This window comes from Python bivittatus, unplaced genomic scaffold (assembly GCF_059951505.1).
Source record: "Python bivittatus isolate LINGU-HERP-01145 unplaced genomic scaffold, Pbiv_v1 ctg000850_np1212, whole genome shotgun sequence".
In the NCBI taxonomy this organism is placed as follows: Eukaryota; Metazoa; Chordata; class Lepidosauria; order Squamata; family Pythonidae; genus Python; species Python bivittatus.
In genome coordinates this window covers 21,160,963-21,449,320 of record NW_028277112.1, presented here as the reverse complement: position 1 = coordinate 21,449,320, position 288,358 = coordinate 21,160,963, and the positions used below count along the sequence as shown (strand labels likewise).

Sequence of the window (288,358 nt, the reverse complement as noted above, 5' to 3'; positions counted from 1 at the left end):
TCAGTCCAGATAAGTAGTAGATATGCTTTCTGACATGTTAGATTTCAGCTATTACTGATCCAGAAGGTTAAGTATGTGACAACTTTTAGCTGATCCAGATGATAAGATTCTTCACTGATCCTATTCAGCATTAATTGAAAATATTGGCATATAGCAGTTATATATGTATATATACACACTATAAATCTTTTCATAGTATGTGCCTATTTATATTTTTCAAAACATAAATTATCTATATATCTCTGTTGTGTGCTGACTTGCAACTTCTAGCAAAGCTCCATATTGCCTCATGAGTATAATACATTTAGTTACATGTATTGTAATTCCCTAGGCATTTTTATATTGCTCATCTTCTGAGAAAATATCTGTGAGATTGGTCCTTAGAAACAGAAAGCAGCTGACTACATAGGCAAATAGGCTGCATATTTTAAAATCAAGGGCTTCCAAAACAAACAACTGTTAAAAAAAAAAAAAGAAGCAGTGAGTGCTTAACAGTAAGCCATTGCTCCCTTGAGTTTCCCAACACTTTTGAATGTTGGCACATAATCCAACAGCTGATCAGTGCTAAAAAATACACAAGCATCTGGCTCTATCATACTCAGTAAAGCTGATCAACATATACAAACACCTTCAAGAAATATACTTTAATATTTTAATGAAGCACAAAAAGTCACACTGAAACGAAATTATGCTTTAGTCTCACTGAAATCAATGGGTAAGTTAATAATTGACCTATCCTAGGCATTTCAATAGTACCCAAGTATGCCTAAGCTTTCAATATTGCCCTAACCTGATCTCTTGGCTAGAAGTGATTTGAATGAGCCAGAAGTGTCCCAAAGTTGGCTAGAAAAATGTCTGCCATTAAATTTTCTGGGGTACCCACAGCAAATTTAAAGCATAGATCTCCCTATTATATCTCCACTGGTAGTGGACTCCCAAAGGTGTATTTCAAAAGTGAATTGGAGGTAGCCTGGGGTTCACTAGAATAAAAACCCTTTGTTCCATCATGAAATCCATAAATAGGTTCTTCCATTGCATCAGTTTAGAGTATCCACATTTTAGACAGATCTATAAATCTGGATGCAATCCATGTAAACTGACATTTCCTTACCCCTTGGCATCTTTATGCATGTAGTACCTCATTCTAGATGTGGCCTATAAATGAAGATAGGCAACAACTGCTGGACCATGTCAGTACTAAGAAAAAGCAGTGAAATGTTTGCATGATTAATTATAGGAATGCCATATTGCAGATTTATAGTTTAGCAAAGTGAGATTTTATTTTAAATAATTAAAAGGGCAGTTTGCAGAAAACAAACCATATATACATTTTTAGCAGGTAGAGTTTTAGCTCTCGAGAAGATTGTATAAAATACGTATTTTCAAATACGATAAAAAGCTATTTTAGATATATTTTGAACCAAGATTCAAACCAATATGTTTCCAGATTGTTTTTTGATGAGTGAAATTTTTCAAATAAATACCTGCATTTTTGTCCAGAATACATATATTAAAAGACAAAAGATTGTGTCCAGTAAAGGCCATACATTAAGTATTTGCTCAACAGCAATAATGGACAATTGTATGAAAGATTGTCTAGCTCTGAAAAGTGTTGTATTAAGCCAAAGCCTGTGCATGATATATTAGTATCCTGTATTCCATTCTATTTATTTTAATATCTATTCAATATAAATCTAGGAGTAAACCAACTTTAACCCTCTCTTGTGCTTAAAGTAATTTTTCAATCTAGTTTAAGAAAGAATGGAACCAAGGATAGCTGTGTGTGTATTTAAATACATCCATGCACATGGATACCCACGCACACAAACTTAAACATAGTATGCTCATTTCTAATTTACAAATCTCATGGGAAATTCTGAGAAGTTGAGCAACCATTCAGTTATCAGTTATACACCGTACTGTTGAAAACGTATTCAACCCTTTCAGTTTTACAGTTCTCAGATTCTGCTTTGAAAATGCCCATTCCAGATATTGAGGTCACGGCTAGCTAGTTTAATTTATTTAAAAAAACAAGATGCTATGGATGAATTTAAACAAAAACAAGACAGACAAAAGAACACATTAAAAGATATACAAACAGTAACTTTATCAGGGTAACTACAACATTAACTGTCAAACTTATGGTGATTAAGCAGAATTGGGCAATCCTCAAGATCAGCTGTTAATTAAGAAAGGTTATTTGGGCCACTCACCAAGAAGAAAGTGCAACATAGAAGCACAGATATAACTGACATAATCACTTTTGCACAGGAATATTGTTACATCTAGCACATGTGAGGGCTCTCCATGAACTAGGCAAAAGGCATGAATTGGTTATATAACCAGCACAAGAGAGAGGTCTTCCACATAGACCCTCCCCCATCCCCCAATACAAGGAGGGGGAAGTACTTAGATCTTTCCAAATGTCATTGTCAAGAGCCAGATGTCTTCATCTCTATCAGAGCTCTTTTGAGGCCAACTAGAATCAAATATTGAGCTGACATGTCATAACATTTTAGGTCCAAATTTATACCTGCTCCAGGGTTATAAATAATTATAATGCAACATCTAGAAATCAGCTGTCAGTGAAAAACTAGTTTAAGCCAAAATGTCCGATGGCAAAGCTGCATGCAAACCTCAACAGAGATTACGCCAGATTCCAATTTCAGCAGGGCATTTGATACACAATATGGTTCCTTTTTATATGTAAAAATCAGGATGGCTTGATAAGCAGGATATAAAAAATTATTAGAATACTGATTTTTTTATCTTGTTAATGCACAGTGAACTGCAATGAATAGTTCTTTACATGGTTTGGAGTGAGCATATTACAGACAATAAATGACTTGGATAAATAAACTGACAGCAAATGGAATTCACAATTAAATGAACATCTTAAAATGATGGACAGCAGCAATAATAATCTATATATGTTTGATATATTGGAACTAAAAATGCTTCATGTAAATAAAAAGCAGAAACATTAATACATGCACATTTTCTGGGTCCTTTTGTTAAAAAGATGCACTTTGGTTTGTCAAATAATTGGTTTATTTCAGTGTAAGTGAGAATTAAATTACAAAAGAAAAGCTCTTGGCTTATACATCAACTCACAAATAAGGAAGTGGAGAAAATTAGTACAATTCTCATTAGCAAAACTCTGGAAAGAAGCAGAAAAACTTTAAAAGAATCTGATGATTTTTAAAAAAATGTTGCCTTAATTTCTTGACTTGGTTCTATCCATACTGTACGGTGCATCACTTTTACAAGCTAGTGATTAAATTCAGTAGAAGCAAAATTGCAGTAATCAGCAAGTACAAATACGGCAATACTAGTGATCTTGAGATGCCACATTAAAGCTTAATAGTCAGCAAAGACGGGAGCACATGATGGGCTTTTCCCGTTATATTTCCCTATCTTCTTTATACAGAAAGTGAGGAAAGGTAAATGGAGATGGACCGTACTGAATACTGATCCTGTTTACTGATCCATATTAGATGCCACACATTGAAATGTACATTGAAACATATACATTAATGCATCACAAAGATTATATATATGATAGGCAGGCCTTGTGTTCACATAAGATATTCTACCAATATGGTATGCCAGTAAATATGCCCAGTTAAAAGGCAAAGAGTACATAAATATGTGTAATCTTTTTGATGGAGAATCAGTAATAGAATTACATATATTCTTATGCAATACTTTTCGGGAGACCCCTTGAATTTAAATTAACTTATTTTTGTGGTCTTAGTAATGTTAGAGTTAGTATTACTGGACTACCTTGCCTACCTATGTCTGTGCGTTTTTTGTTTTTTTTTTAGCAAATGGAATAGAGGCTGGGAAATTAAGAATCAAGCCTGCATCATAAGATACAATTATGTAATGCTAAATAAATTTACTGTTACAAGGCATGGTCTACTGCCTCCTCTTCCAGCACAGCCATGAGTTTAGAAGCTCTTATTTCTGTTTTAGGCTAAGCCTTAGTTAGAAAACCTGGTACTCTTTAGGTATTTTGGACATCATCAATTCTGGCCATTGTGGCCACTGGCAAATGATTGCAGGAGCTGCAGTCCCAAACACCCAAGGAAAGTCCCTAGATTTCCTATCATGGAGTAAATGCAGTTTATCATGATGTCCAGACCTAGACAAATTGCAATTAATCTCAACTATGGTTAATATAAAAATGCTTTATTTTAAGTGTAAAAAGAGAAAAGATAGGGAAATAAGTAGCAGGGACACTATTTCTCATGTTATCCAGAGTCTCCTGATATGTGTGAATTTGGCCACCAATCAATTGAAAATGCATACTACCTGTTGATGCCACACTAGCTTGATGCTATCGTCTGGTCTGAAAAACTAAAATTTATACTATAACAGTTGTTGTAGCATCCCATACAGTAAGAAGCACTGATCTGACTTATGAATTAAACTGGATTATCTGAGAACATTTCTAAACAGATTTTTGAACTTCATAGTCAAATAATCACAACTGGATTGTAATAATGGAAACCTGCCTGAGATACACATTTGACTTGCTTACTACTGTTTTAATTAACGACGTGCACACACAAGTTGCTATTTCTGTATAGAGGCACTTAAGTTAAGTAGAGTACTTCTGCTGTAAACAGTCTACGGAAGGTCTCTAAAGTAAAAATATATGTGAATACCAAGTTGGTTTGTCCAGAGCAGTTTAATATACAAATCTTATTTTCTATAAGACACTAAAATTTAGTATATTGTCTCTAGTGCATTAACCAAATGAAAAAAGGCCAAATGAAAAAAATATTCAAAGCAACTTTCATTCTCAATACTTTCCAAGTTATTTTCCTTTTCAAAATAAAATGCATTTGTATATTGAAAGCACTCTAGGCTGTGCAATATGAAATTTATGCCTTTGGGCATATCTATGGAAGTACTTCTTTTAGCCTCTTTTCTGTATTGGAGGAACCAACTAACATTTCAGCTGAAAACACTAATGCTACCTCCTAATGCTGCAGCTGATACATATAAACAGCTATTATAAATTGGAAGAAAACCAGTGTGCGACTGTATTAGGCAGTGGATACAACCCAGATCCATTCAAATTTGTAAGAATGTTTCCACTGACTTCAGTAGAATAATTATTGTTCCCAACATGCCTTTTGAGGAAATGCATTATATGAAACATATTTCTTAAACATATTAAAATTAAACATTGTTATGTACTGCAAAAGTAACACACAACAAAATGTACATACAGCAATAATTTATTCTGTCATTTAGTTTTGCTGAGACTTCACCCATGTCTCATTAATAAAAGAGCAGCCATCTTACCTCAAATACCAGAATATACAACAAGTTACAGCATAGCAAAAATCCTACCTACTGTCAGTTAAAATCTAGTTCTGGTAAAATAATTTTGTTCAAGGTTTACACATACACAGATGTCCTTTTTTTTCTTTTTTCTTTTTGCAGAGCACAAAAACCAAAATGTATTCATTACACTATAACTATCTATGCACGTTATGTGACCACAGAAATGTTAATTATCATTTCAGAAAATGAACCATCAGCTCTATCCATGCAGGAATAAAAGGCTTGTTCAGCAGAAACCATATTACTGTGAATTTCACAGCCACATGATTAATTAAAAGGTTAGGTGGCTTCACAAATAGTAAGGTGGAATTTTTTTTTTTTTTTGGCATAAATACCAATTTTTCCCTGAAGTTATTTAGCCATTTTGCAAATCTAGAAGTGAGTGATATATTAATAGAATTATTTATTTTAATCTGTTTTTCATCTTTCTAAATTCCCCCAACCCATCAAAACAATTATAAAGTTATGGGATGTTAATTAAATATATGTAAAATATACTGTACAAATATAATTATTTTAGCAATTTTATTGCTAAATTATCAATTGGGATTCCCTCAAATATTATTAGTGAAGACAAAGAATATCATATATGGCTTCCAGAACAAGGACCCTCTACAAGAATCAAACTATTTACAAAAAAAAGAGGGGGGGGTAACCACAATTTTGTTGTTTTATTTTTCAAAAATCCACATGTATCAATACATCATTAATTTTTCATTAAACAGAAGTCACCAGATAAGACCCCGAATGGCGCTTAGGGCTTTGCGCACCACTCGAATCTGTACTTTCAGTCTTTGAATCTCGTTTTTTTGTACTGTTATTTACTGGTGTTGGTATCTGTGATGGCCGAACAGAACTGTTATCCACACTACTTTTTCTGGGGCTTGGATTATAGTTAAAAGGCGTCACACGTGCTGCAACAGCACCACTGGGTGAACTGTGTTTACTTGAACTGCTGGAACTAAATGGGGTGCGCTCGTTCAGAGTGTTTTCACTAGTCTCTGGGGCAGCTGTAGAATTGCTTAGAACAATTTTTGTTTCAGTTCCTTTCTTGTCTGGACCATCAACTTGAACAAATGAATTCAATCGGGTTTCTAAACCCATGGTGCGAACAGGGACATTTCCATTTCCGGTATTTTGTTTTCCATGAAGATCTTTTGAATCTTTGCTATTTATACTGCTTTTCTCTGAACCACTCTCAATAATGGGGGGAGTGTTTCCCGTTGGAGATTTTCCAGATCTTGGATTATTAATAGGACAGTCCTCAATCCTCACCCATACATCCTCTGTTTTAGAGACTGCAGGGGCCATCTGGTAAATTAGAGTTTTTGAATCAGCACCATTGGTAGGACCTGATGAGATATTCTGAGGAGGACTTGTCATTATTTGAGGAATTTCATTTTCCTTTATCTTTCTCCAAGTCCCTTTTGTTGGTGCTTGATTTTCTTTACCTTGTTTGAGTCCAGAAAAAGAAGTTACATGTTGTTTTTCATCTTCACTTTTTGCCTTTTCACTGGATTCTGAAGAAGCTGAAAGAATTGAGGAAGAACTTCCTGTCCTTCGCCAAGTACTTACACGAGGAAGTGATGAAGAATGTTTACTGTGCTCACGCTTCCATGTCCCTGATCTGTTAATTGGCAATCTGGATGGACTCTCAGAATGAGATCGAGTTATGTCATGCCGTTTTGTTGGCCTCCCATCATTGTATTCTAAAGAGGGACTCAAGTTAGGAGGTAACTTTCTCCAACCACTGGCTTGGATGGCTGAGTGAGCAGACAAAGACATGTCAGGAAGTGATGGACTTAAAACTGGAGTTTGTGTTTGGGACTGGGTTGGAGAGTCTGGTCTAGAAGGTGACAAAGATTCAAATGAGACAGACTCTTCCAATTTCCTTCTTAGAGTAGGACTTGGGGTTTCTTTAATAAAAGTTGACTGACGTACTAAAACAGGTCTCTCTGACCGGTCAGATTCACTCCCACTTGATTTGGCTGATGACATTCTAGATAACTCAGTCTTTTTATTTGATCCACTGATACCAGAAATTTGATTTAATCCTTTTGAGGCAGATTCACTTCTAGGAATTCCACTAGTACTTTTAGGCAATCCTGTTTGTTTTGCTACAGTTTGCTGATTCATTTGTCTACCTGGTGATGTATATGCCATTCTTCCTGAACCTGAAGATTTGTTGGAAGCTGTACTTGGTGATGCTGTTCTTGGCAGCTGGGAGAGCTTATTGGGAGGACTTATGCCATTTCTACCTGGTGAAATTGAGTTTCTGCCAGGGGACTGCAGAGGCCTACTTAATGGTTGTTGTTGTGGTCTAGAAGGTGTAGAATCTCTAGAACCTGACCTAGAAGGCCCTTTACTTGAGCTACCCTGTTGAGATGGCTGTCTGGATATAGGGCTTGGGTCAGATTTCACAGAAGGTTTGGTAACTCTGGGAGAGCTAGTAGAACACTGGCTTTCATTAGGACTTTTGGATGCTGCATTCTTTAGTTGTGGTCCTTTTTTAGAAACTGGACTTGTACTTGAAGAACTATTTCGAACTCCAGGAATATGAATCATTGTCCTACCTCGGGAAATGGAGGGCATATTTGTTTGCAAGGGCTGTTTCAAGTGACTTGTAAGTTCAGAATTAGATCGAGTTTTACCTGTAATCATGCTTTTATAGACTTTCTTTCCTCCTTTAATTCCTTTATTTTCAGACTCAATTTTCTTATTTTCCAATGTACTCTTTTCTCCTGGTTTAATAATTCTTGGACCCTTATTAGTAGTAAAAGGTTTTTCTTCTTGATCTGGTGTAAGATGAAATGGTGATCCTAAGGAAATTCCTGATTTCAATGAAAGGATTGAATCTGAATCTGATGAAGCTTGTCTAGATAGTGATGCTGCTGCTGCAGCTTGATGTAAGCTGCTAACTATAGAATTTGCACCTTCCTGAATAGCTTTCCAGTCAAAGTTCTCTGAATCTGGGGAGAAACCATTCTCTGAATCAGGCCTTTGTATATCTTTCAAATCTAATGTGAGGTCTTCTGCTAAAATACCTATGTTTCTAGAACTAATTTTTTCACTATCCCCCTTTGATCTTGAAGGCTTTTTCTTTTTAGGCATGGCTGAACTAATACATTCCTGCAAAAGGTCATCTTCTGAATCAATACTAAGAGAACTGAGGGAACTGTTCCTTGAAAAACATACAGGTGTATCTTCTACATGAAATGATTTAGGAGCATATCCAGAAACTTGTGCTCTAGTTGATTCAATGTGTTTATCAGGTGATTCTATTTGTTCTATAGGTTCACTTCCTTTGTCATTGTTGTTTTCCTGATCAATATCACTGAGAGAACTCAGAGAGGAATTACGAGAGAAACAAACAGGTGTATTTTCTATTGCAAAATTTTGTGTTTTTTCATCTGTAGCTGTAATGTCTTTGGCTGATGAACAAAAAGAGGTCTGGTTTTGCCCCAAAATTTTGGGTTGATTTCTTCCTGATGAAGAGTGCTTTTGGCAAGCTTGTGTTCCACTGACTGATTGTTGATTTGAAATATATTCTGTATTAGAGCTGGCTTCAATTTCATTGTCTTTCTCCTTTCTCAGTTCTGCCTTTTCTCTCGAAAGATCCACATCATCATCAAATTCCAAGGAACTCAAAGAGTCATTTCGAGAAAAACAATACGGTGTTCCTTCAATTGGAGTATAGTGGTGAGGAGAATCAAATGCAAAGCTTCCTCTTGTACGCTCGTCGTTATTTGGAGGTTTATCATTAAAATCTTTTGAATTATTTTCAAGACTTTGTTTCTTTGTCTCTTTACTCTCATTATAAGTTCTTTCACTACTAAAATTATTTTTTGACTCCACATTTTTTCTTAAGCGTGTTCTGTACTCATTGCTTTGTGGCATAGGCTTTACTGGTGATGTTGGTTTCTTTTTCTCTATTTCTAGTTGATTTTTAGTATTTATTGAGGAAGATGTAGATGCTAGCTGGATCTGATCCATTATCTTTTTCACTCTGAAAGGTTTGTGACTTTTCCCTTTCGGCATAGCAGAATTAATACATTCCGCAAGGATGTCATCACCTTCTTCTGTTTTGTCATCATTCAATCCAACAGTAGATCCACTTTTTCCCCTTTGAGCATCTTCTGTATTTCTTCCTTCTGTGGGAATTGTATCTCTCTTTTCAATTTCAGCTGATTCCACTCCTGAAACAGCAATCCCTGTACTGGCCAGTTCATTTGGAGGTGATTCTATTGTTAGATCACTCAGAGATGTAGCTGTTGAAAAATTTATTGGTGTTCCCTCAACACAGTAAACATGTGGCATGTCATCACCAGGCGTAAACGTAACATGCTTTTGGGAATGTAATCTGCTTTGAGAAGGAAGTAGTTTATATACAGGCAGATGGCTTGGTTTTCTGGCTACAGGTGGAGGTATTTTAGAAGCGGTTACCTGGGAAGGCTTTTTGACTTTACGTGAAGATTTTGTTGGCATAGCAGAAATAATACACTCCTCCAATATTTCAATATCATCTTCATCTGAATCATCTAGTATATCTTTCTCTATTTCAGTGGGTTCTTTTGTATTTTTCTCTAGTTTATCCTTTGTATCATTTGACTGTTCAAGTTCTGCTTCATTCACATGATCATTTTCATGCACAGGAGGCATTATTCTCAATTCTACATCTTTCTGTATAAATGGTTCATCAAGACTCAAAGCACTTAGGCTTGATGAGCAAGAAAACCCATCTGGTGTACTTTCTGTTGCAAAGTGTAACAAAGTGTCAGCGTCTTGCAATACCTGCACCCGCTGAATAGCTGTATTTACAGCTGTTTGTCTTGGTCCAGATTCTCTCTTTTCAGCGTTTGATACTTTTGTTTTGGCTGCTTCTCTCTTTACTTGGGTCACTTGTGTAGGGGGTGGAGTTTTACTTCTGCTGGGTGGCATTGTTTGCCCAGGACTATCTGGAAGATCACTTGGGCTTATTATACCACTTATCATCCCACTACATGGCTCACTTTGAACAGAGCTAGCAATTGAACGGCTCTCAAAACTATCCAAGGAACTCACAGAGGTACATCTGCTAAACATGAGTGGAGTCTCCTGTACATAATGTTCTGGTGGGCTCTTGGGAGTCTGAGCACCACTTTTTGAAGGAGATTTGGCACCTGAAGAAAACTCAACAACTTTATGTCTTGCTGAATCAGAAGGAGATATAGTAGAAGTCTGAAGTCTATTTGGTTTTGTTCTAAGGTGCTGGGAAGCTAATGAGGTTTCATTAGTCGTAACTGCTGTTGACAGACTCCCACTGTTTTCTTTCATTCCCACTATCTTCAGAAAGTTATCAGTATCCGTTACACGTGTGGAATGGTCGCGTCCTGTTTCATCTTCAGCTGATGATAAAGATGATAGAGAGCTACATCTCGAAAAACATATTGGTGTATCTTCTACACAGTAAGTTTGTATTGTTTCCTGGTTAATGGAAGGTGCTTTGCAGGATGTAGGCTTCTGAGTATGACTTGCCCTATTCTGAGCAGAATTTGGATGAAGCTGATTATGCTTTTTTGACCCAGCAGAAGATGATGTATTTCCACTGCTTGATGAAATATGATCAGTTTTATTACTCTGCACTGATGGAGTTTTTGAAAATGAAAAAGATGGTTTCTGTGCAGGAGGAACATCTGTTGAATATCTAAGACTGTAATCAATTGGCTGATCCACATGGTGCTCCTCTTCATTATATTTTATGCTATAATTAGTTGGATGATCTTCTTCCTCATGCTGTTCCTCTTCAGAGTAATGCTCACTATAATTAGTAGGCTTATCAGTCTCATAATCATCGACCTGACACAAGGACTGATTCACTTTGGGATTTATTCCATGATTACATCCTACTCTGTTTTGTTCTGAATTGCTGGATTCTCGTGATCTGAAAGTAGATACACATTCTGGCTGTCCAAAAGCTGACTGGTAACTCAGGTGTTTATTATCACCACTCTCAGGATATACAGGATAAGCTCCACTTTGACTTCTGGATTGCCTTTGCTCATTCTGCTTTATTTCTTCTTCTATTACATGCTTAGGTCTTGCCCATCTTTCATTCTGGGATGGGCTCTGCCTTCCAGAATTCAATTGTTCATCAGAATATTTCAGACTATAGTTTATTGGAGTATCCAATTCTCCATCATTGTCATCCATATGATTAGCACTGTGTATTTTATGAGCTAAATCAGCAGGATACTGTCCATAACTGCAAAATTTACTTTCTTCGTCTTCAGAATAAGATTCTATAGGCTTCATTTGTCCTCTTTTACCATACCCATCACTGCTACTGACACTGTTTAAGCTATCATTAGAAGCTCTTTTATACTCTACTTTTGAGTATGGTAGAGAACATGTCCTGTTCTCAGATTTTGGAAAGTTGTAACTATTTGTGTGAGAATGAGCAGTAGAAGTTCTTCTTAAAGCATTCCTGTCTTCTGACAAACAGTGAATTTCTGTTACAGATCCATTGCTTCTTTCTTCTTGTGAAATATGAATATTTGTTGCTTCCTCCATTACTTTTGAAATCTGAGCAGCAGCAGTAGAAATTTGCATTCCTATTCGTTTAGAAGAGCTGCCAGAATTTTCTGCTGAGGAGTGATAGCTGTTTAATCCCACTGCACGGTCTCTATCTAAACTCCGGTCTTTCTCAGAACGAGAACTCTCTGTATTTCCTCTGCTTGAGGATGAGGAGCCAGGCAACACTGTAGTATTTAAATATGGTGAAAGTACAGTCACATTACCACTGCTAAAATTCTCTGACCTGCAAACTCCATCTTCGTGGCGATTACCATCCAAAACATATTCACTGTAAAGATTCTGTTTATGTCTTTGCTTATTGCGGTGAGATGTTTTGGGACTTAAGTTATCAATGTTGTCAAAAGTCTCAGATAATTGTTGAGCATCTAATTCTGCTTCCAGTGCTTTTTGCTTCCTGACATGAAGAGATGGTAAGCTTGAACCTGGAGACATAATATTAGCATCTTTATATTTTGCAGGTCTGTTTGCCATTAAATTCCTTAGAGCTGCAGCACTCCCCATGGCTATCATTTTGTGCTTCGAATGTATGAGATTTTTTAGCATACTAACTGCTCCCAAGTCCCATAATGCTTCCTGGTCCTTTGCATTCCGTGCAGACAAGTTCCACAATGTTCCACATGCATTACTGACAATTGTCAAACTGTGAGACTTCAAATGATGTAAGAGGGTTTGCAAGCAGGTATTCTCTCTCAATATTTGCCTGAAATTAAGGTGTAAGCATAAAAAATAATTGCATTAACAATATGAAAAACCTCAAATGTATCAGCGTGTTATTTTCTATAGATAACATGGCTCTTAAGCATCTGAATGACAAATCCTCTTAAAGACTGGATCAAAAATGTTGTACAGTACTATGGAAACAACTGTTTCCAACAGATCATCTACTTGCCCCAATGACAAAGGAGATAGCCATGTGAATTTTAATTTAGGTAGTCACAATAACAACAGTAAAAAGAGGCAGTAGATTTTAAACATCTTTTAAAAATGGAGATGTATTTATTTAAATGTATATGACTACCCATCACATCATGAGTTGGGGAAGACAGAAACTTGTCTTTGTAACCTTGGCATATTTCACATCCCCCTTCAAGACATGTCCACCACAAATGTATTATCACTCAAATCTGCTTCCAAACTGGTAGGAACGCCTTTGCCTACCCTCTCAGCCACCCAACTGAAATCTGGCAAGTGTCAGCCCTTTGAGGTAGGTAATCTCAAGAAAGAAGCATGGCAGGGATTCTAGAAATTCTCTTTCTTGTTGTAGGTAGAATAACAGAATCTTGAAAGCCTGTCAGAGTTTCTCTCTACTCTATATTATATCAAATAATATCAAGGCAGATTTATTTTGCATTTCTTTCTCACACTTTTCTGTTTCTTAGAACTGAACAGTCTCTTTTGAAATTCTCCCCTTAACAGGTCACTCATTCTTCCCCATTCCCAAGGTCATACATTCCTTCACAAGAAGCTGCTCATTTCAGGATACTTCATTACATGCCTTACACCAAATTTTAGGTGTAGAAAGGGGGCCTTGCCTTTGTAGGGATACGGAAATCATTCTGTGCATGGAATGGCCAGTTTCAAGTGGTCTGTGCCCAGGTATGGACCAAAAGCACACATATTTGGTTTGGGCATAGATCTAAACACACAGGCAGAAGTGTTTTGGGGTGGACAGAGTGGAGAAAAAGCTAAGGTCATTTGTGGTGGTGCATGGATGCTAAGGACGTACAGGGAAAAGAAGGTATTGGGAAGATTAGGTAGGGAAGACAGCAAATTGGATATGCCACCCTTACTTTTAACATCAGAAGCTAATAGGAGGTGGGGAAAGATATTAGCTGGGGAGATTGGGTGGGTGGGTTGGCACATAGGCCGCAGGGAGCAGGAAGGGACAAAGGAGCGAAGCTCTACTTGCTAGATAAGACCATTCTAGAAGTTTCTGGTTTTTGGTTTGGCTGAACTATGTCTTGGATGGAAAGGTTTGGCTGAACTTTGGAAGCACAATATGTTTGTTTTGGGTTCAAAACAAAACAGACATCCATTTTCTGCATATCCCTAATTATTACATAAAGCTATTAATGCTGACAATGGTATTTCACTTAGATTTTTATACTCTTAATTTGCTGCCATTAGATCAGTGGAATTAAATTTGCCTACATAAAACAGAACTTAAAATGTTCTGCACATAAAGTAATTTTACCTTGGAAATATGAACCTAATGCAGGAGGATGAAAGGGAAACAGGACTACTCAGCTGGCTCTGCTGAGACAGCAGCTCCTCCTCTCCAGGTAAGATCTGATTCCAGAGTTTGCCCCTTCTCTCCCAAATCATTCATGAAATAGCTTTGGCTAAATGGGCAACTAAATAATGTAATAAAGCAGTATACTTATACTTACCTGTGGTCCTCATTTGTAGCAATCAAGCTAGACACATTACGAAGAATTCCCCCTCCACTTTCAATGATGGCTAAAGTATTTGTTTGGCTTCGGTAAGTCAGTGTGCCAACCAAAAAGGCAAGAGCACCATCCACGGCACATATATCAGCTTTATTCTCAGTGCAATGTGCTGATAAGTTCCATAAGGCACTCAATACACTTTTTAGCGTAGATTCCTGCAGAGAGTAAAACATTACATTAGAGTTCCTAGCTGTATAAAAAAATTAACACTTTATTTCAATGGGAGAAATATTAGATATCAGTGGATAAGTAGATTAGTAGATAAGCTGGCCCTGCAGGATCAATACTTTTCCATGCCCCTGACAAGTGCTTGCCAGGCCTTCTTCTCCTCCTCTCCCTCTTTTACTCAAAATAACTGCCTGTGACAGCAATCATGTAGCAACTGTACCACTGTATGAGTCTATACATGTGTGGAATAGAATATATGAGGTATGTATTTGCAAGGAACTTGGGTATGTGTGTTATCTGCTCATTTATTGCTATGTAAGTGTAAATATACCACGGGCATTTTATTGTTTGATTGTAACCCAGTGATAGTCTCTTCCCTGTGGCAAGAAATAAACAAATAAATACATTTACACAAACATGTACATTAACAGGTGCACTCCAAAGACATAATGTAGCACTAATAAAAATATTTAAAACTGTAAACATAAACAAGGATTGGTAGAGAACATCTGTCTCCCAAAAGTCAAGCTACTTTTATTTTGGTAGTTATTTCCCATCAGCTTTTAGAACAGTTTAATCTTAAACATATTTATTAAGTGTCATTTACTAAATGGAAATTACATCTATAAATTCAAACAGACATTAATCTATGGGAACTAATTGATTTTACCCAACTTATTCAGTTGAGTTTACTGGGATTCAAGTGTGATTAATTTAATCCATAACCAACTAAATTTGTTCTAAGCCATTACTACTACAAAATAAAATACAAAATAAAAACAGCAGTCAAATAAAAATGGCAAATGCTTATTTAGAACAGTACCATAAGTGGAAGGGACTTTTTTTAAAACCAATTTTTAAAAAAGAAACCCCATTTTTAAACTATTTTTTTAATCTACTTCCTTCACAGAGAAGCTTCAACTTTCCAGGGACTACAACTGATGATAGTCTTTTTTCACAAAAGTAACTACTAGGACACTCTCTTATGTATTACTCTTAAATGAGGAAATAGAATAAAGTTCTGTTTAAATACTAAAGAAATACTGATTTGCTACAGTACCTTTTTAACTTCCAAAGCACACTCCATCAATGCTTTCACACTCCCAACCTCTCGTAGTGTCTTCTTACTGTTCACATCTGCCCGCCAAGACAAATTTCTTAAAACACTTGCAATAACCTATAACATTACCAGTGAAATAATCAGAAAGAGTAATGTGCTTTAACTATCATGTATTTAATAGATTCTTACTTAGGAATTCTGAGAAACAGTTTATGACATACTCATTTTAATATGCTAATTCATATATTGATTTTAAACAATTTAATGCTTGGGAGTTTGAATCAGAAATCTAGAATGTCATCTTCATTCTTCTTCCTAGTGTATTCCCGCAGGTGCAGGGTCCACTTTTTGGATCAACGAACACCATTTTATGCAATCTAGAATGTATTTTTTTTAATATGTCATAAAAACTCATAATGGACTCTACATACCTGAGGAAAATGATTTTTTTTTGTTCTTTACACTATTTATCTGTCAAAATGAAAGTGCTCTAATATAGCATTGTGAAATATGAAAACATTTCCAATTTAAGTATGATTTTTAACATAAGGTATTTAATATAAAAGAAAGCAATTCTCACGGTGAGAAAATAAGCTGCATCAATATAAAATCCTGAGTTTGGACATTGTTTATAACAAATTATCATATTTGGTGGACTTTCAGATATTATGAATTAGTTCAACTCAACATTAATCCATTTAAAACTAAAAAAAAGTCAAATGTGGTAAAACAAAGGGCAAATAACACTAAAATAATGCTTGGTCTGTTCAACTAATCATTATTAGTGACTGTATAGCTCCTCAAATTTGCCTCTGGTCAGATCAACTGTTTTCTATTTCTCAAAAAAGCAAGTTCAGAAAAATTATGTCAGTTAATGTGATACTAATTGAAAGAATACAGAATAAGCAAATAAAATAAGATAGCTTTTGAAAAATGAGAGGATCCAGATAGCAGACTACAGTATACAAAGGAAGCAAAAAGAAATGCTGAATGAAAATTGTAAATATACAGAAACAGAATGTTCTTCCAGCAATAAAGCTTACCTGCTGCAAATCTTCACTTTCAGATTTTAACTGTGCTACTAAAGCTCTCATGCAACCTTTCATAGAACACAAAGTAGCCTATTTAAGAGAGAGAGAGAGAGATTTTATGAAGCAGGCAATTAGAATTATGTTGACAGTTGGGGATAAATTAATTTATTTAATGGAAAACGATATAGAATTATTTCTATTCTATATGTCTGTACTTAGCACACTAAAGGCTTCCCATAAAACTAAAGTAATAAATGAGTATGACAAACATAGTAAGTCAGAAGCAGTTTAATTTTTTTCTAGGAGAGATTTAACAGAACATCTCAACTGAGAATCCCTAAACCTAACTGAATACCAAAGGGGAAAAATTCTGAAACTTCATGGGAAAAAATCTGAAATAAGCATTTCAAAAATCACAATAAAGCACACATCCAAAAATACATTCAAATAATTCATGGTACAAACATAAGCAACACTTTAACGTGTTAATGTAAATACACATCAACAGTCATTACATAAAACAAGAGTAGGAAGCATAATCTATTTTTTAAAAAGCTGTTTATTCCCAACAATTTCAGTGAATAAAGAGCTGGACGTATAAGATGAAATGAAAAGAACTGGATGTTGGCTCATTATAATTAATTCACACAAAAAGAATGAAAAACTGCTGATGATAGGCTTAGATGGCACATAGATTCCGAGTTTACAATAAGACTTAAAATAGCAAGAATCAATCTCTATTTCTGCCAAGTAAAACAACATCTATTGCAATAAACAGAAATAAATCCAAACAGATTCAAACCTACCTTATTGGCTACATCTCCAAAAGTTAAATTTGTCAGAGCCATTCCAGCATATCGTCTTAATGTGACACTATAATGGTCATTAGTAAGCCCATACATTTCACAATCTACCTGTAGCAATTCTGCAATGGCTTGTAAACCCCCTATTAAAAATAGTTGAAAGGTTTGTTAGAAATATTTTGCTAAAGTGGCATGTTTATTCTCCAAAATTCCTTTTTTAAAAATGTTAATACAAAAAAAGAAAGAAAAAAGAAATATAATTATTATGGCTTTATTGTACACAAGAGAAGCAAAATTTATCACTCTTGGAAACAGTGCAACCTCAGATTTACAATCCTGGATTATAGATATATGTTCTGTTTCTATTTACTGATTTAATGGAAACTCTAATGAATATTATTTTGTGGGGTTTAATGACTTGTTTGAAATCTAAGATGAATTAATTTCTTGTATGCTCCAAATGCAAAATATGAAGCAAGGGAATTGGACTATGCAAAGCATGTTAGCACAAGCAAAACACCTCTCCTCCAAGTGTTGGAGCAGCTGCATCTTTTGGAAAGTTCCATGGCTGTTCTGAAAACTGCCCTGGTTATTGATAGATGCATGTACAGGTAATCCTCAATTTACGACCACAATTGGGACCCAAATTTCCATTGCTAAATGATGCAGTCGTAAAGTGAGACATTACATGACTGCATCACTTAGTGACCATAATCCCAGCACTCCACGTTACCATTTTTACATGAGAACTGTGGGTCGTTAAGTGAGTACCCACCGCAATCCAAGCCATTCTGGGCTTGGTCCCTCCCAGCCCCGAACCTCAGGAAGGTAAGCAACTGTTTTGAATTCCCCCCACCAGCATATCTCCCCATTTCTGCCCTTTTGGCTGCCCTGCACTCTACCTTGCAGGGCAACAAGCAGCCCCAGAACCACGTGGTTCTAGGGTTACTTGCCACACCCTGAGAAGCCACAGCCACCCCAGCCCAGTCCCAGCCACAGTCACCCTTGTCACCGTGTACCCCGAGACTCCTGCCACCCTGTGCTCCACTGCTCCCGCTGACCTTCACCGTCTTCTTGCTCTGGCTAATGAGGCATGCCTGGCCAGGCTGCTGGGCCGGGCTGGGGCTGGGCCTCGTGCTGTGAAAAAAAAAAAAAAAAAAGAAGCCAAAAGCAGCCCCTGAGCTGCAGTGTGCCAAAAAGCCCCTTTGTCTTTGCTGCTTTTTGCAGGTTTTTTTTGGGGGGGGGACATGAAGCCCAGCCCAGCCCTGCCCACAAGCTCTTTGCAAAATGGATTTTTGGTGTGCTGTGGCTCTGGGGCTGCCTTTGGCCTTTTTTTTCCCCCACATCATGAAGCCCAGCCCCAGCCCTGCCCAGCAGCCAGGCCAGGCATACCTCATCAGCAGTGGGAGCAAGAAGATGGAGGAGGTCAGCTGGGGCAGTGGAGTGCAGGGCAGCAGGGGGCCAAAAGAGCATAAATGCAGGGGAGAGATAGGCGAGTGGGGGGAGCTGAAGTGCCTCTGTGGTTGTAAGTGTGGGCAGGCTACCAAGTGCCCAAATTTTGATCACGTGACCTCAGGAGCACTGCACCAGCCATAACTTTGGGCACAGGTATAAGTACCTTCATTCAGCACTATCGTAACTTTGAACAGTCGCTGAACGAATGGTCATAAGTTGAGGACTACCTATACAACTTTTGGTCTGAGACTGCCAGTGAAGATAAATCTAATTTGACCACACTAGATAATGCATGTAACAGTTAATATAACAGTTTAATTAAATTGGTGGAAAAGCTTGTGTGTGTGTGTGTGTGTGTGTGTGTGTGTGTGTGTGTGTGAGATCTCTCTGTTGGCATAATAGAGCTACAACGCCAATATGGATTTTGGAATGCTTCTCTTGGCTAGCTTCCTTTATTTTGTGTGTAACCTGAAGAATACTGGGTTTAGCCATTCAAAATTAGATCCTAAAAAACTCTGAGAATGAGGCTTTTTTCCTTCTAAATACAGCATAAAGTTATCAATTTGTATTTCTTGTTTACTGATTTTTTAATAAAATCATTATTTTGCTTCATTTTTATTGTTTTCCACTAGTAAGATAATTTAAGTAATTCCTAGATTTTATATTTTTAAAAATGGAAGCTCAAACAATTGCACATTTTTTTCTTCCAAGCAGTCCTGGTGCAAACTGAAACTGCTAGAGCACCAGACAAACCCTAATTTATATTTCTCCTCTTATGAGTGTGCAGTTTTACTGTACTGTCAGCATTCCCCCATTTTTCCCAGTATGCTTTTGCATAATGAAGAACTCTTGAAAAGTGTATTCATTTTTTAAAACCTTTGAATAAACCTAATAAAAACATTGATTTCTATTAGGTAAAACCTTCTAGCCTTAGGTGAAACCAACTACTCTTCCTTCTGATGTCAATTTGCATTTATCTGTACAAAACATATTCCTGCTTCCAGCAACCAAATGCTTTGTCTTTAAGACCTTCTTTTTACAACTGTATATTAAGGAGAAAGATATTGTTTCTTGCAATGTAATCTTTTTTCTTACCAAGTTCATTCATTGCATGCCTATGCTCTTCATCAAATGAAAGCTTCATTAAAACACATACCGCAGGACAGATCTGATGGTCCACTGGAGCTGGCACTATGTCAGAACAAAGAATCATTTTCATTTCATGTATCAATTAAAGAATACAACAAAAACTTTAAATTTACACTTTCAAACTATTTATTAAACAGATGCAGTCTAACATATATAATTGTCTAAGCTTTTACAATTAAAAAAACTTTGAAGTCTGCCAGTTATGTATCAACAACAGATCAGTAATAATATCTCCAGACTTCACATCTGATATAGCACAATAGTAAAGATGCTGTCAATGAATGTGATAGCTATTGCCAAAGATCAAAGGGGCCTGCCGCTCATAATCACTTCCATGTAACTTCAGTTTAGTGTAAACCTACCACTGCTGAGAATAGTATGAGAATTCAGACTTCCAGTCAAGCTATTCCAAGAGGGATGGAGAAGGTGCTACTGAACTGATGGCAAAGGAAGTGCTACTCAAACCCAAAATATATGCATATTATGATTGTTACAAAGTGACTTCAGCACAATTTTTTTAAAAAAAATTCCTGGAACGCCCTATGCAAATCACTTAATCATGTTAAAGATCATGAAATAGGCAGCTTTCCACGTATCTTCAAGATCCTTGTGCAATCCCAGGAACCTCTCTATTTTTAGCAGCTTCTATGAACATGTCACCATTTTTCATTTCACAGCTTATACTTCACATTTAAGTGCTTCAAAGTTAGCAATCTCTCACCAATTTTTATAGGTGACACACCTTAAATCCAACTACAATGTTACAGAACCCCAGTTCCTTAGGGGAAACAAACACAAAGCTTATTCCTGCTTCCTGCACTGAATGCTGTGCTTCCAGAAAGATATTTAATGGATTTTAGAAGTTAAAACTAAAGATGTGGAAAACATTTAGAAATGTGGAATACTCCATTTCAAGTTTGAAACAGTTGTTTCATGTTCAGAATTGGTGTTTCAACAATTCTGAAGTATTTCAAACAGGAAAAAAATGAAAGTATGTTGTATTTTTTTCTTTTCTTTTCTTGCTCTTCACACATTTAATCCTGACTATTTCTTTCTTTTTCTTTCTATTAGTTCTTGCTAGTTTTACTATTTTTCTTTTTAAAATTTAATAGTTAGTTAAAAAAAAATCCGAAGTATTTTGATATCCAGAAAGATTGAAACAAATTAGTTTCAGATTTGAAAGTCCTATATTAAATTTGAAATAGGGTGTTTCAGATTCATAATGTTCTGAATTCAAAATATTTTGAGGCTCCATTAAGAACTCTGTAGTCCCCAGATATGGAGAGCTGCAACTGATGTAAAAATACTGATCTAATTTTAAATACTGCAACTTTGTTTCCACATCACATATGAAATTTCAAAGGCTAGTATAATATCAGAAGGAGTTTGGTAGCACATTTTCCACCTAATATATTTTATTAAAAAGCACAAGTCTTCATGAGTGGCAACTCACTTCATCAGATGCATCTAATATCTTGCCACCACAGACTAACATAGCTCTTCTCTACAAATGTTAGTTAGAAATTCCTATATTGTTTTAAATTCCAGTTTTAAACCACCTAATCTATATATCTCCGATTACTATACAGCTAGAAATTTATTACTTAGGTAATTCATACTTAACCTTAAGTTGAAGGTATTAGAAAATTTAATCATATCAAAATATAGTTTTAGAACATGTTAAAATCACCACTCAACACAGTTATATATACTTTATGGCAAAAATGGCATGATCTAAATTAGATAAATTTGCCCATTCCTATTTGCATCTTGCATTTCTAACAGCTTGCTTGGAAAAATGAATTCCACAAATAGCTAGAGTTCAAAACTATAACACCAAAGAATACTTCACAAAGGTTTTGAAACCTGAACTACAACCAACATACTTGGATTTTTGTCCTGGTCCATGCCCTGATCGTGTGCTTCCTGCCATTCCCAGCAAGTTTCACAGTAAGCTCGGATTTGTTCTAGAAGATGGAGGACACGTATTTCTCGTCTGCCTCGCTTATCATCAGGCTGGGAATGAATGATATTATGTAGTGCTGCGCTGGCTCTGGCACGGGCTTCCTTACTTCCACGTGAGTTTCCCAACAACACAGAGTCTTTATCATTGCCATGCAAAAGTTGAATGAGAAGAGGAAGACATCCAGATTGGCGCATAGCTATGCAGCTATCCTGGGAGCTAGACATGGCTAGCAATGTTCGTGACATATCATCTTTATCATGAGTACCCAACATTGACAGCAGTGAATACACCATTTCAACCTGCAAAGCAAATAGTTTTGAAACGCTGTTACCTACAGTTAAAGTGGATGGCATATACTAACACAAATGTTCTAGTGTGACTTCAGTTATATGTAGATATTTATGAATACTACTTCAATATAAATATTGTTTCTATATATACACATATATATATAGAGAGAGATGTCCATATAATACTATATAATACAAACATTCAGTTTATGTGCCATATTAAAACATACTTAAAATCTAAAAGCACTGCATAATCCTTTTTGGGTAGCAATAATTTCTATGGGTAACCAAAGTACTCCAAAACAATTATGCATTAGCATTCAACTCAAACTATTTAGCAGTAATCAGATGTTATACCATTTAACAATATTAACAGCATCATAACAGGCACACTGACTGTATCATTTCATAAAACTGAAATAAGTACTAAAAAGTGACAACTTGCTAGATTTTACACATTACAAGATAATCTGATTTGAAATACATCAATAAAAGCTGGTTGGCCTTCTGAAAATACCTTATGGTTCATAAAATACTTCAAAAGCATTTGCAAGTAAAAATATTTCCCACAGAATAGATTGTCCAGATGGATAAGAATAAAGAATTCACTGTTAAGTAAAAATTTACCCCGTGTTGTATGTATAGAGCTGGGTTTTTTAAAAAGTCATAAATAAGATCAGGTGTATTAATATTACATTTTGCATTATTAGAAAATCACAAACACAGGGTTGGAAGATTCCTGGAAGTCTTCTAGTCCAACCTACTGCCAAGGGCTAGAATGCTCAAATCATTCCAGACAAACGGTTGTTCAAGCTTGGTTTGAAAACCTCCGATGATGGAGCACCCAAGATTCCAGGAGCCAGGCTGTTCCACTACTTAATAGCTCTCATAGTCAGGAAATTCCTTGTTATGTCAAATTTGGCTCTCTCTCTGTAAAGCTTCCACCCACTGGTTCTTGTCCTACCCTTTGGAGAATAAATCTGCATCTTTTTAGCTGTGACAGCGTTTCAAGTATTGGAAGACTGAGTTCATGTTTTCTCTTAGCTGTCTCTTCTTTAGGCTAAACACAACCAGTTCTTTTAACAGTTCTCCACAGGATTTAGCCTCCAAGCTCCTCATCTTCTTTGTTGCTCTTCTCTGCATTCCTTCCAGTACCTCAGCATCCTTCTCGTATTGTGGCACAGTATTCACGGTGTATTCTGCCCAGTCCAGCATAGAGCGGAAGTATCTAGATTAAGCCCTGTTCCTGTTATCAAAGGTCAGTCAGGGAATCAGAACATGTTATAGAAGCCAAGTCCGAGACTGGAAAGGCATCTGCCAACAGAAGTCTGACTCCCAAGCTCTTCTTTTATAACTCAGACACATCTATCTTCCTGAGTCATGCCTTTTTCTTTTAAGGAGCCTCACTGAACATCTCTATTCTACTCAATATTTGTGTGAGGGCTGAGGATCTTTTCCTGCTCAGGCTCTAGGTCAGATGATTCAGCCTGCTGCTGTACTTCTGTAACAGGTCTGACTGCTCCACGTTTGTAGGTTTATCCCCATCCCTGGATTAATCATTAAGCAAAATAAACATGTGCTTAGGACACCAAGAGAAGGGGGGCACCAGAGGTTTTTCTGCTAGCTACCATGCCCTTAACTCTTTCATTGCCACATGCAACTTTAGTTTTTAGCACTTACTGAATCTTAATGTCTTGTCAGTTAAGCAATGAATGGCCTGAGGGCACCTTTTTTGGACTATGCTTAAAGCATCAGTTGGCCTTAATCTGGTTCTGCTTATCCCCCAACAGTCCTGCTCCTTCTGAACCTCATCTGCAGGTATCTGAAAGACTGCTGGCTCCTGAATTGCAAGGTCAATACCTGTCATGTCCTGCTCTTCCAATTCAGAGTCTGACTCCAAACAGATAGGTTCTTAACAATACTTTCTACTGTTTTCATTAATTTGGGAAAGATGCAGTTCCATTTTTCCTGTGCTAATGTCATTTTGTAGTTATCCATGCAATCATTTTGGTATTGACCATTAATAACTCATTGAAGTACTGCCACTCCCTTGCAGCACTTACTGTTTTGTTATAATTATGAGCAGGGTGAGATCAAAAGCATTCTGCCACCTTCCCCTTTTAGCCCCAGTAGCAGGAAGATCAGAAATCCTATATACCAGACTTATGGAAGATTCTGTCCAAAAATACCCAGCTGACAGGTTGGTAGGGTGGAATGTGGGCCAGGAGGAAGCCGGAAGGAACTCCTTCCTGTTTTACCCTGCAACCTCCTCTGTTTCATTATTGAAGCAGATTAAACCTTGGCTGCTGTTAATGCAGTGCAAGCTATAGCAGCATATTTTTCTGTTGAATCAGTACTGGAGAAATGCACATTACCTCGGCTATGAGGAAGAACCCTAGGAATAGCCAGGGATACAGTTAAATTACTTTAAAACAAATCTGACAAATTAAAATAAATTTGGTGGTCATTGACATTATAACCCTTCTTATAACATGGTGGTAATAAAGGACCCGTTGGCTTTTGATACTAAAGAATCAAAAGTGCATGATCACCCACTATTCTTTTTCATAATCCATGTGAACAATTTAGGTGAATGCTCCCAATATATACAAAGCAGCTTGCACAAAGTTAGCAAGTCAAATTTCTCTTAGTAAAAACTGGGAATATATTTGCAGAAGTGATTCTTGCTAGTAGTCTGGCTGAACTTTTATGATTAGCTTTGAAAAATCCTGGAAATATAGTAAAGTGCCAAATGACTGGAGGTAGGCAAATTTGTCTTTATCTGGAGAAATACAGATCATGCAGTCTGATAATACCTGGAAAAATTCTAGAGCAGATCATAAAGAGACTGATTTATAAATCAGTTTTTTTACCATAAAATCTATGGTAATTATGAAGTCAGCATGATTTTGTCAAGAACATGTCTTATCAGGTAGTTACATGGTAGATGGTGGGAACGCTGGAGATATATCTTGATTTGAACAAAACACTGAAAAATTACCACACAGCATTTTGATTATCTAATACAGTATAATAGATAAGATGACGAGAATTTGATGGATACATGGCTGCTCAAAAATCATACTCAGATAATATTCTTCATTGGTTCTTCATCAAACTGGAGTGAGGTATCAAGTGGAATGCCACAAGGTTCAGTCCCAAGCCTTCTTTTATATTGAGGTAAACTGCCCAGAATCTTGGAGATTGGGTGGTATAATTTTTTTTAAGATAGACATACAGAAGAAATGTGTACCAAATGTGCAACTGACATAAAATTGGTTGGCATAACTAGTACATACAGTAGAAGACAGAAATAAAATTCAAAGCAATCTTGACAGAACAGTGAAATGGGCTGGTAATAACAATGCAACTGAACAGAGACAAATGCAAAATATTTCACTTAGGAAACAAAATTGAAATGGACAGTTACAGGACTGAGAACACCAGTCTTGCTAACAGTATTTATAAAAAAGATCTTGTAATAAGTAGTTGAATGCAAACTGAATATGAATCAACAGTGTAATGTGGTTGTCAAAAACTGCAAACATAATACAAATGCAAATACAAATGATAGAAAATATTTCCTCTTCCTTTTCTATAGGTCAGCCCCCTTTTTGAATATTGTGTCTGGTTCAGGCTACCTCACTTTAAAGATTCAGATAAAGTGGAACAAGTTTAGAGAAAGGCAATGAGGACAATTAGGAATTTAGAAACTAAGCACAATGAAGAGATACTGAAGGAACTGTGAATAATGCCAGATAGCCTTCTTCAAATTCCTCAAAGGATATTATTTATTTATTTATCAAATTTATATGGCCGCCCATCTCATAAAAAGTGACTCTAGGTGGCATACAACAATCGAATAACAATATATTAAAAACAATCATTATAAAAATATAAAAAGTCATTATTAAAAATTAAATTATATTAAATTTAATATATTATATTAAAATATTACACAGAAGATCAAGATATTTTCTCCAAAACAATGGGTTCCAATGACAAGAAAGCAGACTGAATTCCTAACAGTAAAAACAGTCTGATGGTAGAAGTGGTGGATTCTCTTTTACTGGATGTGTTCAAGCAGACTAAATAGCCATCTGTTGAGAGACTATTAATTTAAATTCCTGCACCAAACAGGGGATTGGACTCAATGGGCTAAATTGCCTCTTCTAACTTTATGATTCTAAGTAAGATGAAACTCTACCAAGGGACTCTTTTTTTCCTACTATTAGGGATGGCAGCTGATTAACTTTAGGCTGAGAAAAATTATTAATATGCACAGTGCATATAACAGACTTAAATCTTACAGCTGTAAATTTCATTACATTGACTATAGTAGAATATGCAAATTTTAGATAGCAAATACTTAAGCGAATTGAAATCTAAAACATCTGGATATCAGCTTGCCTCCCTCTTGTCTAAAGAATCCCAGCGTTAGCAGAGGTTATGCATAATCTGATGACTCATTCAACTTCTTTCAGGATGTATGTTAAAATATTATTACCACCCAGAGTCCCCCATTGTGGGGAGATGGGCGGGGACAAGTCCAATCAATCAATCAATCAATCAATCAATCAATCAATCAATCAATCACAGCATTAGACCTGAAAAGCATTTCTGGAGTTATATATTAATTATGGACATCTTCAGGCTGTTTCACCATAGATAGATATCTGTCTCTGTATCTCTCTCTATACATTTCATCCTGAATTTCAGTATAGTGTTTTTTGAAATATTCAGGTTTTTGTATTTCTTCTGTAGCTATTAAATAACTGCTTAAATCCCAGATTTCATGAAAATTGTAAATAATTACTAAAGACAAAACACTGAAAATTTTTGAAAAGCAGTATCAAAGGCAGCTGTATAAACCACTGAAATATCCCACAGCAGCAGATTATTATATCTGTTTAAATACCTTTCATAGATATAAAAACAAAGAAAATAAGCCCAGTTCATCTCCAGATAGATGATGCTTAACTTTTGCACCTATTTCTCATAATTCATTAAACAGAATAGGACTAGAGCCTCCATCACTGATTATAAATTCAGACAGGCCAATATGGATATAAAATATATTTTAATTATAAGATGTTGGATTAGAAAATCTATAGAAAACTTTGGTTACCTTGGTACCCAAGTGACTTGTCAGTCTCCGAGGAACAGAGTAATTACTATTAGAACTCATAACACTGGATGTTTCATGGTCCATCCGAGCAGCTGAACCCTGTAAGTTTAAGAAACAGGTGTCAAGGGAGTTAAAATATTAGCACTGTACAAACATGGAACTTACTGTTACAGTAAACTAAGAAATCAACTCAGTAAATATCTAATTATTTTTGTATATATATTTTATTGGACTATGATTAACAAACATTATCAAGTAACTAACATAAATCCAAGATGCATAGAGGAAAAAAATACAGAAAATACAAAGAAATCTACTAAAAAGTAAATAAAGAGATGGGTACGGTATATGTACAAATTTTCTATATATGTAAAATACTACCATATTATAGTCTATTGTTATTGAGATAAACTATAAAATCCATCCAAATTTGATAGAATTGTGGTTCATGCTTCTGATGTTTCATTATTTTAATATTGTCTGTGATTTTTTCTAAGTTAGCAATTGAAGAGGCCTTGTTAATCCACAAACCAATTGTTACATTATCTAGAATTTTTCGATGTTGGGCAATTATTATTTTAGCTGCTAATATTAAATAGATAATAAGCTCCTTTTTTAAGCTTGAGATTTGGTCCTGTAAATAAATGCAGGAAGCCTGAATCTGGGAAGCATTCAATTCTTCGTTTAGTAATGGTACTTAACTCTCCAAAAATTTTACGCCAAAAGGGTATACCTTTATCACATGACCACCACAAATGAAGTGAAGGCCCCTTTTTTTTAACAACCTCTCCAACATTTGGAAGAATAATTCTGATATATGTGTGCCAATCTAAATGGAGTCAAGTGCCGGCAATGTATAATCTTCCACTGCAGTTCTTGCACTGAAGCTCATATCTCCTTATTTTTGAGATTTTTACTCAGTACGTTATAGTAACAAGCCAGCATAATGGAGAGAAAAAAACGTTTCCCACTTATACAAAACCAGGTCTTTTGGTAGGATTTTATTTTCAATTGACTGATTGATTTATTATATACCATCAATTCAGTGTTGACCCTTAGGTACCACATATATTTTCTCCATGACTATCTGTTCCTAACCTTGTTCTTCAGGTCTTCCAGCAGTGCGCCCATCACCTTTGTAACTGAATCCATCCACCTTTTTACTGAGTGGGTGGGAATAGCATAGCTCCTAGATGGGCAACTATTCTGGAATACAAGGTAGCACTGATGATTTCAAAACCCTTCAGGAGTCACATGGATAAGTGGAACTGGTTATATTCAGGACAAAAGACCTAAAGCCAAGACACACCATCATGCCAGCCTTCAGCAGGGAAACAGCAATCTTGATTCCTAAAGATAATTTATTAGCAGGGTAAAGAGGGGCGGGATTCTAAAATAGGGCTGCTGTTTTAAACAGTGTTTTCCAGAGGAAAAAAAAGCAGTATAAATGAAATAAAAACAAAGAAAGAAATATTAAGGCGAAAATACATCGGTATTGGTTGCATAAATAAAAAGAAAAGGGTCCATTAAATAGTAGGAGGTAGTGATTATAAGAGCATCAGGCAAAATAGCGCCCGAGCTTTGCAAGCGGACAGCTATTTTACACCACAGAAGTAACTGAGGAAATCTGCACAAGCTGAAACTTCCCAGGCACAGTGGGAATATCCATGAATTTTGATGTCAAAGCAATTATCATCAAACTTGCTTTACATAAATGTCTGCATTTTACATAACTTTGACCTGAAAAGGGATTGCATGATAGATAGTATATGTATTATATTACAATAGTATCTGTCAAAAGGCCCAGCTCCAGCTGAACTGTTTTTATCAACAACTTCTACTAGGATGAGGAAATTCCGAAAGTAGCAGACTGAAAAATATTCTGGAAGAAGCCAATGGCAAGCTATTTCTGTACTTTGCCAAGACAATTATATGGACTTGTCCATGAAGTCACCAGAAGTTGAGTTCAACTTGAAGATGACTTTACATACAATTCTTCTATGATACGCATCAGTAGAAGGTAGCTATTGGTTTCCTTCTTCCTCTAAGAAGGACCCCAATGACTCCAAGGGATCCTCTTGAACTGGGATAGTTTGCTACAGATAACTTAACAGAAAGGAAGATTGTTCAAAGCTTCCCTGAGCAGAAGCTTTGATTTTTGAGTGTCTAAGAAGCTAAAGGAGTGCTACTGGAGGAAGGGAGAAAACCACCACCTATTTCTGCATTTCTCTGGATCTGAGCCACTGAAGACAGAACTAGTAGTAATACCAAATATATAATAAAATAGAAGTAATCAAAGTTCTATTACATTACTTAATATTCAGGAAGGCAGTTAAAATACTTTTCCACAGAGCCTTCCAGGAATAAAGTTTTATTATGCTGTGGTTGAATTAGCTGATGGTTATATGGGAAATGATGATTGCATCTGATGTTTCAATAGATTATTTTGCTTTTATTCTTTGCCTGATTTTGTATGGCTTTGAACTAGAGTGTAAACAACAAAAAAGCTATGGATTTCTTTATTTACAATAGTCATAGACTGCCCCAGTTGTAAGACTCTGGGCAGAGTACAACAAAGGTAGAAAAACAGAAAATATCAAAAGTAAAAACAAAACATGCAAAGATGAAATGGCTATAATCAGTCAGCTATGGCCAAACATGGTAGAATCTTTTCACTGACTTGAGAAATATAAGGGGGAAAGAGTGTTGCATATTCCTCCAGGGAAGCAGATTCTAGGTTAAGAGGTCACTACACGGAAGGCTTGCCATCTAAGCCAAGTTGTAAGCACTTCCTGCAGGGAGGATTCCTAATAGGCCCTCTCAAGGTATCCCAGTGCTACAGCATATAGGTCTCTGCTGATGATAACCACCACTTTAAATAGGGCTGGGAAGCCTATTTTTAACCATTCGAGTGACCTCAAAATTGAGGTAGCATACAAATAAATAACTAAATTACTCTGTATTGATGCCCTTCTTTCATGTAACCTAATTTTTTACTATCCTCTGACCACTATTACCTGTTCTAGCTTGCAAATATTTTTACATTTTTCTAGTCCAATTGCTTTTATCCCACCTCATATTAAGCAACCTCATTTCTAATCTTATGTTCTATAAAAACTGTAAAATATAAAAATAAAAAATCTTGTTTTGAAATTCTGTTACTTGAACATGTTATGATGGAACTTTCCTTATTAAAAAGGAAAGTTGCTTAAAATTCATTTGCTGATTTGAGACACATTTAGATTTCACAGACAATCAAAACAAAATGTGATAAAGCAAAAAAAAAAAAAAGCCAAATACTGTGGTCATGGTTATTTACAATAAAATGTCCTCCTGTCAAAATATTTTTTTTTCTTTTAAATTAAGTGTTTTCATTAGGATTTAGCACTGGATCTCTGTTACATAACATTAGGAAGTCTTAATAACATTAAACAAAATTAACTGTAGGTATGTATGTATCTTAAAGGGATTTAAAGAATTTTACATATAAATTTGATTTATGAAAACTAAAAATTACAATAATTATAGTTATTAATGTAGAGATTCCAAAGCATGTATTTATATATGATAAAGGGCTCCTGAAAGCCAAATGCAGATTTATATTTATATTAGATAATTTCTACTATATATAAAGGTAGGGCTGGACTACATCCAGATTAATGCATAGTGTACAACAAAACAGGAAACATTTTTGAAAAATATATCCCCTTTCAACATGATGGAATTATTCGGTTTACAAAATATCGCCTTTGAGAAAAACAAATGATTTATAACATCTATTTCAAAATCATATTTAGTTCTACAATTATATTCTAATACTCTACAATTTAAAAGAATATTCCTTTCACTCACATACCCATATTAAAAATTACAGACCAGTTTGAAAAATACATTTGTTCCTTTTCTTTCAAATGTATGCATAATAGCTCTTTGAATAAGAATTGTACTGTCATAATGTGGAATATTAAAGTATTTCAGTTTAGAAAAAATCTTCTGTAGCAGATAAATGAGCGTTCATCTCTTCCAGTGGCACACTAGCTTTCTGGTGTAACAAAAATGAAGGAATTCATGCAGGCACAGTTGCTATTACAGAATTACTACCTCCAACCCACAAGAGCACCGTATTTTAAAGCACAATATATAGCCTTACCTGGCTACTGCCAGCAGTTGCCACAATGATTTCAGCTGCTCCTTGACATTCATTTTGCCTCTCAGCTTCATGTGAACTTGCACCATGCTTGCTTGGAGCTGCTCTCTGCTAACCCAAGAATTTCTGGCATTATGCACAGAGATCGAATACACTTTATCATGCAAAACCTTCTAAAATCCGAGTGAATCAATGCTATAGTTTTACATGCCACTGAAGTGCACTTTGTATTTTATAATCCCTAGCTTCAATAATTAGCACTCGAGACTACCCGCCTTAGCAAAACCGTAGGATGAAAGTGAAGCATGTCCTCTGAGGATTATAGCTCTAGAAGACAAAGGATCTGCTGTGAGACACAAGACACCATCTTCCACCAGCTGTGCTCACATCACTTTCAGAAATGTAACAGAATTAGAACAAGCAACTATCTCCCTGCTATGTCACACGATCTATGCATTTATTGGAGGCTACAACTAAAGCAGTGAAGATATTACAATCAAATAAATTAACGTTTGCATGAATAATACAAAATGTACACAAAACTTCAGTTTAAAATGCATGTTTTAATGTTTCAGTTATAGGATGACCTATATTGAAGCATCCATTTTAACTGCAAATAAATTTAAATGCGTTGACCCTAGCTTAATCTCCAGCTAGACATATAAAACTCTACATTTTTCTCTGAAGAAGCAAATGTGTAACTAGAAAAAAGGTTTATAGGTTCTTTGCTTATAAAGGCAATGTTATTTTTAAATAACTGACTCAAATATAGAACAGCATATAGAACCATTTTACTGCTCAGAGCTATTTATGCATATTTTATAAGACATCTCTATAAAACAGGATTTTAAAAGATTCCCAGCCCCAAGCACGCTAGGCAAACAGTACCAACACATTCCTTTCAATATGTATTCCCCATTGTGTGCCTGCTTACTCTCTTGTAATCCCTTCCTCTCCAATGAATGTAAATACAAACATTAATTCCCTTCCTGCTAATTATCCCAGACCTGGGGTGAGCATTCCAAAGGGCAGGGAAGTGGGGAAAAAGGAAAGCTGAAGTAAAATCATAAGCACAGTCGCAGTCACGTGATTTCCCACTTAATGACTGCTTTGCTTAATAACCTAGCTGCTGGTCCCAATTGTGGTTGCTAAATGAGGACTATCATGATGATTCTGTAGCTAAATGATTCTGTGGTATTATAACCCAGTTTCTAAAGGATTGCAGTAATAATTCCATCTCCCTTTAACCTTATTTGCCTGTAACAGATCACTTTTATGCTTATTCTTCAGTATTCCTGAATATTTTCCTGTAATTTCACTTATCTTCTTTTAAAGCTCTCTACTTTTCCTCCCCCCGCCTTTTTTTTGTTATAATTTTCTATCAGTTAACATGTTCTTGTTCTTTCTTGTTTAAGGTTTAAAGTCTGCATTCAATTACAGATTCTTTGGGGAACATGGTACAGACCACAGATAAGAAATGTATTTTATCTCCTTTTGTTGCAGAGATTTGTTATTAAAAAAATTGAGAATATATGCATATTCAAATAGCTAGGCTTTATTTCTATGTCTTTCATTTCTTACCTCTATCTCGGTGGCTTATTTCCATATACTTCTATACCTTACATTTCTGTATCTTATATCTATGTACTGTATTTCTATAGGTTTCTATAAATTTGTATATCTATATCTGTGGTTTCTGCAAGTTTTTTTCCCCTGCCTCTCCCTCTTTTCTTTTGTAACCAGGCTTGAATTGCCAACGCCTTCTTAGGACTCAGCCTTGTGTCCTTAGCTGCTGTTCCAGCTGTGGAGTGCAACTGTTCTCTTCGCCTCACCCTAATTCTTAGCCATCACAGATTTGGGTGGCCTGGTTGCTGGCTGGCGTTTTCTAAGCTTTTCAGCCAAGTCTCTGACCTGAGCTGCCATTGGGATTTTGGCATCTCTCAGTGTCTTGCTGGGAGGGAGAAAGTTTGCTACCAGCATGAGTTGGCTACTGATACTGTGGCTACGAGCAGGCTCTGCTGCTGGGCTTGGTTGTTGTTTCCAACTCTTGTTCTACTGTGGGGCTCCAACATTTGCAGTTGCTATTCTTCTTCAGTGCCTTCAATCACCACCCACATCCCTAATATTAATGCTGTACCCCTTCTTCTCTAGCCCATGTGGACTCACCACAGCAGCCTTTCCTTTAGTCCAATTGCTCCTGCCTTCTTCACAATGCTTTCCTTCCTCCCTCTCTGGCACATGCCAACCAGAGTCTCCTCCCAAAACACCTGCTTCCAAATTCAAAAAATGTCTCCTTCAGTAGCTGGAGCAGAAGTGTGGTCCAGCTAATTTGGCTGCACCAAAGTCCCAGAGTAAAAGTAAAAAGGAAGGAAGGGCTCATGCAGACTGCTGCAGGGCTTTTCCTCCACATATATTCTTCTAGTTATCCATACTTTCATCTTCCATCTTTCCCTATTTTGATAGACACTGAAAGACACTTAGATCTTTTCCTCTTTAAAATATTGTGAATAATTTGTCCAGTTTTCATAATGTCCCATATCTCTTCCTGTACCTACCCAGGTTCTCTTCCCTATGATTTAAGTATGCTAACTATGTTCTTATACTGGTCTTTTATTCTTACTGCGTGTTCCATAGGGTGAAAGAACACCTACTCTCCTTAATGTTCTAACCTGTATATTTAACAGCAATAATTAATTATCTAGCTCACAATCTACACATGGAAGTGTTCTAATTTATTCTCACCAACTAATTATATGAATGGTATGCCAGTCAAGTAAGCATTTAGTAGACTGACTTTTTTTCAATTTTTGACAATTGAAATATTGTCAATAAAAGGAAACTTAGCTGTTCATTGTATCACAGTGTCACCTTATGGCAAAAATAGCAAAGCACACTTCTTACTCAACAAGACTACTAAAGTTCTGGTGCATTGTACAAACACATTCAGGCACCATTTGCACTTCACTACACGTATCAGGCAAACATGTAGTAACCATTTAATTCTGAAACTGTGAAACTGTGAACTAATTTCTTCAGATGTGGAAAAGATTTTGTGTTATGGGTTACCAGCCTTGACTACCACAGAAACAGTATCCCAAGTTAGAGACTATGGGAATGTTGAAAAGTGGATAAAGCTGCTGCAACTGTGACAGAAAAGTTAAGAGTAATGGTAAAGAACATTAAAGGAAAAGCATAGCAGCCAGGGATATGGGAGAAATAGGAAAATTTCGTACTGACTGAGAGTACAAAACGGGAAAAGGGTACAGCTGATGCAGTTTCCCTGGAATAGACCACTGCTCAGCTTGGATTACTTCACTGAATTTGCAGCCCTTTCTACTTTTCTGCTTGTCCCCCTCCCTGCTATCTCTATATTAGTCTTTATTCTGCACCACATCCCACTGTTTCCTCTTATTGTACTTCTTCCTCTTACCACCCATCCCACCATTTCTGCCATCCACACTCCAATCCTTTCTCTAATTGCTTCCTCCCCTCTATGTTATATTCTTTGCCACTCTTTTCTGCTCCTTTCTTTTCACTGTCTGCTCTGTTTTACTCCCATGTGCTTCCTACGATGCTCCTCTATCCCTTGATGTTCCACTCTCCATGTCCCCAATGCCTTTACCATTCCCTTCTTCCTCCTTTCTTTCAACTCCCCACCCCAACCCAGAGCAGCTGTTTGTAATTGCCACCACTGTAGGAAAGGAAAGAAAAGTAGCCTGCTCTTTCTCACACTTGCCTTTTCTCTGGGATGTGGCTTGGAAGGGTAACTACTCACTTCTCCAACAGCTGTGTTGCATACAGGACCGCAAAAATAGGAACAACTACTAGATGGCAGCAAAAGTTCAGTATTTTCTGTTTATCTTTGCTCCCATCTAGTGACTAACCAGAGGTTTGCACTTCATATATGGTAGCCCTACTATTGTTTGGCTGGCCACATGTTATTGTTCCTTTCTGATGAATTCTAAGAACTCAACATGAAGAGTATAAACAAGAGCTTGATTGCTTGAAGGTACTAATCCAAGTGTTGTTGGCTTTAGGTTTTCAACATGCTGATACCTGAGTATCGTGGAACTCTGACTTTCTTATGCAGATGTGCTTTTCTCTCTTCCCTTCCTTCCCTTCCCTTTTCCTTTTGTTCTTACTTCCCCCTTCTTTCTTTTCTTTAGCCCTGTTCTGGGGTATAAAATACAGTAGAGTCTCGCTTATCCAACATAAACGGGCCGGCAGAACGTTGGATAAGTGAAAATGTCGGATAACACACAGTAACGATTGAGTGCGGTAAAAAAAAAAAAAAACCCGATCTGCTGCGCCTGTTGCAACTGATTTTTGCGTTGCGGCGCCGCACCATCAGGAGCAACAAGAAAGAGTACACTCACACTCACAAACAAGCAGCACACTTTTCTTGTCGCCGATTTATGCATATTGTTGTGTTTTTTTTAGGGGCGTCGGATAAGATGGAATGTCAGATAAGCGAAGGTCGGTTAAATGAGACTCTACTGTAGGTTAAAAATTACCACAGAAACAGTTTTCAGAGTCAAGCTGATATCTACTCTCAAAAGATATATTGATGTTCAGCAACAATATTTGCACCAGGAAAGCCTTCCTATATAGGTGAAGGCCTCCCATGAGATTGGACCCTAATAGATCAGGATTTGAATTTACACAAAAGTTGATACACATGGGTCAACTGTATTTGGTGTACTGAATTTATCAAAAGCTGGCAGTTTTCATATTTAGTTACAGCTATCTTGATGATTTTAAAAAATCTCATTGCTGTTCTGCTTGGTTCATCATAAAATAGTGTTCCTTAGTATTAAAAAAAATCTTGGTTTCTTCCAACACTAAAATTTAATTTTTGTTTTACTGAAATCAGATATTATTCCCTGTTAAAGTTTGAAAGAAGAAACAATTCCACTGGTTTGCAACTTCCATTGTCTCCAAACCTTTGTTTTGAGAACCCAGGATTTTCCTGATTTTAAACCAACACTCTAGTCAATACTGGATTCAACTCCCATCTATGGTAAAACCAGGTTTATTTGGCCAGAAGATGCATACTTCCTTCTAAATTTATTTTTGAGATAAATAAATATCTTGATACCATCATCCCAAAATGATAAACTTAAGAGTTCATATACCAATGTTATTTCCTCTCTTTTTTGTTCTTCTCCTTGGTAGAATCTGCTCTAACTGCTTGAACAAAATGGGTTTTTCATTTTTAAAGTAGACAAATACCTGGTTTCAAAGGAACTTAATGCCATGAATACTTCACTGTTGTCAATTTGAATCTATGGGGTCCAAAATATAACTTAAAAAGGAATAGTGCACAAGTTATATATGATGTCCAGCAGCAGGAAGTAACTGATTGGAGACAATGGAAGTTGCAAACCAATGGAACTGTTTAGACCTTGGTAGTATATGATCTGATAGTAATTTATTCTACATTTGTGCATCTACAGGACAGGTGGGCAGAATTTTACTTTGAAATCTCAACATTCATAGACTTGTGCAAGTATTTCTTGCTGTTGATATTTTTTAAGAAATACTTATTCATTAGATTTGTTACTGGCCAAACAACTCTCAGGAGCAGCAGATCACTAGCAGGTTCTACTAGGACATCTATGAGCTTGGTTTACCACAGAACAACTCACAGCCAAGCCATGCATGGCCCTAAAAATAAAAACCAACATTTTTAATTGTACTTGGAAGCCACCAGGAAGCCAGCGCAGGGCTTGAAGCATTAGCTGGAAGGTGCATGTATCACGTGTACTAGTCAGCAACCAAGTGTTGATATTGTGAAACATTCCAAAAGATCTCTCCAAAATAGACTTCAAAATATCAAGTGTAGTTCAGCATAAACTGGCATAAACTTGCATGTTGGCACAGAAAATCCAAATCAACCCATTAATGAGATCTGAACCAATAATAATTGATCTGGAGAAATGGTGGTCTGCACAATGAAAATTGTGCACAGCTGCTGTAATAGAAATGCTGATATAATAATGATCCTATATATATCTGTGGTAAGACTTGAAATACTGTGAAAGATATTATAAAAGTAAAAAAAGTGCAAAAAAGTGTGTCTATAATGAACAGGGGGCTGCAACAGCTCTCCTATGAAGAGAGACTACAGCAATTAAGGTTTTCAGCTTGGAATGAAAAGAGTGCAAGGAAAAACATATTAGAGATATATAAAATCATATGTGGTGCATATAACAGGAAGCATTGTGAGGAAAGAGAGTGTTTATTTTTCTCCCTCTGCTACAACATTTGTTTGAGGTCATCCACCAAAATTAAATCCAGATAGATTCAGGACCAACATAAACTGCAGAGTTACATTGTGGAATTTGCTGCCAGTACTTATGGCAATAGGTGTCAAATTGGGTGGTTCAAAAAACAACCTGGGCAAGCTCAGAGGATCAGATCAATGGCTACTAATACTGATGGCTACTTACTAGTTTCTGAAACATACACTATACACGGCATGCCTTAAGTACCGACTGCTGACAAGCGACAATTTCTGCTTTGTGAGTTTCTCAAATACTTTCAGTTGAGATAAAATCCTCGCCATGTCTTTTGAATGAATTCACTGAGAAATCACATACTTTGGAGGGAAAAAAATAATGGTGCCTAAAAGTCCATTGCTAGGACATCTAAATCATGGTTTATGTCACCTTAAGCCTAGCCAAGTTTGACTGATCTCAAAAAGCTAAGCAAAGTTGGGCCTGGCTAGTACTTTTTTCCAGCTCAATATCATGTAAATCCTAGCAGGCACAGTTAAATTCACGTGATTTGAAGAGTAATTTTCTCCTCGAGAGGGGGAACTACAACAAAACATTATAATACGAAATACTGCTGATAAGTATTCCGGTTTCACCCATTCCAATACCCTTAATATTCATCTCCAACATTACATGACCATTGAGAATCTTCATTTCTCAAAAAGGGTTTTGTTTTGTTTTGTTTTGAGATTCTAAGGATGCTGTCTTCCTGGGCTCCTAACTCCTTCTATATCTACTACTACATCTAAACACCAGAAATGTTTAAAATGTCAATTGTTTTATAAAGTTAATCATAAACAGTGGAGGAAAGGGGAATAAAAAATGAATCTGAAATAAGTAGCCACTATTCAACTAGTAAACTTTTTTAAGCCGTAGGAAAGCAGGTAATAGGTTGACAATGCAGGGAAACCCTGTAAATATCTCTTTCAGCAAATAACATAAATGGCTGGGCATCATGTTTTGCTTGAGAGGTCATCAAACTACACAAAGAACAATGAGATTTAATGATCTGATACTTACTTTTGGAACAAAAATGAAATCAGAGTTTTCTTTTAAAAAATAATAAAAAATATATTATATGAATATGTATAGAACAATAAATTCCAGAGACTTAGTGAGCAGTTTAGGACAGGACAGGGTAGAGGCTTCTGAAGAAAGATGTGTGATGGGAAATTCTTTGAACTTCCTGAAGTTACATTCTCTTATGATTCAAACTTAATTTGGGGCAATCTTTCTCCTTATTCTCTTATGAATGCCTAAGGTCTACAGGTAGTTCTCAGATGACTTCTATTCGTTCAGCAACTGTTCAAAGTTATGACAACGCTGGAAAAATGGATTTACAGCAGGTCCTCAAAGTTGTGGCCATCGCAGCGTCCCACGGTCATGTGATGAAATTTGGGTGCTTGGTGACTGGCCCACATTTACAACCATAACTTCACTTTGTCCTGCCCTTCATGAACTGCCTCCATTTCAACTCCCCCCACCTGTCTATCTCCCATCCCTGCCCTTATTGCCGCCCTGCACAGCATGGCCAAGATGAAGAGGGTGCTGTATTTCACTGTTGCCACCGCCCCTAGCTGACCTTTGTTGCCATCTTTGCCTTGCCTCCCCTTCTCTGGGCTCACCTCTGCTGCTGCCTCCTGGCTGCCGGGCTCCTGGCAGGCCTGACCCACTTCAGCAGTCTCAGCCTGCCACTGGCCAGGGATCATGTGACATGCCTGCTTCGTGGGGAGGGGTTTGCATTGGCCCACCCTGGATACACCCAGCACTCAACTGTCAAAGTCCTGGTGTGACCTACTGCCCACAGCAGCTATTGCTTCTCCTGGTTCTGCTTCTCCCTGTGAAGAGCTGCTGCCAACATGTGAATCCCTCTGCTGGGGCTCGCTGCTGCTTTGGGGTGGCTTTCCAACCTTTGCACCACAGAGGACAGGCAGAAGCAAGCAGTAACCGGCAGCCCCAGGGAGCTTGCAGAGTCTTTTGGTGCAACTGTGGCTGCAGTTTTGCCTCTGTAACCCACTGCTGTGGTCCTGGGGTGCACTGTGCACTCTGCTTGAGGAGTTCTTGCCTGCAAAAGCACCGCATGGTTTGAGACTGCCACCGCAGGGGAGGGGAGAGGAGGGGAGGGGAGGGGAGGGGAGGGGAGGGGAGGGGAGGGGAAGATGATGATGATGATGATGGTCAGCTGGGTGTGTGTGATGGAATGTATCTACGAAGGGGGAAGTGGTGTGATGGAATGCACTAGAGATCTAGATTCTTAGGAAGGAGACAGTGCATTCCAGGAAGGAAAAGGGGGAAACAAGAGACAATGGAGTCCAGAGCAGGAGTGTAGGAAGAAGAAGAGACTTAAGATAGCCAAAAGGGCAGAGACAGGGAGGGGAGATAGGAGGGTGGGGGGAGTTGAAGCAGAGGCAGTTTGCACAGGGCAGGAGAAGTGTGAGGTCCTGGCCTAATGACCGCCACCTGGACTGCCATTGCTAAGCAGTGCAGACATGTGATGTTCTGCTTAACAACCACTTTGCTTATCAACAAAAATTCCAGTCCCAATTAGGGTCGTAACCCAAGGACTACCTGTATGTTGCTTTACATGAAAGCTTTGTATGGCTATTGATCTATTATGTGACTGGAGGATCATGCTATAGGTTGCACTGAATATATCATATTAAAGAAGATAGGATATACACACTTTAAACTCCTTCTCTGATTGAAATAACATAATACAGGTATGCAAAACATTTCAAACTCAAAATGGGTTTGGAGCTGAAATCAACCAGAATATATTTCAATTGGTTTTGAAGTATTCTGAGCTCAAAACAAGTGTTTTAAGTGAAATGGGGCAGTTTTGCACTTAGAAAGCTTCTACAGTAGACAGAACAGCATCAATTAGAATAGTTGTTAACTAGAAATTTTGAGCTCAAGGTGAGGCATTTTGACCTTTTTGTATACCGCTATAACTTAATATTACTCAGCTACAGTTTAGCCAAACCTAAAAGACTGGCATAGGTTACTAATTATTTATACAGAACATACTCATTATTCAGTTAATCCCTGTTTGTTTTAATCCCAATGATGTCTGAATAAATGGCAAAAAAAGAACACTAACCTCTGTCTCAGCAACTTGGGATTGCAACAGTTGTCTTATACGTAGAATATCTTTCTCAATTTGTTGAATTCTAGCCACTCTCACCTGAAACGAAGTATGAGAACTATTACAATACAGTTATTATTTCCCCTTTAAAAACTACATATGAAATTGACAGTGTAAAAGCCTTAATGCAGTATAAAGTTTGGCTCAGAATATATTGCCATATTTATTCAAAAGGAAGATAATCCTGAATTAAAACAGTCTTCCAGAGAAGCAGGAGCACATGATGGTGGTAGAGGAGGAAGAATTAGAAAAACACATACAAAAGCATTGATCAATATTCAAATGTTTTCTTTCCAGCCTATGTCTGTTAATTCCAGCTAAAATTAATCCTACAGAAGTTTTTCCCAAAAAAGGGCAGAATCAGGACAAGAATTAAATAACATTCATTGAATTGTAACTGCTCATTAAAATTGGCCATTTATAAAATTAATTGATTTAACATAAATCATTCTCTACCACAAGTTCCTTCTAGCAGAAACAGGAAAGAGGAAAAAATGTGTTGAAGATACAGTGATAGGACGGGATGGAAGAGGACAAAACAGGATAAAGATAAGGCTAGACAAAGAAGGAAAGACAGGAAATGTTTGTAGCAAGTTCAATGGATGTTTGTCCTGGTTTCAGTGTAAACCTAAGCATACTTACTTTGCAATAAGTCCCTATGAGTTCAGTTACTGTACTCTTAATCACAGTTTAGGACTCCAAGTCCTGTTCAGACATTATGAATATTCAGTCATGACCTGTTCTTTATTACTCCAGAATGCAGGACAAAAAATATGGATTTATTAGAGGCATATGCTTTGGAAACCATGCTGTTCCTACCAGGGCAAGAGCCAATAACTATGAATGGAGGATTTGTAGGACATGTTTGTTGCTTAGACATATAACTAAATGTGCTTTGCAAACTCCCCCAACATGTTTTGTTTTGTTTTTGTTAGCTTGTTTTCTTTTCTCAGGGATTTCATTAAATTATACATGGAAAAATGGTTGATTTCTTGATACAAACAACTATTTGCTGAAGGACTACAAGGGCATATTATGAAATGAAGACATTAGAATACAGAATAGCCATGACATCCTTAATCTTTATCAGGCCTTCTTAGACTTTTTCTTGCTGGCTTGCTTCTACTACATGCTACAGGTTTAGCCCAAATCTTAAGGTCATCTACAGTGTCCTTTTATGGATCCAATGTTCTTTTACAATCCATGTGAAGCAAACTACTGCTGATTCAAAAATATCCTAAAGAAAAGACCTGTTGTTCAACTGTTCAATGTAATGAAGCCATTCGTTTTTTTGCTGAGCACAGGAACCTGCTTAGAATCAGTTGGCAGATATTGTCATACCCTCTTTTATTTTATTGCTGAAAGATTACTGATACTACATTGCTATTCTATAATAACTTTTCATTAGGTAAATAACTGACCTCAATGTGACTCTTACCACACCTCTTTAGATATGGGCTGATAAAATTCAGGACCTTTCTGAGACTATTCATTATGTTGACTTCGCATTTCCCCAAAAGGAAAGTGCTCATGTTCACCCTGCTTTATGGACTCATTTTTGATCAACACTGGCTTTCTTCAGGAGGAAAGAAAATAAGCATTTAAAGTAAGAAATCCAGTGGCTCCTTCAGCTCTCTTACCTGCACATATAAGGGAGATCTTACATCTCCCAGTTTATCTCTCTCTGATAAGAAGTGTGAGAAAAGGAATGGCAGGAAACAGATAGACAAGAGTTCTAAGCAGAGGAATATTATGAAATTTTGGAAGCAGATGCATGAAAAAAAGTATTAAAATACTTTTTAAAAATACTTTTATGTATTTTAATGTATTTTACTTTTCTTTGAGTGAAATAGTTCAGTCAGTTCATGCTATGCCATTATTGTATTATACTATACTCAATACACTGTTGTTGTTCTCACTTTTTTGTACTATAATTGTTTTGCTTACTATATATTAAAAACATCATTTGAAAACAAAGGCAACACTTTTCCAAGCAGCTTTAAATACACAAAAAACAGGTACATCTTTGAATTGTTGCTAAATGTTGATGGGCAGATTACCTGTGCTCTCTTCTCCATGTCCTGACATGTACCTAGTTGTTCCTCCATGGCAGCTCTGATCTGTCTTGCCTCATACTCCAATTGCCTTCTAGTCATGTCAGTCTGCAATGAAAACTAAAAACAGAACATGAAATAAAACAATTCCAATTAAGGATGATGCTAATATCCCATCCTGATAAACTAAACAAGGAGTTTAAATATGTGAATTTAATGTTTATAACGTAAAAGAAAAGTAAATTAATTTCATTTTCCCAATATGACATATCCAGATACACAGAAAGAATGAGAAAATTGATAAACATATATACAGCCTTGAAAATATTACCAATATATTTCTGTGGACTTCACAGTCTTGTTCTCAAAATGTTTCAGATGATGTCATATTTCAACTGGCATATTTTGATTTAAATAACACTTATTATATGAATGTAGTTGTTACCACTTACATTTTCAGTAAGAGGAAGACTATCTATCCTTTTAGTCAAATTCTGAAGCTGAGCATAATACCAGTCTTTTTCCTTTTCTTCCTTTTCAAGCTCAGCAAGCAAGAGAGATCTAGAGATAAAGAAACAAGTATTATATCAGTTATTATTCTCTATTAGCTAACAGATAACAGGTAATAGTTTAAACAAGTAAAACCTATGTGGAGGAAAACTGATCTATTTAACTAAATTTCCCAGTTTTTTTTCAGTGACTTGATGAGCCATGATTAAGAGGATATTCTTCATATGGTTTTGCTGTATCTGCTATGCAATTTCCAAAACTTAATATTTATCAATGTTATTTACTATTACACACAAAATTTGAGAGAAAAACTCCCAAGAATTATCCTTTAACATAAGAAAACTCTAGGTAAGGATATGTATGAAAATGTATGGTTAGGGTATATTAATTTAAATATTAGAAAAGGCTATTTATCTTAAATTTTGTAATGTTTAACTTTTTTAACTTTTTATTTACAGTTTAACAACTTCTTCTCTCTCAAATGGCAAGATAATTGATGCTTCACAGTTGCTCAGAATTTCAACAATATATAGTAGTCCAAAAAATAAAATTGTTCGCCGCCCAGAGTCACTTGGATTGAAATGGGCAGCTATAGAAATTGAATGGATGAATGAATGAATAAATAGTCACACCTGTTCTCTTTTGAATTGAAAGACAAATGCAGAAAAGACATATAACATGTAATAGAAAAGCAAGTGTAGCTAGTGTTATTTCTAAAGAGCACATCTGGATTGAATGTCAGCATAAAATAAAACAAAGAGAACCAATAGCATTTTAAAAAATACTTGAATACATAGATTTTTTTCTATGAATACAAGTAGAAATGAAAAACTGAATAAACTTAAACTGAATATTAAATAGCTCTAAAAGAAGTAATACATAAAAACCTTTTCCTTGCAGCTCAGATTACATTAACACTTGCAGCTACATAGCAACGTTTTTCAACTATCTTGTGAACTCATTGACTCAGGATCCAAGGAATCAAATTATACACAACCAAGGAATTCTGGATTTCTATACTCCTGAACAGCATTTCTCATCTTTGAGAGCAAGCTTTAAAAAAAAATCTTCCAAGAAGTGTTTTAAAAGCAATTACTATTTTAATCTATTGTTGAAAGATTACATCTTAAATTTCCATTTGGTACATCCAAGCAAATATTCAGTCTTATATGGTAAAACACTCATAGTTCTAAGAGGGAAAAGGTGAGTGTATTTATATTTATTGATTTTCCATTTTTATAAAGGTGAAAAAAAGAAGGTGCAGGAGAAGACATCAATCAGGAGGATCAATTGTCGCATAAATTAAGATTTAATAACAGACAACCACAATTGCTATAATTAGTTATAGCCAATGAAATGCTGTGTTCAAATACAAAAAAGACTTTAAAATTTTCAGTAAAATTATGTCGTTTAATGCTCTTCTTAGTGTTTGTCCTGCTTAGTTGTAGGGTCTGCTTGTTTTGCACTGTGCTTGCCTAGTTCTTACAACAAAGTTTATCACTGCATGAGGAAATGAGGGGTTTTGTTTTTCAACCAGCTTGTCACATAGCCTGGCATTGATTTGGGCCTGAGAGGGCCCAAGGTCTCCCAGCTAGCTTCTGTGTCTAAGGGAAGACAGGAAGCTGGGCCTTCCTGCTCATAGTCCAGTACTTATCCATTACACCTTGCTGGATGAAAATCAACGTAGCCTTTCAATGCATGACAAGGAGTAAAATAGGTGATGGTATTATACTAGAATCAAGAAGATCCAATCCATACTTGGTCACACAATTTATTGGCTTAGCCCAAACATTGCCACACATTTGTTGCTGTTAAGGTAAAACAACAAATTAGAATGTATCAGTCCTGATATTTAACATCTGCACAAAATACAAAATGCATCTACAACACTATCAAGAGAACATCAAATCAAGGTATTAATACAAGATTAGCCAAGATTAAATTAAGATGAGAATGGGGTAAGCAGAGGTGATAGAACATTGGATTTGGACTGGGGTGAGGGTACATTTAAATCTGTATTCTGCACCCTGAACCTCACTGGCTCATCTTAGAGAAGTTCATGGATTATGAAAATGGAAAATATTCCATGCATATCAAAATTTCGTAAGGGAAGGACATGAAGTAAAGCATATAAATAATAGTTATATTATAACATGATATAAAGTATCACTGTGCAGTGCTTTGGAAGAACTACTTTTAGAATGCCTAGAAGCACAATATGTGGGAATAGAATTAGCTCCACATCTAATTCACAGCACCCAATTTAGATGGAACCTATTTATGCATGAAGCTTCACTGACATAACTTTAAACATTTTCAGAGTTGGAGAAATTATAAATAATATTTCTTCAACATGCCACACCAGAGACAGTTGCTGTAAATATTTTTATGTGATCCACACATTCCTGTCTGGGGAAGGGAGGGAGGGAGGGAGGGAGGGCAGGTGGGCTGGCCAGCCGGCCTAGTTTAAAGTTCCAAAGATTGATATAAAACACATATCTGGGATTAAAAATTACCTTTCTTTTTCTAGTTCTTCTAGATAACCAGTGCTTTCTCTACTTCCGTTCATAAAACCTTTTCTGGGAAATGATCCCATGGGAACAGGGCTGCATTCACCTGATCGACTAGAAACTGATCCTTCTCTGCTTCCATATGAACGCATGGATATCTTTGGCCTTAGCTTCACGCCGGGGAAGTTATTGCTATCCAAATTCAGTTCTGAGCAGAAACAAAGAAAAGTGTTGAGTTGACAAGAAAAAAAGTCTTATATGATTTTTTCTATTATGCCATTCCCTTTTCAGGTAAGCAATGTTATGCAAAAGGCAGAAAAGGAATAAGAAATAATAAGCAAAAGAAACTCAAGGCGTGAAATAAGAGAAAAAAAAAATACAGCTAAATCTAGTTTGCCCCAGCATTCACTCTATCTTTCTACGCCTTCCTGTCCTTGCAAACAATCTCTCTACCATGTCCATACGCTGGCTGATTAGTTTAAAGAAAAAAGATAGTGTACGAAACACTTCCTCAATATTCCCCTTCCTTTCAACCACTCCATCATTTGAGCACACACTTTTGTATTCCGCCACATTCATTCACCACCAATTCATTCTTGACCCTATCTCTTTCCTTATTTTATTATTTCTTCTTAGGTACCTCACTTCCATTGCATTCAACTTATTTTTGTTTCTCTCAATATGCCCAATTCTCATTTCCATACAACAAAGTGGACTGAAGCACATTCTTATGCCCAGCCATGTTCATTTCTTTAACAAGCATTCATTCCTCACACAAAGTCATGTATCTTCACATTACCACTACCTTTCTTTCCACTCTTTTTTTTATTGCATAAGCTTTGACAAATTATTGAAACAGAAATGACACAAGAATACTGTAAAGATACAATTACCACTACCTTTTTACCAGCATTTGCATCTCTTAAAATTTCTCCATTTATTTCTCCATCTTTAAGAAATATTCTACCAAGACACACACATTTACCTACTTGCTCTAATTTTTCAATACAGTTTAGTGAATTTCTCCTCCAGATAAAGATAAAGCAGGCAACAAATTTTCTAATATAGTACTTCCTAAAGACAAAATATTTTCCTAGTAAATTAAAATGAGTATCAATTAGGGTTGAATTATTCAGCCAACTGGCAGTCCATTTCCCTTCTATGAAATAATATTTTATTAGGCATCTCACGAAAGGAATAAATGTTTTCAAGTTGCAAGAATAAGAATTAATTTATTCAGTACTAAGTATTACTATGTCTAACCATATAAACCTTGTAGGTATGAAACCTACGTTGCCAGTGTTACCACATTTGGATGACTATTTGAGAAGCCTTTTTTTTTTTTTAAAGAAAAAAATATATGCCTTTGGCTCAATATCAGCCCTCCATGATCTCACAGAAAGAATTCATAGACAACATCTGCTTTGCTAACTGTTGTAACCTTCTTCCACATTTACCTTTAAGACGTTCCAGCAAATCAATCTGACCAGATGAAGCCATTGCCTCATCTTCAATACTTCCTTGCAATTGCTTCAATACCTCCTGGAATATAAGGAATAGTATTATTCAAAAAATTAAGCAATAATGAAGTACAAAGGTTACTATTTTGTAGTGCTCCTACTTTCAAACACATCTTTTGAATTTGGCAGGAACATCTACAGAATTATTTTATTTAGAATGAGAAATTTCATAATAGAAAATGCTGCACATCTTTAATTTCCAATAGCGATTGCTTATTTTTCAGTACAGATAGATAACTTTTCAAGAAATGCATATATACCTAAATGCTTTTACACCATGCAATATGTACATAAGAATACACATTCTGCTTTTAAAATGAAAATAGATCAGTTCACGTGCATTACAATAAAATATTATGAAAATCCTATTAATGTGTTAAAATCAAAATTATTGTTCTCAACTGCTAGGTAAAATACACTGATAGAAAAAGCAGAAAGTGATGTGAGTATTTAAATTCGAAGTTACAATCTGGATTCTTAACTGGATGTTTCATTATTCAGCAGGGAGAATGTTCTTGTTATTTTGGTTTAATTTATGACATGGATTCATCTCTCCCTCAACTTTATCCTAACATATAATAATAAGACCAAGTTGGCCATCTACTCAACTCCACCCACCCAATCTTTCTTTTAATTGACATCTTGATTATTTCATAGGACGTTGAAGGCACTGAGCATCATCCTTCTTGGTGCTTTTAAAAATATTTTAAAATATGAATTCACATAATTCTTCATTCTGTTTTGTTCTCAGAAAATGCAGCTACCAATCCCCAATGATTTCTTCCTTTTCTGCAGCAAGTCCATGTATCACAGTCCATCAAGTTCCTAACTTAATGGGTACCCTAACTTCAGGAAAGGTGTTTCAAAAAGCACAGCTGCTTTTGGATCATAAACCAATATTGATGAAGAGGCAGCCCTACACACATCCCTAAACGATGTACAACTAGTAATTAAAAATGATTTGTGATAATATGTTGCACACTGGTACACATTTTTTAATCTCTTTATATATGCATTGTTGTTCACCTCTTGTTATACATATGATCATCAGATTTAAAGTGCAAAGCACATGTTTCAAATCTGATTTCTCCAATCCTGATGCTGAGCACCGGTCAATTAAGTAGAAGAATGATAAAACCATTTCAAAAACGGAATTACATCCAAGTGATGATTTTTCTATAATGTTTGCTTGGCGATTAATATTTGTCTCATGAGGATTCCAGTATTATCTTCTTTTGACACACTGTTTTGCTGCCAATACTTCATAAATCTGGGAAACTGGGGGTGAATTTGCTTAATAAATGCTCCAAGGAAGACAAGAGCCACAGATTTATCTTCCTCAATTCCTCAAGAATACTCTGTACCAATGTTTCTTGCCTTGGTTATTATTCAATGGAAATCTTCTAGTGAGCAGCTGTTAAAGACATGACATCTTGTAACTCTTGCAGAAAAGTAAAAATTCAGAAAATCACTACAGTACTGAGCAGTGATCAAAAAACCACCCAAAAACTGCATATTTTGAATATGCAGAAATAAGGGTTGATATAGGATCAAACTCTACAGCTGCATTGTGATCTCCATCTTACCCTTCTTTGTTCTGAATTTGAAAAAAGGCAGGAGGTAGTTTGGTAGTTGCATGACCAATATACACAAAATTTCTTGGTCATGTAGTATTGAACCCACAAGCTTCTTTTCACCCTTTTTGCACTGAAGCAGAGAAAAAAAATAGGTGGTTCTTACCAAAAACAAAGTCAATCTTTTGCCAGCTGGAGGGACACACTTAAAAGTTGCAGGAGGGGCAAGCACTGCATTTAATAGACCAGTAAGATTTGCACAGCTGTATCATGGAAGTAGGTGGGTCTGGGATTTTCTGGACTGAGATTTGGGTGTCTCTTTTCTCAGTTTGTTGTCCCTAGTTTAAGGCTTTATAATTTGATTTATATGTACTTCCTACCTCAAAACTTAATTTTAGCAGCAGAAACAAAAAGGGATGTAGAAGCTACAAAGACACAATTGCAGGATGCGTTAAGCCCTGGACCCAGTAGTTGCCCACTCCTTATGTACACCCAGATCAAGTCTACCTTTTCTGGAGGAGCTGTCTGGACTATTAAACACCCCTTAACTAATTTTAGTCTCAGATTTCTATAAAAAAAGAGCAATAAATTTTTCTGCTGAAGATTCATCCCCCTCAGTCTGAAAATGATGGCAAGCTGTCAGGGAGCTTGAATATAGGATCACTACAATCATTATGACAAATGAATCAGTCAAAGTTTCTTTATAGTTTTCCTTATGCAGAATATATCTCCATTAATTTATGAGCAGCTCTTTGCCTTTCAGATCCATATATAGCAATCACTGAGGTCTCTTAGAAATTATAAAGTTATATTCAGCTAATATCATAATGCAATATACATAATATTACTACTGTAAGGCAAAAAGCAGGCCAGCACAAGTTTAAAGTTTAATCAAAATATTCTTTATCATATTTTTACATTATGGTATCTGATATTAAAAATTACTATAGTTCAGCATCTAATAGAAAAATAAGGACATACTTGCCTATTTTAACAGGTATTAAAAAGTAGAATTTAAGCACAACTTTACAAAGTCAGTGCCTAGGATGATTCTCCAACTCAACAGCTTCTGAATACCAAGAGGAAAAAAAAACACAGTGCCCAGAAATATTTTTGCCACAGGATGCTCTTTACTACATTTTGCAATTAGATAGTTAGATAGACAGACAGACAGCTTCCCTTAGACTTCCATTTTTCTCAGCCAAGCCTGTTCGCAATTTCCTAACTTGGGTGCCTGATCCGTTTATGCATCAGCTCCCCAGCACCAGCAGCAACTAAGGAGGGAAGTCCTAGGAGAATCTGGCAGGGCCATGCCCTGTATAAAACTAAAGATAAGAGGCAGGTAGTCACTCTCTGTTCTTGGTAATATTTCAAATGGTTAATGCTGGAAGACAGACTACGAGAGGTTATGACAATCAATTGCTGAGAATTTGGAACCTGATCAGAATGTAAATTGTCCATTTAAAAATTAGAGGTCTTGTTTTGTAGCTCACCCAGGCCAACCACATGCCTGCTAAGTTATACATAGAGTACAGAGAAACCCTAGAAATGAGTTGAGGGGGCAGTGCCATTTGAGCATCAGGCCACTGATGGAAATGCCTATACAGATCAACATCATTAGCTGCCAGGTGCATGTAAAAGTTGCCTCCAATTACTGCATGTGCATGAGGGTATTGTTCTATATAATAGGCAATATATACATCCCCCTCACTCCAAAGTTTTCTACTGTTTATGCAGGTATAAGTGGGATAAGTACAGTTTTATACAGGTGAAACTCGAAAAATTAGAATATCATGCAAATGTTCATTTATGTCAGTAAGGCAACTCAAAAGGTGAAACCAATATATGAGATAGACGCATTACATGCAAAGTGAGATATGTCAAGCCTTACTTTGGTATAATTGTGATGATTATGGCGTACAGCTTATGAAAACCCCAAATTCACAATCTCAGAAAATTAGAATAGTGTGAAAAGGTTCAATATTCTAGGCTCAAACTGTCCCACTCTAATCAGCTAATGAATCCATAACAGCTGCAAAGGGTTCCTGAGCCTTTAAATGGTCTCTCAGGCTGGTTCAGTAGGAATCACAAGCATGGGAAAGACTGCTGACCTGACAGTTGTGCAGAAAACCATCATTGACACCCTCTATAAGGAGGGAAAGACCCAAAAGGTAATTGCAAAAGACGTTGGATGTTCCCAAAGTGCTGTATCAAAGCACATCAATAGAAGGTTATGTGGAAGGGAAAAGTGTGGTAGAAAAAGGTGCACAAGCAGCAGGGATGACCGCAGCCTGGAGAGGATTGTCAGGAAAAGGCCATTCAAAAGTGTTGGGGACTTTCACAAGGAGTGGACTGAGGCTGGAGTTAGTGTATCAAGAGCAACCACACACAGACGGATCCTGGACATGGGCTTCAAATGTCGTATTCCTCGTCAAGCCGCTCCTGAACAACAAACAACGTCAGAAGCGTCTTACCTGGGCTACAGAAAAAAAGAACTGGTCTGTTGCCCAGTGGTCCAAAGTCCTCTTTTCTGATGAGAGCAACTTTTACATCTCATTTGGGAACCAAGGACCCAGAGTCTGGAGGAAGAATGGAGAGGCACACAATGCATGATGCTTGAAGTCCAGTGTGAAGTTTCCAGAGTCTGTGTTGATTTGGGGAGCCATGTCATCTGCTGGTATTGGTCCACTGTGCTTCATTAAGTCCAGGATCAACGCAGCTGTCTACCAGGAGGTTTTGGAACACTTCATGCTTCCTTCTGCAGACGAGCTTTATGGGGATGCTTCATTTTCCAGCAGGACTTGGCACCTGCCCACACTGCCAAAAGTATCAAAACCTGGTTCAATGACCATGGGATTACTATGCTTGATTGGCCAGCAAACTTGCCTGACCTGAACCCCATAGAGAATCTATGGGGCATTGCCAAGAGAAAGATGAGGGACATGAGACCGAACAATGCAGCGGAGCTGAAGCCCGCTATTGAAGCATCCTGGTCTTCCATAACACCTCGGCAGTGCCACAGGCTGATAGCATCCATGCCACGCCGCATTGCGGCAGTCATTGCTGCAAAAGGGGCCCAAACCAAGTACTGAGTACATATGCATGCTTATACTTTGCAGAGGTCTGATATTGTTCTATTTCCAATCCTTGTGTTATTGATGTCATGTAATATTCTAATTTTCTGAGATTGTGAATTTGGGGTTTTCATAAGCTGTATGCCATAATCATCACAATTATACCAAAGTAAGGCTTGACATATCTCGCTTTGCATATAATGCGTCTATCTCATATATTGGTTTCACCTTTTGAGTTGCCTTACTGACATAAATGAACATTTGCACGATATTCTAATTTTTCGAGTTTCACCTGTCCATAGTATTACATGTTGATTAAAATTTCAAGCACAGCCACCACAGCATGAAAGGGAAGCTGAACTACATTAGCTGGCAAGTTGGCTGAAACTAAAAGACCCATGCATCCCTTAATCCTACCCTTTCCTTGGCAAGACCATATTAAGACAAGCACAGAAATCATTGATGTAAATCAAAATGTCCTGCAACATCAGAATATCAAATTCTTGGGAAAAAATATAAAAGACAGATTTGTAGATTTTAGCTAACCGTCCTGGAATGTTCCAAGACAGTAGTTTCAGTAGGTGCTTTTGAGGACTCAGACTGCAGGGGTGGGAATGTCTCTTCCCCTCTATTTGATATACATATCGGGGTAGCCTTAGGGAAGGCAGAGACAACTCCTGTTGTTAGGGATTTGAGTGGAGATATGCTACCCTGAGTAGGGGCCCTTAAGAAGGGACTCCATTTCTGGAGCAAAGTAGGTGTACAGGTGTCAATATGTAATCTCTTGCTCCAGTGGGGAGGAAACAGACTCTCTCCTTGAGGATGTATAGTTTCCCTTCTCTGATGGTGTGGTATAGGGTGGTAGTTCAGGATTTCCCCAGTCTTCCTCCTTAGAGATATTGTGGGAGGACTGCAGGAAACTGATTGCCTCCTTGAGGGGGTGAGCTGGTAACAATACTGGCTGCTTCTGTGACTTGAGGCTGGGAATTCCAAAAGTTTTGAGTGATTCATGCATAGCCTTGGAGTCTCCCAATGTTCTTTGCCAAATCCATCTTTCCCCTCCTGTTTGGAGAGATTCTGAAAGAATTCTCTTTGGGGGCCATTATATGCCTGATGGTAGTTAGTATTCTTAATTGCACCTTCAGCTTCTGTGATAAAGATGGGATTGTCAGCACTTTCTGTTCCTTGACTTTTTTCTTTGCTACTTACCCTAACCCTACCTATATCCTCTGATTCACAAGCAGTCCTTAAAGGTTGGCAAACACTGAAAACATTTTTTGTACTATATTTGAGGTGTGAGCAGCTCATTACATAGTTGGGTAAGTTTTCCTGGAATATGGGCTGATAAAAAGAGATTACCAGTTTTTTTGTAAAAAATGACATTTGGAGGCCAAAACACTGAGTGAATATCAAATTGCACCTTCCTGCATTGTAATAATTGGCATAGAGATCAAATCACTTAAGTTTGTGTTACTCCAGCAGTTCCAACTGTACTAAAAATTTCCTAAGCAGAGGACTACTTGGTTGCTTTGCAGCCTCCTTCTGCTTTTTGTGATGGATAACCTTATGATGGTTTAAGTGCTGGGAGGCTAGTGGTTATAATGCTCCTAAGTATTTTCTCCTTTGCTCCTCATGAAGGGGGCCTACATTTTTAATTAGGTCCTCAATTTTTTGGTCCATATAATCCAGTCTCTCAAGGAGGTCTGACACGGTGTCGACCTGTTTGGTGAGGATGTCCATTATAGTTAGACTACCAGCCACTGTTGCATGGTTGATGGGACAGCTATAGTTTTGAATCTCTTCCAAGGAAGAGGTAATATCAGGTTGTGTGGAATCCTTATTTTCTTTAGTCTTGAGTTTAGGGTACGTCTGAGCTTCCTGTTCTAGTTCCCCAGCATTAAATAATGGCTGATTCAGTGTAACCACAGGCTCTTTGCGTTAAAAAAAAAAAAAAAAGTCCAGTCTAAGCTTTTTGCCTGCTTTAGTACCCAGCTACCCAGACAGGGACCAGTGGTGTTTCTTCACAACTGTAAATGTTACCCTGGGAAAAGTGACTTTCGCTGTCTCCCTTCTCCCTTTCCCTTGTTTCTGAGAAAGGCACCTCATGCTGAGCAATTGCACTTAATTTACACTAGTGTTTGCAAGACCAACCACATCTTACAGTTCCATGGATAAGATTTTAAAAACCAGCAGAAAAAGTCAGCATTCTATCATAAAAGTGCTTGGCAAAGAACTCATGCTGCCTTGCTGATCCTTGCCATTTACTTACAAACAAAAACGCCGTATTACAAGTAAACTTAACCTTCTACTTATGCTCTGTTCCCTAGAATTCCTTCATTATTAAATTATTAAAACTAAGTTTTTGAGCTTTAAGTTCTAAAAAGTTAAAAAAGAAGAAAAAGCCAATGCAGCTTCAGACAGTCCTACCAAATTGGGGCTTAAAATAACGTGTGGAGCAATTTACAAAGAGGAATGCAGGAGCCCACTGAGACTGCTTTACTCCTAGTCAAATGTTGGGACTGATATGTAATACTAAAAAAATATAGTCCCAAAAAGGAGATAAGATATAAAATTTAAAAACTCAGAAGCTGCAACCTGCACAATACCTATACAAATTACTCAATTCCAAATATCACTGTGCCTTTCCTGGAACACACTTCAATGCCTTTCCCTCTGCAATAATAGACAGTAGATATAATCAGACACCCTTTATACACAGAAGATGCCCCTGTGCCTCTGATGAAATTGAAGCATTAGAACATGTTTTCCTAAAGTACAGACACAAAGAATATGAAGCAGCAGCTCTCCACCATTACTACGGCACAATCGCCAACTATTATACTTAAGAAATTGTAACATATAGGTATCATATATGTAACATGTACGTATGTATGTATGTATATGAAATAGGTCTGGAACAACAGGGATTTTTAAAGGGAAAATCAATTATCTAAAAGCACAAAGTTGAATATCCATTGCATTATGGGAAAAATTCATGTAACCACACAACCTGAACCACAGTCCCAAAGTGCTTTTAAAGTAAAATTATTTTTCATACCTTCATATTAGATGCTTCAGTTTCCAGTTTTGTAAGATGATTTGAATTATCTTCCAGTTCTTGTCGAAGATTTGAGTTCTCCATTTTTAATGCCTCTACTTGTTTTAACAACTGATCATATGACACTGCAGCCATTCTGGGCTAACCCAGGACCTGAAGCAAATACAGAACAAACATTTGGTTTCATCTGCTCCAAGAAATGTATCATTAACTATAAAAAATTTATAGGACATTACTCTAGTTCCCATCTAAAGAATTTAACACTGCAGTTTTTATACACCATTTGTAACAAAAGCACTCATTTTTATGGTAAGATAAACACTCCATCAAGTAAAACTCCACTCTTGGTCACTGCATTCATACAGGTTTCTCAGCAGTGTTAAAAAGGTGATTTGCCATGCCTTTTTCTGGAATTTTTAAACTTTCCAGTCTAGCCAACAGCCCTGGAATTCCCTAGTAATCCTCTATTTAAGTACAAACCAGAGCAGACCTACTTAGCTTCAGAGATCAGTCAAGATCAGCTAACTACTCTGACTTGTGATGGCCCAATCCATTTTAGTTACTTTCAATTCTCTTATTTCTTTCTTTAAAGACTGTTATTTCCAAATTATCATAAAAATATTCTGAAATAGTAAATTGTAATTGAAGCCAGTGTTCATTGTAATGCTGTCCAACTGACTTGAATGCCTTTACTTCAGACAATAACATTTAAGATAATATCAAACTATTCACCAATGAGGAGTTTCCAATCCAAATTTTAGTATATGCATCTCCATATAGACAAGTAGTATGTTTGAATTCATTTTCAAAACCAGAACAATAATTCAGAGAACCAACTAACATGCTATAGTAAATGGACAAGCCCCTTTCATTCAAGGTACACTTAAGAGTAGAGGAGTTTCCTCCCTATCCACAGTAATTGTCTGCCAGGGCCCAGACACACCCAATTTCTCACTGTGGAAGCAGGGATAAAAGTTAATAATTACTTCTTGGAGAAGGGAAAAGATGTCCCCTGTCTCCCTTACTAATAAAATATGCCTGATAATATGCAGACAGGGAAATTATCTAAAACCTCTCCCTTCTGGCTAGAGAAAGAAAAAGTTCAGTCATTTTTGGAATCCCTGCCCGGAGGGAGGAGCAGCTTGCCCAGGTAAGCCCAAAATGAGATTCCTCCAACTTACCTGTTCTGATAAAAAGCTTTGGTCTAGAGACAGGCCAGGAAGAAAGGCAAGATGTGTGAGAGAAGGAGAAGATGGGGACTGGACAAGCCTCAGAGAGCACTGATCTCCTGGGAGAAAGAAGGGAGATGAGGGAGGAAATTCTGGATTGGACCCCTGAAGCCTCCAAGAAATCAAAGCAGCAAAGGATCATTGCTCATACACCTCTGATTAACTGCTTAAATCTGCAGGAAGCAAGGTTTATCCAAATAACCACTGAATCACAAAGCAGTAGGAATCAGTAAACTAGAACACATTATCAGGATGTTAGGCTTATTTTCTGTGGCATGTCCAATTATTTCTAGCAGCTTTTGCATCTGAAATTGATTGTATTTTGTATATTTTATATTTAGGGGAAAATTAATCATGCTATTCTTGAATTTGTGATATCCAGAGGAGGAACTATTGTCCTGTTTCAAGTCTTAAACTCACACACAGTTGGTGAGGTGTACGTGAGGAAGTTGCACAGTTGGTGGTGTAGGTGAAGAAAGCAATTTACTCAAGGCTGAGCAGATAACAGCAGACAAGGGAAGAAATGTAAAGCAATGAAGTCTCTTGGAAAGAAAGCCTGCCTGAATGGTTTCACTTTCAACAGGAGTACACAGAAGAGTAGTCAAAACCCAGTCCAAAGTTCAGACAGCCAAGTCAGGTTTGTCAGCCAGTCTAAGGTCAGAGTTTCACAAGCAAGATTCACAGGAGCAGCAGAGTAGAAGATCAGACAGTTGTTCTAACAAAGGAACACGGGTCAGGGCTGCCTCTTAAATCAGGCTGCAGCCAGCTGTCTTTAATTAAAAAAATTACTCCCTTGCTTGGCAAGGAGCCTCACAGAATGTCTGCTCTGTTCTCCACTCTACTTGCCTGGTGTGAAGACTTGGAAGCTTATGTCATTATCATTTGATCGTTCCAGCTGTTCAGGTGGTGCCTGTGTTTGATCAACCTCAGGTGATTCTTGGCTTTGTGTCTCTTAAGACTGACGTTCCACAGGTTCAGCTGAAGCAGCTTCTTCAGAATCTGAGTCCTGGGCCATGACAACTATGATGGAATGTCTAACAGACCCTAAGAAAACAGAGGAGGGAGCAAGACCATTACAGGAAGGACATGGGCTGTTATAGAAAAGATTCTGCAGTCCAGGGGAGGTGGGGTGGAATATGAGAAACAGACTCAGAATAATTCTATCTTAATTATACTAGGTATAAGTTGATCCAATAAACTGCTTTGATAGCATTTCAAGATTCTAATAGAAGAGAATATATGTAGCTCAGGGTTGAACTATGAGTCCTTGGTGCTCTCTGAGCTTGGTTGTTTGCAGACATTTCATTACCCAACTAGGTAACATCATCAGTGTGAGTAAATGTGGGATTTGCTCCCTGTTTATATGCAGTAGTTTGCCCTACCAGTTTTGGTGGGGGTGTGATTTTCTCCTTGGTAGTTCCATGATTAGGGTATTGTTTTCTGCCTGATTGTTTGTCTGGTGTTGGGTAATGAAACTTCTGCAAACAATTAAAAAACAAAGAAAGTGGTGAATTGATGATGGTGAGAAGGCAAAACTTCTGAACTCTTCTTTTATGCTTGTCTTTTTTTTCCAAAGGGAAATAGAGCCCTAGTTGGTCATTATGCCACTAGGAGAACAAAGAAATTGCAATTTAGGATAGATACGGAGAAGCATGAGAACTTAGCTAATTTAAACAAATTCAAGTCTTTGGGGCCAGATGGATTACACGTAGTCCTCGGTTTACAATGGCAATTGGGACCAGAATTGCTGTCGCTAAGTGACACGGTTGTAAAGCACAATGTCACATGACCATGCTGCTTAGTAACAGCAGTTCCGGTAGTCCCAGTTGCTGTCATTAAGCAAGGACCATGCAGGTCATTAAGGAAGACCTTACGTGAGCATGACTTCTGACTACCTGCCAGCTTCCCCAATGACTTTGCTTGTGGGAAGCCAGCAGGGAACATTAGAAATTGCAATCATGTGACCGAGGGAATGCTGCAATGGCCGGAACTCCGAAGACCAGTCGTAACTACCACTTGTTTAGCACCTTGTAGGTTTGAACAATTGCTGAACAAGTGGTTGTAATCCGAGAACCACTTCTATATCTCAGGGAACTGAAGGAACTAAGAAAGGTGATTATAGAAACACTTCTGGTAAACTTTAAGAACTCCTGAGGTACTGATGAGGTCACAGAAGCCTGGGGGATAGCAAATGTCATCCCGATCTTCAGAAAAGGGGAAGACACAGGAAACTACAGACTTGCCAGCTTGATATTTATGCTGGACAAGTTCATTAAAATGATTATCAAGCGGTATGTTTATAAGCACTTGGATTGGTGTGTTACAACTAGCAGGAGTTAGAATGGATTTGTTACAAAGAAATTGTGCCAGATCAACCCAATCTCTATCTGTGACAGTTATAAACTTAGTAGGTCAGAATAATGGTGTAGACATAGTATATCTGGATTTCAGTAAAGCTTTTGACAGAATACCTCATTATATTCGCATTAATAAAATGGCAAAACATGGCCTAGATAATAGTACTGTTAAACTCACAGGTGACTGAATGACTGTACTCAAAGAGCGCTCCTGAATTATTTCAACTTCAACTTGAAAAGAAATATTGAGTGGAATGCCACAGGCCACTGTCTTAAGTCATGCACTGTTTAACATTTTTATCAGTGACCTGAATAAGGGAATTAAAGAGACGTTTATAAAGTTTGCAGACAATACAAAATTGGGAAGGGTGGCTAATGTTTTACATAAAAGAGAGATTCAAAAAAATCAAGACAGACTTGAGCAGTGGGCTGAAATGAACAATTTAATTGAGAAAATTCAAAATTCTGCATGTATAGGAAAACTATAAGGCACAATTATAGGATGGGTAAGACCTGGCTTGCATGACCACAAACATGAGTTAGCAATGTAATGCAACTGCTAAAAAAGCACACGCTATCTTGGGGTGCATCCACAGAAGCACAGAGTCCAGATCATGGAAAGTAATTGTGACTGTGACCAGACCTCATTTGGAGTACTGTCTCCAGCTCAGAACACCATGGTTCATAAATGACAGTGACAAATTGAAGTAAGTTCAGAGGAGGGCTGTCAAGACACTGAGAGGTCTGGAAATCAAGTCCTATGAAGAATGGTTAAAAGATCTGGGTATGTTTAGCTTACAGAAAAGATGACTGAGGGAAGATATGACAGCAGTAATATCTGAAGGGTTGTCTGACAAAACAAAGAGTGCTCATTTTGGTACCGCAGAGGGCAGAACCAATAGTTAAAATTACAAAGGAGAAGGTTCAGGTTAGACATCAAGTGGAACAGGCTGTCATATAAAATGGTAAATTCTCCCTTGCTAGAGGTCTTCAAACAGAGTCTGGATGAACATCTGTCAAAGATGCTCTAGTGGATCCTGTATTGACTAGATCCTGTATTGACTAGATTAGATGGCCTCTAAGTTCCATTTAAATCTTATGAAAAATGGATATGCTTCTAGGTGGGTAGAGAGAGGATGGTAGGCAATAGCTTCACCAGTATGCTTGATGGCAAGTACCTAAATGGATATTATGTGTCTAGCCTTCCATTTGAGAATGCTACCTGAATACAATAGATATATTTTCCTACTTTTCTCTAAAAAAGATGAAATTGAATAGAAATAGAAAGCAGAGAAGGGACCTAAATGAAATATATTAGAATGTGAGCAATATCTTAGTTCTAAAACAGTAGGTTTAAATCATGAATGTGCAACAGGTTATTTTGGATGGGAGTATGGCTAAGCAATTTCCTTGATTCCAAGAACTGTGTCAGATGCTGCATGATGATCAGGAGGTATGTACATGTATACAAATACAGTATTCCATTCATGCCAGGGGCATGAGATGATGAAGGAAAGCTTAATTCAGAAGTGAACTATGAACAGTAGGCAAAAAAAAAAAAAAATCAAATGAATCTTCCTTGTTGATTAGTTTTGCTCCCATACTTATTCATTCATTTTGCTGGCCTAAATAAGGTGTGTGTAAAAGCAAATAACCTAGAGAGAGAAATCAATTAAGATACAAGGGAATGTATAAATTTTTAATTTAATTTAAATACTTAATAACACATGCAATTTAATTTAACTTGATACAATTAACACTGATTTCTTTATGTTTATGTTTTTAATAGCCTTGGGCACTCTGGTAAATTGTTCTTCCTTTTGGTTGCTGCTTGGATAGAAGACCAGCAGGAAATAACAGAATTAAGGGCTAGTCTGGGAAGTTTTGAAAAAATCCCCAAAGAAGGTAATAGCAAACCACTTCCATAATATTCCCAGGAAAACTACACAGACATATCCATGAAGTCACCACAAGCTGAACTCAGACTTGAAGAAGAGTTTACTTCCCATTACAAATTCAGGCAATTTTGTTATTTAAACTTTTAAATCAATTTTAACAGCAATGTTCCAAGAAAAAAAAACACAATACATACAGCTAAAACAAGTTCCTAAAAATCAGATTTGCCCCACCAAAACAATTTAATATGTTCCAAAATGGATCAGGTTTTAATGAATGGTTAGAAGTTTCTAACACACACACACACACACACACACACACACACACTGTTAACAGCCACCATAGAAAAAAATCTTTAAAACTTCCAGGGCAAAAATCATTATTGCAACCATTTGTCAAAGCACTTGCAAGCTGAAATCTTGCACATTAAAGGATGACTGCACAACTTGAAACCTACTTGGTAAACATTTGCATCAAGAAATGGGTGTAATTATATAGATAAATATATGGTAAATATGCAGAGATTGCATGCAGGGTTTCATTGTACCCAGAGAGACCAATTAATATGTCAAGAGGCTCATCCGCACTGCTTTCCCATGCTGAATGCATTTCCTTATTTTAGTAAAATGATGGTTGGGTTGAAAGGAAGAGTGAGGACTTATGCTCTTTATTTTTTCTTCTTATCCAGCATGGAAAGTGTAGATGATGAAGTGCTGACTGCTAAAGTAACACCTTGGCAGGAACTAAAGAAATACAGGAACCTGATGAAAGAAAGACTACAATAGCTGGAAAAATGAATGTTGTAAAGAGCCTACACAGCTCCCTGGACTGGAAGAATTTCAAGGAATAGTTGGGGGAGAGGAAAGAGAAAGAAGAGTTAGTACAGAGCTACCCTCCAGCTTATTTATCTCTTCTAGAAGATTTCAAGGGCAGCCTAACATCAAGCATATTACAAGTCTTTTTTTAAAAATCAGATTAGCATATTGCCTCTGCCCAAGATAGCACATATTCTAAACATTCAATGCAGTTGGTAAAACATTAGCTAAGCATACCAGCTCCTAAAGAATTCCAATGTCCTGTACCTATTCAAATTGAGAAAATGAAACTGTCAATCTAGTTCTTGCAAGTGCCCATCAGCATAATTCCTGATTTGTCTAGATTCAGTTTCAGGCTGTTTATCCTATTCAGCAGATCATCAGCTCAAGCAATAGTTCCTCTCGCTTAATGACCCTAATTGGGACTGGAATTTCTATTGCTAAGCGATGTGGTCATTAAGCAAAACATTATGTGACCACACCACTTACTGGCAGCTGTTTCAGTAGTCCCAGTTGCAGTCATCAGGCCAAGACCCTGCCATCATTAGGCAAGGACCTCATGCTTCTCCTGCCTTGCTGTGCTTGCCTCCACTTCAACTCCCACCACACCTATCTCCCCCCCATCTCTGCCCTTTTGGCCACCCTGCCCTCTACTGCCCCCAGCTGACCTTTGCCATCTTCTTTCTTCTGCTGCTGGCGAGGCGTGCCTGGCCTGGCCCTTCACAAGGCAGTTGCTGGCAGCTGCTAGGAGTGTCTTGTCAGCAGTGGGAAGAAGAAAATGGCGAAAGTCAGCTGGGGGTGGTGGAGGACAGGGCGGCAGGCGGCAGAGTGCAGGATGGCCAAAAGGGCAGAGATGGGGAGGAGATAGGCAGGTGGGTGGAACTAAAGTGCATCCTGCAGTTGTAAATGCAGGTGGGCTGCCAAGCACCTGAATTTTGTTCATGTGAATGTGGGGACACTGCAACAGCCATAACTTCGAGGACCAGGTGTAAGTACCATTTATTCAGAGCTGTCATATCTTTGAACAGTCACTTAACAAATGGTTGTTAAGCAAGGACTACCTGTATGGAGCAGTTACAAACTTTGGTCAATGAAATTTGAATCATTACCAGCAATTGATACTCAGTTGCAGAGCAACACTGAATCTTCTAAATAATTTAAATATCATATAGTATTGGTGCAAATACTGAATCTTGTGTAACACTCTTCAATGTCTATAGGACCAAAATGGCTTTTATTGTTCTTTGGAAATGGATAGACAAAAAAAGAAAAAAGAAAACTGGTACCAAGCTTCCAACTAAAATGATTTAAAATGAATTATGTGGACCATTATCAAAATCTGTTGAAATGGTCCACTAAAATCAAGAGTATACTCTCATTATCAGTGATATGCTGACCACTATTTTAAAAAAGAAAAGCTTAGACACAGGCTTATAACTGGTCCTAACATAAAGATGATCTCTTGAAGAGATGAATCACTGACTCCTACAAGCAAGGCTTTCAGCATTCACAGTTCAGGCCACCAGCAGGAAGTGTCAGTTGGCTTGTACCATCCAGGAAGGATAAAAGGCCATATTTTATGTAGCAACTTTTAAAAATAAGAACACTCTTAAAGGTAAGACAATATGAGTTTCAGTAGGACAGCATATATGTGAGAAAGACAATCATTTTCCTTCATTTCAGAAGAGAATGTGAATCTCAAGGAGCAATTCAGACCAATACCCTTGCTGAATGTAGATTACAAGATTTTCATGATAATATTAGCTGACAGACTGAAGAAATGTGTTTCAGATATTATACATATTGACCAAACTGGTTTTATCTCAAAGAGAAATATAAAAGACAACAGTAGGTTTATAATCAATACAACAGAACATATAAACAAAAAAGAAGAAGCTGCACTAATTTTTTGGGATGAGAAAAATAGCCTTTGACAACTTGCAGTGGCAATTCATGCTGGCAGTACTAAATAAAATGAATCCTGGATAAGGGTTTCAAGCCTGGGTTAAAGGTATATACCAACAGTAAAAAAGCAACAATCTCTTGGCAGATTTCCAAATCAGTAAAGGAACAAGGCAAGGATGTCTACTCTTCCCTTTACTACTTATCATTGCAAGAGAAATATTGGCAGAAAAAGTCCAAGGTGATAAACGAGTAACAGGGCTCAACATTTGTGGAGAGGAATATAAGCTTAAACGTTATGCAGAAGGTATAGTATTAACTACCATAAAACCACAAAAGGCAATAAAACAGTTTAATGAAAACAATTAATAATTATGGAGAACACTCTGGATATAAAATCAATGTTCAGAAAACAAAAACAATTACAAGATTTTTAACATAATCAATTTTCTGCAAGAAGAATCTGGTTGTCAGATAGCCCACTCAGCAAAATATTTTGGTTTGCAGCTGACAGGCAACAATCAAGAAATATATCAAAATAATATAAATAAGGAGAAAATCAGATCTCAAGAAGGAAGGAGGGATATTAAGAAAAAAGACAGAATTTGAAAACCAACACCATATATTAGGGTACCTGTACAAACTTTTACTTAGATATGATACAGAGACAGAACAAACAAAAAAACTGTATGACAAAACAGATGCAAAATTTCAAAGAAATAGTTACAACACAGAAATGGAAGGAATTATGGACTAAATTTAAAAAATTTATACCAAGTTACAACCTTAAGAAATATTCATACAAAATGTTCTACAGATGGTATACAACTCCATCAATAATATCTAAGATAGACAAACTGTACAATAATAAATGTTGGAAATGCCATGAAACAGAAGGAACATTTTACCACATGTGGTGGAAATGTAAAAAACACAAAAGTACTGGAAAGACATACATAGTACAATGCAGAAAATTTTGAAATTTAAATTTGAATTGAAATACAATTTTTGTTACTAGGTATAATCTCAGAAAACATCAGTAAGAAACATAATAATTTAATGAGATATATGTTTACAACAGTGAGAATAAATTTTGCTCAATAACAGAAGAAAGATATAATTCCAACCATATCTGTTTGGGACTTAAACTTGGAGAATACGCAACAATGGCAAAACTAACAGTATATATACACGATAGAAGTTTAACCAAATGTAAGCAAAAATGGTTCCCATACATACAACACATCACACAGCATGGCAAATATAATCACTTACAGTCTGGCTTCTAAGGGGGCCTAAATGTCTACAAATACTGCAAATTAGCATATGTATAAAAAGGGGGAAGTCAGGAGCCCAACAGTTCCTTTTTTAATTTCCTTTTTTTCTTTTTCTTTTCCTCCCCTATTTTTTGGTATTCTAATCCTTGTTAAATTTGCTTCATGTATCTTTTTTTTCTTTTTATTAACATGTTTAATATTAAGCAATCAGTTTAAGATTGAAATCTTAATTATATAACAAATACTTTGATGAAATTCACAGTGGTTCTTTTTTTTCAATGTCCTACTTAACTATGGATGAAAAAGTCAAATAATTTTATGCTTGTAAATTAATACTGATAGATCACTTTTTTTCTCTTCTCTATTCTTAACACTCTAAATTTTCTAAATAATAGAATGTTAATAATCTCCAATTAATATTGTATAAACATCACTGTATTGAAACAATATAATGTATCAAGATTTATAACAATATAATGAAAGGCAAAAAAAAAGTAGCAATTTTCACTGATAGTGTTCAGATGAACGATCTGCAGAAAGGATGAAGGAAGGATAATGATAGGGTAAAATTTGAAAGCATAGAGAGCACTCAAGTAATTTCTAGTAGAAGATACCAGAAGGCCAAGGGCAAAACAATTTAAGACTACGAGACAGGATGGAATATGGTGCAAATTGTTAGCTAAGTGATTAATCTTAACTATGAATGATAATACTACAAATAATGTTTTGGCAACAATTGATTCTGTCCAACACACAGAGGAACTGATCTCATTAAATCCTGTGTAGTAGACAATCTAAAAGAAATTGACAAAAGAAACAGCAGTACAAACAGAACTTTATATGGGAAGCCAATTTTTATATGCCCTGACACTGTTAGCACATAAATGATTCCTCTGCCAACCTATCATACAATAATAAGGCTTGTACATGCACTAAGCCATAATGCAATTTTGTGTGGCTTTACCATGGCATAATGTGTAAACTTACCCATTGTAGCTTAGTGTTATATGTAAGCCAAGCAACTATGGTTTATTCAACAAACCTTAGGTTAAAATCCTATATTGCTATGATATGTTAACCTAGTCAATTGTTTTTAACTACCCCTTGTTGAATAACATATAATCAATACTATACATAAGCAAAATAATAATGTCCTTTTTGGTCAATTCATAGTTTGTTTTATCTTTTTTTTAGTTTGCTCTTGCATTTCTATGGATTAATTGGAAATTTGGGCAGGGCAGACAAACAGAAATAAGTGAGGAAGCTATTGTGTATCCCTGCTGGTACAGAACATTAAACCACAAGTACAACCAACCAACAGAAATGTTTTTTAGACTTTGGTTTACTATCCTGAAACAAACCATGATATATTCACTGTCTGTTTCCCCATTGTATTAAGCCAAGAACAAACTACATTATGACTTGTTCAAATGAGTGAACTGAGCCAAACTCTCCTCTAATACAGCATTTGAAACTGTTTCCCAGAGATAAAATATGGCTCCTGTGTAAGTTGTCTTCTTGCAAAGAGTGGGAAAACTCACATGCAGCAAGTGAAGGTAATACATTAGTATGCATATACACGTGATTCAAGTTAGATTTCTAACTACCTCTTTTCCTCCTTAATGTATGATTCAAATGGAATTTTGTTATTTTAGATTTATCACAAAAAATATTACCAGCACAATAGGACATAAAGCACAGCAAACCTCACATAACAGAAAAGGCCGGTATTAAAAGACAGAGTTATCATTTACTGCTATACGGAATAGGGCAGCTGAAGGAGGACTGTTATAGCTTGCTACTCAATTAATCAGACAACCTCAGGAAGGATCACATGAGTTTTCCAAGGCAGAGAAACCTAATTTTGATTGTTATAAACGGCTCTTTCACAACATGCTAAAGACTGTATTCCAAAGATAGGTGGGGCCAGTACCATCTGTTATTATATTAAATTATTGTATTTTTATTATTTTTCTTTTAAAATGCTATTTGTTTTTTGTAGTTGCAAGGTAACAAGTATTGTAGATTTTTTTTTTTTATTAATAGAGGATGCTATGACACCAAAACTCATCTACTGATGACAAGAAAAGCTGCAGTTGTTTCATTGTAATGGAACAAGATAAAACTGGCAGGAGTGGCAGAAAAAACAGAAAAAAGTGTCTAAACAGGAGAACAGGACAGGGGAAGCAAGAAGGTGAATTGGGAGGAAGCAGGACAAGAGGCTGGAGAGAAACCAACTGGAGGCAGTAAATGTGGAGGAGAAATGAAGCAGAGGAGAAAACTGATGCAAATGCACACACAAGAGAATCAGAGGTGGATGCAGTGGCAAGAAGTAATGGATAAAAAATGAGAAAAATGTGCGGCAGCAAAGGAGGAAATGCACTGCCATGAGTGGAAAAGCATTCAGGCAGCAAATGAATTGAGCAGGCCGAGAAGACAGAATTGGAGGAGACAGTGCTATCAGAAAATAAAGGACTGATTGAGGACACTCCAAGTAGGAAGAGTAGAAGAACGATGAGTATTAACAAAGGGCAGAATGTTGGGGACAGGCAGAGGCTGAATGCACTTGAACTGGTAATAACAAACAGGGCTGGGGAATGGAGGCAACGACTGCACCAGACAGCTCACTTGCTAGAATTTCAGCACTCCTGCTCTTGGGCTATGTTGTCAATCATTCTGCTGTTCTGCACATGTATTCCATACCTGCACTTCACGTGCTTCTATGGACAAAGTTTAGAATTAGGAATTCGGAAGCATTATTTGCTACTTGCAATGTATGGCCTAGGTTTTGTCTTCCTCATTGCAATTTGGTGATTACATATTGCTGATTATACTTGTCACAACCTATAATACAGAATAGACTGAATCCAACTGATAAGAGGAAAGTGGAGTTGCATTTTCCACATTCGCCAAGCATGAAGATTTTCATAAGAGTCAAGTGAGGTGGGGGTTTAAGGAGTCAGCCCCAATTAAGTAATAGTATGCTTCTCTGACAAACAGGTGACAGGCCAACCCCACAGACCTGAGATTCCATCTCTCTCTGCATGTCCCTTGCACATACAGGATTAGCAGAAAGGGTGCCCAACTAGTTTTATGCTATATTCCATGCCAACTCTATGTATCTTTCTGATAATAAAGGATATGTCCACACTTATTCACAAAACCCAAGTAGGTTATTCTCCCTTCATCTTCTAGTGCTATTAAGTGCTCCAGTTATATCTAACTGTTGGTATTTCAGGACTGCCACCAATTTATATAGTAATACTTATATTTTTAACTCTGATTGGTTAAAATTACATATAATAAAATAAATTTCATACAAAAGTAGTCATACATAATTCTTAAGTGCAATCCTTTACATGTTAAACAAGAAAAAAAAACCCAAGTTCAATGGAACTTCACTGCCAGGTAATACACACAGTATTGCTGTCTAGTTCTGTTCCGTTAAATTTATCTAAATGGCAGATTATATTTTATACCCTCTGCCATAATTATTAAAACCATAACTAAAATTGCACATCTTGAAAAAACATCTTCATTTGTCTACTTTCTGAAAACATATTAGGTGAGGTTCAAAATTAAAGACCAGATGAAATCAATGGGATTCAATTTATTCAATTCATGACTGAAGCTCCATGGATTTCAACTGGCCTGTCCTAACTATAGCTAAGTCCCTTCTTCTTCTTTTTTGCAAATAAGAAGGAATATTGGTTGACGTAATTAGACAATCCTTAAGCATACAATTAATCTTCCAGCAAAAACAGGAAAATAAAAGCACACACAAGTAGAAAATAGACTTAACATTTCTAGATTTAGGGTAAATAAAGTATTTCAAAAAATAATCTGGATTATCTATCTCCTCCCACAAAAGCAGCAAATTTCCTCTAAAATACAGTCTGCTGCTTATTTTACTAAATATTATTTTCAATCTATCCCTTTACTTTAAAATCCCTGCACTACTTGAGTATTTATAATTCTGCTGATACTGACAAAAAAACCCTTCATTTTTCATCCATACTGAGATACCAAAGCTGACCTAATTATTACATTAAAAAACTGTATCTGACAAGAAAAAAGAGAAGAATATCTCATATGTTATTTATTATTAACATTATCCAAGACTGAATAACTCTCAGAATCTCTTTTGATGATGAATATAAGTCAGAAGGCTTGGGTTTGGGCAGATGATGAAAGAAAACGAAGAGACCAATATTCATCTTTATTTTATATTTTGGCAATTGCTTTTTTTTTCAGGTGGCAGCTGCTTTATTACATTCCTGGTTGCAGCAGTGCAGGAGACACTCTTGTCTCTAGGTAGCCTTTTCTTTTTAGTAAGGAAGCAAAAGCTGCTGCAGTAAACCGCAGAAATGCCACTTACACATCATGTCAGTAACAAAGGCACATGATTTTGCACCATTTTCAGTACAGGATCTTCCTGGCTTCCCAATATCAAACCAAATATTTCAAAGCTACAATAATTCGCTCTCTATAATACTTGCCTCATCTTCCCCTACAGTCTCTGTTTTGCGGGGCTGTTAGATTCACATCAAGGCATCTTCTCTGCTGCTTTGTGTCTCTTTCTCTGGCTGCTGCTTCTGTGACAGGAGGGAGGAGGAGGAGGAGGAGAACGGAGGATTTCAATGGGCTCAGTTCTCATTCCTCTAAGCAATGAATCCGTTTCATTCTTTGTTGCTCTTTATCCGTCTCCTAAGATACTATTTTCGCCTGTTTTCTATGTCAAACCTTTAAAACAATCTTTTGTTCACTATAAAGGCATCTTTTCTTTTCAATTGCCTTCTAAGTGTACCACCACCTCCTTCTTCCAGCCTGTCAAAAACACAGATAATGCTCAGAATCGGTCTCTAGTATGTCCCTCTAAAAGCCAAAATGAGGGAACAGGTAAAAACAGCCAAGCTCCCCTCTCTAATATCTGTCAGTACAGTAGCTGCATGGGTCAGCCCATCATCACAGATACCAATGCTAGTTTCTGCGAGGAGTACAATGCCAATGTTCACCTACCCCATCTCCGACGCTGACTGCACCTCCATTCAGTCTACAACATCCAGTAGCCTCCTGTATCCAGTGACTGCGCTACAGCCAGAGCCAATACAGCCACATTCCGATCACGTGGGTACCCAGCCCAACTCAGCCAATGGCCCTGCTCGCCTCGGAGAATATAGCAGACTGTGGTTCATACCCAGTGCTTCCTTTTTCCTACTCACCCTGACTCTTGTCAGTTTGCTGCCTGAACAATCTACAGACAGAGGGGAGGGGGAACTTGTCAATGAAAACAGGAAAGGACACAACCTTTACAGAGCAAAGAGGAAAACAAAATAAAATGGAGTCAGGGGAAAAGTAATAGCTGGACTGGGGGAAAGAAACATATCCGAAACAGAATTCTTTTATCCTACTTAAAATAAGGATTTATCTTTGCATTGAGATGGGATTTATCAAGAGTAATATTTGTATATTAATGGCAATTGACAATGAACTCAAATTGTTACTATGGAAAAGAATTAGTTCCCTTGATTACAAAGAGACCCAGTTCAGATCTGTTTTCTATTCCTAATCCTAACAGTCTAATCCATTTTAATTTAAATTGCAAGATCCTGCTTTAGGGTAGATTGCTAATAAAAATTGCTTTCATTTCCTATTTATATCATCAAGTTTATGTAATATGGTAATGAATTTAAAACAATTTAAAACATTAAACACCAAAACACAGTTTTTAAAGCAACATTGTGTATACATTACAAAGTTATTTTTAATTTGCTATAATTTATAAGAAAGTCTTCCTTGAGTAGAGCATGGACACATTCATCTAATTTTCTTGGCAACAATATGGAAGTGGCTTATCACTCCTCCTCGTGGTATGTTTTTATTATTGTTATTATTTATTATTGTTATTTTCATGGTCTAGACTACAGCTAGTTATTTTATTATTATTTATTATTGTTATTTTCATGGTCTAGTCTACAACTCTGGGGTATTCTTGATGGCCTCTCAAAGCCATTATTTATACTATCTTTCCAGCATCACAACTAACATTTTCTCTTCTTTAAAATGTGTGTTCCATTTGAATAGCCACATTAAGCTGAGTATGACTATTAATCAGGACTGCCAGTAAGATTTGATTGAGCAGGTACTACTTATAGAAACTGGATTCCATAAACATCAACAATCTGTTGATGAACACCCAGTTTTGCTGCCATATAATGTATGGCTAATTGTAAAGATAACAACCCTCTTGTTGAGCTCAACTCCTAGTGACTTCATGGACATGTCTATGTAGTGTCCTTGGCAGCAATACATATGTGGATTGCGATTACATCCTTCTGGATTGTATTTTCAAATGTCCAGTTTTGCCTACAACCCTGGTAATCTCCATTAGGTAATCTCCATTCCAAGGACTAATGAGGTTCAACCTGGCTTAACCTTTTAAAATCAACCTGGATCAGCTAGGTGGCAAACTAATTATACTCAGGATGTAATTCTTGATGCAGTTACCTAACAAGCTTCACTTAGCATAACAAGTATTCTTATTCTTAGCATAACAAGTATTATTAACAAGTAATCACACAGAGATCATATTTCTAAATTCTCAGTGAAAAGGCAAGTTGTCTTCTTGTTGCACTAGTTGAAGATAATCCAATTTTTAACTGAGACCTTGTGCTCTATATTTAAGCATGAAACCTTATTTAGCTGCTGAGTTCACCTGTGATGCAAATCTATGGTTCACTGTTGAATAAACCACAACCACAAATTACATGGATTCACATATTGTGTTAAGTACAGATCAGAGTGGTTGGTTTCATACAACCCATTAAATCAAAGTCACATACTACATTTTGGTTTTGGACACGAAAACTGAGTTATACATGGTTATCTCCAGCTTCGATTCTGAAGCTCCCAATGCCCCAAGACTGTACTACCAAAATTCCAAAGGAAAAGGGGTGAGGGAGAAAGTCTCAAATACCAGTAAGAAAAGTTTTTATTGTTTGGAAGCCCAACTCATTTGGAAAATTCCTTCGTCAAGTACACTACAAAACAAAGAACATATAAATAATTAGCTTCAACAATTCTATAAATTAAAAAAAATGCACGGGTAACAGGAAAGCCTATGTTTGACACAGTATATCCCTGGAGCAGGATTGTAAACTACTAGCTCAAAGTAGTTGACAATTTTGGCATAGGAGCATCATGAAAAAAATTACTGAGACGCTAAGGGCATTGTGAACCAAGAAAGTTTGGGAACCTCTGCAGTATATTGTTTGGAACTTATGACAGAAAAGCATGTTTTAAATAAAATAATGCTTAAAATTTTTTTTAAAAAAAAACACACACTTATTTCTTTAATAATGAAATCAAATCCAGCTTTTTTTTTATTGGCACCTGAAATCACTGAAATGGAACAAAGCACACTGATTTTCAACATCACAATTTTGCTACATTTGTGTGTATAACAATAATAAAACTATGCACGTTAATCATCACCAATTTTGCAATGAAGCCATTCAGGCCATCACACAAAAAACTGTCAATTGCAGCTCCACCTATTCTACATAGTTAAGTCATTGCCTCACCAATCATTCTATCGTCCTCCATGATAGAATAATATAAGGAACACACACACAAATCCTGTGTAATATCCAGCTTCCCTCTCTGTTAAGTAGGGTCACCAACTCCACCTGAAACCAATGCTAGAGATTTTCTTTCATCCTCCCTCCCCCATACCAGCCCAAAATATATTTGAGTGACGCATTTGTATATGAAGGATTTTCAAGCAAGATAAACTGTGAAAATAGCTTTTCATTCAACTCCTTTTGAAATACTATATATCTTACGTATACTGTAAACATTTATTTGCCTTAAATATAATGAATTCAGATTTAGAGTATGCCCAATGAAATAATGGGACTTTAGGACAAATGTTAAGACCCATTGGTTTCTACGGTCTAGCTACATCTGGATCCAACTCTTCATATTTAACTACATTGCAATCAGACATCTAAGTGTGATCATGACAGGAATGAAAAATGGTCCTTTCTGGGAATCTTTCAAATGGGAAAAATTGTTATCATTAAAATGGATACTATTTCAAGAATTCAATTTTTAAAAATTGTTTAACAGTATATTTTAAAAACAACCCAGTATATCACTGAGTTTTGTATGAAAAGGAAACAAAAATATGAAAAAGGTCCCTTGCATTTGCCAGTTATTTACAAGAATAATTTAATATTATCTGGTGTAGTCTGAAAATGAATTAGATAAAATATACATTGATTTGTATTTGGGATAATAGATTCATGCTTCCTTATTTGCAATCATACTCAAATTAGAAGGGAATCCTGTCCAGCTGCAATTTCACTAATTAAGCTCCATCATAAATTCTAACATCTGAAATAATATTTTGAATTCTAACTACTTACAAGAAATTAATTTATGAATATAAAACATGGAAAAGCTTGTTATCAGAAAATTTTAATCAGAGACAAAAACAATGTTTTCAAACTTGCTGAAAGAACATAATTAGCCATTCTATTTTACAACAGGAATGGAATACAAATATTCTTGCCAGGTCCAGTAGGTTCACCCTGCACCAATGTGAAAAAAAACTACTAGCATAAAATATTTTGTCAAAACTATTTGACACCATATATATTACATCAATTAGGTGGAAATTCTGGAGATAAGAGCTGGGAATGCAAACATGATAAAATTAATTTTATGCACAAATAGTAGAAATGATTGGGACAGGCTATAGCGCTGCATCAAATAATTGCATATCTTTCTATATGATATGATATGACAGTCCAATATGATGCTAAAGAGATTCAATACATAAATAAATAGTTGAGAAAATACTGGTGGTTATCACTGTAAAAGAATAGTTATGTAAAGCTGGGAAAGCTGCAGAAATGAAGGTAGAATGATGTTAGAAATCAGTCTTCAGCCTAATATTTACTGCCATTTAATTAACTTTTCAAGGGCCAGCTAAATTTTACATACAGTATTAACTGACAGAATACTTGCTTCCTTTTTGTTCTTTTTTCAGATTGGATATACTTAGATAGAAGAATGTGATTTTGACGTATAGAAAAATAGACATATTTATAAAAATAAAATATATATTTAAAACCATGTTATATATCTTACTCCAATTAATACTATAAAAATAAACCTAGTTTTAATCTTTATACAATTACTAATTTAATGTAGTACTACCAAAGACTTTTCTGAAGCAAGCTGTTTCAACAGCTGAAGTCAAGACATTTTGTTCCTCAATAGAAATAAGAATAGCATAAAGACCTACTTTTTCAGGCTAACAGAGAGGTACACAAACTCATTTCTTAAAAAGGATGACGAGAATTCCTTTCCCATTCAATTTACTCTTTTAAATGCATTACACTTGAAACATTTTTGGAAAAAGCTTCATGAACCAAGTCCAGTTCTCAAGGTCTAACAATGACATCTAATTAGTGAGCTGTCACTTGAGCTGGCACCCAAAGTTTGTGAAATACACAAGTCCACATTAATTCAATATTGCACAGGCTTAACGTAACTAGTAGAAAGCCAATTCTTAGCATATGAAATAAAACCAAAGAATACTGTTAATATAAAGAAAATTTTATAATTTTAAAATCTTAATTTGCTGACCTTCCTCGTTAAAGAAAAAATGCCATGCTGGTTCCTTGGTTTGAACCCTAATAGTATATCAATTTATTGTGCACAGAGCATTCACGAAGTTCAGAGGCAACATAAGAAAATTCCCAATTTTCATACTCCATCTATTCCAAAAGAATTATAAACTGAAGCTGCACCCAAGTGCCCTCAAAAATCTTGAACAAAATTGATTGATACACTGGTTCAACACTGCAATGTGACTTTCACTATAGCTTCTATCCAAAATGCTACATCAGAACAGCAACACTCATAATGGCTATCCCGCATTACATGCTATTGTAGGTGAAGGGAAGATAGTGGCGGTACTGGAGGTAACTCACATGTCACTTTCAGCCACCATAAAGCCAGTCACAGTTGTGCAATTCTATACATATTTTCTACCATATTTTTAGTTGTAAAAGGATTACAACTACCACCACATAAAATGCAATTCTTAAATATAAGATTGTCAAATATACAGGCAGCAAATCTTGCTTAAGAAGTCTCCATATGGCCTTTGTTAACATCAGCCCTGTTTCATTAACCATTTAGAATGATTTGAGAAATATATGAATAAAGGTCATCTGGAATATTTTCTGTATTATTTCAAGTTCTTGAGCACAGATGGCTATTATAGGGTAAGAAGAAAGTTTCTTTCTTATAGACTCGTAACTGGTTGAAGAATAGATATAAATAGAGGGCTCTCCAAGAATATGTAGCGAAACCCATGCTTTTCTTTTTTTATATATATAAATTTTATTAACAATTTTAAAAAGAAGATCAAAACTAACAAAAACTAATATAAAGCAAAGAAAGAGAAGAAAGGAAAAGAGAAAAAAGTGCAAAAATAAATAAATAAATAGAAATAGAAATAGAAAGAAGCAGCTTCTGATTTTCTTTGCAGCAAATACAAGTATGGTCACAAAATTATTTCTTACTCTATGGTTACAAAAAGAAAAGCTCTCTTTTTTCTATTATCTAGTTTTTTTCTAATCATCAAAAACACAAATCATAGGCTCATTTTTTTCTGTTTCATGCAAAACATCTATAAGGGGTTTCCAGTCAGCAATAAATATATATACCGACTTTTCTTAATCAGGGAAGTCAGTTTAACCATCTCTGCAAGTTCCATCTTCTTCACCCACCTTTCCTCCATTCAGTGAGACTCTTATACGTGTGGAAATGGAAGGACCCACAAATACCTACAACTGAAGAATGGATGGTGAAGTTAATGGGGTTGGCGGAGATGGTGAAATTGACTACTTTGATTAAAGAAAAGCCTTTGATTGGCTTTGTTTCTACTTGGAAACCATTTTTGGACTTTTTGCTTGAAACAAAGAAATCAAATTTTAATTTTGGGATTTGATGATTGATATTCTTTATGGCTTTAGAAATACTATGTATTAGTTTAAACTGCAGAGTAAGAGGTGAATGTATTATATATTTGTACCTGTATCAAAGAAAGTCGAAAGTTACCCTTTTCTTTCTTTTTACTTTTACTTTTCTGCACTTTAAATTTCGTTCTTTTTCTGATCTCTTCCTTTTTTCAAACCTTTTTTTCTGTTTCTCTATATTTTATTCTTTGTTGAAACATAATAAAGTTCTTATTGGGGGGAAAAAAACCCCAACCATAGTGTATGTATTTGAATCCAAAATTTTCTGGCTTTTTTATACGTCGACCAAACAGGATAAAACGTCCCTTCATGTTGTTCACATTTCCAGCATAAATTCAAAGTACCTTTATACATTCTAGACAATTTCTCTGGTGACATATACCAAAGGTACACCATTTTATAAAAATTCTCTTTAACACTAGAACATAATGTAAATTTCAATCCTTTCAACCACATATTTTCCCATTGTTGCATTTGTATATTGTAACCAAAAGTTTTAGCCTATTTTAACATACATTCTTTCACTTGTTCTTCTGTCTCAAATTTCAACAAAAGTTTATACATTTTGGCAATAACACGTTCATCATTTGTACATAGATCTGTTTCAAACTCAGCCTTGCATTGTACCATAAAATCTTTTATCTACTTTAAACCTTTCTGATAATTGTACATAAAAAAGCATTGGCAAGTATATCCTTCTGTTATCAGATCTTCTCTTGATTTTATTTTACATTCCCCTTGAAAAAATTCTAATATATCATAAGTTAACCATTTACGTTTACTTATCATTTCTTGTCGATGAGATGCTTCTTGTGCTGAGAGCCACAAAGGTGATTTTGGGCCAACCTAGATTTGTATTAATTCTATATTCTCAGGATGGCATGTCTGACATAATGATTTTTAAAATTTACATTAACCTTAGCTTTGTTGTACCACAAATATCCATGCCACCCAAATCTCAAATTGTGTTCTTCTAACTCCAGTAGCCTTCTATTTCTCAGCAACACCCACTCTTTCATCCAAACTAAACAACAAGCAGCAAAGTATAATTTCAAATCACATAGACCCACTCCTCCTCTTTCCTTTGTATCTTGAAATGCCTTATATTTAACTCATGGTTTTTTTCCACTCCCATACAAATTTAGATATATCCTTCTGCCATTGTTTAGATGGTATATCAGTTGTCAAAACAGGTATCATCTGAAACAAAATAATATTCTAGGTAAAGCATTCATTTTATCACAGAAATTCTCCCCAACAGTGGCAGTTGTACTTTGTCCCATCTTAACATATATTTTTTAATTTCATTCCATGTCTTAACATAGTTATTTTGAAATAACATACAGTTCATATTTGTCATGGTGATACCAAAATATTGTACCTTCTTCTCAATCTTAAAACCTGTTTTATCAGTTCTGTTTGATCTTGTATTTTCATATTTTTTGTTAACATCTTTGTCTTCTGTTTATGTGATGGAATGGAATTATGAAGGCCAGGCTCAGGGAGATAAGCATTTTCTTAGTTCACCACAAGGGTGTGGGAACTAAGAAAACGCTTATCTCCCTGAGCCTGGCCTTCATAATTCCATTCCATCACAGTTTATTAATCTTAAAACCTGCTAGTGCACCAAATTATTTTAATTTACCCATGGTCAGTTTTTGCCAGAATTCGCTTAATGACCACATGGTTTGCTTAATGACCACACAGTTCACTTAACAACCATGGTGATTCACTTTATGACCTTCGTAAAAAGATAATAATTTGCAATCACATGACTGCGGGAGGGTGGTGCTATGGTTTGCGACGGTCATAACTGCAAGTACAGGTCATAAAGCACTTTTTCTGAGGCTGTCGTAACTTTGAGCCATCATTAAACAAATGGTCATTAAGCGAGGGCTACCTGTATTTGTGCTGTCTGTGAAGTATAAATCAATTTTACCCATTTTATAAAATTCTCTCCAAAACTCATACCTTCCAAAACTTTAAACAGAAAAGTCCATTTCAAATTGTCAAAAGTCTTTTCTGCATCTAAAAAGATCAATGCAGCTTGTTTTTCATTATGTTGTTCCAAATATTCCAAAATGTCCAACACACTTCTAACATTATCCCTCAACTGTCTTTTAGGTAAAATCCCACATTGATCCTCATGAATAAATTCTTGCAAAATTATTTTCAGCCTTTCAGCTAAAATCATTGTAAACTGGTTAAAGAACAGATATAAATAGAGGCTTCTCCAAGAATATTATTGAAACCCATGCTTTTCAACTTGTTTCTAAGTGATCTAATTAGGGGTGAGTAGGAAAGGAATTGTACTACAGAGCAAGCTGCCTATCATGGATAGCAGAATGGGTAAGATCTCCAAACAGTAGAATACCAATAACAGAAGGAGCAGATCTAGTTAATGGACTTCACAGGTGTATATGGTTCAAACAAAAGAGAAGACTTTGAAAGGATATATAATAAGACAAAGCCTACTAAAAATCTGGAATCTCTTAAAAGCAAGAATAAGTCAGGCAATTTCACCATTAGCTTCACTATCAAATGCTTTTTATTCTAAGGGCAATTATGATAAAAAAGATTTAATTACATATGCCAATATGATATATCAGAATTCAGAGAATAGATTAAGGAATTGCCCAATGAAAGAATTTACCACAGTTAATGTATTTACAAGTAACTGTAAAAATAAAAATCTCAAAAAGGAAGGAGGGGCTTGAAAAACATGACAGAATTTGAAATGCTTATACAAAACCAATATCATTTACTAGGACAGATTTATAAACTGTTGCTGAAATATGACACACAGCCAGAACAAATTAAAAACTGTATGAAAAAATGGATGCAAAACTTGAGAGAAGTAATTATGGCGCATCAATGGGGCGAACTATGGAAAAAAATCAATAAAATTTACTCTAAGCTACAATTTAAGGGAAAACTGGTGTAACATGTTCTACAGATGGTATATAATTCTATGATTGCCAATACAGATAAAGCTTATAACAACAAATGTTGGAAATGCCATAACAAAGAAGGAACATTTTACCACATGTGGTAGTCATGAAAAAAAAAAAAAACAACCCTCAAAAGTACTGGAAAACAAAAATTAAAAATCCAGAAAAAAATTAAAAATAAAACTTGAATTGAAACCACAGATGTTTTTACTAGCCATAAATGAAAAATATTACAATTTATTAAGATACATGTTGACCACAGCAAGAATAAACCTAGGACAATGTTGGAAAAGAGATATCGTGCCTGCAATATCAGACTAAGAAACTAAAATTGGAGAATATACTACCATGGAGCAAATTTCACAGTATGTATCCATAACAGAAGTTTAACTAAGTTCAAACAAGAATGGCTCCTTTACATACAGTATATCACACAGTAAGGCAGATTTAGATATCTGGAATATGGTTTTTAGGACTTAAATAAAAATATTTGATATAAAGTTCAAGTATTTAAACTATGGCCTGTGGTTGAGGATCTACACATGGAAGGAAAGGGGTGGATAGAATCCATTTTTCTTTTTTCACCACTGCTTTCATTTTCTTTTTTAATTTAAAAGTAGCAGTCTTTTTTTTGTACCATCTTGCTTTTTTTTTTCCATTTTCCATTTTCTTTGCATTCCCATATTTCCTTTTTTATAGTCTTTGTATTTTAATATTTTTGTATTTCCATATTTTAATAATAAAAATAATCAACTTAGAAAAGTTTAAGTTAAAGGGGTTCAGGTTAAAGGGAATTAAATTAAATTAAGCTATAAAGAACTACCAGTCATATTTATATTACTGTCAATAATGCAGTTATAGCAGGCCTACTGATACCAAAAACATGAGCAGCAGAAAGCTAGTGGACATGTAAGTTACCCACTGGTATCTATTTATTTATTTTTTATTTATTTATTACATTTATATTCCGCCCATCTCCCCCAGAGGGTGACTCTGGCTGGCTTACAATTAAAATCTGAAACAATAAAAACAATAAAAATATAAATATCCACATTGAAATAACTAGTAACAATTCTATATAAAAAGCCTATATACAATTCAAGATGATGAGGTGAGCAGTATCACCCCACCAGCCAATTACAACAATGCGAGCCCCCTTCAGACCCCCAGGCCATCTGGCATAGCCATGTTTTTACACTTTTCCAGAAGGCCAGGAGAGTGGGGGCAGCCTGCAGCTCAGGTGGTAAGCTATTCCACAGGGCGGGGGCCATGGCAGAAAAGGCCCTCTTCTTAGACCCCGCCAGCTGGAATTCCTTGACTGGTGGGGTCCACAACATGCCCCTTCTGCCAGATTGAGTGGGGTGGATGGATATAACTGGGACAAGACAGCTCCTCAGATAACCTGGTCCTGTGCCACGAAGGCTACAATTTGGTGGATCAGATAGGTCTTTAATCAGATTCAACTCTACTCTTACTGTATATGGTAATCTGACTACATTTTGATGGCTTCAATGCAAAGTATACAAATGGAAGATGCTCAGAGAAATTAAATTTCCTACCCCATCATCTGCATGCAGCTTTTTTTTTTTTAATCCATTCAATCTTATCCAATTCTCGGAGACTGCCTGCAGTTTCCTCTGCAAGGTTTTTCAGAAGTGGTTTGCTATTGCCTCCTTCCTAGGACTGAGAGAAAGTGACTGGCCCAAGGTAATCCAGCTGGCTTTGTGCCTAGGCGGGACTAGAACTTATGGTCTCCTTGTTTCTAACCTGATGCCCTAACCACTACACTAATCTGGCTGTCATTATAATGCGGCTTACATGCATGCAGCTTACAGACTCCCAAAACTTCTCCAGAGGATGGGTTAGTTCTCCATTCTGGCAAGGAGCACATATAGTCCTTTTATTCTGACTGACAGTAACTATACTACTTTCATATATTTCTTTAAAAGCAGGGAAATGTGTCACTGGTAACAATTTTATAACTGTCAAGACTGAAATCATACTGGAGTCATAAAAGACCAACCAACACTCTTGAACAGAAAAGTGAAATGCTGAGTCCATGAATACAACAGGTTCTACTACTTCCAACTGGAAGATGGCAGAGGAAATTTATGAAGGCAGAAAAGGAAGGATATAGAGGAGGAAAGGAAGAAGAAACACTGGAAAATTCATATGAAATGTGAAAAAGGAAATGAAGCAGAAATAAATGTAGCACAAAGCTCGGCAGAAGCTAGATAAGCATAATTATCTAGAATTATAAGTCATAATTCAGATAACAAAGTGTCAGAAGCACATGAATGACTGAACAAGTCACACAGACATTTCAAATCAGCAACTTCAGAAAAGCTGCATTAAAGTTGTAGGCTGAAGTGCTGTGGAAACCACAAGATGCTTTCAGCTAATTTCTGTGTATCTTGTAAGTATCACTCTGGGGGCCCCTTACAAATCCAAACTGTACCAAATCACTAAAAGCCTCCAGAAGTGTATGGATCAAGATACAGCTTTAGACAAAGGCAAACAAAACTATATCCCTCAAAACAAAGCAAAGTCATGATAAAATCTGATAAGCAGCTCCTTATTTTATAATCTATGCCTGAAGTCTTCTGTATGTTACCTATATGTACATGGGACTGGAGAAAATATCTTTAAGAACTATAACAACCTGTGACAGAATACCAAGATGTTTAATTTTTAAACACAAAATACCCAAAAATGTAGAAACATCAGGTACTTACTTTTGCTAAATCTCCAAATTTTCTCTCTCAACAATTCATTATAATCTTTGCATGAGCTCTTTCCCATCTTTTTTATCTTTATATCTCTACAAATTTTGTTTCCCATTATTGCCAGTTCAACTTGGGAAAGCTGAGAATACAGTTACATTCCCAGAAACTTCACATTATAGCTATTCTTCTAGAAGTTATGAAGCTATTCTCTTGGGATGAGTTTTTTGAAATGGAGTGAAGGGAAACAGAAGCATGACATCAAGATGCCAAAAGACCTTATGATTTTCTTTCACTTAAAATTTTTGAGTTGTTAGAATTGAGTCAAGTCACTTAGTAAAGTCTTATTATAAAACTGAAGGTTAATATTGTCTTTATGTAGCTCAATATATTTTTCAAGGTTTGGCTGTGAGAAATACCTTGTAAGATTTTGCAATCATTTATATAGGATCTGTGGTGGTGAAGTCACAGAGGGGGACATTTATTCACAAATAGGAAAACAGGGAACACCATGTGCTACCAATACCTGTAGATACATATTTTTATGACACTATGATCAAATGTAGATTAGGTATGAGCAATTTTAGTTTTAAAGAAAACAGGCCATTTCATTTTAAAGAAAAGCTACTATTAATATAGCATTTCTAATGTCAGTTTATAAGGGTAGTGTACACATTACCCTCTTTTTGTAAAAAGACACTGCATGTCAACAGTCGGTGCAGCCTGCCATGTAGAATCTCAAAGTCATTCCAGTTACAGATACTTTCAGGAAACTCCTTATATACAATCTAGAAACTGCAATTGATGGCAAAGAAAGCTTTTCACAGCTGAAAAGATCCAGTTAAAAACTGATCTAAGATATTATAGTTAGCTATGGAAAGCTTCCACAAAGATGGAGACAGAATATGGAAAAGATCATACGGAGATAATTTTTCTCTGTCTCATATTATTCAAAAGTATTATATATTGTATTGTATAATAATGTATTGTAAAATAACATTACAATAATGAAACGCCATAAAGCCTTTATCATTCACCCTACAACAAACCAGTTAAAGAAGTAATCAATTGTTCTATCTTCCACACACAAAATACTCATTGTATCAGACAAATCTTGCCATAGTTGAACTGATTTTTAACTCTGGTTCAGTACTGAGAAAGCATGTTAGTAATTGCATCCAAGTGGCATAGTGATTGCTTAGAAGTACCATAGGGAATTATAAGTCTTCAACACCTTTCATATTAATGGTAACTCTACACACAACAGCAATATATTATTTACAGATTCAATAGTACTTACCACTAATCTCATCAAAGCAAGTATCATATAAAAGTAGTCCAAGCAACAGATGTCACCATTGAATAACTCATGGAAAGAAACATTCACAAACATACCCTCCCCAAATATATTGCAACAAAGATCCACTTACCTGAAGAATAAAAGTTAGATTCCCTCTGCCTCCATACAATGTGATATCTAAGTAGGCAAAATATATAATGGAAGGATTAGCAGTAACATAAACCCTGCTTCAATAAAATCATAAAAACTTGAAAAATCTGAATATTTCTAACACTGATGCTCAGTGATCAGTGAATCAATGTACTAATTTAACAAATTCCAACTTACCTCATTACCTTCCCATCAGCTAAATATAACATTGATGTGTAGATTATATATTTGTTAGCTCAGTTCCTTTACAATACTAATAATTATATAAAGATTAAAATTCAAGGTTAAGGTAACTAGTAACTATTGTTCTTTATCCACAGCTCCTGACAGTGTATTCAAAAAATGTATTATCTTCTCTCCCATTATCTGAAAAATGCTTTCTCTTTATTGGCCACATCATGTGAGCTTTATAAAGCTGCTTACCATAAAGAGATCCATGAAACTACTTTATACTAGCAAAATACAGTTCATTCTGTCTGGTAATGAGATACTGTATTCCCATTTTAACTAAAGATGCTGAAAACAGAACCTGAGACCTTTGATATAAAAAGTATGCATGCTATACTATTGAATTATAGTCTTCCCACAAAGAAATACACTGAAAAGAACAGTGCACACCAGCATCAGAAGGTACCAAGAATATACCAGATTGGTGTGCACCCTCTTGGAGCAATTTAGTAATCTTCATGTTAGGCAAACACTGCAGGTCCCCAAGAAGCTATTGTTATGTTATGTTATGTTATGTTATGTTATGTTATGTTATGTTATGTTATGTTATGTTATGTTATGTTATGTTATTTAGTAGTTCCATCTAGGAGCTATAGTGTTTGAAATGGCTCTGACTCAAATCAAAATTGCTACTTCATTAAACTTATGTATGGACTGAAGGGTGGAAGGGGAATCATCACCATGTGAGTTGAGAATAACAGTAACAGTAAAGTTTAAGAGCCAGGGTAGAGTAGAAATCCTAACTTCAGTAAATATTAAAAGTACTACTGACTGTAGCAAATCAAGACACATCATGCAGACATTAAGCCTATTCCACACTTCAAAATGTACTGATAAGACTTCTAGATTTTTTGACAAGAGGATTCATAAATAAGTGTTGCTTTGTGTACACCTGTAATTCACCTGTTAGTTACACTCCACAGTCTGCAACTCACCCATACTATCGAACTTACTCTGAGACGTTCTTCCTAAAATCCCTACCCAGCCTTCCGCATGTAAGAAAGCCTTAAAAATCCTGGAAGGGAACAAAAGCCTATCCGATCCAGCATCCTGTTTCCCTCCGTGGCCAAGTAAACGCTTAGGGGAAGCCCCCAAACAGGAAACGAGCTTCTTACCAAACGGCAATGGACCCCCAACCTCCTAACTTTTTAGAAAAGCTTAAGCCAACAGGCCGTTGACAGTTATCAAACTCCAGCATTTTAAGCAGCACGCCGTATTTACCAAGATCGTCAAGCCCTGTCTCCGAATCGCGCAGGATTGCCATACTTGGATTTCCAGAAGCCAGCCAGACAATGGGGCTATAATGTCTGCGATCCCGTAAAAGTGGGAGGATCTGAAAGACGGAACGCCCCTTAAAAGCCAGGATCGCTTTGGTTGGCAAGTCAATACACCAAGACTGCCTGCAGCCAAGGCCAGTGGGGGGGGGGGGGGGGGGGAGCAAGGCAAGACATGCAGCCGCCGTGACCGCGGAGAAGGCGTATGCCCGCCTAGAGACGGACGCCGCCGAGAGCACACACTCACCTGCCCACCTCGTCGCGCTCCACACCCAACAGCGCCGCAGCCTCCGCAGCTCCCCGAAGTCTGCCGCCGCCTCCGTCGCGGCCGGTGCTCGGGGGACTCGGCCCCACCAAGGAACCAGGAGATGACCGCCCACACATCCGGGGCGCCGGGCAGGCCCTAGGGGACACTGCTTACAAGCGGGGGCGACAGCAGGCAAGAGGGGGACTAGTACCTCTCGTCCCACCACCTTGAGCCCGCATTCCCGAGGAGTACAGCGATCGAGGAATCCTCGCTGCTGAGCACGATCCTTGCTTCAGTCGGTACCAGACCTTCGCCGGCCTTTGCCCTCCCCGCAGTTCTACCTGCTGCCGTCACCGCCCCCTTCCTTCCCTCACTGCAAGTCCCTCAGCAGCCTCTCCGCCGCCATCTTGCTTAGGGAGCATACTTCGGACGCATGCGCAATACATGGCAATCCCGGCTCCAACGGAGCTTGGATTGCTGCTGGTAGAGCTAACCGGAATGAGAAAGAAAGAGCCGAGTGCGCCTGCGCTCACTCACACCTGCTGTGTGACAGAAAAAACCCGCCGCTAGTTGCTTGGCATGAAGCTGCGGAAAGGAACCGTGGAGCGGTGTTCGAGGTTAGCACGCTGGGCTGCCCTTTTAGGTTTATGAGGTTAACAATTGAGAAATCATGTGGGAAGAGTGGCAGAAGCTGAGCCGTTGGCTGGGTTTGCAACACGCTCTGAGTCACGAGCTAGTCATTCATATTTTACACTAGCTTTCTATGCGAACTGAACCGCTATATAATTTGTTGCGAATTCAAAAAAAAAAAAAGGTTGATTGATGAAACCCTGGTTTCATTAAGCATGGGTAAGTGTGTTGTTTGAACGTAGCCATATTAAAACTATAGGTGGGGGGAGGCAAACAGAGGGTTGAAGTGAGTTTGGGTTCTTACAAAGACCAAGACGTTGGTCTGAAATGAGAATGCAAATAACTAATTCTACAGAGAAGTATTTTCAGTGAACATCTGAAACAACATTCCAGATATGTTGGGTTGTAACTCCCATCATCCAACTAAAGAAGCTGAATCTCTCACCTCTTTCCCGGCTCTGTTTGATACTAGGGACTAGTATTTTGCCTTTATTTAAAAATGAATGTGTTGTTTGCTCATTGGTAGTGGCACAGTAAATAGAAGAAAAGGATTTAGTGGTCCGTATGTTATGATCTGATTCATATATTATACTGAGTTATAGTTAGTTGAAAAAGCCACAATGGCTGGATTGTATATTGTACAGAACCATAAAGCGAACTACAATGCTGGGTTTACTTAACAAGCTAAAGCAAAATTGAACAAATTGCATTATGGCTTAATACTGTACAGTGTACAAATCTAGCTTTTGGGTCAAATATAGATTCTGTTAAGAATCTGAGCAAAAAAAACAACTCCTGAATGTGTCACTGTCTATTGTTTAAGTTATTATCTTGGTACACACCAAATTAATGGCACATAATCATCCTGTTTAGGAACAAAAACTATTTTTGTGTGAAATATCTAGAAACTGGGGCAATAAAATGTGTGAAAACTCTGCTTCAGTAATTTTGGAAGACAAGTAATTGCTGCAGTTCTAAAGTTGTTAAAAGTTATTTTGTCATGCATAGTTAGAACAGACAATCTGTACTTAATTGATTGTTCCATTTCTTCCAAAAATCCAAAAATATATTTTTAAAAAATCAAAACATTCTAAATGGCATTACTTAAAAGATAAGATAAATTGAAACACATTTCAAGAAACAATTTGAATGGAATACTTGCAGGAAATATTGAGTGGATATACTGTATATTCTAGTTCTTCTGTCATTCCTTCATTAAGGCTGCAGTCTGTTGTAAATTAACTTGGCAGTAAAGTACTTTACACTTTACCTAAACCTATCCATAAATCAACATGCATAGGATTGTTTGTAAATATTCTTTCATCTTCTAACAATATGTCCTTGTCTGTTATCCAGAGATGACACATCACTTTTACAATATAATGTATTCATACCTTTTCATGTTGATTTAGAAGATAATCTAATCAATTTAATTTAAATGAAACTCCCGGATAAGTGTGCATAAAGTTATAGCTGTAATGTTGCACTTTTCATACTGTAACTATAATCTTGCTCTTTGCTTGAAACAGAAGATGTTCAAAAATTTTAGCCAGCTTCCATTCACTGTGTATCCTTATCTTTCATAAGGTCCATATTCTTGGAAAACTTTAAAACTGAGGACAGTATTTACACATTAAACTATTTATAAATGCTGGTTTGCTGCCAAATAACTGCTCAACAGTGCGACAATTGGGATTAATTTCCCACCAATTGATAATCTGTTTGATCTGAAAGAAAAACTGTAGGTATCATGGGGCTATTTCAAGACAAAAGTTCTACAGATATTTTAACCAGTTTGTCCAGCTTTCTTGGAATATTCACAAATCTGTTCATTTCTTGATAATTTATTAGTTCTGCACCTGGGCTTTATATATATATATATATATATATATATATATATATATATATATGCTTTAACTTGATAATCAGTTTAACATTTTCCAGATGTGAAAATAAAGGAAAAACTCATTGAAGTTTAGGACATGTTACCAGGTTTTCAAGTTGTTTAAGGGGACTTTTTTTTTTAATGAGAACTTTATTATATTATATTTCAAAGTACAGTTAAAATCCAAAACAAAGAGAACAGCAAAGATAGAAAATAGAACTAAAAGAAAAAAGAAGAAAACTATAATAGTGAAAGTAGATAGAAAATTGAAACAGAAATTGACTTCCGACTATCTCCAATACAGATATAAATACAAATTGGAAAAAAAATCTCTTACTGCTAATTAATCCAAGTTCACATTATTTCTATCAACACAATCCATCTAATCATTAAAACCCACAATCAAAACCTCATTTTTTTCCTGCACAAGCACATAAACTAAAAAAGGTTGCCATAAGGAGACAAATTTAGAAACAGGGTTATCTTTTATTAAAGTTGGTAACTTTGCCATTTGAGCCAAATCCATTAATTTAATAATCCATTCCTTCACTGTAGGTATTTGTTTATCTTTCCATCTTTGAGCATATAATAATCTTGCAGCTGTGATCATATACAAGAGCAGAGTTCCATATTGTTTCTCCAATTCTTTCTCCATCAAACCCAATAGGAACAGTTCTGGGTTTTTTTGGATATTCACTTTAAGAATCTTTTGAATAATAATACATATCTGATACCAATTTTTTTTAGCCTTTTCACAAGTCCACCAAAGATGTTAAAAGGCTCCTTCACCCTGAAAACATTTCCAACAAACATTTGTTACACCAGTAAACATTTTTGACAACTTATCAGGAGTTAGATACCAATGATACATCATTTTATAAAAGTTTTCTTTTAAATTATAATTTAACATAAATTTCAAACCTTTAATCCACATATTTTCCCATTGTTCCAACATAATATTGTATCCAAAATTTTTAGCCCATTTAATCATACATTCCTTGACTTTTTCATCTTCCAGATTCATCTGTAACAACATCTTATACATCTTAGCAATAACATGTACATCCTTTGTACAAAGTTGAATCTCAAAGTAAGTTATTTCATTAGCAAATCTAAAATCCTCTTTGTCCAACTTAAAACATTCAAACAATTGCATATAAGTAAATCAATGACATGTAAAGCCTTCTAATTCTAACTGTTCTCTTGTTTTAAAATTTGGTTCACCCTCCTCAAAATTTAACAAATCTTTGTATTTTAACCACTTCATTTCTCCCATTTTTTTCTAGGCTGTATAGTTATAGTTTTAAAATGTTCCAATCCATGTTTACAATGATTTTATTACTTCTGCCTTTTAAAAATAGTTTAATTATAAAATAATATTTCCTGAACATTGGTAACAAAAACCAGGCACCAAATTTCAGGTGTCATAGCATCAGTGCTTTCCTCTCTCAAATATGGATGACTTGCCGAAAGCATTTCATTCTTTTCCATCACAGTGTCATAACCTTTTTTCACCCACTTCTTTTAGTTAAAGAGCATCTCACCAATATTAAAAATACTTATTTGCTACAAATGCATGAATAGCATTTTATACTTCTGAAATTTTTCCTTTCTGTATCTCTGCAGTGTCATTGAACAACACGTTAGTATTGTTAAACACCATCAATAATTTTTAAATGAATCACAGACATTTGTGGTTTAGTAATGACTGGCAGTCTGATTTCCCTGCCTAATTTTCTATGAGTGTGCTTTCTTTGTAATGACATTAGAAGCTGTGGAATTATAACAAAGACTTTCTTTTAAAATTTCCAAATATAGATTAAGTCCTTCCCCAAATTTAGATACATTTGTCTCAACATATTTGGAGTAATCAAAGAAATTACTGTTCTTTGTTTGCAGCTTACATTCTTTTCACTGAATATTTCACTGAGTAATTGTATAAGAAGCATGCATTTATCAGAATAACAGTGCATTCCTGATCTGTTTAATCTATTTTTGAGAATTTGCCAGAATAGAAAAGCAAGCCATAAATGAAATTAAAAAAAAAATTTTCTGAAAAAGTTTACTATGTATCTCCATACAAGGTGAAAAGAAAAATAACACCTAATTTATATGGAAAATAATGTATATTTAACAAATTACAAAAAAGGGGACATTGAAAAGAGGCCATGCTTTGAGAAATGTAAATTTTACTATTAAGAGTTCAAGAGCATCTTAGTTTATTAACTTATGTATTTTTACTGATGAACAACTTCTGACTATGCTTGTACCATCCTAAAATTATGCCCATTACCAGTCAAGCTGTCTTTCTGCACATGAGTTTTAAATTCTAATTATGCTAGAATTTCTTGCATGATGTGCTTATGGTTCTCATGATTAATCTGTGCAATTTATGGTATGGGGCAAAGTATACGGCAAGGAGGATCTCAGGGCCCTATCTGTCTGGTGGTCCCAAGGCAACCACCTCCCCTGCCCTCACTATTTGTGTAATCTTTGTCATGGAGTCCAAAAGTCCCCTCAACTGCACACTGCACAAAAAGAAATAAAAAATAAATTTCCAGCACCCAGACCCTTCATATTTTTCATATATTTGTATGCATTTGCCTAGTAGTTCAGAAAAATCTGAGAAGTTACTCTGACAGAAAGCCATGTAGACTACACCACTGAAATCTTTTTTGCTGCCTTTCTTGTATTATATTTAAAAGCCTCTGTGAGTGGTGAAGACAAAGTGACACCATATTGGCATCTGTGTAGCCAAGCATGTTTGCTAAAATCTGTGACCATGGTTGCATGCTGCTATGGTCACTGTACTGCAGAAGGGAGATACATTCTAAACCACACATAGAACAGGCAAGCTTAAGAAAAAAGATGCTCAGTCACTCTGGGGGGTAAAGGCAGGAAACAGTTTTTGCCAATCAGGAAACATTACACATACAATCTGCAGAGCACCAGCAATTCCATGAAAAGTACCAGTTTTGCTGTGGTTTCCAATAAACCAGGACAGAATCTTAAATAATTAGCTGCTGAAAAGAGATGTTGGTGCAGGAGTGTACCAATAGGAAAAGTTGTCTAAACTCCCCTTTGCCCCATTCCTTCCCCTGTACTTTCAGTCTGGACCAGGAGGAATAAACCTGATCACACAGGGTCTCAATAGGAGTAGAGGAATGGCGCAGAAGGATGGAGGGAGCAAGGAGCCATAGCTGCTACTCTGTCTTCTTCAATGTTGCTTCTGAGTCAGCCATTGACTCAACAGCAGCACTGCTGTCAGCAGCTGCTCCTGACTCTTTTCAGTCAGGGAATGAATTCTTTCCAATGACAGAGAAGGTAAAGGGAGACCGCCTGACAAGTCTCAGGACAGTTGTTGGGGTGGTGGCAGGGAAGAAGCAGCCATTGGTTTGTTCTCTTTCCTTTTTCTTGCCCACCACAATTTCTAAGGGCAGGGGCTGAGCACTTAGGCTCTCTCTCCATTGATGGGTTCATCCCTGGGGTCTACAGACTACGTAGGGAGTAAGATACTGATTGGATGATGTTGTCTGTGCTCTTCTATTGGTTAGATGGAGGTTAAGCACTGATTGGCGCATGGTGATCCCTGTATGTTCTCTGCATTTTGATGTCAACAGAAATGAAGACAGTTGCAAGTCAAATTCAAAGTGCTTTGTGAGGGATGGGGAGTGGAATGATTGGTGATGTGGAAATGCTGTCAGGCAGACCTTTTAAAAAAAAATTACTACTTTTAATAGAGCATGTTATCAAGAGCTGCAGAGCCAGTACCACTTGAAGTCAGTAGGTTGTAGAGGGATGCCATAGGGCCCATCAGCATCAAGCATACATTAAATGTAGCATTAAGAAACATAAATATGGATATTGTTGTGCAGCTTTCATGTATTTCAGTATGGCTTGGGAAAAACGTTCACCAACTGGAAACCTTGGTACTGTGAATAATATGCTTCCTTTATAACCACAGAATCTCTGTCAGAGTAATTGTCACAATTACTCATGCTGACAACATAAACATTTATTGGGAGCTCTTTTAGAAGATATCATGTCAGTACAGTCACTTTCCTTCCAAGAAGCCCTGTACACTATTAGGCTGGAGACAGAAATAGAAATTTCCATCTGTATATGTTGAAAGCACTGTGATGTCAGGGTGTGTGTATGCATTTTAATAAACTTTTGTAGTATTTAACAACCCTACAGAAATTGCAAAGCCTGTATCCATCAAAAAGAATTAACGTTTATCATATCACTATGAACTTTCCTTTAATATTTAACCACTTGAGTCAATATATGTTAACTAACAAAGCCATTTGCTCAGCTTTCATGGACTCTTCCACCCCATAAGAAATGATGATTCATATTGATTGATTGGATTTGATCATTGTCTGAGGACTGAATGCCCATCTTTTTTCTCCTATGCTTCTTCCTTTCTGCCCCCCCATAGAAATGCTCTGACTCACAAACATTTTGCCCACTGCAATGTACATTTTAATTAAAAGGCAATTTGCAGTAAAATGTAATAAAACACACAAATCTTTATACAGTATAGCTGTAGTAATCCTTGAATTTGATAATATCAGGAGTGTTCCTTCTAGCATGCCGAAAGGAATTAAGTATTCTGCTTGTATTCTTTCTTTGGCCAATGGATGAGACCCTATTGGTCTTTGCCTTGCTGTGATGATCTTCTTTGGAGGGCAAGGCCACAGTGTGGTTTCATTTCTTTGGCATGGGCCTTGCAAATATGATTTATAGCTTCTAATTGCTCTACATATTAATGTGAACAGTTTTCCCTCTTCCCATCATATAAGGTAGTATTTGAAAAGTATAAGTGTGAGCATTTTCCTCCTGAACTCTTACTTTCAGCTTTAGTCAATTCCATGTGTGTATATCTGTGCAGATTATACAATCTTAAAATAAGTGTGTTGCAATCCCTATCTGCTGTTCCTAGTTCTTGAGGTAAGAATCAGGTTACAGATATTAGAGGCTAGACTTCCTCTTTCCCTAGTTCAGAGAGACAACTGATGATCATTTGATAAGTAAAATCTTTGATTTTCTTTCTTGTATCATTTTCAAACTCTGACCAAGAATCCTCTGTAATTCTTGAGCAATTAAGTTCTCTTCCTCTTTTGCACCCTTCCTTCTCTAGCATCTCTAACCCTTTGGTTAAAGTTTAAATTGCATCCCCAGGGTCTTATACCTTTTATCTTTCAAGATAACTTTCAGTCGTCATGGATTAAGGCGATTAATGCAAATCTACTAAAATTAAGATACTCTCCAGCTACTCTCCTGGAGATGGATCTTAATCGAGCAAAGCAAGAATTAAAACAAAGAATAAAGGACATTGAGAGACAAGAAGATATAGGAAAGACACCACTCTTCCTGTCCCCTGCATCCAAAAAATACACAGTTTTGGTCGCCAGCTATTTGACCACCTTGAAATCACTTGCCATCGGAGAGCTTTCTCCTTAGCACGCTGCCATGCCCTCCCCTCTGCTGTTTTGGAGGGAAGGTATAAAAAAATTCCACTGGCCGCTAGATTATGTCCATGTGGCTCAAGGGAGGTTGAAACTATAGAACATGTCCTCCTGCACTATGCCTTTTATGAAGACCCCCGTGTCAAATTTGTTACGCCATGGATCACCAAACATCCCAGACATACAGACCACAAGCACATGCAACTGTTGCTCATAGATGAATATCCTACAGTAACAGAGTAGGTAGCAAGATTCTGCATAGCAGCAATGAAGATCCGCCTCACCAAGAGACCAAAAGCTGAGAAAGGCTATCCTCTGTAATGGCTTGTATACTTAGAAAACCTTTTATAATTTTGCCTATACAGTACTTATTTTTACATATAGCATAGTCACAATGAAGACTTTTAAGTTTTATACTTTACATTTAATATACTTTTAATCCGTACATAGTTAGTACATAGTTAGTATAAACAACATAGGCTATATCCTAGACCTCACTCATTGAGCTGAACAGGTAATAAGTGTATTCTAATATATATGCCTCCCACTACAAGTTGTTAACATTCCAAGTTTGACTATGCTTGTTTTATAAACTTATGTTTTGTACTGGTCTATGACTGTAATAAAGATTGATTGATTGACCCTTCCTTCTGATCATATCCTTGAACACTTTGTTGTCTTTGGACCACTCACAAACTAATGAGCCTTCAGCACTACAAACACTGCCTAATCTATTTTAGGATCACTAGCCACCCTTTCTCTGGACTGAAACCAACAGTCTATCGTAAGAGTTGCTAGAGCTGTCTAAGCCCATGTTAGCCATTTTAGCTGCCAACCATCACCTTTATTTCCAAGTTTTTTTCCCCCTGTAGTCCTCCTGGATGTTTCTTTGCCACCCCTCCTTCTCTTAGGAGAACTGTTTCCTGTCAGAATCTAAGCTAACACCTCATCTCCTTATCAGCAAAATGAGACAAACTGTTTTATTTGGGTATTTGTATGGAGAGCCAACAAGAAGATATGTCTCTGCATAGGTTCATCACACAGAAGTCTCTTGTACCTGCCCAAATCTCCCAGATGGGAGAAACCTCAGGATTTCTGCCTAGAACCTACAGACCGGATGAGCATCTGCTACTACATGTTTAAAGAAGGGCAATATTTTCACTGTGCTGAATATGCTGTCTTGGTTTATTTTTTGCTTTCTGGCTAGAGCTGCTTTAAGAACTTTGGGCAATCAATGCAGCCAATCAATGCAGGCAACCAAATTTGGAGGCCCACAACTATGTACAGTCCTAGATTAATATTGGGTATGCGGTGGCGCAGCAGCTTAATGACGCTGAAAGTTGCCAGCCACAAATGGTCGACACTTCAGCGGTTTGAGCCCAGCTCTGTGCAGCAGAGTGAGCTCCTGCTTCCTCCCCAGCTCCTGTCAACCCAGCAGCTCGAAAACGTACATGAGTAGATAAATGGGTACTCTCACCCCGGTGGGAGGAAAAATTCTGGCGGCACCTTGCAAAGAAGACGGGAGCAGTTGCCAGTAACGCGGAAGCTGCGCACGCCCGAAAAAGGCGCGAAGCAATGGAAACCCCGCCTCCTGCGCTCACCAGCTGGGCTCTGCTCTAGGAAGGAGGCAATGGCAAACCACTTCCGAAACACCTTGCCTTGAAAACTGCAGGGACTCGTCTAGGCAGTCGCTGCAGAATCGGTAATGACTGAGTGCAGATAAAAAAAAAAAAAAAGATTAATATTACAGGTGGATTCCTACAAAATACAGTGTTAAGTTTACATATTCAGAATGGAATAGCTACAGGAGCCAAAACTAAAAATTGAAGGGGCAAAATCTAAAAACTGTTTTTATTTTTAAAACTTCAAATTTTTCTTCTTTAGAGAGAGACACACTATTCTTGGCAGAATGAAATTGCTTTTATTTTTGAAATGCTCTTTTCCTTGCTTTCCGTCTCACAGATATTGCTATCAGTTTATCCATGGTCAGAATGTGAACAGTATCAGTTTTATCTGAAATTCTTACCAGAGCAGTCAATAATTATTGACTCACTGCAGATCTCAAAAGCTTTTTCTTATTTTCAGTCTTGGAAATGCATGAAGTTGCTGAAACTCCTGAAACAGCCATGTTCAGGAAAATTCTGAGTGGTACTGGTTAACTTCTGATATGCCTACTGGAATTTTTTCTTCAAAATATATTTGAGTGCATATTGCTACAAAGCTGCTGTAATATTTGCCTCCATTTCAGTTCCAAAGAAAACAGTAAAAAAGCATCCACTGCCAGGACAGGCCTCCTATTTCTAGATTATCTTAGTGTCCATTTAGAACTACCCTCTATTTCTTGCCCTGTAGCCAGTTATCTACCCATGTGAGGACTTGTCCTTTTAACCCAAGGCTACTAAATTTACACAATTACTAATTTGCATAATTCCTTTTTTACATGAATTTTCACAAACATATTTGCATAAAAGTTCTATGCACTCAGAGGTGCTGTTAACAGAGTATCAGTTCTGTACAAGTGGATAGTTTACTGGATTAAGGGGTGTGTGTGTGTGTGTGTGTGTGTACAGTATACGGGTAGTCCTCACTGCAGTTGGGACTGGCAACTCCATTGCTAAGGGAGGTTGCTAAGCGAAAAATCACATCACTGTGCTGGACCTACAACCTCACTCCCACTTCTGTCATTAAGCGAATTACCACAGTTGTTAATTAAGACATGTGACAGCAACTTGCAACTTCACTTCTGCATTCTCCATTAATTTTGCTTGTTGGACGCTGGTTGTGAAGCTCACAAATGGCAATCACAAGACCGTGGGATGCTGCAGTGGTTGTAAATGCGAGGATTGATCACAAAACTTTTTTTTCAACCATCATAACTTGGAATAATTGCTAAACGAGGCAGTCAGTAAGCAAGGACTACCTGTATAGGGTATACCAAAAGTCAAGCCCCATAGGCCAATCACAATGTTTTATATATTTTTTTTTCAGAAAAAAATGTGATTATACTTAGGAATGTTCAAAGGTCATATGTTAAATGAGTGAGAAAGTGTTTAGGAAAAAATGGCAACCAACTGGAACATTTAATGTCATTTCTATAATAAATTGTCTGTGGGATCTGACTTCATCTATGGGGCCGGACTTTTGATACACTGTATGTGTCTGTGTGTGTGTGTGTGTGTGTGTGCATCTAATACATGCATATAATTTTATATAGATAGATAGATAGATAGATAGATAGATAGATAGATAGATAGATAAAATTATAACTGAAAGGAGTCAGGGGACCTTCTGAGAACAATCACAGGATTATAAATATATATAAATATATAAATATAAAGGAAATAGTGACTACCTGTTGGGGTAATTATAGTATCTGAAGACTGAGAGAAGTAGAAAATAAAATGTAAGAATAACATATTGCAATAGCATACTGTGTTGTAACCTGGGTCTGTTTAGTCCTAAATAAAAGAAAAGGGAAGATAAGAAGAATTAATCAATTTGTAATTAATCAATTTGTAGATTTATTGTTGGTCCTAAATATCCTGTAACCATGCAAGTTCAAACAGATGGAGGAAAATGAAAGCATCATCTCTCTGTATCCCAGAGCCTAAACTTAATAAACTAGTATAGGCTGGCACTAATACCTTTTCTAGAATGTAAGAATGTATAGAGATTCTGGTTTGCATGTCACAGTTTTGCAATAATAACTATGACAAACAAGGAAAGCATATAAGGCATAGCTTCTTGAGTTTTTTCTAACTCTCTACAATTGTCTGGGAGTGGCACACTGACCCTCTATTGCACAGGAATTTGGAAAAACACAAGAGGAGTAATTTCACCATGCTGCCAGGAAAGCTATTCAGCCAGAACACAATTCAAAATCTAAGAAGTATTCAAAACATATTTAAGAAGCTGCTTCCTCGCTTGAGAAAAAGGAAGCAAAATAATAAAACATGAACCAAGAAGAGGAAGGAATAGTGCTTTAGCACTGACAAAATGATCTGGGACCAAAACAGCATCATTCACCATGCAGTAAAATCCTGCTCAGGCAAATGAGTCCATATGACCAATCTACCCATGGGCTAACACAAGGGATAGATGAGCCTGCTTAAAAGCCCCATTGGCCAGATCTTCCAGTTGACCAGCTGACTTAGAGTATGGTGGACTGACTCACCCCAAAAACCTGTTGGCCCAAGTACTTTATCTTTTTAAGGGGGAAAGAAAAATGCCAACAAGGAGCATTCCTTCCACCCAGTAGAACCACTGGCTTAGTGAATACAAGGTGCTCTCTTGTGAGCAGAGTGATGGGGACAGACACCTATAGCCCTTTCACCTTCACACCCTCAAATCACTCATTTGAAGCCCAATTCAACCTGCTGCTCTGCTTAGACCCCCCAACCTTTCTGAAGCCCCATATATCTGTATATGCTATGACCCCTGTTTTTAGCTTACTCATGCAAAATGTATTTTTTCTTCTGGCTTTTGACTATAAATTCAATACTGTAAGTAATGAAACATAAATGTAGGGTAAGTTTCAGGAATTATATGGATTTAGAATGCATCAGCCTACAACCTACATGGCCCATGTCTATCTATATGCCTTTAAGATATATTCTTTATATTTAGCTATAAATAGTTTAGAGCGAGGCACCACAGCTGAATGCAGCCTTCCACTGTATGCCATACCTAAGTGTAGTCAGTAGCTTAACAAGAGAGGTGGAATTCATTTTGCCTATTAGCCTCATTTGGGTTTCTACTTGCTTTGGCTATAATTATGCAACAGTTTGACCATTATTCTCCCTCCTAAATACAATCTTTGTACATTTTTTTTAATTCTCTGGTTGACCTCTGCAAATTATTACTACTTTTAATAACAACAGCCCAATCCAGCCAAAATTAAGCAGTTTTACCCTGCAGATTGTAATAACAGAATAGATTATTTTAGGAAAAAAAGTATTTTCCAAGGCTATCTAGAAAATTTACAAATACATCAGGCAAAGGGGGGTGGGGGAGAGAATAATAGCATACAGACTTTGTTAACTGTACAACTCACATCTTGTATCCAAATTATCTGTGTAGTGCCAGCATAAAATGATTTCCCTTGTAATTCAGTTTTAAAGACATGACAGGAAGAAGAAGCAACTCATTAAGAAGTTAAATCTACAATTAAACTGTAGAATTGATGAACATGGCATTTTGCCAAAGTCCTTGTAAACAGTCTTCAAATTTTTGATCCCAGGCTGATGCAGAAGTGAGGCTATTTCTAGTATGTAATGATACTACAGAGCCTGCTACGTTAAAATAGTGCTGTGAAATTCACAGAGAAAATGTCCCTTTGAGAGTGCACCATAGATTCAGTTGCATGGCGATTTCATTCTATTACTGTCTCCTTTCTAGAAAACAATGACATTAGAAAAACTGTAATGCACAAAGCCTATCAGCTGTGCTGCTAGGGACCACTGTCAGGAGTAATCTATCACACCTTAGTTATTCTTCAAGACAATGCCTGAAACAGCAAAAAGGGGAATCAGCCAGCGAGGGGGAGGAAACTAGCACCAAGGACAAGGTCAGCTGCTGATAAAAATATAATAAGTCCAGACAGTGACTTCAAACTGGAATATATTGTAATCTTAACCATGTATGCATCCTCTTTCTGGGTACATTAATCATGGTTACATAGTTTCTGTAAGTTGCAGCAAAGAAATAATCATACTTAAAGCACTGATGCTGTAAAGATCTAGTAACTTTTGACAAAATGCTTGATGTTTTTAAGTTGTTCACAGTCAAGGATCTGTAGTGTAATTTGCAAAAGCTCTTTAAAAATCATATCACTGAGTTCTTGTTTTTTCTTTCCTTTTAAAAAATGTTTCATTGAATCCATATTAGGCTTGTTGAAGCAGGTCTTGTGATGGCTGCACCATTAAGTACTATTTGTTTTGGAATATCTGCGAAGTGAAAGATTGTATCATAAAAGGTGAAATTAGAGCAAAGAGATTAATTTTGTATCTTTGTAGAACGTTTACTAAAGATAGGAGAATAGATGGAGAAATACGATATGCAAATGCTGGTAGAAAGCAGTGGGTAGTATATGGTCAGGTGCAAGGAATTAATGTTTGTCAAAAATGCTAAAATGTCTGTGTATAAGAGTGTGTTTCTGCCTATTTTGTCATATGGAAATGAAAGTTTGGTTTATCAGGAAAACAAAAAGTAAGTAGTATTGAAGTATTGAAATATATGAAGGAAGAGGGAAAGGGTTGAGAGGAAAAGGAAGGCCAAGAAGGTCATAATTGGATTGAGTTGCTGAGTACCTTAAAAAGAAGTTTAAAGAACAAAAGTCAGTGTAAGAAGCTGTGTAAGGATATGGTAGAAGTAAGGATGATTTGTAAAGAAAGAAAAATATGGAGAAGCATATTGAATGGTGTTGGTGTAAACTATATCTGATTAGATTTCATTTTATCTCCATCTTTAATTCTTTTGCTCATCACATTGTACTCTTTTTCTGCACTTTGCATATCATTGCTTAGCACAAAATGGAATTGTATAAATATGTATGTATGTCCTTCTACAATCTGTCATTTCAACTATAGGGCCAACAAGCAAACTTTCTTAATGTTTTGGCTGACCTTTGTTTGAAAGAGTCAATCGATCAGTTCTATTCAACTTGTACTCCATTTGCCAATATATGATTTTTAATAATTTTATGACAAATGTAAAACATTAAGCACAGGAATTTTGCAGGGTTGACCCAAGAGAGTTTTTGTGGAGTAGAAGATAGAGCACTCCCACCCAACATTCAAAGGCCCAACATTATTTTAGCATATGAGGCCAATTCCCCAGATGTAATAAATAACATTCAGTAAAAGCAAATTAGTAGATTTTGCTGCTCTTTTGTGACATGCTGCTGTTCTTTTGATACATCCAAAATTTGCTCCTTGAAGCAGGTGGTAAGCATTGTTAGATTCCATATATTGCATTTATACATAGCCAATAGACTGATTCAACTTCATGGAAGTCAGTTGTGCAGATTTATCTTAGATATATCATCACAAATGTGCCTATAGGATGTTTTTGGTGCAAGACCCCAACATCTGTTTATTTGGGAGACAGATTAAGTAAACATACAATACACTGTTTTAGATGATAAAATAACAAAGGTTCAGATATGCATACTGTCTTTAGAACTTCTACTACCTAGTCCCCAACAGCTCTTCCACTTTTTAATTAAAGTGTAGAAAATATATCCACCATGTACAGAAATAATATTTTCACAATTTCTGTGAAAATGAATGTTTGTATCTCTGCTTTATACTAAATCATTTCAGGTTTGGGTAGTGAATAATCCTGCTCTCTTGTACAGTGAATATGTATTCCATCAGCAACCAGATTCCATTTATTTATTTATTTATTTATTTATTTATTTATTTATTTGGCTTGTATGCCGCCCATCTCCCCCACAGGTGACTCTGGGCAGCTCACAATAAAAACGAAGAAATACAATTCTCTCCAAGATGGTTAAAAACTATAAATAATTTAAAAACATATTAAAAATACCATAAAAAACCTCCTCTAATTTTGGCCCTATAAAAATCTGTAAGATGCTGGGGGGGGGGGCAACCCATCATCCCACCAGCCATCTTCACAGGTGCGGGGCCCCCTCTGGCCCCCAGGCCTTCTGGCAAAGCCAGGATTTAATACCTTTCCTGAAGGCCATGAGGGAGGGGGCACACCGGACCTCAGGAGGCAGGATGTTCCATAGGGCGGGCGCTACAGCAGAAAAGTCTCTCTGCCTAGACCCCACCAATCAAAATTCCCTGACCGGTGGGGTCTGCAACCTGCCCCTTCTGCTGGACCGAGTGGGACGGGCTGAAGTGACCAGGGCGAGGCGGTTCCTCAGATAACCTGGTCCCGTACCATGAAGGGCTTTAAAGGTGATAACCAACACCTTGAATTGGACCCGGAAACAAACTGGTAACCAATGCAGCTCACGCAACAGCGGTGTTATATGTGCCCTCCTAGGGGCATTAAGAACTGTCCGCGCCACCGCATTCTGCACCAGCTGTAGCTTCCGGATACTCTTCAAGGGTAGCCCCATGTAAAGCGCATTACAGTAGTCCAACCCAGAGGTGACCAGGGCATGAGTGACCGTGCGGAGGTCCCCCTGATCCAGGAAGGGGCGTAACTGCCGCACGACACGAAGTCCTGCAAAGGCCCTCCTGGCCACGACTGCCACCTGCTCTTCGAACAGGAGTCGTGAGTCCAGGAGAACCCCCAAATTACGCACCAGGTCTGTCTGGGATAGTGCAACCCCGTCAAGAACCAAAGATGACAAAGTCCTAGATCTTGAGGCTCCCCATATCCACAGCCACTCCGTCTTACCGGGGTTCAGCTGAAGCCTGTTGTCCCCCATCCAGGCCCCCACAGCCTCCAGGCACCGCGAAAGGGTAGTCACAGCATCACTTAAAGCACCTGGGATGGAGATGTATAGTTGGGTATCATCAGCATACTGATGATACCTCACTCCATGGCGCCGGATGATCTCACCCAGTGGCTTCATGTAGATATTAAATAGGAGCGGTGAAAGCACTGACCCCTGTGGCACCCCACACAGTAGGGGCCGGGGGCTGGACTTCTCGCTCCCTATCAACACCGATTGGGTTCAGCCTTGGAGAAAGGAGCTGAACCAGCACAACATTGTGCCACCCAACCCCAACTCCTGCAGCCGACCCAAAAGGATACCATGGTCGATGGTATCGAAAGCCGCCGAGAGGTCAAGAAGAGCAAGGATGGATGCACTACCCCCATCCCACTCTCGCCAGAGATCATCTAAAAGTGCGACCAATGCTGTTTCTGTCCCATAACCAGGCCTGAATCCTGACTAATAGGGGTCCAGATAATCCGTTTCCTCCAGGATCCTCTGAAGCTGCCGCGCGACCACCTTTTCTACCTCCTTCCCTAAAAAGGGGAGATGGGAGACTGGACGAAAATTGTCCAGGAGGGTGGGGTCTAGCGACAGTTTCTTGAGGAGAGGGCGGACCAAAGCCTCTTTGAAAGATATTAGACTACAGCTCCAATCCACAAGCCATGCTGAATGAGGATGGTGAGACAATTCAACTACATGTGATGGTTTCTAAGCCAAGGATAGCTATAGAAAATCAAGAATCTGATGGGCCCACAGTGTAATTCTTTTATCTAATACTCTATTTCCTAACAAGATTGATAATTGAAACCTGACAGCATCAGTATAATAACAAACATGATTAATTTACTAATTTCCCATGTCTTTTTTATTTTTTGCCTACGTCCCCCAAAGATAAAAAATGTGAGGTTTAGTTTTAATTTAGATTCCATACATAGGAATCTAAATTAAAATAGAGTTGGAAGAATCTGTTTAGACCAGGGGTGCAAAAGTATGACCCAAGGATTGTATACAGCTCACCACCCTCACTCTCTTTCCCCTTTTCTTGCATTTTTGGTGATGTTGTGTATGTTGGTTAAGACACTGCTTTAAGGAGTCAACTCCTTAAAGTTAATGTGACTCTTGAAGTTGCTACATTGTTTTTTAGGCTCATGAGGAAGCCTGAAAAAAAAATCAGGCTGTTGAATAAATAGCAGAGAGGTGTTATGTTTGTGTGAGGTCCAAAGCACCTCTTCCAATCAATGTCAAGATCTGTACAGTCATAATACTTATGTCACATCTATAAATGAAGCATCCAATACTTCTGTATGACATTTTATAAACAAATGAGTAAATTAGAATAATGCCGGTAATCTCTTCTTGACTCTTCTAATTGTATCCTGGAGAAAGTAGAATATTGAAATAATCTAGTATCTTCTGTAAATAGATAGTCATGCTAAAACAGTTATTCCCTCTTTCTCTTTCATTTAGTACAAAGGTAATAATGACAGTCTAACAGACTAGAACCAGGGAATAAGGAAAGAAAGTGGGCGGGGCAGATTTTTTAAAAATGCTACCAAATAATAATTAGCCAGAGACTAAAAGGATTAAAACTCTTCAGTTGCACAAGCAGCTGCTTCACTCCACTCTACAGCCTTGATTTATCAATTCACTGCAGCTTCAGGAAGAGCTAATGGTCCCGGGGGTAGGGGGTATTTCCTAATGGTTACCTCTTTATGTTCAGCCACACTGCTCAGGCAGAAATCTAATGTAAGTTGTGTAACAAACGTGCACCTCAAAAATAGCCAACTTGATCTACATAATATGCAGGTGCCTGGAATAAAAGTATTTCTTTAGCATTATTGATTTTGTTGAAAATCAAAGCACTACATCATTTTATGACTAAGGTGTATAGTCATGAAATAATGCTGAATACTGAAGTATATACAAATGAAACAGTATTAATACAAGTGCAGATTATCCTTCACTATTACTCTTTGCCTCTAATATTGTGCTAATGGGTTTAGGGAGCTGACTGATGTGCTACATTCAGGCACATCACTTTATTAAGTGTATGGAATCATTCCAAACAGACCAAAAAGGGAATTTAAAATACTGTGTGTCTCTTCTCATTTTGAATGCATTAAACTAGGAAACTGCTCTCTTGATGGATGGGAACAAGGACCATGTAGGGGGGAAAAGGGCAAGTAATCTACTTTATTTAAAATATATTTCATTCAGGAGTAATGCCATATATAAGTCTTCTTCAACCACCTCCAGCTGTATTAGGAAATCTACTCCTTTGTTGGATAGAATTTATGAGAGTTGCATTCCTAACACATCTGGAGAATGCCAGGCTAGGCTGATATACATAAAATGTATAATATTATTTGTGGGATGAATAAATAATAACAATTAGTAGTCTGGCAGCTCTTTTTAAGATAACCTGTTGCAATCACAGAACTCCCAGTGACTCACAAAACAGGAACATACAATAGCATGAACACATTATTAATAATTTATTAAATGCATATGCTGCCCAACTCCCAGCAACTCTGGGGCAGTTTATATATTACATTAAAACAAAGAAAAACAAGAAGAAACAAAAAGAAGGATAAATATAGCAGGATGACAAAACCAGGAAGACAAGCCATCTACTTGAAAGAAAGAAGTGTGACTCAGCCAGTTAGTCAAGCTGGTAATCAGAGCTACACAAAAGAGATGGCTTTTCTCACTGACTTGTTGTGATAAATAACATTTACATTTCGTAACTGTGACTCTGTATACTTTTGTTGGATTACCTGGAACCTTGGACTGCAAACGGACTATTCTTGGATTTCCCTGAGCCTGAGATTTGTCTTTCCAGATGCTTGCAAGAGTAAGTTGTTGTGCTTGTTTTCTATCCAGAAAGTGTTGAGTTTGCCACGTGTTTTGTGTTAATTTGATGATTTACAACTAAATACCTTGAGTTTGCTATCAGAAACTGGCTGTATAGGTGTATGCAGCCCAGAACAGATACTGTTGATCATGATATCTTTTTAGACCAACTCTGGAGGTTGAGAATGGAAGGAGGGGCAATGGTTGTGTTGCAGTGATTCTCTTTCTTCTGGTGTTGGTGGGTCCACAGGGTCTCACATTCTCCTTGCTGCTGTTTTACATAGACATGAGGCTGCTGGGTAAAGGTATCTGTCAATATGTCATTAGTATGCAAATGATACCCAGCTTTCCATTTTGGCTCCAGGTCACATAGGTGATGCTGTAGAGATCCTGTCCCATTGCCTGGAGACTGTGAGAGTATGGTTGGGAAGAAACAGGTTTAGAATTAACCCTAGCAAAACCAAGTGGCTTTGAATTCAAGGATCTTCGGTTTCCAGGGACTTAACTTATTTAGTTCTTGATGGAATTGCACTTGTGCATAACTTAGAAGTTCTCCTGGGTTCTTAGCTCCTGCCCAATAAACAGGTGGCAACCATAAGCAGGAGTTCCTTTGCAGAGGTCTTATGCCTGAATCCATGACAGTCATTTCCTGTTTGGACTACTGCAGTACACTCTATCTGAACTACTCTTGAAGACCATTGGAAGCTATAGCTGGTCCATGGCTTAGGAACTGTATACCTATGGGACCACCTTTCTCTTGTTTCTGCCGAGTCAGTAAGATCTGACAGCGTTGGTTTTCTCCAGGTCCCAAATATAAAGTAATGTCATTTTGTGGGACCTAGGGAGGCAGGCTTTCTTGGTGGCTGTGTGCGCCTTATGAAACAGCATCACTTCTGAAATCCGTACAGCCCTGACCCTGTGGTCCTTTCACAGATTTTTAAAACCTGGATAGTTCCTAAAGATCCTATATGCACTGTATATAGTCATCTAAATTACAATGATCCATGAATTCAATTCCTGCAGAGAGTCTGAATCCCATAGGATAAGATCTGGCCATGTATGTGTGATGATTCCTAATGAGGTTGAAACCAGTCATATACTGCCTTCTGATGGACAGTGTAACTGAAAACATCGCACAGGATATACTGTGTAAAAATAGAGAAAGGGGAGGGAGTTTTCCGTAACTTCCACCCAAGGGGGAATGTTCACCATGTGAAACATGGTGGCATAACATAATGTAATGCCCACACCCCTTCTCTGGCAGCTTAAAGGAAGGTGTGCTGTATATATCATTCTGATAGATTGGGATTAGATTTGGGACTTCTGCTTGCAGAGCAAATAGGCTTCTCATCTTACATTCTTAGGTATTGCCTGAAGTCAGTCCCTGGACAACTGCCAATTGCATTCTCCTCCGCTAGATTAGACTGTCCACTGTACTACCTTGACTAACTGATTTTTGTGGACTAGAACAGTAGTAAACAGCTACCTTAATGAGATAGGAGCTCAGCAACAATGTATTTCAGTCTCTAGGCAGCCTTTCTTAATGTCATGGTCCAGGATTTAGACTCTGACTCTGGAGAAGCTGCTTCATCTGAACCAGTCGAATGTCAGCCTCAGGAGACACCAAGCCAAGAATCACATGAGGCTGATCAATCACAGGCACGATCAGAACAGCTGGAGCAGTCAGATGATGAGGTACAGCCCCAAGCCCTCAGACTTAGTGAGTAGAGTGGCGAGCAAAACAAAGATCTTCAGTGAGGCTCCTTGCCAAATAAGGGAATATAAAGATAGCTGTCTGCAGCCTAATTTAACAGGTAGTTCTGACCTGTTTCTCTATTGGAAAGAACTGTCTGATCTTCTGCTCTGGCATGTCATTCCTGCTCATGTAAAAAACCCTGAAACTCTGACCTTTGGACTGGCTGATGAATCTGGCTTAGTTCTCTGAACTTCTGACTGGATTTTGACTTTTCTGCAAGTTCCTGTTGAAAGCAAAACTAAATACTCAAGCTTTCTTTCCAAGAGACTGTTTTGATTTACATCCCTTTCCTCATCTTTCATTTATCTACTCAGCCATGAGTAAATTACTATTATCACCTAGTAACTGTGTGTGTGAATTTGAAACCTGAAACAGGACATTCAGTCTTTTTACCTTAGAGGAACCCTTGAAATAATTTTCAGGTTTCAGGGAACCTTTGCATAAAAATAGGAAAAAATACAAAAACTTCACAGTGCAATTATCTTCTAATCTACAGAATCCATACTTGATTGATTGATTGATTGATTGATTGAACTTGTCCCCGCCCATCTCCCCCCAATGGGGGACTCTGGGTGGCTACTTTACAACAATAGCAAAGCAGCAGGCTGGCAGCTGAATTGTGGCACATAAAAATTCTCACCACTGCAAATGCTGGCATTGTATGGCACGCAAAGTTAAAAAAAACTGTTTGGTTTTTTTTAATTATGATTTCTCATAGAACCCCTAGAGACCCTTCATGGAACTCTTGGGTTCTGTGGAACCCCAGCTGAGAAAAGTTGCTCTAAGGTGTCTTCATCTCTGACTCCCTGGCTCATGGTTCACCTTCATGTCTGTCCCTATCACAGAGGAAAGTGATAATCTCTGAGACATGCTTTCTATTTTTTCAGCTGATTTATTTTTTTATAATTCTGATTAGGACTACCAAATCTGGACAGGAAAAATCCAGATGACCACTAGATGTCAACAATGAGTTAGAGTTTTCTCAGTCCCTCAGCTTTTGCAGCCCAGGACTGGTGGCCCAAATATTGATGCCAGCTATAACAGAAAATAGCAATTAAAAACAAACAAACAGTTAAACACCACATAAAATATGTATGAACCAGACTATATCTCTGGTGTGCCTGCAGGTCAAAGCGGGGGTGAGAAGCATTTTTAATCCACAAGATGCACTTTATGCTTTTTACTGGAAACTACATATAATTCCTTTTTCAGAAGAATGCCAGACTAAGCTGTGGGAGTATGCATCAATATTTAAAATAACTTTGTATTTAAAAAACAAGTCTGATACAGAATTTAATTTAACCTGGAAGCCATTTTTGAAATATAATTCTATATATGTAACTGTACCACATCTGAAGTTTGGGTTTCTCTCAACATAAAGTTATAAAAATACTAGATTTTGACTGGTTCATTATAATAAGAATAGACTTTCTTAAATTAGGTAGAAAATCCTGGTGTTTATTCTGATTGATGGCTTATCATATTGGCTGCCTTTGCTAATTATGATTATTAATTTGATTTTAATACTGATTACAATTTAATAAGATTGTCTTTATATGTACCGGTAATGTAATGTTACTTTGAAAATTTTTGTCCAGTTCTGTACAGCTTGTAAATCTTTTATTTCTTCCTTGTTCCTTTCTTCTTTCTTGTCCTCTTTTTCCTTGGCTGCTCTTTTAAATATCTGTTAAAATAAATTAAAATAAAATAAGCCAAAAAATCCCCCCACTACAAGATAAACTGCACTGCAACATGACATTGCTGGTAATGGAAGGCAAAATGTTATTCTTGAAAGAGTAGCTCCAGTTGCCAGCTGCATGGTATATCTCTAAAACACAACTGTTTAAAGCTCTGGAACAGACAATTTACTTCTGCTGGGAAAATTTGGAAGAGTTCTGTAGATGTCTTTTTCTCAGTAGACTTTTCTTTGGTGAAGTTTTAGGAGGAACATCTTAATAATAGTGAAGCAATCTGTGGAACTACATGGAAGATAATAATTTCAGTTTAGGAACACAGGGAAACAAGGTGAAGCTATAACATTGTGATTATGGATATGACTACAAGTTCTCAATCTCAGCCAGCCAAAAATGGTATTGTGGATGTAACAAAGATGTGAAGAATTAGGAAAGGCATTTGATTGATATATATCATAATGCTTCCTTTCCAATAGAATACCAGTAGGGCATCATGGAGTCATGAAATAAGATGATACAAGGAACTGAGTACACAATCCACTGTTTTCTGAAGGCCAAAGCACTTCAGAAAACAATCAGAAATCTTAATTGTATGCTTTGTTCCTAATTGTCTGACTAAAAAAGATTATATCAAACACAGCTATATTACTGAAGTACAGTAATTAAAAAGCAGTTTTTCTTCTGTGAGCTGGAAAAAACCTACATGCCCTATTTAATATATAAAAATGTATAGCTTTCCATTTTCTTCTTTCTTTCCCTCTTCAGAGACCTCTATTTCTTCCTTATTATTCAAGGTAATGCATCATCTGTTCATTTAAAGCATAGTATTTTCAACTAAGCTTTCATAAGAAAGTGCGCATTAATCAAAATTAATACTAACTAGGTAAGTATCTGGAAGAAGCAAATATATTCCATTATTTCTCACATCTTTCTTAAATGCTATGCATATGAAATTGAACAATACTTACAGCCCACTCTAGAATCCTGATAATAAAAACATACCTGGTCTAGCTAGACAGGTGATTCTGCTAGTGACTTTGGAGGATGTTTTAATTGATTTTAAGTAGTCCAAAGTGAAAAAAATCACTGGGAGATGGCAGAATAAGTTGGGAAAAATAAAACGTCTTAAAATAGCCAGATAATGTAAAATAACAAAATTTGGGAAGTTTAGGTATATGTGTTAATTATAGCAATGGTAATTGCTCAGGAAGAATTTTCAGTGTGGTTTACCATTCGAAAGAAAGAACCATGGCAAATGTGTAGAGGATTGCAACCTCTTGGTGCTATCTTGGGTGAAAGAAGATGTAAGCTGTCAGTCATGGACTGATTCCGAAGCATATGGTAATCCTTCACAGAGATGTGAGGAAATCAAAAACATCACGTTAAAGAAAATATATCACTGCTTGGAATAACATCCTTTGGGGCTCTCACATGCCTGGTACAATGGCTCTATTTTCTAATCTCATTGATTTGCACTTATACCCATTAGTTACAAAGTTTAGGAAAATGTTGCCAAATCTGATGTATCATATTGCATTTACCTGTCAAATAGCATCACCTAATTTGGAGCATGCTTTCTATAGGATCTGAAATAATAGAACATTAAGGGGTTTTTTTCCCCAAGAGCATAAATTATTGACTCTGCATGGGATCCAGTTAACCCTTCCCATCATGATTTCAGTAGACGTGTGAAGGAGATCTTATGGTAGGCCAACCTTTCCTCTACTAGAATGTTTATACTTTGAAAATGACTCAGAATAAATGTTTTGGACCTTACACAAGCATGAGCTCAGCTGCTGTCTGCTATTCATTAAAGCAGCCCAACCTTTTTCAAGCTTTCTGGTGAGCTTGAAAAAATTATCTCCCTGCTTTAAGAAATCTACACATTAAAGTTAATGTGATTCTTAGAGGAGTGACTTTTTTTTCCAGGTTTGTGCAGAAGTCTGAAAAAAGTGGAGCAGCTCTAATGAATAGCAGAGAAGCTACATTTGCACTTCCAAATATTTTGTGTGTGCCCATCTCTGTCCTTCATGCTATAATGAAATCAGGTCATTGATCCATGTCTACTTGGTTCCATTTCTGAACTTGGGATTTTAAAACCTCATGGCTGTGCTCAGTGTGACAGATTTAAATGAGTTAATTGCACAATGCCGCCTTCTTCCTAGTTGCTAAGAAACAGTGGTATGCCTTCCAGCTGTAATAACCAATGCTTGATTCTAGTATAATTTATCTGAATTTGAGAGTAAAGGTTGAAGTTGAAGGTAAGGTCAGTAAAACAATGTCAGTGTAGGAATGCCTCAGTAGAAAATAACTTTTTTCTCCTATCTTGCTAGTACCATTTTCAAAGTAATACTTCTAATTTATCCTTATTTAGAAAATATGTTACTACCTCTGCAGGTTTTGCCTTCTTGTAACTACTTATGTAGAACATAAACACAGATTCTGAATATGATTACTGCTACAGAAACACTATTTCCTTACGTTGAGAGTGTGTAAAGGCTGAGGGGGAAGCCAACATTTCTCAGGCAGTGGTGGGAGTTATGTAAACACACAACAACCACCCAATTTCGAGAACACAAAACACCATGCTAAGAATCCATTAATTCATTGGAAAGGCTGGAGAAAGAAACAGCAAGTTTAAACCACCATGGGTATAGGAGTCACACTGTTTCACTGGCAGTAGGCAATCAACTTTTTGTATGGCTTCATTCTTGTGTTCAATTAGCAATAACTTTCTTGTCTTTTCTAACTGAGCCCTATATGTGAGGTTTCTGCAAGTTTGGTGAAGGAGCTAAACTAAGCCTTCAAGAATCAGGAGATTAATGATTTATTGTTAAGTCCTTGTTAAAGGACCATGATAGACAGTCTTCCATGTCATCCAAGAAAGTTCATGGGTTTGACCAGTTTTTATTTCTTCTTAGTAACTGCACACACTTTTTTGTATTTTTGCCTAATATATTTTGCCACACAAAGACACGTTTTTTTAAAAAACACTTTTTCTAATGTTCATTCATCATACTTTTTCTCTATTAATAGAAGCATTTAATTTGCACTTTTCCAAAATATGTGTATTTTTGTACAAATTGTTCAGAAAGCTACATAGCAAAATCTGGATTGCCAAGAAATTTTGAAATAAAATAATTAAATTTCAATTAGTGTATTCATTTATGAGGTGTTAATTGTGTACGTTTTTATCAAAATAGCAAGACATTAATAATAGCCAGTTCCAGATCAGGGTTTGCCCACCTTTTTTTGAGGAGGTGAAGTGTAAAAAGAGATGCTTGGAGAACTAGTAAAGAAAATAAAAAGTGAATCTGACCAAACTTGAGTACAAACTCAAGTTCAAGCCTATACCATGGTTGGGGGAAGAGAAGGGGGCAAAACTTCATTATTTCTCCTCTTATTCTACTGGCAGCTGTTGAGTATTGGCCAGCAGCCTTGTTTAGGGTGGTCAACTCTAAGTCACTGAGGGTCTGGATGGACAAAACAAGCTGAAGCTGAACCCAGGCAAGACAGATTTCTTGTTGCTATTTTAGGTTTCTGACATCTCTACAGTAGTGTTATCTTTTGACAGGAAAGTACTACCCATGAAGGACCAGATTCATGACCTGAGGATCCTCCTAGAATCATGGATACAACTGGATGGACAGGTGCAGGCCATGGCCAGTGGGGCCTTTGCCTAGTTTTGATTTGTGTATCACGTACAGTCTTACATGGAATGTGAGGACCTCACAACAGTGACTCATGCCCCTCATAATTTCCCATCTTGATTACTGTAATATGCTGTACATGGGCCTGCCCTTGAAAGACACCCAGAAGCTACAACTAGTGCAGAATATGGTGACTTGGCTGTTGCAAGTACACACCAGCATGAAAACATTACCCCTGTGCTCCAGGCTCGGCACTGACTTCCTGTTGTTCTAGGTGCAATTCAAAGAACTGGTTTTAACCTTTAAAGTCCTACACGGTTTGGCTGAACAGTATCTCCAGGATTATCTTCTCCAACCAGTCTTGATACACCAAATCCAGATGTCTCAGGAGAGCCTTTTAATGGTCACCCATTTTTGCAAGGTAAAGGGGATGGTAATTCACAGGCACAGCTTCTCTGTTGCTGAACCTGCTTTATTAAATACCCTTCCTCCTGGGATACGATCAGCTCCCACTTTATTAACACTTCATGAACAGCTGAAAATGAGTTATTTAGAAGTATTGCCTTCTATTTATTTATTGGTTTTATTTTTTATTATTTTTATAGTTTTTGTGTATTATTCCTTTATTTATTAACTTTTTAATGTATTTGCTGATATTGTAAGGTGCCAAGGTTTGTTTGATTTGGTGAGCATCAGAATGAATATATAATTCCCTTGCAACACTAATGAAGAACAGAGCTTGCTCATTACTGATCACACCTTTGGTTGTCCTTCCTTCTTCCTCCCTAGGTTACAGGCAATGTCTCTTCTCTTTCAACATTAGTTGATCAAGAAAGCAGTCCACACAGTGTCACAGTAAAAGTGTATGGAAAAGGAGCTGCAGCTTAACCACCCCAATATAAACATTTTTTATAAAATTACCGAGGGACCACATAGACAATTGTACACATAGCTCAGCACTGGAGTGCTGGATGAAAATGAAGATGTGGCTGGAGTACAGGTGCAATATATCTCATAACTCAAAATGTGGAAACGCCCTGTGAATGCTTGCACTGTACCATATTCTCCAAGAAATTATGTATGATATCAAATACAAGATCCTCTTCCACAGCAGAAAGAATGGCAGTGGTCGATAGCTCCGTAGAGGTGCCTCATTTTTTGTGGCTACCTTGGCACAGGGTTAGGTGACCTGTACACAATAAACCTTGGCTACTTGAACAAGTTCCTCCAGATAAGCTAGGATTATGGGCAGGAATTCAGCTTGGGGCTCATGATCCATGTGACAAACACAGCAGAAGTATTGAGTGCCAACATCTCCTTTACCAATTAGGAAATATGATTTATATTGCCTCACCATTCCCTGCATGCATACCTGAATGTTTGGATTCCCTCACGATGCATCTGTGCCTAAAGGGCCTGCAGTCCAGTTCCCTGAAGGCAACCAGTTATACCCAACCTCCTCTTTACAGTGACTTCAGTTCTGAATCCATTCGTGCTTGTGTTCTCAACCTTTTCCTTTCAGGGGCAGATGCTGTTCCAGATCTTGCCTCTTGGTCTCTGGTATCCAGGCTGATGTTACTGCAGAGGAAAAGGAGAATATCCTGCACTGAGTGCATGGTTGAGGGTATTATGAAACATTCAAAGTAAAGCTGGCTGCTGAGTGTGAATCCATTGCAGCATTCAACAGGGAGTTGTGAGATGACACATGAGACAGTCTGCAAGTGCACTGGGAGATTTCTGTGTTATGCCAGGCAGTCAAGAACTCTCATCTTGGAAGTATCCGTAAATATTTCTAGTCTCCTGTTATTAAAGCATTGAATAACTGGAGCTATTTCCATTAAACATTTTAGCATTTCAAAAGCCTGGTTCATGTTGGCATACCAATACCACTGATTTTTTTTTAAGTGCTTGAAGGGAAGACATAAGCTTTGCCAGCAATTTAATGGACCTGCTCACATAAGTGACCAACCCCCAAATCTTTGAACTCCTCCCATGTCTTGCATGTTAGAGATTATCCAAATTTATTTTGACTCAATTTGGAACCCATGGCCTGACTGCTGTTCTCTCAAATAGGTGATTTACGGAACTCAACATTTACATTATTTACTGAATTTCAGGCCAGTTACTCTAGTTCTCCCTAGAGCCTCCTCTAAATGTATATCTTGTCTGCCTCAGACGTGAGTGATCATTTAGTAAGTGCCTCACACTGGAATATTGTCAATCTGCACCATAACTTCAGGAACCCCATCAAATATTTGGTGAATTATCTTATGAAAGACTTCTGGGGCAGTTTTAAGATTGAAGGGGATATCCAGTGCATTAAGTGCAAAGTGCATTAAGGTACATAACCTTGAACTTTTCTTATCTAATAGGACCAGCAAAAATCTGAAAGAGGTATCCAACATAGAAATATATTTTGCATCTGTCATTTTATTAAAGATGTCCTCTTAAGTGGGCTATAGAAAATTGTGGGATTTCACAGAGTACTTAAATTCTCTGGAGTTCTGATATAATTGCAGAGATGCTTCCTTTTTTTTTTTTTTTCAGTAGTCACTAAATAGTAGACCCATTCTATGGGTTCCTCTACCTTTCCTGTAATGTTTACAGTCAGTCATCTGTCTACACCTTTCTTCAAGTACACACTTATTGCCAGTGGACTTCTCTGGGGTATATATACATGGAAAATTAGACTTCACTAGTTCAGCTTTACGTATGGTGCCCAGTTTGCCAAAGCCCTCAAAAGCATCTGAATATTGCTGCTCAGATGGGGCATCTTTCATATCAGAAACAATCATATCAAGCCTATTAATAAAGCTCAGCTATCAACAGGTTTTTTAACCCAAAAGTGGGAGAGAAGTCTCATGGCTATAGCAAAAGTGAACACTGAACTGGCTGATCTGTCTTATATTCAGCTGTCAAACCATACTGCCATTAGTTCTGGTCCAGTTCTTCAGCCCACATCCATAGTTCCAATGCATGACTCATTTGCACAACCATCTTCTGTATCAACTCGATAAATGGCATTTATTGCTGTGCTACTAACCTAAGTAGGCTAGCAAAAGTTTTTAAAAAATAATTGATTTAACTACTAAGTCTAGACAACAATCACACAGCTATATTGAGTCTTAATTACACTCTACAAACTAGTCAGTTATCTTACCAGGTGACCACTAAAGAATTCATAAAGTACTCCCACACCCTGAGAATTATAGAAACATTGATAACAGTCACACATATACAGGAGGCATTCCAAAAAATGGTCCCTTGCTTTACCTCCATGGACTTTATAAATATCCATAGTAAGGGAAACCAGAAAAAAGTGTCTGATGATTTTAAGATGCAGAGAGGTTGGGCAGGCATAGGATTGGAACTACAATATCATAGCATGAATCGTGACTGCATCTCTGAGCATAACAAGATAAATGGTCAGCTTGTTTTTCTACGCATGTGACTATTCCAGCAGTAGTACAGCTCCTAATCATGTCAGTCCCATAGAGCATGGAGAAATTCATTTGAAATCTGCTGAGCTAACATTAGAGTATGAAGGGATCAATGCAACCATTTGATCAGGAGCTCAAAGAAAACTCAATACAGCTGCTGTTCTGTTTTATTTATTTATGGATTATTCTTACCCCACTCTTCTACTGTATGTGCTCCACTCAGGTCAGCTTATAGCAATTAAAATCATAGTGGTGCAACCACAACAAAATTACACCTGTGTCTTTGTGAGAGGCAGGCAGTACAGATATAATTGCTGCTGCTTATACCAAAGCATTTCTTTATTGCCACCGATGTGCAATAAATTGTTTGTAAGAACTGTGAAATCCAAGAAATATTTTAACATTTATTTTAGAAAATGAACAACATGAACACAGGCATCCTGGGAGCTATAAAGATCCTCAACATCTGTAATGAAATATTTTTGGTCCTGAGGACATCATATGGTGCCAGATGTAGTGTTGAGGAATTGCATATCTGAGTACTGTATATGCACCCAAATAAACCCATCCTCATTGTGCTGGGATAGAATGTAGAAAGAGTACTGTTCTTGCCACTTTTCCCAGCACACTTGTAATCACAGCAACAGCACAAAGTAAGGGGAACATATTTGTGGGAGACAGTTACACAGGAGGCCTCTGGGGTGGCAGGTCATCCATAGAGATTAAGAACATGACAAAAGCTCACATTAAAAAAAAAATCCTAGGACTTCTTTCATTAAGGGCAGAATTCAAAATATTGTTCTTCATTGATTGTTTACAGTGAAAGACACAAAGAAGTATCTGTTGAAGTTGCCACTATCTGGATGAATTCAACATAAAGTGATAAAATTAGTTCTTCATTGCTACTGTCTCTGATGTTGAAGATCAAAATTAGAGCTATTTTGATGTTTTTAACTTTTATTTCTGTTTTACACCATTTGGAGCCAATTGGAGTAGAAATATCAAAAATAATATCAATCAGTCTCCTTACTACAAATGCCTGTCTCAAAAAAAAGTATGTGCTCTTATGTTTCAGAGAAGGCATGCTGGGCTGGGTTCCATCAGATGACTTTGCATTAAAGATGGAATGTGAGCATGCTCATGTTCTCAGATCTTACATAGATGGGCAGAATCATTGGGAGAAAAGCAGTCCCTCAAATAGCCGGGCCCTGTGGCATGAAGGGCTTTATAGGTCACAATCAGCACCTTAAATTGCACTGGAAGCTTACTGATCATTAGTGTGGCTAACACAGCAGAGGTGCTACATGGATGTACCTCAGTACACCCATAACTGCCCATGCCATCCTATTCTGGATCAGTACAACTTTCAAGTGGTCTTCATGGGCAACCCCATGTACGATACACTGCAATAGTGCACACAGGAGATAACCAAGGTATGAGTGATTGTGAGAAGTGATTTCCAGTCCAGGAAAAGGTGCAATTAGCATAGCTGTCACCTGATGTTTGAGCAAGAGGTGCAATACTAGTAGGATTCCCAAACTCTGCACCAGTTCTGTCTGGAGAAGTGCCACCCCGTTAAGAACCAAAAATAGAAAATTTGCCTATTTCTCCCATCCAGACCCCAACAGCTTATAGGCACTGGCACAAGACCTCAATCATATCATTTGTACAACTGATACCTGAGGAAGAACACCAAGCTTGAAGAAGGAATTTAAGGGTAGTTACATACTACAGCTTAGCCCTGAAACAGAGGAGAGTGAGAAAGAAACTCAAGATTGCCCTGACATGATTCGGGGTGACATCATGTGATCCTGTGTCAACAGGTGACCTAGTCCAGTGGCTTCATGTAAATATTAAACAGAAGGGGGAACAGTGTTAAGTCCTGTGAGATCCCACATATCAAGAACCTTCAGCTCAACCTCTTCCCCATCGACACTGACTGGAATTGGCTATGGAGAAAGGAGGAGAACCATTGCAACACCATCCCATCCACTCCTGATCTCCTCAGACAATCCAGAAGCATACCATGATCAATGATATCAAAAACTGCTGAGAGATCAAGGAGAACCACAACAGTTCTTTCACCACTATCCTGGTTCCACCATTGATTATTCACAATGTGATCAGTGCTATCTTGGTACTATATCCCGGTCTGAAATCTGACTGAAAAAGTCCAAATAATCCATTTCCTTTAGGGGTCTCTGAAACTGCAGCCTGACCACGTTCTCAAAAACATTCACTAAAGAGGTACGGTTGGAGACTGGATAAAAATTGTCCAGCACTGTTGGGTACAGCAATGGCTTCTTGAAGACGGAATGCACAACCATCTCCTTCAAAGCAGATAAAGCCACCTCTTCACTCAAAGATGCATTCACCGTTGCATGGACCTAGACACATTTCACCTCCTGGGCAGCATTAACTAAATGGGGGTTGGGGAGACATGGTACTAAAGGGTCAGTGTCTGGGTTAAGTATCCCAAGGATCCTGTCCACTTCCTCAGGAGCAGTAGGTGACATGACTTCCAGATAGCAGGACAAGAGGTGCCCCAATCAACTCACATGGACTTGCTGAGTCAGAGTCTGAGCAGATCTGGCCAATTTTATTTGACAGGTGCCTAAAATATTACAGCAACCTTGAAGATATTCCCATGACTCCTTTCTCCTCAACAGAGAGCAGGTTATCTTAAATATGGTCAGTGGGTGGCTACCTATGGATGTGATAAGAATGGGAAAATAGATATGTTTTGCTGCCCTTACCACCACAATGTAATCTCTAATATGGGTTCATATATATGTTTGGTTGGATTAGCTCTTCATCACCTTCAGAGCTTCAGAGACTTGGCATTAAGGCTGAATGTTAGTGTCTGGGGGGCAGGATCAATTTCAAGCATTGATTCCACCTTACCCATGACCAACCCATCCCCAAATTCCCACCATATCTCCCCTGCCCATTACTACTGGTTGCTGCCTGCCCTTTCTCTATTGCTGTTACCCTTCCCCACACCCCATGGTTTCTCTCCCAGGAACCAGGAGCCATCTACCAATTAATTAACAATGCCCACCCATCTCCAGCAGCAACCAAGTATCCTAGGCCAACTATCAGACAGCATTGTCCCCAAGCTGCTTCCACCAACAGCACTCAGCATTTGCAAGTCACAGTATACAGTAGAAGGCTACCTAATTTCAAGAACCATTCCCCATTCATACATTCAGTGATCCCTTTGCTAGCCCCTGTAGCTGCCACCATACAAACCTACACACTCAAACTCCACCCCCCATATATATGGCACAACCAGAGTCCTAAAGGTCCCTATAATCCAACAAGCAGTCCAGCAAACAGTCCAACATACACCAGCAGGCAAATCCAGTAAAATTGATGGAAAACTTCCCATATAAACATGACAAAGAGGGACTTGGCTGTAAACATGAGGAACTGATGCCCGGGCTAAAAAAGAGCTTGGATGGGTCTAGCTCTTGCACCTCCAACTGACCCCACTTTCACTGCCCTATCGCCTCACAAAAAAGCCACCACACGGCCTCTTCTGACAAAGAATCAGAGAATTCCAGACTCTTGCAGGTTCTATGAAATCTTCAAAATGGTGGCCTTCCAGCTGAATCTTCTCTGCTGCTGAGGCAGGATAGGAACATAGGAACACCCATCATGGAATCATATCTAATAAAAGGATCCGTCTTCTCATGATGAGCAGACCACCATCTCTATCTGGCATCTCCTCCCAGCTGGAGAAAAACTTTTCCTCAAAGCCTTCTCCAACATTCCAAATAACCATTCCACTAACCTACTACCTGTTATTTGGAAGGACAAAAACTCACAACTGTTGTGCCCACTGATAATCTCCTCCAGTTACCATGTTTTAAAAATGCCTCTTCTTTTGCTGCAGCGTTTAACTAAGCTGCTTGTGCTCAGTTACAGTATTTTCTTACAGTACATCCTTGTATCAGAATGACAAAAGCAGAATCAAAACACACGCTCGCCAATGCATGTAGGAAAGGGGTGGTTACATCATCATGATACTGCAGCACTGCTTACTATATAGCAGAAACAACTACCACCACCTCCAAATCTGTGGTTCTGGGCTAGGATCATGGAGGAATTCTATACCCTCCAAGCTCCTAATAGCAGCAATGGCTCTAGGTTGAGAATCAAAGGGCAGAGCACAAACACTTTGGTATACAAAGGGCAGTGACTGGGGATCTCACAATTATACTGAGCAGGAAACAGTAACACATGAAATCTTGAAGATAGCATTGCAATGGATTTGGGTTGACCAGGACAAATTATTATAGTCATTATAGCATAATCTTAGTCTTGTAAAAATGTCAGCTAGAAAATGCTGGGTGACTTGGGGCCAGTCATTATCTCTCAGCTCACTGTCACCCCAGAGGATTAATACTGTTAAGATAAAATGAGAAGTGATCCCCACCTAGACTGCTTTGAGTAACTTTGTTATTTAACTGTAATAATAAAATAGAATATGCAACGTACCACTACTTTAATGGCTCTGAAGAATCTTTGCTTTTAAATCCTTTCTACCTATTTGCAGGGACACAATGCCTCAGCTACACAGGAAGTTCTATTCTTGAAAATGCATTCTCAGCTTACGATGTTAGTCAGTCTCTTGGGCATCTGAATTAACAAAGCTTCCTTCCTGAACCTTTCCTATGTCTTATTTTTCTGGGCAAGATTAATAACAGGAGGCAAGTTATTATTTCAGCAGCCCCCAATTAAAGAACTTTCCAAGTAGTCCCCTCCACTCAGTAATTCCCAGGAACAAATGAAAAATCTGTCTGCATGAGTTTTCTGCGGATTTCATTGAGTACAATTTATCTCAGCCACTCTGACATCATTGATCTTGCACTAAAAGTGAGTGATAGCTTACATATTGGGGTTGATTACATTCTTTCTTGAGCTTATAGCAATTTCAGTCATAATCATAACACCACCACCCAAAAAAAGTGTGTCAAATTGGGATCTACCATATTGTAAGCATATTCAAGTGTGATATTCAGCGAATAATAATATTTCTTTTTCACATACTCATGTTAATTATTTACGAGACATTCATAACAACTCCCAAGGCAGTTCATGGCATATTTTCCAAAACAGATAGCATTAAAACTAGCATTATGTTCGAAAATAATTACAAATCAGGGGAAGTAAAAAGAGAATTTAAGAAGAGTGCTACAGAATTTAAGAACTCTGCTGAAACAGACCAAAACCTTATTTCAATCTCCCCAAACTCATACATACAAATAAAGGTACCAGAGATGTTGGGATCCCCCAAATTCCCAGCCAGCGTGTTATAGATCCAACACCTCTGGAGGGCATCAGGCTGGGAAAGGCTGTTTTAGAGCTTCTAAAGAAAGTAGCAAGGGAACTCAAATTTATGTTACATTGGAACTTGCCATTTCCACAAATTTGGAAGATTCCAGGTTGGAAAGGGTGAGCTTCTATGTTTCTAATCCTGCAGTGGCCAACCAGATGATTTTAGGAAGCCCATAAGCAGATCAGTCTTGATCATTCATTTAAATAACAGCAAAGAGAGATTTATTGAAGTTTTTGAAAAGTTTTACAAATGGGAGGTTATTACTGAAAAGGCTCTGTGGTAGCAGATAAGACACAATAAATAAAAACATTCAATCTCTTTGTACCCTCTTTTATGTACTCTAAAAGAAGAGGATATTTAAATATACTGAAAATGCTTTGCTTTTCTCATGCCCATTTCCTTTTAAAATATGCAGGACAGCATTAAGGTTTATTTCCTGTTCTGTTGTTGGAGTTCTCTGAGCTAGGTTTGTGGGCTGCAAGTGTTACATTACATACTAACAGTGCAGGAGATGTGCAGAAGATGCATATCTCCTATATGTTTAAGGTTATGGAGCCTTCTTGAATATACAGTATACTCACGTTCAGTCTTATGTGTGTCCCTTTTAAATACATATACCATAATGTCTGAATGGCAATATAAAGGAAGCTACGAAGAGCAATGGGCTACAAGCCCCCCGTCATTCTTCCTCCAGTAGGAAGCTCCTAGCAGAGTGGAGGTTCCTTGGATTTACCTTAAAGACATACACATGTGCATGCACACACATATGTAGATATTCAAGGTACATACATACATACACATCAGATGTCCTGTTTTGTTTCCAGCATATACAGTTCTTATCACACTCAGCAAACAATCCTCATATTCAAACAAAACATCCCATAATTCAAACCAAATCATACAAAATGATGATAATAAAAAGAGGAGGCAGAGGAAGAAGAGATCATCCATGTAACAGGTCCCTGTGAGGAATATTAATATATAGCCCTTTAATGTGTTATTCAGTCTTGAACATATACAAACACAGTCCTTCAGTCTCTCACTACTGTACTATAAAAAGTTTGAGAAAGCATATCCTGAATCCACCCATTAACATACGATATAATACTATCTTACATAGAGGGAAAGAAAGACTTAATAAAAGCCCTCCATAAGCAAACCACATCCATATTTTAACATTTATGTTCAATTATACTTACAATTTTTTAACATTCTCAGAGCATTATGGCACTTTTTATCAGTGTTTATTGGAACACTCACATGTATAGCATTTATTACAATTCTGTACTCATTACTGTACAAATCTCTAATTCAATCCTTCTATTCCCTCAATTCTGTTTCATCCCAAATCATTTCATAGCTTTTATTTTTAATTCTCTTTACTCTGCTGAGGGCTCCATGTTTACTCCTCTTCACACACTTCCAAACAACTTATTTCCATCAGAATTGCTCTGCATTTTCTCTGCCACTGTGCAACAACCATTCCCATACATGCATTTTTTCTATCCACAGCCTCTTTCACTTTATCATTTCTCCAAGCATCCTTTTTCATACTTCCCATTAGCACAATTTCCCACACTGTGGTGGTGCTCTCTGTCATAATTGTTTTCCAATTCTGTTCCAAGCAACTTCCACATTCTCTTTCATGTTGCCCATTTTTCATTCATTCTATTGAGAGATCAATCTTAACTTCCAATATTTTTCATACAGGTTATACACTTCTCCATTTTGTAATTTGAGTCAAGGGCGACACCTTGTGTCTAGAACAAACAGTACAGGACAGTGATTTTTGCTCCTTGTTCTTAGCATTTCAAATCAGCAGAACAGCTTCTTAGGATTTGGGGAGCAATAATTGTCAATATTTGTAAATATTCAATCATATTTACAAATAGAACAAATTAATCAGAATCAGTATTTTTAGCACTGATGCAGCTACCAAAACACATGGGTGACAGTGTAAGGCTGTGCAATTTGCACTGCTCCGACTTATTTCTAGTGACCCTTGAAATAAGGTTAAAATCTCCTTCAGGAGCAAACACTCCTTCCTAGACAGCTTACTGGGAAAAGGAGAAAGGAGTATCAAAAACAGGAGAGACAGAAGAGAAAAAAGAGATGACAGAGAGCACAAGTGGTGGCAGAAAGAGTAGGGCTTTAAGAATATGTTGGCAGCATGCAACCCCCAATGAATAAACCTGAAGCCACGATAGACGACCTATTTGGATCAGTGGACACATCTGGAATTCTGAGAGCATGTTGAAGTGACTGCTATGGGGAGTTGGTATAACGGTGAATTCCTACTAGAGGGTTAAATTCCTTTACTTTAGCAAAAAGGGAAAGAGGGAAATGGTTGTAAAAAAATAGAAGAGAGAGGATCAGGAAGTGTTCTAGCCTAGGAAGAGATTTAACCATAAGATCTTAATGAAAATAAGGAAGTCAGAAATATATACTCAGTGAAAAAATGGTTTGGGGCTGATTCATTAATATCTACATGTGGTTAAGTGTGATAGGTTTCATCTCTGGTTCTTACTTGCCTGTGAAAACAAACCTGAATGTTAACTTTTGAATGATTGACACTTATTAGAGCATGCAAATATTGCTTTTAATTTTACAACAAACGTTCTGCTCATTGAAGACTAGACCTTAAAGTACTATGTCATCAGTAGGACCCAGCAAGTTTTTGTAATTTAAATTTAAAAACTGGACATAAAATCATCTGGTTTTTGCCCATAGAGAAGAAAAACCACAGTTAAAATATAATGACAGCCTAAGCATGAAGGAGAAAGCTGCTGTACCAGCAAGATCCCGCCAGGTATTCTTGGTTGGTATCCGGCCTGGAAAAAAAAGGGCTTTTTTGCCCCGCAACCTGAAACCAGTGGAGTCCCACGTATACAGCAGCTGGAAGTGAAGCCGGCTTAAGTAACCCCTTTCCAGATTTATACTTTGGCCACATTGGCCTGATAGGACATCATGTCTGGATCACGTTTACTGTGGCCTTGACTGGTGGATTCGTCATCTTCTTTACCCCTCCTGGACTGGTTAAAAAGAAAAAAAGAAAATACCAGAGTTTTAAAATGTTTGCTCCCTCAGTGAACTTGTAAAAAACAAAAAGCTGCCAGCTTTTTGCAGTTCCACTGGTGAACTCAATATATTCTTACCTTCTCTTTGTGATGAAGAACTGTGAACACCCTTTTAAAGCGCTGCCAAATGCAAAGGTGAAATGTTCAATTGTGGTTAAAGCACTGTTTTTATAAGCTATTAATATAACAGAGAAAAGTATTTTGGCCCAAATCCAAGGAGACCTCCCTCATGAGCTTAAAATTTCCTCAAATACAAGGCCCTGTGCAAACGTTCTTTCCTGTTGACTGGCATGGGAAGGGAGTTTGCATCAAGAGACCCATCACACATAAAAGAGTAATGTGTCAGAAAAATCTTGTTTGGAGAGTATGGTTCACAAATGGGACTAACCCATTTCCCTAAGCCTTGAAATATGGGAAAGAAATTAGGACAAAACTACAGTTCCATTTTTCCAAATGCATTGCATCCATTCATTGTCAACTTAAAAACTTTTCTTCACTAGTGAGCTGAGCAGAACCCAGCCCTTGGGCTCCCTATGTACATTGCTCTTTGTGTTATTGTCCTGACTCTCCTCATTGTTCTTTGGATTTTGTGGCAGGCTGGTGTTTTGCAGTACAGAATAAAGCAGAATAAGGACTTTTAAATGATGGCCTAGAGTAAAGACATAGTCAGCACATGTGAGCAGGGGGGTTAAATTGGGATTGCTGAGCCATTCCTGTGACACTGTAAATCTCTACTGTAGAAAGACTCTTAAATTAGAATCTAGATTATTGAAGAAGTGTTTGATAAAATTTATCCCTAAACAAAGTTGATTTTTTTGGAAACATGCTATGATCAGTTAGCAAAAATGTCCAGATAAAAATCACTAACACTCAGTTCTTTTGAAGCTTTTTTTTTTTTTTTTGCAGGATGGGGGGAGGTATGTTGGGTATGTCCATACTTGTTACTTATGAGATTTCTGTAATGCTTGTTCACACTAATAATGTAGACAGGATTCTCAGCTTATCACATAAGCACTCAATCTTGATATTTCCTGGTTTCCTGACTAAATTAGGTGACCAGGCAGAGCCTGGCTGATTGAAATGGAAAGGTTCTTGATTCCATATCAACTGTAGTAGGTGTGCGATTTTCCTTTCTATTGAGGCAGTGGCAGGCTATGTAGAACAGCAGTGAGCCATGTAGTTTCCACCAGGCCCTCATCTGATTCTGCTTTTAATCTTTTAATTCTTTTGCTTTTATTTCTTTTAATTAAGTATGAGTAGAAGGGATACTTGCTGGCTGCAAAACAAAGCACAAGCCTGGGCATTGTTTGGAAATGTGTCTTTCTATTCCGGAGAAGAAAATACAGTAAAAGTATTGTGGGATAGTTGGAGTCAAGAGGGGAGGCAGGCAGTCCCATCAGCTTATCTTCTGCTTTATGATTGGGCATATCATCATGGCAGTTGTTTTGTGAATGGACAGGCTCCATACTGTATAAGAAGCTAACTCTATCCTCTGTCTCCTCCCTGCTTTTACATCTTTGGCACTTACTCTGATCTGCATAACCAGCTTGTCCTAGAGTGAGTCTTAGCCACTGACCATTTCTTGAGGGCAGGAACATGCAGCGTCATCCTTTACCCAATGTAGGCCATTGGGAACACAACCTTTGCCTGTTTTTCTGCTATACTGCATGTCAATAGTGTTTTTTTGACTTGTACTAGCACAACCAATTCTCTTCAGTTTACCTGTCTCACTTCATTTAATTCTAGACAAATCTCTCAACTCCATTTGGGTACTGTGTGTGCTGTGGAAGGGACACATCCCCTTCCCTCTGACTAATAGTCACTGCCCTCCATAGCCATTTTTTTTGGTACATGTTCACCAGTGGAACTGCAAAAAGCTGGCAGCTTTTTGTTTTTTACAAGTTCACTGAGGGAGCAAACATTTTAAAACCGTGGTATTTTCTTTTTTTCTTTTTAACCAGTCCAGGAGGGGTAAAGAAGATGACGAATCCACCAGTCAAGGCCACAGTAAACGTGATCCAGACATGATGTCCTATCAGGCCAATGTGGCCAAAGTATAAATCTGGAAAGGGGTTACTTAAGCCGGCTTCACTTCCAGCTGCTGTATACGTGGGACTCCATTGGTTTCAGGTTGCGGGGCAAAAAAGCCCTTTTTTTTCCAGGCCGGATACCAACCAAGAATACCTGGCGGGATCTTGCTGGTACAGCAGCTTTCTCCTTCATGCTTAGGCTGTCATTATATTTTAACTGTGGTTTTTCTTCTCTATGGGCAAAAACCAGATGATTTTATGTCCAGTTTTTAAATTTAAATTACAAAAATTTGCTGGGTCCTACTGATGACATAGTACTTTAAGGTCTAGTCTTCAATGAGCAGAACGTTTGTTGTAAAATTAAAAGCAATATTTGCATGCTCTAATAAGTGTCAATCATTCAAAAGTAACATTCAGGTTTGTTTTCACAGGCAAGTAAGAACCAGAGATGAAACCTATCACACTTAACCACATGTAGATATTAATGAATCAGCCCCAAACCATTTTTTCACTGAGTATATATTTCTGACTTCCTTATTTTCATTAAGATCTTATGGTTAAATCTCTTCCTAGGCTAGAACACTTCCTGATCCTCTCTCTTCTATTTTTTTACAACCATTTCCCTCTTTCCCTTTTTGCTAAAGTAAAGGAATTTAACCCTCTAGTAGGAATTCACCGTTATACCAACTCCCCATAGCAGTCACTTCAACATGCTCTCAGAATTCCAGATGTGTCCACTGATCCAAATAGGTCGTCTATCGTGGCTTCAGGTTTATTCATTGGGGGTTGCATGCTGCCAACATATTCTTAAAGCCCTACTCTTTCTGCCACCACTTGTGCTCTCTGTCATCTCTTTTTTCTCTTCTGTCTCTCCTGTTTTTGATACTCCTTTCTCCTTTTCCCAGTAAGCTGTCTAGGAAGGAGTGTTTGCTCCTGAAGGAGATTTTAACCTTATTTCAAGGGTCACTAGAAATAAGTCGGAGCAGTGCAAATTGCACAGCCTTACACTGTCACCCATGTGTTTTGGTAGCTGCATCAGTGCTAAAAATACTGATTCTGATTAATTTGTTCTATTTGTAAATATGATTGAATATTTACAAATATTGACAATTATTGCTCCCCAAATCCTAAGAAGCTGTTCTGCTGATTTGAAATGCTAAGAACAAGGAGCAAAAATCACTGTCCTGTACTGTTTGTTCTGGACACAAGGTGTCGCCCTTGACTCAAATTACGAAATGAAAAATTGGTCACATTTTAATCTGAACAGACTATTAATTAAAATTAAAATTAATTAATATTACTAGAAGTCTGTTAACAGAGAATTATGCATTGGGTTCACAGGCAATATAAAGAGTTTGATCTTGTGACTTTAATTACTGACAACCACATTTCAAGCACTGACTAGTGAAAAGGAAAATATACGTTGTCCTCAGTGTCCCTTTATGATTGTGCTTACCATCAATTATTTTGCTATGCCATGTAAGAGCAGTGCTCTACCATTTATCTCCTTTGATTCTATCATGGTCTCATTTCTACATCAGTGTGTTGTTTTGTTGTAGTTATGCCATCAAACAGAATAAAGTCTGTCTCTTGGTGGAATCTCTGGAAAACACACAGACAAATTCCATTGCTCATCCTAAGTGTTTGCAAGTCATGGCATGTAACTCCTAGTAGGATGATGGCTTTATATTGTAAAGTAGTTTCTAGATTAGACATCCTAGCTTATATAGAATAGTGTGAGCAAACCTGGGATAAAACTGGCTTTGGTTGTGCTGTTGCATATTAGTTAAATTATGTCAGAACTGACTGGTACCATCCTTAATGTTAGTAGGAAATGCTACATGTAGTGTGGGTACATCTAAGGCTGGTAACCTAGTCTGCACCTCTGCCTGACTAAAAGAAATATTATGTGAAAGCCCAACTTCCCAAACTGTGATGAATAGTGGAGGTCCATAACTATGGGCCCATCTGATGGCAATCATGCTTATGAAAGTTTGTGCTTGAGAATGTAAGAGTATTAAATGGTTATAAATGAAAGAAGGAAAACAAGAAAAGTTCTGCGTCTGGGGAACTAAAAGTAGAGGAAGAATGCATGAGATTTCAATGAAGATAGTCTGATCTTGCAGAGTGAGATGGATAATGACATGCAGGGAAATGAAGCCATAGGCAGGCTTAATGGTGAGTGAGCGAGGCTTAATGGGCTAACATTTATGCCAGAAAGTATGAATTGGTCTCGTATAAGTTTTTGTGGGTATGGATGAAGGTAGGAATCCATAGTTTTGTAATAGCTGCATGTTATATTCCTGTGAATGATGATAATGGAAGAACTAGAGATGAATTCTGATAAAAATAATGCAATATTGTGAGTATGATCTAAGGGAAAACATTCTGCTAAGTGACATGAATAAATGAGTGGGAACAAAATGAGAGAGTACAGAAAAAGTTACTATGCCATTTGGAGACCCAAGAATAAATGAGAATGATAACCGTTTTCTATGTTTTTGTTTAAAGAAAGGTCTGTTTCTTTCACAAGTCTATTCATATACAAGCATATGTCTATTCATGTGTCTATTCATGTATATATTCATTTGTAAACATGGCAAAGGAATGAATATAAATCTATGTAAGATAGTATTATACTGTATGTTAATGGGTAGATTCAAGATACTGTATGCTTTCTCTGTCAAAGACACAAACTTTTTATACTACAGTAGTGAGAGACTGAAGCACTGTTCAAAATTTAATAACACATTAAAAGGCTATATATTAATATTCCTCATAGGGACCTGTTACATGGATGATCTCCTCTTCCTCTTCCTCTTTCTCCTCCTTTTATTATCATTATTCTGTATGATTTGGTTTGAATTATGGGATGTTTTGTTTGAATATGAAGGTTGTTTGCTGAATGTGATAAAAACTGTATATAATGGAAACAAAACAGGACAATTGAATTACAGAGTGGAGGGGAATACTTGGGAAATTCTTCAGTTGGGGGCTGCTGAAATAATAACTTGCCTCCTGTTATTAATCTTGCCCAGAAAAATAGACATAGGAAAGGTTCAGGAAGGAAGCTTTGTTAATTCAGATGCCCAAGAGACTGACTAACATCATAAGCTGAGAATGCATTTTCAAGAATAGAACTTCCTGTGTAGCTGAGGCATTGTGTCCCTGCAAATAGGTAGAAAGCATTTAAAAACAAAGATTCTGCAGAACAATTAAATAATTTGCAGAGCAGTTAAATAACAAAGTTACTCAAAGCAGTCTAGGTGGGGATCGCTTCTCATTTTATTTTACAATATTAATCCTCTGGGGTGACAGTGGGCTGAGAGATAATGACTGGCCCCAAGTCACCCAGCATTTTCTAGCCCCAAGTCACCTCAAGTAGCTTTCTACAGAAGAGAAATGACCCTTAAACAAGTATGGTTGACATAGGCGAATTTACTATTCTTTTCTGAAGGACCACCCAAACTAAAGAAGAGGGAAGAACTCGAATTGGAAGGTTATACTTGTCAGTGGTTTACTTATGCACAGTTGTTGGAAAGATTTAAATTGGACAAGAAGAGTTATGATTTTACCTGTGAGAAAACTGATTTTGAACTTGCTGTATGTACTAATGATGAACACGTTATTGCTAAGATGTATAAACCTCATTGAAAATGAATATGGAATATGAATAAGTTAAGGATTGTATGCTTAAGTGGGCAAAAGGTTTTGGATATAATATCATGTTGGATCAGTGGGAAAATATGTGGAATAAAGGTTTGAAGTTTACTCTTAACTACAATTTAAAATAAAATTTTTACAAAATGATGTGTCATTTGTATTTAACATCGGATAATTATCTAAGATGTATGAAGGAATTTCAAATATATATTGGAAATATAATCAATGTGAAAGTACTATTTATCATCTTTGGTGGACTTGTAAGAAAGCTAAGAAATACTGGGCTATGATATGTACTTTGATCCAAACAATTTTAAAAATGGGTGTACAATTGAAACCAGAAATTTTTCTTTTAGGTATGATAGATAAACAGATGGAAAGAAAACATGGGAATTTATTTCTTTATATGACAACAGCAGCAAGACTTTTATATGTGCAAAAATTGAAAGATTTACAAATACCTACAGCTGAAGAATGGATAGTGAAATTAATGGAATTGGCAGAGATAGTGAAACTGACTACTTTGATTAAAGTACTTTGACTGGCTTTGCTTCTACTTGGAAACCACTTTTGGACTTTTTACTTGAGACTCAAAAAAAATGAAAGTTTGATTTTGGGGTTTGATGACTGATTTATTTTATAATTATAGGAATACTTTGTATTAGTTTTCCTTATATTTTTATTGATATAGATTTATTTTGTAGTTTTTAAAATATTAGAGTAAGAGGTGAATGTATTTTATATCTATGCCTGTACCAAAGAAAGTAGGAAGTTACTTCTTCTCTTTTGTATTCTTTTTCTAATCTTCTCTCTTTTTCTCTTTTCCTATATTTTACTCTTTGCTGAAATTTAATAAGGTCCTTTATGGAAAAAACTGCCCTTTGTATACCAAAGCTTATGTGCTCCAATTCTCCTAGAGAGAGCTAACAGGTCTGAGCTGCAACAGTCCGATCAATGACTTCATGATAGCAAAACTTAGAAGAGTATTCTGTATAACTTTGCTGCTATCTTGTGGCTGTCCACATTTTTGCAGCCCTATTGACAGTAATTTCTTGGATTTTGGTATTCAAAAGCTCTCCTTCATGAAAAGAAAATGATGGTAAGCAGTAAGGTAAACCTCTCTCCTCCCATGAAAATGGAAATTGAAATTGTTGCAGTCAAAGGGCAGTATCTCTTCAGACCCTCTGCCATATTCAACAGGAAGCACAATCACAAAACACACAAAACAAATCACAAAACAAATAGCCAAAAATTATGCTCACAAAACAGATGCACAAACCCAGAGGAAGTGAATCCTAGCCCAGAACCACAGATTTGGAGGTGGTGGTAGTTGTTTCTGCTATATAGTAAGCAGTGCTGCAGTATCATGATGATGTAACCACCCCTTTCCTACATGCATTGGCGAGCGTGTGTTTTGATTCTGCTTTTGTCATTCTGATACAAGGATGTACTGTAAGAAAATACTGTAACTGAGCACAAGCAGCTTAGTTAAACGCTGCAGCAAAAGAAGAGGCATTTTTAAAACATGGTAACTGGAGGAGATTATCAGTGGGCACAACAGTTGTGAGTTTTTGTCCTTCCAAATAACAGGTGGTAGGTTAGTGGAATGGTTATTTGGAATGTTGGAGAAGGCTTTGAGGAAAAGCTTTTCTCCAGCTGAGAGGAGATGCCAGATAGAGGATGGTGGTCTGCTCATCATGAGAAGACGGATCCTTTTATTAGATATGATTCCATGATGGGTGTTCCTATCCTGCCTCAGCAGCAGGGAAGATTCAGCTGGAAGGCCACCATTTTGAAGATTTCATAGAACCTGCAAGAGTCTGGAATTCTCTGATTCTTTGTCAGAAGAGGCTGTGTGGTGGCTTTTTTGTGAGGCGGTAGGGCAGTGAAAGTGGGGTTGGTTGGAGGTGCAAATAGTTAGGTTAGTGCTGCCCTATCTCCCCCCCCCTCCCTGCAAAAAAATGTCTGAGACAATTTTGGGACAAAACTATCCCCAGAATTTATGCAATTTTGCTGAAATTCAGAGAATAAGGGAGATGTAACAGAGGGTGAGCACACAGAAGCTGAGGTAGGAGGATCTCCAAGAGACCCAGAAGCTTGTATATAACCTGAACTCCATCTTCTATCCATTTTTGTGAAATCTGAGCTAGAGCTGAAAGACCAAAACTTGCAAAAGCATCATCTTCATATAAATGCCTCACTAGTTGAATGGTGCTGGAATGTAAGGCTAGAATGCCCAGCTCCTTAGAAGGGCTGGGCACCAGCTGTGAGTTAATCACATGTCACCTGAGTATATGTGGGGCTTGATGATTGAGCAGATTATTGGAAATGTTTGTAACCTTCTGTCTTCTTACTCCAAACTCAGAAAATCAAGATCTAATAGGGAGGACACCTTCAAATCCCATTCTTGAGGGATGTTGTCACCAGGATCACAAAAGTGTTGCTCTCTTTTCTTTGGGACAGTGCTCTATCTGAGGGCAGGTCAGCACCAACCCAGCTGGCATTCAGAAAATCCACTAACCCTGGCTGTTCCAGAATACCTTTGGGGTTATTTTGGGGTTATTATGGCATGTCCCCTCCCTGCAGCAGGCATTTACTACTGTCATGACTGTTTTTCTTGGTGTGTTAATGGTCAGGAAACATTCTTGTTGCTATTGGTTATTATATTTTTTTCTTTGTCATTATTTCTATTTTATTTTTGATCCTTTGTAAGCCTCTTACAAGGACATTTTCAGAATTTAGCAGCATATAAACATCAGAAATAAACAAACAAATAAATAAATAAATAATTTTTAATGCAGAGCACCCAGATTCTTTGACTCCTGAATAGCTTCTGATTACACTACTTATCTGATTCCTTCTGACTTGAAAGTCAGGAGACCTTAGTAAGAATTTAGTCAATTCTCAGAATGGGCATAGCTTAATCTGTTTCTTGTGATGGGCTGATTACCACACTGTTAATCTGAAATGTCTGACTGGATTATACTATTCACATGACATGCTAATTTGTCCCATTTAAGCTTCTGTTGGCCCTAATTCAACTCATCACCCCATCCAGGTGCCCTCCTGATCCAGATAGTTCTGAGAAGAGGAGTCAGATAATATCAGTCTATTAATAATACCTCCTTCCTATCTCCTCATTGTTGCCTAGCACTTCACTGGAGACTGTGTTCTGAACTTCTCACATTCATCTCAGGTTATTCTTCCTGGATGTCTAGCTGGTGGCTGTTGCCTGGGCTGCATTTGCTAAGCCAGCTGCCTCAATTCTAAGAATAAGCAGTTGGGGTTGTCCAAGTGAAAATGCCCACATACCATCCATGTATAGAGGGAGTCTGTGAACTCACAATGGAAATATGTGTCCAGAACTCATATTCTGGAGTACAGTATGTGAACAAATATTCCAGGAAGCATGCAGGCATTTGTTGGCTTCCCTGTGTCATCTCCTCTTCATGGCTTAGCTTTTCCTATACAGTCCTCACTTAATGATGGTAACTGGGACTCGCAACTCTGTCGCTAAGTGATGTGATCATAAAGTGTGATATCACATGATCGCACTGACTTATGACTGCAGTTGCAGCAGTTCTGGTTGTGATTGTGATTGTTAAGCATGTCATGTGATCGCCATTTACATTTACCTCCTGCTGTCTTCCCCATTGACTTTGCTTGTTGGAAGCTGGCAGGGAAGGTCGCAAATGGCAATCACGTGACCACGGGCTGCTGCGATATTCTGTATTTTTATAAAATTTAAAACAGTCCATAAAAAAAACCCAAAAAACTATTATTTCAAATCCATCTGGCCCCTTAACTATCCCTAGTCAGCATTCTTAACTCCCTTTCACTATTTCTAAAAGTTAAGATTTTTCTTTTCAATCTTTAAACTTACTTAAATCTTCTTTCTTCCAGGATAGAAGGAAATTCTTATGGTATATAGCAATTTGCCTTTCAGAAGGTTTTTAATTTCCAAGTAAATTTCTAATAAGTAATTTCCGGTGTTAATTAAAATAGGAGATGAAAGCAAATCTAGCGTCTCTTTAGAGGCTCCGAACCATGGCTTGGGCTCAATGTTTCCCGCAACTCCCAGAGCATTCAACCTGTTGGAGATGGCTAAATTGCGATCTCTTCACAGGGAGCCTCTGTAAGGAGTACCTGTGGGTAATCTGATCATCTCCTTTGCCAGGAGATGGTTGTGAAGAGCTGGACCTTTCACTAGTTCCTATACTCCGCTGCGGACATTGGCTCTGGACCTTTCGCCATTGCTCCCCCAGAAGTCCCAACTTAACCAAACTTTTAATGAACAATAAATCTTACACTACTACCACTCAGATGTATAATTATAATTTTATTAGTACTTATCATGCTATTTTTTTTTTGGTTTGCCTTTTTAAAAAATATTGAATGTTAATGATGCTGTATTGCATTTTTAAATCAATTTTATAACCTTTCCTAAAATTTAAAGATGTGGCATAAATATGTCAAAAAAGTAATCAAAGATCTTATATTAGAAGAAACATCTATTAATCTTGGTAATTCTCCTTTAATAGAAATGGAAATAGTGGCTTCTTTTCATTTGCTTTTGGCATGAAATACTGCACTGACAGCTCATTATGACTTCATTCATATACTTGAGTGGAATCACCAGCTTTGAAAATAATGTCTCTTTTGTCTACTAGATAACAAAGGCTGCAGTAGCTAGAAGCATCATTTGTCTAACTAGCTTTTGCCTATCAGGATGTTTGGCCTGTATGTATATACAGTTCAATAAACTCCATGTGCTAGGAAATATTAATGAATTACTATGATAATTTAATGGACAAGAAGCAGATGCCTAAAACAACATTAAAGGCCAGCTTCTACTAGCAGGAGTGCCATTTATGCTTTGTATATATACACCAACCTTCACCAAAGTGAGGAAAACAACATAGTTCTGTGACATTATCTACATACAGTAATTGAATCAAAACAAAATGGAGTAATTTTATTTGTAATGATATTATTGCCTTAGTCCATATTGCTATGGATGATTGAGATATGAATTTCTAAAGAATTAACTTAGATTTTTTTCCTTACATGATAAATTATCTCTTCCTACAATATGTAAACATAATAAAATATTATAGCTAACATTGCATACCACATAATAACTCGTGTATCATAAAAAGAATCTGCAGCATTTAATCAACCATTAGTTTCAGAACTAGAACTCTGTTACATGCTCAAGGCAGCACCAAAACACTTTCTTTCTTAATATTCCAGAAACTGTCAATACAAATGTATTATCTGTTTTAAATTTCCAATTGGCAGCAATATTGTATTCTTTTGGAATGATTTTCTATAAGTGAAAAATGCACAGTTTAGGTATATTTTGATACAATTCCACAGAAAACATGAAATGTGGTATTTTGTACTATACCAGGCCCAGATAAATGCTTAGGGTATGCCTCAAAGCAGCTGTGGATAAAAGATTAGTCTGGGCCATAATAAACATTGATTATGTTCCCTCTTAGATGTACAACATAATCACTGCTGTGAGAAAAGAAATAATTTATTTGCAGATGTACAAGGTTCTCTGGCAGTGCAATTACCAGGCAATCTGTAAGCAGTACTCAAGGGGAAGAGTTAATGTTTGCTTTCAAAGGTCTGTTTCAAAATGATTGTACAAGAAACAGAACACATTTTATTTTAGAGACCAGCAGCAGTTCCACTCTGAGGACATTCTGGAGGAGGTGACATCTAGCAGGCCAGCTGCCCAGCACATCTTCTCTCTTCACCTCTGCTGTGTTCTCTCCTGCAGTGATGCCCCAGTATCCCCTCCATTCTTTCCCAGATACTACACAATGATGGAAGGTAGACGCAGTTCCTCAAAGTGCCTGTCCAATTAAACATTGGGGGAAGGAAAATTGTGCCATGACAGACATTCATTTCAGTGTGAGACTACTGATGATAAGTGATAAAGTTATACTGATTTCCTCCTGCTGCACTATTAACTGCTACCAGTTAACCACTAACTGCTACCAGTATCTCCTCTGACAGATATTTGGGGGCTTCCTACCCAGTAATGCTGTTAAATTATCTTAGCCCCTAATGTAATGGTCATATGGAGCCTGACTTTTAGTTAGCCATGTAGTTCACTTTGGGATATCACCATTTGGCTGCAGAAAAGTATACACAGAAATGGCTGGTGTGGGTCTTCTGGGCTGTGTGGCCGTGTTCTGGAAGTTTTGTTTCCTAACGTTTCGCCAGCACCTATGACTGGCATCTTCAGAGTGCAGGAGCACAGACAGGAGCAGTTCTCTCTGTGCCCAGGGTGATGTGACCCTTTTGTGGGTATTTATAGAGATCTGAGGGGGGGGGAAGAGGGGGATTGGGGGTGGGGGGGGGTTGGGTTACTGAGTGGCTGCTTGTTTTGGTGTCAGCATCTGTGTGTATCTTCCTGGGGATTAGGCAGGGTTTTTTCTTCTATTGAATTGTTAACGAGGGGTTGCTGGGGGTGATTAGCAAGTTCATTGTGTGAACTGTTCACATGTCCTGGTGGTTGAGCTGAGTTCGTTGACCTTTTGCAGGCTGTATTTTTCAGGATTGGTAGCCAGGTTTTGTTGATTTTTAGACTCTCCTCCTCTTGTGCTGGTGTTTGTGAATCTCAATGGCTTCCCGGTATAGCCTGGTATAGTGGCTGTTGGTGTTGTCCAGTATCTCTGTGTTTTCAAATAGGATTTTGTGTCCAGTGTGCTTGAGAGCATGTTCAGCTACTGCAGATTTTTCTGGTTGCTGTAGTCTGCAGTGTCTTTCATGTTCTTTTATCCTGGTATGGATGCTGCGTTTTGTGGTCCTGATGTATACTTGCCCACAACTTCATGGTATGCGGTATACTCCTGCGGCTGTGAGGGGATCCCCCCCCCTCAGATCTCTATAAATACCCACGAAAGGGTCACATCACCCTGGGCACAGAGAGAACTGCTCCTGTCTGTGCTCCTGCACTCTGAAGATGCCAGTCATAGGTGCTGGCGAAATGTTAGGAAACAAAACTTCCAGAACACAGCCACACAGCCCAGAAGACCCACACCAGCCATCGTATGCCGGCCGTGAAAGCCTTCAACAATACATATACACAGAAAATTTAAGTAAAACTCTAAATGAACTTTTCTAACTATGCTATGTAGCTACCCAGCTGGCAGTCACCTGCCTATATTTTTTTCTTCTGTTTATTCAATTTAAAACAACATTCCAACAAACAAATTTAATTAGAACATTCCAGATATTATGGGCTCACATGTTCTAAATTAAAAAGATAACAAAAGAAAAGGAAAACAATGGCATAAAAACATATGATCAGAAACAAAATTGGAAAATTGCTGATTTTCAAGTACCAAATCAAACATTTCAAGTACCAAATCAAACTACAGGTAGTCCTCAGTTAACAACCACTTGTTCAGCGACTGTTTGAAGTTGCGATGGCACTGAACAAGCGGTACTTATGACCGGTCCTCGAAGTTCCAGCCATTACAGCACCCCTGTGGTCATGTGGTCATGTGGTCAGCTCCCACTTACAACAGTTGTAAGGTCATCTGCGACCTTCCCTGCTGGATTCGTATAAGCAAAGTCAATGGAGAAGGTTATAGGTTGTTCCTGCTGCTTTTTCTCCTGAGGAGCCCCCTATGGAGTATGAGGCTCCATAGTGTGCTTGTACCGCAGCACCTCTTCCCCAGCCCGCAAGCACTCATGAGGCACCATAGCACCCACTCCCCAGCCTGCACACACTTGCGTGGCCCTGCAGCACCTCCTCCCCAGTCCTTATGCACTTGTACAGCACAGCAGCACCTCCTTCCCAGCCCGCATGCACTTGCGTGACACAGCAACTCCTCCCCATCCTGCATGTGCTTGCACAACACAGCAGCAACCTTGCCCCACCCTGCACACACTCACAGCAGCATCCCCCTGCCTCACTCTGTAATACTCACCCATCCTCCGGCCTACTTGCAAGCCGCCCAGGACTTGCAACTTCCAGCTGGCTTTCCCATTGACTTTGCTTGTGGGAAACCAGTAGGAAGTCAGAAGTCACACTCACATGAGGTCCTTGCTTAATGACCCACCATTTTTACTACAGGGACTGCCTGGATTGCCATTACTAAGTGATGCAGTTACATGACAGCACGCTTTGCAACTGTATCGCGTAGCGATGGAAATTCTGGTCTCAATTACCCTCATTAAGCAAGAACTACCTGTAATCCACAACTGCAAATCAAGTGTAGATTTGAAGTAAAATAATTGAGGTGAGTAGCATCTCCAACTGGGCCACATCAGCTCAGGTATTAATACAGGGCCTGTTTGCCTTTGCCCCATCCCTTGGATGCTCTCTTGGCTATGTACCATCGTTTCCAAGCTGTGTAAATTTACCTTGGATTTTTGTCTCCAGAGACACTGGAGATTAATAATATTTCTTCCAGTTTTGATTTATATGATAGTATAAGCTATCTTCAAAAAAAAGAGGTTAAAACATTATATTCTGAACAGTAGGGCTGTTCAGAAAATAGAAAATACTTTGGAAATTCCTAAAATCATTACAGCTAAAAGTTATTTATGACACCAGGCCTTTTTGCAAAAGAATCTTATGCAGCCTTGACAGTGCACACAACTAACTAATCTCTCCATCATTCTCCCATATACACTTAATCATACACATTATGCAATATTGCTTTGGTGGAGAAGTAAGGGGTTTTTCCCAGAACAAATAAAAGAATCTGATAGCATCAGTTATTATTATTATCTTACAACTGTTTATTTTACTTTCCACAAAATCAGCTAAGAAAATATTAGTGTTGGGCCAGTTTGAGACTGGTATTATGATATAGTAAGGGAGGTACACATAGAATACAAACCGATTCTTGCATATTTCATTGGTAGTGAAAAACTAGCCAGTCATGGTTCCAAGCATCTGTTTCTTCTAATTCTGCATGCCACCTGAATAAAACACTTAAATTAGCATTTGGTTAGCAAAACAATAATATTGGTGGATGCTTTGCACAATAACCACAAAGACTGGGCAAGAGTGAATTGTAAAGTTTTAAGGGCCTTTTGTGAGCAATATGGCAATGCAAGCTGAACTGCAAACATTTATTTATTTAATTTATTATTTTATATCCTGCTTGATTTTACAAACTCTGGGTGAATCACATAAATATATAAATATCCCCAAAACAATCTATTTAAAACAACAAATATAATTAAAATATGGATAAAAACAGTCCAGTAAAACAAGGACCTCAGCCAAAAAGCTAACAAAGAAGCATAGTTTTGCCACCTTCCTGAATTCTGAAAGTATGAGGGTCATCCAGACGTTAGTGGATAGACTATTTTAGAGTGAGTGATAGGGTCATTGCATAAAAATCTTGCTGTCAGGCTCCCATCTGAAGAAGCTGTAAATTGAGGAGAATCTTCAGCTTATGCTGGTGCTTCTTCGGGGAAACAGCAATCCCATCTAGAGCCAATAAAGGGTCAACGTCTGGCCAAACAGCAACTCCCATTCATTCAACTTCAATGTGTCTGGTCCCATGTGGCCCCAAACTGCTCCCAAACTTACTAAATATCCAGTAAGAACTTCTACTGCCTCTCTTGTCTGTTCCAGGTGCATAGATATATAACAAAAAAAGCTCCTACCTTTAAGAACTCCAAATAATTTCAAATATATAAGAACATACTATGATTACTACTTTGCATATGCTCAGCATTCATAATGGAGCTAAAGTGATCAGCAGCTCAATTGATAATTCAAATTTATCCATCTATAAAAATTTATTTGATCAACTTGCATATGTTGAAAGCTTTGTGTATAAGTGGAAGAATTTTGAAAATCATGATTCTATTCATTATGCATTAACTTATGAATAAATCCCAATGGATATATTTTACTCCTGAGTAGTCACATATACTATAAACAGCCTTTTAACTAATGAACTTGCACTATGGAAGATCTCTGATTTTGTTTTTGGATTATGATTTCACATTACAGTACTCCTTATCAAGAGAGTTTAACAACAGTCAATTAATACTTTAAAAGAAAACATTGATTCCCAAGTTCTTAAAAAATAAAGCAAGCTTTGGGACTAAATGATAGGATTTATAGACAGAATTAAACACGTCACTATTCATAATTCTTTGCAGGTGTTTTTAGACTTCAGTTATTCCAGTTACAGAATGTAGATCCTAGGAACTTAGTGCAAAACTCATATGTACAGTACAGAGTTCATGAAGAGTTTAATAATTAAATATATAAACTGAAAAGTCATAAAAATTAATGGTATTTTAGCTATGTGTTTTTTGCAAGGAAATAAAGGTAACCCTGAACACTAAGCACATCATAAAGTATTCATTGCAATGTTTTGCCTCCAGCTAAAGTTTAAACACCCATTCAAGTGACAGGTCATTTTAGCATTAGTATGAATATGTGAAATTGATAAGTAATGTGCTTTACTTCAGGAATCATGTCTGAAGATAATATCTCACTGATGAATAGATGCTTACTGACTTCAAAGAGCAGCCCCTTGAAATAGTTGAAATTAATTCACTCTGATTTCCTCTTGGCTAATTTCTGCAGTCATTAGAATATTAACTATGTATTTTAAGTACAGAGGAGAAGTTTGTTTGTAGGGCTAAACCTATAGATTAACACTGCTCTTACAAATATGGGGTAAATAATTATCATTTGATAAATCAGTCGCTGTCAATATCCAATGCCAACATTCTTGTTCTAAAACACATTATAACTCAGTAATCGGAGTGAAGCTGCAGTAGTTGATTGTCTTTACAGTACCTGATTGCAGTCATTAAGGCAGTGTTTCTCAGCCTTGGCCACCTGAAGATGTGTGGACTTCAACTTCCAGCATTCCCCAGCCAGCATGGGTCCCCAGCAGCATGCTGGCTGGGGAATGCTGGGAGTTCATGTCCACACATCTGCAAGTGGCCAAGGCTGAGAAACATTGGGTTAAGGTGCTGGACTAGAAACTGGGAGGCTGTGGGTTCTAGTCCTCTACTTCTTCATTAGGCACAGAAACTGACTGGATAACTTTGGACCAGCTTAACCCTCCTCACAGGGCTGTGGTGGGGAAAGTAGGAGGAGAGAGCATTATGAAGGCTATCTTGAGTTGTATAAAATAAAGCTGAAATATAAATCTAATCAATAAATAAACAAATAATCAAAAACTGCCTGGAATCCCATCCCACAGAAATTTCACCAATGACACGCACAGTGGAGGCATTTTCAAAGCTTTTGCTAGGTTTTCTGTTATGATAATTTAAAATATTGTGTAGTTTTAAAATTAATAACCAAGTAACAACCATTTAAATTGGTTGTGCATAACATTTTCACAGCAAGAGTTGCAGGCTAAGAGCAAATAAATGGATAGAACTTAATTTAATTAAAAATATATTAATTTGATTGAATACAGGAAGCAGAATTACTTATCATATATTAATAACTTTGATAGCATTTTTGGAGGAACTCAGGGCCACAGAAGGGCTCAAGTTGGGGCATTCTGTTTTGATTTAAACAATGTCATCAAAATGTATTTACCTTCCACATAAGAACAGTAACATCAAATCAACAGTGGTCCAGCCTCCTTTTAAGTGTTTGTAAAAGATATGTTTAAAAAGGTACAGTACTTGCTTACTTTTAAGTTAGAGGCTCAAAAATAACTTATTTATGACTTTAGGTGGTGGCAGCCCATAGCATCCCAAACTGTGCTACTGGTATTTGGGAGAAAAAGGCTGATTTTCCATATGATTTCTTTGCCCCCTCCCTCCTAAATAAGGGTGGTAAAGAAAGTGAGAGCCTCTGTGAGTTAAGCTGCTCTCCTTTTCACCCTTAATCATCCCTTGCCTGAAATTTTACTCATGAAATTTGACTACTTTACCTAAAATTTTACTTAGAGGATTGATCAATAATTCATCAGAACTATTTCTGATACTGCACTGGTCCAGGTGACAGATGTCAACAGTTATAACAGCTGTCTTTTGCTAACCTAGCAATATAGAAGGTAGACTCTTTTTCAAGACAGAACTGAGCTGTGAAAAAAGAGTTGCTCAAAAAGAATGATCTAGTTTCATACTGATGCACTCAGAAAATGAAGTTTATTATAAAATCACTGTGTGGAAGCAAGGCATCATTCTCTTACCCATTGCCTTTTATCCCTGGAGGTAAGGTGAGGCAATAACTATAACTCTCAGTGGCCTGTTAGGTACCATCTTTACAGACACACCCCTCCAGAAATGCAAGTATCTTAACACAACTGCATAAAGCAAGTTTGTTGTGGGCAGGTCACAGCATGCTGATGCAAAGCATAAATTTCATTAGCTGTGTGTGGGCCAAATTTCTAGAAGCCTTTGAACATTTCACTTGTGTTCAATGGAGCTCCACAATGTACTTTTATTCCACAGCTTTTAAATGCAGAAAGCCATTTTCTACTTATTAGGAGATAAATGAAACAGAATGGGATTTCCAGTTGAGGAAAAGAATGTATAATTCTTTTAAATATTGTCCCACCATCTTTCCTCACAGGAGCTTCCAAGATGGCATATAACGTATACCAGGATGGACATCTATTTATTTTAGTTTTAATTCTGTGGTTGATGTATACTTTTTATTGGTTTTGAATTATTATTGGGTTTACTGAGTTGCTGCAATATGTTTTGATTTTAATGGTGCACCACCATGTGTCTTTGTATAAAAATATAGCAACTAACTAATAAACTAAATATTTTACATTTATAATAGAGGATGTAATAACCAAGAACAACACCATCATTTAAAAACAATAATCAAAAGTCAATTACAGACTGAAAGGGCCAAAAACAGTGCCAAAAGTATTGTAAATTAGGCCCTAAGTGTACCTTTTTAGGGAGGGCATTCCAAAAACAGAGAGTCCTGTCTTTGAAAGGAACTTAGAATAAATCATAGCATACTGGTTAGCACTGAAACAGGTCTTTGAGGTATCTGGTTCAGTTCCTTTCCCCCAGAAATATGATGGAATTTTTTTTCTAGATTCTGAAAAGGCAATTTATAAGACTTATCTACCAATTTTCATTAATGATCCCAGGGCAATTTATCACAGGCCAATGAAACGATTACTGGAATAAGTAAAAGGCCAAACCCTCAGCAACACTTGGAAATATTTTGTATTCTGATTGCAAAACAACCAAAGTAATACGTTTTAATAATGTCATGTAAGAAAGAATGGAATTGGCTATATCCCAAACTCTTTCATCTGTGACTAAGAATGTAGTTTCAAAAATACAGATTGCACCATGCCCTGGAAGAAGTATGAATGTCTCTTTCTCAAAGTACAGGAGTCAACTGGATGAGTGTAAGATTGTAAGAAGATTTTGTTTTCAAATATAAGTTCTAATATAAGTTTTAGGAATAGGAATTATATTCTTAAAACAATTTAAAATCTAAGACTAAGTCTATACATTGCACAGAACTGTAGTTTATTTAATAATTGAATAAGGCTCTTTCTGATCATTGTGTTAAACTGCTACCTACCAGTCTCTGAGTTTGCAGAAAAGTATGCTACTGTAAATTCTGTGGCCCTCCTTCTCTGCCATAACAGTGTTCTTAAGCACCTGCCGTGTGACAAACTGAGAAGCAGGACTGGTGGGTTTGCCTGGCTTCATTTTTCCCTCCCATTTCCCAGTGGGCAAAAAACCACTCACTATTGTCCCTGGTTTGGGATATGGTTGGGTGAGTGTAGATGAGTCCTTAAAACAGCAAATTTATCCATCTGTCAAACTGACTAACAGATTGCAAGTGCAGAGGGGTACATGAGGTGGAGTGGGAGGGAATGTTCCCACTGCTCCGCTCAGTGCAGCCCCCCATTTGTCCGTTACCCTTCAGTTGAGCTATTACTGAAGAGTGTTAAACCCATCCAGCTGACAGGTTATAGGTGGGGAAGAGGAATGTGGTGTGAAGTGGACGATAATAACAACCAAGCTCCATCTTTGGCTAATGTTGCAAGAGAATTGTGAATGACCAGGGAGTTAGTCACCTTGGTCACCAGCACCCAAGTTGAATTGGAGTGGGCAAGATGGCGCCAGCTCCTCTACAGAAGCCCTTGTTGGTAGAAGCAGCAAAACACTTTCAGTTCACCCATTGTTACAGAACTAGCAACACTTGGCAAAACTAGCTCTTTCTCATGCTTTAAGCCAAGTTTCTGTGCAGCTTAGAAAATAAGTACTGCCAATAGAAGAGAATATATGTAGCTCAGGGTTGAACTGTGGAGTCCTTGGGGTTCTCTGAGCTTGGTTGTTTTGCAGAAAAGTAAGTAACTAAGTACTGCTTAGAAAACAAGTCTAGCACTCTTTCCAAAAAAAGCGCTAAACCTGTGTTTGTAAGGATCCCATGGAAAGCACTAGTCAGGCATTAAGCAGGAAGATGTCTCTGCAGAGACAGGTGCCTAGTCTCTCCTGTAGCCCAAGCCAAAATGACCACAGAGGGCAGCTCCCAGCAAAGGAAGGTGGAGGGAACATGTCTGCAGCAATCTAAAGTAAGCAGTAGGAATTGGGCATATCCCAACCCTTGAGTGGGTCAGCATCATTAATGTAGTGCAGTGTTTCCGAACCTTGACCACTTTAAGATGTGTGGACTTCAACTCCCAGAATTCCCCAGCCAGTATGCTGGCTGGGGAATTCTGGGAGTTGAAGTCCACACATCTTAACAATGTCAAGCCTGAGAAACAGGGTGTCGTGTGCTAGATTGTATCCATAGTTAAAATTACATTTAAAAAAATGTAGAATGCTTCTTGAAAACTGGAGCCACAAAGGAAAATATTAATTTGCCTCCGCTACAGGCTGGCAATGAGAAAAGGGCAATGTCATGAGGAAATGAAGAAAAAAGTGGTCACCATGCACACTAGTACTAGAGTAGGGGATAGGAGGAAGAGCCCTAAGTCACAAACAATCCACATTATCCAAAACCAAACAGACCACATTATGATTTAATGTGATATTGAACTCAGCCTAAAATTAAGAGGGGGGGGTCTTCTTGCACAAACCACTCTTAATCTCTACTCTGTTAAGTTTGCAGCATTCTGTGCAATTAAAATTCTTCACCCATTGAGCGCTACGCTTTCTGGTTGCTCCATTCCCTGTGGTAATATAGGCATACAGTTGTAAGGCGATTTAAGTGGAATGTGCACAGGAAAGGCCCCAGGCCATTTTTATCAAGTGAAAGCAAATTCAAATCCTTTCCTCCAAACATTAGGTAACAGGGCCTGTAAGAACGCCTTTAATGGGAATTTTCAAGATGTGTTTAAATCCATCAAGAACAAGCAAAAGTCTCCAGCAAGTGATGCCTCTTTCCTTCTGCCAAGACAACTCTCGATGAGAGATGTCTGTCTCCATAAGAAATAGTTCGCATGCCTCATTCAGGAGAGCGGTTACTCATCTATACGCACGCCGCCGTTCCCTCTATTTAATCATCATGTTCTAGGCCGGCTTGGAGGAATCGCCCGGTAGGGGTCGCTGCTGTCCTTGCACGATTGCGCCACCTCCCCCGCCGGTGCTGCTAGGGCAGGGAAGGTGAAAGGTTGGCCGGAGCCAAAAGGCGGAGGGAGACAAAAACGCCGGTTTGGCAGCCCAGCCGCAAGCCGGCACCGGGGAGGTGCCAAAGTCAGCGCCGTCCCGGAGCAGCTCCGGGTTCCCAGCCACGAAGGAGGCGTCACGCCGGCAGCTGAGCGGAGGCGTCGTTCGCCTTGAAGGTAGCGCACGGGAGCAGCCGCTGTCGCCCGCTGCCTCTGGGCTGGGCTCGGAAAGCGGCTGCCTGCTCGCCCGCCCGCCCAGCACCATCCTGGGCCATGCCGGCAAAGGTGGACCGGGAAGCCGAGCCTCATCCAAGGAGGAGGAAGAGAGGGTCGGGCAAGGAGGTAGCGCTGACCTCTCGGACGCTCGGCTCCCTTAGGTGGACGAGAAACTGAGCAAGCGGACCCACGCCGGCGCAGGTGGCGTTAGCTTCTGCTGCGCCCGGGGCTCGCTCCGCTTCTCGCGGGGAACTTTGCCGGCGGAGTTGGGCGTCAAGGGGAATCCGGAATTCTTTGCTGTTTCCCCGACGGGAAAAGCCTACTTGGGCGGAGTGGACAAGGCCGGGAGAAAACGGCAATAGGAGCCGTACGGTCTCCCCCCCCCCGCCCCCCGAGATTTCGGCGCCGCGGAGAGAAGGGCGTATGTGTCCGAGGTAGACACGCCGCGTCTGACTAGAAAGCGCAAGCTGGTGGTGCTTTAGCCACAGCTGTGAGCGGTCCGGAGCTGCCGGCCCGCCTCTTCACGCCCTGTCAGCGGGAGCGCCTTGGCTCGGCTTTTTCGCTATTCCAGGTAACCCTCGTGTCCCCCTAATTCGGGTAGGAAAGGGCGGGGGGCAGGGTTTGCGCGCTGAAGGCAGGGGCGGTTTCCCCTCTGCACAGACCCTTCCTTTTCTCTCGGCATACAAAAGAGCAATTCCCGAGGGTGGGCAGGAGGGGGAGGGGAACGCGGGTAATCATTAATCCAGGGGACGCGGCTTGGAGGAGCCGCGCTGGGGCGCCCGGCGTTGTGGGGCTTCCCGGCCCGGGCGCTTTTCTCAAGTTCTTCTGCGCTGAAAGGCTCGGCTCCTGGTAGGCCTTGAAGGATGACCCGCTTCTCTTGCGGTTGCCTTGCATTGGTATCCAGAGCGGGCTCGCTGACTAGCTGCTTACCTACAGGACTCATGTGCTTCGAAGGCCAAAGGTTTCTTCTGTCTGAACTGTGAACAAAGAAGCCCATGGGGCTGTGGAGTGTGTGAAACTTTGTAATGGACTTACCTCTGACAACTTCACTTTTGACTCTTTTGATTTCACTCTTACAGCTTGGCAGTGTATAGTTTTTTTTTTCCTCACTTACAAGACAGTAAGGAATTTTGGCTTTTTTTCTTTTTTCTTTTTGCAGGATGCCTGATGAAGACCTAACCTTTGGTGTAAGCTACCCTCTTTATTAGCTCCTCGAAGACAAAGACTACTCTGCTTTTCTTCTCCACCTTTGACCTGAGTCAAATAAAAATTGCCTATCAAGACTGAGTTATTTGGTTCCGCCCTTGCTGTGCTTGAAGTTACATTCATCTCTTTTTTTATCATTTGCACTCTGACATCAAGACACTGGAGCAGCCATGGGCTGTTTCTGTGCAGTGCCTGAGGAATTTTATTGTGAAGTTCTGCTTCTGGACGAATCCAAATTAACCTTAACCACACAGCACCAAGGGATAAAGGTAAGTGCTGCCTGTTCTGTTTTCACTAGGTTACCCAGACACTTGTCAGCGTTTGAAATGCTTTGTCTGGTGTTAAGCAATGGGGGGCAAATCCACATGAAAACCCATTTCTGAGAGAGTGCTTATCAAAACAAAGTAGTTTCTAATTACAGGGACATGGGCATGTCAAGTGGCATTTAACTTTACATCACATTCCATGACCTAGGAAGAAGTTGTAATAACAAGAAACAAATTGAAGTGTTAAAAATGAGTACAGATTTGCTTTCCTTAAATCATGTACTGTGTGTAAACTAGGTAATGCAGCAAAGGAAGTAATAGGCAAATAAATTTTAGTAACTGTACATTGCATAAGGTTATTGATTAGAACACTATTTTTTCCATATGGCATATTTGCTTTAGATAGTTTAACTCTCATTATAATTTTCACTAGTTGTAAAATCCATGATTGCTAAATATCCTTGCTTTATATTTATATAAAACAAGCTCTTTTTAAAAATGCATGCTCCACAGAGGTATGCCCAGCCTAATAAAGTCATACTTAGGGCTTGCATAAGACACATGCTTGTCAAAGCTTTTAGGCCCAAGAATCCAGATCCAGTTCCTTTTTAAATATCATTTAATTCCTGCTGATTTCCAAAAGAGCCTAATTTATCTCCAATATGCTTCAGCTATTCAGTGAGGTCAGTGGAAGTAAAGATGCTTAATTTCCTTTTGAAAAACTTCCCAGTCAACAAAATTATGAAAATGTTGTTGCAGCTGAAGTGCTTACAAATAATCCATTGTTTACTGTTAGTGCTAAATCTGTGGGCACCAGCTTTCAACATTCCCTCTAAGGCAGGAAGCAACCTTACCTCATTAGAGAGGAAGAATAAATGATAAAGCAGTGAGTTTTCTGTCTGAATATGAAGTGCAGATTTTAAACTTTTTTTAAATAACGTTTCTGCAGAAAATTAGAATTTAACAGGGCTTACTTTTCAATAGGAATAAATGGATTGTTCTGAAAGAGCCTTAAATATATAGGAAACCTTGTCTTCTCTTGGCTCTGTAATATAAACTATGTATATCATTGTGAAATGTTAAACTTCAGAGTAACAAACAGATCACACATTGGTAACAATAGTGACTACATATACCTGTCCCTAGAAGATAAAACTCTGCAGGTCTATAAGAAAAAAATCCAAAATCCAGTCAGGCAGTACCTGTATTAGAACCATACAGAAATGCATTACAGATTCTGTAGCAAATATACTGTACTTGTAAATAATTCACTTAATCACTTACTTGAAAATTTAATCATGGATAATATCCTGTCTGAAGTGATTGAGTTTTTAAAAAGTGGAAGAACTTACAACCCCATATTCCTGGAAAATTATTCTCATTAAATTCATAGGGAATTATTATGATTTATATACATGTGGGGTAGAGAACACTTAATAGTACTAGACTGATTTGCCAGTTATATGGGTGCTATGAGAATTAGTAGCACAATTATGTTTAAGGATATATCTAAGGTAATTTCAGTGTACTGTGAAATGTGTAACATTTCAGCTGACATGTTTACAAGCAAGTGGACTTTCAGATAAATTTGTCCAAGGAACCAGAACTGGGTGTCCTGAGTAGGAAAACTGAGTTTGCTGCTCTGTAATATAACTGAAATAAATGGAACTAAAATAAGTGATAATGGAACACTGCGTTAACAGTGCAAACTTCTGAATGTTTATTCAATATCAAATCCCACTGGGCTTCATTGAAGCTTAGTCACAGGTCAGTATGCAGGGATTTAAATGAACTTTATATGGTATAATGACTTCTCGCATGATTTTAATTGCCATTAAATTAAAGGAATTTATTGTTAAACATTCTGAGAACTGTAATTTGGTGAGATGCAGAGAATTCTCTGTTGGGAGATTTTTTGCCTACTTAGGAGAACTAAAATGTTTTGGAATCCCTTGATAATTTAGTATGCAACCAGCAATCCTATGCATGTTCAACAGAATAAGTTTTATAGAAGGTAGTTTTTATTTTTAATAAATGTGCAAAGACTTAATCCTTGTAGCTAGATAATAATCCTGTAGATAATAGCTTTTGTTACAACTAATTTTACTAAGTAAAAAATAATAGTTTATAGAATAATTAATTGTGAAAACCAAATTAAATAGGCAGTCTAAAATGAGATTTTTAATATAATTAGTTTTGCACATTTCATTTTTTGTTTGTATTTTGAATATAGTGGCTGTTTTAGCTGAGCAGTGTTTTAGGTTCAGTTCCAAAAAGCTGCTTTGGAGTGTGCATGAGTGTGATTGTAGCACCTGTTTGAAATGCTTTAAAGCAGCTGTATTGTTTCTCCAGGATTTCATGGCTGCTCTGCTCTGTGATCTGGAGAATATGCTGCCACGTTAAAGAGTTGGAGACTGTTGCTATGCTTATGACCCACATACTCCAAAGCAGCTTTTCAGAATTGAATCCAAAGCCTTGCACAGCCTTAAGGACTACACTGTAATAAAACTATTAAAGGGGATCTACATGAGAGAAGTATAGAAGACTGCAATGATTTCTTTTTAATTTATACCTCGAGTTAAATTTAGTGAACGTATCATCTTAAAATGTCAGAATAGAAATACCCTTGCAGCATATTAGAAATCTGAGAGGAGAAGATCAAGGCAAGAACAAGCTTATTATTAACCTTTATACATGGTTGTTAATTGTAGGGATATTGCTATTTTATTATATTTTTCTTTGTTTAAATCTTATATGTACAAGTAATAGTTCCAGCAATTCATTATAGAAAGTGTTTATTCTAAACTGGTTTAGTTGGTTTAATGTCACAATATCTCTGAAGGTTTAATTTCCATAACTCTAATTAGAAACTGTTATGTAAGTGCTTTAATGCCTTTTTGGGGATAGAGTAATTAATCCCCCTTACATACTCAGTTATAAAGCCCTTCCAACAGACTACGGAACCCATGTCACTTTGGATGCTTCAACTTACATCAATATTGTTGGTGAGCAGGAATTATGAGAACAGCAGTTAACAAATTGTAGAGTGCCATAGCTCTTTCAACTTTGTCAATATTTCTATCATGTAGATGATTCACCTCCTCATCACTTTGGAATGTCTTAAAACAAATTGTAGTTATTTGAATCCAAGTAATACTGGCAACTGTAACTAAGAAAACCATCTAGAACCACTGTGGATGCTTTAACTGAATGTGTGACAACATGTATCTTAAAGAAAACAGTCATGCATGATATAAATACTATAGGTCCATGTGTGTAGGGAAACAATGTGAATATGGGCCTAATTGTGCAAAATATAAATTGATGCTATGAGGAGTTCAAGATAAATATAGTGATTTGTACTGTTGAATTAGGAAATTAGACAAGGAAAATGCAGCTGAAAGCAAGAAATTCAGTGTATAAAATTTAAAGAATCCCTGTTAGTGGTTCTCATGAATTGATTTAGTTGAATGCAAATGTAACATCCAAGAAATTCATTGGCTGTGTTTGATTCCCCTTAAGCCTCTTCAGGAAGTAGAAAAATGAACAACGGAGTGGTGTACAGATTGATCATAAGCATACACAGTTAGAAATAAGGTCCATGAGTTTCTGCAATGCAGTCCAGACACTTTTCTTACATTTTTAATAAAGCATTCGTGGATCCTTCTTTCTGTTTTTTTCCTTGTGGTAAGTCCTCTTTGCCTTACTGTATAGCTACTAACAGCACCTGGGAGTGTATGATAGGATCTGTGCAGGAATAGGTAGAAAAACCTAAAACTTCCTCTTGTGGCAAACTTTTTTCTCTCTCTTGTATACATGTAGATGCATAAACAACAATATATATTTCCACGCTACTAGAAAACATGTACAAATCTTTTTTGAGCGTGAGTAAAACTTATATCAATGATTCCATTAATGCATTTGCTTAATTAGCACATACATCTACAGTGATACAGTATTATATAATATTGGCTGTGTTTTCAAGTTTACCCACAATTTTCTTGATATGTTTATCCATAGTATAGTCCACACAATTTTCTAGGTTCATGCTGAATCTTAAATTAACCACCTGAATGAGTTTGCATGTTCTAGCCTATAAGAGGTTGGTTATTTAGTATTTCATTGTGCTGCATGAATACAGCAATTGAAGCAGCTTCTGTTTTGTAAGTATGAATGAGGCTTTACTAATTTCCACAGAACTTTCTTCCTGCAAGTTGAGTTTATGTTATGTTAGCCATAATGAAATGAAAACTTCTTGGATAGCATTCCAAAGATAGTGGAAGTGTTTGCACACTTACACAAGGCTAACTGAATCATGTCTGTATAATGTACTAAATCATATGGTGAGATTTATACTGGATCAGGGGCCTCACCCTTTTGGGGCTGTTAGACATGTTTATAACTGTGAGAGCAGGTTACTGTCATAAAATGCTTATAATGGATATGGCCAGATACAACACACTCATACTAGAATGCAAGGAAATACTGCCATTTTATTTTCTAAAGATGCCTCTGGGTCTGTGTGGGGTAGAAGCATTGCTGGAAACAGAAATTCTTTAGTCTGTTGTTTTGCTTTGCAGTATGCTAGCCTTTTTTAAAAAAAAGTAAGACAAGGAGTTTGGTGGAATCAAGGTCATGTAAATGGCTCACGGTTTTTGCTCAGCATCACATTGAGAATCCAAGTGTACATGTACATGTTTTGGCAAATTTCTGGTTTGCTGTGCTCTGTTAACACAGTTTGATTTAAGAGTGAGAACTGTGATACATAAGTGTGTATATACATAGATGATTATGTAGCGCCTACTGGAGGATTATTGATGTGTCCTGTGTTTTTTATACCTGGACATGTAGTTCCATTCAATTAAAGAAGATTGGAAACTGAAATAAGCCTTCATTGAGACAGGAGAAAGGTGTGTTGCCATATGATGACGTAAACATAGAGAGTAGTCAGTCCCAGGAGTAAAATTCATAGATTTTGTTGGAGGTAGCTGCCTGGCAAATAACCCATGGAGTCAGATGCTATCAAATTAGAGGACTGTAGGACTAACCAGTGGTTAATTCCATTTTTTCTGGAATATTGTTTGGTAACTCAGTCAGCCAATCACAGGCCTTTTTACATCCTAAAAAGATTTTATTTTATTATATTTAGTGGTGGCCCTTCCCCCTTTCATTGCATCCATTCATATTTCTGATTACTAGGGCTATGTAGCACTCTTTGATTAGAAGGCAGAAAGCTGCTTTGGAATACAAGGGTGCATGAATGTCTGCAATTTTGAAGCATGTCTTTTCCCAGGATCACGTGGCAGATGTGGAAGACAGCTACGTGATCCTGAGAAAAGGGACTTCTGCTTTATGGACTTGCAGACAGGTGCTGTGTTTGCCCCTGCATGCTCCAAAGCATCTTTATGCCTTCAAATCCTTTATTCCTCGTAATCTTGTTTAGCTTTTGGTGGGCTAGATTCAGCCCCCTGTTGTGGAATATCAACTATCTACCATTTGTATTTTTTACTACTTTGTAGTGATGCTTGGTTTTGGGTTTACTTGGGGGATTTTTGTTCATGTGTTGCATAAGAATGTGTACTGTAAGACTGGCAGTGCGATCATTCCCCTGAGGTCAGATTGGCCACAACCTTATTGGTGGGCCTGAAGACATGGCTTTGCCTGTGGCCTGGGGAATCCAGTAATGTGGGTATGCAGTCTGTAAGGTGGTTACATTGTTAGGGAAGCTGACTGCGCTCTCCCACAAATTATGTTTTATGGTTTTAATGGTTTCACTGCTTTTAATGTTTTAATGCTTTTTTTCTTATTATTTATTGTACTGTTCTTTTTTTAACTTTGTACACCCCCCCAGAGTCATGTATGTGAGATGGGCAGCTATATAATTCCAGAATGTTCCACAAACCTGCTGTTTATTTGATTCTGAATTCCCAAAAGTTAGTATAGGTTTTTATTCAGAAAAAGAGGCTTTAAAGTATTTTTACAGAGAATTATGAATTGACTTTTAAAATCTTAAAGTGCAGAATTAAATCCAAAACTAAAACCAGATTATATTTCAAACATGCTATATATATATGTGGGGAAGAAGCTTTTTAGTGCTGGACCAACACTTACTGTTTTTCCCCTACCTTATGTTATTAAGAATAATCTTGGGCTTTGATGGTCAATCCAGATATGCTATTTTAATTTATTTATTTACATCCTGCTATTTTATGAGCTGAAAGTGGCATATATAGAAGTCTTTCCTATTTTATTCTTGTAATAATAAGCTGCAAGATAGGTTGGATTAAAAGAGAATCATTGGTTGAAAGTCACTGATTGAGCTCCATGTCACTTGAATGTGCCACTGTTTAGTATTGGATTTCTCTTTGTACAGTATAGGCTTCATGATGACCATCACTGGCAAACCTCTCTTAGCTTAGTGACTCAGCCTCTGAAAAACTGGAATAGAGGCAGTAACCCTTGTTGTTGTTGTTTAGCATCCATTTAGGAGCTCTTCTGCTAAACTACCACACAATTGGGATTTAATTTTAAGTTTGGTTGAAAGAAATATCCAAGAGCAGCCAGCAGTGAGGCTGGAATTCATAGGGCAGATACCATGAGAGTACTAAGGATTTCTTGCACCAACCTAGTTTTCTGAATCAAATGTATAAGGCAAATGTATGAAGGCATCTTATTCCATAATGATATATTATAATAGAGCATAAGCTTTTATAAAATAGGTTTTTAATTTGTATGTGCTTATGATGAATTTAAATTTTTAAATAAATTTCTGTTTGAAATGTACGCCATAATTTCTCTTCATATTTCTGATACTCATTTATAAAAAGCTGACAGGCACAAAAGATTTTGCAGAACTTTTCATAAATTAACCATTCCCTAAAATGACTGTCATTACTTGAAACAGATTACTAATTTTTCCTGCATCTTTACAGAGGAGACCAGCCATTTTGAATTCTCAAAGGAGTCACTCTGTAATGAATGAGTATTAAGTCATTTTATTTTCCCAGGGTGCATCTGACTAAATTAGTGGAACGGGCATGATAACGCAACAGAAATCCATTAATTTTTAAATGAACGTACCTCCTGGCCAGCCTGAGGTTTGAACAATCAACAGTCAGTCTGTTGTTGAATAAACTGAATTTCTGGCTTCCTAATGGTTGCAGACAATATTGTATTTTGAAATTTAAATAATTTTTCTTTAGCAAGCCTAATTTGGACATTTGTTGTAGAAGTTGTAAATGTAAGCTGGAGCTAAAGGACTGTTTACTTTACAATGCAATATGCTCATCTTTGCCTCATTAAAAATTACAAACCATAGAGGCACTACCAACTGCAGCATTATAACAGGAAACAAGTTTCACAGTATTTTGGGGAGTGGAGAAGTTTTGATTCTTGGCAGCACTTCTGGGTTTAAGAAAAAAGTCTAAAGTGAAGAAAAGTACTTGTATTTGTTTTCAATAATGCAACAATTTTCATAGTAGGCTGCCCTTTTTATGGCTGTTAGTGTAGTATAATAGAGGCAACTGCTGCCTTAGAAAATGTAGGAGCATTCAGCTGGCCATTAGGTGGCTTTGAGAACCCAGCCCACCTGGTCCTTATTCCTAAACCGTATCAAATTAAAGTGCTAAACTGAAAGAGGTTGCCATTTATTGATCCACCTTTAAAATGTGCCAGTAAACTGACTTTAGTTCAAAATCTGGAAAGTGCTCAGATCATCATCATCATCATTAGACTTGTATGCAGCCCGACAACTCCGGAAGAAATTATAATAAAACCAGTAAAAGATAAACAATGACAAGGATGACAGACTGGATGGAAGGAAGCAAGGAGTCTCGCTCTCCCTTGCCTAAGGCCTGGGTAAAGATATAAAAAAGGTAGTAACTAGGCTGCTATGTGAGAGTCCAAAGGATGTTCCTGTGGTCAGAACATTATTGTTCTTCAGGGAGCAGGATTTTGTAATGTGTAGTTAAAAAGTTGCATTTATAACTTGTTGCTGTTTTTAGATGTGTTTTGTTATTGTATTTTGTATGACTGTAAACTCTTGTGGAATTTTTAATAAACATTTGATGGAATGTAGAAAGGAAAAGAGAAAAGATGCAGCAGGAGCTTATCTAGATAGATAACAATTAAGACAGCACGCCTGCTACTTCATTTCTTGTGAAGGTTTCAGACAGAAATTAAAATACTGAATAAAATAGTAGCAGAAGCATTCAGACAATCATATAAACCAGAGCCATTTGCAGGATCCTACACTTTTTTCAAAATGACATATGAATGCAAGTGCTACCCCTTTTCTACATGTGTGTGATGTTGCAGTTGTACAAAAGGGTAGAGCTTACAGGGTGACACTGCTTTGGTAATTTCCCCCACCCCAGCCTCTTATAAAGATTTTGTTCTCTCCTGCTTCTGTAGTATAATGCATTAATATTGCATAATAATATATATTCCTGAATAATATTGCTTATTTCATAAACTTTAGCCCATTTTCTCCCATTTTGTTCTGGGTTTAGGTCATACAAACATTTACTAAAGGGATAGGATTTTGTAAACTGCCTTGTGGTAGCTGTGGGGCTCAGTGGCTCTCCAGATATTCCTAAACAGCATTCAACATCAGTCCTAGCATATATTGCCAGTGGTTAGGGTTGCTGTGAATTGTTGGAGGACCATGGGTCCCTACTCTATGATCTGTAGCTGTGTCCAAATATGTACCTCTTCCAGTTGCAAGTGTGGGCTTAGGTTAATCCATAGAGTACAAAACAAGTATCCATTTTACACCTGGGAATGTTTTATGTAGATAGGGAATCTAATTTACAGTTAAAGTAATTCAGTCAAAACACTGAGAACATTTTATCTGTGGTATATGAGAGTTGGTTTTTAAAATTTTTGTAGATAGGTTGATTTGTACTATACAGCTTTATAAAATAAAACAGTAAAAATACTGAACTTCACTGACATACCGTTTTACGGAGACCACAGAAATGCTACCACATGCCATGCCAACAGAATTGCTGAAGGCACACAAATATTTTTGAAAGAAGCCAAATCTATCTCTTGGTTGTCATTATCAGTAGATTGCCAATATTTGATTATCATTTGTCCCATACTTAATAGTATTATACCCTGCAGAAATGATTTATCCATTTTAATTATGTTAAAAATCCCAATCCATGGTTGTAATAAAGCAAATTACTTTATGAACATTTTGACATCATGAGAAATGTTAATAGATTGAAGCATTTTCTAAAAAGATGTGCAAATATAAAAAGTTTATTTCAAAATACCATTCTGTAATGTAATAATTGAAGAATGTATTGATGGCGATCCATAAAACACTTATGCCTCTAGAAAGAAAAAGAAGCAAGTGGGGAAAAGACTGATTTATAGGCTCAGTAATACTTGAAGGTCCCAGCTAGACTGTTATGACTGACATTTTTTTCTAAAAAATCCACAATCCTTTTCTAAATTGCTAGAAACCCCCAGGATGTTGTGATTCATAATTTCAAAACCTGTGATACAAGATAATGTCCCAGCTTATTATTTGAATCTGTGCTGAGGACAGTCTTGCATGACAAATTGGCAAGAGTAGAAGTAAGGGTGCTTGATCTGCCACATCAACCTTTTGAACAAATCATAACAGTGGCTGAAATATGATATCTGCATATCACATAATCAGCCTGTGTGAAGTAAACAAAGGATTCCATTAGTTGAAGTGGCCATGTAGACAGGACATTGATGTAAGTGAAAGTTCATTTTCATTGAAGCAGTAATCTGGTGTGTATCTAAGGCACATTTCAAAAACTCATTTTTCTCAGCATTTGAGATGGGTCTGGCATTTTGTCAGAATTTATTGTTTTATTCATATTCCAAATACTTGTGAAATTGTGTCATTTTTTAAAAAGTAATATAGATCTTAATTCAAATTACATTTCTTCGTTTGCATCAAATATTTAAGAGCCAAAAGAAAAATAATTGCTGGTATGGTTGATGTCTATGAACATGGGACCGATCAGCATTTATATAAATAAGATTAAGAAAGTTTAAATGACAAACGTGGAAATTTGACAAAAATTTAGAATAGTTAAAGAGGAGGAAAAAATGCGACTTAACATGTAAAGATGAATGCTAGTATTTTGGAAAGAATCACTGTTTACCAAACAATTTAGTAATAAACAGGCCAAAGATGTCAAAACCAATCAAATTCAGTCTGCATTCAGAATAATATGTTTAAAGCCAAAAGATGTAGCACTGACTTTAAAATTTGGAAAGAAAAATTCATTAGCATATTACCTCAGTAGTTCATTCCACAGCCATGATGCAACTGCAGAAAAGGCTCTGCAGAAAGAAGAAACTGAGATTTCTATGCTGGAAATACGTCATTAGCGGTAATTCTCAATTTTAATTTTAGTATTTTTTCTTTTGGAGAAGTAAATTCCATGAGTAGGATGATTGAGTGAATACCTGGATAAGAAAATATAAAAAGACAAATGGAAATCAAGATGAAAGCACAATCATGATGGAAAATAAGTATTTGGTCACCTACAAACAAGCAAGATGTCTGGCTCTCACAGACCTGTAACTACTTCTTTAAGAGGCTCCTCTGTCCTCCACTTGTTACCTGTAGTAATGGCACCTGTTTGACCATGTTATCAGTATAAAAGACACCTGTCCACAACCTCAAACAGTCACACTCCAAACTCCACTATGGCCAAGATCAAAGAGCTGTTGAAGGACACCAGAAACAAAATTATAGACCTGCACCAGGCTGGGAAGACTGAATCTGCAATAGGCAAGCAGCTTGGTGTGAAGAAATCAACTGTGGGAGCAATAATTAGAAAATGGAAGACATACAAGACCACTGATAATCTCCCTTGATCTGGGGCTCCATGCAAGATCTCACCCCGTGGGGTCAAAATGATCATGTTTGACCTCTGTCATTGCCAACAAAGGTTATATAACAAAGTATTGAGATGAACTTTTGATATTGACCAAATACTTATTTTCCACCATGATTTGCAAATAAATTCTTTAAAAATCAGACAATGTGTGATTTTCTGGATTTTTTCCCCCATTTTGTCTCTCATAGTTGAGGTATACCTATGATGAAAATTACAGGCCTCTCTCATCTTTTTTAGTGGGAGAACTTGCACAATTGGTGGCTGACTAAATACTTTTTTGCCCCACTGTATATAGGTACCCTTGAGCTTCCTAGTCCATGTATAAACCAGAGACACTTCTAGTAAAAGGGCTAGAAAGAATTCAGGCTTTCCCTACCTTGAATTAAAGAAAACAGCACATGGGTGCCACAGTGCAGGAAAAGCTTATGTCCTTTTTTTTTTTTTGGTATTAGTTTCATGATTTATAATCTCTATCCCTTTCTTCATGCTGTTCTTAGCTGCAGAAGGCAAAACATACAAACCTAACCATTTTTTTAAAGACTGTCTTCCAATATTTTGAGAGAAAAGGTTTAGATTCTGATGTGAAGACAAAATGTGATAAATCTAGTTCCATTATCATTGATAATAGAACTCCGATTCCACAACTACTCTTTCAATAAAAAAGTATCTAGAGTTCCTGCCACAGATTACTCACATCACATGTGCCTTGCTCCTTAGTATACAATGACTTAGTATAAAGGAAAAGAAAGTCTAACAGAATCACTTAACTTTCATGAATTAACTGTTAATTTATATGCATGCTTTCTTTGTTTTATTTATTACATTTAAAGAAAAAGCATGCTGAAGAGTTACCAGTTCTTCAATCTGAGTATAGCCCTGTAATGCTGCCAAGTCAAATGCTATTTAGTGAAATCTATCTTGATCTGCATCATTACTGAACACACCCAGCCTTTCCTAAATATTTTTGAAACAGCAACTTATTTGGTTTCCTTCCTGACTGCTTTGTTGAACTTAGTTTCTGTTAATGTGTACTTAAAAACTATGCTTGTGAACATAACAAGGAAATTTCACTGCTGCTGGATCACAATCACATTCTTTTCATTGAATCCTGTGAATGAAACCTTATTGAAATGGAAAACCATAGACCAACATTAGTTTAATATATTGTACCTAATGCCATACAAGTGTTTTAATGTCTGAGAAAAGTGTAATTGTTTTACATACATGTTTTATAGACAGCCCAGATACTATCCCCACAAACAGCATATCTTCCTTTTTTGCCTTCATATTACAAAGTTCATGCAAAGGCTTTCTTGATTAATTTTATTCTCTCCAACAAAAGGATTGAAGATGCTTGGATAGAATATGCTTAACAGCTCTAGCATGTCCACAGGAGAAGGAACATGAATTAGGGATCATTCTAGAAGAGATGACATGTTTTACTTTATGTTAAATCATTGTAAGAGTATCGGGTTCAGTTATTTGTATGGCAATTGTACAAGGAAGACCTAGTTATCTCAGTGATAGTAGAAGGAATCCACCCAAGTTCAGAATCATAGTTGCTATAAAAATTCTGAAAAATAGTAATTGTGGACTGAACTGTGTCTTCTACTTACTTGTCAATCCTCTGCTAATTTTGGATGGAGACAGTTAAGACAGGTCTTGAGTTGTTTCTCTGTGTGTAGATCTACTAGGCTGACTTCTGTCACTATTACATGTATTTTCAATTTACTTATATATCTATATTGTGGTGCACAAATTTGTACTTGGTTTGGGAAAAGCTGCACAAAACAAATTTTTCCTGCACATGGTATGCCTGAAATTAGAGGGAGCATTGTTTGGGAATCTAAAAATAAATGGTCAAGGCATTCTACATTGCTGAGTTTCTCTTTTGGAATGGTGCAATCCTATGCAAAATAGGTTTTCACTTTCCTACTGAGAAATATACCTTTGTTTTACCTCGTTCTAATTTCAGCTTGCTCATCACCATCTAGCCCAATATTGAGCAGGCACTGGCTAAAGGAATTAACTTTTTCTTTTGAGTTGGACAGCAGGAAGAATCAATGTTAACTTGGCTTAAAAATATATTGAGGACAATCCTGTCTCCATTATTAGATATGCTGCAGGGATATCCTATGGAAGACACAAGATTTTTCTTAATTCTGGACTGAGTCCAGCTAGGCAATACTGTTCTTACTCCATCTCACACATCCGTACCATACAGAAATTGCAGAACTGTTTGCTGTGGAAAAACTTTGAGTGTAGAAGCAGTTAGTTGATCCCTCTGGGGTAGAAGAACTTCACAATAATGCTCATTTAGCACTGAGTGGTTAAGATTGTATTAAGGTATATCTTCCAAAATAAAAACTACTGAGAAGAAATATCAAAGTATTTGTTGGGCATTAATTAACTAGCTATTTTCTCTGCTCTGCAAAGTGGGGGGGGGGTGACCACAGGTCAGGCACGAGGACAACGCTTACTGACTGTAATGGCAATCATGACTGAGGGATGCTGCGAAGGTCGTAAATGGGTTGTAGAGTTATTTTTCAGCACCGTTGTAACTTCAAATGGTTGCTGAACGAATGGTCAGTAAGTGAGGACTATATATATGTGTTTGTGTGTGTATTTGTGTGGGTGTGTAGCATCACACAAGCCTGTTTCCTATTTGCTGTTGGGTGTTATTCATATGTATGGCTTTCTAATTCACTGCAGTAAAAATACTTTTCTAGCCTTGGGCTGCCCAAGAATGTGAAGCTGAGAGAGGGAGTGAGTTTTACCATTTTATCTGGTCTGACAGCACAAAATGGAAAATGTGCTTTGTTTCAAAATGGAAACAAGCACAGTATTCCAGAATTTCTGCTGAACTTTTGCAGGTTATTTGGTTCAGTAGACCATTTGGTTTGTGCCATTTTATAGTTTAAACAAAAACTGCAAGGATCCAACAGTGTATTTATGGGGTGAGTAAGGAAGGCTGATGTGCATTGCCTCCTCTCTTCTTTCCTTTAAAAACAAGGATACATGGTTGTAGCGTTGCCTCATCTACATGGTCTATTTTTTGATGATCTTGATAACTCCCACCCAGCATATTCCACTGGTCTGCCTGTCCTCAATCTTCTCAGCACCTTCCTCTCCTGCCTTTCTGTAGCTGTTCTGATGTTACACCATGGCATATTGTTCTGCCAGGTGTAAGGAATAATTTTAAAAGTGTGTTTTTTATTTTTGCTTCTATTTGTGCTATACCTTCCTCAGAGAATCCTTTAATTTACTGATATTTCTACCAACAGCCCCAGCTGAAATCAGGATTATGTTACATAGTTTTTCACTTTTAGATAATGAGATAAACAAGTACAGAATGGGAGAAATTCTATTATCTGATTTTACCAAGAACATTACAAAGAAATTAATATAAAATGTTACGCCCATTGAAATCCCATGTGGTTTTTCATTTACTTTTGAACTCAGCCATTAAAGAAGTTAATCAAGAACAAAACTCACTACTGTATTTAATTCTGATTCCATACATCTGTGGTTAAAATCCAGTCCCTTGTCTATGGGACTGCATGTGCAACCCAGTCTTAACTCTGACATCATAGAAATACCACAGGTTTCATAGAGATTACTCCTAAATTACTGTGTTTATGGGTTTCATTTTTCATATAGATTGCTTATTGATTCTGAAATGCAATTTTGTCTGATTTTTTGGCTTTTCTGTATTAAAAATGTCATTCTATGTTTAATGCTTATTGACAATAGTTATCCAGATAGCAGCGTGGCATAGGACAATCTAGATGTAACATATTTTATGCAATTAACAGTTGTGTTTATGGATTTCTAGTGTAGATGGTCTGTGTAGAGCCCACAAGCTAGTTATATGCCTTCGTAGGAGGAATTTTGGTAGGTTAAACTTTTTGTTTCTCCTGTGATTCAAATTAATTTGCTGTTGATGACAAGAGAAATGTTCCCATCAGTGCCGACATAAGCACTTTCCCCAAAGCAAATAGGTATAAATGGTCTGATCTGGATAGGGACACATCAGGAGGCAAAGTATAAATCATCTCCATCTTCTCACAAGAGCTTTCATTCAAATTGTGCCCTCTCCACTGTGATTTAAAAAGTTAAGAAACAAAAAACAGTCAGTCTGCAGTTAATGACATGATCAGTGGGATACTTGGTTATCGTGTGTAACTTATCCCTAAATTGGGGGAAGATACTGCAAAAAAGAGCTGATCATTAGTGTGTGGGTCTAAGAAAATACAGCTGATTTGCATTGTTCTACCCATGACAGATCTGCTAATTCAAAAGGCACAGATCAGAGATCCAATTGTGATATAGCTTTTAGACATAAAATCTACTAATTTTTTGAACCTAACACTCAACCACCTTTTCCAGCTATCTCTGGAATACCCTGTTGTATTTAAACAGTCTGTATGGTAACGGAAATCTTAAAATTAAAGGCTTCAGATTCTATTGATAAGAATATTTTAGGCATAATGTGAGAGATAGAGAAGAACTCAAGGCATATAGATTCAGGATATTTGGCATTTATAAGATCATTGTGGAGAAAATCTATTTATGTGATTGCTAAGAGTTGAGACCGACTTGGTGACACATAATCAGTCAATCAATCAATCAGTTAATAGCCTGAACATTCTCCTTGTTGACAGTTCTTATAAAATCATATCTCCTTTGGCTGTAAGAAGTTTAGAGAAATTTGCTATAAATACCTTGTCTTTCTCCCAAATGATAAAAGAATTAAGATAAAAAAAATAAAAACATGCTGGATTGTAGTCAGTACTAGGTTTTCAAATGGTATGGATCTAAAATTTCTTATAGTTGGTACATATGAGTCAATCAAATAATAGACTTTGTTGAAAATTGATGACTAACAGGTGAGCAGGCAAACTACATTTTGTCGAACACAAGGAAAAAAAATTATCTTTGGTTCTATTTGCTTCTTTTTACTTAAATCACCTACAGGCAAAAATGACACCTGAGCCTCATAGCCTGTATCTACTTGCAGGCAAGTGGGAACAATTTTAATTTTTTATTTTTTGCTATGCACAATGAGGATGGAAAAGTAAATAGAATTGTGCACGTGGATAATATACCTGTCCTTGATTATTTTGGCAGCTGATTTTTTGTTACAGCCAGAATCTATTTCTTATTCAAGAGAGGGCTTTTAATAAAGAAGGTTAGAAACGTGGTATATTGAATAAATTCAACAAATGGCTTTGATTGTGAAAATTTATTTTTTGCAAATAACTTAGTAATTAGTTCCCATGTTTAGTACTAGAGAGAACATCATTTATAGGCAAGTGTTTCTTTATCAGTGTCTATAGCAGCTGCTTGTCATTGCAATTGTAAAAACGCTTTTTAATTAGGTACTGTTTATATTAATACATTCATCTCAATTTTGATTTTAAAACATGGTTAAGCACTGGCTGCAGTATTGATTTTAATGGAGGTACTCATTTAAATTGCATTGGTGCCAGAGAATAAGGCTGGGCATTTTGCATTTTATAGATTTTTTATTTTAAATGTCTTGATCGCTTTGAAAAATAATTGTTGTAATTTTTTCTCTGAGGTGGTTGCTAAGTTCCCATAGATTGCAAAAAGAACCAGTCAGTCAATCTTGGGCCACATTCTATTCTTATATCCAAAATTAAGTTAACAGAAAATAATGTGATTTTATTATATTAGTCATAATATTTGGCCTTGGAATGGCATCTGGTAAACAGCTAGTTACTTTTTCCACTCATTTGCTAAAATCTGCTGCAAAAAGGTAGGGAGATTCTCTAGAACAGATATGGGAGGGAGGAACCTCACCCCCAAATTTTTGGTCTAAGGGAAGGATTTGACCATAGCAAAATATTCTGAAAGAACTTCAAGCAAAAACTTGCATCTTCTTTGTTTGTATATATTTGGAAATATTACTTTGCACCCCTAAAGCTGCAGGATGAATGGCAAACTAGATCATTCTTATATCAAAAGGTGGGGGGGGAGGAGAGAGAGAGAGAGAGTGCATGTGTGCCAGCCAGCCGGCCAGTTTGGTCTAGCAGTTAAGGCACCAGGCTGGAAAGCAGGACACTGTGAGTTCTAGTCTTGCCTTAGGCATGAAAGCCGGCTGGGTGTCTTTGGGCCAGTCACTCACTCTCAGCCCATCTCACCTAACATGGTGGTAGTTGTGGGGAAAATAGGAGGAGAAAGGAGTATTAGGTATGTTCACCACCTTGAGTTATTTATAAAAATAATAAAGGCAGGATAAGAAATCTAAAAAAACAACAGATCATTTGCTTTATAATTAAGCTTTTTCTTCTGCTGCCTGGAAAACAGAGCTAAATGGGAGGAACTTGCTGAAGCTTGCCAGCAGGTATCTTCATTTTTTTAGGCCTTTCCAAAACAGATACAGTAATTGTAGAGATATTACTATTCCTCTCTCAAAGGAAAAATGCCTTCTTGCGCATGACAAATCATTTAAACATTTATTACAAGGAAATGTTTTCTATGTAGGGTTGTTTTCTACTTGTGCAGTGTCTCTTTTGCAAAGATTTTCACTTTGAGGCTTGATGAGTGCAAGAATGTATGTGAGTGTAACACTAATTACTACATGTTCTTCTTTGAATGCCTCCTGATTTCATTTTCTATCTCATAACTTTGATTATTATGGTCATGGGGATTCTTGTATGTTCCCAGTATTAAATTAGTTGTGGGTCCTGTTAATGTATTCCACTGTGATCTTGTAGTGGAACCTGCCTTAAAAAAAACAAAACAAAAATATTCTGCTGTTTGATTACATGTTCCTTTTTTAAATATAGAACAACATTGCCTCCAGTTTCCCTTCTTCGTTCTCCCTGTAGAGTTTGTCCTATCTCAGTGTTACTTCTATAATGTATGCCTATTATACCAATGTTGTATTTTAAAACCAGCCCTAAGATACTTCTTGGCTTGAAGGTTTCTTATATTGTGGCTTTGTTAAAAATGTAATTTACTTCAGTGCCAACATCTAGTTCCATAAATGGTTATTTTGAAGCCATTAAGATTGTATATGAAATCATTCTGAAGGAATTTCTTTTAGGACTCTGACTTTTGCATATTAGTCCAGGGTTTTAAGCTACCTCCTAATTAAACCTTAACAAAATTCATTTGTGGTGGAGCCCAGACATACAGCTTTTTCTTTTAACTCCATGCTATGTTTCACTTGCCATAGATATACTTTCTAGGGTATCCTTCCATAGAGAATGATTTATGTATACCTAAGCATTGAGAAGTCCTAATCATGGTGAGCATCTACATCATGTAAGAATTTTAGTGTCCTGATGGATTTCTTAGCATTATTACAATAAGCTATTGTGATAAATCTATTAACTTCATAGCTGAAGTGTTGGTCACACAACATGATGAAGATTTCATGATAAATCTTTTGGCTTAAGATTAAACAGAAATCTTTCAAAATCTGTATTCCAGTGCCAGTAAATATCAGCTTAGTTTAAAGTTTTAACGTTTAGTTTAAAATGGTACCGTCATCACTTGTTTAACCCTCCATTTAATGTAATGTTTATCTGCATAGAATTGAAGTAGAGACCATCAGAATTAATTTTCTGAGTTCTGAGCCACTACTGTATTTTCTCAAATTAACTTCCAGAGTTCTATAATTGGGCTGACATTTCTGACTGCTCAGTGATATGAACAGAAATTATGCATTGTAATTATGCCTTTGCTAATGTTTCCATTTCTTCCCTGATGACAGAATGCCTTATAAAAGTCTCATAAACTTGCAAACTGCAGACATAACATGTTTAAACACTAAGTAATGGATTCTCTCAAGAAATACATTCAGTTCCTTTTTTTTATCTCCCATATTCTCACTTTTAAATTGCTTACAAATTACAGTCGTTTATGATCCTATATTGTTTCTTAAGTTATCTTCATGTTAATAAAGCAGTTGAATAATTCTTGGGTAAATTAGAAGCATAAGTAATTTAAGTTTTATCTTAAGAACCTATACCTATAAAATAAGTTTTTAGGTTATTGGTTGTTCACTAGACAACCTGTGACCCATTGGGTCATTGTTTCAGAGATATTTCCTTACCGAAACAGAATGACCAAGGGCAAAAAAAGCAGTGGGAGTGTGAGCGATTTAGGGCTTGCTGCTGGCTTCCCCATTGACTTGCTTGTGGGAAGCTGATAGTGAGTGTCGGAAATCTCCCTCCTTCCCTCCCTACATATAATATAGGCTTGCGCTGTTTGCCCTCCCCTCATGACCCCTGGTGAAGCTTCTTCGTCCTCCTTGGTTGACCCATGGAATTGCCTGCCACTTTGCTGGGGGGAGGTAGAACAAAGGGAGTCACGAATTGCGAGGAAAACTTCACCCCCGTTTCTCATTCTGGCGTATCCCCAAGGGCTTCCTCCCTTGAGGGAGGAAGAGGGCTTACCCGTTGACCGCTGGCACCCTGCAGCCAGCCCTACCTCGCTAGCAGGCACTCAGGTCACTCCCTCATCCTTCCTTCAATGCCTACTGCCATTAAAAGATTTCAGATTTCTGCCTCGTTTCCAAAGCTGCAAATCACTGCTCACCTGTCAGGTCTTGCTGCCAGCCAGTTGGGCACAGGGGAAAGAGGGAGGCAGGAAAGAGATTGGGGATACACCCATGACTTATCACATGACCTGGGCTGACTGCACAGTGTGGCAATGCAGCAGTGCTGAAGCGGCCACAAATTTCCCAAATTTCAATCCCACAGGAGTAATGGGTCCTGGATTTTGGACACATTCACATTCACATTCACACATAAGGTAGCCCATTTGAGGTACTTTGGTTCAAAAATTGTTGCTCTATGATGCACTGTTTCGCCCAGTTGAAGATTATAGACATGACAGTTTTACTAGTATATAGATATTTGCTTCCCTCTGTCATTCAGTGATTTATTTAACAATCTGCTGACTGTTGCAATTTACAATGGAATAACAATTGCTAACAGTTTCTTGCAGTCCATGATTAAATTTAGGGTTAATGTAGTCAATTCAGATGTCATTATGTAGGCTCATATTTTACATAATGTTATATTAATGAAAAAGTTACTGACTTTTCTAGTAAGACTGCTATGTATCAGACATCTTATATATAAGAAAAGTTTTGATAAACAGATTGTTCACTACTTTGTTCTTCTAAATTGAAGAACTGTAAAGTTTTCCACCCAGATTAGTGATACAAAAGAATGTGTGAATGTGTGACCCCACACTCACAAGCACTGATGATGTTACCTAGTTGGGTAATGAAATGTCTGCAATCAAACAACCAAGCTCAGAAAACACCAAGGACTCTGCAATTCAACACTGAGCTACATATATTCTCTTCTATTAGAATGTGTGAATCTCTGTCCCTCAACTTGTGTGTTGTAATAACAAACTACTCTGAATAATTTGAAAATATATTTGATGTAAACTTAATGCTTTGTATTTTCACACACTGAGATTGATGGGACAAATATGACATGCATACATTTCCCTTTGTGTACATATTAAAGGTTCTACTATCTCCTGAATTAACACCCAGGAAGTACATTTGGGAATATTCTATCAAATTAAAAGTTGGCATATGAGACCTGAAAAACAGGCACATGACTAAAGATAACTGAATTTAGAAAATATGAAGGCATTTAATAAAAGCAGTACTTGTTTTTATTTTTCACACTTTCCTTATTGACATGAAAGGATTTCCTATCTGATCTTGGCTATTATTTCTCCTGCAGTTTTTTCCCAGATTTTCACTTCAATTTGAACAGATTTCTTGGTCATGAAGGAAAAAGGAAAGGAAAAGCACCTTTTCTTTCTAACTTGGAAAATGGCTGAATTTGTTCACTACAAGTTGCAAGGGATGGAAAGCATATGAATATGGTTGAGGATAGAACCGGCATGTACTTCTTGTCCCCTTATCCATTTTTCAGCCTGAATCAATCCGCTTCAGGATAAAGGCTTAATCATTGAAGGTTATGGACTGCACTTCCACACTGATCCAGTGCAGATTGATAAATACAGATAGTCCTCGAGTTACAACTGCAGTTGAGATTGGGACCACGGGATGGGGGAGGGCTGGCTCAGGCCACATGTAAGTTGAGGGAGTCCAGAGAGGGCTTGGGAGGCTGAGCATAGGTCACGCACAAATTGAGGGAGGCCAGGGGAAAACTAGTTTCTGAGTTTTGTATCTCCTTTCAAGATAATGCTGCACAAATTTGGGGATGGATTCAGCATTCTTTCCTTTCTCTCATCTGTACTATATGAATCTTGGTTTCACCATCATTAATGTGAAAAATAAGTTTTCAACAAAGGCTGTTTTAACCAAAGACAGATGGGGAAGATATAACTTTCTGGCTATTACATGGGCAGCAAATTGGCACTATGAAAATTGGCTGCAAAAAAACATGTACACACGTACGTACAACAAAGCTAGTGGGGTATAGTTGTTAAGTGAAGAGATCCTGGTTTTAGTCCTCTCTTAGGCACAAAAGCCAGCTGGATGACTTTGGACCAGTCACTCCCTCTCAACCCTAGACTGGGAAGTCAAAAAACATTTACAGGCAATCCTCGAGTTATGACCATTCAGTGACTTTTGAAGTTACAACGGTGCTGAATGAAGGGATATACGACTGGTCCTTGAAGTTCTGGCTGTTGCAGTGCTCCTGCAGTCACATGAACAAAATTCGAGTGCCAGGCAACCAGCTCACACTTACAACCAGTTGCAGTATCCCACGATCACATGATCACCATTAGTGCCCTTCCCTGCCGGCTTCTCTCAAGCAAGTCAGTGGGAAGCTGTCAAGAAAATCGCAAGTCACTAGGGTAAGTCTCTCCCCACCCTGGCCTATCTTCGCTCGCACCGCGCCCTCCTTCCCTCTTTCATTCGCACACATCTCATACCCATTTTCCCCGCCTTCCTGTGATTCCACACATGTACCCCATGCCCTCTTTCCTTGGTCTCCCTGCAATCATGCACATGTATCCCGCACTCTCTTTCCTCAGCCTCCCTGCGATTGCACACATGCACGCACCTACCCTGCACCCTCTTTCCACAGGCTCCCTATAATCACATGCACCCTGCACCCTCTTTCCTCGGTCTACACACACACATTGTACACGCATATGCATGTACCCCACACCCTCTTTCCATGGCCTCCCTGCAATCACACACACACATACACACACATATCCACACCCTCTTTCCATGGCCTCCCTGCAGTCACACACGCACACACACATCCACAGCCTCTTTCCACAGCCTCCCTGCGATTGCACCCCCCTGTGCTCTTTTTCCTTGGCCTCTCTGTGATTGCACACATGCATGCATGTACTCCATGCCCTCTTTCCCTTGCCTCCCTGCAATCACACATACCTTATGCCCTTTTTCCTCAGTCTCCCTGTGTTTGCACACACGTACCTGCTTGCACACACGTACCCACTTGCACACATGCACCCCATGCCCTCTTTTCCCGACCTTTCTGAGCTTGCGCCGCAACAAGCACTCCCTCCCGAGATTGCGTGTGGCCTGTGCCAGGTCTCCCAGGGCCTCCGTCACCCCCGTGACACCCCTGCGCCTCCTTATCTGAGACTCTCTCCACTTCCCGCTTAATGACTTGTGCATCGGCAACTGGGACTGGCGGGATTGCCATTGCTAATTAAGACGGGTATGTGACGTGCTTTATGATGGCATCACTTAGAGCAATCCCAGTCCCAATTGCCATCATAACCTGAGGACTACCTATATCCTGCATCTAGCCAGCAAATCAGAGATTATCTATTGTCTAGTGGATGAACCACCTTTGTACCTATTTACCATAAAATGTCTAATCCCCTAGCTTAGGGGATACTGTTATGCCATACCAAAACCTAGATATTTGTCTCAAATGCATTTTTTAAATCATGTATTTTGCCACCCAGAAGAATGAATATTTTAAAGGAAGTCTCTAAACAACATAATGGAGTTCTGTGTAAAGAGGGTACTGGAATATGAAAAATTATCTACAAGTGAAAAAATGTACAGTGGTACCTCGGGATACGAACTTAATCCGTTCCGTGACTCTGGTTGCAACTCGAGTTGGTCTCAAGTCGAGGTAAAGTTTCCCATAAGGTTCAATGTAAATCCGGTTAATCCGTTCCGCCCTCCGAATTTGGTCGCAACCCGAGGCAAATTTCCCCATAGGGTTCAATGTAAATCCGGTTAATCCATTCCACCCTCCACCCGAATTTGGTCGCAACCCGAGGCAATTTTCTCTTCAGAGCCTTACTCCTGCCAAGCCTGCTCTGCATTTTCTTTGGAGCCATGCTAACACGCATACCAAAAACCTTCGCAAAACACCACAAAACACACCACAAGCCTCACCGAACGTCTCCTTGCTACCGTGACCTCGCCCACAGGAAGCCGCGACCACGTGCCAGCAGGGAAAATGGCCGCGGATCCGGTTTGTAAGTCGAGGCGAGTTTGTAACCCGAGGTAAATTTTTCTTGCCGAAGCTGGTCGTAACCCGAAATGTTCGTTAGTAGAGGCGTTCATAACCCGAGGTACCACTGTATATGTCTCAGGCTACACATTCTAGGTTAAGAAGTTGGTGGAGGCCACAGTCTTTTGTAAGTTGGCTACGCAGCAACTGCTTGATAGTTGCTTTTTTGTAAAAACAAAAACAAAAAAAAACCCCTCTAACCTCTGTTAGTGGTATGTGTCTTCCTCAATCTTGGGTCCTCTACCAGACGCCTGGGAGTTTGAGGGGTTTGTGCAATATCTTAGCTGTTCCTAGCACTGCACTCTTCTGGACAGAGAGCTCTGATGTTGTTCCTGGGATCTGTTGGAGCCACTCTCCCAGCTTAGGAATCAGCTCCTACCACCACTGGGACCACTTTGGCCTTTACTTTCCACATCTTCTCTAGTTCTTCCTTCAGGCCCTGGTACTTTTCCAGCTTCTTATACTCCTTTTTCTTCAGGCAGCTATGATGCCTGATAGGACTTTCCATGTTGTGGCAAGGCAGGTTATAGGTCAGTAGCTGGATGATGCTGTTCCCTTGCGTCTCATGATCAGCACTGCCCTTCCTTGTGTTAGCCAGTCTGGGTGGGAGCCTGCTGCTAGCATTTGGTTCATCTGTGCTGCTAGGCGTTTGTGTACTGCTATTAGTTTCTTTAGCCATTAGGTGTGGATCATGTCTGGGCTGGGTGCTGTCCAGCTCTTCATGTTCTTGATCCGTTGTTGGATGTCTGCTACTGTGATGGTGACTGGTTCCTGTTCTGGGAGATTGCTGTGATCAGCCCTCAGATCCTGCAGCCACTTTGCACTGATGTTATATGTCTTCTCTTTTTCCCATACGTTCTTCCAGTACTGTTCAGTTTCTGCTGTTGGTGGCTCTGCTGTTACTGTGTTGTTGCACTGCAGTTGGAAGTACACCCAACAGAGTTGCCAGTCCCAATTGTGGTAGCTAAACAAGGACTACTTGTATATGGCAGCAAAGGGTTAGTTAGGACCCAGATTGCCAGCACAAGTTATAAAATGCTTTGACGTTTTAATTGCATGGGGCTTAGTTGCTTTGAGTCCCATGCTTTTTGCTAGAGTACCTTGAATGTGAGTCAGTACAGTGTATGCGCTCCTAATTGGTGGGGTGCAGACAACAGTTTATCACTTGCAGTTAGAAATCCTAGCTTGCATAGGTTACCATGAGCATGCTTGGAATAATATTGGGCTTTGATTGTGCTCCTAGCACATTGACCAATTTGATTGGTACTGTCATTATGGTTAGCGGAGAATACTATATGTGGCAAGAGTCCAACTAAGGCTGGTAACCTAGCCTTCAGAAAAAGTTGTAGGAAAGCTTTATTTGACCAAAGGAGTGATAGGTGTTGGCAGTTAGTAGCTTTGGGCTTATTTAATGATGATTGTGGCATACAGAATATTGCAACGTCGTATGTAAGAGAACTAAATGGTTAAAAGCATGAATGGATAAAATTAATAATAAAAAAGATATGTTCTGTGCCTGAAAGCAAAAGAAAGGGGACAGATATAATAGTTCTGAATGAGGGTAGTATGATTTTATGGAATGGTGTTGATAAATACAATTAGCAAAGAAAATATGCAGGTTTAATTATGAAAGTCAGAATGTATGAATTGATGTAATTTAGGTGATTGTGTGTGTGTAAGGAGGTAGGAATCCATAGTTTGGTGGTAATTAAATATCACACTGCAGTAAATGGGATAATTGAAAAATCAGATATGAATTTTGGGAAAAATTGTGAAACATTTTTAATGAATGTAATGCAGATAACTTGAATAAATGGGGAGGAATAAGATTAAAAAGTACAGGAGAAAGTGATTGAGCCATTCAGAGTCCCAAGAAGGAGTGAAAATGGTGATCGTTTGGTGAATGTTTGCTTAGAAAAAAGGCTATGTTGAATACTTGGTTTAAATATAAGTCAATGTATATGCCTGCCAGAAGAATTAATTAATGTAAGTCTAAAAGCATGATTGATTTGATTGTTTATGATGGAAGACTGGGAGAATGAGTGAATGATACAAGGGTGATGAGTCTCTGAATCTGGGGCAGATCATTATTTGGTAAAGAGTGAATGAAAAAATTGTCATATAAGGAAAGGAAAGGAAAAGAAAAAGTGAATGAAAGTAGAGTAAAAGTAGAACAATTGTAGGAAGAGAAAGTTAGGATCCTGTTTAAAAATATTAAGAGAGAGATTAATCTCCTAAAGGAACGAATGGAAAGGGGACATGAGGAAAGAGGATGTGGAAGCTCCCTGGAGAAAAGAATTATGTTACTGAGTGTCACATAAGTGTATGAAGTTACACTAATGGGAAGTATGAAAAAGGATGCTTGATTGATGGTGAAAAAGGCAATGGATGAGAAATGTGCAGATGAGAAAATTACTGCTGCAAAACATGGTGAGAAAAAGATAATTGTTCAGTACAGTCCAAAGCGTTAGCCATAAGAGTAGGCCAATGGATAGACATGGGAGAAGAAAAGCCGATTATTGTTTACCAATAAATTACCAAAGAAATTGTACTTTAGGATCAATCATGTATGATGTCAGCAAAGGAAGCAGAATATGTTTGGGCATATAGGGAGACTGATATGGAAGAATTATATTACAGGTATGTCAAGATTACCTATGGTTGAGCTTGTTTTATTTAATATTTTCTTGCTGTAGATCCATGTTCCCTCTTGGAAGCAGAAGCAGCTCTTCTAACACAGCAGGAGATAGCTCGATATGGATAATAGAAGTGAAAAATCTGATATTAATGTTGTGATTTGTCATGTTAAGCTGATTTTAATCACAAATATATTTCGGACTAATACATGTTTGTATTGTCTTTGCTAACATCTATAATATTAATCTCTATAATTTTAGTTTATCTGTTTGAACATGTAACTATGTTCTACCTGTTTGTCTTGGTAAATATTTGCCAAATTGTCCAATATTAAATTAAAATTCCTTGAATATGTATTCTTCAAATTGAGATCTGCTTAGCTACTGGCCTTGGATTCAAACTTTGATGTTGCTGTTTTAAAGATATGCCTATGGCATTTATGTAATTTGGAAATCTGTAATATTTGAGTCAGTTCTTTTCAAAAGAGTTTCAGATATATGACAATTAAAACTTCAGTCTTATGTATAATTTCTGATATGATCTGGATTGCCAAAAAGGAGGGCAAAAGATTGGGGCAAAATTATTGTTCATTTACTAAGGTTATTCTGAATAACAGAACACAAAAATATGCCTGCCTGGAAGACAAATATGGGAAAGAGAGTGCATATTGATGAAATGGTGCCAAATGTAACAAAGGAGATATGAGCAATGGCTGTTACTTATATGCATTCTTAATTCTGGTTAAAAGCATGAAGGAGTCTTTAAAGTACAAAAAAAGAATCACTGTTGCATTGACAGAACCACCTGCTATAACTCACATTATACCTGCAAAGGGAGGTTCCAATTACTATACAATTGGTGCTGATACTGGCTTAAATTGACTTGGAATGGGCAGTTTTCCTAGTAATTGGATGACATATGACTCTTGAAATAATTGGCTTCTGAATGTTTGGAGGAGTTTGAGATGTTTTGCTGTTGGCACTGGGAAAGAGGAGTATGATCACATCAGTGATGAAAGACTTGTAAATTCTACTCAGATACTTTCATTAGTAACTGAGTTTAGAAGATAAATCACTAAGGGACTACAACTTGTAAAAGCAATTGAAATTAGAATATCAGGTAGTCTTTTCATTTTTTCTCTGATGAATATTTCTGTACCTTTCACAACTGTCTGACACCAGAAATTCAACAGGTAGAGCTTTCCTTTCCATTCAGTATACATGCCACAAAAAGTTTCATGCTGACTTTATGATTGTCTAGTATCAGCCAGTTAAAAATGTAAAGCTGCTGTAAGGGGAACACATTTGTCTGTGCTGTTTTAAAGATTGCCATATTTTCCAAATAGTAGAAATACTCAAATACTTAACCTAGCAAGCTTGTTTTACACCTGTGATATTTTTTTCTTTCTCTTTTCAAAATATTTTAAGTATGTTGCCTTATTTTAATGGTTCCATTTTACTTTTGTCAAAGGAAAAATAAGTCTTTTCTTCCGTCTAGCTGTCTAGTTTCCTTCTAGCTGTCATTTTATGAAGCTGGTAGAAACCTGCCTTTCTGGTTTTTACTGCTGCTGGATTATAAGGCATAGCTTTATGACTCATTTTGCCCAATTCTTTGTTCACTGTTGCTGATTATTTTTCAAATAAATATTTCCCTACTTAGAATGTAAGCCTCTAGCATTTCTAAGTATAAAACTAACTCTTTAAATTTTAGAAATATTCCCAGTCCAGTTTGTTTATTCATCCTTTTCTCCTCTCCCTCTAATGGAGTTTTCTACCAGACCTGTGTACAGTATAATGGTCAGTATTTGTCTCTATTCTTTAGAAGCAGGATACCACATTGTTCCTTAGTTTTGCGTTTGGTTCAGCCTTCAACAAAATAGTACACTCTCAAAAATCAACACAGCCCTGCTATGCAGTCATGATCTTGTTTATATAATTTGCTTAACTGAGTCAAAGGGGTTATAAATGTGTCATGTGAACACCTGACTGCAGTGATAGAGGTGGAGGGATTAACAGAAGTTTCAGTGGTCAACTGTTCATACAGAAGAGAGTTAGTGGAGCTTGAACCCTTTCTTCCTACTGCTGAAAGAGAAACCAAGCCTTTGGATAGTGCCACAAAATTGGGGTTTCTCTAGACACACTAGCTCTGTTTTACACCCTTCACACATAGCCACAGGAAAGTGGAACGGGAGCAGAAAGAGTTGGGGATAGGTATACTGTTGAACCTGATTGGGCCACTAATTATTTGCACATTCTTTTTTTCTCTGATTCTAAAAATAACCACAGGAAATGACAGCCCCCCCCATCTTATTTGTAGTGGCAGGGAAGATGTCTAAAACGGGCACTCCCTGGTTGACTGCATGATTCCTGATCATGAGCTGGTAGGGCACAGCTCTGAGTCAGTTACTTGGAGAAATGGATGACTGGGTCAGTTGTGTCATGTACATTCAACCAATCTGTTATAGGAATTTTGTGAGGGGAGGGGATTACCCCCCCATGCTAAATACATCATTACATGGTTCTTGCTATCCACTGTCTGTGCTTGCTGGGAATTCTGAGAACTTGTAGTCCATCAGAGGTGCTCTACCTTACTATGTTCAGACATGTGCCCTACTCTGTTATGAGCAATGAAAACCATAACAGTTTTACCACAGGGCAGAAAAAGCCCTGGCACTGGTTGGATATGTTTTGCATTTTTTCATTTAAGAGCCTACAGTGTCAAGTAGATAGGCATGACTCATTTGTGAAGCAGCTTAATATTGTAAGATGTGATTTTATGTAATTATTTCACTGATTTCTCTTAGATGCAGATCAAATGAGAAGTTCTGAGTACCAGTAGAAACATTTAAAGTATAGGGTACTGATGTGGATTGTATATGAAAAGCATCTCTGCAATAAGTATTATATTCCTATTCAACTAATGTGAAACTAATTGCAGTTATGTCAGTTAATTTTCCTTTAATGCATTTAGTAGAAATAAATTCTTATAAGCCAGTAAGTCCTAAGGATGAGTGAAGCAAAATATTGGCCTACTGAAATAGATTCCTGTTATCTTTTTGCTTTTCTTTGTATCTGAATTGTTTTATAGACTTCTTCAGCTATTGTAAATGAGTATTCAGCTGTAGTAATGTTCATATGATGAGCTTGTGGTGATACTACTTCAACGTCCTCAGAAAGCATAACCTAGATTCAGTACAGTCACAGCCACAATACTACATAGTAATTGTATAATTGTTGAAAACTTGGGAACAGATGCATATTCATGACAAGCAAATGAAGCATTAATAATTTTTTGCCCAACTGCCAGGCCTTGTCATTTTCTGACTCTTCTTGGGCCTGGATTTGCTGGGTTCAATTTTGTCTGCTGGTCAACAGAAGGATAATCAAACTTATTGTGAGCAACAGTGGAGCAGTTACAATGCAAATGGTGAAAAAAATATTGCAGTGGAAGTAGTTGACCTGATGTTCTTCATTTGTTCTGGACTGAAAGCTCCAAGGTAGCCAACTGTGAGCAATTCTGAAAACTTTAATCAGAAAATCTAGAGGGCACTTGATTGTGTCCTGCAGACTATAAGTGTAGGGTATAGCTGCTGCACTGTTAAAATGTGTATATGTACAAGGATTGGTTAATTACTTGTACTTTTCTTGGTACAGAAAATGTTTTCTTCTCCAAAATATTTATGTTCGGTGTAGGTTGAAACTGAATGTTATCATATATTCATGCTTTTAAGTTTTTGGGTTTTTTTATGCTGTTTTCCTGATTATGTGTTTTAATTTTGTCCTTACAGTAATTTAAAGTAATTAAAGACAGATGTTGCAATTTATTGTATATTACTTGCTAGCTTTGAGATTTTTGAAAATTAAGTTAAAATGACTGGGATTTTTTTTTTTTTCTTGGCTGTTTTATATTGTTTTAGATGAGATTTTTCTCTGCTTTTCTTTTTCTACATCTAGACCATACTAATGTGCTTGCTTGTTTATTCAAAGCCTATATCCTCTCTTTCATGTTGTTGGCACATTAAACACTAAATGCCTGATACCTCTCATTTCCTCATATTTGATTCTGCTGTGCTTTAGCCTTTTTTTTTTTTTTTAACTTGTTTAAGAATATATGGTATAATATGCTATTATACTGATATTTTAATTACAGAGCATAATACACATTCTACTTCATTGTCAAGGAAATTAGCTAACAGGATGTACTTAACACAGTACTACTAGTAAAGTAAAACAAATTGCCTTCTTCTGGGGGCTCCTACAGGTATTCCTTGTTTACTGACTGCTTCGTTTAGTGACTGTTCGAAGTTACTGCTATATACTAATGCCTTATAATAAACTACAGTCTCATCAGTATCAACCAGCAGTGCATGCATAAATATGCCAAAGTTGTGTTCATAAAATCACTGTGTGTGTGGATTTGCCTGGTATTTTTCCTCCTTCCTTATGGAACTGAAATCACAACGTTTTGAAGAGGATGTGTGAATATAGCCAAGAGTGAATAATGCAGAATTACTGCAGATCACTCTTAGGTTCTTTGTGTATATAACTGTAAACCTCAAGATATTACTGATTAAAAACTTGTCAACATAATTGCTCAAATATTTCAATAAAATAACTGAAGAATATGAGAAAAAAAACCTTCTTGTCATTGCAATTTTTGTTAAAGATACGGTTTCCTCTGGTAGACCTATCTAGCTGAATGTATGAATGCCACTGTGCAGCTAACAAAAGAATGAACACTTGTATGAAAAGTCTCTGCACATTCTTTCCCACAGAAGTCAACGAAAGGGTCGGTTGTCCTGGGCTACGTATTTCGGCATTTAAACCTCGTTGAGATAGATTATTTTGGACTGCGCTACTGTGACAGAAGTCACCAGACGGTGAGTAAAGCTACAAGAGATTAGATTTTCCAGAATAGATAAACCATTCAGAGTGACCTTTTTTACAGTTTTGCTTTATACTGTCATATGCTGTCTCAGCAAATCAGTTGTTAAACAGATAAAATCCATTTCTATTTAGTGCATACAAATTAATATTTAGTCAGGAATTCCTTTTGGGGGGGAGGAAGGGTTATTCATTAATTATATAAAAATTGCCTTTCCTATTCAGAGGAATAGATCCAAGCCTCAAATTTGGTTAACATGTCAATAAACAAGTAAATGTTTCCTAAGAGGAAGCTTGCAGCTGAGACAGATTTATATTAATGTTGAAGTTATTCAGTTGTCTGCATGTTATTTCTGAGTAACTCAAAACTCTCACCACATAGTCTTAATTAGCCAACCTTTAATCTCATACTTCTTGATGCTAAATCTCTATGGAAGGAGAGCATGTATGAGGTATTCCCTGTTCAATGGGCAGTTGCATTTGTTAGATTTTTATGGAGATGTGAGTCAAAAGTGCACATCCTGTTCTGAGCAAAAGGCTTGTTCTAGATGAAATACTGGAGAACTGGGAAATACATTTCATATTATGCAATTTATCTTGTTAATGGTTGAAACTAGGACAATTGTCCACATATATTACAGTGATGAAAAGGAGTCATACAGTTGGAGTGACTTGAACATGATCATGCACATGTTACACATGATTAACCTGAAAATTAAGTATGAACTTTCCAAGTTCCAAACTAATGATGGCTGGTGTGGGTCTTCCGGGCTGTATGGCCGTGGTCTTGAAGTCTTGTTTCCTAACGTTTCGCCAGCACCTGTGACCGGCATCTTCAGAGTGCAGGAGCACAGACAGGAGCAGTTCTCTCTGTGCCCAGGGTGAAGTGACCCTTCTGTGGGTATTTATAGAGATCTGGGGGGTGGGGGGGGTGGGACAACACCAACAGCCACTATACCAGGCTATACCGGGAAGCCATTGAGATTCACAAACACCAGCACAGTTTCAATAAAAAAGAGGAGAGTCTAAAAATCAACAAAACCTGGCTACCAATCCTGAAAAATACAGCCTGCAAAAGGTCAACGAACTCAGCTCAACCACCAGGACATGTAAACAGTTCACACAATGAACTTGCTAATCACCCCCAGCAGCCCCTCGTTAACAATTCAGTAGAAGAAAAAACCCTGCCTAATCCCCAGGAAAATACAAACAGATGCTGACTCCAAAACAAGCAGCCACTCAGTAACCCAACCCCCCCCCCACACCCACACCCCCCCAGATCTCTATAAATACCCACAGAAGGGTCACTTCACCCTGGGCACAGAGAGAACTGCTCCTGTCTGTGCTCCTGCACTCTGAAGATGCCGGTCACAGGTGCTGGCGAAACGTTAGGAAACAAGACTTCAAGACCACGGCCATACAACCCGGAAGACCCACACCAGCCATCGTATGCCGGCCGTGAAAACCTTCGACAATACATTCCAAACTAATGGTTTGATAGTTTCTAATTAACTAAAACTTCATTATTTAAATGAAATTACCCCAAACAGTTTCAAGGGCATGATAGGAATACTGTATTAATTATTGAAATAACAGACCTAGTTCTGATTTCAAACTGATTTTAGAAGCTAGATTTAGATGTTACAGTTTAGGGCATCAGAATTCATGTATGATTGTCAGTATGTTTGTGCTGCTGTTCATCTGTTGATAAAGTAAAATGCTCATGGTTCTCTCCCAGAAAATTATTAGAGTAGTTCTATATTTTGGGGGAGTTGATTTAGAATTATGTGGCTGATGCTTGTAGTCATGCAGAGAAACAAACATGTATGTGACTGGCAGTACTAGATAATGCTAATACTGGAGATAATTGTCATGGGGTGCAGAAGCAAAAATAAAACTGATCCTGTCTTTCAGGTTATATAACCAGATCAACTAAAACTGGTAAAAAGGTCATAATTTACTGTATGCATAGTTATACCTGAACCATTATTATATGTTGAAATGAGTTATATATTCTAATGAGGGTTAAGACTTTTGTAGTAATCTACGTTTGATTAAAATTTAATATTCTATTAAATTAGAAATTATAGAAGCATAATATGCAGATCTGCAATTTACAGTTATGCGCCTGGGAAAGTATTCTAGTAATTAATTAAATAGAAGTTCACTAGGGTGTGCAATGATAACTGTGAGTTCTAGTCCCACCTTAGGCATGAAAGCTGGCTGGGTGACTTTGGGTCAGTCATTCTCTCTCAGCCCATCCCATCTTACAGGGTGGTTGTTGTGAGGAAAATAGGAGGAGGAGGAAGTATTACATATGTTTACTGTCTTATTTATATAAAAAAAATAATAAAGGAGGGATACAAATCTAATAAATAAATAAATAAAACTGTCTACCTATAAAGAAACCTATATGAAATAATTATTATAAATCCCTTTTCTGTGCATATATATCTGTTTCTTATTAATATACCAATTATACCTTGGTATTTGAGAACCTTTCTTATAGAGCTGGCAATATTAGATTAATAAAGATATAGGAATTAAAGAATTGCACATTAAGGAAACTAGCCTGTATATATCCTCTGCTCAGTTCACTAGGCTATCTATGAATGCCACATGCAAGCATTATTGTAATCAATACCTATGCTATATATATATATTATTGGATAATAAATGCATTTTCTTTAAGGTTTAGTTGAAAAACTGTGGGATAAAATTGTTTTGTGACTTTTGGTTAAAACAATTTTTGTTACCTATTTTTTACATGTATTCTTCCTTTTATTGCATAATTTTTAAACTGCATTTTGAAATAAAATACATGAGATCAGGAATAGTATTAAATGGACTGAAATAACTAAATGTCTTTCATGAGATACATGGGGTAGATTTGGCAATATCATGTTGCACATATAAGAAGTAACTTGAAGTCTGTGTGTGTGTGTCGGAACTAGTTTAAATGCAATATAGGGCAGTAATAAAACAAAGCTGTGTTTGTGTGTTGGAACCATACAGCGGTGTTCTGAACCTGTAACAGGAAGTCCTAAATGGCCCTTGAAGACCATCTGGAAGCTACAGATGGTTCAAAATACAGTGGTTCAAGCAGTAGCAGAAGCTTCTTGTTATGCCCATGTGTAATCACTCCTATGTCTGCTGCATTGGTCACCAGTTGGCTTCCGGGTGCAATTCAAGGTGCTGGTCATCGCCTACAAAGCCCTTCCTAGCATGGGGCCTGGTTATTTGAGGGATTGCCTGTCTCCAGTTGTTTCTGCCCCTCTGGTGCTTTCAGGCAGAGTGGGTGCATTCCAGAACCCATCAGTTAAATGCCATCTTCTTATGGGACTTAGGAAGCATGCTTTCTCTGTCGCAGCTTGTGCCCTCAGGAATAGCATCCCCCAAGAGATAGGCGTGGCTCCTACTCTCCTTGGTTTCTGGAAGTCTCTTAAAACCTGGCTGTGTTCCGGGCCTCAGGTTAGGGTGGATGTGAAGCTCCTATTGAGTTTTTGCATGTTGGGGAGTGTTGTTTTCTCTGGGCAAATGTGTGGTTTTTAATGTGTTTTTTAATCTTACTTACTTACTTACTGGACTTATTGTACACTGCCCAGAATCTTCTTGGAGTTGGGACACCTTAATAAATCCAATAAATCTAATTAAATCATATTCTTTTCCTACTTTAATGGGTAAATGGAATGGATATTACAAAAAAATCAGGGAGAGGAAAAAAGGAGGGTTCGTATCCATGAGTATTTAAGTGGCAGAACTAGACACATTTTGATTATGACTGACATTATGATTAAAGGAAAGTTTTTGACTTAACTAATGGTCTCTTATATAAGCATGTTTAACATATTTAATTTAAATTTGAACTAATAGTCATAACAATGATTCTTTACACCATAAAATTATCTACTGTAACTAAACATAAAGTGTTTCGTAACTTTACTTGGATTGGTCATGGAGCAGCTTAGAAAGCAGAGAATCTGATCACATTTTAAAACCTGACCTGCTGTACAGTTCTGCATGCCATTAAATATTATGACATTCAGAATCCATGTCCTTGTAGTCTGTTGTCTTCCTTATATCAGAACCCCATTTTGAGATTGGTTTGGACTATTTCGTATACTTTAAGCGCTTGGATAAAGTGACAAACTGAAATGTTGGAAATTTGTAGAGCCAGTGTTTTATCCAGATTTTCATCATGTTGAACAGTTTTTATTGGCTGGGGGAAAAGGAGCACAGAGACAGAGTCTAAGATCTGATCTGTATGACCAGTTGGTCCAGTGGTGGTATAGGCTAATAAGCATTTTTCAAGGGTAGGAATGCACAGTGTTGTCTTCTGCCTGCCTCCCAGTGTACCAGGAAGGCAATTTTTTCTGCTACACATCAAATGTGTAGGCAAATGTGTGGGCTTTGACTTGCGCTGGCGCAAGTGGCGCTGTCCAGTTCACCTGCTGCACTTCATTTCATGGTAAGCAAATATGTCCACTTACTGTGCTCTGTGGCAGGAACCCCCCATCTGCTCCAATGACCGGTTGTTGCCTTCTAAGGCCATTTGGTCTTGAACTCTGGGCTACCCGCTCCCTTCTGAAGGAACCTGACCAGTGAATCTATGTTTGTATGCTTGTTTTCTTCTTGTGCCTGGTGCACTGATGAAATGCTGGAGTTTTGCTTTTGTTTTTAAATAAACTCATTGTGGAACAGTGGAATGCTAAGACTTTTTTTTTTTTTTGACACATTCACTGCTAAAAGGGTGAAATGGTGGTCCTAGCTTTTTTCTTTTTTTAATCGTGTGAAATTGCCAAGAATTCTACCAGTTTCTCCTTCTAGCCTAAGTATCAATAAAAAGGGTTGAGCTAAATTTTATTTTTCTTCCTTTCCTTTTTTTACAAGTTCACCAACAAAGCTTTGAAACAGTGGATCTTTTTTAACCAGGTAAAATTGACAAGAGTTTTGCCAGTTTCACTTCTGAGCCCAAGTGACAAGAAGAATGATAGAACAATGGGTTTTTTTAAAAAAAACAAACACTTTTTTTAACCAGTGGGCACACCAGATAGGCAGGGAGGTAGCATGGCTGCATTATACAAAAGTCAGTTAATAGAAGATAATATCATCTACAGTCCAACCATGGAAAAGGAAACACTTGGTCCTTGCTTTTCCAGCATGGTTAGAAGGGGTACACAGACAGGAAAATCCACCATTTTGAGGGCCATGGTAGGCACAATTTGGGCAGAACATTAGACCATCACCCTGCTCAAAGCAGAAGAAAGGGTTGAAATCCAGAAAAGGATTTCTTAAGTCATTTTCGTCTCAAGCAGCTTAAGGATGCAATGCAGAAAAGTCCTAAGAATCTGTTGGGATAAGGAGTACTACTAGAAATATGGGCCTTGTGACACCATAGGATAAAAATGAGTATGATTAGATTCATAACCTGATTAATTATAGATTCTTCTGGTAGGAAAAACATCTGACAGTTTGGTTAAATGAATCTAGCTTTCTATCCATACTTTTTCTCTGTTCTTGGGTACTCTTATTTGATTTCTGCTCTGTTACTGAAGTGACAGCCTAAGTTCTGTTTAAAATAATCAGTGTAGAATATGCTCCACCTCCTTCCTTTCTTTTTCTTGCTGAGGATAGAAGTCTGTGTTAGGATTCTGTACCGATACCAGACCTGCAGTTACTCATACAAATTATACAGACATGCCTTTTTGAAGCTGCAGTGTTGGTAAATGTTGTATTTTGGTAAGCTTGAGTTTTTGTTTGAGAGGCATGTTCTTTCATGTTTCTTGTCATGACTGAGCTCTCTAATGATTTGGCAACTAGATTATTTATGTATTATTTGCCTGAAACAAACCATGTATCCATATGTATTTAAGCAAAATGCTTGGAATCTGCAATTTGATGCTATAAGGAGCTCAGAGATCCTTTTTGAACAACGTCTTGCTGAAGACTATATATCTCCTGAATTCTTTGCTTGATTTCAACCAGTATGTGGATTGTGGTACATTCCAGTAATTTACTAATAGTGATGTATTTTCTTAATATAATTTGTAAGATTTCCATATAACTTTAAAAAGTAAGCCATACAATTGCTTATTATTGGCATGAAGATAATCAAAGCTGCCACTTAGAATTATATAGAAAAATATTTGGCTTTTACGGATTTACCTGTGCTCATACTTAGAAAAATTATTATTATTACTATTATTTATTAAATTTGTCCCTGCCTATCTCCCCCCAATGGGAGAAAAATGATGAAATAATGCAGAAGCAAATATGATACTGCTAATTTGTATTTTTAATTTTGTTGATTTGTTTGAAACATTTCAGCTCTATGTGTTTTCAGATCATGCTTCCTTTTTGGGTTTTTTGTTTGTTTGTTTGTTATACAGGATGAGAGAAAGTTGTTAGTATATATTTCCCATTAAGAATGAGTGGCAATTTTAACTCTGTTTAACTCTGATTTAACAATATTGTAGTTGATTTTACTATCCATGGATTGATACAAATGTATATTAATTGGCAGATAATTTTACTATCCCTAGAATATTATTGTCAGGAAGTAATTGGGAAGTAAGTTTGTACAGGTAGTCCTCAATTTATGACCATTCGTTCAGCGACCATTCAAAGTTACAGTGGTGTTGAAACATTGGACTTATGACCAATACCTGAAGTTATGGTCGTTGCAGTACCCCCACAGTTGCTTCATCACAATCTGGATGCTTGGCAACCTATTCGCACTTACGACTAGTTGCCAAGCACCCTACAATCATGGGATCGCCATTACCAACCTTCCCTGCCAGCTTTCCACAAGCAGAGCCAATGGGGAAGCTGGCAGGGGAGGTCACAAGTCACTCAGGTAAGTCTCCCCCACCCATCCCGGCCTTTCTTTGCTCACTCGCAACACTGTACCCTCCTTCCCCCTTCGTTTGCTCACACGCACCAGTGCCCTTCTTCCCCCTTCCTCGCTTGCTTGCACCAGCGCTCTTCTTCCCCCTTCATGCTCGGAGTTCATTTTGCAAGCCATCACGTAAAACTTCACTCCCCTTCATTCGTTCACCCAGCTGCCTTCTCTCCCAGTTCCCCACACCGACCTTTCGCCTTTTGCATCCAGCCACCATGACCAAAGCACAAGCGCCTCACTGCCTTTGCTGTCTCCTTTTTGGACTTGCAGCTGCCATGCTATCCCAGGCACCCCAGTTTCCTACACCTGGCTCCCTTAGCCAACCCCCAGGGCTTTCCCATTAGGCAAAACCACTTCCTGCCTTCCCCATTGGCTGGCATTCTTATTTGCACTGCGGTGCTGGGCCAGGCTGGGGAGCTTTTGGCTTTTTTTTTCTGCAGTGTGAAGCAGAAGCCCAGCCCAGCCCTGCCCAGGAGCATGAGGCAAAGGGGCGTTTTGGTGTGCTGTGCTCCAGGAGCTTTTTGCAAAGGGGCTTTTTGGTGCCCCACGGCTCTGGGGCTGCTTTTGGCTTCTTTTTTTTTTTCTTTTCACAGCTAACGCTCAGCCCGGCTTGGCCCAGCAGCCAGGCCGGGCACGCCTTGTCAGCAGTGGGAACAAGAAGACGGCAAAGGTCAGCAGAGCATAGGGTGGCAGGGATCTCAGAGTGCAGGGTAGTGAGGGCAGCTGCAGCTTCCCAGGGTGTGGCAAGCAACCCCAGGGCCGCGCAGTTCTAGGGGTGCTTGCCACCCTGCGAGGCAGGGTACAGGATGGCCAAGAGGCAAAGATGGGGGGAAGATAGGCAGGTTGCGGGGGGAAGTTGGAGGCAGTCCCTTACCTTACTGAGGCTCGAGGCTTGGAAGGACCAAGCCTGGAATGGCATGGATTGGGGTGGGTACTCACTTAACGACCCGCGATTCTTGGTTAACAATGCCAACTGAGACTGCTGGGATTGCGGTTGCTAAGCAATGCAGTCACATGACATTACGACCACACTGCTTAGTGACAGAAATTCCAGTCCCAATTGTGGTCAAAAGTCAAGGACTACCTGTAGCTGCTACTATTATAATTTATATTAAAAATACTGTTTCTTTTCAGATAACTCATTTTTCTGTTATTTTTAAATAATCATATTTTGCTCTTCAATTCTCGGGGTAGCTAACACTAACTAAGGCAACACTAATAAATATTAAGATACAAAATACTGTGTAATCTGGCAAACAGATGGAAGTTAATGAAAGTTGTAGTCTAGCAGGCACTAGGTTGAGTCTAATGAGGTGACACATAATGTGTGCAAATGTGCTTAATATCTGGAGAACATTAATGACAGCCAGATGTTTTTCACATAAACATATAGGTCAGAGAAGGGCAATCCATTGTCTGCATTTGGCCTCATAGCCTCTCCTTTAGTTTCCTCAGAGCACCTTTGTGCTATTGATGTTACTGTTTTTGGTTGCAGTTTTCTATATTTTTAGCATGGGCAAAGTAGGTGCATTATTTTTTTAAGCTTAAGCAATAAAGTGGTGGGAAAAATATCCATTTCTATTATAGGAAGATTTTGTGTATATTATATTTTGTTTTATTTCAACTAGATTATTTATGGCAAAACCCCTAAAGTCTCATAAGTGGCATGTATGTTGATTATTTTAATAATTTAACCGTTCTTTATATAATTACAGTTCTGGCTGGATCCTGCAAAGACTCTTACAGAACATAAGGAACTCATAAATAGTATGTATATAATTTCAACTTTATAAATATTGTTTAGTGACAGAGAGTAAAAAATACATCTGGAAACCCAATCTTTTTGAGAAATCTGACACTTTTAAATTCTTGTGAGATTATTCTGTATGTAGAAATATTGATCAATCTCAAAATTGAATATACTGATTTGAATGCTAAAACTTATTTTTTCACCTGTATACAAATGTTCTTGTTTGAATGGTGTTCCTATTTTTTTCTGGTATGCATATGAACAATTGTTGATACCTTATGGTTCCTGCCAAAGAAAATCCAGTGGAAATTTTGCAGTTATATTAATTGTATATGCTAGGATATATTGTTGGTACAATTTTTACATCTGAAAATTAATTGGAACACTCCAGTGCAAATGGTTTCTGAATGGTGTCCTAAGAAAAAAATGGGAAGACAGTTTAATAACTGTTATACAACCAAAATTATGTATAGGAGCAGGTGAATGCTTGATTCAGTAAGGTCTCAAAGAAAAGTAATGTTCTTCAAAGTATGTTCAGATAGAAATTCTATGCTTATGCATTTAATTTTTATATAGTTTTCTTATTTCTAATAGCTGGCCCACCTTACACATTGTATTTTGGTGTTAAATACTATGCAGAAGATCCATGCAGACTAAAAGAAGAAATCACCAGGTATGATATTGCTCTTAACAAAAAAAGACTCAATATAATTTTAAAGGAGATTGAAAATTCACTATATTTGTTAAAGAGAGAAGGGAAAGGAAAAATATTGAAGCTTTGATTTACTTAAACAAAACCTTATTTTACAAGAAGTGAGAAATAGCTTAGTCAAATAACTTGAGTGTCAATGAAATTGCAGTTATGTTCAACCTAATGGGTCTTAACTTTATATGTGTAATGTCCAATGTTTTGTACTGATGATTACACTGTTTAGTATATTTTACAGTTGAATATATTTTACAGTTTAATAGATTTTATTCTGGTTTAGTAGCTGATAAATGCAACAGAAGGGGATAAATATTCTACATGAAGGGGAAAAAAAGTATTTTGTGAATGAAATTTAGTAGAATATATAGTCATCAGTTCTGCTTTAATTAAGGAAAATATTAAACAAGAAATGTTCTTGAATGTGCTGAAAGCACATGGAAGCATGTACTATTGAAAGAAACATGGATTTCAGAAAAAGAAATCAAGCATTCTTTGCGATGGACATGGTGTAAATTGCCAGGATTCTAAATGCTAAGTCAACGTAAGACTTGATCCTTCATTAGTAAATCTAGAGTACTCACCAGGGGAAGATGCAAGGTGAGTCCTACTCCCACTAGCATTATTCAGATGATACTGATTTTCTGCAGATGGTTGTGACTTCTATGCAGCTGTTTGCCGAGGGAAACCCTTTGTAGTGTGATGTGCATTGACTGTAGCTTACCTTACGTTATCAGGATCAACAGCTTCACACATAAGGGCTTTTTTTCTGCAGGCAATTACAGTTGAATCCATGAATATCTGTAGGAAGCCAATGTCATTTCAGTCATATTAGTTGAAGTCCGGCTTATATGGAGTTTATGCTTTGTGAATGTTTCAAATTTAGTAATGCAGGAATCAGACATGTCTCAAAGTGATCTAAATCAGATGCATATTAAGGCTATTAACTATATTAGCAACTTTGGCTTCATGTTAATTATATGATATTCGTATCATACAATTCATAGTGCCATATCAATCAGTCAGTCAAATATTTATTTCAATCATAGACCAGCATAAAATACAATCAAGAAAAATTACATTCATCTCAATAATAATACTGAAAATTATGAGATAAAAGATCATTAAAAGCTAAGATTGTCAACACAATATTGTAATGTAACACTAAGGTCTCTCTATAAAAATTCTTAATACTAAGAGCATGGACTGGTGGGGGGTGGGTCTGAAGGCTACAAAAAGGATGTCAAAGCAGATAAAGGTTTTAAATAATAATAAAAAAAGAGGAATTCTCAATAAATTTACCCATGTCCAGTACGCTTAATTTCATAGTACATTTGAAAGGGAAAAATATTGTTTCTGAACTAAAGATTTTTTTAAAAAATTGATTAACTATTGATAATATGTGAAGTTTTCATTTCCTAATTTAGGGATATATAGGTTATTTTTATTTGGTCTGGTTTTTTTAGTGAGATGATGATGATGATGATGATGATGACGATGATGATGATGATAGACCCCCAATGAGGCACTACTGTGATGTGGCTGTAGGGCTTGTGTGCTCCGAGGAGGATGAGAGCTATGCCACAGGTTCAACCAGAGTGGATTGGTCTCATCAGAGGAGCCAGACGAAGAGTGTCTCTCCCATAAACAATATGGTGAGATGTAATTTACAGAAACCTAAATTGGTTGTCACCCGGGTCAACAAGGACTGCACTAAGTGTTCTAGCTCCTGGACATCTGGTGACAAATGGGCTACAGGACTCAGGACTGTTGGCTGAGCAACCAGGACCAGCAGCTGCAGGACTACTGGAAGAAAAGTTATTTACCCGTCGCAAGTATACGAAGACTGAAAACAAAGAAATAATCTGCTATTACAAATCAAGTCCAATGAGAAGAGGATATCTGAAAACAATGCACCAGTTCTGGAAAGAACGACATCCAGAATCAGAAATAACACAACAAAGGATAGCAAATCAACATCAATTTATAATACACAATAAAGTATTCACAGAAGTAGAATTGGAACAACTGCAAAGGTCTACTCAGGGCAAAGAAATTAAAGTCTTGCCAGAAGTAGCTCAGACTGTAGAGGCAAACCAGGGGGAGTCGGCAGTAAAGGAAGCCAGCATAGCTATTGAATTGTTTTCATTCCCAAACCAGGCACCCTATCCTCTGCCTTCTCGTCAGAAAAGACAAAGACCTCTAACTAAAAAACAAGAGGAATTGAAACAAAGAATAACTGAGCATCTAAAACAGCACAAAAAGAACAGAACAAGGTTGCCTGCATTGAAGCTTGTTATAAAGAAACAGCACAAGTATTAAAAGATGCCAATACTGTAATATCAAACATAAGCACCAACTCATTGCAAGAAACAAGCCAACTAATGTACAGCACAGCTGCAGATATAACTTGAATATCTTGGATGCAAAATCAACAAACAAGAAAAAAAAGGAAACAGTGCATCACCAAAATGGAAGATCAGGTTGGAAAATAAGATCAGCATGCTAAGATCAGATGCAAGTAAGCTAGAACAGATGAAAGAAAAGCTGAAGAATAAGAAGACTAAAGAATACCTGATCAAGAATTATCATCTAGAGACAAGGAAGATCAAGGAAGCACTGGAAATAATAAAGCAGCAAATAACAGCCATAGCCAAGAAGATCAGCAGATACGAAGCTCGAATTGCACACTATAGGCAAAAATCTCCAATTTCACTTGAATCAGAAATGTTTCTACCAGTCCATCATTAGAGAGAGTGCAATGAACCAGTCAACACCTGACAAAGAAGAAACAGTGCAGTTCTGGGTGCAGCTATGGGACAACCCAAAGAAATACAACAAGAATGCAGCTTGGATAAAGGAGGTAGATCAGAATAAAAAAGAAGGTGAAAGGAAAGAACTTGTAATAACAGCAGAAATGGTGGAGAAAAGGGCAAGGAAGATCAAGAATTGGTCAGCACCAGATGAAGATGAACTGCATGGTTTTTGGTTGAATCATCTGACTGGTCTGCACCCATTCATTGCCAAGCAGTTCAACAATATACTGCAAGGAGGTGAAATTGAAAATAGGTTAACATCTGGCAAAACCTACCTGATAATAAAAAATCCAACAAAAGGGGCAGCACCAGGCAACTACAGGCCAATTACCTGCTTATTAACAACCTTCAAATTGCTAACTAGTGTGATAGCTGATGCAGTCCAACAGCATCTAGTTGAAAACTATCTCTTTCCACCTGAGCAGAAAGGAAATCTCCCAAATAGCAGAGGAACAAAAGATTAGCTCCTAGTTGACAAGATGGTTTTGGGAAACTGCAAGAGAAGGAAGACCAACTTGAATATAGCTTGGATTGATTACAAGAAGGCATTTATCTCCCTGCCACATGATTGGATAATCAAGTGCCTAGAAATAACAGGAGTCAGTAGAAACATCAGAAGCTTTGTGCAAAGATCAGTAGCACAATGGAAGACACCTCTGCTGGTCAGTGGTGATAGACTGGGAGAGTTAATATCAAGAGAGGAATCACTATCACCACTATTGTTTGTCATTGCATTGATTCTTCTGTCAACAATACTGAACAAGTCAGGTCATAGCTATCAAACATCAAAAACCTCTGCCAGGCTATCCCACCTCCTTTACATGGATAATCTGAAGCTGTATGGAAAAACACGATCTGAAATAGAATCGCTGCTCAACACTGTCTGAATATACAGCCAAGATATTGTAATAGAGTTTGGACTGGACAAATGTGCCACCCTGAACATCAACAGGGGAAAAATAGTGAAAACTGAAGGAATCAAGATGTCCTGTGGAAATAACATCAAGAGTCTGGATGAAGAAGATCACTATAAATACCTGGGCATCCTTCAAGCTGACAACATCAAGCACACTGAAGTCAAGAAGAAGGTTAGTAGTGAATACATCATGAGAGTGAAAAAGATCCTAAAGTCCAAACTCAATGGAGGAAATACCATCAAGGCAGTTAACACCTGGGCAATTCCAGTCATTAGATACACAGCTGGAATAGTGAACTGGACTCAAGCGGAACTAGAAGCCCTGGATAGGAAGACCAGAAAAATAATGACAATGAATCATGCCCTTCATCCACGCAGTGATGTTGACAGACCCTACTTACCAAGGAGCCTAGGTGGTGTGGAATGTTACAAGTACACCAGACAGTTGAAGAAGAAAAAAAGGGGATTGGAAGAATATCTGAAGGATAGTAAAGAAGATGCACTGAAACTAGTACACCATGAAGGCTTATTGAATACTGAAGAGACCAAACTGGCCTACAAAAAAGACCAAATGAAGAATAGTAAAGAGACATGACGAGGCAAAGTATTACATGGCCAGTACACAAAAGAACTACCAGGCAAAGCAGATAACAACAAGACCTGGCAATAGCTAAGAGCAGGAAAGTTGAAAGAGACAGAGGGGCTAATTCTGGCTGCACAAGACCAAACCTTAAGAACAAATGCATACAAAGCCAGATTTGAGAAGACACCAACAGACAGCAAATGCTGCCTCTGTAAAGAAGCTGAAGAAGCAGTGGACCACCTAGTTAGCTGCTACAAGAAGATTCCACAGACTGACTACAAACAACAGTATGACAAAGTAGCAACAATGGTGCCTTGGAATATCTACAAGAAATACCATTTGCCTGCAAGCAAGAACTGGGGGGATCACAAAACAGATAAAGTAATAGAAAATGAAGAAGCTAAAATGCTCTGGGACTTCAGAATTCAAACAGAGAAGCACCTGCCACATACCACCCCAGACTTAACAATTGTTGATAAGAAAGACAAAAAAGTCTGGATAATGGACATTGCAATACCTGGAGACAGCAGAATAGAAGAGAAAGAACTGGAGAAAATCACAAAATATAAAGACCTGCAAATAGAAATAGAATGACTGGTGGAAAAGAAAGCAAAGATAGTACCAATAATTATATGCAATTATTTGCAATCCCAAAACATCTGGAGTACTGCTTGAAGACTATTGGCATTGACAAAATCACCATCAGTCAATTGCAAAATGCAGCTTTACTTGGAACAGCTTACATCCTGCAACGATACCTTTAGCACTATCAAACAACAACATCTGCCTATCCCAGGTCCTTGAGAAGGACTCAGTAGGTAGATAATGCCAAAACCAGTCTAAACATCTGGCTGACTGTGCAATCAACAATAATAATAGACATTGGAATACCTGGAGAGAGCAGAATAGAAGAGAAAGAACTGGAAAAAATCACATGCTGTATTCTTCATGAATTATCTTCAACACTTATCTCACCATGTTACCTACAGTGGTCTCAGATGGTTGGGCTGCACTCATTCTCTTACCTTTCTTACGAATCAGGTTCATTAGCTCTCCTGAAATCAGAGGGAGATACTTCTGGTAATTCATTATATACCTACAGTTCAATCTATCTCTTCCCCCAAGTACATATTTAAAGTAGATTCTGTTCCTCTATCTTAGTTAGCTGGACCTTTCATCTTTAACCTGGGGTTGTTGTAGTGTTTATGGCATTATATATGTGCAATTATCTAAATGGGAGTTTCCATTATATGATTCAATTGTCTTAAACTAGACATTGTTCTTGCTAATTTTAATGAACCAGTCAAGGTCAAGATTATACACTGAGGGGCATAATGAGAGATCAGGCTGGCTCCATCCCTGTTAACTTTTTACAAATCCGTCAAGACTTGGCTGTGTCATCAGGCTTGGGGGCCCCAAGGGAATGGCGAATTGTTGAGGTGGCTCCACTGTTGTTAATATCTGTTGTGTGCTCATTGCTTTTTAAAACATTGTAATATTAAATATTAATATTTTAATTGTTTTTATATTATTATTATTATTATTATTATTATTATTATTATTATTATTATTTTACTATGCACTGCCCAGAATCACATTTTGTGAGATAGGCAGCTATATTAATATGATAAATAAATAAAATAGAAGTAGAACAACTGTGGCAAAAGAAAGATAGTACCAATTGTAATAGGTGCTTTGCAATACCAAGACATCTGGAGTACCACTTAAAGACCATCGGCATTGACAAAATCACCATCAGTCAATTGCAAAAGGCAGCTTTACCTGGAACAGCTTGTATCCAGCGATGATACCTTTAATATTATTAAACAACAACCTCTGCTTATCCCAGGTCCTTGGGAAGGACTCAGTAAGTGGATAAAAATGCCAAATCTAGCCTAAACATCTGGCTGACTGTGCAACCAACAATATAAAATAATTATTATATAGATTTGTTATAGCTGTCCCTTTCCAAAAGACTCTGGGTGGTTTACAGCATCCAGTGTACAATTTAAACCAATTTAAAACATAACCACATAGCATAACAACCTGGACAAAAGCAGCCACACCAATAAAAACAACAGTAGTACAGGGGCTCCACTAACACATTAATCAGAGGCCTGGGTACTGAGCCAGGTCTTAAGAGCCTTCCAGAATCCTAACAGAGTGGGAACCATACATATCTCTTGGAGGCTGTGACTCAAGAGGGCAGGCACTGCAACAGAGAAGGTGTGCTTCCTCAGTTCCATTAGATTACAGCATTTTAACTGTGCAAAGGCTGCCCTGGCCACAGCTACCGCCTGTTCATTGAGCAGTAGCTGAGAATCCAGGAGGACTCCCAAGTTGTGCACTAGCTTTTGAATGAGAAAGTGCAACCCCATCCAAGGGCAAAGATAAAAGCATCCAGGACCCAGGCGGTGCGGACACCCACAATAGCTCAGTCTTGTCAGAGCTGAAGTATATTCCTCCCCATCCAGACCCAAACATTGGGTCACTACATTGGGAGCTTCAGCTTCTGGGTTGAGTTGAGATATACAGTTGGGTATCACCCACATACTGATGATACCAAACCCCAAACTGACAGATGACCTCACCTAATGATTTCAGGTAGGTGTTAAAAAAAGGGAGAGAGCGTCAAACCCTGAAGCACTCCACATGTGAAGGGCTGCAGGTGCGATCTCTCCCCTTCTGGGGAATAATGTTGATCACAATTTGGTTATCTTTTGATTTATGATTTTATGGATTTTGTAGTGTCGTTTTTAGTTTTAAAATTATCATTAAAATGAGTATGTTAAGAATAGTTACTTACAAAAATAGCCTTTAAAAAAAAAATTACAAGCTAGTGTGGAAATAAAATGGAATTAGTTTACACTGAAAACATGTGAAACTAACTTTAAGGAGGTATAGGTACATTCCCATCTCATACTTAATGAACAATGATTATTTTAAATAAAACTGTTACACAGAGAAGTGAGCATGTTAAGGAGTTTACACTTGTATGTGCTAATGCTAATTTTTGCCTTTGTTTCAGGTATCAGTTCTTTTTACAGGTGAAGCAAGATGTCTTACAAGGGCGCTTGCCTTGTCCTGTCAACATTGCTGCTCAGTTGGGAGCTTATGCAATACAGGGTATGTGCTGATACAGTATTTCCCTTTTTAATACTGTCTTTTATTTGCAGTACAGGTTTGATTATACTTTAAAACTTATGCTTCTTTGAGCTGAATGCAGTAGATTGTTATGAATTTCTTTTTCTTCAAGATACATTCCAAAGGAATAATAAATGCATGCATTGTTCACACAAGATTGGATCACACAGTGTAAGATCAGCATTTTTAGTCAGGGCTTCCTGAAAAAAACAGTGATTCCTGCTTCAAACATAATGATTTAGGTTCATTTATGCACAAGACCAGTTTTGTGGCAGTATTCAGGATTAAAAAATTTGCTGTTGCATGTACTTTTGGACACTAAAAACTACTACTTTATCAGAGGTCCATTCCATATTAAATTTTCATAAGAGGAAGGGAATAATAGTCCACACAATTTGTGCCCCCACAATCTGTTAGCCTTTAAAGGAACTGTGTTTTCTTCAGCATTAACTATGCAAAGTGAATATATGTACAGTTTTAATTCATACAAAAATGAGTTCAGTTTATGTAGGACCACGTCATAAAGTGTTTAACTTCATTGAACTTGTTTACCATGTGGTGATAGAGTGTTTTCAGGCTGCTTTTCTAATGATAACATCTCTTTAAATGTATTAGGCAATGTTGACGTCTTTGCTTGTTTTTATTGTTGTAACTTTTGGGCTTCCACTTCATAAGATAAAGAATCATCACTTCACTCTTTTCTGTCTTCAAACTAGAATCCCATATCCCCTTTTCAGGGTATTATTCTGAAGCATTTCAGGGCTGAGGGAGATACTGAAGATCATAAAACATGCAAGATCAGTGAAAATTACGATAAAATATTACAAATTCAAAAATTAGCAACAAGCAATACTGCTTTAAATCGCATCTCAGATATAACATATTTTATAAAAAGGTAATAAAATTAGTGTGAAACAATTTTCTGATAATTAGGGATGGGCAATCACAGAGCCCCCTAGATCATGTTGAAATTCAACAGCAAAATTGCAGTTTTCAGGAATATATTTTATTTGTGGGAGTGGTGGTGGTAGTTAAACTCTAAATTGGCCCAATAATATTCTGGGAGGCTTAACATACCTACTTTTTTATTATTCTCCTGTCCAAAGTAATAGAAAATGTCTGAAGGTTTTGGCTGTCAGATCCAATGTATGTAGCTCTTAGAGGCTAAAAATAATTTTTAAAATGCCATCCATAACTGAAAAGTGCTGCCCATCCCTGTGATAAGCAAATTAAATACTTCAGTCATTTAAATATGCTTAGCAAACTTGCCAATTTCTACAATTCTTTAGAGAAGAATTAATGTGTCACAGCTGTCTGTTGGTCTTAACATAAAATAAAATGAAGGTTTTTCATTACAGATGAAAATGCAGAATCAAGGTTTAGCCAAATTTTGATACGTTTATATGCCATTGGTTTCTATGCAAGTTAAAGCACATACTTCATTCACTAACCTTACATTAACCAAAGCTTAACTATGTGTAACTGTTTTCTAAACTGTTTCTGCTTTAATGTAAGTTTTATCTTTTGTGATGTTTACAAAACTCCATGTCTGCATCTGGAGGGTGTGTCATATACTGTATGTAATTATTGGAAAGTAGGCAACAATATATTGGCTTTGAAGGTAGCCTCTAGATTAGAGATCCTAGCTTTATGGGGTCCATGAGCATGCATGGGGTAAAACTGGGCCTTTGTTGTGTTTGTGGCACAGTAGCTAAAGTGTGGCAAAACTGACCAGTACTATCCTTATTGTTATCAAGGAATGTTACATGTGACAACTAAGGCTAGTAACGTCTTTTTTTTTTTTTTTTTGTCTGCGCTCAGTCGTTACTGACTCTGCAGTGACTGCTTGGACGAATCCTTGCAGTTTTCAAGGCAAGGTGTTTCGGAAGTGGTTTGCCAGAGCCTCCTTCCTAGAGCAGAGCCCAGCTGGCGAGCGCAGGAGGCGGGGTTTCCGTTGCTTCGCGCCCTTTTCAGGCGCGCACGGTTTTTCGCGCTTACCAGCAACTGCTCCCGACTCCTTTTTGCAAGGCGCCACCAGCATTTTTCCCCCCACCAGAGTGAGAGTACCCATTTATCTACTCACGTGAGTTTTCGAACTGTTGGGTTTACAGGAACTGGGGAGGAAACAGGAGCTCACCCTGCTAACGCGAAGGCTGGACTCGAACTGCTGAAGCGTCAACCATTTCTGGCCAGCAACTTTCAGCGTCATTAAGCCGCTGCGCCACTGCGTCCCCCTAGTAACATAGTCTACGCCTCCTCTATTTTACTAAAAATAATGGGAAAGACTCAATTTACCAAGGCCATGATGGACAGTGGAGGCCAATATTTATGGGCCTGCCTGGTGACAATCATGGTAATATGGCAGATTGTGACTTTGTTGTTGTTTAGTCGTTAAGTCGTGTCCAACTCTTCGTGACCCCATGAACCATATTGTGCCAGGCCTTCCTGTCCTTCACTGCCTCCCTGAGTTTGGTCAGTTTCATGCTCATTGTTTCAGTGATGCTGTCTAACCATCTCATCCTCTGCCGTCCTCTTCTCCTTTTGCCTTCAATCTTTCCCAGCATCAGGGTCTTCTCCAAAGAGATCTCTCTTCGCATTAGGTGACCAAAGTATCTGAGCTTGAGCTTCATTATCGATCCTTCCAATGAGCAATCAGGGTTGATTTCCTTTAAGATTGACTGGTTTGACCTCCTAGCAGTCCAGGGGACTCTCAAGAGTCTTCTCCAGCACCACAGTTCAAAGGCATCAATTCTTCGGCACTCAGCCTTCTTTATGGTCCAGCTCTCACAGCCATACATTACTACTGGAAAAACCATAGCTTTGACTATGCGGATCTTTGTCGGCAAGGTGACGTCTCTGCTTTTTAATATGCTATCTAGGCTTGCCATAGCTTTCCTCCCAAGGAGCAAGCGTCTTTTAATTTCATGGCTGCAGTCTCCGTCTGCGGTGATCTTGGAGCCCAAATAAATGAAGTCTGTTACTGCTTCCATTTCTACCCCTTCTATTTGCCAGGAATTGATGGGTCCAGATGCCATGATCTTAGTTTTTTTAATGTTGAGTTTCAAGCCAGCTTTCGCACTCTCCTCTTTCACCGTCATCAAGAGGCTCTTTAGTTCTTCTTCACTTTCTGCCATTAGGGTGGTATCGTCCGCATATCTGAGGTTGTTGATGATTCTCCCTGCAATCTTAATTCCGGCTTGTGATTCTTCCAGCCTGGCATTTCTCATGATGTACTCTGCATATAGGTTAAATAAGCAGGGTGACAGTATACAGCCTTGTCGTACACCTTTCCCTATTTTGAACCAATCAGTTGTTCCATGACCGGTTCTAACTGTTGCTTCTTGGCCCGCATACAGATTTCTCAGGAGACAGGTAAGGTGGTCTGGTACTCCCATCTCTTTAAGAATTTGCCACAGTTTGTTGTGATCCACACAATCAAAGGCTTTTGCATAGTCAGTGAAGCAGAAGTAGATATTTTTCTGGAATTCTCGTGCTTTCTCCATGATCCAGCGAATGTTGGCAATTTGATCTCTAGTTCCTCTGCATCTTCGAAACCCAGCTTGTACATCCGGTAGTTCTCGGTTCATGTATTGCTGAAGCCTAGCTTGTAGGATTTTGAGCATAACCTTGCTAGCATGTGAAATGAGTGCAATTGTGCGATAGTTTGAGCATTCTTTGGCATTGCCCTTCTTTGGAATTGGAACATAAACTGACCTTTTCCAATCCCGTGGCCACTGTTGCGTTTTCCAAACTTGCTGGCATATTGAGTGCAGCACTTTAACACCATCGTCTTTTAGTATTTTAAATAACTCAGCTGGAATACTGTCATCTTCACTAGCTTTGTTGTTAGCAATGCTTCCTAAGGCCCACTTGACTTCACTCTCTAGGATGTCTGGCTCAAGGTCAGTGATCACACCAGCGTGGACATCAGGGACATTAAGATCTTTCTTGTATAGTTCTTCTGTGTATTCTTGCCACCTCTTCTTAATCTCTTCTGCTTCTGTTAGGTCCCTGCCTTTTTTGTCCTTTATCATGCCCATCTTTGCACTAAATGTTCCTTTCATATCTCCAATTTTCTTGTAGAGATCTCTAGTCTTCCCCATTCTATTGTTTTCCTCGGTTTCTTTGCATTGTTCATTTAAGAAGGCCTTCTTATCTCTCCTTGCTATTCTCTGGAAATCTGCATTCAGTTGCTTATATCTTTCCCTTTCACCCTTGCTTTTCGCATTCCTTCTTTCCACAGCTATTTGTAAAGCCTCATCAGACAGCCATTTTGCTTTCTTTCATTTCTTTTTCTTTGGGATGGTTTTAGTTGCTGCCTCCTGTACAATGTTACGGACCTCCGCCCATAGTTCTTCAGGCACTCTGTCTACCAAATCTAATCCTCTAAATCTATTCATCACCTTCACTGTGGACTCACAAGGAATATGATCTAAGTCATACCTGAGTGGTCTAGTGGTTTTCCCTACATTCTTCAATTTAAGCCTAAATTTTGCAGTAAGAAGCTCATGATCTGAGCCACAGTCAGCTCCTGGTCTTGTTTTTGCTGTCTGTATAGAGCTTCTCCATCTTTGGCTGCAAATTATATAATCAATCTGGTTTCGGTATTGACCATCTGGTGATGTCCATGTGTAGAGTCGTCTCTTGTGTTGTTGGAAAAGAGTGTTTGCTATGACTAGCTTGTTCTCTTGACAGAACTCTATTAGCCTTTGCCCTGCTTCATTTTGTACTCCAAGGCCAAACCTGCCTGTTATTCCGATTACTCCTTGACTTCCTACTTTAGCATTCCAATCCCCTATGATGAAAAGGACATCTTTTTTTGGTCCTAGTTCTAGAAGGTGTTGTAGGTCTTCATAGACCCTAACCCTAACCCTAACCCATGTGACTTGGAAAGTAAGAAAAGTAAATGAGCCTGAATTAACAAATGAAATGCAAGTAAGAGTGGAGAGATCGGAGAGGAAGAGATTTCAAGAGAGTACTCTAAGCAGTTTGCATAGTGTGCATGTGGCTCCCAACCCTGGGCTGCTGGTGCGATTGCATTGCTTTTGATGTGTACAAGACAATAAGCAGGCACTTGAGCATTCCAGAGGGTAGGGGAGTGGTTAGGAGGCAGACAAAAGCTGAACATGTGAAATTGAGTAGTCTTGTCTCTTTCCAGCCACAAAGCACAATTGTGGTCACGTGATTTCCCACTTAGTGACCACTTTGCTTAGTGGTGCAGTTGCCAGTCCCAAATTAGGTTGTTAGGCAAGAACTACCTGTACTAGGTTGCCCCCAGGCTTGGTGGGGTATGACTTCCTCCTTGATTGTTTATCTGGTGCTATTTCCTGCTAATCTGGGTGTTGACTGCTGGAGGGGTTGTATTCTAGCCTGTTTCTTCCCTTCCTAGGCTTTTGATTGTGTTTTTTAAATGGTGTATAAATGAGGTTTATCTCTGTGTGTCTATTGATGTCAGGCCTACCCCAAGGAACTCCAAGAGACAATGCCAATTCAGTCCAGCTATGTTTATTAGCTACAACCTCTAGTAAGAATCTTCCCAGACTAAAACCCCAGTTCCCAAAGTCCTCCAGCCACAACAGTATGAATTCCTCAGGGAGGTGCCAGTGTCATCCTCTTGTTCCTCCCACGCAGTTCTGGCGAGCTAAGAAAATGTTTATCTCCCTGGGCTCAGCCTTCATAATTCCATTCCATCACAATTGATGGCTGATTTGTCTGAGTGCTAAACTTCCAGGAATTCCTTAGGGTTTTTGGATTTAACTTAATCTAAAATGTTAACAGTTTCCCAACTGAAAATGGTTGAGATTGTCCATGTGTTGTGAGATTAAGGAGTTTTTGTCATGTCTTCTGACTACCAGTTGGTGTTCATGGATACAGTCTGCCAGTCCTCTACCTGTCCTTTGTAGTCCTTACATTGTACAGTATATTGTAATGACTCCTGTTTTATCTTCTTTGATTACTGGGTCTTTTGGTTCGCTTAAGATGTTTCAGAGAGATTTCGTTAGTTTTTGTGTTATAGTGCCGAGTGGTTGTAGTACTGTACTCTGTTGATTCTCTTGGAGATGTTTTTGATGTACAGGAGTGTTACCGTTTTTGGAGGTTGTATTGGTTGTGTTGTGGTGGATTGTGTTGTTAGACACGTTTTGATAAAGTTGCATGGGTACCCGTTGTGTTGGAAGATGTTATATAGGTGATCCATTTCATTTTTTTGGTGTTCTGGGTTACTGCAGTATGTTTGTGCTCATCTGAATAAGATTCTTATGTGGCTGTTGTTATGGGTGTAAGAACTTTATGTTCCTCATGTTGCTTTGGTAGTAAAACAGTATTAATGTTTTTTTTTAAAAATTAGTGTCTAATTTACCATTGCTTCCTCTCGTATGAGGATATCCAGGAAGAGTAATGTGTTGTCGATTTCTTCTTTTTTTGTGAATTTTACTCCTTTAAATATGGTGTTGGTGATTATCTCATGTGTTTTCTCTAATTGTTCCTTTTTTATTATGATGAAGGTGTATCTACATAGCAGACCCATATTTTTGGTTGCATGTGTAGGAGTGCTGTTGCTTTAGATGTTGCATCACAGTTTCAACTATGAATCCTGAGAGTGGTGATTCAGTAGTGATCCACTAAGATATAACTCAGTGCTTAAAACTCCCATTAAATCTTTGGGGCAAGATTAATGTTACTAAAATGAATATCACATCAAGTTTAATGTGTATCTTAAGAAGGATTTCAATATTAATTCTGTTAGATACTTTACATAGATAAGTTAAAGAGGAATTTTTTTATGGAATATCTTTGGCTAAATTGAGGCTACCTTATAATGATGGTGACTTTGGCTATTTTCAACTATATCATAAGCTTTTATTTTTAACATCTGTATTCTTTTGGAACAAACTTCTTATAAGTATTCTCCTTTTTGAGCTTATTTCGAGAGTAAGGGTGTAACCCTTTGAAATACTGGTAAGTTTTAGGGTGCAGATTTATTAAACAGGGTTCTTCATTTCCAGTCTTGAAAGCTGCTAGATACATTTGGTTATTATAGGCAAGAGGTTACATTTTGACCCTGAATCACATGAGAAATTGATATTGTGTAATAATACAAATTTAAAATAGAGGGAAGATGTTATTGGAATGCTTAGACTAAACAAGAGAACAATACTTTAAATCAGTTTATTTCTAATGGTGGTTTTAAAGACATTGAGAAATTGTATGTTTAGTATGATTTATAATATTTCCTTCCATATACAATTGAAATATCTACCAGTTAAACAGTATGCTTGGATGTTCTGGCAGCCTTGGAGACACCTGCAATTTTAGGATCTTCTGTATGACATTCTTTCATGCAGTATATGAAGAATGCTATCTTTATTTACTTGTAGGAACTCAGGTTGGAAAGCATAGAGCATCTTCCAGTTTTTCCCTCAACAGCCCCTTCTCTTAGTCTCAAGGCTATCATATCCTAACTTTCTCATCATAGGACTTACTTTTTAGAAGCCTGATCATCCATGTCACCCTTTTTTGAATGTGTTCCAGTTTCTCTGAATCCTCCTTCAAGTGTAGAGCCTAGAAATGGACATGATACTTGAAGCGGGGTTCAGAATAAAGTGGGGTTATTAATTCCCATTATATGAAATTTATATTTCTATTGATGAAGCCTAACATTACATTCATCCTTTTTGTAGTCATATTGTACTGCTGACTCATATCCACATTGCAATGAGCTACTATTCCCATATCACTTGTAGAAGTATTTTTATTAAGCTAGGAATTCCCCATTGTATACCAGTGCATTTGATTTCCGTTTCTTAAAATGTTCTAATCCTTGTTAAATTTTGAATTTTCTGCCCTCTAAGATATTAGCTGTCCTGTTTAATTTTGTGACACCTGAAAATTTGATAAACATTCTATGCTTTCATCTAAATTTTTAATATAAATGTTGAGGATCAGAAGGCCCAAAGTTGAACCTTGGGATACATCACTCCATACCTTGTTCCAGTATGATGAGGAGACATTAATGTACACTTGTTAAATATGTTTTTTGAGCATGCCACACTTAACTAGTTTTCTACTCAGGACGTTATGACATAGTTTGACAAATAATTTGCTGAAATCAGGATGTCTATAATGTTTCCATGATCTATTGAAGTTTGCAATATTATTTTAAAAAAGATGCATTAGTTTGGCAAGATTTGTTCTTGATACACTCATGCTAATTTTGTAATTTGCCACATTGTTTTTGAAGTGCTCTCAGATCAACCTTTTTATAATCTGCAGTGAATCTTTCTAGGTTTTGATATTAGACCTATTCTATAGTTACCTGGATTTCCCTTTCCGTTTTTGAAGGAATAGCATTTGTCCTCCCATTCATCTGATGTACCCAGGATTTTAAAAAATGTAATAACTAAAGGTTTGGTCATACCATTGGCCAGTTCCTTCAGTACACTGGGATGCAGTTCATCTGCATTCAGAGTAAATAGATACTTCCTCACCATTTTCCATCAGTCTCAAATGTCAATCCTGTCCCTTTATTCTGCTCTTCACAATTGCCTGGTGAAACACTACTCTCCCTTACTGGAGAAAGCTCAGTTGAAATAGCAACTGAATAGTTCTGCATTTTCTTTGTCATCTTTTAGCATTTGCTGCCTTTACCAAGCAGAGGATATACCAGTCTATTCATTTTGAATATATGGAAAGAACCCCTTTTTTGATGTTAGCATCTTTCTCCAACCACAGCTCATTCAAGCTTTAGGTTTTTTGATACCCTCTTACAGTTTCTGGTATGAGTATGAACTCTTCCTTGGTGATACGCTCCTCTTTCTGCCTCACATTTGGATCCCTTTATGTTTTCACAGTACTCTTTGTAAAGAGAAAGCTGCCTGAGGCTCTTTTATGACTTCACCTTTTCCTAAATCAGCTTTTGTTCTACTGCATGTTTGTTTGCTTTAGGTAATATACTGCCTGCTCATAACATGATTCAGAATGGTGTACATCATCAGTAAACAACAGTTAAGTCCATAAAAAAATGGTAAAGCAAGCAAATAATAAAAACAAAACATAAGGACATAAAATGCTGGGAAAAATTCAGCACATGGGATCATAACACTCTTTGACTTAGTGCCTGAGGAAAAGGACCAAGTTTTTAATGCCTTTCAAAAGACAGGGAGGGTTGGGGTCAACTGTATCTCAGGTCTGATGCTGTTCCAAAGGGTAGGGGTGGTGACAGCATCTCTTAGGTCCCTTCAGTTGACATTGCCTAAACAATAGGGCCCGGGATATGCCAATTCTGTGAGATCTTACTGGACAGACAGAGATTATTAGAGATAAGTAATCCTGCAAATAACATGGCCCTGTGCCATGAAGGGTCTTATGGGTGAGAATTGCACATTGAATTGCACCCAGAAGCTCTTTGACCAGTGCAACTTGCAAAGTAGAAATGTTACCTGGACATACCAAGGTATGCCATAACTACTTGTGCTGTTGCATTCTGGACCAGCTGCAGATCAAAAAAGGCCAGAATGGATGCATTTGTTCTATCCCAGTCTTGCCACAGGTCATCGACAAGGGTGATCAATACTGTCTCTGTACTGTGCCCACATCTGAAACCTGGTTAGAAGGGATCTAGATAATCTGCCTCATCCTTTAAAGCAGCAGCCTGACCACCTTCTCAATGAAAGGAAGGTTGGAGACAGGATGTAAATTATCCAGCACTGTTGGGTCTAGTGATGGCTTCTTGAGGAGGGTGTGGACCACCATCTCCCTAAGTGTCGGCAAGACTACCCTCTCTCTCAAGAATGAATTCACCATTGCCTGGACCCAATCAAGAGCCATTTCCCAGGAGGCCTTAACCAACAAGAAGGGGCATGGATCTAAAATACAGGATGACACACTCATAGCTCCTAGAAATCTGTGCAATTCCTCAGGGCCAACAGATCAAACTCTTCCCAGATAACCATGCCAGACTATGCCTCAGCAAACTCCATAGTGCAGCTAGAGTCCAACTCTAAGTGGATCTAAACAATAATCCTTACAGTAGCCCTGCAGGTGATGTTGCAACCTGGTCTTCCCCAGCGAAGTCCAATTCACTTTAAGTAGGGCCACCAGAGAGCAGTTTGTGAGTGCCATAAAAGCAGCAAAATAATTCCATTTTACTGCTCTTATTGCTGCAGTGTAACCCTTAATAAAATCTCTTAACTGTGTCATTGTTTTCCTCCAGCAGCACTCTTGGTATGTCTTCTGCTGTTTCACCCCTGGAGTTCCTCTGAAAACCAGAGGCTCTTTGGGATACGTGTACAGAGAGAAGGCCACCAAGGATCCAATGAACAGACCTTGAGGTTAAGAACGGGGGGCCAGAAGGTAGAATTGATATAAGTCATTAAGAAACCTTCTCTGAGAGTGACCTGCCCCCACCTCCAGTCATATCTCCCTCTGTTCATTGTCACTGAGATATTACTATCTGCCCTATTCCTCCCCCCACCCCTATACAAACAATTCCTTTCCAAACCCAGCCAACTCACCTCTAGGACACAGAATCACATCTAGCAACTAGCAGTCAGAAGACAAGATAAAGACTCCTTAATCTCACAATACATGGACAGACTCAACCACAGTTTCAACTGGGAAACTGTTAGCATCTTAGACCAAGCCACATCCAAAAGCACTGGAGAATTCCTGGAAGCTTGGCATTCAGACAAATCAGCCATCAGTAGACACATAGAGATAAACCACATTTCCATACCATTCAAAAGAGACAATAAAAAAGCAAAGAAGGGAACAGAAAGACCAGAACACATTTTTTCCAGCAGCCAACACCCAGATAAGCAGGGATTAACACCAGGCAAACCATCAATTTGTACAGATAGTCCTTGTTTAGCAACCACAGTTGGGACTAGCTGCTCTGTTGTTAAGTGAAGCAGTCACTAAGTGAGAACTATGTGACTGCAACTGTGCTTTCCTTTTCCCCACTCCCCTGCCCTTTGGAATGCTCACCCCAGCACTGGGATAGCCAGCTCACAGCTGCTGTAACTGACAAGACTAATCGGTTTCATACTTTCAGCTTTTATTTGCCTTCTAATTATTTTACTTCAGCTTCCCTTTTTCCTCACTCCCCCACCCTTTGGAATGCTCACCCCAGTGCTAGGATAATTAGCAAGAAGGGAATTAATGTTTGTATTTACATTCATTGGAGAAGAAGGGATTACAAGAGAGTAAAAAGGCACACAATGAGAAATACACATCAAAAGGAATGCAGCGGTGCTGGGAGCCGCGCACATGCTATGCAAACAGCCTAGTATATTCTCCATTGTGTGCCTGCTTACTCTCTTGTAATCTCTTCCTGTCCAATTTCTCCACTTTGCAGAGGGGGGCAAGGAAAAAAAAAACGGGTCAGGCACAGGAGAGATTGCCTGCAGAGATCACTTGTTTTTTTTCCCCTCTCCCTCGCTTGTTTAAGCAGTCCCTCTGCTCTGCAAGGTGGGGGGAGGGGGAGGAAAAAAAAACAAAAACAAGCTACCTCTGTAAGCATTCTCTCCTCTGGCTGCCCCAACAACAGGTTATCATGTACTGACTGTAATGGTGATTACATGACTGAGGGACACTCCAAAGTACATATATGTGGGCATTCATTGTAAGGTTATTTTTTCAGTACCATCGTAACTTTGAATGGTTGCCGAATGAGGCAGTTGGTAAACGAGGTTTACCTGTATGGCTACTTCAATGCAACATGTAAGATGGGATCCATACTTAATTTCTTTCTGTGTGAATGATTCTGTCTCTTCTCTTCCTTTTCCTCTCTCACGTTCCTTTTCTCATTCTCTCCTCCATATTCATGTATTTGTTTTCTAATTAAATGCTATAATCTATATTAATTTGGATTATTTTCAATTGAGTAATTCCAGTAAAATATTTTATGTGGATATCTGTGCAAAAGTATGCAATTAAAGAAATCATATTTTTGTATGCATTGAATAGCTGAACTTGGAGACTATGATCCATGCAAGCACACTGCAGGATATGTTTCGGAGTACCGCTTTGTTCCTGATCAGAAAGAAGAATTAGAAGATGCCATAGAACAAATACACAAAACTCTGACGTAAGAATTTGGTTTTATTAACTAATGTCAAATGAGAAATTGCACAAGGAAAAAGCATTGAAGAAGCAGCTCTCTGTGAGCTTTGATTGCTTTTTAAAATATGCTTACATGTTGGGTCCTTTTCTCGCCCACCCAGAACAGACTTATGTGTGACGCATTTTAGCTTAGTGTTTTCTGTGTCTCATATGTATATTACAATCAGGATATGATTGTGATTTTTAACCAGGTATGTTGGTCTGAACATCTTACTGGTTTTTTTTTAAATTATGGTTTATTTAATAAAACACAGTTGGCTAGGTTCATACAGTATAGAGTTAGCTAGGTGGAAGCACCTAGCCAACTTTGTCTGGGCTTGGCAGGATTGGGCCTGGCTTGTATTTAGGGGAGTGACACTCAGTGACTGTTTGGGGTTATAAACTAGAGTAGGAAGTTGAAACGTAGCCCAGGTAAGACAGTGACAAACCACTTCCTTACTGCTGTTAAGAAAGTTACAGAAATGTGTTTGTGAAATTGCAGCAACTGAATTGACTTGAGGGAAGCTTTCATAATGATAAGTATATTTTATTAAGTTTATAAAATGTGGTTTATAAGCAAGTGGATTAATTTACATTTCATATTATGCCAAACCTATGCATTATGGCTTAGCATATGCAGATCTAGCCACTAAATAGTAAGGATGAACATGGAAAGAGGCAGGAAAATCCTGTTTTTCTATAGACACAGAAGGATGACACATTTCATTAGTAAGTGATGGGGTGTCATGGATAGCATGAGCAGGGAAGATTCCGGAATGGAGCTTCAAGGTTGTCAGGAGTGGGCATTCCAGGGTAAGCACCTCCTCAGCCCGCAACAAGACTGTAGGAAAACGAAGAGGATGGGGCTGGGTCCTCCCTAGAGCCTCACAGAGTATATTCTCTAGTAGCTGTAGATAAGTTGAATCTGGCGAGATTGATGTCAGGTTCAGCCCAAGAACCACAACGAGGCCATCCAGTGCTGTACTGTTCCTTTATTGACTATTATCTATTAGAATCTCGCCAGACTAAACTTATCTACAGCTACTAGAGAATATACTCCATGAGGCTCTAGGGAGGAGCCAGCCCCAGCCTCTTTGTTTTCCTACAGTCTTGTTGCGGGCTGAGGAGGTGCTTGCCCTGGAATGTCTCTCCTCCCTCCTGACAACCTTGAAGCTCCATTCCGGAATCTTCCCCACTCATGCTATCCATCACATGGGGTGAAAAAAAGATGACAGCAATAAGAACCAAAAATTTGGCAGTGCTCATAGTTTTTTAGATTAATAAGTTCATCAGTCAGTATACAGTACCGTGCAAAAGTTTTAGGCAGGTGTGAAAAAATGCTGTAAAATAAGAATGCTTTCAGAAATACATATTGTAATTGTTTATATTTATCAATTTACAAAATGCAAAGTGAGCGAACAGAAGAAAAATCTAAATCAAATCAATGTTTGGTGTGACTACCCTTTGGCTTCAAACCAGCATCAATTCTTACACTCGCACACTTTGTACACTTGCACAAAGTCAGGGATCTTGTAGGATTGGAGTCAGGTGTATGATTAACCAATTATACCAAGCAGGTGCTAATGATCATCAACTTCATATGTAGGTTGAAACACAGTCATTAACTGAAACAGAAACAGCTGTATAGGAGGCTTAAAACTGGGTGAGGAACAGCCAAACTCTGCTACTAAGGTGAGGTTGTGGAAGATAGTTTCATGTCACAGGTCATACACCATGGAAAGACTGAGCACAGCAACAAGACACAAGGTAGTTATACTGCATCAGCAAGGTCCCTCCCAGGCAAAAATTTCAAAGCAGACTAGGGTTTCAAGATGTGCTGTTCAATCTCTTTTGAAGAAGCCCAAAGAAACAGGCAACGTTGAGGACTGTAGACGTAGTGGTCGGCCAAGGAAACTTAATGCAGCAGATGAAAGACACATCATGCTTACTTCCCTTTGACATCAGAAGATGTCCAGCAGTGCCATCAGCACAGAACTGGCAGAAACCAGTGGGACCCAGGTACACCCATCTACTGTCTGGAGAAGTCTGGCCAGAAGTGGTCTTCGTGGAAGAATTGTGGCCAAAAAGCCATACTTCTGATGTGGAAACAAGGCTAAGTGACTCAACTATGCACAAAAACATAGGCATTGGGGTGCAGAAAAATGACAGCAGGTGCTCTGGACTGATGAGTCAAAATTTGAAAGATTTGGCTGTAGCAGGAAGCAGTTTGTTTGCTGAAGGGTTGGAAAGCAGTACAATAATGAGTGTCTGGAGGCAACAGTGAAGCATGATGGAGGTTCCTTGCAAGTTTGGGGCTGCATTTCTGCAAATGGAGTTGGAGATTTGGTGAGGATCAATGGTGTCCTCAATGCTGAGAAATACAGGCAGATCCTTATCCATCATGCCATACCATCAGGGAGGCATGTGATTGGCCCCAAATTTATTCTGCAGCAGGACAACGACCCCAAACATACAGCCAATGTCATTAGGAACTCTCTTCAGCATAAAGAAGAACAAGGAGTCCTGGAAGTGGTGGTTTGGCCCTCACCGAGCCCTGATCTCAACATCATCGAGTCTGTCTGGGATTACATGAAGAGACAGAAAGATTTGAGGCAGCCTACATCCACAGGAGATCTGTGGTTAGTTCTCCAAGATGTTTGGAACAACCTACCTGCTGAGTTCCTTCAGAAACTGTGCAAGTGTACCTAGAAGAATTGATGCTGTTTTAAAGGCAAGGAGTGGTCACACCAAATATAGATTTGATTTGGGTTTTTCTTCTGTTAGCCTAAAAAAGGAAGATTAACTTCCAAAGTATATGTCTCTAGGAAGGGCAAACTGCATAATGCATAATGTTGCTTAAGCACTGACCCTGCCTGCCCACAATCCATCATCTTGTGAAAATCCATAGTACTTCAGTTTCTGCTGGCATGATCTCCAATATGTTTCAAAATTATCAAAGTGAAAGAGCCTAAACCCATAGGAAAAAGCAGTAGCTTAGTCAGTAAGAAAACATAACCATATACTAGTCTTTACTTTGATCACTCCAGTCTCCTGGTGAGAACCATACTGAACACATACTCTCCCACTTTGAATATATTCCTTAAAAAGATTGACTCTACGTTCTTTGAGGAATCAAAGTTTCTGTACAGTCCCAGTTGGACTCCAAGTAAAAGCTGGCATGAGCTTTAGCTGAAAATACCATTAGCTAGTATAAGTAATGCATCTCTGGAATGGTAGAAGGATTGGATAACTTGCTGATTTTTTTGGATTTTGGATGATAAATTTAGATGAACATTATGTATAAATATATAAAGGTTTTAATGTGCTGCATAAGAAGTCCATTTAGCTGCCAGGTATGGACTCTTGGACTTTGTTTTGAATAGATTTATGTAAGAATGTTGTTTTATTCAACAGGGGCCAAGTTCCAGCTGAGGCAGAACTGAATTACTTAGGAGTAGCAAAGACGCTTGAAATGTATGGAGTGGATCTTTATCCTGTCTATGTAAGTAATATTTTTAAAGTTAAGTTACAGTTAAGTGCAACTTCATTGACAGTTTGTTTTTTATTTAATTATTTATTAGGTTTTCAGAAACTTGGAGGGGGTGTACTCCTCTTTTTTTCCCCCACACAACTCTGTTGGGTAGATTGGGCTGAGAGAGAGAATGACCAGCTCAAGGTCATCCAGTGAGGTTCAGTGGCTAAGGACAGATAGGAACCTCAGTCTCAGTACCTTAACTGCTATGCCACATTGGCTTTCAGTTGCCTCATATATTAATATGTTGTGAATGATGGGGTTCAAATGTGCCTTAGAATATAAATATTGCCTTTGCTACTGAAATTAATGAACCTGCAGATACAGGTAGTCTTCAGTTAATGACCAATCATTCAGCAACCATTCGAAGTTGCAACGGCACTGAACAAGTAGTACTTAAAACCAGTCCTCAAAGATCCGGTTGTCGCAGCACCCCTGCAGTCACATGATCGCGATTTGGGCACTTGGCAGTCGGCTCACACTTAAAATGGTTGCAGCATCCTGTGGTCATGTGATCACTATTTGCGACCTTCCTTGCTGGCTTCCCACAAGCAAAGTCAATGGGGAAGCTGGCAGAGAAGGTTGCAAATTACTCCAGTAAGTTGGTCCTGCTGCCTTTTCTCCTGAAGAGCCCACTATGGAGTACGAGATCCTAGGGATTTCTTCTCCGTAGTGTGGACCCCCCCCCGCAGCACCCCCCACCCGCACTCCATAGCACATACATGCCTGTACTTGCATGCACCACAGCACCTCCTCCCCCGCCCAACTGCACTTCTGCAGTACTGCAGAACCCTCCGTGTCTGGCCGCACCCAATAGCACTTATCCACCCACCTGACAGCCTGCTTGCAAGCCACCCGAGACTTGCGACTTCCTACTGGCTTCCCCATTGACTTTGCTTGTTGGAAGCTGGCAGGAAGTCACAGGTCAGAGTCATGTGGGATCTTCAGTTAATGACCCGTGATCCTCACTTAACGACCACAATGTGGACTGCCAGATTGCCTTCCCTAAGTGATGCAATCACATGATGTCGCACTTTACGACAGAAAGTGCATTCCTTAGCGACAGAAATTCCAGTCTCAATTACTGTCTTTAAGTGAGGACTACCTGTATAAGTGTTCACTGCGTCCTTTGCTATATGCAAGTTACTTTGCCTGAATGAGATAGCATGGTATAATATAGAGCTTTGCAAGTTTGGGGGAGATTTCAGGATGCATTTATCTTTTCACTGGCATGCAATAGGACATTCTCCAAAACCAAACTTTGATTCAGCTTAATTTAAATTACATTAATCCAGTTGAATATAATTATTCTCCATAAATTTAGTCACTCTTCTTTCTATTGTATTAAAAATAGCAATTCATCAACTGTCTGCGTACCATGCTTTGGGGAATGGGGTTGCAGGTTGTGGGGATAATATGGCAAAAAAAATAAAAATAACATTTCCTTCAAGCTTTCTTTCCTTTGAGTAGGACATAATTCTTGGAGTGATAAAACTCTCTCTCTGCTGACCCCAGTGGAATACCAGACATATGTCAGACTGGTCTGACATAGGCGGCTATATAAATTGAATGAATGAATGAATGAATGAATGAATGAATGAATAAATAAATAAATAAATAAATAAGCAGCTATGCAGATTAAGCAGGTTAGACTTGATCAAGTTACAGGTTTATCCACACCTGAAAATATATAATTAGCCTATAAAGCTGTACGTCATGTTAATTCCTGATTACACTAGAAAAGGCAGTCTGACAGCTTACTACACTGTAGAAACTATATAGAAAAGGAAATATCACATAAAGTAGATTTTCCTAATGGTTCATTGAAGAGAAAAAAGGCTATGTGATTGGAATGGGATGGGTGTTCTAGAAAGAAGTCTTAGACAGCTACCGATGACTAGAAGATTAGATGCTGAAGAGCAGAAATTGGCTGAATTTTGTAATTTCTTCTTTTTCTGAACTAAGAATCACTTTATACTCATGCAACAAATTGTGTGTATGGGTATGTGCAAAAATGTGTATTCACTTGTAGATTTTCTGGATTTTCGCATATCTTTGTCCCTGAAAGTTACTTGAACTTCACGTAGGTCTTTAGTGAACCCTTCCCAAGCTCTTAACCTGGTCTCCAGATTGGTGGTGGAGTCTCCTCGCATTTTGCTGTTGGGTGACTGCAACCATCGTGCTCTTGGGACCAATTCAAGTAGAACTCAGAAGTTCATAGCCTCTATGGTGACTAAAGAATTTCAGGTCCAAAACACATAGACAGGCAAAAGTTAGACCTTGATTTTGTCTCAGAGAATATGTGTAGGTCTGGATATGACAGGCATTTCCACCAGCTCTTTGCCATGGTCATATCATGTCCTGGTCCAGAAGAGGCAAGCTGCCATTTGAGAACCCTGTGGGAAGAACAGATTAATTAAGATGTTCCATTTCAGGTGCCTCATGGATCTTGAAGGTTTCTGGCAAGTACTTGAGAGAGTTCCAAGTGATCTTGTGGGCAGTTGGGCTCAGTACCTGGTCTGTAATTGGTAACAGGTAGTAACCAATGAATTTAGCACAACTGCCGGAGTGGCCTTTCTCTATTGGCCAATCCCAGAGTGCTCTTGCTGGAGATGAAGAAGAGGAGAAACTTGGTATAGCTACTGCATTAAAGTAAAATGGACAAGACAACATTGATCTCAATTAAAAAAAAAAGGGACTAAACATACCTTATAAATGAAAGCAAATTTTTAATAAACTCAGAACATTTAAAGCCAGTATTGTTGGTCTTCAAGAATCACATATAAAATAAAACCATGCCAATTTGTTGAAACAAAGAAAATTAGGCTAGGAATATACAGCATTGGGAAGGATGAAAATGTAATAGTAATTTATCTTAAATCACCTTCCTGGGAAGTACTAGAACAATGAAAAAATAAAGAAGTAAGAATTTTAATACTGAAATTAAAAAAAAGGTAAGATTTTCACACTGGCTTCCATTTATGCTCCAAACACACATAAGGAATAATTCTATTAAAGAATCTTCTAGAAGTTAATAGGAATTGCAGAGGAGGAAACTATTATAGTAGGAGATATGGATGGACTGTTAGATCTAAGCTGAGTGTAAGATCCCAGCTTAGACAAATCATCCCAAAGGAAAAAAGGAGGACAGCTCCTAAGAATTTTTTTTCCTGTACATGGATATATTGACTTTGACTGATGCTTGGAGATTAAACAATCCAAAAGCAAGAGATTACTTTTTTTTCAGCAAGACACCAAATTTAATACTTAAGAATTAATATGTGTCGGATCTCTAAGGCTCTTACACTATCTATCAAAGAAATGCAGATTTGCTCGATTACATACACAGTTCACGTTCCAATTCTAATATCTTGGTTTCAGAGAGAAAAATTGCCTTTCAGATGGAGATTGATATGTTGTTACTTCAAGAAAGCATACTGGAGAAATGCAGAGAAGAATTAAAATGTTTGTTTAAAATAAATATGACTCCAGGGATGTCAGAGAAAACTGTATGATAAAGTAAAGCTTATATGAAATGCATCTTAATAAGGCTTGCAGCAAATAATAATAATAATAATAATAATAATAATAATAATAATAATAATAATAATAATAGATGGAAATTACAATTAGAAGAGAAAATAAAAGAATTAGAACACATTCATAAAACCAATCCAGGTTGACACTGAAACAGTTAAATAAACTTAAATAACAATTACATTTATTGGAGTAGATAAAATATGTTAAACAAAATCATTTTGAAAATGCAAACCAAGGAAACCTCTGGCATATCAAATAAGAAAAGAGAAAGAAAGAAGGATGATAACAGCAATAGAAAAAGAGAACAAATTGTTATATACAAGAATGGATGTAACAGAAGAACTTGCAAAACTGTTAAAGAAATTATATTCCAGGCACAAGATTGACAAAGGAAATTTGAAAACATATATTGAAAACTCAGAGCCTAAAGAATTTACTGAAGAACGTAGACAAATATTAAGCAAATGTATAACATCTCAAGAGATTTAAGAAGCAGTAAATAAAATTGGTAAGGCACTAGGCCCAGGTGGGCTGACAGCCCTATATTACAAAAACCTAAAAGAGGAATTGGTGGAACCATGATTGAAGATGATGAATGAAATTCAAACAACAGAAAACAATACTAAAGACAGGGGAGGAGGCATATATAATGTCTGAATCCACAGGCATATATAAAGTTAATACACAAGGGAATTACTGAGGAAACCCCAGTCATATAGATCAATTTCTTTACTAAATGTTGATTACAAGATATTCACTATTATATTACCTGAATGTACGAGGAAGTGCATTCCTGAAATTATACACACAGGTCAGGCAGGTTATATTCGCAAAAGGAAGATGAAAGATAACATCAGATTGATCATAAATGCACTAGAATTCATCAACATTAAGAAAAAGACGGCAGCAATAGTATTTTTAGATGTGGAAAAAGTCTTTGACAACTTGGAATGGATTTTTTACTAGAGGTCTTAAAAAAAATGAATCCTGGAGAAGAATTCGAAACCTGGGTGGAAAGCATATATCAACAGAAAACAGCAAAGATTACAGTAAATAAAACATTCTCCCCAAACTTTTCAATAAACGAAAGCACAAGGCAAGGATGTCCACTCTGCCCTTTACTGTTTGTAATTGCTTTGGAAGTCTTGGCCAAGAAGATGCAAATAGTTAAACAGATAATTGGGATCAAAATTCAAGGAGAGGAATGCAAGATGAAATGTCATATAGATGATACAGTACTAACAATTATAAAACCATAAAGCTCTATATGAGAGTTGATGAAAGTAATCAAAGATTTTGGTTACTTTTCCAGATATAAAATGAATGAAAAAAACAAAAACAAAGATAATAACAAGTCAACTTCCAAGGAAGAAAATTTTGTGAAAAAAGAGATTGGCTGTGAGATAGCGAAAGATCCAATGAAATATTTAGAATTTTAGTGACAGGATGCAATTAAGACACATTACAAAACAATTAGAACAAATTCTAGAAAGAAAAACAAGATCTCGAAAGGTGGAACAGCTTAAAACTTTCCTGGGACTTATGGCAACAGTAAAAATAAATGTATTATCCAAAATAAACTTATTTCAAATGGCACCAATTCAAACCCTAGATAAAAAATTACAGGACTAGCAAAGAACAATAAATACATTTACATGGTGGGAAAAACCCAAGAGTAAGATTCAACATTTTGCAAGACTTAAAAAAAGAGAGGTGGACTAGCTTTCCCAACCTCAGATTTTATTATAGAGCGAGCTGTTTATCATGGATAACAGAATGGCTAAAGTTTCCTTAACAGTAGAGTAGCAATTACAGAAGTAGCAGCCAGTGGACTTTATGGAAGTCTATGGAAGACAAGAATCTGAAGGGATGTATTATAAGGGAAAGTCTGTTAAATATTTGGAATTCCTTAAAAGCAAGGGCATGTTCAACAATTTCATCATCATCATCATCATCATCATCATCATCATCATCATCATCCCTTTAACACTATCAAACATCAACATCTGCCTATCCCAGGTTCTTGGGAAGGACTCAATAGGTGGATAAAAATGCCAAATCCAGTTTAAACAACTGGCTGTGTGACCAACAATATAATAATGTTATTATTCATTAAATTTGTATGCTTCCTGACTCTCAACAACTCTGCGTGGCTCATGACATCAAAGAAATTACAATAAAATCAATAAAACAAAAAATAAAGCTAAAGATGGCAAGCATGATAAAGGGAGGGGTCTTCCTCTCCTTCCCCAAAGGCCTGGGTGAAGATCTCGGTGAAGACTTTTCTAAACAACAGCAGAGTGGAGGCCATCTGGATCTTGGGGGAACCAGAGATCATCACTGTCAAATGCTTTTTATTTCAAAGACAATTACAATAAGAAAGATCTGATCTAATATGCCAGTGTGATACATGTGGACTTAAGAAATAGACTAAAGACACAAAAAGAATTGTTTAATGAAAGTAGGAATCTACCATGGATTTCCACTTTGCAAATAAGTGGAAAAATAAAAAGTGATCTCAAAGGAGGAGGAGTAACCCTGAGAAAAATGACAGAATTTGAAAGTGAGGAGGAGACAGGTAGTCCTCACCTACTAACCATTCAGCAACCATTCGAAGTTATGGTGCTGAAAAAATAACTTTACGGTCCATTTATGACCATTTATGACCTTTGCAGCGTCCCTCAGTCGCATGATCGCCATTACAGTCAGTACGTGTTGTCCTGTGCCTGACCCGTGCTTTTTTCTCCCCTTGCAGAGCATGGAGAGAAAGGGATTGCAAGAAAGTAAGCTGTTTGCTCTTCTACACATTGAGAGCAATTCGATCATGCCAGCAGCGGGAAAGGGTCAAGCAAAGGAGAGAGTGCCTACAGAAATTGCTTGCTTTTATTCTCCCCCCCCCCCCGCCCCGCACAGCTTGGAGAGAAAGAGATTTCAATAGAGTACTAAAAGCTGATGAAGATCTCAGTCATCCAGGTGGAATTATCTGGAGGTTGAGTCATGGCAACTGGACTTCTTTTCTTTTGGTTTGATAGTTTTGCTGCTTGTCCAAGCAGCTTCTTCAGTCTAGAAAGTTGGTTAGGGGGACCCCATAAATCAGGGGTCCTCAAACTTTTTAAACGGGGCCAGTTCACGGTCCCTCAGAATGTTGGGGGGCCAGACTATAGTTTGAAAAAAACATGAGGGTCCCTCCCGCGGAGTATGAGGAGAGGAGAGCTGCCGGACCTGGTGTACCTGTCATGTAGAATAGTCCGGCTCTGTGATCTCCCTCCTCGTGCATCGCCTGCAGCTCCCGACACAGCCCCGACACTTCCACTTCTGACAGACAGCAGCAGCAGCCAATCAGGTGGGCGGGCTGGATAAATGACCCTGGCAGGCTGTATCCGGCCCGCGGGCTGTAGTTTGAGAACCCCTGCCATAAATGTCTTCCAGGGTGGCTGCATTTCTCACTGACATGATGGGCTCATTGAAGGGACAATAGGAGAGTGATTAGTAGAGCCTTTGGGATGTGAATGTCTTACTCCTAATCCCTCACTCATCCCCAAGTGGGTCGTTAAGTGCTGCCTCCCTGGTGACCTTGTGAAGTGGTCTTCATCTTCCTGGGGACTGATGAAAGAGCAGCATAAAAAATGGGAGACAAGTTATGTTTGAGGTCTCCACCTCTATTGAGGGAAGGATTTTCCACTTTGGCATAAATGGATTCCTTCACTCCTCTCTCAAACCACCTATCTTCTCTGTCCAAAATGTGAGCATTATTGTCCTTAAATGAGTGTCCTTTTTCCTTTAGATGAAGGTAAACTGCTGATTCTGGTCCTGTGTTGTTGCTCCTCCTGTGCTGGGCCATCCTCTTGTGTAAAGGCTGTTTGGTTTCTCCAATGTAGAGCTCTGAACACTCCTCACTGCACTGGATTGCATATACTACATTGTTCTTCTTACGTTTCAGTGTTCGATCATTAGGGTGTACCAGCCTCTGTCTCAGTGTGTCAGTGGGTTTGAAAAACACAGGTATGTGGTGTTTTCCAAATATCTGTTTTATCTTCTCCGACACACCAGCCATGTATGGAATAACAAGATTCTTCCATTGACTCTGGGTCTTAGCTCTGTCTGCCGTTTTTTTGTTGGATCTAGAAGTGGATTTAATAAAGGCCCAATTTGGATACCCACAGGCCTTAAGGGCTTTCCTCAGGTGTCTGTTTTCTTTCTTTTTGGCATCTATGGAGGTGGGGATGGTTTCTGCCCTGTGGTGTAAGGTCCTGATGACATTACAACTAGATAACCAACTTTCTAAACTGAAGAAGCTGCTTGGACAAGCAGTGAAATGTATCAAACCAAAAGAAAAGTCCAGTTGCCATGACTCAACCTCCAGTACTAAAAGCTGTTTGCATAGCGCAATCTTACCGGGGAGGCTGTGCGAAGCTGTGTGAAGGGCTAGCAGCTGCCTTGGCCAGATGTGCCTTGTCAGCAGTGGGAGGAAGAAGATGGCAAAGATCAGTGGGGGACAGTAGGGGTAGGCAGTGGAGTGCCTGGTGGCCCAAAGGGCAGAGGTGGGGGGGGAGATAGGCAGGTGGGGGGAGTTGAAGATCACGCTGTGGTTGTAAATGCGGACGGGTTGCCAAGTGCCCGAATTTTGATCACATGACTGGGGGGGTGCTGCAACAGCCATAACTTCAATGACTGGCCATAACTACTATTCGTTCAGCGCTGTTGTAACTTTGAACTGTCGCTGAATGAGTGGTCATTAACTGAGCACTACCTGTGACTAGTTACCAAATTTAAAGGGACTGTTCCTTGTTCCCATTGGGCATTCATTATGCTGAATGACTTTGTTTATAAAATAAATGAGACAGTCAATAAACTTTGGTGTTATTTGTTCACTCAGAGTCCCTGAGTCAGTAGGGCCATGTGAAGCTCTGATAACATTTCATGAAAAAGATATGCAAACTTTCAAAGAATCTGAAGAGGCTGAATACTTCCCAAACTACATGTTAGTGAGTCTGTTGAGTTATTTTCTTTGAAAAGCAAATTCTAGTGCTGAACCACAAACTTATTTGCACTTTCTTCCATTCCAAAAGCAGTTTAGCAGAAGTTTAGGAGGCTTATCCCATTAGGCGTGTAGACTATACTGTACAATTCTCTGGATCCTGGACAATATCAGGAATCCTTGATTACCTATCGCAAAGTGGTAATTATGTTATTCTAGAACAAGATACTTTCTTCAAAGACAAATTTAAATCCACAGAAATTCATACTTGGGATAAGCATGGATTATGGGGCTGTCTGTGAAAGATTGTGGTTGCATTGTCATACAAAAGGCAATTAACTATTATAAAAAGTATATGATTACAAATCTGAGGGATTTATTCTAAGTGTCATTAGAAGATAAAAGGAGTTTACATACAAGAAATACGTTCAGGCAAGAAATAATAAAAGTAACACAGAATCTGAGTAAGGTTCTTAAGAAGTTCAAAGTAACAGGAAATAATAGATAATTAGTAGGCTCAGAGCTAAGTGGAGGCAGGGAGTGGAAGTTTATTTAATATTGACAATGGAATTTCTTTTGCAACTATTATGACAGAACCTGCTTAGAAAATGTTCTTCTTTATATCTTTTTATACAGTGATGCATGGAGTTTTTTTTTTGAAAAAAGAATCACATTAACAAATATAACTAACTTAATTTAACATTATTTTCCAGGGTGAAAACAAATCTGAGTATTTTCTAGGACTGAAGCCTATAGGAGTAGTTGTCTATAAGAATAAAAAGCAAGTAGGAAAGTATTTTTGGTAAGTAAAATTACCAAAGTCCATATCAATAATGGATGGTAGGCAACAATGCATATGCAAACTTTCTTCCTTCTTTTCCATCTACTTAGTGGTCCAAGTAAATATTTTTCCTCAAATTGATAAAGGTGAAGTCCCTTTGACTAAGAAGTGAGTCCTGGTGATTACATGGATACATCCATTTACGTTTTGACAAATACATATACATGGTTTACTCTTGCTTTCTTCCATGCTTAGTATTAATTAGAGAGAAGGGAAGCTGTGTCAAAAATAAACATTTTCATTAGAAAGTTTTGTTTGGCTTTTCAAGTACTTCAGGAACATTGCAGTTGATACAGGGTGAGACCAAAATTTTCAGCCCATGGCAGTTCGTGGGGATTTTGAAGTGTAGAAATTCATTGAAAATTGCTGCTTTAAAACTAGAATAGGCTTAAAGTACCTATTGCTGCTGAAATTGGAAATTTTGCCACTGTATTTTGGTCATCTGATTCAGGGGACAGTTAAAAATGTAGCTTAGGTTATCTGAATCATCACAGTGTTAACAATTTCTAGCTTCTATTGCATAAATACCATTGTATTCACTATTATCTGTATTCTATATAATGTATTAATGGCATTTTATAACGCAGTAAAACAATTAACTTGGTAAAAATGGAGCTTAGTATCACATTGGGCTATGGAATGCTTATCCCCAATTTAGAAGAACCGATTTCTAATATATCTGTTATAGAGAATTGAACTAGATCATCCCTATATTTTTCTAGGGTAATAAGGAATGTCTATTAAGACTTCATAGTTAGACTGATTCATTCATATTTCCTGAATAAATTCACTCCTATCTTTATGTGCTTTTTGTCTTTTCTTTAACATTTTAGGCCTAGAATTACCAGGGTCCATTTCAAAGAGGCTCACTTTGAACTTAGAGTTTTGGGAAAAGATGTAAGTTTATATTTTTGTAGTTTTAAATCAAATGTATTAAGCAAGCAGACAACCTTTTTAAAAAAGTGTGAAAACAAGAAAAGGCATTAATAAGCTGGCTGGGTGATTTTGAGCCAGGACTTATGTCTCAGCCCAAGCCACCTCACAGGTTAAATTTTGTGGGGAAAACAGGAGGCAGGACTATTTACACTGCCTTGAGTAATACAAAATAAAGATGGGATATAAATCCAATAATTTTGACAACTACATATATGTGGTAAATCCAATAATTTCAGAATATAATTAATAATAGTGAGATTTATGTTATGAGTAAAACTGCAAAGGATTGTCCTGTAAATAACTACAGGTAGTCCTCGGTTAATGACGGTAATTGGGACCAAAATTTGTATTGCTAAGCAATGCAGTTGTAAAGTGTGTCGTCACCACATCGGTTAACAACAGCACTCCCAGCACTCCCCATTGCTGTTGTGAGGATCACAGGTCGTTAAGCCAGTCCCAGGTGGTTCGCAGGCAGGCAGGTAGGTAAGGTGTGTGGTGGGGCTGGGGGTGGCTTTTGCCAGGCGGAGGAGGGTGCATGAGTGGCCTTTGAGACATAGTGTGGTGGGGCCCGGGTTGGCTCCTGCTCAACTTAATGGAGCAAGTTACAACCTTCCCTGCCAGTTTCCCCATTGACTTTGCTTGTTGGAAGCTGGCAAGGAAGGTCGCAAATGGCAATCACGTGGCCATGGGATGTTGCAACTGTTGTAAGTGCAAAATGGTTGCCAAGTGCCCAGATCATGATCATGTGACCTTGGGGGTGCTGTGACGGCTGGAACTTCAGAGATTGGTCATAAGTCTCCTTCGTGCTGTGCTGCGGCTTGGGCTTCTTGTAGTCCCAGAGCTGTGGCACGCCAAAAAGCCCCTGAGCCACAGCGTGGCAAGCAGCCCCAGAAGTGGTACAGAAGTGTTTTGCCATGACTTTCTTCCAGAATGTTTCTTCAGCTTTCCAATCTAGCATGGAGCCCTGTTTTTCTCTCATTCAAGTATTTACCAGGCTCAACCTTACTACCTTCTAATGAGGTCGGCCAGGTACTGATGCCAGCTAAAACACTTTGGGTAGATGGACTCTCTAAAATTCAGTCCTGAGGGATAGAAAGTAACAATCACAGATGTGCTGTTGATAAATTACCAATTGAAGTGTAAAGTGAAATTAGTCTAAGAGATTATCGCAAAACACATTCCTAAATTATGTGTAGTACATACATGTTATTTTTTTAAAAAAATTGTTTTCTAAGTTCTGTTGATTTATTTCAAGCATTTTATCTGCTGTTCAGCCAAAAACCTTACACAAACATCTGCTTAAAAAAAAGAATCCTTAATCTCAGGCTTGCTACCTAAAAAACAGAATATACACACTCAAATACGTGGACAAAAAGAGTTTGGAATGGAGCAAGAAGAAAGAAGTTTCTTTAGGCATTACTTCTGAATTAGAATATGTCTAGTTGGAAAAGAAAGAGCACCAGGAAGGAACAGCAAACATTTGAATCTCAGCTGAGCCAGTGGTATGGCCTTGTTTTCCATCTTTCTCTGTGCTATAGCCTGATATCATTGAGGGAGGGAGCATTAAGCTATTTTTTTTTTCTGCATATTCAGTGGAGTGGCCCTGTTTCCTCACCTCTTTCTGCAAAAGGAACATGTTAAAGGAATGCTGCTGAGTGATCAGGTCTCTCAACATTGCTGTTAGAAGATATATACATAGTAAGACTGTGGATATTGTTTTTAAGGTAATTCAGCAGTTCAATTCATATCTCCAAATTGAAACTCCAGAATGATTCAAACCATCAAAATGTACACTTCCAAATCAATTTGGAAAGATTCAAACTGAATTAGAGATTTCATGGACTTTTGTACATGTGCACATGTACTTTTTCTGAATCTATTTGAAAATCCAAAAATATTCAATTTTCTACATTGATTTGAGAGTCCAAATAGCATTGGATCAGTTTTCCAAATCTATTTGGATTGATTTTGATGACAATTTTTTCCATGAAATTCTAGTAAAAAATATAACAAATGTGGACTAGTCTATGCTATCATTAGATAATTACAAAACTGGTTGAACAATTGTACCCAGTTAGTGTACATCAGTGACTCCACAGTAAGCTGGAAAAGGTGTCAGGTGGCATACTACAGGGCAATTTCTAGGCCCTGTACTGTTCAATATATTTATAAATTACTTTGATGAGGGATTACAGAATATGTATATCCAGTTTGTTGACAGTAAAAAGATAGGGAGAATACTAAATACCTATCAGTATTTTGTCTCAAAATTTAGGAGAATCTTGACAAGTTGGAACAACAGACAGAATCCACCAAATGAAATTTCAATACGGTGTCCCTTATTTGAGTAGGAAAAATCAAAGGCATACGAAAGGAGTATCCATAATATCCACCAGTACATGTGAAACGGATTTGAGTCTCTTGGTGGATCACAAGCTGAATCTGTGCCAATAGTGTGATGCAGCTTCCCCCCCCCCAACAAAAAAAGAAATCCAATCCTAGGCTGAAATCAACAAAAGTACAGTGTCAGGGTTACTGCGAAGTCGTTCTTCTCTGTTCTGTGTTGATCAGACCCTACCTAGAATATTGCTTCCAGTTCTGAGCACTACATTTTAGGAAAGCCAGTTACAAATTAGAGTTGAATTTGACTTAACATATGCAAGGAGATAAAGAGAACATTGTTTCTGAGTATTTTCTGTTTGCTAGAATTTTTTTAAAACTTCAGGGACGCTGTTTTCACTGAAAGTCATGGCTGCTATGCTGGAATCATACTTGAAGACCAAAGGCTTCAGCACCGTTTTCATAATATTGATACAGGTAGTCCTCGATTTACAATCAGTTTTTTAATGACTGTTCAAAGTTACAATGCCCTTGGAAAGGGTGCTTTACAGGCCGTAAAGCACTTCCAGCCATTGTAAAACATAGTGCCCCCTCCACCTTGCGGTCACTTGACCACATTTCAGGCACTTGGCAACCAGCTTGCATTTACGACCAGTTGCCAAGCCCCCAGTGATCATGGGATCGCCATTTGCAGTCTTCTCTGCCGGTTTCCCCAGAAAGTCAGTGGGGAAGTTGGCAGGGAGGGTTGCAGGTGGAGGGGATGGAGAAGAGCTGAAATCCTTCTGCGGCTGCAGGAACAGAACTCAAATCCTAAAGATTTCAGCTCTGTTCCTGCAGCCCACGGAAGGATTTCCCCTCCATGCCCGGAAGGGAGGGGAACCCTTCGGCAGGCTGCAGGAATGTTTGAGAGCAAAAGGGCTGCCTGCCAGGAGGATTTCAGCTCCGCAGTTTCAGCAGGCAGTTCTTTTGCTCTGTCTGTTTAACTACCTGGGAGATTGCTTAATGACTGCAACCGGGAGTGCCCAGATTGCGATCATTGAGCAGAGCAGTCACGTGGGCATCTCACTTAATGACCGCTTCACTCAACAATCGACATTTTGGTCCCAATTGTGGTTGTTAAGTGAGGACTACCTGTAGTTTCACATGTCTTGACAGGAAAAGAATATCCCATGTTCTGACGTGAATTTGTTTATCTTTTAAATCTTGATGTACACCAGAGAAGAAATAGTATGTTTGGGGATTACAAGAGGTTTGATTTTTTTCTGATCCTTTTTAGATCAAACAATTTGATATTAATTTTTGAACCACAAAAATTATGTTTTAAAAATTACACATGACTTTTTTAGAACTGTATGTTTTTTATCTGACTACATATTTTAAAAAGCTTTGTTATGGCACAAAATTCAAACTGCAAAGTGATTCTGCTTCCCGCTACAATCTAAATCAGCTGTAAAAGAATTATCTGATTCAACAAAGATACTCCTGATCATTGTGTTGTTTTTAAAAAGGGTCAAATCTGTATTAAACAGTGAGGGTTAGGTATTTTATTCTCACTGTGTGAATTGTTATTTGACAAAGTTTGTATATAGTTGCTATTTCGAATATCTTGGTATATAATGTCAAGGATCCAAATAGTATTTCAGATGTACCCAGTGATCTTATATTTCACCAGTAAGATTTTTTTTTTTTTACTGGTGCAGCTGGAAGGGTGATATTTAAGAAGGAAGTTATGGCCTGCAAGTGTAACTCGAAAAACTACAGTTTTGTAGGGTTGTATAGAGTTTCTTCTAAAAGTCAGTCTAACTCTGTTATAACTAGATGATTTTTATTGAAATTTTAGATATTGTATAAACTATAGCAGGTTTTCATTATTTTGCTAGTTAAATGTGTTCTAACTCCACTTATATTTTCTATGAATTAATTAAATTGACTATGTCATTAAAAGGCTGGTATTTTTGTGCATGGATTTCCTTTTTAAAAAGAAATTTTTAGGACTTGCTGATAAAAGTGATTTCATGAAAAAAGCTACAAACTTTCTTCAATAGCATTATTTTCTATATACATCTCATATTTGATAATCATGTATTTAGGATGGTTTTTGCTAATATATTCTTCAGTTGATTTTGGCATTACTTTTGTTGTAGGTCAGTCCTATATCTTGATACACCATGCAAATCAATTTGTATCTAAAGTAATGTATGTTCACTTTGAAATTCTGATACATATATTTGGTTCCCAGTTCATGAACCAAAGAAAAAGACAAAAAAGCCCCACCAACATTCGAAATGATTAAAATAGTACTTGAAGCATTGGCTGATCTCCTGAGGTAAAGTGATCGGAGTTCTACATTGTATCAGTAAGCATAACTTCACTGAAATTCTCCATTATCACAAATGGTGTTCTTGATCTAGATGGCTAGACATAAAAAGTGTGTTTGGCATTTATGTGCTCAGGTTATCATGTGCAAATCCTTTATATCAGAATAATCCATAATAGTATTATTCTTTTTATTTCAGTGTAATGAAACTTCCTTCTTTTTTGAAGCACACAGCAAAACTGCATGCAAGCATTTGTGGAAATGCTGTGTAGAACAGCACACCTTCTTCAGGTAGGTGAGCTGAAGTTCTGAGGAATCTATTACTGAATGAGGATAGAAAAGAGACACATCTGAGCAGAGTAGAGAAGATAACTTTGAAGCATTAGTTAAGGCTTATCTAGAGTTTGAAAAACAAGTCTATTCAGATTCTTCTATTTGTCTAGCTGTGTTAAAATAGGTGCACCAGCTGATTTCATCACACTGGTTTGAATCCAAAAATAATGAGTGGAAAAGTAGCCACTGATCTGCAACTGCACATGTAAGAACTTTCCCAGTACTGTAATGGGTAGCTTCTGAAATAGTGATTTTGTTTAACTTACAAAACAACCTTTGTTGTCTGCTTGTCAGAGGTCCATTTTTTGGATCCCAAACTACTGAATTTCCTAGAGGAACATTAGCACTCAGTTATGAATGAATCAGAAGAGTAATAGTTTATCACTATTAGTACCAATTCCAGGAAAATTATAAAAACATAAGCTAGAAGTATTGTCAATTTAAAGGATGTCATAACAATCTGTAAAATCTTGAGAGTTATAATAATTAAGGAATTCTGTGCTTATGAAACTGTTAACTTGGGTTTAATTGTGATTTGTAAAATTCTTACTTTGGAACAAAAAGTTGAAGTCAGTTCTTATGTTCTGTATTAATATTTATATTATTTAGTCATTATTTAGACTACTTCATTAAAGTAGTCTTAGCATAGTCTGTTTTAGAGGACAGACTATGTAGTAATTTTGCATCCTCTCCTAATCCAAATAGAGTTGTGCTTTTGTTCTGTTGCAATGAGTGAGTCTTAAACTAATTTTGAACACAGCCATTTAGGTGTGTCTTTTCTGAAATGAACAACAAATACAATGGCTTTTCTTCTCATTGTGGTCTGTTGTTGCAATTCAGAGAATCTTTGATCTTACAAATTAGTCTGCAAAAGTTGTCACTAAGGGCTCATCCACATAGCAACAGGAGTGGGCTGATGTTAGCCCTGCAAGGTAATCCAGACAAGAAGCACAACTATGAATATTAACTCTTTTGTAAGGTTACATTACAGAATCTTGCAAGACTGAAAGTATTTCTCCCCTCCTTTCCTTTTATTCTCCAGAAAACTAGGGAAGGTCCCTTCTGAAACATTTCCCATGCCATCCCATCTTCTGTGGACTGAGACATCTTTTACACACCAGTTGTCCAATCTGCCGCTCTCCCTTCTGTCTCCCAAGGTCATTCTCACATACCATTACATCTACAAAAAGAAGTTTGTGTTCCCCCAACCAGTTTTTTCTAAGACCACAACCCTGGAAATAAGCATGCATCTCTGCCACTCATGTCCTCCCCTTTTAGCCGCTTCCAAAAAGTTGTCCTTGACTTTGGCTTTAATCTTCAGTTGAAGAATGTCTTCTGATGTGAACCAACACACTGGGAAGAGGAGCCACAAGCCTTCTCCCCCCCCATCTGTCTGTCCTCCCAATTACCTATATATCAATAATGCATGAAACACACTCTCTCTGCCTGGATTCTGCTGATACGAATAATTAACAAGGATGGCTAAACAGATTGCTCCTGATATCAATTATTAGTGTTCCCGCCTCACAAGTTTTCTGTGTATTGTTATCAAATTATGTTTCCTATTCAATAACTGCCCTGAAATGGCACACTCTAAGGAGGAAAGAGAAGAGGGAGATACGTGACTCCAAGCCCACCCACCCCAAATCTGGAATATAGAACAGAAGCAGCTAGCGGGGGAGTACTGATTCAGTTCTGAAGAAAAACACAGGCAGTGTGGTCTCAGTTCTGGCCCAGGAAACCCAGGAGCCATCTCTATGGAGATAGACTGCCAAGGTACACTATGGAGATACACTGCCAAGATACGCTGCCATTACCTATAACTGAGCTTGCAGTTAGTTCCTTACTTCAGAGTAAGGCTTGCTGGTGATAGGAAACAAAGAGCAATGCCCAAGGGACTGTTCTCTTAAGAGGAAAATGACTTTGAGGTTTCTTTGGGCTACCCTCAAAAAATATTACCTCCAAAGATTTCCCCCTCCCCAATCTTCAAGTTATCCACCAACCTTTGTCCCTTTCTCAAAGTACCAGACGTTCAGTATTCCAAACCACAGCCTTTTAACATTTCTCCTGGGGGCTGGAAATTGGTGGTGTTTTAAAAGTTAATATTTGTATCGACAGAACTTTTAAAAAAACTCTGTGATTTCCAGCTCCCAAAGAAGAAAAGTACTACAGTGAAAATTGGCCCTTGATTATGATTGGGAGGGGATGGGGGGGGCTGTTGGTCCCTCTGGTAGCCACAGTAAAAATAGCCATGGAGGTGCAGAGCCTGCCAGGAGGATGGAAAGGGGCAGTTTGCAGTGGGCCAACGGGAGCCCACCAGATCACCAACAATCTCATGGGAGGTGTTCTGAAATAGTTGAACTTCCAAAGCAGACTGGTTTCAGCTTGTAGGAAGTTGGTGACAAGAGGGAGGGCTCGTTCTGAGGACATGAGCCCTAGGTAATGCTAAAGAGGAGAATACATGCAGTCTATATTCTCTTTTATTTGTGAGTAGCCCTATAAGGACAAATGTATTGTGTGTTTTAAATTGAAACAGAATGCCAGAAAATGAATCTAATTCTCTATCAAGAAAACTTGGCAAACTTGGATCTCTTGGTTACAAACATCGATATAGGTAAGAATAAGATATCATTGCTATTATGACTTGAAACTTTAATTTCAAGATGCATATATGCATTTTTTTTTCTTTGACATGTGGAATCTTTAATTTTAGGTATTATGTGCTATGGCTTTCTATCCGCTTTTTTGAAGCAGATATTATACTGTAAGCACAGCTTTAAAAGGGATTTGCAGAACTTATCTCCAGCCTTTTATTAAAATTACAGGTGCAGAGTTTGTGAAAATGAAAGCTGAAATATGCTTTAATGTCTTAAGAGTTCTGTTTACAATTTATAGTTTGCTTGCTCATTCTAGTGGCATGTGGTAATTGACTCCAGATTGACTCCTGATGATTTCATGGATATATTCTCAAGACTTTTTAAGCAATTGTTTGAAAATAAGTTACTGTTGTATTTACTGTAACTCAAGGATTTTTTTCCAATTTTGCAATCTCTAGAATTTCCTGGTAGTATCCCATCCAGGTATTAACTAAGTTCAATTTTACTTAGTTTTTCAAGATCCACCAAGGTCCATTAAGGGTTGCTGTCTTGCAGTAACGTAAGAGACTGGATGGTTTTCTTTTGGTGATGAGAGATAATGTGTGTATGCCTATATACTGTTTTTTTCATGTATACTTGGAGTATATGAGTTTCTTCCAATAAGAAAGAATTAATTACTTGAAAATATATCCAGCATTTTTTATTTAGATTCTGAATAATTAGGACACTTACTGGCATCAGATTCAATTATAAGATAGTTAGGAATGTAATTCTATGGTTACTTAAAACTGTATGCTTTAGAAATTAAACAAGGAGCTATCCAAAAATTGGTGCCAGCAACTAGTATTCGGTTTCTTTAAAGAGCCATAGGACAACCTTCCATCGGTAACAAAAAGCCAAATTTTATAGCATTGCATTCCCCTGGGATTTCTTAATTTAATGTGGCCTAAACATAGGGGTATGTAGATTGTGACAGCTAACAAGAAGCATGGCTCTTCTTTCTTATCCTTCTTCTTTCGTAAACAGGATTGAGTGGCAAGATGCAGTTTGAAAAAATTGATTAAATTCTGATTGAAAAATGTCAGCATGGACACAGATTCTAAGATACATGCCTAGATTTTATGTACTGTTAGCCCCCATCACAGTTAGGACAATAAAGTACCATTTATGTACCACATATACACTATAACTCTCTGTATGATCTGGCTACTTAACGTCATGGATGTAGGGTAAGATTTGTGCTAAATATACATGTTTTGCAGCATAGGGCTTCATTTTTTTTTTTTTACATAGAACAAATGGCAGGCAGCCATTCATATTGTGGAAGAAAGAAAAGTGCTATGGCTGGTGTGGGTCTTCCGGGCTGTGTGGCCGTGGTCTTGAAGTTTTGTTTCCTAACGTTTCGCCAGCACCCGTGACTGGCATCTTCAGAGTGCAGGAGCACAGACAGGAGCCCAACCCCCCCCCCACACCCCCAATCCCCCCTTCCCCCCCCCTCAGATCCCTATAAATACCCACAAAAGGGTCACATCACCCTGGGCACAGAGAGAACTGCTCCTGTCTGTGCTCCTGCACTCTGAAGATGCCGGTCACAGGTGCTGGCGAAACGTTAGGAAACAAAACCTCCAGAACACAGCCACACAGCCCGGAAGACCCACACCAGCCATCGTATGCCGGCCGTGAAAGCCTTCGACAATACAAAGAAAAGTGCACTTGGTTATACTGTATGTTTCTTTTTAAGTAACTGGTTCTTTTATTTGAAGTAAAATTGTATAGTGAGAATTAAGAAAGAATCAGATACTTTAATACAAATTACCTACTTGTGATGTAGATTCTTTTTGCATAAAATTATCAGTGAGCAAATGAAGGGAGGAGGAGGAGGACTAACAGGAACTTGACAGAAGAATTCAATAGGATGAAGAGACAAACAGAGCATAAAAGGGACCCAAGAAGCTGCATATTCTGAGGGACTGTATGCTCAACTGTGGGAGTAAAAAAGTTATCTTCTCAATAGCTAGTGATTTGCAGGGGAGCCATCCTTAAAGTTCCTGATTGCTCATTGTGGACAATTGCTTGCTGCTGAATAGGCAGAGGCCCCAGTAGATACCGCAGAAGGAATATAAGGCAGCTTGTTTCCAGGGAGTGAGTTTACTTAATAAGCAGAAGTTTCTTTCTAAGTCAATGGTGTGTACTTGTCAACCTGAGAAGGAAACAAAAAGACATAATTTTTTTTAATAGGAGAGGCCCTTATAAGCCATAGTGAATGGATGTGATTTAGCAGTATTGACATGCAGAGCTTCTGGCAAGTTTGTGTTCCTTCCTGAAAATGGCTTATATTTGTAGCAAGTGCAAGCTTATACCAGTGCTTGAGGAGGAAAAAGTACAAGAAGAATGAAGCAATAAGTAGTGACACTATAAGGGAGGATTAGGATTTGACCTTTATTGGGCCAATTTAACCTTTATTGGGGTAATTTAACCTTCGTTGGGCTAATAAAACAAGAACAAATAGTGGAAACAGCTCTCCACAAGGGACAAACCCAGTGAACCAAAGTGACAACCAAAAACTAGAGCTGGAGAAGTTATTGTACACCACTGAAACTTACTGTCTGGGAGCATGAACCATGGTTGTGATGGAACAGAAGTTAGTACAATTTCTCAACTCTACTGACAGATATCCCTCCCTGCTAATATATGTGGGGACAAAGCAAAAATGTGGGGCTAAGGCTGGTCACAGTGGCCTATTTCAGATTTAACAGCTTTTAGAAGGAAGCTGAAGAACTCTCCTCCTCCTCTTCCTCCTCCTCTCTCTTTCTCTCTCTCATACATGCACATACACACACACATACACCATGGGGTTGGTACAATTAAAGTAACAAGCAAAGCAGATAATTGAAAAAATAGGTATGGCAGTGTGGCCTATTGGGAAACACTAATTAAAGTGCTCCCTGGACACTTGTTAATACATTTTAAACTAAACAATAATATCCTTTTTTAAAAAATGGAATTAAGGGATGTCAAGTCTAATTCATGCTTGATAACTCAGGTTTAAATCAAATAGAATACAAATGAAAAATGTATGTGACAAATTATATATGTGTTACCCATGATGTATGGTAATGTACCTAAGTCTAAAGAATGTTTCAGTACTTAGGAGAAATCCAAACTTTGCTTCTTGGCTCTCTGTCGGCGTTCTATGGGTAAAAGAGAACTTGCCCCTGCCAAGCATATTCATAGGAGTCTCAGTAATTGCAGAGTATTTTTGTTCTTTTCTGGGTTTTTTTCCTTCTTTTTTTTTACATGCATTGTAATTGCTGATTAGTTGTTAGATAAATCCACCTGGATGTTTTTCAGTCATTCTATGGTAGATGTTGTGGCAACTGGGAATTATTGCTTAAAAAAAAAGTCAGTTTTTATAAGATGGATTCAAGAACAAAACTTGGCAAATCCTTGAGTTTGTTTTGTTGAAACAGAAAAATTGTTATCAGATCAGATATGCAACAATAGGGGGAAAAGCACATATTAGCAGTAAAATGTCTCTTGTTCTAAAACATTTTGTTAAAGTAATTTCAGAACATATTGCTTATCATTTGAATTCTTAAATTCTAGTGTAAGTTTTCCTTACATTAAGAGTCTGAATCTTGGATCTGGTTACTATAATTGACATTCATTTTACTAACTGTAATTGGTTGTATGTGGGGCTAAATATAGCTTGTGCAGAATGTGGAGGTCTGTTTGCTGTATCTGGTGTGAACACACTAACCTGTACTGAAGCAACTATACTTCTTGACTATTAGCCACTTAGTCAAGCTCAAGGTTTTGTTTTTGGCATGTAAGGATATCTAATAGATTGCTATTCCAGGCCTGTTTTGTTTTGTTTTGTTTTTACATGCCTGATTTGTGTACCTGGTCTTAGACCAGGGGTTTAAACTTGCAGGCTGTAGGTGGCTCTTCAGCTCACTTTCTGTGGCCCACAGAGCCTTAGTTTGCTGATTGCTTGCTCCAGTGATTTGAAGATTTTGGGGGGGGGGGGGGTAGAAGGGGTTGGTCAGATAGGTAGACTACCCCTTTCTTCTCCCTGGGTTTGCATTCCCTCAGCTCTTCTAGAACAAGTCTCTGGCAGGTGCGGGAAGCTTTTGAAAGGTGAGCCAGGCTGCCCAGCATCATCAGCTGGGGGGTTCTGCTTCTGTATTCAGCCACCAGACTAGAGAAAGTCTGGCTAGCAGAGGTTGGAGAGAGAGGAGAAGGTGGTCACCACCGCCATCATATTCTGCTCCCTTCTGATGTGAAGCTGCAGGTACTGTCAGTAGCTTTACTGTTGAGAAAGCCAGAAGCAATGGCAGTGGCAGGCACTTCCCTACTCAGTCACAAGTGGAAGAAAGAGGTGAAATCACAATGAATCCTCTGTGTTGGGTTGGCAGCAGTACGTTTTCATGCATGGCAGATATGGGTCACTTTGGCTGAATGCCTCTCCAGGTTCTCTTCCACCTACACCTTGGCAAAGAACAGCTGGGAGGAAGAGCAAAAAGCATCATACTTTGGTCCCCTTCCTTTACCCATTTCACACTTGAGCCTTACAGGAAAAAAGCCATCCTATGAAAAAGTGCCCCCCTCCCCCAGAGAAAGGAAAAAAGAAGAGGAAATTTGCGGCAACATCTCAAGCAACCTTCCCAATGGCTGGATTATGGAAGGGGTGGACTGGGACCAGTGGATTTGTCCTGGTGAAAGGTACCTCAATGTAGGTTGGAGTTGATGAAAGGAGCTGGTCAGATGGGCAGGTTGTTTCTGCAGTGCAAGAACTGGAAAGAACCTATTTGAGGCCAAAATTGAGGTTAAGGAAGCAAAAGGACTGGTGATGGGTAGAAATAATCTGCTTGTTCCTGTTACAAGACAGTGGGGAGAGGGGAAATAAATGTGCCTTTCTTGGAAACCGAAGTTTCCCTTTGGGGGTCTGTCTGCAGCTGATAGCCTACAGCCTTTCTGGTGGTGCTGAGCTACCATAGCCAGCACCCCCCACCCTTGGCCAGACTGGTTGGAGCTGCTGGAAGTTACAATTCTTCACCATAAGGAACTTCTTAGACTATAGATGTAAATGTGATTATTAAAAGTAAATGTGATTATTAAAAGTAAATGATAATTTAGCGTTGTGGCCCCTGGGTTAATGAACTAGTCCTTGTGCAGTCCTTGTGATCTGAGGTTGATCCCCATGTCTTAGACAGTCATCTGAAAATAATGCACAGTGGCCCTTTTTTCAGTAGAATTTCTTTGGAAATCTGCTTAGTATGCGGAAGGTGCTCACTATAATGTGTCTTAAGTGACTGCTAAAGGCCTATCCTTTTACCCAGGCCTTCCCTGTCCGAATTTTGTATAAATGCTTTCTTTCCCTCTTTTCCCACTTTATAGATTTTTTTTTCAGTTAAATGCTTTGTATACCATTTTGAGATGTACTAGGCACCATACAAATGAATTAAATAATAAATTAAAACAGAAAAATAAGAAAATACAGTAATTATTGATGGCTGTTTCTTTTCCCTTCTTCCTTTTAAAAATTTGTCTTGAAAATATTGAAGGGTTGACCTAATCCAAAACTACCTCACTGGACAGGATCAATTTTGTTTCTACTTTTTTTTTTAAAGTATAGTAAGCATGTTGTCTCTCCTTTATTATTTATGGATTAGATATTATACCACTATTGAATCTGAATATGAGTATATATTGCAACAAAGTAGGCACTTGAAATTGTTTAATTGTTTAGTTAACCCTTAATATTACTTTTAAATTGGATAAATACACTAAATTGGATGAATACACCATTATAGAAGTAAATGATAATATAGATTGGTATGATTTAGTGGAATCTCTGTATATTTTATTCCAGTTTTTGTTGTTGTTAGTGAAGCAGCACTTTCTTTGTATAGTTTTTACAAAGTAAAATTAGTATAGGAAATAAATAAATAAATAGGAAAGGGCACTCACAAGAATGATTTCTGTAGTTGGCCCTAACAAAAGAGGCATTTTGTGTCAATTCTCTGATAACTTCCTTAGGAAAAGTAACAAATGGGGGGGGGGAGTAAAAGCATTAGCCAAATATATGAAGTTTTTGAACAGAATTATGAATAATATTGTGCAGCCAGCTCTATAAACAGGAATATTGGGACTTTAATTATGTATCCCTAGAGAAAGGAGTTTAGATCAGCTACTATTCAAGTGAAGCTGTCAAGGGCACCTTTAACCAGAAGTTTAAGGTAACACTTACTAATGAGCAGAGAAGTCCTTTGGAGTGGGAGATGGAGAATCCAGGGTGAGAGAACTCTCCAGTAAGGTAGCAGGTTTTATTTTTATTACATCTTCCCTGATTCAGAAGTTTATTTTGTTATAAACAGGTTCCCTCTCATTGATTCAAATGCCAAAAATAAAAATAAAAAATGATTCCATTACTAGGTCTGGCATAGCTTTCTGTTGTTCCAGAACCATGTCAGAGGAACAGAGGACTTTGGATCCTATGGAGCCCTTTTCTCTCCCAGCATGCTCCCTTTGTATTCTTTTTAGCATCTCAGGTCTACCATAGCTATATGTTTATCCATAGACACACAAATAAAGCTTCTAAAGTCAAATCACCATTTCTGAAGGCAGATTTCTATATCCTAAAAAAAAGAGGATCTTTGAAAACATTCCTCTGAGACACTCTCATGGAGATCTCAGTGTATCACCCTACATTAATTATTAGGAACTGGGAGTTATGGGTGGCATCAGCAGTTTGTCTTTCAGAATGAAGAGGAGCTGCACCTGCTGATATTGTATATCTTTTTGCCCAGCTGGATGGCAGTACCTAGGTAACCTTGACTGATCTTGGTAGGCTGGACTAGGAAGTCAAGGAAACATCTTGGAAGAAGGCAACAACAAACCATTTTTCTATTGGTGCCAAGAAAACTACATAGTAATTGCTTTATTCATTTATTTGGGCTCCAAGATCACCGCAGACGGAGACTGCAGCCATGAAATTAAAAGACGCTTGCTCCTTGGGAGGAAAGCTATGGCAAACCTAGATAGCATATTAAAAAGCAGAGACATCACCTTGCCAAGAAAAATCCGCATAGTCAAAGCTATAGTTTTTCCAGTAGTAATGTATGGCTGTGAGAGCTGGACCATAAAGAAGGCTGAGCACCGAAGAATTGATGCCTTTGAACTGTGGTGCTGGAGAAGACTCTTAAGAGTCCCCTGGACTGCTAGGAGGTCAAACCAGTCAATCTTAAAGGAAATCAACCCTGATTGCTCATTGGAAGGATTGATACTTAAGCTCAAGCTCAGATACTTTGGTCACCTAATGCGAAGAGAGGACTCTTTGGAAAAGACCCTGATGCTGGGAAAGATTGAAGGCAAAAGGAAGAGAGAACGGCAGAGGATGAGATGGTTAGATAGCATCACTGAAGCAATGAGCATGAAACTGAGCAAACTCAGGGAGGCAGTGAAGGACAGGAAGGCCTGACGTAATATGGTTCATGGGGTCACGAAGAGTCGGACACGACTTAACGACTGAACAACAATTTCTTTAGTCTGCTTTGCAACATGTTCATGTGGATACATAGTTGGGTTTATAGTTGCCCCTAGAAAGGAAAGCAAGGTAAGGGCAAAGTACTGTGAGAAACCAGGTTTGAATGTGATGAAAATAAATTGCACTGATTGTGAAATTCACTCAGCAAGTTTCCTAGGGTAGATAAGTGGTTTCTACTGTTGGCAGCAGTCATGGTTTAGAATTCACCATACTAGTGATCTGCTTGCACTTACAGCTTGTGGTTCTGAGTCTGTGTGTCAGATTTTAGATGAACTTGAAGAGAGGCTTTTACCAAGGGACCAATTGTGGCATGAGCAACTAAGTTCAAGATCAGGTGTTGGATTAAATAATATCAGGTGTTGGATTAAATAAGTGAGACGGGTTGAGATTATTTCTTGGGCCTGAGAGGTTGACTAGGATGAAAGCGCCTTTTGTATAACAGTTATACAAATGAGCTTGTGGAGGACAATTGATTGCACTGAAGATGGATAACTTTAGTCTAAAGGCACTTCAAAGGCACCTTGTTCCATAAAGCCTAATTACTTGGTTGGGTTTTAAAAGCTGTACAGTAGTTAAAATCTTGTATTCTCAAAATTTACAGGCAAGGCAAGCTCAGTGGCAGAATAATCTGGTATTTCTAGTTGGTAAGGGATGGCAGTGAAGTCTCAATAATTTTTTTTTCCAGGAATTATTGTTGGGAAATAGCTTATTTTATTTCTTTTCCTTCAAGAATAAAAATACTTGATAGAAAAATACTTTTGAAAATGTTGTTATGGGCATAGCTAGTTGAGAAAAAGGAAAGGCTAAAGAAGCACAAAATATAAAATCAGTGTGCTTTTTCAGTACTATGTACATCGTATGGTGGAAATGTGAAAGAGATGGAGGTACTTTGTGTCAATCTGGGAAACTGTGAGAGTAACAAAGTATTATAATGGCATATTTTTTATTTTATTTGCTTGGCTCTCAGTGATACTTAGTAGTAAACTTTTAATTCAGCTAAAATGCCCCTCCCCAACTAGGGATACATTTCAGTGTTTTACTTCGTAGTTTTCATTGACTTACATATATTATTTGTTGCATTTTCTAGTGGGAAGACAGCTATGCAAATGAATAAAGACATTTCTATCCAGCTTCCTCGACCTAACCAAACAGTTGAAAGAAGTCGTAGTAAGACGTATCCAAAAAGAACATCAAAAGCACAACAGTTTGGTAAGAAATGTTAGAGCTCCTGTTTGAATCAGAAACTCAGTGAAAGGTAACTGTAGAGAAAAAGCTAAGAAATAAAATAAATCTTGTTGGATCAAATATAAAATCGGAAATAATTGACTTTCTGAAATCTCTGTGAATTCTCATTCAGACCATGCTGAATTTTCAGCACATGAAATTTGTAGGCACTTCTGAATGAGAGCCTCTGGATTTAGCAGTTACATGGGGGCTACTGACCTGCCTTCTCTTTAGTGCTGAGTTATTACTATCTCTGTTCTTACTAATCAGGTTAGAGCTGGTCTACACAATCAGTGGCCCAGTGAATCAAATACACTCTTATGTTTTATACTGTGGCATAATCTTGATAGTCACCAGATGGCAAACTAAAAATGATCACCACCCTGATAGATTGACATATTGGCTTCATTGGTCATAAATAGTGCCCACTGACTAGTCAGACCTATTCAGTATCTGCATTTTTGCATATTAAAACAACATCAGTCTCACACTTGTCTAAAGCATAGGCCTTCTTTTATATAGGGTTCCAGGTTGCTGGAAATTTGTGAAATATGAAAGATTTTAAAATTTTACGCCAGTGGCGTAAAACTAAACCATCTTCACAGTATAGAGAATTATACAGACCTTCCATGTGTTTTCAACAACAGCAAAGCTTTCTGTTGTGATAAATAATCTGCTGGATTTTAAACCACTCTAGCATAAATGTCCAATCTTACTTTTTAATTGTACTGATACCCTGCCTTCAAGATGGTGATCATGGGCTTGCTCCTTATTTATACTCTGTGATATGGGTTAGACTGAGAAAATTGGCCCAAAGTTTTTAAGTGAAGTATATAGTCAAGCATGAACTTGAGACCGTGGATTTTCTGATTCCCATCTAGCATTCCAATCATTTCTTCACAATGGCAATATTATTTGGCTGATGCTATTTAGTACTTACTAAAATGATATATGCCTTCCACTGAAAGTAACCGAGTATAGAATCCACTTAGTTTATTTAGCCATTATAGTTCCATTATGAACTATGAATGGAAATGGGGTCTTACACACTTTTTACTGATATGTACAAGTAGAGCTTATTGGTCAGCTAAACCTAATGAGAAGTTTTCCTTGGGAAGTTCAAGTCAGCTCTGTTGCATGAGATATATATCAACTTAATGGAGTACATATATTTTATTAATGTGTTAGATGTTTTAAAAATGGTACAGTAAGACTACTTTCGATCTACCTTGTAGAATATATATGCCATTCAGTTCTTGGTGAAACTTCAGTTCTTAACAGATCTTTGACAAGTGATTCTCAGTCTTGTAATATCCTTATTTGTAGTGGTTGTTTCATATTTAATTATTTAAAATAAATCATAGTCCTTTGGATCCTCTCCAATTTCTTAGTACTGACAATATGTAATTTATAAATTGTAGCCATTTATAAATTAAACCACAAATATTTACATAAATATATGGAAAATACTTTTTTGCAGCCACTTACAGTAATTTATAACCATGGAAGTGAGAAAAGGATATCGCGTCTTTGAATGAATTCTGTAAGGGCTCTTCTTTTCTAATACTTAACCTTTATCAAGCCATAAAGAAAATAAAGCCTGTTCTTTATGCTATTTAAGATGTCTCATTTACCAAATTCTTTTATTTTTGTACTTACTGAAACAATATTTGTCTTCTACTGAAAGTAGTAGAGAATTGAATCCATTTAGTTGTTTTTGCCATTTAGTGTATTCTGTGAATGTTTTGCTAAAATATGAAATTAAAGCTGATTTCTATCTGTAGAGCTACTCCAGATGATTGACTGTAATTCCCCTCACTTCTGATGAATGGTTCTGTTGGCTGAGCTTTTTGGGAGTTGGAATCCAGCTATATCTAGAGGGCAAAAATTTGTCTAGCCCAGCACTACAGAATCATTTTAGTTTTTTTTTTAAAGAAACTAGTGATGTTATTCAAAGACCCCAAGCTAAAATAACATAATTTATTAAATTTTTAAAGTACTATACATTTATTTTCCTTTTCTATGGAATAAAATCAAGCATGTCTGTGTACACAGAATTTATAATATGTTTGATTCTATTATGTATCTAAAGAAATTAATACTAGTATTTACTATTTTTATTCAGTATGAGCTTGTATTTAAATGCAGTGTAAGTCCTATTTTACAGGGAAATAATTTTCTAAAACTGAGGTTGATAAATAGGAGCTGAGAGAGAAAAAAGTAAGACAAAATAAAGCAATCTGATGTCAGGAATAAAATGTGTGGGATACAAATTCTTTAAATTTGTAGGACTTCTGGAGGAAGAAATGGCGGATTACAGACAGCTCCGTGAAAAGTGGAGCCAACGACTGTGGCGAAGAACAAAGAGCCGGTGAATAGACTGGTTCTTTGAACTTCTCCGGACAAGGAGAGAACTTGAGATCACCCACAAGTGCCCTAGACAGGTGCTCCTTGTGAGGAGATTGCAAGATAGCGCTCTTTGGTGGGTTTAGAGCTCTGGGAGATGAGGCAGTAGCCATCTTGCTCAAACTGCAGTTGGCACCTTGAAAGGACACTAAGCTCACATACTTGCTTTTCTAGTCACTTTCAGAAATTGCTTGTTAACTGCTTTTCAGCTATTAGAAACCTTTGTATTGACAAGTTTGAAAACACCAGGTGAGTTTCCCTTCAATCCTTAGCAAAAGAAAGTTTTAACTACAAGTTTAAGAACTTTAAAAAATGGGGGGGGGGGCGGAATAAGCAGCAAAAGGGTGATTAAAAGTTTGATTTTAAAAAGTTACAAATGGACTAAAGGCCCAGATAAATTTGAAGTAAGTTGTTGGAATTGATTATAAAGAATCCTTCTGATGGCAAAATGCTTTTGTTTTGATTTAAAAAAAAACATAAATTTTAAAAATTGGACACTAGAGGGAACTAAAGATTACAATTAAAGGAGAAGAACATATGAACTCAACTTAAAATTACAGAGTGGAGCAAAATATTCTAGCATTGGACATATTGAAGGATATTTTTGAAAAATGGACTCAGAAGATAATAGTGTCAATAGAGACATCTGCCTCTATGGAGAGACTGTGTCTAAAAGATGTTATGGAAGAGGAACAAGTTTTACCTGATAAGATTGAGACTGAGTTGAAAGTGGATTTATAAATGACAGGCTACAAGAATGACATGGAAAAAGATGTTTAACTGGACATGCAAAAGAAACTGGCTGATGTTTTAATAATTAAAAGGGATATACAAACAATAAACCAAGAGAGTGACTTGGATAATTTTCCTATATTGCAATTATAAAAGAGGCTTGTTAAAGTTTTGAAGAATCTCACAAGAAGGGACAAAGAAGCAATGAAAAGAAATCGAATTCTACAACATTATTTGAATGGACTAAAGATTAAGATTATTGGAAGTAAAAGGAAGAAATATAAAGTTGGTTTATTTGATCAAGGTTAATATAGCTATGTTGTTATTTCTGGTAATCCTTAACAGGCCTTTGGTGACAGCAGGACTGAAATGATGCTTTATGGATTTTTTTTTTAATAGATAAGAGATGGGATATGGGAAGAAGAGATCATTTGTTGTATTTTAAGAGGAGGTGATAAGTTACTAAAATTGTTTATATTTGTGATAAAGGTTGGAAGTCACTTCTTTCAGGTGCTTGGCAGCCCATCCGCACTTATGACCCCAAGGGTGCTTCAACTCTCCCCACCGACCTATCTCCCTCCCCATCTCTGCCCTTTGGCCACCCTCCTCGGCAGCAGCACTAGGGCAGAAGTAGAGGCCCGGTGTCATGGCCCAGGCTCTGGACTCAGATTCTGAATCTGAATCTGACCCTGAAAAAGCTGCTCCAGCTGAGCCTGAGTCAACCTCAGGAGAGAGAAAACCAGGAATCACATGAGGCTGATCAAACACAGGCACCACTTGAGCAGCTGGAGAAGTCAGATGAAGATGATGTAAGGCCTCTCAGCCCTTGCACCTAACAAATAGAGAAGAGAGCAGAGCGGCAAAGGTCTGTTAGGCTCCTCGCCAAGCAAGGGAGTAAATCTCCTGATTAGTGACAGCTGGCTGCAGCTTTATTTAAGAAGCAGCTCTGATCCACGCTCTCTTTGCTGGAAACAACGTGTGACTCTGGCTCTTGTGTTAACATTCCTGCAAATTCTATTTGTGTTTGAAACCTTGAACCTCTGACCTCTGGACTGGCTAACAACCTTGACCTGGCTCTCAGAACCTTGGATTTGGACTACTCTTCTATGCACTCTTATTTAGAAAGTAAGCTCTTCAGGCAAGCCTCAGTTTTGTTTACATTCCTTGGTTCACTGCTATCTTTTCAGCCTTCTAGTAAAATTGCTAAACTCCACAGCAACTGTATGTGAGTGTGTGTGGTTGGAACCTGAAGCAGGACATCCAAGGCTTTCAGCATTCTCAGCTGGCCTCTACTTTAGCCCCAGTGCCACCTCAAGCCCTGTGCTGCGGCCAGTTACTCCTGCCACAGCGCAAAGCCCCTGCAGGCCCTGCTGTGCCCAGCTGACTTTAGCTGCCTTCATCTGGCTGCTGACAAGGTGTGCCTGGCCCAGCCCTATGTGAGGCAGCTGCTGCCTGTGCCAGGCCTTCTTCCCAAGGCCACTCACGCCATTCTCCAAATAGCACGCACCCCATTCTCACTATGCTTTGGAAGGCCTCAGAAGGCTTTCTTAAGCATCATGAGAACAGGGCGTGCTATTTGGAGCATGGCGAGCATGCTGTTCTCGTGATGCTTGGAAAGGTCTCAAAAGCTTTCCAAAGACTGAGGAGTGCCGCTTTGCAGGGTGGCCAAAAGGGCAGAGATGGGGGGGAGTAGAAGAGGAGGCAGAAGAGGCAGTCCCTTAACCTTACCAAGGATCAGGGCTTGGAGAGATCAAGCTTGGAATGGCTTGGATTGGGGTTGGTCCTCACCTAATGACTGGTGGGATTCAGTTAACAACAGCAAGAGGGAGTGCTGGGATTGCCATTGCTAAGCAATGCAGTCACGTTTCGCCTAATGACCGTGTTGCTTAGCAATGGAAATTCCGGTCCCAATTACTGTCATAACTCAAGGACTACCTATATTCCTTTGCTCAACTGTTTGTTGTATCCAAGTAGTTAACCTAAAGGCAGTGGTGGTATTGTTAACTAATTTTTCTAGACCAAGAATTAACAGACTTAAGCCTTGCAGGATCCACTGTGAGTTTCATTAGAATTCTGAGGTCTGTCAACAAAAACCATGACAATCCGAGAGACTGAGACTAAGAATTAAGGGACATTGGTGCATTGGTATATGTCCTCAGTCCAGGGATTTATGATTACTATAGGAACCAAACTTTTTTTAAACCCTTTTTATGATGGTTGGGAGGACTTTTTAAATTCATTGCTGCTATTAGACCATTGGGAATCAGAAATCCTTGTCAGTCTATGTAGAGATTTATGAATAGATCTTGATCTACCTTCTGCCCATTACTGCTTTAAACTTTGAGGAATTGGGAAGCTGAAGAGAAAATGGGCAAATTTCACACTGAGATAACTTTTTTCAGCTTATTGCTTTGGTCCATAAGTGACTCTCTTTTCCACATCACATTATAGTAATGGCATAAAATGAATGAATGAATGAATGAATTCCAGAAGGTTCTGGTTTCTGAAGGTGTGATATTTACTGAAGCATAGAACCCAACTCCATTTCACAAAACCTATATGCTGCAATTTTGTATTTGTAATCAGGCTCTTGAAATGGCACTACAGGTAGTTCTCGCTTAACAACAGTAATTCAGACCACAATTTCCATCGCTAAGGGATTAGGTTGTAAAGCACGACATCATGTGATCACATTGCTTAGTGACAGCAATCCTGGCTGTCCCCGTTGCCATTGTTAAGCAAGGGTAGCGAGTCATTAAGCAAGGACCTTTTTACAGCTTCCTGCCAGCCTCCCACAAGCAAAGTCAGTGGGGAAGCCAGCAGGAAGTTGCAAGTCTTAGGGTGGCTTGCAAGTAGGCTGGCGGGCAGATAACTTGCTGCTGTGGCACAGTGTGGTTGGGTAGGGGGTGACTGCTGCCAGATGTGGGAGGGTGTGCTGGTGGCTGTCACAGCACCACAGAAGCATGGCCAGGCGGGTGTGCGCTACAGAGTGCGGGGGGGAGTGCTTTGGGCAGCTGTGTGCTACAGAGTACGATATCCTGGGGGCTGTAGCCAGGCTCGTTGGGAGAAAAAGCAGGAGTGGGATGCTTCTGGTATGGAAAGTCACAAATGGCGATCACATGACCATGGGATGCTGCAACTGTCCTAAGTGCAAGCTGGTTGCCAAGCACCTGGATCGCAATCATGTGACTGCGGGGGTATTGGGGTGGCCAGAACTCAGTCATAAGTACCACTCATTCAGCACTGTCATAACTTTGAATGGTCACTGAACAAATGGTTGTTAACCAAGGACTACCTGTACTTTTCCAGATTGAATAGGTTTCTAATTTTAAAACCCTTTAATTTGACTTCCTTTCGGTAAAAAAAAAAAAAAATGAAAAGCACCTAATTTGTATTTTGCTTTTTGGATGATAATACAACAGCAGCCGTTATTTAGGTGCAGCTTCTTTTTTCATTTGTATGATAGTAGGTATATTCCTATAGCTGGTAATACTGTATTTTTAAATGATGACCATTTATACATAATGTTTAACCTTTTTACTATCAAAGTGGGCACCTGGTGACATGGGCTAATGCAGAGTAATGTAACAGCAAAATGGCTGAATTTTGTCAACACCAAAAGGAGGAAAAGAATAAAGAATCTCTCAAGTGATCTGGCCAGCTAGTTGGCTGTTCTAAAGTTAGGTCAATCACTGTTTGAGCATAATGTGAGTAGCTGGGTTGGTGGGGCTAAGTACTTTCTTTATTAAGCAAAGTTAATTTTTTTTTTAAATTAAGTTTTAAGAAAACAAATAGAACTTACACAAGTTTGTGTATGCTGTTTGTGCCAGGGTGCCCCTCTATAGAGCTGTAGCTAATCAATACATATAAGCATTACATTTTCCTCCATCACAAAACCTCTTAGCGCAGTTTTCTTTTCCAACCAATAATCAAGCTTGGGTTTTCATATTGGGCTAAGCCAAATTGTTTCATTGTAGCTTAGCATTTTGTACAAACACAGGCAATTAAATAAACTATGGCTTAGGTGATGCATTAAAAATAGCCACTTTCTGGCTTTGGACTGCCTTGATTTCTACTTTTAGGATTGTTTTGTTTTTTATTTGATAGTTTTGGAGATTTACATACTTCTGCAAATCTTGGACTCTGTGTATTAATACCTTCCTTGATTATTATTATTTATTTATTGAAATTTATTGGCTGCCCAACTCCACTGAACTCTATTTCTGTTGCCACTCCATCTGATACTGGTTTTAGTATCTGTGGGGGTTTTAGTAATTAATCAGTTTGGACACTTACCTACCAAATGTCTTATCCTTATCCTTATCCTACTTTCTACCTAATTTCTGGAAATTTATGTACACCTTTTTCGTACACGTGCCTCATTGAAATGACTCTGGCTTTTTACTAAATGACTTTTTAAAACTATATCAAGTGAAGTCCTTTTCTTAATGACCCAGAAATGTAGGCAACCTGATACCTTCTAAATATCTTGAGCTATAGTGGGAACTTACCTGGGAGATTCATTCTGACAATAGAAGGATGTTTTAGTGCTATATTAGCAACTCTGCTAAATACAGCTTGCTGCTGCTTGTTATACAGCGTAGCTGTGTTGTGAATTATTTCAGCACAATAATTCTGGAGCACAAGCTCCAGAACATTACCATGTGCTAAGCTTTAAGGAGTGTGGAACATTATGCACATAAAAACCTTCTACATGGTGTTTACAATTATGTGTTCGGATACTTTTTAAAATCTACTTCAAATCTTTACATATTCAGTTATCATGTCATCTTTCTCCTATTGTTATAATGCTGAAGTGTTTGGTTTATAGATGCTACTTTCCTGTTGGAAGGATTGTTTCTTATTTGAGGAATGGAAAAGATTATGTTGTATAAGAATACTGACTATTTTAGTTTTTTTTCTATTGAAGTATTATATAATAGCAGAGAAAAAGCTATCTTTGCTGGTATTTTTGAAATATCAATATTTTAGGTTTTAATTGAGAAACCATTGTGCTGGCTATTTTGAGATCATTGCATAACAAACAAGTAACAGTTGTGGTCTTCAGAGATAAAGACATTAAATAAAAATATACAGAAAAGATATACCCCAAAGTGCAAGAGAATGCTAACAATTTCTAACAGTAGATATTTTCTTTCATTTCAGGATCACATTGTACAAACCAGGTTATTACATACAGAGAAACTGGGGAAATTGAAGGAACCAAAATTATTGCTCCATCACCAATTAAAAGGTAATGATAAAAGAAGTGAAAAACCTTGATATCATCAGCACCTGGGAAACTAAAGAAAAAAAATTATGACCTGTTGATCTCTTTTTAACAAGAAAGAACTAGATGTTAGGCTTAGCATATAGATTTTGTTTGGATTTAGAAAATCTGTGGGTTTTTTTAATAGACATACTGGATGCTTGTGAATAAAACTAAAATAATTATCTTAATTATAATCAGCAAAATAAGAGTTATGGTATAGTCACAGAATTAATGCAGAAGAAATGGGATGAAGGGTTGTTTTTTTTCATTTACTATGTCAATTCCTAGGGTCGCTAATTTGTAAAACAGTTGGCAATCTTTGTATATACTTTATAATGAAGTCACAAATCACATTTCTAAATGCAACCATAGAATTTCACAGTTATTTCTCTAAGTAAATAATTCTTTGGGAATTGGGTTTGGCTGAAGATCATTTGGGGCTTTCAGCATGATATATAATATTCTGGAATGATATAAGAGCAAGAATGAGAGAATTTATGTTTGATTTCAGGGAGGGTGCCTGGCAAAATTATATCAGAAGTAGAAAAACCTCCATTCAGTTTAGGAAAAAAATAGTTAGAAAATAGAATAGGTCCAAGTCAAGGTATGATGGAGAAAGAGTACAGGTGGTTCTCTCTGCCTTGAAGGAGGGGGTGGCATGCCCTCTCTTCAAAAAGCAGTGACTAGACCAAACAGTGCTGGATGTTTTTTGTCCAATCTCCAACCTTCTTCCCTTTTTAATGAAGGTTATTGAGAAAGTGGTCTGACTGCATCTCCAGAGTCCCTGGAGGAAGTGGATTATCAGGACCTTTTTCAGTTGGGTTTCAGACCGGGACACAGTATGGAGCCGGCATTGATTGCACTTGTCAATGACATCTGGAGAGCCAGAACAATGGTGGTGTGACTGTCTTGGTTCTCTCAGCAACCTTCAGGACCATTGATCATGGTTATCCTTCTGGACTCCTTGTGGGGATTAGCATAAGAAACACAGTGTTGTGATAGTTCTTTTTCTGCAGTTGGTTCCATTGGTATTGAGAGGGAGAGGGAGATCCAGCCTGGGTCTAACTTGTGAAAAGTCACAGAGCTCAGTGCTCTCACCCCTCCTGTTTAACATCTACATGAAGAGATTTGGGGTCCACCTGGACTCAGCTCCTGTTCAAAGGCAGGTGACAGCTGTGGCCAAAAGATCTTTGCCTAGATTCATATGGAGTGCCATTTGTGTCATTTCCTAACCAAGTATCCCTTCTCACAGTCACATACCTTAGTCACTTCATTTGTGAACTATTGCAATGTACTCTACATGGAGGTGCCCTTGATAACCACTTGGAAGCTGCAGCTGGTCCAGAATGTAGTACCACAGGCAGTTATGGGTACATCTGAGTATACTGATGTAACAGCTCTGCTGTGTGAGCTGCACTGGTTACCAGTAAGCTTCTGGAGGTGGTTCAAGGTATTGGGTGTGATCTATAAAGCTCTGATATTTTTGATCTGATACTTTTTATTCATCCATGGACATCCATGTTTGCGTGAGTTTTGTATCACTTGGAAACTCTGGGCAATAGAACTTTCCTTCATTATTAGCAAGGTCGTCAGTGTCAATGTCATCTTGCGTTTTGTGCAGAAACTTTTGTTTTAAGTTTCACCTATGTATTTTTCCTGGGGAGATTCAGTGATGACTGTGGGATTTCTCTCCACCCACATGCTGGGTTAGAGGGGAGGATGCTAGGTAAAGGCACCTAGAATCTAGTGAAGCCTGGCTTGATAAGAGGGAATTGCCTGAATGAATAGACTTATACTTACAGAGAGGATAAAGCTATTTCAGTCAGTTTTTTGCTGTTTCTGCTTATCTGTCTATGGATGCACAACTTAGTGCAAGATGCCTGAGTTGTCTAGATTGGATTATACTTATGTAGCCTATTGTGTGGAAGAGAATATCTGCTCACCCAGTCTATCCCACATCATCAAAATCCTGAAAGAATACGACGACAGAGTTTTCAGAAATGACTTAAATGCATTAAAAACTTACATGTAGAATAGACAGATTGCATAGGGTGTTCTTTTTCACTGATGTACAGTATAGAAAAGCGGATAATATACTGTATCACTTGAACCTTTCCAGTGACTTAGTCCCCAAAAAGTACTTCATCATGAACATTTCCTAGAAATAATTGTTTGAGCTTGTGGTGTGACATTTATGCTTACTTATTTACAAAAGTTGATAGTTCTAAATTGAATTTATTTTTTTATGCTTACCAGTTTTAAAAAGTCAAGAAATGAAACCAGCCCAGAAACTCAAAGAAATAAAACCAGTGCACCATGGGAAGAAAACTGTCCTCAGAGGTAAGCCTGTACTTAGAATAGAATGTACACATGGTATCAGAAGTGATGTATTTGCAGGCATCAGTGTGCTGTAATTCTAACTCACAATCTGCTTAGCTTAACCATTGGTTGTGGGTGTGCACCCATACTAAATCCAAGCTTGAAAGCATTGCTTGATGTTAGTTGACAGGTCCCGATTTGCTTCAGCCCATTGTTGACTGAACCTAGAAACAAAATCACTTTTTCCTTGCTTCTGCATTGTCCAGTTTCTCAGGTTTAAACCGCTCTTGAATTTCCTCAAACAACAATCTCTGGCATTCTTCCTGGCAATGAGTCTTTAGCAACACAACTCCTCCCTTATCTAGAGTTCTTCCCATACCAGAGTGCCTATATCTTTTGCTGTTGTTTTTGCAAGGAGAAAGGGGTGGGGGGGGAAATCCTATGTCATTATATAATCTCAGTAAGCATTGTGTTTTAAATAGGATTTCCTGATGGTTGCACCCATGTAATGCAAAATTCTGAAATTCTCTGAAGAGAATAAAAGATTAATACTGAAGATAGATTATTTATGGTTCCACTAATCCCCACCCCAGTTAATTTTTTTTTTTCATTTCTACTGCTGGATGAGTTCCCTGCAGTTAGTTTTGATTAAGAAAAGAAGCTTAGCTTATGCAAAGAAGTGCCTGTGGTTAACAGAATTTGGATGCCATCTACACACTGACAGAGCAAAAACAATCCACATTTTATAACAAATCATGATTATTGCAAACATGGTTTCTTGAACTATTCACAATCTTTGTTAAACAAGGCTTGGTTTAGTGTTACAGCCAAAGGCATGTTAGCTAAATGTTGATGACACAATAGAAAATGGAAACAAGATATAAATTTCTTAGGAGACAGGTAAGATGGTCTGGTACCCCCATCTCTTTAAGAATTTGCCACAGTTTGTTGTGATCCACACAATCGAAGGCTTTTGCATAGTCAATGAAGCAGAAGTAGATGTTTTTCTGGAACTCTCGTGCTTTCTCCATGATCCAGCAAATGTTGGCGATTTGATCTCTAGTTCCTCTGCCTCTTTGAAACCCAGCTTGTACATCCGGTAGTTCTCAGTTCACGTACTGCTGAAGCCTAGCTTGTAGGTTTTTGAGCATAACCTTGCTAGCATGTGAAATGAGTGCAATTGTGCAATAGTTCGAGCATTCTTTGGCATTGCCCTTCTTTGGAATTGGAACGTAAACTGACCTTTTCCAATCCCGTGGCCACTGTTGCGTTTTCCAAACTTGTTAGCATATTGAGTGCAGCACTTTAACAGCATCATCTTTTAGTATTTTAAATAACTCAGCTGGAATACTGTCATCTCCACTAGCTTTGTTGTTAGCAATACTTCCTAAGGCCCACTTGATTTCACTCTCTAGGATGTCTGGCTCAAGGTCAGTGACCACACCACCATGGACATCAGGGACATTAAGATCTTTCTTGTATAGTTCTTCTGTGTATTCTTGCCACCTCTTCTTAATCTCTTCTGCTTCTGTTAGGTCCCTGCCTTTTTTGTCCTTTATCATCCCCATCTTTGCACTAAACGTTCCTTTGATATCTCCAATTTTCTTGAAGAGATCTCTAGTCTTCCCCATTCTATTGTTTTCCTCGATTTCTTTGCATTGTTCATTTAAGAAGGCCTTCTTATTTCTCCTTGCTATTCTCTGGAAATCTGCATTCAGTTGCTTATATCTTTCTCTTTCACCCTTGCTTTTCACATTCCTTCTTTCCACAGCTATTTGTAAAGCCTCATCAGATAGCCATTTTGCTTTCTTGCATTTCTTTTTCTTTGGGATGGTTTTAGTTGCTGCCTCCTGTACAATGTTACAGACCTCCATCCATAGTTCTTCAGGCACTCTGTCTACCAAATCTAATTCTCTAAATCTATTCATCACCTTCACTGTGTACTCACAAGGAATATGATCTAAGTCATACCTGAGTGGTCTAGTGGTTTTCCCTACATTCTTCAATTTAAGCCTAAATTTTGCAGTAAGAAGCTCATGATCTGAGCCACAGTCAGCTCCTGGTCTTGTTTTTGCTGTCTGTATAGAGCTTCTCCATCTTTGGCTGCAAAGTACAGTATATAATCAGTTTGGTTTCGGTATTGACCATCTGGTGATGTCCATGTGTAGAGTCGTCTCTTGTGTTGTTGGAAAAGAGTGTTTGCTATGACTAGCTTGTTCTCTTGACAGAACTCTAATAGCCTTTGCCCTGCTTCATTTTGTACTCCAAGGCCAAACTTGCCTGTTATTCCAATTACTCCTTGACTTCCTACTTTAGCATTCCAGTCCCCTCTGATGAAAAGGACATCTTTTTTTGGTGCTAGTTCTAGAAGGTGTTGTAGGTCTTCATAGAACCGGTCAACTTCAGCTTCTTCGGCGTCAGCGGTTGGGGCATAGATTTGGATTACTGTGGTGTTGAATGGTTTGCCTTGGATACGCACTGAGATCATTCTGTAGTTTTTGAGGTTGTACCCCATTACTGCCTTTCCCACTCTCTTATTGACTATGAGTGCAACTCCATTTCTTCTAAGGGTTTCTTGCCCACAGTAGTAGATATAATGGTCACCTGAATTAAATTCACCCATTCCCGTCCATTTCAATTCGCTGATTCCCAAGATGTCAATGTTCAATCTTGTCATCTCATGTTTGACCACATCCAGCTTGCCTTGGTTCATAGATCTTACATTCCAGGTACCTATACAATATTGTTCTTTACAGCATTGGACCTTCTTTTCACTTCCAGATACATCCACACTGAACATCCTTTCGGCTTTGGCCCAGCCGCTTCACTCTTTCTGGAGCTACTTGGAATTGCCCTCCGCTCTTCCCCAGTAGCATATTGGACACCTTCCGACCTGAGGGGCTCATCTTCCGGCATCATATCTTTTAGCCTTTTAACATTGTCCATGGGGTTTTCTTGGCAAGGATACTGGAGTGGGTTGCCATTTCCTTCTCCAGTGGACCACATTTTGTCAGAATTCTCTGTCATGACCTGTCCATCTTGGGTGGCCCTGCACAGTATAGCTCATGGCTTCACTGAATTACGCAAGCCCCTTCACCACGACAAGGCAGTGATCCATGAAGGGGGCATTTCAAATAGCCTTTCTCAAATATTATTTCATGAATCCATCTGTTAGTTGCAATTTTTTCTTGTCCTATTACCATTAATAATTATGGGAAACTGCCCTAATGAAAACTAACTGTAAGAAGAATATGCAAATTGTTAAGTCTATTATCTCTGCATACAGTGGGGCAAAAAAGTATTTAGTCAGCCACCAATTGTGCAAGTTCTCCCACTTAAAAAGATGAGAGAGGCCTGTAATTTTCACCATAGGTATACCTCAACTATGAGAGACAAAATGGGGGGGAAAATCCAGAAAATCACACATTGTCTGATTTTTAAAGAATTTATTTGCAAATCATGGTGGAAAATAAGTATTTGGTCAATATCAAAAGTTCATCTCAATACTTTGTTATATATCCTTTGTTGGCAATGACAGAGGTCAAATGTTTTCTGTAACTCTTCACAAGGTTTTCACACATTGTTGCTGGTATTTTGGCCCATTCCTCCATGCAGATGTCCTCTAGAGCAGTGATGTTTTGGGGCTGTCGCTGGGCAACACGGACTTTCAACTCCCTCCAAAGGTTTTCCATGGGGTTGAGATCTGGAGACTGGCTAGGCCACTCCAGGACCTTGAAATGCTTCTTATGAAGCCACTCCTTCGTTGCCTGGGCAGTGTGTTTGGGATCATTGTCATGCTGAAAGACCCAGCCACGTTTCATCTTCAGTGCCCTTGCTGATGGAAGGAGGTGTTCACTCAAAATCTCACGATACATGGCCCCATTCATTCTTTCCTTTACACGGATCAGTCATCCTGGTCCCTTTGCAGAAAAACAGCCCCAAAGCATGATGTTTCCACCCCCATGCTTCACAGTAGGTATGGTGTTCTTTGGATGCAACTCAGCATTCTCTCTCCTCCAAACACAATGAGTTGAGTTTAGACCAAAACGTTCTACTTTGGTTTCATCTGACCATATGACATTCTCCCAATCCTCTTCTGGATCATCCAGATGCTCTCTAGCAAACTTCAGACAGGCCCAGACATGTACTGGCTTAAGCAGGGGGACACATCTGGCACTGCAGGATTTGAGTCCCTGGCAGCATAGTGTGTTACTGATGGTAGCCTTTGTTACTTTGGTCCCAGCTCTCTGCAGGTCATTCACTAGGTCCCCCCGTGTGGTTCTGGGATTTTTGCTCACCGTTCTTGTGATCATTTTGACCCCACAGGGTGAGATCTTGCATGGAGCCCCAGATCGAGGGAGATTATCAGTGGTCTTGTATGTCTTCCATTTTCTAATTATTGCTCCCACAGTTGATTTCTTCACACCAAGCTACTTGCCTATTGCAGATTCAGTCTTCCCAGCCTGGTGCAGGTCTACAATTTTGTTTCTGGTGTCCTTCAACAGCTCTTTGGTCTTGGCCATAGCGGAGTTTGGAGTGTGACTGTTTGAGGTTGTGGACAGGTGTCTTTTATACTGATAACAAGGTCCAACAGGTGCCATTACTACAGGTAACGAGTGGAGGACAGAGGAGCCTCTTAAAGAAGTAGTTACAGGTCTGTGAGAGCCAGACATCTTGCTTGTTTGTAGGTGACCAAATACTTATTTTCCACCATGATTTGCAAATAAATTCTTTAAAAATCAGACAATGTGATTTTCTGGATTTTTCCCCCCATTTTGTCTCTCATAGTTGAGGTATACCTATGATGAAAATTACAGGCCTCTCTCATCTTTTTAAGTGGGAGAACTTGCACAATTGGTGGCTGACTAAATACTTTTTTGCCCCACTGTAGATGGGCAGGAATGGTGAGAGTTTATTTTTTTTAGTATTATGTGGAAGACCTGTAATCCAATGCTATTCTTAATGAAAAATTTCTTCTGGCATGTTGTGTGAATTTGGAAATATCTTTAATGTTCTGTGTTCAAAACTCCCTGCATAAATATTTTTTGTTGAAGAGTTCAGTGCAGTGTATTCATTTCCCCAAAGCAGAATCACCATCCTCAACTTGACTCTGCACTTTTTAAAAAGCGTATCTGTCCGGACAGAAAATAGTAGTATTTTCTGTCCATAAAGTAATCGTAAAAAACCTAAATGTGCTGTGATAGCCACTGTAAAATGGTGTGTCTGCTCTTTTCTTCTTCTTCTTCTTTGACCCTAGTGGGCTTTATAATTCTCCCAGTGACCGAACTAGATCACCAAAGTTTCCTCATTCACGACGACACCCTTCAGGCGGAAGTGAAAATGAACCTGCACAGCCATTCCGAAGAAGGTGGGAGCTAACTCTAAATTTTCCATGGCTATTGTACAGGCTTCTTTAATTGTGATGTTGATGATTTACTTTTTCTTTCTACTCCCTTCCTAATGCAAATTTATGGTTTCTTTCTCTTTGGCTCTATTTTGGCTCTTTTTTTCTGTAGACTGACATCAGCTATGTTTGCTAACAAGGTGAATGAAAATGGAAATTTTCCAAGGCACCTAATTTGTGCATATGTAGACTTTTGGTAACCAGGGGAGTGCAACTTTAATAATACTGAAAGTGAATTAATAATGATAATGATAACTGTTACTGTTTCATAGGGAAAAACCTCCCCATTGTCTTCTTTTTCAAATATATAAGTTTGACATACTTATGCACTCTACATGGGGCTGCCCTTGAAAAGTATCCGGAATCTTCTGCTGGTGCAAAATGCAGTGGCACAAGCAGTTATGTGTGCTCCTAGGAGGACATGTGTTACAGCTCTGCTCGGTTTGAGCAGCACTGGCTACCAGTTTGCTTCCGGGTACAATACAGGTTGCTGGTTTTGACCTTTAAAGCTCTACATGGCATGGGGCCAGGTTATTTGAGGGACTGCTTCTCCCCAGTTATATTTACCTGTCCCATCACATCCAGCAGGAGAGGCATGTTGCAGGTCCCATCTGCTAAGGAGTTCCATCTGACATGACCTAGGAGATAAGCCTGTTCTGCCATGGCACCCACCCTTTGGAATATCATCCTCTCTGATATGAGGTTGGCCTCAACCCTTACGTCCTTCGGAAAGCCTTCAAAACATTTTTTCATCAGGCCTGGGGATCCCCAGGCAGCAGGGAGCCCACTGTTGGCTGTACCACACATAGCATTCTGATTTTAACCCTCTTGCAATCTTGTTCTTATTTAAGTTTAATTATTTAAATGATTTTATAATGTTTTAATTGTGGATTTTATCATCACCTTGTGTGAGATGGGCTGCCATATAAATTTGATTGATAAATAATAAATAATTCCATGTTTTATTTTTTGTCAGTGTCATACTGCCTTTCTCCTTTTTAGATCACGATCCCGTTGCAATACCAGCAGTGGTAGTGAATCAGAAAATTCTAATAGAGAACATCGGAAGAAGAGACACAGGTGATTAAAAAATTATGCACATATTTTGAACCAAATGCATATTGTATTTAATTTACAGATTATGGTGTAAATGCAAAACTGCTTCTATGAATGATATTTTCCTGGCTGGTTAATTTTCCTTTGAAAAAATAGGGAGACTGTATTTCTGCTCCTATATTAGAAGCAGTCCAGAATTATGAATAACTTAGAGTCTGAATGTTCCCCATGAGCATTATGATTATTTTCATCTTTGGAGAAAAATTTGCCTTTTCCCCAGAGTTTTCATTTAGAAACCCACGGACGAAAGCCGCTTGCAGCCTGGTCAGGCAAGGCAAAAGGATTAAATCTATCCAGGCTCCAACTGACTTCATTTATTAAAGAAGTAAACAAAAAGAATTCAGAAACGATCAATTGCTTTTTAAAACAATCAGCCAGAAACGTTTGTACATTTAATAAAACCTGAATCTTTAAAATATCTTACCAAGGCAGTTTTTAGGGAAGTAACCCCGTACACAGGCTGATTCTTTGCCTGCAGTTTAAAGACAAAATCCAGAGGCCACTTTTTTTGGTGGTGGGGAGGCAGGGAGAGGGTAATTCCTAACTAAGCAATTCAAACTGAGCAATCAATATCTTAGGTGACCTGATCAGGTGTTTTTGAAATGATTTTAACAATGGTTTTCATCAAGGGAAGTTGAATCGTTGGAAAAATCAATCTGAGAGATGTAGATTTGGTCTGGATGTGCCTGGCTAGCAAGATGGAATGAAGGTTGTTGGGTGTAGGTTTGTCACAACATGAAATTGTGTGTTGTTTTTCTGTTTGGATTTTTCTCTCCTTCTTTTCCATTCATTCAAATACACAGAGGGCAGTTAAAACACTGCTGTTCTGCAGAGCCTTTTGGGGATGAATGTTACTGTTATGTCCAAGTTATGAATGTCTTATCCAGTGAGTTTTTTGTTACCTTTTTTAAATTAATAACTGATCTCTGGTTTGATATGTATTGGTTGTAATTCTACTGGGGTTGGTTTATTACACTAGTTGTAAGCCACTTAAGAGTCTATGATTGAAGCAGCATATGCATTTTGTAAATAAATAGAATAAAATGTGCTGGTTCATTAATGAAGTACATTTATTTTACTTAAACCTCTAGCTTTTAGAATCAGTCATCTTACAATATTATGATATCTCACTTTTTCGTGAGATGGGCGGTATCTAAATTTGAAATATAATAAATAAATAAATAAATTGTTACTTTTAGCATTCAGTTTGTGAATAAATGCTCAATATCTCAAAATGGCATTAAAACAGAAGCAAGCATGTCAAGTAATATGCTTTATGTAAGTTACATCATGAAATAGAACTGGTGTGTGTCTTCGCGATTAAATTTCCAGAATATTAAGGTGTCCATCTAACCAACTTTTCCCAACCTGGCATTTATTTCACATCTGTTAAACTTCAACTCCAGTAATTTCTTACCACTCTTATCATTACGTTAATTTTTGCAAAGGTTACGACAAGAGAATGACATGGTTGATTCAGCTCCTCAGTGGGAAGCAGTGCTGAGGCGACAAAAGGGAAAAAACCAACCTGAACCCACCCATCGGCGCTCCAGGCACAGATCACGATCGTATGTTGAACTGCTAAACCTTTCAGACATCTAAGATAAGAAAAGTTTTCACTTACTTAATATAATTTTTACTTGTTAGCTAAATGCATAGGAGAGACTCCCTCTTGTGGTCAATTTGGACATTATAAATAAGCTTTTGAGAGTCAGATGCAGTTATTCTTCTATATTGCAATAAATCCTAAGGAAGAAGAATAACAAGGAAATTATGAAATGCATGTATTTAAAATGTTCTGAAGAACAAGCTTGTACAATTTCTATTCCATGAACTGAATACAGTAAAACCTTGATTTCACAGGCCTCCATTTAGCAGACTTCAGATACAAAGGATCAAATTTCTGCCTGGACATCCTTCTGAAATAACAACGTTCATTGCATCTAAAGTAGTCTGGACAAAGAAATTACATTTTTGTTGTTCGTGGGTTTTTAAAAATTTGTTTTATTTACATAATGATATCTCGGTGTAGAAAACATCATTTGCATAAACTTATGCCATCTTTATGCAAATTACATAATTTGTATCATTATGAAAATGAAGTAGGTTGCTGCAAATGATATAGTTTGCAATTTAATGGACATTTCAGTGTATCAGATACCTCTCCAATGATTTGTCAAATCAACAGTTCAGTATTAGCAATCCTGCATTTCTGCCTGCTAAATTTTTGTTCTTTTCCTCCTCCCAAAAAAAGTTTGAGTTCCTAATGTAGCAGTTGAATTACACAGAATAACATACAGCTGCTTTAAGTTAAAAAGAAAGCTCACAACAGATTGCAGCTAGTAAAGAGGGAAAGCTATGGTTGGTTATACAGTGGTACCTCGGGATACGAACTTAATCCGTTCCGTGACTCTGGTTGCAACTCGAGTTGGTCTCAAGTCGAGGTAAAGTTTCCCATAAGGTTCAATGTAAATCCGGTTAATCCGTTCCACCCTCCGCCCGAATTTGGTCGCAACCCGAGGCAATTTTCTCTTCAGAGCCTTACTCCTGCCAAGCCTGCTCTGCATTTTCTTTGGAGCCATGCTAACACGCATACCAAAAACCTTCGCAAAACACCACAAAACACACCACAAGCCTCACCGAACGTCTCCTTGCTACCGTGACCTCGCCCACAGGAAGCCGCGACCACGTGCCAGCAGGGAAAATGGCCGCGGATCCGGTTTGTAAGTCGAGGCGAGTTTGTAACCCGAGGTAAATTTTCCTGCCAAAGCTGGTCGTAACCCGAAATGTTCGTTAGTAGAGGCGTTCATAACCCGAGGTACCGCTGTACCTGCAGAACAATAGTATAACATCTTAGCCTAAAATGGAAAGCTAGTGTTAGTTCAAATGCTTATCAGTCACTTCAGTTTGGGGGGAAAAAAATGTAAAGACTCAGGCCACTAGGAATTGTGAAGTAATTATATTCTGGTTTTTCTTAAGAAAATGTTTAAAGAAATGTTATTTCTCATGTTATGCAGAACATAAATCAGTGATTCCTTCTCTCTACAATTAAAGGATGCAGTATATTTCCTGCAATTGCTGTCTGATTTTGTTTTATAATGAAACCCAGTTCTTCCAAAGCATAAAGATAAGTTTTAGCATTTCCCCCCTTAAATAGCCAATTTGTTTCTCTCACTCATGCAAGGATGGGTGGGATGTGTCACAAACTGTCTCTCTTTTAACTGTTTATATAGCATCCCTAAACACATTTTTCTACAGATGATGATGATGATGATGATATTATTATTATTATTATTATTATTATTATTATTATTACAACAACAACAATAACAACAACAACAAGATGATTTTGGAAAACTGCAAGAGAAGGAAGACCATCTTTGAATGTACCTTGGATTGATTACAAGAAGGCATTTGACTCCCTGCCACATGACTGGATAATCAAGTGTCTAGAAATAACAGGAGTCAGTAGAAACATTAGAAGCTTTGTGCAAAGATCAATGGCACAAGGGAAGACACAGTTGCTGGTCACTGGCGATAGACTGGGAGAAGTTAACATTAAGATAGGAATCTTTCTAGGAAACTTACTATCACCACTACTGTTTGTCTTTGCAATTATTCCTCTGTCAACAATTACTGAACAAGTCAGGACACGGCTATCAAACATCAAAAATATCTGCCAGGTTATCCTACCTCCTTTACATGGACGATCTGAAGCTGTATGGAAAAATACCATCTGAAATGGAATTGCTGCTCAACACTGTCCAAATATACAGCCAAGATATTGCAGTGGAGTTTGGACTGGACAAATGTGCCACCCTTACCATCAACGGGAAAAATAGTGAAAACTGAAAGAATCAAGATGTCCTGTGGAAATAAAATCAAGAGTCTGGATGAAGAAGATCACTACAAATACCTGGGCATCCTTCAGGCTGACAGCAAGCTCGCTGAAGTCAAGAAGGAAGTAGTGAATACATCAGAAGAGTGAAGAAGATCTTAAAGTCTAAACTCAGTGGTGGAAATACTATCAAGGTGATAGTAGATGGATAACACCTGGGCAGTTCCAGTCATTAGATGTACAGCTGGAATAGTGGACTAGACTCAAGCTGAGCTAAAATCCCTGGATAGGAAGACCAGAAAAATAATGACAGTGAATAATGCCCTTCATCCATGCAGTGACATTGACAGACTCTGCTTACCAAGGAGCCTAGGTGGGTATGGAATGTTAAAAGTACCCCAGACAGTAGAAGAAAAAAGGGGATTGGAAGAATATCTGAAGGACAATAAAGAAGATGGACTGAAGCTAGTACACCATGAAGGCTTACTGAATACCAAAGAAACCAAACTGTTTCTTTGGTATTCAGTTTGGTTTCTTTGGTATTCAGTAAGCCTTCATGGTGTACTAGCTTCAGTACTTCATGAAGGCTAAGAAAGACCAAATGAAGAATAGAAAAGTGACATGGCAAGGCAAAGTATTACATGGCCAGTACAAAAAAGAACTAGCAGGCAAAGCAGATAACCCAAGACCTGGCAATGGCTAAGAGCAGGAAAGTTGAAGAAAGAGACAGAGGGGCTAATTCTGGCTCCACAAAACCAAACCTTAAGAACAAATGCATACAAAGCCAGAATTGAGAAGACAGCAACAGACAGCAAATGCGGCCTCTGCAAAGAAGCTGAAGAAACAGTGGACCACCTAGTTAGCTGCTGCAAGAAGATTGCACAGACTGACTACGTGGGACCACAAAACAGACAAAGTAATAGAAAATGAAGAAGCTAAAGTACTCTGGGATTTTAGAATTCAAACAGACAAGCACCTGCCACACAATACCCCAGACTTAACAATTGTTGATAAGAAGGACAAAAAAGTCTGGATAGTGGACATTGCAATACCTGGACACAGCAGAATAGAAAATAAAATTAAAAAGAATAGAAAAGAAAAGACCTGCAAATAGAAGTAGAACAACTTTGGCAAAAGAAAGCACAGATAGTACCAATAGTAATAGGTGCCTTGAGTACAATCCCAAAAATCTGGAGCACCACTTGAAGACCCTTGGCATTGACAAAATCACCATCAATCAGTTGCAAAAGGCAGCTTTACTTGGAAAGCTTACATCCTGCAATGATACTTTTAACACCATGAAATAACATCTGCCTATCCCAGGTCCTTGGGAAGGACTTGATAGGTAGATAAAAATGCTAAATCGAATCTAAACATCTGCCTGACTGTGCAACCAACCATAATAATAATAAAAAATAAAGATGCTATTGAATTTTGCTATTACTACTAATACAAGAGGGATGGCCTGCATAGCCATTTTATTTTTTGTGCTTTTTATTGGATCTGGGCTATATATGACCCAATTAAGCTGCTTATCTGCACAGATTATTCTACTGTCTTTCATCTGTTATTTTGCTTGCAACTTCTCCCCATGGTTGTTCATCAAGGAGGCCTAAAACAAGTCCTGAGTTTTGTGTTTTTTTCATAGCCTCTGGATGCAGTTTATGAATATGCTGAGGACTGAACTATCTATTGACTTGAGAGATTTGCCTTGGAGTGGTAATGGAGGCTGTAGCAAAATCATCAGAACAATTCACTCAAGCTTTCTTTCAGTATAGATTGCTTGTGCTTGGTGCCTAGCTTTATTATAGATTCAGAAGAGGATGCTGATCCCTCGAGATGAGTGCAGAGTTCACAGCTGCTGCTTTGCATGAATGAGTCTTAATGAAAGAAGAAAGAAGTTTAGCATTAAGGGCTGAAAAATACTATTAAACCCTCCTTTCCCTCCTTCCCACCTGTATTAACCAGTATTCCTTAGGGAAACAAGACTACAGAGGACATAAAAGGGAATGTACAAAGGATTGGGGTGAGGGACCAAGGTGGAAAAAAATGCAAAACTATGAAGAATATCTGTTTGCCCTGGTAGAAAATTTGGGCTGCCGTTTTCTTACAAGGATCCATTACCTTTATTAGGTCAGTTGAAAGTACAGAAAATAGTTTCAAGCTTTCATATTTTCAGGAACTTTTCATTAGGCAAGGTGAAAAGCAGGAAAATAAGGGGAGAAGGAAGAAAATTTTCAAGATCATATATGCACCTTAACAAAAACTATACCTCTCTTTTTCTCCTTGATTTTTAACCATTTTGCCTAATAAACAGTTCTATGAAACTATAAAACTTGCAAGTTTTTAATGCACCTTTCATTACTCATAATTAGCTTGGCTGCTTTGATGTCAAGTAATCTTTCTATGAAAGTTTACTTGCACTATTAAGATATGTGATAATTTTTTTCAGAAACGGGTTTGATTAACTAGATTAACAGTTAACTCTGATTGTACCATTAGTTCTTCCTGCTTTTTAACTGTCCCAGTTTTTAAATTCTTGAACTTACTGTTCAAGGAGCAAAGAGATCCCTTAAATAGTTGTTTCTTATTAGAAATTTATTCAAACACATCTTGTGAATTTTGGAGGAAAACAAATAGTGATTCAGCTTAGGACTTCCTACTCATAAGATGCCATTTCCACATATAAAAATTAAAAATTATTCCTCTAAGTATTGATTAGGTAAACCACTGTTCTTGGCTGTTATAATTTAAGGATTTTGTGTTTGTTCGGATTATGCTACTGTATTGATAACATGTATATATATATATTTAATTTGAATGCATATAGGAGAAGCCCGGATGTTCAAGCAAAGGAAGAATTATGGAAACACATTCAGTAAGTATTTCTACAAATGTGGGTATCTATTGTTGGTTAATATTTTTATGCATGTGGTTGTTTAACTTTTAAAACATTCTTTTCCAGAAAGGAACTTGTGGATCCATCTGGCCTATCTGAGGAGCAACTAAGAGAGATTCCATATACTAAGATAGAGTGAGTTTGTTTATTGGACACAAGTATTGGAATGTTGTAATCCCTATATAAATCTGTATGGGGACATACCTTGAGGCTGATCATACAAGATTAGATAGGACTCCAGATCTTGAGCTTAAATATTAAAAGGCACATATCTACTCTAAATCTGTTTCAAACCTCCCAGAAATAAATGAGAATCACTTAGTTTCTAAGTGTATAATATACTTCCAATAAAAGTGAAACACTCACTTAGCTTATTTTTTGTTTGAGTCACACTTGTTTGGGATATGTCCTGAAATATGGTATTGCAGAAATCACTCTTCACCTATAGCTTAGCTCAGGTTGGCTGTGAACTATGAGAATTGTAGTCCAACATATTGAATGGCATCAAGTTGAGAAAGCCTATCAAGATATTCCGGTCACCATCAGGCACAGAAGTGGGCTTTGTTTGGAGAAAAGCAGCCTTTAGGAACCTGGCCATTGCTAAGTATTTTGAGATTTGAAATCCATGTATCTGGAGGGCACCCATTTGGGAAAGGTGCCTTAGGCAGCAGACTGCATGATAAACCTAAATGTGGGGGAAGAAACTCCACATTCTTTACTCAGGCACTTGAGTTGTTCACATCAGTTTTAGTATCCTCTGCTTTCTGTATAACTGGGGCAGATAATAGAATTACTTACAATTGCATCAAATTTAGCTTTGCGTGTTACCTGTGATTTTGCTGCATACCCTGTAGAATAATGGTGAATTTCCATTCATCAAGACTTGGGGGAACACTTTCAAGCTACCTTTCTTTATAAACTTTTAAAAATGTACTCTTACTCTGATCATCCAAACTGACTTTTTGACTTCCTTGACCTTGTTTCCTCAGCATAGCATCATTAATTGCCAAAGCACAGTTGGACCTTTCAGATCAAGCTCCAGTTTCATTCCAGTAATTGGCCATCTGGGATTTCCATGTGGTGATGTGAACAAGTGCTTCTGACAGGAGTTGAATCATGTTTCGCATCACAATGTGATTCTGACACACCACTGAGTAGGAATAAAGAATAGTGGTACAGGCATGAAGGCTAGACATGAAACATTTCCTTCAGCACATTTTTCTTTCAGTGTGCATACAAGCCCATGCTATTAAGTTAGACTTTAATCTCAGGATATTAATATTGAAAATGTGTGGAACAACAAGTGATTTTTAAGGCTGAAATAAATTTTAAAAGTTTCTCAGTGGGCTCTGAATTTTAAAAAAAATCATGAGCAAAATGTTAGGGAAAAGTCTACTGGTGTGTTCTCTCTGTCAGGAAACATATTTTTGTGAGTGATTAAACCATCAGTGCTTACGCAGTTTACTTGGTTTCCTTGGGTACAAGTTTGGTCTTATGAAAAAGAAACATTTAAACGATGGCTGGTGTGGGTCTTCCGGGCTGTGTGGCCGTGTTCTTGAAGTTCTGTTTCCTAACGTTTCGCCAGCACCTGTGACCGGCATCTTCAGAGTGCAGGAGCACAGGCAGGAGCAGTTCTCTCTGTGCCCAGCGAAACATGATTCAACTCCTGTCAGAAGCACTTGTTCACATCACCACATGGAAATCCCAGATGCCCAATTACTGGAATGAAACTGGACCCGATCCGGCGTTGCGAACGGAGGCAAAATTTTGCGACCGGAGCTGTTCATGACCCGAATTGGTCGTGAACGGAAGCGTTCGTGTACCTTATTCAAAGTCCAGCCCCCCCCACCCCCGCCCCAGTGGAAGGGAGGGAATTTTCCATTTTTTGATTTTCTTTATTACTTTCCTTCTCTTATGTAGGGAAATTCTGTACTTCTGATGCAGGACTGAATGCATCTTTTCTAAATTCTAGAATGCACAGATGTCCATACCTAACCATGATGACAAAACATGTGATATCATGACACAGGCTGCATGACACAAGCTACATTGCAACTAGAATGCTAAAATGTCCCTTATGAACTTGTATGCATTGCTCTTTTTGCCTGCCAGCCTCCAAAGACTGCACCCATTTTCATAGCATTTGGAGGGGAGCTACAAGGTCAAAGGGAGATTTTAGAACTGGAGCCTTAATTCAACTTACGTTCCTAGCTGAGTTGAACCTAGCTCTAATACGTATCTGTGTTGCAACAAAAGCCAAAAAACATTTCTTCAGTCTTTACGGGAAGGAATATTCTGTAAGATGGTATTTACTTTCATTCTTATAAGTATTTCTATGAGCATTTTAAAAATCTACAGGATGTATTGGTGAATGTCTTAATTTTGGAAGGGTTTTTTTTTTTGTACAGGAATTATTATCCTTTTCCTATTTTGTTCAAATATAGTATTTTTTATATATATACAAAATTTATAAATGAATTTGGTAATAGATGTAATACTTTTAAGAAATGCTTTTTCTAGTATAATCAGCTTCTGATTTTTTTGAACAAATACTAATCTGCTCCTGGAAATGTATTGCCTCATTAGGACTCAAGGTGATCCTGTTCGCATTAGACACTCACATTCTCCCCGAAGTTATCGCCACTATCGACGATCCCAGTGCTCTGATGGAGAGAGATCTGTTCTGTCAGAAGTGAAGTATGTTAATCATTGAGGAAGGTGGATGGTTGTTTTATAAATGTTACATGCCAGTTAGATAGCATGCAGCTTATAACAGGATGCTTGGGGAACACTTGCTAGGATATTTAGCTTCCTGGGAAATTATTCAGGAAAACTTGGGTGGGAAAGGTAAGTGACTGGCATTTTGACTTGTTACTGAATTCTTCATTCTGTGATGACTAAAAGGGAATCTACACCTTTATTGACAGGGTGATGGACCTCCTTGTTTTCAGAAATAGCAAACTGCGCTAGACATTCTGCCCTATCAAATGAAAAGGCAGGACTCCTCATCAAGAATGTCTAACACAACTAGGGTAAAAAGCACAGAGTTATCTCTGAAGTTTAGTGTAGATAAAAATCAGGAACTGAATGGTTTACTCAAAGGCGAGCTCTTGTAGTTCCTTCCTTTTATTCCATAAGCACATGCATTTTGAAGCTTCCTTTTTTTTCTAGTGCCAAAGCAGAACTTGTGCCTCCGCTACCAGTTACCCGCTCCTCAGATGCTCACTGTCCCACCACTGCAGTATCTCAACAGGTTAGTAATGGCTTTTAATTATGCTTGAATAGTTACAGTGCAAAGATGTTTAAAATAGTTTTTACTGTTGCTTTAAATTCTGGAACAATAGTCATCAAAGTTTATATTAAAATCTAGTATGCTCATAATAGGGTAGTCCTGTTGCAGGATTGGAGAGACCGAAAATCAATTAATTATTCTTTTCTGTGTTCAATATTTGTTTACTTCAGCGGCGAAATGGATCTAAGGACAGCCTGTTAGAAGAAAAGGTACAAACATCTTTCAACAATGTGGATGGAAAACCCAGTGCTAAGACTATAAAAATTGTCCCAGCATCAAGGCTTAAGATAGAGACCTGAATTTTATCACACAGAGGACTGCGAAGGAATGCTGCATCTTGAAATCCAAATAAACACCTTTAGCTGGAGTTTTTTTTTTTTTAATTTAAGAGACTGTAAAATAATCTTAAGAACATTCTGGATTGCTGTGGAGAAGATGCTGTTTGGGTTTCAGTAAAAAAGAAGGCAGCTGCCATCATGAGCATAAAACTAAAATGCAAGTTATCCAGATAATAATGGACAGATAGCCCAAGTGTTGTCATTATATGATTTCAAAATGGAGGCATCAGTACAGGTTTCCAGAATCAGTGCATTTATCAAAGGTGCAATAGTAGATGTTCTTTATTATAAGGGCTGTAATTCATATGCCTATACTTGCCTAGCAAATACGTACTCCTTTATTCAACAGTGTTGAATCTTTTGTTACCTGACAGAACGTCCTTAATACAAAGAATTAATCATGAACATTATTAAGTTATTCAAACCCAGATGACCTTTCAATGAATTGATTACAGTTTAATTCTTAGTAAAATAATGTTTTAAAATACAATTCAGAATATTGCCAAAGTTATTAGTACATTTACTTGGTTCTCTAAGCACTGAATAGTAGTAACCAATGCAGAAAACATGGTTTTGTTTGAAATCTACAGCAAGCATATATGGCAGTTTTTACAGATCTCCTGGGTATGGTTGCAGTTTTCTAAACAAGCTACTACTATATTTGAGTGAAATATAAGACCAGTATCCTTTTTGTTGGTATTTCTAAAATTTCTCAGCAATAGGCCCGATAGTGATGTTACTGAAGGGTAAGGACTGAATTTTTCCTGTCTTTATTCCATTGGAGGTGGGTGGAGGGTGGGGGGTGATAGGCATGTAATGTCTGAAATTAATTTGATTTCCTGCTGAGAATCAGTAGCTTGCTGAATTTTGGCAGTACAATTTTGTAACACTCTGGGAATAGCAAAAAGAGTTGGGGAACTGTGGATTCTTCATTCCTGTAGTGTATTTGAAATGATTCTGCTATTTAATTCACAAGACCACTTCCAGCAGAAACAAACATGGTTAGTACTGGAAGGGACTGTAGGAAATAGTAGATTATACATGCTGTGCAAAATCTTTCTGAAGTCCTTGTTAGGCAAGGTGATAAAAATACAGAGACCATTTCCCTAGTTTATTTGCTTGAATGAATAGGTTAGTTGCCCTTCTCTTCCTTTTCAGAGCCAAATTAAAATTAAAAAAAAAAAGAGAGAGAAATATGATTTACAATTACTGCTACCATATGTATCCACTTGAATTTCTGAACTGCTTTGAAGATGTGCATTTATAAGTACAGCTCAACCAGAAGACATGTTGAATGTAGGAAGGAACATAGGTTTGCTTAGATCTGACTATCTAGAAATTAGTTCTAGAAAAGAAGGTTCCATCTGAAAGGGGTATTGTAAAATGCTGCTAGAGCAGCAAATTCAAGATGGCCATCCTAGAAAGGGCTCCCAAAATGGTTGCACAAACTCAACTTTTGATGTGGTATGTGTGTACTATTAAAGATTTGAGATTAAGAAAATGCATCAGTTTTGACAATGCCGATTTGAACAAAATTGCAATATGGCAGAATATATGAAATTGATTTGCCATTGCTTTTCTTCTATTAAATACTGTTGTTACCATTTTTCCTAGATGTTTTTCTGTGTACTTGATCATTTATGGAGGAGATACAGGCGTTTAATATGCATGTTTTTTTAAGTGAATGGGTACTTGTGCTATGTACATAAAAATGACTTGAGATACACAAATTGAGAAAAATAAACCACATACTTTCCAATCTCTGTTCACTACTGATCTGATCAGTAATTTTCAGTCAGTTGATCTGAATCCTATCAGAATTAAAGATATTAATTGAAGCTGAATTAAAACTTGAGATTATATTACTATAAGTAATTACAGAACTCCATATGTAATTACAATATTGAAGATCCCTGAAAGGACTTGTTATAAATTCCATGGCATAGAGGAAATCAAATTATATAGAGGTTATTCTTGGCAGCCTTATTGGAGAGAAAATGTTGCAAAAAAAAATGGGCTTGAATAACCATTTCCAATATAGTTTGCAAATATTGGATTCCTCTGAGTGTATTTATGCTTTGCTTGATTTTGATCTCCCCTTTCAACTTAAACATTAAAGCTTGTTTCATTTAAATCAACGATAGGTAGAGCACTGACATCAGTGGTATAGTGGCCAAGATGCTGAATCTAGTCTATTCTCCACAGGAACTCACCAGCCAACTTCAGGCCAGTAACTTACCTCAGCACAGGATAACTAACAGTCACTGCTTTAAGAAGAACAAATGGTCAAAAGGGCCATATGAGCCATCTTGAGCTCCTGCAGCAGGAACTGAAATCAAAAATCAAGAGTCTGTGGCTCTTATTCTGGGCAGCCATAAAGCGTTTTGTCTATGAACCTGTTGAATGTTTCAGCCCCCAAAGATACAGTATTGCAGGAATCTACTTGCGTGCCTTCACCCTATTTGTTTTCTTTGGTATTCCAGCTGTCTGAGGTTCTGTTGGGTCTTCAAATATGAAGCCTTTAATTTTTTTTACACTGCTAGACATTTCCATCATACACTTGCTAGAGGAGTGTCAAGATTGTCTTCAGCTTCACAGAAAGGCAATAGGTGTGACTGCTTTCATGTTTCTTGAGTATTTCCACTTTAGCCAGACCAGTAGAGCTAGTTGCTAACTTCTATGATTTATCAGGATTTTATTTAGTATATTTTTTCATAGTTCCTCAACTTCAGAACTATGAAAACTGAAAGCCAGCTGTTCTAACCTAATCTAAGACTGCCTTACCCATTGGCATTCATGTTTGTGCTGGAGATTTACCGCATAAATCTGGCTCCCAACAGTTGTGTGGAATAACAAGAACCCTCAGTACTCTGCAACTCAGTATAAGTCTTCCTTTTGAAATAAAAAGTAGCATTTATTTCAACAGGTGCTGCTTTTTGGATATAGAAGCTGTCAGAAGCTGTTTAATTCTATGTGGTTACGCACATGTATGTGATAAACCAATAGGAATCTCCAAAATATTTCAGCCATAAAGCAGGTAGCTCTAGGTGGTCCTTGCCCAGGTCTTTTTTTTTTTTAATTTTATTGTAATTTTTCAATATAGTAAAAATATACAAAACGAGAAGTAAAAAAAATGAGAAAGTTATGCCTTCCATCCCTCTATTAATTGCCATCTTATTCTTTTCCCTATTCTCTTTGACCCTTTTAATCCCCAAATCCAGAAATCATCAATTCAGTCTTTTCTTCTTTCAACAAAAAGTCCATATAAAGTTTCCAGTCTTTCAAAAGAAGTCTTTTATTCTTTCCGTGACCAAACTGGTCAGGTTTGCAGTTTCTGCAAGTTCAGTTCCTTTTTATAATCCAATCTTGTCTTTGCCCAGGTCTGACGTGTACCAGCTTGCCCTAAAAATTCAACTTGCCTCTGGATTTTTATCAGCCCAAGCTTGTTCAGGTTCAGCTAAATGTTCAAGCCCCTAAGTGTTCTGTAGGCAGAGAACAAAATATATTTTCTACCTTGTGTGCACTCCTCCAAGCCAATCAGAAATATTTTCTTATAATAACTCTTTTTCTTGCCAGCTACTCAACCCTTCAACACAAGGGAAAAAAACAAATCCACTCATATTTCACAAACGTGGAACCAGATTCTGAAGAGCATGCAAACTGCAGTGCTGCCATATATATTCCATATCTTGGGTGCCCCTTTGAACAAACTCTCCCCCTCTCATTCACTTAAACATAGCGTGAAGAGATGTTTCAACTACTTTTAATCCTTTTCCTTTTCATGGAAAGTAGAACTGTAGATTCGACATTGAATCCAAAGAAGTGGGGGATGGGAATCCATTTGTAAGACACCCAAGAAGATGAGTGATATAAAGCTCACCAAAAGCTAGTAGAAAAGCTCTTTTGTCCCCAGGCAGCTTGCTGGTCCATTGTCATCACACTTAGCCTTACCATTGCTCACACACACTACTTTCAAGCCATCAAGTGGCACCTGAATCAGAGATAGAGCAAAACAGGATATGAGAAGGGAGGGATTGAGGGTGTCTGCTAAAGAGAAACCTGCTAGATGATTGAGAAATATAATGGTTGCTGCAGCTTTTCCACAATTTTTTATGTAACAATGGCCTTGCTTTTCTCTATTGGCTGGGCTGTTTTCTTACTACCCAGATTACTACAAATTACATGGTCAAGAAGTCCCAATCTGAGAAGGTGCTCCATTTCTGAAGAGCCTACTGACATTTCTCCCTATGGTTGCTTGAACAGAAGATACACTTTCACTGAAACAGATCATTCTGATGGTGCTGCTGGCCACTGCTGCCTGCCTGCTTCCTTCAACATTAATAAAAGCCTGCAATGCTTGCAGCTCAACTCTATGAAGAAACCTGCCTAGATCACTAGTAGCCTTGTCCTTCCACCGTCAAACTGAACCACCTGATGGACCGTGTGAGCAAATTACAAGATACCTGCAAAGAGGGCCTCACACATGACCTTTAACCAATGTTGGCTTCCAGCATTTGCCTACCCAAGTGAAAAGTTCACAACCTCAACCTCTCCAGCTTCCACACATCAAAGGTGAATTGTAGTCACATCCAGTACCTATCTTCATATAAGGAGCGCACCACTATTTAGCTGATTATCTGGGTCTCTTTGGGGAAGTTCCACTCTTGGTTTGTCAGTAAGAACTTAATGGTACAAAATAAATGGCTTCACTTGCTGAAAAATGGGAAACCTGCAACCAGATAGAGTTTCTTTCTCCCGCATTTGTTGCTGCCTGTTTGCAGAGGTGCCAAGACAAGCGGATGTTGCCAGGTAGTTTACGTCTTGCCCTGGCTGAGCCAGCAGTTACCGTGGGACAAACAACAAAGCAGAGATCTGTGTGTAATTCTTGAGTGAATGTGTGAATCCTGTCTTCCTTTACATCCACTGCCACTGGAAACAGGCTCAGCAGAGGGCATTCAATACACTGAAGAAAGCTTAGAGGGGACTATACAGCAAAAATTGTTTCTCCCTTGAGATTTTCCCCAGCAATCTCATCCTCCTCTACAGAAAGCATTTCCAGTTGCCTGTGCCACAGCACCACCAGTCTCTGTGGTACCTGGCACAGAAGAAACCATCACATGGCTGTCAGAGGAGTCATTTCTATACCAGAATGGACAGAGAGCAGCAGGGCAGCAGGAAAAGCCCAGGCAGAATCAAGGAAGGTAAAGTGTACGGACTGGAGAAAGACACAGGACCACACAAGAAAGAAAAAAAATTTAAGAAGAGTATGTTTCTGCTCCCAATTGACCCGGCATAAATAAATTCCTTTTTTTCCTTTGCTATACAGGCATAGTTTACTTTGTCTCCCTGTGCTGCTCATACACAACTTTCCAGATCCTTTTTTCCTCTACACCAGTGATTCTCAACCTTTTTGAAGCTGCCGCCCCCCTAAGGAGCGGAAAATTTTTCAACGCCACCCTTTGTGAAAATCCTGTAATTTAGGGTATTGGGGGGGGGGGAGTTACTGAATTATAAAAGGCAAAAATTTTAAGCAATTTAATTCGAACAAATCCGAACTTCAAATACATGGAACTGTATTGACGACACTTTGTATTAACTGACATCGTTGGCGGCTGCAAAATATGAGGGAAAGGTAACTATTTCTCAAAATTAATAATTCACGGACCACGATAAAGAACTAATAAGCGCACTTACCTAGCCGACTGGCCAAATAAACAATGAAAGTAAATCGAAACTGAGGGGAAAAAACAGAAATGAAGTGAACGAAAAGCAACTCAAGAAACACGGGTCAAATCAAACATTCATATTGAAAGTACCCTCAACGCACGCACTGCGATTAATCGCGTGGGAAGACAGCTGACGCATGCGCTGTGCTGGTTGGGATCAGAGAAGAATCGTAGTGTCGAGTTCTTCAAGGTCAGCCTACCTAGAATACAAATTCGTCTCACCATTCTTAGAAGTGCGTGAGGGCAGCCGTCGCGTAAGTTCGTTTTATTGCTGGTACAAATGGTGTAAACCGGATAATTGATTTAATAAATTTTTGGGTGAGTTTTAAAATTAAGTTTGAATGCCAAAACATGCTCATCGCCCCTCTACCGCCCAAAACATGCCCACCGCCCAAAACAAGTTCACCGCCCCCCAGGGGGGCGGTACCGTCCCCGCTGAGAACCAATGCTCTACACCCTTTTGTTTATTGCAGACTACAACACACTAGAAAGCACTTTTCTTAGTTGAATTGAACCATATATATCTGGGTCCATATTTCTACTTCAGCTTTTACCCTTTCAAATAAAACTCAATTGGCACAAAAAACCCTCTGAGAATAATTCTGTATTTCTGCTCACTATTTTGAGTTGTCTTCAATAAAATAGCAAGAGGAATTTTATCAACATTTAGGGATATGCAGAAAATGGGAAATAAGTTTTGTTACAAGCTTACAAACCACTGTGTTCCAGATGTTTTGTCAACCATTTTGGATGAGACAATTTGTCCAAAACAAAATCTGGAATGTTTTACTTGTTTGGGATTTTGTCTGAAACAAAATTTGGAGTGATTTTAGAAGGCAAGTTGAACAAGGCTGCTGTGTATCATTCCCTCTCAATTCTCCTCCACACGGCATGCATGCCAGCTTGTCCGTCCGTCCGTCCATCCATCCCCTTTTCATTCCCTCTTTAGCGTTCTGCCAACACACTGGCCAATGTTTATTCTTTATTGCAATAGTCTCAGCAGTGAGGAGCAGGCTCCCAGAGCAACGTATCCATCACACATGCCCCTTCCCAACCACTCCCTTCTGTTCTGAGCTGCAACCCATGTCATCATCAAGGAAACCTCAGTCTTGGCTTATTCCCTGCTTGCTTTCCCTTTGAGACACTTCTGCCCAGACCACATTCCATTGGAGAGCATTTAATTCTGTATACAGACTAAGATATGTGACATGTATGCGTTTTCATTTGGGCAGATTACCAAAAACTAGCTATTCCGTGTATAGTATGGCTCATACACAGAATCATTTGTACATAATTATTTCTCTACATACAACAGATGTGCAGAAGTTCTGAAAATACATAGCCCCAGGTGATTAATATGAAGATTGACACTGTAGGCCATCTGCATGCTTGATGTAATTAGGGGTGTATGAGATCAGCTTGCAAACAGTCACCCAGATGCTTCTCAGTTAAATGTTTTCTATTTTCTGATTCTATACATTTCATTGCCAAGACAAGCGACTCACACAAATACGCCGATCCACAGTAAAATTACATCTTTGCAGCAGCATTTTTTAACAAAGGAAACTTTTGTGAATCAACTAGAATCCAGAAATCATCATGACTTGAATTAGCATTCACAACTAAGTCATTTTAAGGGCTACAATCTCCAGCTCTATTTCTTCTATTAGAATGCAGAGTTCTCCAACAGATACTGCAGTTTTTGTGCTATCAATTGGATTGAATGGGTCTAAAAAGAATAGCACAACAGGCTCAATGTAAATTAACTGTTAAATCGAACATGGAGTTTTCACCAGTATTTCAAGGTAACTCACAAATGATACTTCAAAATGACTAATACCAATAAATTGCTTTGTTAAAGGGAAAAATTATTTACTCTGCAACTCTGAATTCCCCAACTTGAGTTTACATTTGAAGGAACTGATTGCAATTGTATCAAACATGCTTCTCTTTTCCCTGAAGCTGTGTTAAAATTATTTAATTTTGTATGTATTGTATTACTGGATTAACTTTATTACAGTTCCTGACCAACATCCAACACGTTAAGGACAGATAAAACAAAGTAGTTCACTTCACAATCATTAATGCAATCAAAGAGTATCTGGTTTTACAAACAATACAGCAAAATTTGGCCACATTCATAGAAGTCTTTTGCATCAAATCAGAGAGGAAAGCTAAGCCCAATAGCCAAAGCTTGTCCTCAAACTGCTCAACATTGAAACTATATAAACTCCTTGATTTCATCAATCAGATTTAAAAAATACAGCCAATACCTTTCCTTTATTATCCAAGTAAGTATTATCCAAGCACCTGAAGTTTGTGAAATGAGATTGGTGTTCTCAACATCAGTGCTAATATCCTCCAATAGTGCAATAAAAAGCTTGTGCTGCAAGGAAACAGCCTGAGTAGAATTTATATTTTTGCAGCAAGACCTAGAACAAGTTTAAATTGCATAACCTGAGTGCAGAATACATTCTGATGAATGATACCAAATGAAGTTGGAAAACGTTTACTCTTCCTTGCAATAGAGGGCAATAAACTCTTTAGTGTTGTCCGCCACAGTACTGATAGATGTCAATTTGTGAAAAGGCAAATTTGTTTCCAGAGCACAGCTTTTGAAAGTCTGAAATATATCCTCACCTCTTGTTCTTTCTTTCAAATATATGGATTTGAATAGCTCTTCTTTCACAGAAAGATCACTGAATACCATTTTCACAGTGACTGCCAACTGGGAAATCTGTTATATCTTTGGATTCCTCAAACTGAAGTGAAACCTAAAGACATTTCTGTAAAGCATTTTACAACTGATGTTTGAGATTGTCTCAATTCATCCAGAAATGATGTGATGTTCAAATTGCTGCAATTATTTTCTTTTTATTTGAAAAATAGCAGCCAAAAATGCCTCTTTCAACAGGTTGCCATCCTCAAAAGATTTTTTCCCCTTGGGAAATAGATTTGCAGGTTTAAAAGATGCCACAGTCCTGGCCAAAAGTTTTGAGAATGACACAAAGATTAATTCTCACAAAGTCTGCTGCTCCAGTGTTAGAAGATCTTCGTGCAGATGTTAGGATGGTATACTGAAGTATAAGTACAAGTATTGCATAAGTGTCAAAGGCTTTTATTGACAATTACATTAAGTTTATGCAAAGAGTCAATATTTGCAGTGTTGACCCTTCTTTTTCAAGACCTCTGCAATTCGCCCTGGCATGCTGTCAATCAACTTCTGGGCCACATCCTGACTGATGGCAGCCCATTCCTGCATAATCAATGCTTGGAGTTTGTCAGAATTCGTGGGCTTTTGTTTGTTCACCCGCCTCTTGAGGATTGACAAGTTCTCAATGGGATTAAGGTCTGGGGAGTTTCCTGGCCATGGACCCAAAATCTCAATGTTTTGGTCCCCAAGCCACTTAGTTATCACTTTTGCCTTATGGCAAGGTGCTCCATCATGCCGGAAAAGGCATTGTTCGTCACCAAACTGTTCTTGGATGGTTGGGAGAAGGTGCTCTTGGAGGATGTTTCTGTACCATTCTTTATTCACGGCTGTGTTCCTAGGCAAAATTGTGAGTGAGTCCACTCCCTTGGCTGAGAAGCAACCCCACATGTGAATGGTCTCAGGATGCTTTATTGTTGGCATGACACAGGACTGATGGTAGCACTCAACTTTTCTTCTATGGACAAGGTTTGTTCCGGATGCCCCAAACAATCGGAAAGGGGATTCATCAGAGAAAATTCCTTTACTCCAGTCCTCAGCAGTCCAATCCTCGTACCTTTTGCAGAATGTCAGTCTGTCCCTGATGTTTTTCCTGGAGAGAAGTGGCTCCTTTGCTGCCCTCCTTGACAACAGGCCATCCTCCAAAAGTCTTTGCCTCACTGTGCGTGCAGATGCACTCACACCTGTCTACTGCCATTCCTGAGCACCCTGTGCACTGATGGTGCCCTGATCCCGCAGCTGAATCATCTTTAGGAGACGGTCCTGGTACTTGCTGGACTCTTTGGGGCGCCCTGAAGCCTTCTTCACAACAATTGAACCTCTCTCCTTGAAGTTCTTGATGATCCGATAAATGGTTGATGTAGGTGCAATCTTAGTAGCAGTGATATCTTTGCCTGTGAATCCTTTGTTGTGCAAAGCAATGATGACTGCATGCATTTCCTTGTAGGTAACTATGGTGAACAGAGGAAGAACAATGATTTCAAGCACCACCCTCCTTTTAAAGCTTCCAGTCTGTTATTCTAACTCAATCAGCATGACAGAGTGGTCTCCAGCCTTGTCCTGGTCAACACTGATACCTGTGTTAACGAGGGAATCACTGACATCATGTCAGCTGCTCCTGTTGTGGCAGGGCTGAAATACAGTGGAAATGTTTTTTGGGGATTAAGTTCATTTTCATGGCAAAGAGGGACTTTGCAATTAATTGCAATTGATCTGATCACTCTTCATAACATCCTGGAGTATGTATATTCTTGGATTTTGCTGCAGGGCTAGAGCACAGTTGCTATGAAACTGCCTCAGAACAATCATTCTTTTACCAGTCTTTATGCAAAAAGCCCATCTTCTGTCTTTTACTTTCTGATTCACTCATTCTACAACTGCAAGGAACAGAAAAAATATGCATTTACTCAGAATTGTCCAAAATAATACTTATCAAAAAGAAGAAATATAAGCTATTTGAATATTATTGTACTGATATCAATTTTGAGCTTGCTTCCTATTAACGATAATGGAGCATGGTGGTATTTAAACAAATATCCCCAAAAAGAGGAAAGTCAACCACCAAAGCATGGCAAGAATTGCTAGTCTTCGTTCTGTCGTTGTCCCACCCAAGGCTGTCATATTTCCCTGTGATAAGACTCACCAGGTCCTGAGCCTGTGTGATAGAATGGAATTATGAAGTCCAGACTCAGGGAGAAAAACATTTTCTTAGCTTGCCGGAGCATGGGAGATAGAAGAGGATGAGACTGGTACCTCCCTGAGGAATTCACAATGTTGTGGCTGTCTGACTTGGGAACTGGGGTTTTAGTTTGGGAAGATTCTTGCTAGAGGTTGTAGCTGATAAACATAGCTGAACTGAATTTGCATTGTCTCTTGGAGTTCCTTGGGCTAGGCCTGAGATCAATCTTCCCAGACTCTGATTGATCCCAAGTCAGCCAGCCACAACATTGTGAATTCCTCAGGGAGGTGCTGGTCTCATCCTCTTGTATCTCCCACGCTCCTCCGGCGAGCTAAGAAAATATTTTTCTCCCTGAGCCTGGCCTTCATAATTCCATTCCATCACAGCCTGTCTACCTAAGCTGGTTAGTCAGCAGAAACAGCAGAATGCAACAATAAACCCTTTTTGGCTTCCAAGGATGCTGGTGTTATGTCTGCAGGAATAGCTAAAGCCAAAGCTCATCTGCTTCTCCACAAGCTAAAGTATGCCAAGCAGGAATGGGGAATCAGTGGCTCTTGAAATGTTGCTGAACTACAAATTCCAGCAGAGCAAGATACTGTGATGAGACACACTGGAAGCCGTAGCTCAACATCTGAAGATTCAGATTCCACATTTCACAGTCTTGCTGCATAATTTAACCAGCTTTTGTTTTCAGATACTTTTTTTTTATTCCTAAATGGCACATGTAGTAGCAAGTTCTACTAAATCTACTGGGATCTATTCTAAATACTCTCATAGAAGGCTTTGCTGCATATGCCTTCCCAGCCTAACACATGAATGGAGGATTACTGATGGAAGGATGAAATTTGAGGTATGGTGTTTCCTGAAATATGGGGAGGTAGGGAGAGTCTGCATGTTTAGAAAAGGTATATAACCATGTAATAGGAAGAGAGGCATACTAAATTTTATTTGCAGTGAAAGACCAAAGTGAAAGGGACAGAGGCAAGGAAATGCTTAGACAGAAATCATTAAAAACCAAGAAGAAACAGTGAGAGAATTTGTATAAGGATAAACTAAGGTGACTGGAAAGCCTGAAGTTTCCAAAGCCCCATACACTGGACAGCTGCCTCCCACTTTTTCTGTGTTTCAGTGTGCTGGTGAAAACATTACAGTGCAACCTTTCCTGTACTCTGTACACAATCATGGTTAACACTGTTATTCTTCTTTCAAATATTGGAATTTCTGCTGTCAAAATGAAGCTGCAGGAAATATAGGAAAGTAGTAATTTGATGATCATGTGGGAAGTCCAAGGAAAAAATTAGAGCAAAGCCAAGCCATTCCACCCAATGCCTGTCAATGGGTGAATTCTGCTACGTTTTAAGGTTTATACTACAGACCAGAAACAATTACAATTATTTTTTTACTATACTGCTTTTCCTCCCAAGGAAACCCAGAGTAATGTATACAAGAATTTTTTAAAAAATCAATAAATCAACCATAAAACAAAATAAAAACCCTGTAGCATGTTAGCTGTAGAACAGTTAAAACAAAAACAAGCACATCTTAACTGGTCATTTGAAACTAGGCAGGCTGAGATACTTTACTCACAAATGTTCCATAATGAAATGCTGCCTCTGCTAGTCAGACCCAGAAGTGGAACCATGAGCACCTCCTCTCTGGTTGATCTTAACACAGCTAGGCTAATATGGATTTGCATTCCCATAACAAGGGGATGAAGGCAGCTTATAAACAGTACATTTTCTTCAAACAAGACAGAAGAGTTCTTACTACAGTGAACAGGATCAAAATTATGTTCCTAGCATGAAACAACCATTTCTACTGATTTTAAAAGTAGATGCAGTGACTGCAGCTTAGCTTCTTAACATGATGAACAGTTTTGAAGGGGAAAAAGTGATTTGGAGCAAGCAGGAACAATCACAATTGCCAGCAATTCCTTAAACATTCCAACTCATCTCTTCCTGGGCCGCCAAGCAGTTTCAGGAGAAAAACATGGCCTTCAGAGGTGTGACATGCACACTTATGCATACTCTAAATCAATTTTTCCCCTTCAGATCTAGATTACTACAGAGTCCTGTCTTCTCATGATGCTATGCCATTCCAGGAAGTGGTCTGAGGGGAAGGTAAGGTAGGGATAGGAGTGGGAAGCTTCCCAAAGCCAACCACTCCTATTTCAATTGGTAATCCACCCCAAAACTTGAAAAATGCAGCAAAATTGTGCCACTGAAATATGGAAGTTCTGTAGCCAAATTTTAACATCATGGTTGCAGGGTGTGCTGGGGGACAGAGAGCCAGCAATGTAGGAGACGTACTACATTAAAGTAAAACAGCTCTTGGGCAGAATATCTGAAAGCAGGTCAGCAAAACTGTATCCTGTCAGAGTCCCATATACTTTTTAATATCACCACCCAAAAATACCCCCAACACCACCCCAAATAGCATGGAGAGGTAGAAGTTTAGATGAGCGAAAGAGTTCAAGGAACCCACTGATTGTCTTAATTGCATAATGTTAACAAAGAACAATACATGTTGTAACAGTATAAAAGCACAAGCTGCCAATGCCAAAAGAATTTGGGTATTTTTTGAAGAACAGTAATTATATTGCTTGCATGCCAAAATGTATATTATATAAAAACTAGAGGAACAAAATAGATATATTACAGATACAGATATTCTGACTTGAGGCAAAGAATAAATACCATATCTATAGAATCAACCATAACTTCAAATTTTAAAAATTGAGTTATGCCTGCAGACACTGAAGAAACATAATTTTCTTTAGAGGACTATGTTCTAGCTGAAATGCAGAGAAAAATGAATAATCCACTCAAAAAAACATGACAACTAGAGTTGATGTATGCCTTTTCTGACACCACATTCACCAAAAGATGGTGTGAATGGGCAACACAAAGGCAAAATTTTACACCCTGAAATTCTAAATCAATTATTTTTAATCTGTTAACTATCTGATAAGAAACGATGTTTTTGTAGGGTCCATACCTGCATCCTAAGCATTATTTGTCATTCAAAATGGCAGCTATTTCTGCTTACATCTGAAAAACACAAAAGAAATGGATATTTACAGGGTCATTGATTACTTGCATTGATACAAATCATTCTCTAGTACAGTAGTAAAATCACAGTTACAATCTGAGCTAAAGGGAGAGAAAAGAAAGGAAACTGACAAATATAGCTGCCTACCTGGTTGTTCCAAATGTTAATGTGGAATAGAGAATAATATGGAGTTATGCTCTAGGAACCATCCCAAGCAAGCAGCCTACTTCATAAGTAATTTCTTGAGGGAAACAATTTATTTACTATTACAGTTTTCTTCTGCGAACAACAGGCGGTCTACATTTATTTATCATATTTATATAGCTAGCCATCTCACACAAAGTGACTCTGAAGGGCTTCCCTCATTTGATTCTCTCAACTCTACGAGGTATGGTAGATTATGTTAGGAAATAGTGGACTGCCCCAAAGTCACACACTTAACACGGACAAGTAGGCTCTTGAGTTTTCCAAATCCTTAATCACTATATCACACTACATTTCAGCAAAAGTAGACATTTTCCCTATTATTTTCTGGTTCCAAAGACCTGAAATGAACATGATAATGCTGTGCAGTGATCTAGATTCAAAGTGGAAAAGGCGATTCAGAGCATGCAAGGGCCTGCACATGACACTTGTGGGCACCTCCTTAAATCACACACATCCTTTCCTGTGTGTGTGATTGAGTGGGAACTTAAGAAAAGGCACAGCTTTACAGTGCAATGTGAGTCACTGTACATGCGCCAAATAACCTTTTCCCCTTTGAATCCAAATCACTGCACAACGCTAATGGATAGGGTTGAGATTTTCAGTCTGCTTTTTAATATTACTTTTAATTTGTTTTTTTCTTAAACAAAAGTTAGATGTATTAAGCTTCCCTAAAGTTTAGCAACCTATTTTACAGCTTAAATTGTCTCTAAAAGAGGGGGGGGGAAACATAATTCTGATGTTAATTTTGGTACTGTAATCCTGGGAACAGCATGCCGCTTATGAGACACGAATTACCAAATTCTCTTCTTTTACTTCAATGAACCATCTATACCAATATATCAGGGAATACAGTGGTACCTCTGGTTACAAACGCCTCTGTTAATGAACTTTTCGGGTTACAACCAGCTCTGGCCGCAGAAATTTACCTCGGTTTGCAAACTCCACCTCGGGGTACGAACAGGATATGCGGCCATTTTCCCTCCCGTGACACGGTCTGCGGCCATTTTCCCGCCCGACATGTGGTCCGCGGCCATTTTTCTGCCCCTGACATGTGGTCATAGGGAGGGGGACTCTCCCTCCAAGCAATAGCTACCTCCCTGTCCTCCACGCCAGAACGGATTAACGGTAATTACATTGAACCTTATGGGGAAATTTGCTTCGGGGTGCGACCAGAGTCACGGAATGAATTAAGTTCGTAAACCGAGGTTCCACTGTACTGCACTTAACTTTGAGGGAAATCCTTTTAGATAAGGAGTTGGTAATATGGCACCTACAACACTCCTTGATGGCACTCAAGAAACCTCACATTTCTGAGGATTTTTTAAAATATAAATATAGGATTTATTTTTAAAGCAACTTACACAATGGTGTATTTAAATTTATCCTTGGTTTTAAAATAAATACATATTGTTCCACATGCAGCAAACCCCAGAGGAGTAATTCCTAGCGTTGCAAAAGGCTGCAAGAGTGGAACTTGCTTTATGCCTTCTCTGACACCGCATTCATTAGCAACCAAAATGAACGGGCAACACTAAAGGCAGGAACAGAAATTAATTGCACAAATATGTGTGCTTGCATCCTCACACATCATGCAGTAAGAAAGACAATGCTTTGAGCATGGAGTTTAACAAGAGTGTCAGACTCACACTGCCAGGGAAATATGGAACTGCAGCTCAGTGTTTCTCAAGCTCAGCAACTTTTAAAATGTATGGACTTCGACTCCCAGAACTCCCCAGCCAGCATGCTGGCTGAGGAACTCTGGGAGTTGAAGTCCGTACATCTCAAAGTTGCTAAGCTTGAGAAACACTGCTGTAGGTCAGCACATCGGGAAGGCACCAAAGTGGTTAAAATTAACTTGGAATAATCCCTGCCCAAGCAAAAATCACATAGACCCCCGGGAAAAAACAGTCGTCTTCGAACCAACCTTCTACGTCTCTCCAACGTCTAAGGCAGGCGGACGCGGGGTCTCCCGCTGTGAGGTCAGACTCACCACGTGTTTCCGCCAGTCACGCGCCTCGCCAGGGCAACGTCAGGAGGGTCGTGGAAGCCGCCGCCGCCGCCGCTGCTCTCCCGCTTCCGTCCGGGGACCCTCCGAGGCAGCGCCACGCGTCCAATGTGCTTCTTTGCCTGGAGAAGAAATGGCTCAGCAGAGTTGCATTTTTTTTATTTACCTGAGCATATGCCCATACAATTTTTTCTGGTTTTGCACCGACTTAGTTCTAGCGGCGCGTTGCGTCGAGCGGTTCAAGCAGGGCTGAATGCGGGAATGGGGCTACCTCGAGTTGCAGTCCGAACTCCGTTCCATAAACTGCAGCAAAGAATTAGTGGCCTACGCTGACGCGGTAGAATTTTACTCACGAGGCTCAAGTTACTCGTGAGCAAGATTTCTACAACACCGCAAGCCAGGTTCCCCCAATCCCGAGGCTGCCGCACTTGTTCCACCGCAACTCCGGAGCTGCGGTGGAACACAACCAGGCCTTCCCGCCCAGGCTGAGAGCGGCTCCACTTCTGTCTTCCCCAGCCCTAAAAACGTGGCCTTGTCTACACGGTCTTCCCTCCATCCTCTCAGGCTGCAGGCTGTCCACCTCGCCTCCGCCCGCAGATCTCCCCTGGCCCGCCTTGCTTACCTCCATTACCGCCGAAACGCTACCTCCCTCGCGCGCCGAAAAGAGAAGGGCCGCCCCCGCTGCCTTCGGCTCCCTTTATGCTTTGCTCCAGGACAAACCATTGCCAGAATGGCGGGGGTGGAAGGGCGAGGCAACTGCTCTCGGGGAGGAAGAGAGCAAGCCGCCTCCGCGGCCCGTCGCTGGAAATCTGCGCGTGCAGAACGCGCGACCTTCGCTCACTTTCCCCTGCAATAAGCAAAAGAAGGGCGAGAATTGTATAAGTTACGGATATCTCTCTCCGCCCCCTACCCGTGGTTGATAAACCACGGGACAGAAGATAGAGCTGTATATATTTTCTGTAATAGCTACATTGCCTATATAGATTTTTTTTTTGTAATTGCAGGCCCGGGGAATTCTGAGAGTTGCAGTTCACACATCTTAAAGTTGCCAAGTTTGAAAAACATTGGCTTAAGTCATATTTTCAAAATAACGTAAAACATAAGGAGTACAAAATCCTGTTTCCATCCTTTTTTTCCCCATGTGATCATTTCTCCCTTGGTTTCAATGGGCAGTTGGCAAGGAAAACGGCTTAAAAGTAACCTTGTCTAAAGGCTATCAGAAAAAAATTGTACAGCTCTATGGGCATAATAGGACCACATAAACTTGAAGTGGTCTTTAGTCTTCTCAAGGTAGCTATAAAATCATTGTTGGTTAAAATGAGTCCCCTATGTTTATCATAAAGGGCCTACTTACTATTTGTCCTAGAATACCACAAGTTGAAAAATTAATGCCAAAGGAGAGTTTTTACAGCAAAAGTGGCTGCGCCTCTTGTTTTAATGGAAAATCTGCAAGGATCTTGAAGAGCCAAAAAAGAAAAAAAAATCAGAGCACTTCTGAAAAACTAGAAAAGATGTCCTAATTCCTGGCTTTAAATGTGACTTGCAGTCATGCCAATTAACTTATGTTGCACAAAAGAATGGTTTTGATTAGAGAAAACTTAAGATGTACATTTTGAAAGGAACTGTCTCCTTTTTATGGAGATTTATGATGTTGGGAAAACAAAGTGTTTTGTGGCACTTTGATGATTAACAGATGCATTATGGTACAAGTATGAAGTGTTACCCTAGTTTGGCAAATGAATATGAGAAGGGAAAAAAGAGAGTAAGAGCAGACGGACATGCCATGCAAAAGACGTGTTTTTGCTGAAGCAGTTCTAGGAGCTTTTACAGGATGATGAAAATCTTGCTTTGTGGGTAGAAATGCATATAAATTTCAGATCTTTATTTAAGCTGTTCATAGTGTTTCAAGTAAGAAATACAACTCGACAGATTTAGCTCCTTGCTGTACAATATTTTACTTTTTTTCCAAATACACTTAACAAACAGGTGAATTGATTATAAAAGTGGCAGAATTAAAAGAGATGACAGCTGGAACTGGAGGCTGAAATACTGTACTAACAATCTGAGATGTGCAGATAGGCCACTTTATTAACAGAAAGTAACACAGATTTAGAATAGATCATTATGAAGGTAAACATGGAAAATGAAAAATTCAGGCTAATATTAAACTCTTTGTTGTTGTCATTGCTAAGAAGGCATTGGGTGGCAGATCAATTCCTTGTAAGACTTTTAAATTATGGCTGTTTTAGGGATCTTATTGCCTTCTAGAGAATGTATCACCACAGGATGCAGAGAATGTGGAAGGTGTGTTTTTGGAATAAAGTGTGGGTGGGAATAGCATGGATGGACATATATATATTTGCCAAGAGAATGATTAGAGAAAGGAAGAAAGCATGAAGAAACCTGGAAGAGGTCTTTAAGGTGCCCCTGATGATGGAGGACAGTGTGATTTATTCTCTGTCCCTGATAAAGTCCATCCTCAACTTGGCTAAGTTTCTCACAGCAGCAGCATTGGTGGAAGAACAGATCCAGCAGTGTTTGTGAGAGCTGGGAGATGCAATGGAGTCATGGCCACAGAGTTATTATTGCCAATGTGGGAGCCGTTGTTAACAACAAATCATAGCAGCTGAAGGACTGGCCATAAGGTACGGAATGGGGAGAAGTGAATGGTGGAGACCTGCAAAAGATTGAAGTCTTGTCAAGACCTGAATGAAAGAGGTACACTCCTCCTGGTACTATTGTATCTATTAGCAGTCCTTAATATCACTTACCAGGGTAACCTTCTGGACTACCTGTGAGAGTGGAGGATTGGAGGCACTCTGTTACAATGGTTTTACACCTTCCTTAATGGGCAGTTCCTGTTGATGGTTGTGCGGAGGACATCCATGTCCATTAATTTATGGGATGCTTCAGAGGTCAGTTCTCTAGCTTTAACTTGCCATCCCAGACTGCTCTGGAAATGCTATGGATGTAGTGTCCTGGTGCCTGGAGGCCATGGCCAGCTTCAGCTTGTGCTCCTATTGTCACAGCCACATTAATTCATGCCCTCATCACTACTCAGCTAGATTATTGCAATCTGCAGTACATGAGGCTGCCATTAAAGACCACATGGAAGCTGTATTTGGTCCAGAATGCAACAGCCCATGTGTTAGTGGTGCATAATGCCAGAAGCATATTATACCGGTGCTACTGTAGAGTAAGGAAGATGACCTTGACAGGTTATGCAGGAACTGTTACTTAGGCAAAAGGAGTTGAAGTCCGGAACAATGAGATAACATTTGAAAATGGCTGAGACAGATGCCTCCTTAATTCACTGAACTGTTAGAAGGAGGAGGTACAACGCAATCAGACTTACAAGTTCTGTAATTATAGCCCATCTTAATAAAAGTAGTTTTAGCCTTCTTGTGGAGTTGATTTCCTGGTCTGACAGGAAGGCTGTCTTCTTAGTGGAGTTGATAGCTATAGAATTTACACCAGTGCAAATTTAAAGTAATACTTTTGACCTTTAAAATCATATAAGGCTTGGCTCCTGGATACATCTACAATCACATACTCGAACTAGAATTATTCTAACCAACATGGTCATCTTTGGAGAAACAATTGGTAAGTGAGGGGACTGCAGTTGAGTTGCTGTGTTTCAGCTGCAGCATCCACACTCCTGATTGAAATTACACTTAATCCCACTTTGATTTTGTTTAGTAAAATACTTAAAATCAAACTTCTCTGAAGACTGAGGGAACATCTGTGTTGAATGTGTTGTGTTTTTGAAGGTGATTGATTTAAGCTTTGTGCCATAAATTGGATTATTAGTATTTACATACATGGTAAATACAATAAATTATATGCACAAACACACAGAGATGTTTTAAATGTTACTATGCCTGTGTTAACACCCAAAAGTCAGGATTGAACTGTAGAAGTATGAAATGAATATATAAACATAATATAACCTCAATCTGAATACATAACAAATCTACACTTGATATGAAAAAATGAGCTCAGGAATAAAGATGGACAGTGTATTGTCAAAGAGGAAGAAGATAATGTCATTTAGACAAGATTATAAAGGATAAGGACATATCAGTGAAACTAAATTCAGAACAACTAAAGCAATTATCTCTCCAATAGTAATGCATGGCTATGAAAACTGGACACTGAGAAAGAACAAGAAAAATAAATTAGAATGCATTAAGACTAAGGCTTGTGCACTCCAAGAGTATTGTTGACAGCAAGAAGAACTAATCAATCAGTCCTGGACCAAATAAAGGCTGATTTTTTTTCCTTATTAATCAGCAAGCAGAATCTCACATATGTTCCATATCTCATGTGGGCAGATTAGAGGCTACATCACTGGCAAAATGGGAAGACAAATAATTGGATGGGTGGAATGAAAGAGCTTTAAATTGTTCCAGGAGACAGGTCAAGATGATGACCATATTGTCCATGTTGCCAGGAGACAAGCCTGATTCAGTGGCACCTAAGTAGAACATAGTTGCAAAATATAGGATTAAAGTTTCCAGATAGATGTGTATTATGAAATAAACTACAGTTTAGTATATGTGAAGCAATCCATTATATACTTTTAGTTGGTCTTTATAAGAATTATTACACTTCTATTATTTTTACATGTAAATAGTTTGTAAATAGATCCTATGTATCGTTATTTAGAAATAAATCCCATTGAGTTCAGTGAGCCTTACACCCAATAAGTGTATGTAGAACTGGAGCCTAATAATTGCACACTAAAAAATTTAGTTTCCTATATATTTAATCAAAAAGCAATGGCCCAAGTGAGTAGAGAACAAGCACATATGCACAAGATGTTCCTAATTTGTAAATTTCAGTTTTACTTGAGAAACCACCAGGGGTCTCCATAAGTCTAACAATATTTAGGAATAAATACCAAAAAAAAAAATGCTGGCTTAAAAAACAGAGCAGCTTCTTATTTCTTAAAATTCCTGATACAACTCAGAAAAAATATATTTATATTTACTTTATTTTATGTGAATCAAATCATTAAAAAGTTAATTCTGCAACCATTGCTTATAATCAGAAGTATATTGAATATACGAAGTGTAGTTTCCAAGCAAAATTGGAGAAAGGGCACTTTATTTTACTAAGGCTTGAGGACTTACGACAAGGTCAGAGTAAGTCATCATATGGTTACAATGTTACTTTGTGAAAATCATATACTTAAAATTGATAAGATAATTATCTATGGAAATATTTAATTTTGTTAAGATAACTCTTTATTCCTTGGTAGACAGTTCAGTTTATTTGCAAGAACCTTTATCATATTGCAGGATTTTCTTTCAAGGATATATTAACATCCATGTTGGATTTTTACTTTTATTTTATTATCCGTGTTTCTTGGATGAAACTCACAGCTAGTCAGTGGGAAACTGCATGTCTTTGAATGACTTGTGATGCTCAAATACACAAGGGCTAGTTACGTTCCTTTCAAAGCGAGCAATGACTACCCACATTTCAAAATATCTTCTGCAACTTTATTGAATGCTGCTGTAGGACATGCGGCTCAGCCTCTTCTGGCAGCACTTGCCCCAGGCTGTCAGAACCTGCATTATTCCGCAACGGCCTTAAAAATGTTATTGGATGGCAATGCCTAAGCCAGACATGTGCATGTTTGCTAAACATATGGTTACCAGTTTGGCTATAAAGCAGACATTTATTACTGAAAGGAATGTGAGGGCAGAGCGGGAATAAAACCCTTCTCCCCCTTCTACCTCTTTTTGCTATGGTTGGTTTATTTCCGGTACTGGAGCTGGGTTTGAGGTTAGAGTTTAAGCAACAGAATAAAGATATTGGTCTCACTCCTGTTCTGTGTGAGCCCCAAGTTGTGTTTTTATTGCCTATGAAGCTGATTTGTTAAAAAGTATTACAGAAACAAAGTCCAGGTTGCCATTGTTAAGCAAGGACCATGTGGGTCTTTAAGCAAGGACTTCATGTGACTGCGACTTCCAACTTCCTGCTGGCTTCCCCATTGACTTTGCTTGTGGGAAGCTGGCAGGGAACATCGGAAATCATGATCATGTCACTACAGGAATGCTGTGATGGCCACACTGAGGACTGGTCATAACTACCACTTGTTCAATGCTGTCATAAATTTGAACAGTCACTAAACAATGTGGTCATGTGATGTTTCACCTAACAACCTCATTGCTTAGCGATGGCAATTCCAGTCCCACTTGCTGTCGTAACCTAAGGACTACCTGTAGCAGCCCCAACTCCAGCTGGCATCACTGCAAAGCATGCCCGCTGCCCTCCGGCAGCTGATTACTGCCCAGTGCTGGCAAATAGAAGGGGTAGAAATAGAAGCAGTCACAGACTTTATTTATTTGGGCTCCAAGATCACCGCAGATGGAGACTGCAGCCATGAAATTAAAAGACACTTACTCCTTGGGAGGAAAGCTATGGCAAACCTGGACAGCATATTAAAAAGCAGAGACATCACCTTGCCGACAAAGATCTGCATAATCAAAGCTATGGGTTTTCCGGTAATAATGTATGGCTGTGAGAGCTGGACCACAAGGAAGACTGAGCGCCAAACAATCGATGCCTTTGAACTGTGGTGCTGGAGAAGACTCTTAGGAGTCCCTTGGACAGCTAGGAGGTCAAACCAGTCAATCCTAAAGGAAATCAACCCTGACTGCTCATTGGAAGGATTGATACTGAAGCTCAAGCTCAGATACTTTGGACACCTAATGTGAAGAGAGGTCTCGTTGGAAAAGACCCTGATGCTGGGAAAGATTGAAGGCAAAAGGAGAAGGGGATGGCAGAGGACAAGATGGTTAGATAGCATCACCGAAGCAATGAACATGAAATTGAGCAAACTCCAGGAGGCAGTGAAGGACAGGAAGACCTGGTACGATATGTTTCATGGGGGTCACGAAGAATCGGACATGACTTAACAACTGAACAACAACAACAACAGCCATTTCATCCTGGCTTGCTTTGCAGCTATGTTCTCTGACAGGTAGCAGTTGCTGGGTTTTTAATAATCTTTTTATACAATGATGGCTCATTGAGTCAATGAACTATCCTCAATCTTTGTATCTCCCAGTGGGTGCCCTTTTGGTTTCTGCCTGGCCTAGATGAAGCTTGCTCCCCTTGCTTTCCTACCCTCTCCTGCAAAGTTTCCCTTCTCCTTCCTTTTCTTTCTTTTACACATTCAAATTGCAAAAGAGGAACATAGTTTCTATGAAGCTGAACTATCAGTTCTTCCTTGCTGCAAAATTTCCATGGATCTACAAAGGAAGGATATGACAAGCATCAGAGCTACAATACTAAAGGGAAAAAATAGTAAGGGTGTGTTAGTGTCAAAGGAGAGAATGTTGGAAGAAAGGATGAGAAGACATCCATGTCTGCAAACATCTGGGAAAGCAAAGGAAAGGCATGGAGCTAATGAGGAGGGAACAAGGAAAAGCCAAGCTCTGGTAGACCAGTCCACACAGCAGCCAGCCAGGAAGGTTTGCCTTTCTTGGATGAATGGGAAGGGCAAGAAGCAAAGGAATAACCAAGCAGGTCTTGTGGTGGCCATAGCCTGGACTAACTGCAAACCCACTGCAATCTGGACTGGGATTTCTGAAACTGGCTTAAGTAACAGACGGGAGCAGCATGGGAAACAAGCAGCTTAGGCTGCAGTGCAGAATTCCCCCTACATCAGTGTCTTGGAATATCAGCATTTCTGACAAATTGCTGCACTCAAATTCCTGATGAGGACATCATCATGGAAGTGGACGAAGGGTTTCCTGTCTTTGTAATGCAATGTATTGTTTAATTTATATGCCTGTAGAAAGATTTATGTCCACCTGTTTATCTGACTCCTATATAGCTGTTTAAGCCAATGTGAGTGTTTATGTGGGCCAGGAGGTGGGGTGCAAGATTGTCTTAATGTTGACCTTCCTGCCTGGCTGCCAAGTATGCAAGAATTGTTCCTATGTTTATAACTTGCAAGATGCCCACAGAATTGGGCAGATGAAAATGTTCAATATTTGATTCATATTTTCTCTACTTTTTTGCCTTATCTGTGCCCTCCCCTTCTGGTTTAGATGTCTCTCACTGAAATAAAGGGGACTTTTAACATTTAATTTTAATAAATCTATCTTATTTTACTTTATAATTGTTTTTACTTTAGTACAGTACATTAGTACATCTTAATAAATGGCAGATTATAGCAATTTTAACATCTAACCTTTTTTTTTTTTTTTACCAAGGGTGAAATAATATCAACAGTATCCACTGTGGCCTAGCAAAAAATAGATTACTCTTACATTCTGATTTAGCAGAGATGCCAAATTAAAAATAAACAAATATACAAAACAAGCAAAGAGTGGTTTTAAGGTCTTGGGTTGTTCCAGTCTTTAAAGCTAAACTTCCAATTTAGCTGTTAAAATGAAGTAATAATTAATTTGAGACTTTCAGGGATAGTCACATTGTATCAGAGAGGAAAAAAGCTGGAGGAGAATGGAACATGTGGACATAAAGGCCATGAGTATCTCAATTTCTTTAAGATATTTATAATCAGATTCTGAACTAGACCTTTGATGCTGTCTTGACTTGCTTGACAAAAATAGAAATGTAATAAGTTTGCAGCCATTAACTCATTTTTACTGAGACATTATATTAAAACTGATGTAAAATCAGAGGTATAATTTTAAAAAATGAATTTTCTTTGAAACTTACATATGACAGCCCAAGTGTAATGTACATTAGATCACAATTTTGCTTTAACCCAGTATTCTGTGGGAAGGTTTATCAACACCTTTATCTAATGTGCCTCTCCGTTGCCTTCTCTTGCAACACGTTTGGACACTGCATGGCATATTAATCCACTTTGTAGGTGCCTGTTGCTTGGGCCATCTGTTGTTTTGGCATCTACCATATCATGTATTTTCCATGTGGCTATATAACTCAGGGTCAGTAGATTTTAGTTAAAAAAGAGAAAGAGGCATATGGTATTCCT

At 38.1% G+C, this 288,358-nt stretch overlaps 2 protein-coding genes, 1 long non-coding RNA gene and 2 other non-coding genes across 10 annotated transcripts; 1 reads left to right on the top strand and 4 right to left on the bottom strand.

Moving 5' to 3' along the window:
• Window positions 1-1,254: 1,254 nt before the first annotated feature.
• On the bottom strand, window positions 1,255-85,114 carry APC (APC regulator of Wnt signaling pathway). 2 transcript variants are annotated; one of them, XM_015888315.3, is made up of 17 exons: window positions 84,711-85,114; window positions 82,942-82,988; window positions 55,305-55,457; window positions 47,536-47,620; window positions 46,085-46,286; window positions 43,511-43,619; window positions 43,065-43,178; window positions 40,960-41,043; window positions 31,585-31,692; window positions 27,435-27,533; window positions 21,937-22,315; window positions 19,997-20,092; window positions 17,450-17,589; window positions 16,656-16,733; window positions 15,613-15,729; window positions 14,325-14,539; window positions 1,255-12,634 (listed from the first exon to the last, which is right to left on the bottom strand). In XM_015888315.3, exons 3-17 carry the CDS (start codon window positions 55,437-55,439, stop codon window positions 6,079-6,081), a joined length of 8,517 nt encoding a protein of 2,838 aa, XP_015743801.1. In that variant the 5' UTR covers window positions 55,440-55,457; window positions 82,942-82,988; window positions 84,711-85,114; the 3' UTR covers window positions 1,255-6,078. The 2 variants fall into 2 exon arrangements, with proteins under 2 accessions (XP_015743801.1, XP_007429637.1); XM_007429575.3 differs by having other exon boundaries at window positions 31,585-31,689.
• Window positions 85,115-144,199: 59,085 nt separating this feature from the next.
• On the top strand, window positions 144,200-265,260 carry EPB41L4A (erythrocyte membrane protein band 4.1 like 4A). Of its 5 annotated transcripts, none has more exons than XM_088130349.1 (23): window positions 144,209-144,530; window positions 145,564-145,879; window positions 176,671-176,775; window positions 185,396-185,447; window positions 186,025-186,103; window positions 193,480-193,577; window positions 205,560-205,680; window positions 209,109-209,196; window positions 218,458-218,546; window positions 219,419-219,482; window positions 224,378-224,469; window positions 227,048-227,125; window positions 235,745-235,866; window positions 244,186-244,273; window positions 246,548-246,631; window positions 251,868-251,978; window positions 253,017-253,094; window positions 254,579-254,698; window positions 259,799-259,846; window positions 259,934-260,002; window positions 262,454-262,564; window positions 263,039-263,120; window positions 263,330-265,260. In XM_088130349.1, the coding sequence occupies exons 2-23, from the start codon at window positions 145,781-145,783 to the stop codon at window positions 263,456-263,458; spliced, it is 2,007 nt and encodes a 668-aa protein (XP_087986475.1). In that variant the 5' UTR covers window positions 144,209-144,530; window positions 145,564-145,780; the 3' UTR covers window positions 263,459-265,260. The 5 variants fall into 5 exon arrangements, 4 of the variants coding, with proteins under 4 accessions (XP_087986478.1, XP_087986475.1, XP_087986474.1 ...); XM_088130348.1 differs by having other exon boundaries at window positions 144,209-144,975; XR_015793880.1 differs by lacking the exons at window positions 263,039-263,120; window positions 263,330-265,260 and having other exon boundaries at window positions 144,203-144,975; window positions 254,994-259,846; window positions 262,454-262,485.
• Window positions 265,261-270,693: 5,433 nt separating this feature from the next.
• On the bottom strand, window positions 270,694-280,216 carry LOC103056108 (uncharacterized). Its single transcript, XR_456685.3, has 4 exons — window positions 279,998-280,216; window positions 279,295-279,497; window positions 277,110-277,162; window positions 270,694-273,810 (listed from the first exon to the last, which is right to left on the bottom strand). It is a non-coding gene; the product is annotated as an uncharacterized LOC103056108 (long non-coding RNA).
• Window positions 276,896-277,024, bottom strand: LOC112542438 (small nucleolar RNA SNORA13). The gene has a single exon (XR_003086198.1). It is a non-coding gene; the product is annotated as a small nucleolar RNA SNORA13 (small nucleolar RNA).
• LOC112542437 (small nucleolar RNA SNORA13) lies at window positions 278,776-278,910 on the bottom strand. The gene has a single exon (XR_003086197.1). It is a non-coding gene; the product is annotated as a small nucleolar RNA SNORA13 (small nucleolar RNA).
• Window positions 280,217-288,358: the final 8,142 nt, after the last annotated feature.

What these genes read in the sequence shown, in the direction of transcription:
- EPB41L4A (XM_088130349.1), top strand. Translation starts at nt 145,781, where the DNA reads ATGGGCTGTTTCTGTGCAGTGCCTGAGGAATTTTATTGTGAAGTTCTG. An exon ending in GTGACAGAAGTCACCAGACG is followed by an intron (nt 176,776 to 185,395) that starts GTGAGTAAAGCT and finishes ATATAATTACAG; the next exon opens with TTCTGGCTGGATCCTGCAAA. An exon ending in CCACTGCAGTATCTCAACAG is followed by an intron (nt 263,121 to 263,329) that starts GTTAGTAATGGC and finishes TGTTTACTTCAG; the next exon opens with CGGCGAAATGGATCTAAGGA.
- APC (XM_015888315.3), bottom strand. Translation starts at nt 55,439, where the DNA reads ATGGCTGCAGTGTCATATGATCAGTTGTTAAAACAAGTAGAGGCATTA. An exon ending in CCCAAGTTGCTGAGACAGAG is followed by an intron (nt 31,693 to 40,959) that starts GTTAGTGTTCTT and finishes TTCTTGGGTTAG; the next exon opens with CAGAGAGCAGCTCCAAGCAA. An exon ending in CAACTGCTGGCAGTAGCCAG is followed by an intron (nt 27,534 to 31,584) that starts GTAAGGCTATAT and finishes TTAAACTTACAG; the next exon opens with GGTTCAGCTGCTCGGATGGA.